We start from the raw sequence: 207862 nt of genomic DNA, 5'->3' as shown, positions 1-207862 counted from the left end.
TTATATACGCGAGGGTGCAATGTAAAAGGTGTTCTGTGGGTAAGATATTTGAAAGCTCCTCCTCTAATGCATGTGGGATTCTGTGTGTCAGTGTGTCAGTGAGGCGAGGCCCTTGGGGTGCTTTCTCTCCCCCCACCCCCGTACCAGTGTTCTGCACGCGGTGGAATACTGCTTGCTGTGGACTGAATTTGTGTTCTCCCCAAATTCATTTGTCAAAGCCCTCATCCCCAACATGATGGTGTTTGAAGTGGGGGCCTTCGGGAGCCCTCCTGGTAGGATTATGGTCATTATAAGAAGAGGTGAGAGGGCTTGCTTCCTCTACTCTCTTCAGAGGGAGGGGCATCGAGAAGATGGCCATCTGCAAACTCAGCAGGTCCTCCCGGGGACCAGCTCTGTGGGCACCTTGATCTGGACTCTCAGCTTTGAGAACTGAGGAAGAAGTGCCTGTTGTCTGAGTCACCAGTGTGGGAATTTTGTTACAGCAAGCGGGTATAACGGATTTACTGCCCCTGGGGGCTTGCTTTGTCATACGGCAGGTGTGGTTCAGCTTTTCATCCCAGTCCACTGATCTCTTCTTGTGGCCGTACATTAGTTTGAGCTATTGTAGCTCTATAATTCATTTTTATTGTTGGTAACTTTATATCTCTTTGACATATTTCCCTAAACATATCTTTGCCTTTTTAATTGTCCATATTATTAAGTAAAGGTTCTTTGGTTGTAAGAAACAAAAACTTAACTAGAGGCAGCATAAGCAAAAGTAAATGTATGGTAATTTCAAAGAACCTCAGTACAGAAGGGAACAGCTGGGTCTCAGGAAGGATTGCGAGTAGGTGGGGGAAAACCATAGGATCTTTGGTCCCTTAGCTGTTGTCCTCTGCTGCCCGTAGTCCTCCCTGTCTTTTGCTGCCTCCCAGACCTACAGTCCAGCCACCTGCTGATTTTCGGGGAAGGTGGGTATTCTCTGCCTCTCTGGCCCACTCTCCTCCCTTCCCCATCTGCTGTATGCTCGGGAAGGCTGAGTTTCACACACTGAGCCAGCCCAGCTCCTTTGCCCGGCTTCTGGTGGGATCAGCCCATGAGAGGTCCTGGCAAGGACTTGACGGGTGGGAGGGGAGGAGGTCAGGGTATTTACTGCCCTGGTGAGCTCCGCTGTCCCCACTTGTGCCTTGACCCCAGCGGGAGCCCAGTAACAATCCCCTTTGCTCTTTTGTGGCTGTAGTTTAAAGGTCGCTGTCCATTCTCGTCTGCCCCAGAAGGCCTCGCCCTCCCCACGCCTTAAGAAGGCTATGGACCCCACAGCTGCCTTGTCTGTGTGCTGCTACCTGCAGGAGCCGGAGCTGTTCCCGCTGCCCATCCTGGGAGACGGCGGCTGCATCTTGGTCCAGGTGCCCACCACGTCCCACCACCCATGCTTGGGGCGGCGCCCAGGTTCATGGTGAGCTGAGCGGGTGTCAACCTCACAGCTTAAGCATTTGAAAAATACCTCTATTTTTTTAAGTGTAGTAAAATATGCATAATACAAATTTACCATTTTAACCATTTTTTAAGTTTTCGGTTCAGTGGCATTAAGTGTATTTACATTGTTGTGCCACCACCACCACCATCTCCATAACCTTTTCATCCTCTCGAATTGAAACTGTCCCCATTAAATACTAACTCCCCACTGCCCCCTCCCCCAGCCTCTGACAACCACTTTTCTCCTTTCTATGAATTTGGTTAGACACCGCATTAAGAAATAAATTAGAATTAGACAAGTAAACACAAAAATGCATTCTTGTAAGAAAGGATGAGAACATGACATTGGCCTGGGCCTTGTAGGAAGCAACGTCTACAATCAGCTGCTGACAGATGCTTAACAGGTGCATCTAGAAACTAGCAACTCAGAGCTGAAGTCCTTGATTCAGTTAAGTGTGGGAGACTGTCTGGTTTTGAGATACTAAAATGGGTTTTGATGAACTTAGAGGCTACAGCCCATTTTTCTCAAGTGTCCCCAAATCCTCTCTCCCCTGCCAGACATCCTGCGTGTGGAGTTCAGATCGCACGCGGGGGTTGCTCACTGTGCTTGCTTTGATTTGCTGAATTTGGTGGCTGCTATCATGACGTTTTCTCCCCTGCTCTTTTTTGGGTTAGAAGGACAGTGTCAATATAAAAAACAACCGCTAGGTGCCAGCCTTGCTTTGTGTAAATTTCTTCTGATCCTGGACCAGGCATCTGGAGGAAAGCTGCTAGTTGTGACCGCTTCCTGTGTAACACATGCTGGATTGATTGCTGCCTTATTGTGGTTTAACTCATGCCCCTATCCCTATATGTTCTGTAACTGGACTGTTATATGTCAGTACTATCCAACAGACCATTCTGTGATGACGAAAATGTTCTCTGATGCCCAGTATGGTAGTCACTAGCCACGCGTGGGCATTGAGCCCTTAAAATGTAGCCAGTGTGGCTGAGTAAATGAATTTTAAATTATATTTTCATTCATTAATTTACGTTAAATGTGGCTATGATATGGAGCAGCACAGATCTTAAGGCTTGATTAGACTTAGGTGTAATAGTTTTGACATGAGATCTTGTCATGATGTATATACTTCATATTGTAACACACCAGGAGGTGAGATAATGAAACATTGTCTCATTGTTAGTGATGCTGGTAAAAAAAAAACAAAACAGCCTTTACTGGGTATAATTTACAATTAATAAAAGCATACATTTTATATGTACAGCTCAATGGGTTCCAACAAATGTTTATGCCTGTATAACCATGATATAATTCAGTTACAGGAAATTTCCATCACCCCAAAAGGTTCCTGTGCATCTTCCCAGGAAATCCCCAATATTCCCAATATCCCTCTTCCCACAGTCTGTGGCAACCACTGATATGCTTTCTGTCACTATAGAATATATGTCTTTCCAAGAGCTTCATATAAATGCAATCATATACATACACTCTTTTGATTCTGAGTTTCCATGAAGGCTACTCAACATGCTGTTTTTGAGATTCGGAGCTGTTGCATGTATCTACAGTTTATTTGTTGTTGTTGTTGTTGCCAAGTGGTATTCCATTGTGTGGATATGCTACAATTTACTTATTCCTCTGTTGATGGAGATTTGGGTTGTTTCCAGCTAACCTGTTCCTCTAAGCACTGCTTTAGCTGCACCCTGCAAATTTTATAGGCTGTGTTTTCGTTTTCATTCAGTACAAAACATTCCCCATTTTTCTTTTGTGAGTTCTCCTTCGACGCATGGATTATTTAGAAGCATGATTTTTAATTTCCAAATATTTGGGGATTTCCCAAAGAGCTTTCTGTTAATAGTTTCTAATTTAATTCTGTTGTGGTAAGAGAACATCTTCTGTATGACTTAATTCTTTATATTTACCGAGACTTTTTTTATGACCCGGCATATGATATATCTTGGTGAATGTTTCTTATGCCTCCCCTCCCCTCCCATTCCCTGTCCCCCTTTATAGCGGGTTGATTCTGGGATATGGGGAAATGGGCCATGCAGTCCCCTGCATAGGTGGGTCCTACGTTTCACTCCAGCTACATTCTGGAATCATGCCGTTGGCCAGACCTGTCCCAGGACCAGGGCCACCTCCAGCCCAGCCATTCCCCACTTCTGTTTTGTGAAACAAATGTAAACGCAAAAACATGCACCTGTCAGGGTTTCTCCATCACTCAGCTCCCGAGCACGGCCTGTGCTCTCTGTTTCTAGCATCTGGCCCAGAGTGGCACAGGCAGCTTCGGGAAATGCTTTATGTTCGACACCCAGCAGGGACAGCATGTGAGTGAGGGGAGCAAGCAGAGACACTGCCGAGGGACAGGGCAGGCGGGATTGGAGGGGCTTGTGGGCCGAGGTGCCGAGCGCGACCTTTACCCCGAAGACACCGGGAGCCGCTGGCTGGGCAGTGACCATCGGGTCTCAGTTTTAGAAGCTCCGACTCTCAGGCTGTGATGCGAGGGTGGGTTTGGGGGGCGATGCACATGCGCCCTCTGCCAGGTGGAGCTAAGGGACATCAAGGCCGACCTTATCCTGTCCCCACCTGAACTTGGACAGGGGTTACCGTTCCAGGCCTCAGTGTTCCCACCTGTCAGCGCAGGTATCTTCATACGTAGCTCTCGGGGGGGGGGGGGGGGGACACAAAGCTCAGGGAGTCTCTTGCTGTCCCTCGCTGCCGCCAGGCCTGCCGGTTGGAGGAAGCACCTCCTCGCTGGGCCTCTGGTGGAGCCGTCATTAGTTCCCGGCAGCCAGCCAGCCAGCTTGGGGCCCAGGGGCCGTGGAGTGGAGCCTCCTGGTGGAGCCCCGTGAGCCTGTGGTTCTGGCTCCAGGCCAGGGCCCGCCCTGGGGCCTTGTTCTCACTCCCCATTGTCTGCTCGCCTTGGCCCTCCTGGAGCTTGATTAATGAAGGCTGTTCCTTCCGGGGCGGCCTGCCCTGGGTGGTATCTCCGAGAAGAGGAGAGAACCCAGGAGGTGCTGGGCAGGCCGGGAGCGGGTTCGGTCAGCGAGTGTCGGAGTGTCGGCCCGGCTTCCTGGATGTGTGACTAGACTTCCGCCAGCTCTCCGTGCTCTGTATTTCTTACGCCTGCCAATTCCTCTGCAAAGAACATGGGCGGGGGTGGAGGGGTGGGGTGGGGTGGGGCGAGGAGAAGAGGGTCGGCCTGGAAAAAAGTCTTAGTGCCTTTGGCCACGTGGTTCTTTGCAAGGCTGCCTGGCATTGGCGAGGTCCCTGTGCCCTTGGATGATGAGGACTAGAAGGGGGTAGGGTAAGGAGTGGGAACAGTCATTTGAGGGGAGATGCCAGCCTAGGTATATGTGTCTGAGGGCTGGGCTCAGTGAGGCAGCACATATGGGCTGCCAGGGTGCACATTTCCCACGAGCTGGGGCTGTGGAGTGTGGCATGGAGGAGGCCACAGGCTTCCTGCTATCCAAGTATTTTCGGGGAAAGGCGCTGTCAGTGATGGAGGGCCTGCTACGGGCTAGACATAATCACCAGCCTGTTACAGGCCCCATGTAATCCTTACAGCAGCCCTATCAGGTCAGTGCCATTGTCACCCTGTTTTATAGATGATGAAACTGGGGCTGAGAAAGGTTAAGCAGTGGCCAGAGGTCACAAAGCTGGAAGATGCAGGATCAGGATTCAAACCCAGCTCTGCCTGCTGCTAAGGCCTGGATGCTCACACTGCCTGCCCTCTGCCTCCAGAAGCAGCTGAGAGCTGACCCAGAATTGGGCCCAGAACTGCAGCCAAGCCAGGGGTTCGCGGCGACGGCCTCCCTGCCCCAAGCCTGCCATGCACGGCCTTGCTGCGGTCACCGTGCAGCAGGGCCCAGCTGGCTCTCGCTGGTGGCCCCGCAGGACAGGCTGGCCCCCTGGGAGTACCCAGTGCCCGGGTGAGCCCCAGAGGAGCTGAGGCCGAGGGGAACCGTCTCCTGGCTCCCTCTCTCCTCCATGCCAGGAGCTGTGGGCTCCTTCTGAGCAGTGGTTGCTATGCAGCCTTGTTTATTCAAAGAGAGCCTGGCAGAGAGCAGGAGCGGCCAGCAGCAGGGCCGGCGGCTCCCCCAGCACCTGCCCAGAAGGAGGCCCCCAGCCCCGGGCTGGAAGCTGGGCGGGGGGCCAGGGCATCCAGGCACAGGGCCACCCTGTCCTTGCCTTTCTGGGCCCACCAGCAGCAGCCCCTGTGGACAGACCATGGAACCTGGATTCCTCCGGTGACACGGGTCTGGCCTCTGGACGGAGCAGTGAGAGGTGATGTGCCCACCGCTGTTTGTAGGGGGAGGGGTGGGGAGGGGGAGGGGGCACCTGAAGTCCTTGGAGGGGCATCAGGGACCTGCTCTGGGGTAAGGACAAAGGTGGGGTGAGAGGAAAGGCCCCATCAGGAAACGGGGCTGTGTGACCGTGTGACTGTGGGGCAGTCCCTTCCAGCTCAGCTCCGGGGGAGCGGGTGGGAGCCAAGAAAGGAGGGGCTGCCCCAGGCTGTCCCCACCCCAGCTGTGCCCTCTGTCAGAGCTGTTTGGGGGGGCAGCACAGGCCCCACCAGGCCAGGCTCCCTGCTAGTGCCAAGGGCTGTGGTGCCGGTGGCGATGGGGCGTCAGTGCGGCAGGCTCTGCGCTCGGGGCACGGGTAGGGGGCTGGGGGTGGGACGCTCAGGTAAAGTGCAGGCCTTGGAGGGGCTCTGCTCTGGGTGGGATTCCGCCCCCCCGCCCCTGGCTGTGTGGGTTTCGGCTCTTCATTCGGAGCCTCAGTCTCCTGACCTGTACAGTGGGGATTAAGTAGCCCCCCTGGCAGCTGCTTGGGATGGAGACTGGAAGCAGCCGTGTGTCGGCCCCTGTGCCAGGCGGAAGCTGCTTTTGTTGATGCCGTTGTTATTTCGGGGATGATCGTGTGTCTTTCCACGGCAGATCTCGGGCTCTGAAACAAGGACTCTGGGGGCCCCTTCTTCAGGACAAGGGCCCCCGGTGGCTGGGCCCCCAGGGCTGGCATTTCCTCCGGGGCACCGAGGGGACTGGATGTGCTGTCCCTGTTGGTGCATCGCTGAGGCGGGTCGTAGAGCACGGTGGTGCCCAGCCCCAGCGGGGTGTGCAGGCCCCACACTGCTGTCGACCCGCCCTGGCCCCTGGCGGGTGGGGGCCTGCGGCCTCCTGGCCCCAGGCTGGCCGGCTCGAGGGCTGGTCCCTCTCAGCCCCCAGAGGGAGCCGGGGCTGCAGGGATCTGAGGAAGGGGAATGTAGGGGAGCAAGTAATGGGAGCGGAGCTGAGTTCGGAGAGACCTGCCTCTGAAGGCCGCCCATCGCCCCAGGGCCACCTCAGTGGCCCCAGACCCTGCTCCCCAGCCTGCATGCTTGGAAGTTTATTATTTGTTTTAGGCTCAACTTCTTGCAGGCAGAAGAATGTATACAACTCACAGGTTTGTTTTTTTTAAATATTTTTATTGATTTTTTTACAGAGAAGAAGGGAGAGGGATAGAGAGTTAGAAACATCGATGAGAGAGATCGATCAGCTGCCTCCTGCACGCCCCCCCACTGGGGATGTGCCCGCAACCAGGGTACATGCCCTTGACCGGAATCGAACCCGGGACCCCTGAGTCTGCAGGCCGACACTCTATCCACTGAGCCAAACCGGTTCAGCTAAAACTCACAGTTTAAGGAAGGATTATGCAGTGGAAGTCTGTGTAGCCACCACCACCCAGGTCTAGAGAGAGACACTCGTCACCCTTTGAACTTGACATGAACAGAACCACACTCTACAGTCTCTGGGGTCCGGCTCCTCTCACTGAGCACTGCGCCGGGAGTCGCTGGGTGTTGAGTAGAGAGGTGGCTTGCTCAATGTCATTGCTGTGGCGTAGTCCGTGGCGTGAGTCACCTCGAGCTATTTTCCTGTTGGGCGTTGGGATTACTTTTCGTTTCTGACTGTTATCAGGGGACAGTGAACATTCTCAGACTTCGTTCTTGGTTCACCTGCGCATGGTTTTCTCTGGGGCAGACACCGGGGAGCGGACTTGCTGGGCATAGGGCTTGCGTGTCTTTAACTTTATTATAAAGCCAGGCCGCTTTCCCCAGTGGTTGCACCCACTTGCACCTTGCCAGCCGTGTGTGAGAGCCATTCTGCTCTGCGTGCCGTCAGCACCTGGCATCGCCTGCAATCTTAATGCTTGCCAATCTTGGCAGATGGGTGGTGGCACCTCGTTCTGTTGAATTTGTATTTCCCCGGTTCCCAGGAGGCCAAGTAATGCTTGCACCCGCCTTCCTCCCTCCCTCTTCCCCTTTCCTTTGCGTGCCCCTCCCGTCTCCTCTCTCTCAGCCCCTCGTCCTCAGTTTCCTGACCTCATCCCTTCCTCCTCTCCCCTCCTTGGGATGCAGATCACTCACCACGTACTTCTCCTTCTCCGTCACTGATGCTTGAGCTGCAGACCGGGCGCCAGGCAGTGGCCAGGAAGTCCCAGATGCCATGGCCTCTGCTTCGCGGCCTCTGGTTCCTGCTTCACTCCCGTCCTGGGCCTTGGGTTTCCCATCAATAAAATTAGGGCAGGAAAAAGTTCCTCTGCAGAAGCCGTCCCGCTTTCCTGGGCAGGCCTGGCACCCTGGTGAGGCCCAAGTGCAGTTGCAGCTCTTGGTCAGGGCCAGCGGCCTTCTCCAGGGCCGTGGAAGAGGTCTGCTGTCCTCTGAACGTCTCGCAAGGAGAGGAGCCGCTTCCATGCGAGACTTGGTCAGCACGACTGTGCGGAGACGCGGTGCCGAGACTCGGGTCGGAAAAGATGTTTGGGTTCTTCCCAGTTGCTCTGGTACCTGTATGTGGCCCCTGATGCAGGGCAGAGGTGGCGCTCTGGCTGCTGGGCAGGGCTCCCTGCGCCCTCTGCGCCCCCCCCGTCCCGGCCCCTGGCCATGCAGGGAGCACTGGGCAGGGGACCAGCCAAGCTCTGTTAAAGGCTCCGGCCTGCGATCTGGCTCTAGGACCACTCAGCCCCTGATGGTGGGAATCTCCGGGTGGGCAGCAGGCTCTAGGCCAGTGACGGTGAACCTATGACACGTGTGTCAGAGGTGACACGTGAACTCATTTTTTGGGTTGATTTTTCTTTGTTAAATGGCATTTAAATATATAAAATAAATATCAAATATATAAGTCTTTGTTTTACTATGGTTGCAAATATCAAAAAATGTCTATATTTGACAGGGCACCAGAGTTAAGTTAGGGTTTTTCAAAATGCTGACACGCCGAGCTCAAAAGGTTCGCCATCACTGCTCTAGGCCCTGGCCAGCAGCTGGGCAGTTTCGGGCAGGATCCGACACCATGGCCCCGGGCTCACCGAGAGCCCAAGTCCTTGGGACGCACTGCTGTGGTCTGAGGCACCGGGTCTGAGGTGACCGTTTGGGGAGGCCCTGGGGAGTTTGGAGAAGGAAGCTTCCCTCCCAGCCCAGCTGAGGGGGCCAGTGGACACTGCCTGCAGGGGTGTGGGCCCGGGACAGGCTCTTACAGCCTCTCCAGCCTCAGACTGGCTGACCGCTGAGGTCAGTGCAGCTCCAAGTTTAGTGCCTGGGCCCGTGGCAGGGGAGAGGGCACTGCAGCCACAGTGGGCGTGTCTCCGAGCCGGTTAGGGCCCAGGAGAGGACGCTGTGGGGGAGGGCAGGCTCACCTGTGCTCTGCCTCCTGGGGCCTGAGGAGGGGGCTGGGGTGCCCCCACAGGGCGGCTGGTGGATGGGTATCCGTCTCCTGGTTTTGGGAGGGGGCGGCTCTTGGACTGCCTGCTCCAGGAGTGGGTGAGTCTTTCTCTGGAAGAAGGGGGAAATCAGGCTAAAAAACGGGCGTCTGGCTGGGGCTGGTGGGAAAAGGAATGGAATCGTCTGTCTTTTCTGGGGTCAGAACACACAATGTTCCCAACCTCCCTGATGGCCTGAGCCCAGCTCTCCAGCTCAGCAGCACTACCTCCCACTTCACGGGCAAGATCAGGCCTTTGCTGCCTCCCCCAGGCTGCCCTCCTCCAGGCGGAGGCCTGTGCCTATGCCCACCAGGCACCCCTTCCTGTGCCCGTGCCCTGCGCCCGCCAGGCACCCCTGCCTGTGCCCGTGCCCTGTGCCCACAAGGCACCCCTGCCTGTGCCCGTGCCCTGCGCCCGCCAGGCACCCCTGCCTGTGCCCATGCCCTGCGCCCGTCCAGTGACCCCGGGACCCTGCTCTGCCCGTTCCCCTCTCTTCTCCACATGGTCAGCCTGCCCCTCTCCTGGCTCTTTCTCTCCTCCTGTGAGTATGCTCTGTAATTCCCATCCTTAAAAACCCCCGGAGAACAAACAGCAAACAACACAAACTTCATCCGCTCCCCCTCCTCGGCCCCCCAGCCTCTCCTCCCTTTCTCACCCGGCATTTCCAGAGGGGTCTCCACTTCCTGACCATCCACATGGTGCCGTCCCCATATGCACAGAAATTGCTCCACTGACCGGGCTGATTCCCAAACCGTCACAGCCAACGGGCTCTTCTCTCCCCAGTCCTTTCCCCGCCCGACCTCTTTGCTGGGCCGACACTGTCCTCTCTCGGCTTCCCTGGCACCCACGCCCGGCTCCCGCCTGTCCTGGTGGTGGGCACTCTCTCGCGGCCAGGTCTTCCCACAGACAGCGTTTGCTCTCGTGGCTTCCATCGCTGTCTGGTTATCGGGGATTCCAAGCCTGTGGCTCTAGCCCAGTTCTCCCTCCCCGAGCCTCAACGAGCTGGGTGCCCTGGAGAAGCCCCAACCAGCCGCCCCAACCAGGGCTCAGGTCTCCTCCCCTGCTCACGGCCCCATCCTCCAGCCCCTCACACCGGAACCTCGGAATCTAATCCATCTCCAGGTCCTGTTGACTTGCCTCCTAACTACTCAGACCTGCCCCTCCCCACGTGCCCTGCCTCTGCCCCGAATCACACTGTGGTCCTCTCTCCAGGATTATTCCCACGGCCTCTGCCCTGCCCACCCAACCTGTCCTCAACCTGCAGCTGCTGGGGGCTTGTTCTAGCAGCAATACCCCTGCCACTGGGTCATGATGGCTGGGCTTGGAAGGAAGAGGGGGCCAGACTCAGTGCTAAGCGGCTTTTGTATTTTATTGAGTACAGTCTTGAAGTGGCATTGGGGTTATCTCCATTTTTGTAGCTAAAGAAAAACGGGGCTCAGAGAGGTTGGGTAATGTGCCGGCGGTCACACCGCTCACCAGTCCTGAAATTTAGTCTGATTCACCCGTATCAGTACCTCGCTTATGGTTGAATGAGTGAGTGATAGACTGGACCCAGGAGGTCAGAGGTCAATAGGTCACCTGAGAACATCAAGCATTTCCCTGGAGGTCTATGGGATGGGGGCCTGCTGTTGGGGGAGGGGACTGGTGTGTGCATGGTTAGCCAAGGGCTGGCTGGAGGCAGCCTGGGTCCAGGAAGGGGTGATATTCAGTCGGAACGTTGCCAATGATGACTGGCAAATCGGGGTTAAGTCACGTAATTTCTCTGTGCCTAGTCCAGGGTCTGCGCTTGTGGTGTCGACGTTTCAGTCCTAACGTTTTGTCAGAGACCCCCCTCACCCCCCGCCCCCGGCCCCACTTCCCTAGGAAGTCCCTCCCGGGTCCCACCCGAGGGTTCTGCGTGGAACGCCACTCAGATGATGACGTTCCTTTCCTTGAAACGTCTCTAGTGGCCCCTTTGCCTGCAGAACAGGCCCGGCCTCTCCCATGGAGCATCCTGCTCTCCCTGCCCTCCCAGGTCTCCCTCCTGGCCCTCGTCACCTTCATGCCTTTGCTCAGACTGCCGCCTCAGCTGGAACGCTCTCCCCTCTCCCCTCCCCGTCTAGGTCCTGCTCTCCCCAGCCCAGCGAGGATGCTGTTTTTCTGTGGAGGGCCTCCCGTGCCTGGTCAGACAGCACTGCTGGTCCCCTGGGTGCCGCCTCTGCCCAGGGCTGAGGGTGTTCTGCCGGATGCAGTGAGCGCTCGCTCGGGGCACAGAGTCACGGGCAGAACTGCAGGAGGCCAGGGTCCGTCCGGTTTGCCCCCGTTCCTCTACAGATGCGTCTGTCTCCTCCTCATGAGTATTGCCTATGTCAGCTGGCTCTGTCCTGCAGGAATGGAGGACTGGCCATCTTCACTCTAAGATAGCGGGGTGGGCCTGCGTGAACATGTGTGTGTGGGGGGGGGGGCAGAGGAGGGGGAGTGCAGAGCTGACATTATTGAGCAACTCCTATGTACCACGAATGGCCCCGAATCATTTTCATACATGACTCTATTGGATCCTAACAGCAAGAGGGGCAAGGGTGGGTCTCCCATCCAGCAGTCAGACCCCAAAGTGCAAGTTCTAGGAGCCCCGGGGGGCGCTCCGGAGCACTCTGGGCCTTGGAGTGTGGGATGGGAGGGGTGCCTAGATCTGAGCCTCTCAGAGGGTATTTCCATGGGGCACATATTGGGCTCAAACACTCGGTTCATTAGCTCTGCTCAGCTTGATGTGGGCGCCTAGCTCCCACCGGACAGGCGAGGAGGTGAGCGCTCTGGCTTCCGGAACCCACATCTCCCTGGGTCTCTGCAAGGAGGAGTGGGCAGCGACACGCCCACACGAAGGGCAGCTACCAGGCAGCAGCCCTGGGCGGGGGGGAGGGGGGGATGGTGGGCAGGTGGGGCTGTGTCTCAAAGCCCAGGCCTTTCTCCTCCCTGCCCTCCCTGCCCTCCCTGCCCTGACCCTTCCTGGGATGACCCTGGGCCAGTCCGAGCTTTTGTTTCCTTTCTAGCCTTTGTGTCCTTTCTGTCACCTTTTTCATTCCTGTGGTGCTGGTCACCATGGGACCTCTGTGGTCATAGCTTCGTGGAAGGAATCGACAAGGTTCAGTTCCCGGAGCTGGAACCCTGAGGCCGAGGATGGAGGGTCCAGCCAGCCTGGGCAGGCCAGGGCAGCAGGGAGTGAGGACAGAACCCTGGCCCCCAGAACCCGAGACTGTTGCCCTTTAGGCCGGAGCCTGGCTCGCCCAGTAGGGGACTGCCCCTGCGTGGTGCCCAGAGAGCGCTGGGTGCCAATGGGGGATTAGTGATTGTCCTAGGGGTCAGGCGCTGAGGGCTGTCCACGCTAACCCCCAAGCTGTGTCTGATTCTGGGCTGGAATTTGTGATTCTAGTTTTTATAGTTTGGATACACATCTCTAAGTCCCCACCAGGTCCTGGCCCAAGTGGTTTCCTGGGAGGTGCCATCATTGCTCTCACATAAGACATAGAGAGAGCTGTTTGTCCATGCACAGCTGTAGCCACCTCCCCTGGGCCGGCTCATAGGAGACCCTGAGGGCCCGAGAGGTCAGAGGTATAGACCCCGACAGGGGCAGGCCTCAAAGGGCTCCGCCTGCTGGGTGGCCTTGGCAGGGGTGGCGTGGACCCAGGCTTCCTTCCTGGGCGGCCGGTGCCCGTCAGGGTGGGGGTGCTGCAAGCTGTTGTGGCTGGTGGCATTCTGCCCGCTGAGGAGTTTGTGGTGGGCGGGGTGGGAGGCAGACTTGTTCAGAGGGCCCTTTGCCTAGAGGTGGCCCCTGACCCGCATGCTCTCTGGACTCTCAGGCAGCCCCAAGTCTTCTCTTGAGCCTCCTGGGGAGTGAGCGCTTTGGGAAACCGAGGTAGAAATCTCCCCCTTGGCAGCCGATAATGAGAAGCAGGGCTGGGGTCTTGTTCTAAAGTGAATCTGGACCGTATGGCCCAGTAGCTCTCAGTCCTATTCAAACATCAGAATCACTCAAGAGGTAAGGGTGGAAAAAGACATAAAAAAATCCTGGCAACAGGTCCCTGTGGCCTCTCCCTAAAAGACTAATTCAGTAGGGGCCTGAGGCAGGGCCTTGGAATTCGTCATTTTAATCAGCTCCCAGGTGATTCTGAGCTGTGGCCGAGGCTGAGAGCAAGAGCTGTAGCTAAATATCACGTGTCTCCATATAATCTGCATAGACCAGCGGTTCTCAACCTGTGGGTCGCGACCCCTTTGGCGGTCGAACGGCCCTTTCACAGGGGTCGCCTAAGACCATCCTGCATATCAGATATTTACATTACGATTCACAACAGTAGCAACATGACAGTTATGAAGTAGCAACGAAAATGATTTTATGGTTGGGTCACAACATGAGGAACTGTATTTAAAGGGCCAGAGGTTGAGAACCACTGGCATAGACAGTCTCTGCTCTGCGTAGGGACGTAGCAGGCGGTTGTGGGGCCTCTGCCCCCAGAGCCCGACTCCAGCTTGTGGGCTCTGACTCAGCGTGGGAGGCTGTCCTCTCGGGCACCTTCCTGGGCTTCGCGGGAAGCAGCCGCCTCACCCGTCTCTTGCCTGTCCCAGCTCATGGGGCAGGGGCAGGGGCAGGGGCAGGGTCCCATCCCAGCTCATGGGGCAGGGGCAGGGGCAGGGGCAGGGGCAGGGGCAGGGGCAGGGGCAGGGTCCCGTCCCAGCTCACCCGGGCAGGGTTGGGGCGTTGGGACCTGCCGAGTGCATCTTCCGCCACCTTGCTGGGGAGCAGTGCTGTGTCTCAGGGACATTCCTGGCTGCTGGTCACAACCATGTGGCCAATCCTATCCCCAGAGCCAGCAGACAGGGAGTGGTCCTCTCCCCCGGGTGTGAGAAAGCTTCTGAGAGCCCCAGTAGGTGGGAGACCTGGGAGGGCTGGGCTGGACCTCTGTGGGCCAGGAGGGTTGCTAGGAGCCGCTGTGCCTCTGGGGCCAGGGCGGGGCTGGTGACGAGCTGGTTTCCAGATGGAGGGCAGGTCCTCTCCGTCCGGAGCTGGGAGCTCCTGCTCAGCCGGAGGGAGCTGGCGCTGCGTCCTGCCCGTCCCCACATGCCGTCTCGAGGGAGCCACTTCGGAGGAGATTTGGTGGCCTGTTAGACGTAGACGTGGCCTCGACCCCTGATCTTATCACTGATCCGCTCCGGCCGCCCATCAACCTACCTGTCAGGGTGAGAGTGGCTCACCATGAATTTATAAACTTGGGTGAAGTCACAGCGTCTGTGGAGAGACCCTTGTCATGTAGAAAGAGGATGAAGTCAGACTGAGGACAAGAGCTGATGGCTGACCCCAGAGGTTGAAGGGAGGCTGGGAGGAGGCCTGGGTGGTCAAGCGGTCAGTGCAGGACAATGAAGTGGCTGCGAGGGCCGGGGGTTGGCTTGGCAGTGCGGGTGAGAATGAGGGCCAAGAGCTGCGGGCAGACAGACAGGACGCCCCGAAAGGAGACGCGGGCGGGGTCCTGGGAGATGCCACCAGGTGCCGCGTGGTGACAGGGTCACACGCCCGACCTGCCTCCCGGCGTCAGGGAGCTCGGCAGAAACTGACGGAGAAGCACAGGGTCAGACTCCCTGTGACGGTTCCACCGTCCCCACCATCCCGAGACCGAGGCGTCCCTGTCGGAGCCACAGGCGAAGCAGGTGTGTGGGTTTCCGATGCTCCATCATGAACTCTGTCCACAGCCACGTGGCCTGGACCCTCGGGCTGTGAAATGCCCAGAGCCAAACGTCAGAAAAGAGCTGCCCTTCGGTCCAGGGCAGGTTTCACTGTGGAAGGCAGTGCTGCGTTTAGCCCCCGACAGGCCCCTGGGAGTAAGAAGGTCTCTGTGTAAGAAGCATGGTTATTCCTGCGCTGACTTCTCTCTGCCCGCCCACCACAGGTTGGGGCCCTTGGACCCTCAAGGACTGTCCTCGCGGCCCAGAACGTCGCTGCTGCCTCTGGACGACCTCCCGGCACCGCCTCTGCCCGGGGCATGGGCACGCGCGATGCTGCCCCCCCAGGTAAGGCGCATCCAGGGAGGCCCCAGCTCGGGGGCTGGACTCGCCAGGGAGACGTAGCCAGGCGCTGTGTCCCCCATCCCCGCCCAGCTCTCCTTGGGCGAGCACAGCCCTCTGGCTCCGTGTGCTGTGTGTGTATGGGGGGGTGGGGGTTCCCTGGCCTGGGGAGGAGCTGAGAATGTCCTAAGGACTCGGCCAGAGCTCTGCCTCCTCTCTGAGCTGGGGGCTGCCTGCCCCGTGGTGGGAGAAGGAGGATGGGCAGAGGACAGGGGGCTGGACCGCAGGGAGGGCTGTGCCCCCCCCCCCCCGTTTCCTCAGCTGACAAGGCCGGAGAGTGGGAGCCGTGTGGCCGGCTCGGTGTCAGGGGACAGGGTGCCAGGATTGGCGCTGCCTGTGGGAGCCTCAGTTTCCCCTGGCGAGGGGGGTCGGCGGGTCCTGCCCTCAGTGCCATGGGTGCTTGCGAGGTGGGAGCCACTGTTCCCTGGGGAGGTTGGAGGGAAGCCAGGCGACCACTTGGGAGGGAGGCAGGGAGCCCGAGGCCCGAGGCCCGAGGCCCAAGCAGTTCAGGGAGCAGCCACTGTGCTCAGGGCAGAGCACCCGGGGCTTGGGCACATCAGTGTGAAGACAACCGCTGGTCAGCGCTGGTCAGGTCCTGCTGGGCGTTCTGCCATTCTGCCAGGCCTGGTGTGTGGTAGGGAAGTGGGAGGTGCTGAAGGCAGGAGAAAAATCTAGAAATAGAACGACGATGTGACCGATGTGATCGTGGGAACCCTGGTCCCGTTCAACGCTCTTGTTTGCTGATCTGGGAACGAGACTCACAGACGTTCACATATTTCCTGAGGTCACTCAGGACAGGAACAGGGGGACCCGACCCCTGACTCCTCGTTTAGGGACCTTCCGCTGGGGGTGGGCGTGCTGGGTTTTCACTTCGTGGGGCTTCTCCAGGTGGTAGGTTAGGGCCACGTGTGGCCCGAGGTGTGTGCGGGAGGGACTGAGCCGCGAGGTGCGGGCCGTTGGTTCAGTTTGCAAACGCCCTGAGCTCAGCTACTGCGAATAAGGATGCCTGGGGCTGTGGGGGCTGTGAAGGCACAGAGGCGACGCAAGCTTCTTACAGGAGTGGGTGCGTGGCTGTGTCTCCCCTTCTGCTTGTCTGACTCTCAGCTCAGGGGTCCTTCCCCTGGGAGCCCGGCCTGCCCCACCCACTGTGCTCACAGCTCCCGCTCTGTTACTGCTGGTTACTCACTGTCCCGCACTGGCCTTCAGGTCCCATTGAGGATGGTCAGCCTCGCCATGCTGTGTCACCAGGGGCTGTGGGGGCAGCGTCCCTGACAGAGACGCTCTCAATTAATAAAATGTGCAGGGGGATCCATGGGGCAGGCTGCTGAGCGGGAGGTCAGGAGGGCAGAGGGTCAGAGTAGGACCCTCATGAGGGGCTTGGGCCTCCCAGGGGAGGGGATGGGTCTCTGCTCTGCCACTGCAGGGGGAGGGGGCGTTCAGAACCAAAGACACAGGGTAGGGGTTACTGCGTGAGGGTGACGATTGAGGGCATGACAGCGAAGGGGTGGCCCAGTGAGAGCAGCTGGTGTGTGACGTGCCAGTGGACGGAGTGGGGACCAGAGGCAGCAGGTGCAGAGGTCGGGCAGAGCGGGGCCACGGGCTTTGGGGGCGCATGGAGCCATGGCTGCTGGGCTTGGGGTGGTCGGTGCCCATCTGAGGCCTGGCTCTGCGATGGGGGGATGGGCTGCAGAGACCCCCTGGGGCAGAGTGTGGGGCAGTGCTTCCCCAGTGCTGGCCTAAGATGCCACTTTCCCGCCCTCCTGCCCCAGCCAAGGCCCTGGCCCCGGTGGCCGTGTACTGTGGGAGCGTCCCTCGGCGGCTCCAGGCCCCGCACACTCCCGGGTGGAAGCCGCGACCCCAGCCTCTGGGCTGATGGAGAAGGTGAGGTGGGAGGACTGGCCTGGTGCCTGGGTCACACCAAGTGGCTTTCCCGTGCCTGGGCCCTCCACCTGGCAGCTGCCCAGTCCGGCGGGTGACTGGTGACTGCAGAGTGTGTCCTCCTCCAGGACGGGGGGTGGGGGGTGGGGGGATGACTGTTGAGCGGCCTGGGCGTGGCCTCCGGCTGCCAGCAGGTGGGGTTTTCACTGGGGTCCCTCCTGAATGTGCCCTGGTTTCAGGTGGGCTCTTTCCATCCTGTGCCTCAGGGACAGAGGTGAAGGGGATCCTCAGAGCAGGGATGTGGGGTCCCGGCAGGCACCTGCCTCTCCTAGAACCAGGGGGAACCCGAGAGCCCCGGGAGTCAGGGCCTGGCGGTGTCTGGCATCCAGGCCGGTGGAGGGAAGTGCCCCCGTGTCACCGTGGCGGCCGAGGCGGCTGAGGCGGGTTTTCAGGACCCTCAGCTTCTCTGCTCTGTGACTTCCTGCTCGGCTCCCAGCTGCGGGCGATTTCCTCGCGGAGCCCGGTTCCAGGGGTTCGGATGGAGAATCTGATCTGGTCACTTGTCCTCTGTCAGGCCCGCCCCTCACAGGCCTGCGGCTGGCACCCAGTGCACCTTTCCTCGGTTCTGGTGCCAGCACCAGGCCAGTGCCGGCGGCGGCCTGGGCATCGTCTCGGTTCACATCAAGGTGCCGCGGGAAGAGCTGCGGGTGTGGCGGGTTCTGAGAGCTGGTCTGTCTGCCCCGCCTGCCCCGCCTGCCCCGCCCCTCCCCCCATGGTCCAGGCCCCTTCAGGCCCTGTTCACACACTTCCCTTCCTGAAGGTTTTCCTCCCCCTCCATGCACCAGGCACCCTCTGCCCGCTCCACAGCCGTCTCACATCTTACCCTGTAATGAACCCACTTAGGAACAGATCTTATTTCTCTCGCAGACTGAACGCTCTTCAGCGGTAAAGACTGGTTCGAGCAGTGGAATGTAAATTAGATGCAATTCTCCACTGCGTTTATTCCTCACAAACTGTCAAAGGGCTCTGTCGGACGGAATCTTAAACTGGGGTAATACGCACTCGAAGACCCTAAAGAGAAAGAACGCTCGGCGTGTGTGTGTGTGTGCGTGTGTGTGCGTGTGTGTGCGTGTGTGTGTGTGTGTGTGTGCGTGAGAGAGAGAGAGAGAGAGAGAGAGAGAGAGAGAGAGAGAGAGAGAGAGAGAGACTAGGCAACAATTCTGTTTGGGGACAATAGTGTGAAGATGTTTTACTACCTAAGGAAGACAAAGATTCAGAAGATTTTAAAATCTCACAGAGGTGCTGCTCTAGCCTGACTATGTGTTCTCATGGTCCTGCCATAAATTACAGTCAAATAATTTGCTCTAAGGTAACACATTAAGAAAGAACCTCTGTTAAAAAACAAACAGCAACAGCAACACCGAGCAGGCCTCACACGCCTCGTCCCCCACGCCTGCCAGTGCTGGGCAGGGGCTGGACGCTGCAGCGTTTGCTGAGGGAGTGATTGGATGCACCGTGTCTGCCTGGGGGCAGGATCGGCTCTGACTCGCCTGCGTCTCTTTCCCGCCGGTGCGGTGTGTCGGGTGCGTGTCGGGTGCTCAGTAACCCGGGAGCTGGTCGGATGCTGGAGATTGGTGGCGGGTCCCTGGGCAGGAGGCCTCCCGCCTGTGCTGTGATAGGGCTGCATATGGAGTCCCCTCTCGCCCTCTGGCCACCTCGCGATCAGGCCTTTGCAGGTTCCCTGCTCTCTAGATGCTGCTGAACGAATGAATCAACCCAAGGGGGCGGTGCGGGGGGGGGGGGGGCGGGAGCGGGGGGGCGAGCAGGGAAGGACTGGATTCACGGGGCAGACGGCTGACTGTCCCAGGGAAGGGGTGCCTGGTGCCGCCCTGGGCTCTGTGTGCCAAGCCACTCGTGCCTCTGTCTCCCCAGCTTCCCTCCAGCCAACGCCCAGCGTCCTGCTGGAGAAGCCCTCGCAGCTCTCGAGTGGACATGGGGACCCTGGCAGCCTCATGCTGGACGCTCCCCTGAAGGGCTGGCAGGCCAGGAATGGCCACTCTGGGAACCTTGGGGCCCTGTCCCAGGGGCCCCTCCCTCTGGTGCCCCTCCCTTCGCTGGAGTCAGAGGCCAGCAGTGTGGCCCGGGACACCACCCAGATCAAGGACAAGCTCAAGAAAAGGCGGCTCTCAGAGGGCTTGGCAGCGTCTTCCCAAGGTGAGCCTGGGGCCCTGCCCACCCCCTCCGCCTTCCACCCGCCCCGGGCCAGCCTCTGAAGTACCCCCACTCTCTGAGCTCCTGGGACTAACTTATTCCCCATCCCCCACTCCCATACAGCCTCTCTGGATCCTGGGGGAGGCCCCAAAGGAGTGGCCCCGAGGAGTAGCATCCCCCGGACCACCTCTCAGAGACTGCTGAGGCTGCCCCGGCCCATGCCTCCCATCCAGAGCACCCCCACCACCCCCGAGGCCAGCGGAGCCAAGGAGAGGGGTGTGGACCAGCCGGGGAGCAGCCAGGGGCCCCAGGAGAGGAGCCCCGGTGTCCAGGAGGTAAGGATTCGACTACTCTCCGTCCTTGTGTCTTCCTTCCATCCTTTCTCACCCCCTTTTCCCGAGCCCCGAGCTTCTCCAGGGGGCTCCCAGGTGCCGCCCTCGGGGTGGGAGGGGGCTTGGGCCCCCATCTGGTCGCCCCCCACAGTGTCCCACACCATTGCAGCTGGAGCCTGGAGGCTGCCCCCGAGTCCCCGAGCTCCCGCTGAGCAGAGGCTGCGTGGCCACCTGTCCTGCACTTGGGGTCCTCGGCCTCCGCGGGTCTAAAGGCTCCAGAATCCCGCCTGCCCCTGGCCCTTCCCGTGTCAGGCTGGGGCGTGTGGCCGAGGGGGGAATGCTGGCTGAGGACTCGGGAGCTGGGGCTCTGGTTTCTCCTCTGCTCCTCCCTGGCTGTGTGACCTTGGCCAGGTCACCTCCCTCCCTGGGCCCCGGTTGCACATCTATAGGAAGAGGGGGTTGGACCAGACGCTTTTGAGGATCCCTCCCAGTCCTGGTGGTCTAGGATTTTTCTAAAATGAGAAGAACAGAAAACAAGAAGAGGAAAAGGGATTGGGGCAGGGATGAAGGGACCCCTTGCAGGCTCGTCGCCTGGAGTGGTGAGGGAACATTGAGCTTCCCGGGTCCCAGGGCTGTGAGGCTGGAAGAGAAAGGGAGCACACTTCCAGCACTGCCGCCTACCCAGGCGGCTCCCAAAGGAAGGGCCACCCTGTGTGAGGGGCCCCGAGGGTGAGTGTCCCGGGGCATGTTTCTGTGGGCCATACCTTCCTCCTCCTCTGCTCCCAGGTGCACATCTCCCGGCAATACCTGCACTGCAGTGACCAGAAGATGCACAAGTCCCTGGGGGGCATGGTGATCCCGCCCATCCCGAAGGTCGGGGTGCCCGCTGGGGCCGCCTCCTGCACACCTGGCTCCCTTCCCAGCCTCTTGCCCCCAGGCCAGGATGTCCTCACGGGCCCCAGGGCCCCCCACGCACGGTAAGCAGTCCTAAGTCAAAACCCCCTGGCAGGCCTCTCTCCTGCTATCCCCCCAGGATCTGCTTGGGGTCCCCATGGCTGAACCTCCCTGCCAGAGCAGAGCCCCGGGGGCCCAGGCGTGTGAGGAGTAGGGTCCCCCACCCGTGAGCCACACACCTGGGGAGGCTGCAGCCTCATGACCCTGCTCTGATCTGAACTCCCCCCAATGCCTCAGCCTCCGTCTCCTACAGTTCCCTGGTGTGAGTGGTCGCTGCACTGATGACTCAGATACACAGGATTTTAAAGCTCTGTTGCAAGGTAGCTCTTTGTTATTGTGTATTTTCTTAATAAGTGGATACTAAAGACGCAAGCATTCTGAGCTTGAGGCAGTGTGGGGAGGGTAAGCCTACGAAACTTTGAAAGGGTCTTCGTATCCAGGAGGGCTGGGAACCAGGGGGTGGAGGGCCCCTGGGCTGTAACGAACCCGGGCTTATGGAGTGTAAGCGGCACAGATGGTGTTCTGCAGATGGCCAGGCACATCCGTGTGGTCAGTCCAGACGGACATCGGAGCCTGTGTGTGTGTGTGTGTGTGTGTGTGTGTGTGTATGTGTGAGAGAGAGAGAGAGAGAGAGAGAGAGAGAGAGAGAGATCCTGTTGACGTATTTCTCCCCCATTTCTCTGGGGCCTGATGTCCTGAATTTTCCCACTGCTCTCCAAGCTCTTCGCCCTGAGTCTCCCGGCTGCCGTCCTGTCTGTACCCATGTCCCCCCTTCCCCCAACCCGGCTGGGGTGTGGGGCCTGTCTGTGGACCTGGTCCTGGGCCAGAGCCTTCTCTCGATTCTCACGCAGTGGTGGGCTCCACCGACCTCCACGCCCTCACCACCAGACACCCCTCCTCCTCTCCCGCCCCGACATCGGACCCCCGCCCTTCGAGGGGCGTTCTGGGTGGCTAGAGTGACCAGAGTGACTCTGGCTCCGGACCAGTGGCCTTTCCGTCCATCCCGTTGGCCTTCACTCTGTGCATCGTTTGAGCTTGATGCCCTGAGCTCTTCTGCTCGCTCTGTGCCTGCTCTCGACCTTACGGCCAGCTTCCCGTGTGCCCTCTCTCATCCACCGTAAACGCGGCTGCTCCCGGAGTTTGTCCCAGGGCCCTGTCTCCCACCTCCTCCCCTTCCCTGGCATCTTATCTGTGTGGCGGCTCCCAAGGCTCCATGGGCGTGGGTGACCCCACGCTCTGCCCGAGGTCTCCCCAGGGCCACGCTCCGGGCTGGGCCTCCCTGTGTGCAGGAGAGTGAGCCTTACTCACGGGAGGAGGGGGAGTTTAGGGGTCATGCTCTCATGAGTGGGGGCCGTTTGGCGGACTTGAGCTCCGTCTGCTCCGACCTGGGAGATGTAACCGTACCTGCTGCAGGTCCCAGCAGGGGTGAGCTTCCTTCAGGACCGAGCAGATTCCGTGTAGACCGGCTTCCCGGGAATCGAGGGCCTGTGCAGCCAGGAACGGGCTCGGAGCTGGGTTTGGACGCCCGGTTGAGGTTGCAGAAGGAGCTACAGCTTTGAACTCCCGGGCCCTCTCATTACAGGGCGCCCTCCACCCCCCTGCACAGTGTCCCCCCTCGGCTGCCACCCCGTCCTCGAGCTGCCTACCCAGGCCCCACATCCCCTCCCTTGCCGTCGCTCATGGTGCTTTTCTCCCCCCATTCCTTTAAGATTGGTTCGGGAGAGTGGGCCTCGGGAGAAGACCCCTAAACCTCTGGGTATGTACTCTCCTTGTGCACCCCCACCTGTCAGTCAAGCTCGGGTTCCTGGGCTGGGTCCTGGGATCAGAATTAGGGCCGGAGGAGACCTGAGAGCTGTGGGACCCAAGCCCCTCCTTTCACGGACGGGGACGCTGATGCCAGCTGCTGTGCCAGCGAGTTCCTGGGCACCAGTGCGTGTAGCTTCATGGCGACCAGCTGAGAGAGGGGGCGCTGCCTTGGCGGGACCTTCTCCTGGTCTCTGAGTGTGGAAGCAGCCAGCCCGTCCCCTTGCACCCAGGCCCGCGTGGCTCCCCAGCTGCCTCCTGACACGTGGTGAGGCCGCCCCTGCCCTGTGTGATCAGGAGAGGAGAGCATTCTTCACCAGAGGAGGGGAGAAGTTAAACCCTGGGTCAGCCAGCAGGGGTCAGGGTCAGGGAACAGGGCCCAGGGGCTGAAGGGGGAGACAGGGCCAGCAGGAGGCTGAGCGCAGACAGGATGTAGACCGGGAGGAGGCTCTCCAACCTGATGCCCTAGCTGTGGAGAGGGGGGAGGTGATGGCAGCTGAGCCCCGGGCAGGTTAGCCGAGAGGCCCTGGGCAGGGCACCCTGAGCCTGGCCCCATGCCGGGTTGGATGCAGCTGTGAGCTGACCAGCAGGTGGGTGGGCTCCCAGGCCAGCTTCCGTAACCAGCTCAGCAGGTGGGCCAGTTGGCGCGGGGCAGGCTGCTGCCCCGGGGCCCCAGGGTCAGGGGTGATGCTGGGCCCGAGAGGCAGGCCGGGCACAGAAACCTCCGTGGCAGCTGCGTCTCCCCCTCCCAGGCTGGGCGGAGGCGGGGGAGCTCAGGGGGCCTGTCTGACGCACTCTGGCACCCCGAGTGTCCCTGCAGAGCTAACCCTGAGACTGCTGGTATGGGGTTTGGGGCAGGAGATCCCAGCCCATACCACCCCCTCACCTGCCTGACCAGCTGCTGCTTGGGCACCATGTCCCCCTGGGGGGGGCGCTGCTTGGACAGGCGTCCTAGGGTGTCTCTTGGGGTGCACGTGAGGAGAGGGATACAAAATAGCAAAGTCCTTAAAGGGTCCCCAGTCCTCCAGCAATACAGCCCAATATTCCTGGCGCCCCTGGGACCGAGGGGCTCATGTGGTGTTGTCTGAAGCCGAGGGCTTCCCCGAGCCTGGGGGCACCCTGCTGTCCTTGCCGGCAGCTGGCACCCGGACCCTGCGCCCTCTGCCCACCTCTTACCTCTGGGCAGATGCAGCCCAGCCAGCCCCTCCTCCTCGGCCACTGGCCCTCCTCCAGGCCTGGGGTGCCCCGTGCACCAAGCAGAGGAAGCCTTCACAGAGGCGTGGTCGGGCGGAGCACCAGGGTGGCCCGGGAGCCCTGCGGGGCGCCAGCCTCAGACGTCCTTTCCGGCCTCAGGCAGCCCCAGATGGTGCCCCATCTGAGGGGACCCTGATTTGCAGGTTCACCCAAGGGCAGTGAGCTCCAAACTGTGTGAGCAGGAGAAACTGATAACATTTCTTTCATTCAAAGAGAACTAATGAACCTATCCCCACCCTGCTTCTGTAAGAAATGTACTTTTACAAACATTTGATTGGGCCCAGCCAGTGTGGCTCAGTGGTTGAGTGTTGACCCATGTACCAGGAGGCACATGCCCGGGTTGCGGGTTCGATCCCCGGTGTGGGCATGCAGGAGGCAGCCGGTCGATGATTCTCTTTCATCATTGATGTTTCTATCTCCCTCCCCTTCTTCTCTGAAATCAATAAAAATATATTAAAAAAACTTTTGGGAAAATATAAAAATACTATGGGTTTGATGTCTTTTGGAAATGAATTTGTATTTTATTACTCACCAAAGCATCTGGAGGCTGCTGGGTCCCAGCTTTCCTGTCTGTAAAGTGAGAGGATTGGCTTGGCATTCGTTCTCTGGTCCCTCAGTGCCGTGTTATAGGCTCAGACAGGTGCATGGTGGTATAAAATGGGCAGTGGGCTCACTTTATTTTTTCCCTGAGGTACATACCTCCCAGATCAGATAGATTTATATTCTTAGGAAAATCTTAAACCACTCAGATAGCAGGTCTGATGGTCCTGTTTCTTGCCCAGCTTCCTCCCCACCTTTTCCTATATTAGAATAAGATGTGTAGTAATTATTGAATAAATGAATGAAGGGATGAGTGAATGGATGAATGAAAGGAGGAGGATATTGGTCTTTGGACAGCCTGCGCTATGCCTGTCAGTGCATCTCTGTAGAGTACATTTAACTTGGGTCTCTCTCCAGCCGAGAAGTGTTGGGCAGAAGGCTTGAGGGTGGAGGGCTTAGGCAGTAAATGTTACCACAATCGCAGGGTCATAGAGCCTCCGGGCTTCCCAGGGGACGGCTGCTGCTTTGGGGTGCTGGGTGTCCTCAGTTCCTTTTTTTTTTTAAAATGTTGTTATTGATTTTTAGAGAGAGAGGAAGGGAGTGGCATTGATAGAAACATCAGTGAGAAACATCATCCATAGGCTGCCTCCTGCACGCCACCTAGTGGGGTTTGAGCCTGCAACCTGGGCATGGGCCCTGACCTGCGAATGGAACCAGTGACCTCTTGGTTCATGGGTCGATGCTCAACCACTGAGCCGTACTGGCCAGGCCTCAGTCCTATTCTTGTTCTTGACTCTTCAGAGCCAACATCTTCAGCCCCGCATGTCAAAGGCAGGTCTGCCGCCCCCGAGGAGCCTGCTCCGTCTTCACCTCGGTCTGCCCCCGCGCCGACAACCTCCTCCTCCAGCCATGCCGAAGACGCCCAGCCCTTGCTGAGAGAAGGGCACCCGAGGGAGAGCAGCACCAAGGTATCGGGAAAGCGAGAGGAGGAGGACGTCGGGGTCAGGGTGCACCACTGGCTGATCGCAAGCGTGTTTTTGAAACATACCAGTGTGGGTCCAGCTGGAGGCAGCTGCCCCTAGCACTTAAGGCGAGCACCCGCAGAGGGCCTGGGAGAAGGCTGAAGAAAAGAAGAGAAACGAGAGAGAAGGGGCGGGGGGGACGAGGTGAAGGGCCGAGTGGGGGGGGGGGCTGAGGGCAGCCCTGAGGGAGGGCGGGAGGGCAGAAGGAGGTCACACCTGGTTCCGAGGGAAGCAGGATGTGGAGGAGAGTCCAGAGGGACTTAGGTGCACCCAGCCGAGTAATCTGAGCCAGCACCCAAGATAGCAGGCGCGAGGCAGCTGACGGAGGCAGAGCAGCCAAGGGCTGTGCTTGACAGGCTGACAAGTGGCTCGCACTTAGAAGGTGACCTTGGCCCAGACGATCCTCTGCGCCGAGTGAATGTAGTGAAGCCGGGAGAGGCGCTGTGTGGGGGCTCGCGCTCCTTCTTAGGAAGAGATATAAAAGCGCCGTAAACATCCCCCGAAGGCCTGCTGTGTGCGTGTGCTGTGCTAGGGCTGGGCTCCAGTGATGGCGAGGGTCAGGCCCGGGCCACAGCCCTTCCACTCCCGAAGGAGTGAACACCGTGAACAAAGGAAGAATGACTCAGTGCTGGGAAGTGACCCCCGCCCCCGCCTCCCCGTGGCCACTCACTCCCGTGGTCACTGCCAATCACTTCACCCCCACCGGCATCTCAAGCTCAAGCATCCCCCTCACTCACCACTGTCTCCTGTTGTTCTAGCTCAATCCATCTAATATTCCAGCTCTAATGTTTTGTTCCTTCTTATGTATAAACGATAGTCTCCTTGGAATCGGATCATTCCTATTAGCGTCTTCACTCTCTGTTATTTCTTTCTTCTTAACAGAACAAAACAAAGCCAGAACCATTCTTTCCCGAGTCCACTGGAGTCAGGCTCTAGTCCCCGCCGCCCCCCGCCCACCTCCCCCGCAAACTGCCCACATTCAGGCCACTGAGGACCACCACCGTCCCAGGTGTGGCGCATCACTGCTCTCTTTTAACTTGACCCAGTGGCAGCTTCCTTAGCTCATCCTACTTGGATTCCTTCCTGGGGTTGGAGGCAAGGGGTTGGCTTCTTCCTTGGTTCTCTGCCTCCATCAATGGCAGCTCCTTCCTAGTCCATCTTTGCTGGACCCTCTTCACATTCCTGACCTCTGCATGCTGGAGGCCCCCAGAGCTCAGACTTCTGGCCTCTTATCCATTTACACTGACCCCATGACCTGGTATAATGCATGGCCCTGAGTGCTATCTATACGCCAGAGGACTTCCCAATGTCCCTTCCAGCCCAGACCTTCCCCTGGCGTCAAGTAGCAGTGAAATTATCTTTGTATTTAAAAGCCAAGCGACTAGAACAGGGGTGGGCAAACTTTTTGACTCGAGGGCCACAATGGGTTCTTAAACTGGACCGGAGGGCCGGAACAAAAGCATGGATGGAGTGTTTGTGTGAACTAATATAAATTCAAAGTAAACATCATTACATAAAAGGGTACGGTCTTTTTTGTTTTTTTAGTTTTATTCATTTCAAACGGGCCGGATCCGGCCCGCGGGCTGTAGTTTGCCCACGGCTGGACTAGAATGACTGGAAAGACCGGTCACTATGATGCTCACTGAGGCTGGACAGGGAGCCCCAACCTCCCGCAGCCCCTTCCTCCGGCTGGCTGGCCCCCACCTGTGCACAAATTCATTCACCGGGTCTCTAGTATATATAATATATATGACCTAAATTATTGTATAAGTTATATAGTATATATAACCTTATCCAGATAGATAGGTAGAGAGATAGAGAGATAGATAGATACTCACCTTCTATGGTGGGTGGCAGTAAAAGGCAACTTCAGCCGTCCAGCTGCTCTGGCCAAAAATCTTGGGCCCATCCTTGCCTCCTCTCTCTCTCTCTCATTGCATACCTCACACATCAGCAAGGGCAGTGGGCTCCACTTTGAAATAGTCCAGATCCAACCAGTCTGCCATCCCAGTCCTGCTACCCTCATGCAAGCCCATCACTCCAACACATGCAAACTCTTGTTTTATTTTTGCAACTTCTTGTGTTAAATTATTTCAAAACTAGAGGCCCGGTGCATGGATTTGTGCACTGGTGGAGTTCCTTGGCCTGGCCTGCATCCTCTCCCACTCTGGGACTCCTCAGGGAATGTTGGAGGCCTGGTGCATGGATTTAGCCCAATCCCTGCAGGCCAGGCCGAGGGACCCCACTGGTGCATGAATCCGTGTACCAGGCCTCTAGTATACATATAAGAGTTTTGGTTAATCTCTTCCCGTCCTCCCCCTCCCCTCTTCCCTCTGAGATTCATCAGTCTGTTCCATATTTCCATGCCTGTGCGTTGAGCGTCTGTCCCTGGTAGTCAGTGCATGTCATAGCTACAGGTCGAATGGTTGAACGGTCGCTGAGGCATATATGTATATATATATAAATTAAAACAAAACAACACTTAGAGCCCCTCCCCCAGTGGGAGTCAGATCACATCATCCTCTGCTCAGACTCCAGTGACTCGCTGTGTCCTGCAGAGGAAAAACCCAGGTCCCGGGCATGGACCACAGAGCCAGTGCACTCACTCCTGCCCCACCCGCCAACTCCAGCTGGTGGCCCAGCATCTTCTGACTTGGATGCTCCAACCAGAGTGCCCTCCTCATTGCTCCCAGCATGCCCAGCACACCCCAGCCTCAGGGCCTCCGCGTTCACTGTTCCCTGTGCTCCGAACACTGCCTGACCTGCTCCCTCCCCTCATGTATGTCGCTGCCTACTCTTGGCCTCCTCAGTGAGTCCCCTGGGCCCTCCTGCCCAAGGCAGAAGCCCTGTGCCCTCTGCCCCTCATTTCCTGCTGGTGTGCAGTGCCCGGCGTCAGAGGCGGGCGTGTTTGTTCTTTGTCCCCTGGCCTCCCCGCTCCATGGGAGCGCTCTGGAAGCTCGGCCTTGTCATTTTGGTTATTCCCAGGATAGTGATTGGCACATGCTGGAATGAATGAAGGTTTAGAAAGCACAGTTGGGTCCCCAAGGGTAATGGAGTTTGCCTTGACCTTGTGCCAGATCCAGTTCACCATCTCCAAGTCTGCCCAGGAGACAATGCGGCTGAAGCAGAAGAAGGAGGTGGAGCTGGTCCAGAGGGCAGAGGAGCCGGGCAGGGCGAGGGAGCTCACGGCCCAGAGCCCGAGTACCCGGAGAACCTCGATGAAGGAAGGTACTGGTACCGGGGCCAGGATTCCCTCAGGCTGGGAGACTTCTTGGCCAACACCTTTGGCCCAAAGAGAGGCTGTGACAGTTCCTCCCCTTCCCCTCCTGAGGCTGGACAGGGAGCCACACCTGCTCTCTGGTAGCTCACCCTTGGGCCTATTTCCAAAGGAGGCAGCTGGGGTCGGGGATCAGACAGAACCGGCTCCGTCCTAGGACTTTCTCTCCCCCCACAGGCCTCCTTCCCCTCCGGGGCAGGGGGACCCTGTCTGTGCCCACTGGGGTAAGCAGCCCACGCAGACACAACACCGGCGTCATCCTGAGGAAGCGAGCCAACCGGGCGTCACTGCCCAGCATCCCCGTCAGCAAGCAGGAGCCCCGCTTTGCCCGCCATGCTTCAGGTGGGGCCCAGACCGGCTGGTGGGGGGCACGTGCCCCTCTCGCTGGGTTGCCTTGGGATACCGTGGGCCTGGCAAAGGTGAACCTGGCAGCCCATGTTAGAATAGGGGTGGCCCTCCCACCAGAGAGAGGAACAAAGTCTGGAAGTCAAAAGCATCTATGGGCTGGGCTGGGACCCCCGGGGTAGGGCTATTGGAGTCGCAATGGCTGGACAGGTATGACCAGCCTCTGTGACACGTCCTAGACCACGGATGCTGGGAAACAGCATCCGCGGAAGTAGCTGGAAACACCAGGAAGAAGAGGAGAGAGTTCTGGGAAGGCCTGGGGGTCCTGCATGTTGCCTCATAAGATGCCAAGGCTGGACAGTGCTGGGTACAGACGGGATCTGAGGACCCAAAGATTCTCGGGGATGTTCAGGAGGGGGTCAAGGGGCAGGGAGGCACTGTCCCCATTCCTCCAGGGGAACGTCTGCTCTTCTCCGCCCTTTTGTGTTCCGGGCGTCCACATGAGAGTTCGCTCAAAGAGAATGTGCTATTGAGGAACGTTTGAAAGCCACCAACCTGGTTCAGAGTTTCTGTGAGTGCGAGATGGGGTGGGACATTGACAGGAGAGCAGAGCAGCGTTAGCCGGAAGTAACATTGACCCACTTCCTTTTCCATTCCCTTTCTATCCATTTGTTCAAGCAGGAAGTCTTCATTTGGTGCTGGTCTTGAGCATGTTTTTAAGGCGTGCAAATATCCTTTTATTGATTTATTTTTAAATATTTTTTATTGATTTCAGAGAGGAAAAGAGAGGCAGAGATAGAAACGTCAATGATGAGAGAATCATTGATTGGCTGCCTCCTGCACACCCTCTACTGGGGATTGAGCCTGAAACCTGGGCATATGCCCTTGACCAGAATTGAACTTGGGAACTTTCAGTCTGCAGTCCGATGCTCTATCCACTGAGCCAAACCACCCAGGGCAAAAAATCTCCTTTTAAATAGAAATCTTTCTCCAGGCTTGAGACATGGGAAGCTGGCTACAATTTTATACTAGAGTTTAGAAGGTTCTTTTAGTTTTACTGTGAACATTGGCCATATTTTATGACAAATGATATTAGTTTACCAATTATGGTAGTGACATAAATTTCCCTTTAAAATAAACTTATGTAGGATTTGAAAAGTGGTTTAATTTTAAGAAAAATACCATAACAATTAAAGTATAGGTGATTAAGAGATACGGCAAAAAAACCCAAACTCCATGAAAGTGGTCATTGAATGGTTGATACTTGGGAAATAGTGCTCTATCTAACCCACCCTACTCATTTTATACAGCAGAACTGAGACCCAGAGTCTCAAGGTCATTCAAGGTCATGCAAGGGGATGGTGGCCCCTCGTGACTAAGACTTTGGTTGATGACTCTTGTGCCAACCAGAGCTGAGAAGAGAATGTAGGAACGAGGTCTTTGTGTTTGGCTTTAAGTGAAGGGCTGCCCCTCAGCTCAGATTTGCCCAGGACCTCCTGGGTGCGCCAGAGTGGGCAGGATTGGGGGTGTATCGGTGGTGGGCGGGTTCAATCACATGGCATCAAGTAGCATATCACAGGCAAGTTTGTTTATAATAACAGGTTGGCAGAGGCAGGAATGGAAAACTCAACAAAAGGTAGAGTTTGGAATTCTGTGTGGCTCCCAGGAAGCGGCGTCCAGCGCTGGCTTAAGTGCTCCCAGTCCGTCTCCCTGACGCCCGGGGAGGTGGGCTCAGTGCTGCGGGCCAAGCCTCGGGTCCTCTGGTAAAAACTCCCTCGTTTCTTTACCGTGAGTGCAGCTAACTCATTACCTGCGGTGCTAACTTTCGGGTCCCCTGAGTGGGAAGAAGAGGAGGAGGAGATGGATCTTCGAGCCTTTAAGGAGTTGAGGCCTTTCTCGAACCCGGAGCTGGGGTTGATGGATGCCCTCCAGTGCCTTGACAGCAGTGACTGGTGAGGTGATACCTTCCCCTTCATGCATGGTGGCTGGGGAGAGCTGCAGAATAGCTGCTTCTCTCCCCCTCCACCCCCCACCTCTCCCACTGCCCATCTCTCCCACTGCTGGGGCCTGGTCCCGTGGAGGAAGGTGTGTGTGTGCACATGTGTGTGCACACGTGTGCGTGTGTCCAGCCTCCTGTGTCTGCCCCGTGAGCTCCAAAAGCCCAGTGCACTGCTCTATGGTGCACCAGAGCCAGGCGTGGCAGGTATAAATGAGGCTCCCCAACGATTCTTTAGGAGACCTTAGAAAGGTCACAGCCCCTCATTTCTCTAAGCGAAGTTCACCTGCTCCCAGTTCCTACCCCTGCGCTGGTGGACACACACTCTTAGTCGTGAGCAGTGCCATGACTCGGGGTCCAGAGCATTTGCGGGAAGCCCCCCCCATCTTCTGTCCTCATGTTCAAGCACCCCCTCTTGAAGGCCCCAGCTTGTCACAGGGGTGGTGGTCCTGGTCCTGGGGGTGGGCTGCCCTCTTGGGTGAGGTTGAGCCAGGTGTCCCATAAAATGGCTTTTCCTGGACTGCTAAGATTTCAGCCTGGGCCTGGCCCGTGTGGCTCACTGGTTGAGTGTCGACCCATGAACCAAGGGGTCACTGGTTCAATTCCCGGTCAGGGCACGTGTCTGGTTGTGGGCTCCATCATCAGTAGGGGGCATGTAGGAGGCAGCTGATCGATGATGTTTCTCTCTCTCACTGAAGTTTCTATCTCTCTATCCCTGTCCCATTTTCTCTCTCTAAAAATCAATAAAAACATATTTAAAAATATAAGCGTTCAGCCTGGGTGTGCCAGCAGGAAACCCTGCCTTCGGGCTATCAAATCCCACCCTGCTGCGGTGCGGAGAGGGTGGCGGTGAGGTGCCCCTGGTCTGCAGAGGGGGCGGGGCTCCGCCCTCCCCACCTGCCTGTGACAGGCCTGGGCTTGCTTCTCAGGAACATGAAGGAGAAGGGCCTGGTGAGCGTCCAGCGCCTGGCAGCCTGTCACCCGGAGGTCCTCGCTGGGAGGCTGCACGACGTGTCCTTGGCCGTGACTGGAGAGGTGAGGCCTCCCAGACAGCCTGTGTCCTGTGCACCCTGCCCCCCCCCCCTCCCAGCCCAGCCTGTCCCCCTTCCCTGGGGCTGCTGTTCAAAGTGGGTCACAGAACAGCCACGGAGAAGCCATGGCTCCTTGGATCAGAGGCATCTCCCACTTATTTCTCAGCCCTCAGCCCTCAGACACTAAGGCGGGAGGTAGCCACCCATTTCTCAGATTAGAAAACTGAGGCCTGGGGTTTCCTTATTTCTATGCCATCGGCCTGCATTGTCCTTTGTACTCAAAATGCCAGAGGAGGGATGGAGTGTCCTGGGCCAAGTCTCCAACTTCAGGGTGGTTGTAACATTTCCCAAGCCCTTTCTCCCAGGGGCTGTTGCTGGGTTGGGCTGGGCGTGGCTGGGCCCAGGTGGGCAATAAGATGCATCTCATCACAGATGGAGGCCATGGCCCCCAACCCCTTGGGAATAGATTGTTGCAGTGGGGAGCCTTGTGAAGATCAAATTGAACAGCTATACTAATAAAAGGGTAATATGCTAATTAGACCTGATAAACCAGATGTCTTCTGGACGTCCTTCCGGACAAAGCCACAGTGGCTGCGAGGGCCGAGGAGGGCCGGCAGTGGCTTAGGCCTGTTCCCTGTCAGTAGGACATCCCCTGAGGGTTCCTGGACTGTGAGAGGGGGCAGGCTGGCTGAGGCTCCCCCCCCCCCATCCCAGTGCATGAATTTTCATGCACTGGGCCTCTAGTTATTTATAAAAGTACTTGGAAGACTGTTGTACAAATTTCAGATGATAATGATGGAATTAGTCATTATGATGATAACAACAGTAATAATATTTTTTAAAATGGGACAAAATATTGCCCAGAGCTGCTGCAGCCCAGGAGGCCTAGACCTGGGGCGAGGATGGAGGCACAGGTGGGGGTGCAGTGCCCATTCTTGGAGCCCCCGACAAGCCCCAGCAGTGTGGTTCCTCTCCCATCTCTCCCCGAGGTCACCAACCTCCGCTCCAAGGTGTCCCGCTTGGCCATCCGCGTCCTGGGAGACCTCTTCTGGGCCTTGAAGAAGAATATGGACCAGGAGGCGGAAGAGATTGCCCGCTGCCTGCTGCAGAAGATGGGCAACACCAGCGAGTTCATCCAGAGAGCGGCCAACCGGTCCCTGGGGGCCATGGTGGAGCATGTGACCCCTGCCCGATCCCTGGCGGCCCTCACCTCAACGGGCATCTAGTACGTGGCAGCCAGCTGTCTGAGGGGTGGGGTGGCCCAGGAAGGGGAGGGCGGGGAGGGGTCTGGGGTGGGAGAGGAGCGGGACTGAGCAAGTGCAGCTGGGGGAGCTCCTGGTGGGGGCTGTCCCATTTTCTGGAGCCAGGTGAGGAGACCTGGCAGACAGGGAGGGGTGCTTTGTTCTGTTCAAAACTGAGAAGTCCTAGTGGCAGAGCTAACATCCCCAGAGACGCTGCAGAGGCAGCCTTCCGCCTGTTCAGGGGACTGGCATTTCTGATGAAATCTGGGCCGTCGGAGAGCAAGGCACACTCTCATCTTCAGCTGGCACCGCTTGGCCTTCTGGGGAGGAGAATGGGGCTCATTGCCACGGTAGCCGATTTGCTTTTCCTTCGTAGAAAAACCCAAACCAAAAGCAAAACCTAAAGCATTTCTCAAGCCCTTTCTCCTGCCGCCAGCAGAACAGCTTTCAACCACAAGCCAGCCAGGAGCTTCTGCAGGGAGGCCCTCAGGCAGACCCGGGCGGTGAGCAGGCAGCCGGGCTGTGGGCGCAGCCCGTGCAAAGGGTGAGGGGCTCCGAGCCACGTTGCCCGGCTTCACCTCCTGGTGGCTTAACTGCCCTGTGCCTCCATTTCCTCCTCTGTAAAATGGGAATAATAAAATTGCTGTGAGGAGTAAACGAATGGGTTCATGGAAGAGCACTTAGTACAGGGTCTGCCTCCACCTAACCTTGGTCCACTGCTCACTGTGGCTTTTATTAACTTGGGACAAATTAATTGTACGTTTTTCTGGATTCCTCCCTTTGCCTCAGCTTCCACACCTGCAAGATGATGATAATTGTAGCTTATGAAGTTGAGGAGATAATGGTTTGAAGGTGCTCAGAGGCAGGGTGCCAGGCACAGACGGTGCCCTCACTACAATCTGAGATGATTAATCATTGTTGCGGGAACCAGGGTCAGGTGTCCTCAGGGGAGCCTGGAATTCCTGGGAGTCCTGCTACAATGCAGATTCTGACTCAGATGCTAATGATGCCAGTGCCTGGACCACACTGACTAGGGAGAGCCCAGAAGGGGCGGGGGAAGGGGCCAGTGCTGCCTGATAGACTGTGGACTCGAAGACCCTGCTTGAAAAGGTGAAAAGGAAGAGGTGACATCCTGATGGGGCTCTCTCGTAAGATCTCAGGTCCCCTGTGTTAGGATTCCAAATCCCCACCAACCCCGTCCCTCCCTCCTGTCTCAGTTCCGCTCAGTAGATGCACAGTAAGCTCCCTCGGACTGTTGGTACACGACCTGGTCAGGCTGGCCCAGGCACCAGCGGGCGGGCACTGGGGATTCAACTGAGAGGGAGACTAGTTGCCCACTGCCCGGGAGCTCCAGCCTGACTTGGGGCCGCAGGGCTGCACCTGTGCATGGCGGGGACAGGGACAGTGCTCCCCCAGGAGCGGCTAAGCCTGCCTGGGGGCCGGGGAAGGCAGGGATGCTGATTGGGGAGGACCTTTCTTGGTGGAGAAAGATGGGAGGAGCACTTAGGCCAGGGGTGGGGAATATCCGGCCCGTGGGCCGTATAAGGCCCACAGAATCATTTGGTCTGGCCCTGCCCAGGCATTAGGGGTGAGTTAATGAAATGTTTGACCCAACACAGCAGGAAAAATTTTAAGCTGATAATTTTGTGCGGCCCACAAGTGATGTTATAAACATCCAAATGGCCCTTGGCAGAAAAAAGGTTCCCCACCCCTGATGTAGACAAAGGCAGACTGTGACACAGGAAGACGCGGAGAGCGGTGGGCACAGGCATCTCTAGGGAGCACCAAGTGGCTTCCCTTGTTCTTGAAACATGGCATGAAACATGGATGCACAATTGTAGGTCCATGTGGGCCAGCCTGGGGACCCGCTCCCCTTCCTTGACTAAGCCCTTGACGGCGGCAGCTCTGTGTTTTCTCAGCCACAGAAACCCCTCGGTCCGGAGATGCACCGCCGAGCACCTCGCGGCCGTCCTGGAGCAGATAGGCGCCGAGAAGCTTCTCTCGGGCACCAGGGACAGCACGGACACGCTGCTGCGCAACCTGGTCAGGCTGGCCCAGGACTCCAACCAGGACACCAGGTGAGGCAGGGCAGGGCCTGGGGACTGCTGACCGGGCCCGTGCAGGGCAGATGGGGCAACCAGCCAGCCCTGGCCCTCACAGCGCGGCTTCCCCGGGATCATGGGGTGGGACAGATGGATGGATGGAGCGGTGTCCTTTCCTTACAGTGGTCCCATCTCCCCAGCGTCATAGCCCGGCTGCTCAGGGAACGGTCAGCACTCCCACCCCCACTGCCCACCTTCCTCCTCTCTCCAGCCACAGCGACCTCGCTCTTCTTCCTGTCCCACCCCAGCTCCCTTCTCTGCCAAGACTCTGTAGCCATCTTTTCAAGAGATCGTTAAGGAGCACTCTTTTCATTATTCTGGCGATGACCGTGAATAAGAAAAATTAGGCCTTGGCTGTCTTGGAGTTTTCCTCCTAGTGGGGTAGACGAACAATAAACAAATAATAATTGTGGTAATTTTAGATACAGGTAAGGGATAAAGAGGAAAAAACAAGATGCAATGGAGAATGAGGTGGGGGCTATGTCAGACTGAGAGTTGGGGGGATCTTTCTAAAGAGTGACTTTGAATCGAGAGCTCGGCTCTTTGAGGGTCTGGGGTGGGAGTGTCCCAGGCAAAGGCAATGGTACCAAGGCCCATGGATGGGACTAAGCTGGGTGTCATGGAAGACCAGGGCCAGGCTGGGTGGAGCGGGGAGTGGCAGGCAGTGTGGGCGATGAGGCAGAGGGGCAGGGCCAGGCCAAGGACGGCCTCCCAGGCCACAGTCAGGGGTTGAGGTTTTGGTTTGTGTGTGACCGGGAGCCGCTGGAGGAGTTTTCGGTAGGAGCGTGAGGCAGCTAGACGATGCTACACAGGAGAGCGGTGGGCTCGGATTGACTGGCTTTCAAACCCAGGGTTGGGGTCCAGTTAATCACACTCAGCTCACAGCCCGCCGTCGCCATGTCTGCAGACTGCACCCCGCGTGGTACAGCCCCAGAGGCGCGTCCACCCTGGGTCTCTAATTTTCTATTGATCTGACCGGTAACAGTGCCAGCTCGCTGTTGCAGCGTGCTTTTTACCCGGTTACTAGTTTGAGAGTTTCTTTCTATGCTTGCTAGCCTTTTACTAAAAAACAAGCAAGCCAACACCCTGGCTGCTCATTGGAGGGTTGAGAGTGGGGGGTGGAGTCGGGATGGAGGAGGGCACCGGACTGATGGCTACCCCATGGCCCAGGTGAGAAGGGCTGGCGGCTGCTGCGTGAAGGGAGGTGGATTGGACTAGGGTTCGGGCAGCGCCGACAGGAGGTTGGCTTTCAAAGAGGGAGCAAAGATGACATTGAGGTTTGTAAACGAACAACCGGGTGAATGGTATTACCTTTTACTGACATGAGCAATATTGTCAGGGGAGGGAAGGTTTGGGTGGTTTGTTTTAACTGCCGGGAGGGATGGAAATCAAAGTCTAACATCTCTCCAGACCTAACGCCCTTTCCCTCTGACCTTCCTTTCACACTGGATCGTGCTGACTGCACTGGCCTTTCCTTCCTGGGACCGTAGGCTTCTCGGTTTCCACGGCACCTACTCCCTGGTTCTCCTGTCCTTCTGTGGCCATTTCCCCACCCTCCCTGCCCTCAGAATGTCGGCGGCCACATTCTTTAGTGTCTTCAGTCCTTGTCCCCCTCGTGTGACTCTCTCTGAAAGGGGCCATCACTTCCGGTGGCTCCAGCCACAGGAGACTCTGATGCTTCCCAGCCTCTGGCCCCAGCCCACACCCTTTCAGGGCCATATCTCTGGTGCCTCCACAGGGCCCATCAGCAGGATGGCCAACTGCCGTCTTCAAGTGCAAAGTGCTCCTAAATGAACCCATTGCCTTCTCCCCAAGCCCGCTCCTTCCCTCTGTTGTTAAAAGTCACTATTATTTACTGAGTCATCTGAGATGCAGAATGGGGAATTTCATACTTCATTGATTCTAAGACACACATTTCCTCCCCACATCTTAATGTCTTACAATCAGGCAGCTCACAGTTATTGACCAGGGAGCAATTATGACCTAGGTTTTACTATCTGCACATTTGCAAACTTGGTCATTGCTGCTCATGGTATAAACCTTTGAATTAAAACCTGCACCGTAGGAACTGCACTAAGAGGCTTTCTTTGCTTGTTAGCCTTTCCTATTTATTTTAAGAAGACATCGTGGATGCTCTGTGGGGAATTGTTGAGTTTAATTGCTGTTTAAAATGTCTTAGAAATATTATACTATTACTTGGCCTCGAAATGAAAAGTTACTGCATATAAGGCATGGAAATAGAGCAGCCGTGGGCAAACTACGGCCTGCGGGCCGGATCCAGCCCGTTTGAAATGAATAAAACTGAAAAAAAAAAAAAAAAAAAAAAGACCATACCCTTTTATGTAATGATGTTTACTTTGAATTTATATTAGTTCACACAAACACTCCATCCATGCTTTTGTTCCGGCCCTCCGGTCCAGTTTAAGAACCCATTGTGGCCCTCGAGTCAAAAAGTTTGCTCCACCCCTGAAATAGAGTGATGGGATATAAATTAGATATTAATGCAAACATTCATCACTGAAGGAATGACTAAAATTCCACATTTTCTTGCAAAGCCGCCAGCAAGTACTGTACACTCCCCTTAAGCACTGTTCCCTTCTGTTGCTGAGATCCCATGCGAAAGGGCTGTCTTTGCACGTGAGGCAGCATCATTGAAGGCAGCGATCGTGGCCAGTGTTTTCTTTTTCTGTCTTTCCTTAGTGGAAAGTAAGTTAATGGTGCATTTTACAATCAATAAAGTCTTCAGTTGAGCAAAATATGGCCATTTTCAATGTTTCATGCTCTACCTCCAGTCAACTACCAAGTCCTGCAGTTTCAACTTCCTTAGCAGCTCTTGAATCTGATTACCCCCACCCTACCGCCTTGCTCCAGGCCTTTATTCTCTCTTGCCTGGACTGTTACAGTGGCCCCCAAATCGGTCTCCGACCCCAGCCTTGTCCTCAAAGATCCGTCTTCCACACTGCTCACAGTGCAAATTGGATCCCGCCTTAGCTTCCCAGGGAATGTGGGCTAAAGTCCAACTCCTCACCTTCTCCCTAAACTGGTCCTACTCCTCCTCCAGCCTCCTCTGTTCCAGAGTCCAGCCCTGCCTGCCTTTCTCCAGGTACATGCCAGGCTGTCTTATGGATCCGAGAATGCCCCCTCCTCCTATTTACTCCCCAATCCTATCCCACTTGTGAACTCCTACTTATCTTTTGAATCCCAACCCGACGATCACCTCTTCTATGAAGGCCTCCTTGGTTCCCTGCCCCACCTACCACTCACTATTCACCAGGAAGAGTTGACCACTTACTCCTATTCTGCCCCACTGCGCCTTTCCTCAGATTTCTAAATACCCATACTAGAAAAAGTTTGGTATAGCCATCCAATGGAATATTATAGAGTCATTAAAAAGGGCAACATGAAAAAATAAATAAATAAATAAAAATAAAAAAAAATAAAAAGGGCAACATGGGAAGACGATTAATGATAAAGTAAAAGAAGTTGTATACAAGTTGTATATACATTCTGATATCAACTAAATGTATATAAATTGGAAAAAGATGATGAGAAAACATGTCAAATTTGTAATAGTGGTTTTCTCTGTAATGGGAATGGTGTTTATTTTTGTACGAATCTAGTCTTTAAATAAGTAGGGATCATTGTCATAATTAGTAAAAGTATTGAAACCTCTCTTACTATAATTAGAAAGCTGTGCGAAGTTGTACAGCAACTTTACGATGTGTTTCTGGGGCTGTTTCTTCATCTTGCTCTTCGTCCTGTGGCAGGTTTTATGGCCGGAAGATGGTGAGTATCTTGATGTCGAATGCCAGGTTTGACGCATTTCTGAAGCAGTGCCTGCCATCCCACGACTTGCGGAAGGTCATGGCGGCCATTAAACAGCGGGTGAGTTGGAGGGTGTGATGGGTGTTGGGTGGGGGGCCCGAGCTGAGGCTGGCAGCCCTCACGCAGGTCAGGGGGCGGGGGCTGCACTTTGAGGCTTTTATTTCACCCAGGACTCCTGCCGGCGAGGTCAGCAAGATTTCCTTGTCCTCTAAGCCTGGTTCTGCCCCCCTCTGCCTGTGTCCCTTGAGCCTCCCTGGGCCTCCACATCTCCATCCGTGAAATGGCGATCTTGACCCCTAATACTTGGCCCTGACTACCAGCGCTCTGGGAGGCTCAGCTGCGCCCTGGGAGGCCTCCAGGGGCAGAGGTTAAGGTCTAGGCTGGAGTCTCCAGCACTTCCCCAGAGGGTTCACTCCTTCTGGTTCACGCTCTATGTGTATTTTCCAAGGGACTAGAAGAGAGTGATGACCTGCCATCTGCCAAAGGCCACAAGGTGTCAAGGAGTCTGGCCGTGTGTGAGAACGGGCTGCCCGGTGAGGACGGGTACGGCCACTCTCGTCTCCCTGGGCTCCACCTCCAACATGCCGATGGGGCAGCCAGGGTGGCTCTGGCCGGGAGTTGGAAACCAAGCGGGAATCTGAAGGTCACTCCTGTGCCTAACACTTAAACTCCTGGGAGGACCCATCTGATCTCCTTAGCAGGGACCCAGGGGAGCCCCTCCCCCCGCCCCCCACTCCGCTCCAAGAGTAGCTTCCTGTTCTCTCCCACGTGTCCTCTGGGCCAGACCTGAGCAGCCGGGCTCCCGGCCCCTTCTCTTCTCTCTCCCTGCTGTGCCCTTGCTTCTGCTGGTTCTTTGCCTTGTGTGGGCCGTCTGCACCTAGAACAAGCCTGTTTATTCTACCAAATCCCACGAGATCCAGCTCGCCTGCCACCCTCTCCCACGACCTCTATCTGACACTCTGTGATCCGCGACCTCTGGGGGACAGAGCATCCCCATCCTGCAGTCCTCTGTCAGCCATGGACTTAGCCGTCCTGTCTCCCACGGGTCTCTGAGCCCTTAGGGCAAGACCATCTCTCATCTCCTTGTTCTCAGCGCCCCGCACAGGTCTTGGTGCTCAGTAGACAGAGAGTGGAATGTAGGAATGAATGACAGAATGGTGTCGGGCTCTGCCGGTGGAACTCGGGTGCAAGGCATGAGCTCAGAAGAGCAAGGCTCTGAGCTGGGATGGGGCTAGAGTTCTGTATGGAGCTGCTCTCATTCTGGCTGGAATGGGCCAGGGGGCACAGGGGGCATGTGATCCCAGCCGAAGAGAACAGGACTTTTTAACATCGTCCCAGTTACTGAAGGACTGTGAGCAGGGCCTAGAAAACCAGGGGCAGGATTCAGGCACCTGGCAAGATCTTCCCCGACTCTTAGGTGAAACGTGCCCCAGTTATCCTTTCGTGATTCCGCCCCTCATTCCAAGTTTCTCCTCCATTCTTCACCTGCCTGCTGAAAAGAAAAGGCAGGAAGAGAGAGCCCTGCCCCCTGGGGCTCTAGGCAATCATATTGTTGTCCCTGGAGGAAGGGGCCTGGGATAAGGTGTGTCCATGCCCCGGCTGCCCAGGTCAGATGCTCCTTCTGCTTAGGCTCAGCTCCAATGGCCCGAGGCTGGCGGGGCTGCGCTATTCCCGGCGGAGTGGCTCAGAGATGGCGGAGCAGCTGCGGGAGCTGACACGGCTGCTGGAGGCCAAGGACCACCAGTCTCGGATGGAAGGTGTGGGGCGGCTCCTTGAGCACTGCAAGGCCAAGCCAGAGCTCATCACCGCCAACCTGGTCCAGGTGAGCCTGCCTCCCCTAACCTTTCCCCTGTCTCTCCCCATGGGTGCAACTTCAATTTGGAAAACTCTGAACAGGGTTAGACATTGGCCAGACCCCTCAGGGTAAAGGGAGCCCAACAAGCATTTGCTAGCCAGTTGCCTTGGTAACGCTCTAAGACTACTTGGAAATGGCCAAAGAGGCCAACTGCCTCTTACCAGGCACCGTGGGACCACTCAGAGGTGTCCCAGGCATCTCTCAGCCCTCTTGTGGGGAGGAGGGCAGGAGTGAAGGGTGCCGTGGCCAAGGGCGCTGCTGGTCCAGTTATGTGCATGACATTTCGGGGCAGAGCATGTAGTTGGCCAGGAGACAGGGCCAGGATGGGTGAGGAGTAGGCACAGGCTGGAAACCAGAACAGATGCCTGCTTCTTCCAGGAGCAAGGCTGCTGACAGCCAAGCCACGTGGCGAGTGGCTGAAACACAGGCATGGAGGCAGCAGGCCTGGGCTTCCTTTCTTCCTGGCTGTGTGAGCTGGGCCAGTGAGTTCACCTCTTTCAGCCTCAGTATTTGTTTTTAATGGCAAAGTGAGGATGAGAACACAGGCCTGCCGGGTTGTTAAGATCATTCCAGGAAAGAGAGAGTGAGGGTACCTGACAAAATGCTCTCCAACTGGGCACACGAGTGCTCAATGTGGGGTCGTTCTGCCCTCCGGCACGCCCCACCCCTTTGAGGCGGCGCACTCTTAGCCCCTGAGAGTGTTCTGGCCCAGGTTGGATGACGCCTGTCAGGGCCACAGGGGCCCCCGGCCGAGGTGGATGGCTGGGCTGTGGGACTCCTGCCCGCCTGGTTCCCACGGGCTCTTGGTTTCTGTTCTCTCAATAGGTGTTCGATGCTTTCACCCCAAGGCTTCAGGATTCCAACAAGAAAGTGAACCAGTGGGCGCTGGAGTCCCTCACCGAGATGATTCCCCTCCTCGGAGACAGCTTGCACCCCATGCTGCTCTCCATCATCGTCGCCGTTGCAGACAACCTCAACTCCAAGAACTCGGGGATTTATGCTGCCGCTCTGTCTGCACTGGACGCGATGGTCAAGGGTCTGGGTGAGCCTCCTGCCGTGGTCCCGCTTGGCTCTGGTGGGCAGCTGGCCCCCTCCCCAGTGCCACCCTGGGCTGGGCCCACCCTTCCTGCTTGGCCATCAGCAGAGTAGTGAAAGGCACGGGTTCAACGTTTTCCCAGAGGCTGTGTAGGGCACGGGTCGGTGGCCTAGGGCCTGCGAGGTTCTTGGTTGGCAGCTTTTCCACGTCCCATCCACCTGCGTGTCTTAGATGATGAAACTGGAGGAGACATGGAGATGATGTTGTCTTGCCTCCATTAGCACACATGATGTAAATGACTCACCCAACATCACATGGCGCCCCAGAGTGAGCCAGCCGGGTATTGAAGGAAAAACAGGTCAGGATTGCCAGGAAGGAGTTGGGAGGAGCTGTCAAGAATTGTCTTAGTTGTAGACATGGCAGCAGTGAATGTGGCTTGCATGGGGACCAGGCGGATGCTGGTGAGACCGCAGGGCGAGCCTGTTGGAGAGGACCAAGCTGACGGGCAGGTGGGCCTGGAGGGCTGGCCAGCTTGGTCGTCTGGTGCAGGAGGTAGGCCGGGGTCCCACTGGCTTTTTGAGTGTGAAATAGCTGAGAGCTGCCTTTTAACAACACTGTTTGGGGCCAGAGCTTCGGGTGTGAGGGGTTTGGTGTGAGGGGCGGGGAGTGACATTGGAATAGGGTTGGGGAGGAATGAAAAGAAAAAGCGGAAGGAGCTATGGGAGAGACGTCAGGAAAGGCAGGGCCTTCCCAGTTCCCTGCGGGCTTTGCAGTATCACATCTTGGCCCTTGAACATCAGGTGGCACTTTGGTGCATAGACTTAGGTTCTCAGTCCTTTATAGATTACTTGAGGGTGCTGTTTAGTGTATCTAGTACACAGGCTGACGTGCAAGGTCAAACCTCCCAGGGTATGCGAGAATGTAGGTCACACTTAGACTTATGTCCCAGCCAGGAGTGGAGCCGTGAGTTTTCACAAGCCAGTCTTGCCTTGATGCAAGAGAACGTAGGATCTGGGAACTGTTGCTGTTTGCCTGTTGCTTGCGGTACGTTCTGATGAGTACAGAGCAATGTCCTCTCTTTAGCACCCACAGCATCCCCACAGTGAGGCTGGGACCTGGCCTGGCCCACACACTCCCCCCACCTCATCCTCGCATCCTAGCCTGGGCCCAGCACCGTGTCCTTGGCTGGAGCCTCCAGGAGAAGTTTCAGTTACAAATCAAACGCCCGTCCAGGCCCTCCTCCGCCTTTCAAGTTCATAAATATTGTCAATTTCCTCCCTTCATCTCAGAAGGAATTTATGATTTGCTGGGTTTGTCGCTGTAGAACAAATAATATAAATCCAGCTCTAAATTATGGCTTGTTCTCAGGGCTGCTGTGGGTAAGTGAGATTGCTGTTGCCAATAACCGAAGCTCCTGGTAAATCATCGCAGGCCCTGGATTTATTGGGAAAACCTACACCAAGCAAAATAGGCTTTAGCTATTTGAAGAGGAAAGCACCCTTGTCTGGGGAGAGGAGATTTAACTCTTCCTTTCCGGTTTTGCCACCGGGCCAGCTTCGGGCTGCAGAAGCTAGAGTCTCGCAGTGTCATAAGACTCAGGTCCCCTCTCCCTGGGGCCCCGCCATATGTACCTGGGCTGGGCACCCTGGAAAGGGCCCTGGGGAGGGTCTGCTTTTGTGAGCTGACCACACCTTGAGGCAGGTTGCAGTTTCCAGGAGGACACCTAGGATTCTCATTTCCTCCTGGGACAGGGTGTCCTCAAGTGTGGCTGACGGTGTCCCCTCTGGCCCATCAGCTCAGGCACTGGGTGCAGGGAGCCTGGAAGCAGGTGGGAGGGGAACTTGCTCTCTGCTCCTTGGGTCAAGGCGAGGCTGGACTGCAATGGGGTTGGCCTTGGAGGGAGGGAGGAGTCCAGTGAACCCCTGGCAAAGGCTCCCATGGGGCCCACAGTGTGAAGCTCTAGGTCTTGGCTCCACGTCATTTGAACAGGCATGGCAGTGGGCGCTCAGGGCCGCGTGGCTTTGCTGTGAGCCGTACCCTCTCCGCCCTACCGGCAACATTGGTTTTGGAAGAACTGTTCACTAGGAAGCGATGAACTGAGTCCCATATCCACCTAGGTCAGACCTGAGGGATTTAGGTTGCCAACAAGAAGAATTCATCTCTGCCGGGGTGTGCCCATGGTAGACACACTCTTTCCGGAGGGGTTCGCATGTCTGGAATGGTCACGCCTGGTCTGCAGAGGGTGAAATGGAGGTGATAACTAAACTTCCCCCTGGCCCAGGGCTTTGGGTGGTAGACGCAGGGATGGGGCAGGTGGTACAGAAGAGAAGGGGTGCAAATCTTCCTTCCCACGTCACCCAGGCTGAGTCTGGTGGCCCTGGTGGTTCCGGGGGGACCCTCGGCACCCTGCAGCCCCTCCTGGGAATGGCTCGGAGCCCTTGGAGCAGAGGGAGCTCTCGCCCAAGCCTGGTCCTTCTGCCCCACAAGGGATTCTGGGCCCCAAGCTGCAGAGCATCCGTGCAATGCTGTGAAGTACTTAAATGTGAGAAGTCACAAATCAACAGCTCAATAGGCTGTATTCACTTCCTGCTCTGCCGGGCCAAGGGGGTCAGGAGCACAGCCACGTTGGGGGGCTGGCCTCTTGGGCTGCATCTTAAGACCCCGCTTTATTCTGGAAGTCAGTGATCAAGGTGACTCATCAGGCCACCACATCTCTTCTAGCTTTTAGGACTTTTTAGGGACAGGCGGTGTGTTGGTTACAGAGCAGGTGGGATTTCTGTCCCTTCCCGCCTTTGAGGAGATGGCGAGGAAGGAGACACGTTGCTCCCTGACCTCTGCCCTTTGGCCCTGCCTGCCTGGGGGCTTCTCCAGGGCGAGGCTGGAGTGGCACCTGATTGTAGGGGCATTAGTCTGAGTACCGAGGCAGTTCCTGAGCCGCTGGCTGGCTCTTTGGGCTCGGTCCTGGGTGACTCACAGCAGGAGCGTCCTCACTGAAGCACCAGACGGCTGACAGCTCACCTGCTCCCGGTCAGACCCCCACATTCAGGCTTCTGAGCGCCCAACGTTCTGTCAATTCACCGCAGCCCCTGGCCAGAGAGCAGATAAGCTCGGAAATGGGTGACTTCAGATCCACTTGGGCTATTTTTCTCTCTGACTGGAAACTTATTACCTTGTATAAGTCATGTGACCAACATGTTGTGTTCATGGAATTTACAAATTCATCTGCGGTGCCCCTCTAATACACCAAGTGCTTGAGGACATCCCTTACCTTCTGTGGTCTGCGTGCACACAGATTTCCCTGGTTATAAACCATAGTGTAAGTACAGTTTTGACTTTGCGTCTTTCATTTAACACGACCCAGTTTCCCGTGCCATTATACAGTCTTTCTAGTTAATTTAAAAATGTAAAGTGTACTTTCCACCACTGTAAAAGCACACTTATTAATTATTGAGGAAATAAAAATGCAAAGCATCTGGAGGGGAAAAATCTCACTTACAGTCCCAGCTCCTAAAATAAACCATCATTAACTTTTGGTGTTTTTCATTATAGATATTTTTCTGGGCCTGTTTGTATACATGGCTGTGATTACATTACACATTTGAATCTTTTTTTAAAAGACAAAGCACAAGGATTTACATATCATTACACACTTGAGTCACTGTGCAGTTCCATAGCTCACACTTTCTGTTTAGGTGGCTCATTCCAGTTTTTCCTTGTGATGAACAGACTTAGTTTTGGCAGCCACAGGGAAGGTGCCTGTGTGACATCATAACTTACTGAGCTTATTGTGTAGTGACATCATAACTCTTTAGCTTATTGTCAGGAGTCCAGTTTGATTCTAGTTTTTGCTGCTGTTGTTCATATGCCACCATGTTTTCTATACTTTCTTTTTTAAAAAAACATATATTTTTATTGGTTTCAGAGAGGAAGGAAGAGGGAGAGATAGAAACATCAGTGATGAGAGAGTGCCATCATTGCCTCCTGCACGCCCCCCACTGGAGAGCTGGAAACCCAGGCATGTGCCCTGACTGGGAATCAAACTATGACCTCCTGGTTCATAGATCGACGCTCAACCACTGAGCCACGCCGGCCGGGCTGCAAGCATTTACTGAGCACCTGTTGTGTGCCAGGCCCCTGGGTCCATGCTCTGGAGTAGGTGTCTGCTGGACGTGCATTTTTCAGCATTCCCCAAGTTCTTTCTCTTTTCCTGCTCTGGGAGGCCATGTCAGTGGCCAGGAGTGGGAGGTCCAACTGCATCCAGAGAATGTTCTGGACTGTGAGGTGGCGGAGAGCGGAGGGGTGGGGGTGGGGGTGGCGGGTGGGGGGAGCGGGGAGGGCAGCATGGAGGGAGAAGTCCTTGTGTTCAGAGGTGAGCTCATGGCTGATGGGGGAAGGGGGGGATAGAAACACTCGCACACAATCATGCAGGTGATGACATAAATACTTATACAATCACGGCTTTACTGAGACCACTTCTCGCAACCTGCAATATTCTCTTTTACCTCCCAGCGCAAATTATTTTCGAGACTCTTGTCTTATGGGTGGAGCTTTTGGAAGCAGCAGAGAGTACACTTTCTCCTCTGTATACCTTACAAGTCTCAGGAAGAGAGCGAGGGAAACAGGCATTAGCCCTTGCTAGAATGGCTACCCGATGGAAAAAGAAAGCTTTGACTGCATGCCAGTGGGGATACGGAGACCCTGTGCTGAGGTCCTGCAGGAGCTCAGAAAAGGTGTAACTCGCCTGAAAAGACTTCCTCAGGCAGGTCTCTAAATGCTGTCCCCTGTAAAGAGAAATCTGGCCTTGAGATGGTCAGCTCTGGGGTCCTGGGACGTACTGGCCGGGGTCTGCCCTGGTAGCACCCCTTACCTCCCAGACTCCCAGCCACATTTCTGAAAAGTGCATTTTGTTACTGGTTCCGCCTCCCACTGGATTGTGCTATGGCTGCTATGGCTGCTGTGGTCGCGAAATGTTGGGGGCCGGGCGTGCCGGCTGCCTCCGGGGTTCACGCAGAGGCATCGGAGGGGAAGGAGACAGGTCTGACCTTGTGTGTGTTCTAGATTCGTGTCCCTTCCTTGAGCGAGGGCACTTTCCTCACCTTATGTGTCTCTGTGAGGGACGCAGTATTCCAAGTTCAATTGTCTGAGAAGCCAGGAGACATCCGCTAGCATGGGGAAGAACGAGCAGCTTCTAAATTCAGTCCCCGTGGTGTCCTGCGGGAGCTGACTTTAGTTTAGAAACACATCAGAGAAGGCCGGAGACTCGCTTCTTTATCCTGAAACACCGCCTCCCCAGCCCCTGTGATTTTACCACCAGTGGTTCCTTCTGTAATAACACAAGGGCCTCCAAGGGCCTCTTCCCCACATGGGTGCTGTGGGTGCCTGGCGCTGAGCTGGCGCCCTTGCTCAGGCCACAGCATAACGGCCACCCTCCCTCTCTTCCAGACGACCTCTGCCTCCTGCAGACGTTTGCTGGGCGGGTGCGCTTCCTCAGTGGCCGCGCAGTGCTTGACGTCACAGACCGCCTGACAGGTGAGCACCCCCAAACATGCCCCCCACCCTCAGGTCAGTCTCTACGCTCCTCCCCTGGCATGTGGTTGAGCCCACTTGTCTTAGACCAAAACTAATTCCAGGCCATTTACAATTTTTGATAATCTGGGTTTTAAAGATAACCCCTCCATGGCCAGAAGATGATCTTTGCATTTGGTCAGAATGAAGCAGGTTGGCACATAACTGGAATAGTTCTTCAGAAACCACGAAGCCTGTCTTCCTCTCCGCCATGGGCCTTCGGGCACCTGGTCCCGCCTGGGCAGACCCCGCCTTGCGGTCCAGGGCTTGGTCAGCGGCAGCGTGGTCCTGACAGTTAGGGAAAGCTGCCCCTCCTTCGCATGTGCAGCCTGGCGAGTGGGCTGGATTTCAACCCCACTCAACCCCCAGCCAGGTGCCCGGGGCTGTGTTACGTGTAGATGGGGCCTGGGCCTGAGTCGGCTCTGCCTTGTTCAAGCTTCAGCCGGGAAAGCCAGCGCCAAGCTTGTCGGCTTTGAGTGCACAGCATTAGCCTCGAGTGATTTCATTCCAGGCCCGAAACCTTCTCCTGTGGCCCTGGAAGAGCCAGCATGGGAAGGACACAGGCTTTGGGGGGACAGGCCCGTTAGCCACCGGCCAACTCTGACCTTGGGCAGGTTGCTGAGATGGTTTGACCATCTTGCTTGCTTGCTGGAAGTCTCCTCCCCATTGTAGGGACGTCCCATCAAGGATAGAGGCAGGACTCGGCCTGCTCTCCGGACTCCCGAGGGCCCCCTAAGGTGCAGATGATCATGCCACCCCCCTGCGTGGCTCCCAGCAGTGTTCAGGAGAATGACCGGCTCCCTGGAGGGGCCCACATGGCCTGTCTCCGCCTGGCCCTTTAGACTCTGCCCCCTTCTCCACCCCCAGTTATAGGTCCTGGATCACAAATCCTCATAACAACCTCGCAAGGAGGGTGGGGTTTCATGATTATCCCTTTAATAGAAATTAAAAAAAACACACCAAAAACCAAAAGCTCAGAAGGTCAAGTGCACAACGTCCCTGAGCAGCTAATCCAGGATTTGTCCCCAGGAGCCTGGCTGCAGAGCCAAGCCTCAGCCTCCGTGCTATGGGCCTCTGCTCGAGCGGCACCGGCCTTGCCTCCTAGGGGCCAGCATGCCCCCCTCCTTAGAGAGGCTGGCCGCCCATGCTCTCACCTCTGCCTGCAAAGCCCTTCTCCACCCTTCTTCCTCCACCTGGGCGATGCCCACTTGGTCTGGCATCACTTCCTCTGCCTCCCTTCTCCCCAGCCCTTCTGCCTGGTTTCATGTGCACATCCCACCCTGTGCCCACCTCCACCTGCTGGCTCAGCCAGCGCCTCACAGCATTGGGCCCTGGGGTGCTCAGCACATGCAGCCTGGCTGCAGGCATCATGCCATCTCCTCCACCGGCCCATCTCTTCTGGCCGTGCTGCTTGCCCTGGTTTAGTTATCCCAGTGAACTCGGAGTGGCCCCTTACCTTCCATCCAGGTGCCAGGCCTTCCCCAAGCAGGTGAGGCGAGTGAGGCAGCCACAGTGCGATGCTGTGGGTGCCCTGGGGTGAGAACTGGGCCACATCACTAGACCAACCTGGGTACCAGACAGGGAACCCTTTCTGTTGCTCCAAATCAGTATTTTCTGGGTAAAAGCCTTCTTGTCCTTGTATTGGCCATTTATGGGGCCCAGAGGTCGGTGGGCACCCCAATTTAGATGACCTATTTACTATATATATCCCCTGCTCTCCCCAAAGCAACAGTTTCTATGTAGCTCTTCTGTTAACTAGGTGTCAGTCAGGAACACAGAAGGAGTTCCAATCGACACAGGCTTGGACTAATAATAGCACAGCTTAACACCCGTAAATCTTTTGCTAATTACTTTAGCTGCCTTTTAAGCTTAAGTTTAATGGGGGTTTCTTCCTCATGATGACTCCCAGAAGGGCCACTGCCAGTCTCTTCCAGCCTGAGAGACGCATCCATCAGCCAGGTGCCTCCCTCCCTGTACCCAGGGGAATGGGAACTCATGCGGCGGGATTGATGCCTCCTTTGGTGTGTGTGTGTGTGTGTGTGTGTGTGTGTGTGTGTGTGTGTGTAGTCCAGGGTGGTGGTTGTGGCAGAACAAGGGTGGGAGTTGCTGGGGGCAGGGGGACCCCCCACCCTTTGGTGGAAGCAGGGGGCCCTGCCTGGGCCTGGTTCTTGGGGAAGTTCTCACCCCCATTTGCAGGTGGAGATTTAGGAAACGTTGAGTCAGAGTAGGTAGCTGGCCATACAGTGAGGTTTGGCATCCAGGCGCTGGGAATACGCCATTTGAAAGGGCGTCGACTTCTCTCTTGAGTACAAGTTTTCCCTATTTTTTGCATGAAGTCTCATGGGTGATAACGCGGATTTAAGCAATACTAGGTACCAGTTGTCACCTGCCCACCTACTTCAGCACTTCACATACATTTATTATCTAATCTAACAATCACAAGAGTTTGGTTCCTGATTACGATCTTTACTGATTAGGGAACAGGCTCAGAAAGGTTGGGCAGCTTTCTCAAGCTCCCGCCTGCCAGAAAATAGCAGAGGCAGGATTGAATCAGGTGTGCCTGCCTCTCCCCCTCTCCTGGGCTGCTGGGACCCCGAGCACTTTGCCTTGGCCTACCCCTCCCTCCATTAAAAAAATATTCAAAATGTTATTTTATAACCATTTGGGATAAACACAAATACTAGTACACACCAGGCTGCATATCTTCAAAATTCCTTCTTCTCATTTTAAAAGAGATTGAAATATGTTCCTGAGCCCATAACTGTCACTGGGCCTCAGGCATCCACCGGCCCTGGGGGGGCTGCTGCCTGTGAGGCACAGAGCTGGTGTCCGGAGACTAACCGATGGAGTAACCCTGCCTCTCTCTCTCTGACAGTGCTGGTGGCCTCGGTGTGCCCCCGAAAGCCCCAGGCCGTGGAGCGCCACGTCCTTCCGGTCCTCTGGTACTTCCTGACCAACATGATCGGGAACGGGGTGCTGCCGGGGCGCGGGGGGAACGTCCGCGCGGTGGCGGGTCGGCTGTCCCGGTGCCTCCAGCAGCACCTGGGCTCCCGGCTGCAGGACCTGGCCGCCGGCCAGCCACAGCACGTCCTCCAGACCCTCCAGGAGCTCTTGGCCACGGAGTCCCGGTGAGGCAGCCCCGGTCACCGACGGAGGATTGGCACCCACAGCCACCGGCCCTGCCAGCTGGGTTAGAGGCAGATCTGAAATAGGCGATCGTTATTTTTGATCTTATTTTATGTTTATGGTGGCATCATCTCCTGGTCTGCTTCCCTTAGCGTTCCAGATGTACATAGTGTATTTTGCAGTAGAAATAAAAGAACGACTTATTTTTCTAAGGTCTTCTTATCTTCCACTCTTTGAACCTCAGAGAATGTTTCAGTAACTAGGTTTGTGGCACACAGAACAAAACACGAGCACAGCAAAACGGGCTGTGGATGATACCGAGACAGAGAACGACGGAGAAAAAGTGCAGCACAGGCCCACACGGCGCAGGCCATTTTGGGGTGTAGCCCCCCAGTCTTTGAACAGCTGGACAACCCCCGCCCCAGTCCTGAGACCCTGAGTCGGTCATTCCGTTCCAGTCCATGCGCCAGTGGCCTGACTGGAGGTGAGTGTAACAAACAGCTCTGGGGGGGGACGGGGTGGGGTGGGGGGGACACTGTGCTTCTGCCTGCAAACTCTCTGTGCAGCGCCGGGGGTCCTATGCCAGCCTGCTCATGACATCTGTCCAGCTCAGGGAGAGGCAAGGAGAGTGTGACATCGGCATTCCTAAGCGCCCTCCCTGGAAGTGCCCTCTGGCTGCTTCTGAAGTAGATGGTGCGTTTGCATTGAAACGCGTCAGTGGAAGCACTTGGCGGAGCCTCGGCTCCACGCGGTAGCAGGGCCACGTGCAATCACTCAGAGGCTCTGGAGTCACGCAGGTTCCTCCAGTTGGGCTGGATCGCGAAGCCGGAGGGTGTGTTGGATCAGGATGGGCCAGGACGCGAGGAAGCAGGGAAGGTGCTGCCCACTGGTGGAGTGGCCAGAGAAATGGCGTCCCGGAGGTGAGAGTGGCCAGAGAAATGGCGTCCCGGAGGTGGAGTGGCCAGAGAAATGGCGTCCCGGAGGTGGGAGTGGCCAGAGAAATGGCGTCCCGGAGGTGGAGTGGCCAGAGAAATGGCGTCCCGGAGGTGGGAGGGGCCGTGAGAGAAATGGCATCCCGGAGGTGGAGTGGCCAGAGAAATGGCGTCCCGGAGGTGGAGTGGCCAGAGAAATGGCGTCCCGGAGGTGGAGTGGCCAGAGAAATGGCGTCCCGGAGGTGAGAGGGGGCCGTCCGGGGCTTGGTCTCTGGACACAGGAGGAGTGCCTCTGCCTTGACGAGGGCGGGTGGCAGGCTGACAGTGGTGTGACCAGGAAGAATTAGGGCTCAGGGCATCACCTCAAACTCAAGGGCAATATGGTCCAGCCAAGGAGCCCAGACCCACGGCAACACTCTGGGGCAGGTCACGGGGTCAGCACCGAGGCCCCACCTGACGCAGGGCGGAGTGCCACTGTTCTGAGCCTCTTCTGGGGAGACAGCCCCACAGCCGGCCAGGAAGCCCCCAGTCGACTCACCTCTGTGTTTCTGAACCCGGTGGGTGCCCCCGGTAGGAGGCCACTTTCCCATCTTGCCCATGTTGCCAGGTGTAACTAGGCCGCGCCTTCCCTCCCCCAAATGCCCTGGGGTGAGCATGCGCAGCACACAGCCATCCTGGGGTTTGGGTTTTAATAGGCAGCTTAAGTGTGATTTTGGGTAATTTAGCCCCAGTGTGAGCACTTCTCACCTCATTGTGGTCCCAGCAGGGGCCGGTGGTTGGTTCCCTCTGAGCCGGGTTAAAGCCCTGCTGGACTGGGAGCCATAAAGGTGCTCTGGAGGCTGATTTTAAGTGTTTGCTTATTTTTACATCATGTCATTGGTTTTGTTTGCTGGAGTCTGAGCAAGCTTTTGGGGTTTGGTCAGGAGATTGAACTTTCTGCTTGTCAAGATCCTAGAACCTAGCAGAACATTTCAGGGCTTTTTAGAAGTGTAGGGGCTCAGGGACAGAGTCCGGCAGGGATTTCGAAGGCAGAGGTTAAGTTCAAGGTCATTGTCCTGACTCCCTGTGTTCCTGGCCTGTCTTCCAAGTACATTTTCAAACCCCAAGCTTCCCGTCCCCTGTGCTCTGTGAAGCTGTTTAAAACCACTGGAAACAGCTGAAAAGCAAACAAGAATGCTTTGTCTGGTCCTGTTTTCCTTCATTATTTCAGGTTTAAATCTCACCCCAGGCACCCTGGGCTCTGGGCGTTAGGCCGGGGGGTCTGGCGAAGTCAGTGCCAGCAAGACTGAGGCTAATGGGCCTGGCTGATGTGGCTCAGTGGTTGAGCGTCGACCTATGAACCAGGAGGTTCAATTCCTGGTCAGGGCACATGTCCGGGCTCAATCCCCAATGTGGGGCATGCAGAAGGCAGCTGATCGATGATTCTCTCTCATCATTGATGTTTCTCTCCTCTCTCCCTTCCTCTCAAAATAAATAAATAAAAATATATTTTAAAAACCCCAAAAAGAATGAGGCTAATGGAAAGCCAGTGGTGGGGAATATAGATTGGCCTGGGAGCCAGGGTGGGTTTGAGCTGAGCCACCACTCTTGGCTTGGTGGTGTGTGCGGCCAGAAGCCCTACTTACCTGAGATGCTCTTACCTAAGGTGCAGGTAGGCCTGGGGAGTCGAGCACAGCCCAGTGTAACATGGGCTAATACAGGCTCAGGACACGACTTTATGGCAGTTCCACAGAGCCTTTGACGTGGGGCTACTGACTAATGGGCTGTCTCTGAAAGGCTCGCCTTGGAAGATGGGGTGGGTGCTGGCAGCCTGTAGGCCGTCCACCAGATGACCAATTGACGCACGTGTTGACATTTACCACTCACTGCACCGGCTCCCCTGATACACGTCAAACACTGGCTTATTTTAGAAAAAAGAATGTATTTCTCAAAATCCCTTTCCTTCGCGGGTAGGCTTTATGAGGCACATCTTGCCAAACACACGCTCTTCATAGTGAAAGAAAAGTCTGCTCCGCCTGCTCTGCACTCTAGCCACGTGGGCCATTTTAGCTTCTGAACTGGGGTAGGATGTGAGGAAGGAAAATAGATGCTGCTTATAGTAAACAGCCGCTCAGACCCACGCTGTGGAGGGAAGTGGCAGTTCATTTTCAAGACTGTATGTGTACTTGCAAAGAGCTGTCACTGCTCTGCCAGAATATGATATTTGCTTGTTCCCCTCAGGAGTCCTTCTAACGGAACTGGGAAATGTGCTTCCCCCGGGGCTGAACTGTCTGCTGTGCGACCGATGTGTTGATGGAGAGCTGGCTGAGGGCCTCCCTCTCCCCAGCTCGGGGGGTCTTCCTGGGTGCGGAGGAGGAGGGGGAGGAGGAGAGGGGTCATTGTGGGTGCGGAGGAGGAGGGGGAGGAGGAGATGGGGTCTTCGTGGGTGTGGAGGAGGAGGGGGAGGAGGAGATGGGGTCTTCATGGGTGTGGAGGAGGAGGGGGTTCATACACCCCTGAAAGGAGCTGGCCCAAATAAGAATAGGGGTGTATTATGTACCCCTTAAATGACTCTCCTGTGCTGGGCTCCCTGTTGTCTTTATAAACAACATTCGTTCTTGGTTTCCAACCCTGTGAAGAGAAGGTGCAGACTGTTGAGTTCCCAAAAGGTTGGGGCCATGCCTTAATTAATTTAAAAAGACAAAACAAAACCCAAAACCTGCCCTCCCATTTCCCTTGAGCACAGAAGTGGACTGGGCCCAGCAAGGCCAAGGTTCTTGAGGGGCGGGTAAGAGTGACCCCCTTGAGAAGCTGTGGGACTGGGCTTGTCCTCCTGGCTGCCAGCTGTGCTCTCCAAGGCAGAAGCCAAGGCATGGGTTTGGCCAAAGGAAGGCCTGGTCTCCAGGAGGCTCAAAACCGAGCTGATGCCACCCACACAGGCGGTCCATTGTGGTGGATTTAAGTTCTTTTGTTCAGAGTCTAATTCACAAATGATTTGGGCTAACTCTGGGAGTTGGGATGGTGGCCCAAAAAGCACATCTTTGACCCACCTGCTCCCGTGCCAGCTTGGTCCTTCGTCCCCTTTGACCTTTACTGCCTCGCAGCCCCTGGGCCTTGGCAACCCCTCCTCATACACCCCAGGGAAGCTGACTGGGGATTCTTGAAGCCTTTGGGCCCTTGGGCAACATGACGTCTACTGAGCTCATTGCCCCCGCTGCCTGAGCCTGGAGGCTTCTGGGACCTCTCATTACAGCACACATGGGGACACATTGCAGCGCCCAGCACTGCCCTGGCACAAGTGGGTGCTCAGGAATTGCAGAGGGTGAGGAGCATGACCTGCTCCACGGCTGATGGCAGGAATGCTGCCCGCAGCTCGAAGCGTGGGTGTTGGCTGCTGCTTACCAGCCAAACTCGGGGGAGGGGCAGCCCTTCATCTCAGAGAGCCTCCGCCAGGCACAAGGCCAGCAATGGGTCATTCCAGACTCTTCCAGGGCGTTCTCTCTGACGCTGACCCCTCCATGGTATAACATGCTGCCTGGCTCCCGGCTGCCCACCCGTAGCTCCCGTCGCGGCAGCCAGGTGCTCAGGCCAGCCCCAAACCTCTAAGACAAGGCCCTTTCCAGGGCTGGGGGTGGGGGGGGGGTGAGGAGGGGGAAGGGACATTGGACAGGCAGACTCCTCCTTTCTGTGGGCCTGGCTCCCGCTTCTATCCTGGTGCTAGTCTCTAGACTATTTATTGCCCGCATGTTGTATCCCCAGCCATGTCCCTGTCCAGCCTCCCTGCAGCTGGGTTCTGCTCTGTTTCTTCAGACCTCGGGGAGTCCTGCCCCTAAAGCCTGGCACAGGGCGGGCTCCACTTCCTGTCCAGTCCTCTGGCCTGGGAGCTGGGTCTCTCCACACGGTCAGCCCCCACCCCTGCCTCGTTACCCCGCTGCAGGCCTGGTGCTGCAGTTAGACTGCCCAGCCTTATATCAAGCAAGTTTCCTAGACCTGATGTTCTCACACGTTTACCTCAGCCCTGCCCCGCCTGGCAGCTGGACTTCCTCCCATTTCCTATAGCCCAGGCAGTTCCCAGGTCCACCCACATGCTCAGGGGTGTGGCTGGGACCCAGGACCCGCCCTGCTGCCCGAGCTCTGCCCAGAGGATTAGGGCTGCTACAAAGAAAGCATGAGCTGCATGAGCTGGGCGGGGCGGCACAGACATTCCCAATGGGGGTCGGTTGTGGCCCCTCTTGGTAGTTTGATCACTGTTCCTGGGCGCCTTTGAAGAGTTGATCCCTGTCACCCCTATTTTAATCACTGGACAAGTCAAGGTGAGATTCATTTACTCGGACTCATAGCCGACCCTGAGGTCCTAGCTTCGTCCCTAGGACCCAGTTTAACATGTTCTTGAGTCATGATCTGTTTCAACAAGAAAGGACTTGAGCCCTGGCCAGTGTGGCTCAGTTGGTTGGGCGTCATATTATGCATCGAAAGGTTGTGGGTTTGATTCCCAGTCAGGACACATGCCCGGGTTGTGGGCTTGATCCCTGGTAGCAGGTGAGAGGGTGTGTAGGAGGCAGCCAATAGATAGTATGCTCTCACATCAATGTTTCTCTCTCTTCCTCTCTCTCTTAAAAAAAAAAGAGGACTTGAAGTCTATAAATTCCCCAAGCTTAAAAAGTGGACACATTTGTAATATCTTATTCAATAAAGGGGGAAAAAAACTTAAAAAAAAAAAGTCAGCTTTGCAGCAGAACTGGAGGGTTGCCTCTTAGCTGTACCCCGTGGGTGAGAATTCTTGTCTTGTGACAACCCACTGAGCCGGCATTGAGTCACCCAATTACTGCAAATTCTTTCCTAAATAGAAAGCTCTCCACAGCCTCCAATGGAAAAATTCCAAGATCCGCAGCAAATATCTAGCTTGTTGGCAGAAGCAGGTTTTTGGCACAAATGACCGTTCTTCACTTCCATTTCAACTCCAGCAGAAGTTCTGCAGGTGACCCGGGTAAAGGTGGCCAAGAAGACCCTGGGGGAGACCGCACGTGCATGCGAGACCTTTCCTCCACATCCCCCCGAGCCCACGCCCCACGGGGCTTGGAGAACAGGCTGCCTTGTTTGGACGGCGTGGTTGTGCCCACTCACTCTGAGAGGCGTGCGGATGCCTAGAGGGGAGCATTTGAGGTGTATGTGAGAGGCGATGTGGCTGCTCGAATGGGCCGGAAGCTTTGCATTTAGGGCTTTGGTGCTGAGCTGGGGGAGAGAAAGGGGGGTGGGACTGTGTACTTTCATTCCACCTCAGTCTTCTCATCTCTGGAGCAACCAGCTTCTAAACAACGCTCATACTGGGGACGTGAATGCTGAGCTTAAAAAGCAGAGCTTTCCCACCACTCGCATGATGAGATCTGCTTTAGGCGGATGGAGTGACGGGATGCTCATGAGCAATGAAATGTAAAGGGAGGCAATAGATTCCAGGCCCCCACACCCGTCCATAGTTTTGCTGTGTGACCTCAGGGAAGTCACTGGGTGAGGGGTGCGTTGGTTTTCTGACCTGCAAAACCGGGAGCATGCTATCTGCTTCGTTTATTGTGGTGAGGATAAGACGGTTTCAGAGAGCGGACTCAGGTAAAACACCTGCCCATCGAGCGTAAATACACCCCTCCCTAAATGAAGGCCAGTGCTGGAAGGATTACAAGTGTCCTGTGGGATCCAGAGTTGCAGTTAACTTTTGGATTTCAAGAGAACCCAGGAGCTGGGACTGAAAACAGTGCTTGTTCATGACTTAGCAGACCCGTGGGACGGGGCGCTCCCAGGCCTTCCCAGGACACCCCCGGAGGAGCTGGTTGGCCCACCGTCCAGGGGCAGCCTGACACTTGGCTGTCACTCTTCTCTTTGCCTGCGGGGTGACTGGTGTCCGTGTGACTCCGTTGGCCAGCCTGTCAGGCCACTTCCTTCCGCTGGGGCTTGTCCTGGGTGCGGCCGGCGCTGGCCTCCCGGTGCAGCCCGTGGCCCAGCACACAGAGTTCTGGGGGAGACGCGGCCCTGCCGCCCTTCAGCTCTGGGGCGCAGGGGCCGCTCCACGGCTCGGTGCCCTTCTTGGGGCTCTCCTCACTGCTGCTGCCGAGAGAAAGGACAAGTGCCGATCAAACAGCCTCTGCTGCTGCTCTGGGCCCACCCTGCTCCCCATTCTCCCTCCGCCCCTCCCTGTCTGTCCCAGACTCTGCATCAGGGCTGCCTGGCAGGTGCCGTCCTCGCGGCGCCCGCGGTGGCCAAGCTCCTGGAGTTTCGACTGACAGGCTGAGTCCTGCTCTTCCTCTCATGCCCGGGATCTGCTGCTCTGAACAAAGCCACGCCCTCGGGAGCTCTGGGAGCCGGCCTTCATTTTGTTTTTGTTTCTAAAGCACTTATTTAATAAAGGGCGAGGCTCAGCTAGTTGAATTAAAAACACCTCCAACAATACAGCCCTCCCCCTCCCCACCGGCTTTACTCAGCTGCCACCCTCTTCCTGAATGGAGTGCAATGGAAGCTGCTTGGCCCGGGCTGGCATGTGGCTAGAACGGACCTTCTGGCTGCTAAGTGATAGAGTGAGAGGGGCTCTGAATGGGGAGGGACGCCCAGTGTGCGTTGGGAGCGCAGAAGGGAGGGTGGTCACAAGCATGGAGCCAGCTTGGGCCGGAAGGGGGACCAGCTCAGAGAGCCAAGCTGGCTGTGTGCTGGCAGGCTAGCCTCATGATTACCGCATGGAGGTCGGAGTCTGGCTGTCTGGGTTCAAGTCCCGGCTCTTCCACTTGCTACCTGTGTGACCTGCAGCATGTTAATTGATCTCTCTGGTTCTCTTCTGTGTACAATGAAGATAACGATAGTACCATCTCCTAGGGCACTCAAAGGTATCAACATTGGGTGAAGCCTGTAAAGCTCTTGGCATGTTAATAGCTCGTGATACGTGCTCAATAAATGGCCAGCTGTCACTTTGTGCTGCTTTGTAGCAAGAATAGGAAGTCACACCTGCAAAGGGCCCTTGGGGCCACCCTGTCTACTGCAGGTGAGCACTGAGGTCAGAGCCTCTCCGTCAGTCACCTTCGGGCAGGATAAGACCGGCTCCCCATGTGCACAGACCAGAGGCCCTTCTCTCTGCCTGTGTCAGCGCGCTCCTGACTGTCCCGTGAGCTCTAGCATGCCGTGGGCTCAACTCCGTGTGGTTGGGCTCCTGTGGGGTGCCCAGTGGAGGACAAGTTTGAGTTTGGATCCCACCAGGATCAAGGTGGCAGGAGTGGGGGGCTGTGAGGTGGGGTGGGTGTCAGACCGGTACACACATGATTTTCAGGCTGTGAGGGACCCACCATGGCACCGAGAGCCAGTCTCATCCGTGCTGGGATCTGGCCCCATCCCAGGTCCCTGCAGGACCCCGTGTGGCCACAGCTCACACCTTTCTTCTTTTCCCTGCTCCTGGGAGCCGCTGGCAGGAACGGGGAGGGGCATGCCCAGAGGAGAGGCTGTGGCACACGGTGCCGGGGGAGGCGACTCCGAGGCCTGACACGTGATGTGGTCCTAGAACTCTTGCCCAGCCTCAGCCAGGTTCCACATCTGCATGAAGCTCAGGTTAGGAGATCCATTTCCTTGGTTGCCATGTGACCGTGTTTCTACCTGTTCCCAGAGCTGCTGTGGAGACAGGTAGCCTGAGCCAGGAAATGGTGTGTGTGTGTGTGTGTGTGTGTGTGTGATCTACAGAGAGACCCTGCCTGGGGCGTCCCGTCCTAAAGACTAAAAGCACCACATTTAGGGGAGAAAGTCTGGACCCTTCCCAAATGCTCAAGTGCCCCAGCATGCAGAGTCCTTAGAGCGAACGGCCTCCGCCAGGGATTCACACATGAGAACAGTTGCAGCTCAGTAACTGAGCTTCCTGGGCGCACCTCCAAGGATGCGCCCAATCCCTTGAGCCTCGAGATCGGGTATATATAAATACCATTTTTTCTATCAAAGGGCTTGTGCCTAGCACAGATGACCTGAAGGCGTCATCACCAGCTGCAGGCCAGCTCCAGGTCCCACGGGTGTGGCTGTGTCCCTGCAAGTCCCTGGCTGAGGAACCGGCCGCTCTGAGCGGGTTCTGGCTGGGTCTGGCTCTCTGAACTGGCTTGTCGGCTTGGCGCACGGTCAGTTTCCTGGTACGGCTTCCCGTCTGCAGGAGGACAGGACAAAATGCCTGTCATCTACAGAGTGGAGTTCTCACAGCTGGCACGCTTCTGCTCCCAGACGCCAACTTTACAGGGTTGAGTGGGGGACGGGGGCGGGGAGGTGGGGGTGGGCGTGGGGAATGAGCGTTTCCCAGCCCATCCATTGCGTGCGCAGTTTCACAACTGGGAATGGCTCAGAGGTGTGGTCTTACCAGGAGACAGGGGGATGGGTGTGAGTCATTATGTGACCTTCCACGTGATCTTGGGAAGGTGCCTGTTTATGAATTCTCCTCTCTCTTTCAAGCTACAAGTACTCCCCCCACCCCCAATATCTCTAAGCACTGAGATTCAGGACATAAAACCACCTTTTTGGCTGCCCTTTTCTGAGGAAAAGCCTCTGAGAAGGGCTCTGTTTTCTCCTTGGACAATTTTCTGTTGCTTTGCTACTGCTCCTGGTGTTTTAAATGTTAGTGCTTTTAATTAATGTCATTTTATTGTGCCTGTTCTTTCCAGCTCTCCTCCTGAAGGGCCCAGTGTGAGAAATCTAATAGCCGGGCGAGGGGCTGGTGTGAAGGATAGCGCATTAACATTTAGCGAGGTTCTCCGATGGAAGGCGCGGTGCTGCGGGACGCTCATTTTGGATTTAAGAAAAGAGCAATGTTATATTAAGATTCTTGCAAAAATAATCAATGCTTCATTTTCTTTCAAGGGGCTGGGGAAGTTTATGTAACCATAATAATGCACAACTTTCCCGAGATAATATCTTTATTTAAAATTGACTGCCGAGTACTTTATAAAAAAAAATTACCATTTATGCCTCGACAGACTGTGAAGTCTGTAGCCCGCATCACGCGGGCAGAAATGGATTGCTGATTTACACAACCGTGGGCAGTGCGAGATAGCGGGCCCGGCGCTGGCGGAGCGTTGTCTGAGCTGATATCAAGACACACTGATAACACTTCCTCTCTAATAGGCCTCAGATTTATGTCCACCCTCCCACCCCCTGCCATGCCACGGTTCTGGAAAAGACACACTTCTCCATCTATTCTGTAAAACAGCCACTTGAGCATACCAGTCGGTCCGGTGCTCAGGCAGGCTAGACAGTGGCGCCTGGCCTGTGGCAGCCGTGTGCCCAGGCCTGTCTGCATGTGTGGGCCAATGGCAGGCGAGTCAGTTGCCCTCATGAGAAAGCACACTTAGGCCGAAACCGGTTTGGCTCAGTGGATAGAGCGTCGGCCTGCGGACGGAAAGGTCCCAGGTTCGATTCCGGTCAAGGGCATGTACCTGGGTTGCGGGCACATCCCCAGTGGGGGATGTGCAGGAAGCGGCTGATCGATGTTTCTCTCTCATCGATGTTTCTGACTCTCTATCTCTCTCCCTTCCTCTCTGTAAAAAATCAACAAAATATAATAAAAAAAAAAAAAAGAAAGCACACTTAGATCTGTCGGCCAAGGGCGCTGATGGGGAGTCTCCTTCCTACTCTCCAGACTTCTGAAGGGAGGGGGGAAGGGGGGCTGAATTCGGGGAGAAGTGAGGGCAGGTCCTTGGGGGATGGGGAAGCTAAACATTTCTGTTCACACCTCCAGGACCAGCCTTCCTCAAGATGTGTCCCCAGGGGTCCCTGAGACACTTTTGGTGAGGGGTCTATGAGGTCAAAACCATTTTAATAATGATACTAAGGTATTATTTGCCCTTTTCGCTCATTCTCCCATGAATGCGGAGTGGTTTTCCTGTCTAATGGATGTGCGACATCAGGGCAGACTGACTGCTGGAACATCTGGGAGTCAGCTGTCTCTCCGTGAAGCCACCCGCTGAAGAGATTGGCAGGAATGTGAGGCAGGGCCGCGCCTCACGAAGGTTTTTGTTGTGGAAATATAGTTAACTTTCACAAGAATATATTCTTCATGTTCACATACAATGGGGTCACATTTTCAAAAATTAATATTTCAAACATGTCCTAATTTTAATTTATAATACAGTGAAAAGTGATGGATCCCACACACACACTCCGAGGCTCTTTTGGGTTCTTAGTCATTTTTAAGAGTTTAAAGGCGTTCTGGGACCAAAGCCTTTGAAAAACTCCCACCTGGTGCTGGTCTATTGCAGGGAAGCAGAGACGACAGAAATCGGGCTGCTGGACCTGGACAGGGTGACAGGGACTCTGCCAGGGGCAAAGCACTTCATCTCAGTTTCCCCACCTCGGAAATACAGGGCTGTGTGGCTGGACTAGATTGCTTTCAACTGTATTTGTAATGCAGCAGAACCTCTTTTCAATGCAAATCCCAGGAGCCCAAAATGAGTGACAAATGAAAGCCCAGGGGGCTCACAGTTTTGGGGGACCTCTGGGGGAGCGGGCTGGGCATTCCTAGACCCTTTTCTCTAATTGCCTCTTCTCTTGGAGCACAGTTTGAAAGCTATGAACCCAGACGATCCCAAGGGTCACGGAGGGCTATGGCCCGAGGGCTCTCCTTACCTGCTCTGGCCACGCTGGGATTCACAAGCATTGCTCGTGGCGCCCGGGGCAGGCAGGCGAAGGCGGACACCTGGCTGGCGGTCGGAAGCTGTTCTCCTGACGAAGGGCTGAGGGTTGAGGGCACACAGAGTCGTTCCCCGCTGCGAGCCCCCCCTCAGTCGTGGCCCTGAGCTGCTCCTCCAGCATGCTGTGGGGGTCTCACGAGGGCCCCCAGCTGCAGGTGGCAGCGCAGGGGTGAGTGGGTGGGCTGCTGAGAATGACGATTTAGCTTCAAACAGAGAGGAGGTGGCTGGGCAGAACCTGGGACATGTGTTCCCAGATGCTTTGGCTGTGGCCGCTTCACTGTCTTTAGAACCTCTTGTTTCCTTGTGCCCCTGAGGGGGGGACTCTGGAGCGGGAGGGGAGGAACCAGAGGCCAGGGACCTTGCTTCTGTGCGCTGGGCAGGGGGGTTGGAGAGCTTGTGCTGAGCAAGTGGGCTCTCAGGGGGCGGGCTGGGCAGCTGGTGCTGGGGTGGCATCACTGTTGGGGGGCTCAGTGCCCTGGGGCTCGCTGGAGGGCTGATTGTGGGGCCAGGGGACCCATGCACAGAGGGGACACTGGGCTGAGCAGGTCTGTGAGAGGAGGACAGGCTTGGGTGCCTCCTGTCTGCTCTGGGCGCCCTGTGTGCCCTGGTAGGAGAGGCCTTCCTGCCCAGCGGGGAGCTGCTCTCTTGGCTCTGCCTTGGGGCCTCAGAAGAATGCGGCCCCCGAGTTGGTCTGGGCAGGCCGGGCTCCGAGGTCATGTTCTGCCCAGATGTATGGCTGGAGCGGTGCCAGGGAACTGCCCTCCGGGGCTGCTTGGAGAGGCTTACGACACTGTCCACGTATGCCTGACCCTGAGCCCCACCGTCCTCTGTCTCTGGGTTTTGGCTGATCGCTGGCGGGGGGTTGAGGTCCCCGGCCAGCTTCCCGGGGTTGCAGCTGCTCCTGCCGCCCCCTGGCCCTGTGCTGCAGGACCCAGTGGGGGTGGCCGCGTGCCTGCTGGGCAACAGGTAAGCGGGGCTCATGGAGGCTCCTAGCTTTGGGGAAGCCCATGTTCTCTGGGCAGAGCCAGCCTCTCCCAGCCCTGGCATGTGGGTCCCTTCAGGGGAACTCCCCACCAGCTTGCTGCTTTCTGGGGGCTCCAGAGAAATGAAGGACTTGTCCATCAGGATTTCCAGGGGCGGCGGGGGGAGGTGCTCTGGGTCCTCTGCTTCATGGGGAGGGTCCTCCCTCGTGGGCGCTGCCGACAGAGGAGGAAAGGCGGGAGCAAAGGGCCTCCAGCCTGGGCCCACTGCGGGAGAGATTTGGGGCTTTGGATACAAAGGGGCAAGCCCTCTGTAAATGGGAAATCTGGGGGGCATGATGGGGACCCCCCACTTCCTGAGGCAGGGGCCCGGCCCAGAGTCTTTGGACTCGCCCAGTGTCCGCAGACTCTCAGTGGGACTGAATGTTTCAATGAGTTTCTTGACTGAGGTTCTGGGGGGATGGGCTCTGGCAGCCTCCCCGGCCCTCTCCCCTGGTGGGATGGCAGCTGGAAGCCGCTCAGCTGTCCCCTGCCAGGGCCGTTCACCCTCCGGGCGGGGACTGCGTGTCTGCGGAATGCTCTTGTCCTGACTTGGCAAAATGCTGAAGCTCTTGGTCAGCGAGGCCTTCAGCTTGCTGATGGTGCTGCTCGGGGCGCCCCTGCTGTGGTGGTCGGGCTGCAGAGATGCTGCTCTGGGCAGCAGAACCTGCCCCCTGCTCTGCCCCCGCCCCCTGCTCTGCCCCCGCCCCCGGGTGCCCAGGGAGTAGAAGGCCTCCAGCCGCTGGCTCAGGTCTCCCTGGACCTTCCGCAGCTCCCGGATGGTGAGCTCCTCCACGTGGCTCTTCAGACACGCCTCTGACTGGGACCTCCTCTGCCTCACGAGGCCGCCCCTGCTGCCATGGACTGTGCTTGGTCTTGGCGGGACCACTGTCCTCTCCTCCTCCTCAGCCCAATCCAGGTGCCCAGAGGACACAGGGACAAACTTGATCCTGTCACTGATGGCTTCCTTCATCTTCAGAATCATTTCCCGCGCTTGGGGGCTCCTCAGCCTCCTGGGGAGTAGCTGAAACGGGCCCTCTGGGTCAGCAGGTGAAGACCGTGGCCGCGGATGCAGGCTGTCTTCCCCCTCCTCTGTGCTGCTGTCTTCTCCGGCACCGAGGGAGGGAGTGGTCACCAACCCGGAGCCTTTAGGAAGATGTGCGTCCAGGGAGACCCCGCCCCCAAAGGAGTGACATGCATTGCCATTGCCCACCCCTCCAGGCCTGCGGGGAGCACTTTCTGGGCCTGAGCTGGAGGGGCCGAGGCTCCCTGCTCCACCCTGTGCTGCTGGCTGCACCTTGGCCTCAGGAGGCCCTGAGAGCGGCCAGTCCTGGGGTCGGTCTGCACCCCTCCAGAATGGGCTTTGCTGCCAGGTATGTCCCAACTGCCCGGCCTCCGCTGTGGGGGGAACCCCTGGCTTCCACTCTGCAGGCTCCGGCGTTAGGTCCCAGCTGGCTTGCTTGCCCAGCCTGTCCACCTGGTGCACAGACTCACTGTCCGCACCGATGCCACTGTCCTCAGAGCACAAGGGTAGGCCCTGCACCCCAGGGTCGCTGTGGCCGCTCGCCAAGCTCTCCAGCTGCCCCAGAGTCCTTAGGAGGCGCTCATCCATACCCCTCTTCACGCTCAGCTGGTGTTCCAAGTGGCTGGCCGTGGCTTGGAGGCGGCTGCCGGAGCCCTCCAGGCAGCCACTGGTGAGCGAGGCCACCGCGCCCCCCAGCACCTGCAGCCGGCTCACCGTGTATTGCAGCAGCTGCTGCAGGAGGTCCGGCTGCTCCTGGGGCTCCCCTTTCCTCAATGGCCAGGCCAGATCCTCCCCGACTTCCCGGAGGAGCGCCTCTCCATCCCTGGAGATCTCCCCCAAGAGCTGGTTGGCCTCCTCGAAGCAGAGCAGCAGGAAGCTGACCATGGGCTGCAGCAGCTCCCGGGTCTGGGTGGCCTGCCGGGTGAGGCTCAGGATGGCTTCGTATTTGGAGAGGCAGGAGTGCAGGTAGGTGTAAGCGTGCTGATGGGCCTTCACCAGGGCCTCCGGGAAGTCCACTTTGCCTTCAGACCCCTGAGCGGGAAGGGCGGTTTGGCAACGGAGACCCTGCTGCCTGGACCTGGGGCCTTTGGGCTTCTTTTCCCACAGGGAGCTCCCCTGGGTGGTACTCTCTGCACTCTCTTCCCCGCAAAAGGCTCCCCCCTGAGACTCGCGGGAGCTCTGTGTCTTGAATGGAATGTCCTTAGCCATGTGGCTTGGTGATGTGTTCAGCTGGGATGGGGAGGTTTTGGTTTCTGGGCTCAGTCCTTCCAGATCCTCCCTGTTGCCTGCAGTGGAATCTCTTGTGAGCTGACAGTGACCTTCAGCCAAGGTTTGGGCCCACCCAGGACCTGGCTGCGCCTCTGTCGGCCTCTGTCCCTGGGACAAGCCCCCCCCAGAGTCATAGCAGGTGGAGCTTCGGTCCAGCACGGGGACGGTGCCCCTCTCACTGCCCCCCGGACTTTCTGGCAGAACTGCTTTGGGCTTTTTAAAAAACTGGATGCCACTCTTAGCCACGCTGTTAATGATGTCACTGTGGGACGGTGTACACCCCATGATTTCAGCTTGTATTCATCTCCTGCCCTCAACCCTCATAATTTCTAAAGAATCACATCGAAATAGCAGCAAAAGGCAGTCTTACTAGTCCATCCAGGCAATTTCCAGGCCAGAATCCTTTGAAGTCCGTGGTATCATGTCCTCAACTCGGAACGAGCTTTCTGACTCCCTGGCCCCCATGTAGAGGTGATGGTGCCTGTTGTCCGAAGTTTTGACCCCTTTGTGGTCAGCGAGCAGCGGGGCAATTGTGAAGGGCCGCGGCTCCTGGATTAGGGGGCCTGCGTTAGCTCGTGTCCTGGCAAATGTGGACGGCAAGTGGGACTTTAAGCCTATTAGGTTAATCACGCCCCAGCCAGTCAGCACTGGCAGTGTGCTCTAATATAGAACTTCTCGGCACTTACTCTCTTGGGAAGCAGATTATCTCTGCACGTGCTTGTGCTTTTAATTCTGTTCAGAGGCCATATGAAACCTGGAGAAATGAGCCGTAATTGCACAAGGCTCTAGAAGAGACACATTTGTGGGAAAGAAGCAAGGGCGCCCCGATGACAGATCCTGGCAGGGACGTGACCTTCACAGTGTAAGAAGGGCAATCCAGCCGAGGGTGCTCCAACCTGCTCTTCAGCACACCGCTCCCACTGACGGCAGGAGGAAGAGGGCCTTTTATTTAACCATTTCCCAGTTTTGGACATGTAGCTTGGTAGCAATTTTCAAGTTTCCTTCATAGAAAAGAAAATGCATGGAGCCTCTTCTAAAGTTGCTGATATTCTGGCTTTGCAGTTTTTCTTTCCTTTGACAGAGCCCTGTACAACCAAGGAAAACAGCACTGTGGGTGTCCGGGCAGTTTCAGAAGCAGAAAGGACTTAGCGATACCTTGTCTGCTGTGAGCAGGCTAGAGACTGGCTGCTGGGCCTGCGCTCGGCGGATGCCTGTCACAGCCCCCAGCCCCCGAGTGCATCATTAATAAAGTTCTCCAGCCTGTTTGTTTGAAGCAGAACTCATGGGAGTCAGCGCTGACTCCATGCCTGGGGGCGCGCTGTGTTAGGCATGGAGAAGTAGTTAAATTTGCCACAGCGGCAGGCCGGCTCGGTAAACAGCAGCACGGGGAGGAAGGCTCTTCCCTCTTCCAGTATGTAAATTCTTCTCCTCTCGGATTTGGGTCCCTGCTGGGACCATCTTTGTGAAAACCTTTCATCTAAGAAGTATTTCCAAACCAATGATCAGAATAAAAGTATTTGCCAGGAGGCTCAGCTGTCAGACTGCTCTGCCTTGGAGACTGGTTTTCTTGCTTCTTCCAAGTAACTTAGAAAGTTCTTTATTCACTGCCACTCAGTTTTTCATTAAGACTTACTTTTGTTTTTCTTTCTTTTCAAGCTAGGGTGCTTCAAATGAAAAAAAAAATTACTCTGAGTGGAAATGTAAAATGGCCCAACAGCTTTGGAAAATGGTATGATAGTTACACATACACCTACCTTCTGACCCAACCAATTCCGCTCCTAAGAATTTGCCTGAGTACTGAATGCATAGGTCCACAAAAGGGACTGGCATGAGAATATTTACATTGGTGTTATTCATAATAGCCTCAAATCGGAGAGAATTCAAATGTTTGTCATCAGGGAAGTAAGTTTGGCATAATTACCCAATAGAATACTTCCCAGGCAATAAAAGGAACCAACTATTGAAACATGAAAACAACCTAAATTTAAATTGTATAATATTGAGTGAAAAAAGGCAGACATACCAGAATACATACTGAACGATTCCATTTATATGAAGTTAAAGAATACATAAAACGAATCTCTAGTTATAGAACTCAGAAAAGTGGCTACCTCTGGGAAGAGTTATTAAGTGAGCATGAAGGAATTTCTCCCCCCCCCCCAAATATATTGGTATATATTTTTATTGATTTCAGAGAGAGGAAGGAGAGGGAGAGAGAGAAACATCAATGATGAGAATCATTGGTCAGCTGCCTCCTGCACGCCCCCTACTGGAGATCGAGCCTGCAACCCAGGCATGTGCCTTGATGGGAATGGAACCATGACCTCCTGGTTAATGGGTTGGCTCTCAATTACTGAGCCACACAGGATGGGTGAAGGAATTTCTTAGAGTAATGAAAATGTTCCATATCTTGACCTGGGTTGTGGTCACATGCTCACATTCCAAAGTAAAAATCACTTGAGTTGCACACGTAAGCTGTGTACTTCACTCTATGTATGCTTTACTCTGTGCCTAAAAGAGTTCCAGCTACAATGCTCTTCATCTTGGAAAAAGGTCCCTGTATGAGTTGTCTATTGTTACATAACAAATTACCCCCAAATTTAGCAGATTAAAACAGCAAATGTTATCTTGTTATGAAACCTGTTTCTGTGGGTCAAGAATTTGGGAGCAGCTCACTGGGTGGTTCTAGCTATGGGTCTCTCCTGAGGTTGCAGTCAGAACATCAGTCAGGGTTGCAGTCATCTGAAGGCTTGACTGGGGCTGGTTGATCTACCCAAGTAGATCATTCACATGAAGGCCTCGATTGTTTGCTAGGTGTTTGCAGGAGGCCTCCGTTCTGCTTCACACGGACCTCTCCACAAGGCTACTTGAGTGCCCTCACAACGTGGCAGCTGGCTTCACCCAGACTGGGCAGTTCAAGAGAGAGCAAGGAGCAGGCTGTCCTGTCCTAATCTTAGAAGCAATACACTTTCATGTTCTCCACATTCTGTTTTTTTTTTTTAGAAGCCAGTCACTAAGTATAGTTCATATTTAAGGAGAGAAAAAATTAGACTCTGTGTTAAAAAAATCACTAAATAAAAGTATATGGACATATTATAGGTTAAACCACGACATCCAAAACATAACTTTGTAGAGTATACATTAGTTTACTAAGAGCTCGTCCTTACCCTTTGGCTTGTTAAATAAATTCCACCCTGTGATTTTTTGTTTTGTTTTGTTTTTGTTCTTTTTCATGTGGCCCTGAACTAATTGATCAGCAAAAGATGGTTCTAATGTGGCATTAACTTTGAGCCAAAATTGGAGGTCATTCAAGCAACCTGAAAAAGAAAACCGTCTTATTTCTCAAGTCCTATCAGCTTCACTAGTGAGCTCTCCTGAACCATGAGAGCCAAGAAAAATTTCTCAGGTCAGATCTGAACGGATGCTCTTTGCAACACAATTCCCTGGTCCAGATGTGGGTGATCAGACAACAAGCAAGCAACTACTGTATAGAGCAAGCAGGAAGAGAGAGCTAGAGTTTGTGTTCCGGGCATTATGTAACAGATACCATTTCACTAGCTTACTTCCCCTGCTTTGCTGGGAAGAGAATCATTAACAGTCATTAAAAAATAACCTGGCTACTGTTATGTACCTCAGAGCAAGCCATCCAGAGTTGCTCATCCCCTACACAGTCTCCTCTATTATTGACATCTTACATTAGTGTGGTACATTTGATACAGTTAATGAACCAGTATATTGATACATAATTATTCACTAAAGTCCACACTTTATTCAGATTTGATTAGTTTTTACTTAACGTTGTTTTTCTGCTTCAGGATGCTGTCCGTAACAACACATAACGTTTAGTCATCATGATTCGTTAGGCTCCTCTTGGCTATGATAGTTTCTCAGACTGGCCTTGTTTCTGATGACCTTGACAGTTTTGAGAATTGCCGGTCATATTGTAGGTTGCCCCGCAGTTGGGATTTGTCGGATGTGTTTCTCATGATTAGATTGGGGTTATGGGTTTCTGGGAGGGAGATCACAGAGGTAATGTACCATTTTTATTACATCATATTAAGAATACATTCTATCAACGTGATTTATGACTGCTGATGTTGACCTTGATCACCTACCTGGCTGACGTACTGTGTGTCAGGTTGCTCAGCTGAGAAGTTATGCCCCCCCCCCCCTCCTGCCACCTTTCTCTATTGCAGTGGTTCTCAACCTTCCTAATGCCGCGACCCTTTAATACAGTTCCTCATGTTGTGGTGACCTCCAACCATAAAATTATTTTTGTTGCTACTTCATAACTGTCATTTTGCTACTGTTATGAATCATAATGTAAATATCTGATATGCAGGATGTATTTTCATTGTTACAAATTGAACATAATGAAAGCATAGTGATTAATCACAAAAACAATATGTAGTTATATATGTGTTTTCCGATGGTCTTAGGCGACTCCTGTGAAAGGGTCATTCGACCCCCAAAGGGGTCGCGACCCACAGGTTGAGAACCGCTGCTCTGTTGTATTCTTTGCAACTACTGTGAGCAGCCACACTTAGGGAGTGGGGAGTTATGCTTCCCCTCAATATAAACATTTTCAAAGCTTTGATACAAGTTGTGAAATTACTCTCCAGAAAAATCGCACCAGTTCACATTCCCAGCAGCCGTGTGAAGACGTATCTACTTTATGGCAAACTTGCCAGCATTGGCTAGTATCGTTTAGAAAACACTTCTGATTTGAAAGAGGAAAATGGCATCTCATTTTAATTTGCATTTATAAATTACTGAAGAGTTTACCTATTTTAAAAATTATATGATTTGTGGCACATTTACATATTTTCTTTCAGGGCTTACTTGTAGATCTTTATTTTTTAAAATTAAGGTGTTTAACCACGTTTTGTTAATTTTCAGGATATTAACATTTTATCTGGTCATATATGTTGCCATGCTGCCAGTTTTTTTTTTTAAGTTTTTCTTTTAATTTTGTTTATGATACTTTTTGGGAGTACAAAAATTTTCATTTCACATAATCAATTCTTTCAGTCTTTTTCTTCATAATTTGTTGTCATATTTAAAAAGGCTAACTTTGTACTTTGTAAAATACCTGGACAAATGTATATTTAGGAAGTTATTATTAGTTTTGAATTATTATTTTTAGAAGTTGAGCTCCCATAAAATGGGAGAACATGGCCGTTTGGGCTTTGTCTCTGAAACTGTTAACAGTGGACACATTTCAGGATGGGTTACTGTAAATTGTGGCCTTTCTTATGGGTTTCTGGGGCTGGTTTAAATGTTTTAAAAATTCTCAAAATGAGCCCTGGCCAGGGTGGCTCAGTTGGTTGAGCGTTGTCCCATGCACCAAAAGGTTGCTAGTTTGATTCCTAGTCAGGGCACATATCCAGGTTGTGGGTTCTATCCCTGGTAGGAGTGGATATGGGAGGCAGCCAATTGGTGTTTCTCTCTCACATATATGTTTCTCTCTCTCTCTCCCTCTCCCCTCCTCTCTCTCTTTAAATCAATAAAAACATAGTGTTTAAAATTCTCAAAATGAAAGTGAACTGGCTGACATATAATACTAAGTTTTTTGGGGCCACTGATGGCAAACTAGTGGGGTGACTTGAAAATGTGTAAGTGAGCACTTATGTGAGGATGAGCTTTAAGGTGAAGGAGGAAAAGAAGTGTGGTTATTCATAAAGAAGCTATTTTGATCACCATCCTTTGGTAATTTGCATCTACAAATGAGCCGTCAGAATAGAGCCATAGAGCCTTTCAGGTAATGGGGTGGTGGGGGCGGCCATGAGCATGTATTTCAACAAGCAGCTATTTCCCCAAAATATATTTTTTTAAATATATTTTTATTGATTTCAGAGAGGAAGGGAGAGGGAGAGAGAGATAGAAACATCAATTATGAGAGAGAATCACTGATCAGCTGCCTCCTGCATGCCCCCTACAGGGGATCGAGCCTGCAATACAGGTATGTGCCCTTGACCGGAATCGAACCTGGGACCTTTTAGTTCACAGGTTGACGCTCTATCCACTGAGCCAAACTGGCCAGGGCCCAAAAATATTTTTAGAACAATCTCGTTTAGAAGTTTCTTCTGAGCTATTTTTGGTTGTGATATAAAGTCAGTCTAATTACTGTTGGTTGTACTCCACAAGGTAAAATAATAAGTGGCATGAAACCAGACTATGTGTGGCAGACTGGGATGTGGATAGATTAGAATGTTAACGGGCGCGCTCTCCTCTCTCCTTGTACTCTCAGACTTGGTCACAGCCGTGTGGGAAAAGCCCCCCACTACCCTCCCTGCCGCCTCCCCTCACCACTAGTTAGATAGCCGAGCTAAGAGAGGGACAGAGTTTGGAGAGAAGCCCCAGGGTTGTGTGTGGGTGTGGGACTCCCCGTGCCCCACTTCTGATCTCCAGGCTTCATCTGCAGGGTCCTGAGAGAAGAGAAGCCTGTACCCCCTTCCTGGGCCCCGCCCTGAGGCTGCAGAGGGCAGGGCAGCAAGCCTTGGGGAGAAATGAATGCCCCGCGTCTGTCGCCTCGATGTGGCAGAGTCGGAATGGTGGTGTGGCACGTCTGTACAAAAGGATGGGAGCTTGTCTGCCCCAGGCTCCCACAGGTCAGAGCAGCAGAAGAGCACAGCACAATGTCCTGAGGCTTCCCCGGAGAATAACATTTAGCAGAGACGGGGAGAGAGCCCGGGGGTCCGCCCAGTTGAGGTGTGAGAACCAGGGAGGCTGGAGCTGCCCCACATGGAGAGGGCGAATGAGAACGCCCTTGGGTCCCACAGACCACCCAGGTCGCCTCTCAGGGAGCCCAAATCATGCCCAGAGTTAGACAGGACAGACTAAGACCAAGAAGCGGGCTCCTCAGATAAGCCCTTGGGAACTGAGATGCAATCCCAGGGAGGACAAGGGGAAGGAGAAAGAGTTTGAAACCTAATTGTGGATGAATGATAAACTTGGATTGACTAAGGAATGACTGGATTTGGGTGAGTTTATGTGAGGGTGACGAGATGAAATTTTCTGTGCTTTGAGGCAGAATGGAGGCTCAGGCCAGAAATTACACTCAATTACGGGAGAAGAGAGAAAGTGACATGGGTGCACACTTGAGTCAGGGACTGTGAAATCTCTACCGGCTCCAATAATTACAGGCGGCCAGGTGTCAGCAAGATCTCAGTGGGACCACGGAGTCACTACGGGCTACTCTTCCAAGTTATGACCTGATCGGCGGCTGCGGCTCAAAAGGCCGACACAATGTCTTGCTGGAAGTCGTGACAAAGTCCATTCAAACTTCTGTTCAGAATGTTCCCTTTTATCAGAGAGCAGAGTTAACACTTGTTGGTGGAACAAATAGATTTTTAAAGTTCTGAAGAGGCTCAGTCTGGGTTAGAACCCCATGACTCCAAGGGGGGAGGTATGACATTGCAGGTTGTTGGCTAGCTCTGTTGGGCCCTCCGACCCTCTCTCCATCTCTCTCAGTGCCCTGGGAGGCAGAGCCCAGGCATCCTGCCCTCAGAGACATTGGTGGGAGCTTGGAGGGAGGGAGAAGCACGAGTCAGGGTATTGATTCCACCATCTCCCTTTGGGAGGGTCTCTTCAGCCCCCAGGCTGCTTCCTTGCTGGGGAGTGAAGGGCCAGGCCCTGCCTCTGCCATTGCTGCTGGCAGCTGAAGAGGTTGGTTAAGGTTCTTAACTAATGGCCACTGGCCCTTTAAATCTGGTATCCATGGCACCAGAGGCAATGCCATTATGATGTATGTGCTGCCTGTAGGGAAGCAGGCTGGTGCCCTCACAGGAGGACTCCACCAACAGGGAGGCAAGTCGCAGCCTGCCACCACCACCCAGGCTCTGTAATTGGAATCCGCTTATGGGCTCAAAGGAGCCCATTATAAAAACATCTATTTCCATACACTCCCAACCAACACTCTAAACAATTTGCATGTTTGCTGAGGAAGACCCATGAGGGATTGAAAGGATTTTTTCTGGGTGACATTGAGGAGACAGTGACATGATTTGGGTAAGTTACATTATATAACGAATCTTGTCCCCACCCAGGCCTCTGACGAGACCCCATTCTGCCTAAGGCACAGGTAAGCACCCTGGACAAAGCATTCTATTATTTTAGGCACACGAATAGAGTTTTGTGTACCCACACCAGGAAAAACAGAAACCTTGGGAGGTGAAGAATAGCCAGGCAGACCCCAAAGAAAGGTGTCCTAAGCTCCCCAGCCGCTCGCTGGCTGGCTGATTGAACCAGCTCTTGGAAGAGTGCAGCCACTCCCCGTGGACAGGAGAGCCCTGTGGGGTCTCTTCGGAAGGGAGAGAGTAATAAGGGAACATAGGGGTTCCACTGCTTTATTCTCTTCTCACCACCGAGGGAAGAACCGTGGGGGCTTGTTTTTCTTGGTCTGAGCTAACTTCCCTCAAGGAGCTTCTCCAGAGTTGCATGTAGTTGCTCGTTCAGGTCACCAGCACTGACCCTACAGACACTCAAGAGAGTTGTTCTAGTGAAAGGACACATTCATCTTCAGAACTCGAGTCACTGCCCTCTCCACAGACATTACTTTCCTTCGTAATACCTCTCTACATCCAACTCTGCCCCACTCCTAATGCCGCCCCCCTCAGTCAGGCCGCCCACCTGCCTACAACAGCCACCTGTGGGATCTCCTCGGCTGTTCAGTCCCTCTCATAGTGATTTGGGTTCAAAGCATTGGATCCAGTCTTTTCCTTCATGAGGTTCCATTCATTTTTTTCTCTGAAGCATCTCTTCCTGTTCATCTCCCCCTCATTCCAGGACCCCAGCACCTTACCTCTCACCCCCGTGCATTCTGCATCAAATCTAGGCTCTTTGGCCTGGATCTCAAGGTGTTTCCTCCAAAAGCGTATGAAACCATCCTATGCATTGCTCCTGTCTTTGGCCCACTGCTGCTCATGTTTCTCCCTCTCTGGCTTGCATATTCTTCTTCTCTCTTCCTCAAGTAACAATTCAAATTCTACTTCCTCTATGTAGGGTTGCAATTTTAAGCAAATAAAATACCCAAATATGCAGTTAAGTTTGAATTTTGGATAAACAACAAAAGCGTTTTAAAAAATGTGGGACATATTTATGCTTAAAAATACCTGTTGTTTTTCTGAAATTCATATTTAATTGGGCACCCTGTATTTTACCTGTCAACCTTACCACTTCGGAACCTTTGTTTAATGACCCAATTCTCCCTATCTCCAACTTTTATTTCCTAAAGTATCTACTTCTGTTTTTCATTATATGCTATCTTCTACTTATTGACTATATGCATAGAATTAACACTTATTGAGCAATTATTTAATATCAGACTCTGTGCTTTTTTATTTTTATATAATCATTTATTGAATTCTTACAAGAAATGTGTGATATCCATTTTATAATGAGGAAGATGAGTCTTTGAGAGGTTATTTGATTTGTTCAAGGTCCCAAAACTAATTGAAGTTGAACTTTGATCTCTCTGTAGGGTGACCATCTTGTTCTGGTATCCTTGGCATTGTTCTGATTTTAATGTGGAAAGTATCTTCCCAGGAACTCTCTCAGTTCTGGGCTGAATCTACATATCTGACTTTAAAGCCTGGGAGTCTCTCCCACTTCCCCCATATTTTAGAGTTTTAATGTTTCTTCCTCTCAGGTTATAGAGTTCTTAACGTAAGGGTGTTTACTAAGAATGAGTAAATGCTTGACAAATGAGGACCAGGAGCTCCCCTCAGAGCCCGCACCTCTTTGGATTGCAAGAGCTGAGGACTGTGTGGACCAGTGTGCGGGGACGGCCAATCTTAGATGCAGCTGAGACCTGAGCATGGCCAGCATCCATGAGGTCACTGGGCACTGCTTGCAAAGATGTCAGGGCATTTGTTACTAGCAACAGTTCTTTTGAATTGGTGAAAATGCAGCTCCAGGGTAGGTGTGTGGTGCCTCACTTGACAAGTGGAACCTTGAGAGACTCCCTGCTTTGATGTCTGAGTTAAGGCATGGGGAAGGAAGGCTGGAGAAACAGAAACCACAGTGTCAAGAGAAGGCCTGCATAGGGTGGGCAGCAATCTCATCAGCACCTTGCTGGGTGGACAGCGCCCAAGGAAGCTGAGAATCTGGTGTGGTTTTTTTTTTTTTTTTTTTTTTTTTTTTTGCAGGGACTATGCTTTTGTGCAATGGGCACATATCCAAAACATGGTTATATTATTACGTAATAACCAAGCTGTTAACATGACGCTAGGCAGGTGTCGTTGTTATGCTGCAGAACGGTTAATGAGGTGTGATGGGGAGGGCAGAAACAATAGACTTCCATTCTCCAAGGCCATCTGTATGACTTGTCTCAACTTCATTTTGAACACAGGTCATGATGGAGCACACGTTAAATATAAAAACTAAGCAAGCTGTCTGTGGAGAAATCATTTGTAGAAATCACTTGCTATTTTAAAATTATTTATTTAAATCATATTGATAAATGAGAAGATCTCAAGGCAACTTTATTTTCAGTTGCTAAATTTAACTTTAAAATGCTAGAATTTTTAAATATGCTTTTGTTTCAGGCTTTTAGGAAAACATAACAGATATGGGGCATAAAAGTTAGCCAGGGGTTTCTATTTTGAACAGTACTGAAAGATTCCTAGTCCTTTCTTCTTCAGAAATTGGTGGTGGCTTTTCCCCAAAGGACAGTTGGGGCCATCCTGGTCAGGCTTCAACCTCTTTCCAGCCTGTGCTGTAGGTTCTCCTCCAGCTATATATAATGTTTCAGAGAGGAAGGGAGAGGGGATCAAGCCTGCAACCCGGGCACGTATCTTTTTAAAAAATATATATTTTATTGATTTTTTACAGAGAGGAAGAGAGAGGGATAGAGAGTTAGAAACATCAATGAGAGAGAAACATCGATCAGCTGCCTCCTGCACACCCCCTACTGGGGATGTGCCCACAACCAAGGTACATGCCCTTGACCGGAATCGAACCTGGGACCCTTCAGTCCACAGGCCAACGCTCTATCCACTGAGCCAAACTGGTTAGGGCTGGGCATGTATCTTTGACTGGAATCAAACTTGGGACCCGTGAGTCTGCAGGCTGACGCTCTACCCTCAGAGCCAAATTGGCTAGGCCCAGCTAGATTCTTTACTCTTCTCCACACACACCTTAGCTTTTTTGCCTCCAAGCGTTCCTCTTGCAAAGCGTCATGGTTAAGAGTTTAATCTCTCGAACTAGACTGCCTGAGTTCAAATCCTGGTTCTGCTACTACGGTGTGATCTTGGGTGAGCTACCTAACTACCATGTACCTTGAATTCTCCCACTGGAAACTGAAGCTGAAATGATATTTCTTCATCAGGAGTGAAATGATTCATGAACATGCTTAGAACAACACACATCACACCCCCAGCACTCAGTAAATGCCAGCTCCTTGTTTTTATACCTGGATCTCATTATCTTTCTCACTTGGCTCAAAATGTCTCTGTCTTGATGCCTTTCCCAATTACCCCATCCTGTAAAGTGCGCTCCCTCTTGGGAAATCCCCAGTACTGACACTGTTTTTTTTTTTTTTTTTTTTTTTTTTTTGGCAGGTTGTTGATATTCTTTTCTCATGACCACACACTACAGTTTTTACCCCGCTATTTAATGAGCACTCACTTTGAGTCAGGCCTAGGGCTCATGACCACACTTGGAGGCAGGTATTTCTTTTGTTTTTTAAAAATCCTCACCCTAGAGAGAGAGACAGGGAGGGGGAGGGAGGAAAGGAGGGAGAAACATCAATGTGAGAGAGAAACATCCATTGGTTGCCTCCCATAAGCGCCCTGACTGGGAATCGAACCTGCAACCTTTTGGTGCTCCAACCAATGGAACCACCCGGCCAAGGCCCCAGCTGCTGTTGAACATACCATATATACATAGTCTCCCCAATTTGTCAGCCGTCCATTGACCTTTTCTATAGTATTCCTCACTGAAGAGAAACCTTAGTTGTGATGTAGCCAAACCTCCCATCTTTTGCTTTAAGGTTTGTGCTTTTGCAGGCTTGTTTTACGAAGTCAGCTCCTACCTCACATATGTAAAGATATTCTCCTAGATTTCTTTTCTGCCTTTCAAACGTGGGTCTTAATTCATCTGGAGTTCACCTTTGTGTATGGTGGATGTGGGAAACCCAACTTCATTTTTTTCTTCATAACCTAAGCCAGTTTCACCAATACAAGTTTCTAAATAATTTACATTTTTCTCATTAATGTGTGGTTCCACCTTTACAAATACTGAGGTGCCATGGGTCTGCTTCTGAGTTCTCTTATTCACTGTTCTGTGATTGCACTAGTGCCACACATTTTTATCACCGTGTGGTAATGACATAATATCTGGCAGGGCCGGTTTCCTCTCTTGGCTCTTGCTTTTCAAAACTGCCTTAACTATTTCAAAATTTATTTTTCCTCACATATTTTATAAGTTTATTGAAGTTCCTTAAACGTTGAGTTCCTGCTGGAATTTTGGTGGTTATAACAGTAAACTTAGAGTTTAAATGGACATTTTTACAATGTAAAGTCATCCTATCCATGGAATATCTTCATTTATCCAATCTTCTTGTATGTCCTTAAGTAGAGTTTTAAAATTTCCTCCATAAAGTTCCTGGATACTATGCTTTAGCATTTAATTGCTATGCTGAATGGTATCTTATTGCCTATTATATTTCCTGGTTGTTTACTGCTGAGGTACCAGAAACAATTGATTTTTAGAAATTGATCTTGTACTTGGCAACCTTCTTGAACTCACTTATTACTTCTAATAGTTGATTCTGTTAAGATTTTCTAGGCTAATGATTTTATCATTTGCAAATAAAAATATTTTAGGGGCTCTACCTAGTGCTCTGCTTTGATATTTGAATTTAACTACCTCTGCTAGTTGGACTCCAATCTGGCACCCCAATTCTGAGAGCTGGATGTCTCTTGTATACCCCGATTCTGGAAGCAGAATTCTTTTCTTCCCGCCTCTGAATGATATCCTGCTCACTACCTCAGTCCATGTAAGAGCAGTGACACTGTCTTCTTCTTCTTCTTCTTTTTTTTTTTTTATTGCTTAAAGTATTACAAAGGGTATTACATATGTGTCCTTTTTTCCCCCCGCCCTTGACAGTCCCCTAGCCTCCCCTATCCCCCAGTGTCTTATGTCCACTGGTTATGCTTCTATGCATGCATACAAGTCCTTAGGTTGATCCCTTACCCCCCTCCCTCCTGCCCCCCAACCCTCCCCGGCCTTCCCGCTGCAGTTTGACAATCTGTTTGAGGCAGCTCTGCCTCTGTATCTATTATTGTTCAAAAGTTTATAATGGTCTCTATTATCCATGAATGAGTGAGATCATGTGGTATTTTTCCTTCATTGACTGGCGACACTGTCTTCTTTTGCCTATTCCCTCCAATCCTCTCATGGTTTGGTAGACTCTGTCTAATGGTTTGGTATCCTGGGAATTTGTCTGTGTGTGCTATATGGTGTTTGGGTGTAGCAGAAAAAGCCAGTGGCCTGGCTGGTTCTAACAGAGACTTTTATTATCATTAAGAACAACTCAGCTAGCCACACCCTGTCATTTACTAAAAGGGGTATCTCAGAGGAATAATGTAAATCAGCAATAAAAGTGAACTGTATACCTGTGGAAACTTCATCAATAGCCTCCTCTGTCACACATGGATCTTTGAGTTTCTGTGGCTCACTGGCAATAGGGAACATTTATAGTTACTTAAAGCCAACCAAGGGCAGATTGCCTTCCTCCTTTTCATCGATTAAAGAGTTGGGCGGGGTCATGCAAGAACAGGGTAGAAGAGAGCAGGGAGAGGGAGGTGGAGTCGGCCCCCCCTCCCCCATGGAGAAGTAAGCCTCTGCCTCACACTATCATCCCTGGGAGAGCAGGAAGACGCTAAACCTGCAGGGACGAGAAACTGGCAGCTGACCAGGAACTGTGGGATGGTCATGGCATTTACATGTTGTGCAAGTGCTGGGGTTTTAGTTGACAGCATGCCCCACCCCATTCAGCAATGTGATGGGACTGCTGCAAACACCGGTTTTGATATTTTGAGCTACGCTAATGGAAGCATAGGACGCAGAAAGAGGGGGCTGCTTCTCTCCTCTCCACGCGACAGGACACCCGGTTTCCTTCCTAAGCTCTAGACAAGCTGAGGTGCACGCCTCAGAGTCCCTCAACATGCGGGTGAGTGGGGTCATCACCCTGTCCTCTGAGGAACAGCCTCAGGGGACAGAGAATGCTTGTCCTCTGGAGCCTGCCTAGGAGTCAGGTCCGATCTGTAGGTTCCCTGGGATAGAAAGAGGAGGAGATGCAGGGAGGGGACATTAGCTCCCAAGGTAGGAAGGACTTCTCAACAAGGCTGACGACAGGGAAAATGGTTGCTTTCAAAGGAAGGGCGTTCTTGCAGAGACATGAATAGGCATTTATTTAGTATCAGCCGCTGCCAGGCACTGTGCTTGGTGCACGGAGAAGTACAGGGTAGTAATCTGTACATCAGAGCCAGAACAAAGGGCCCGGAGAGAGGCATTAGGGTGTAGCACTACGGACTCGGTGTTAAAAACCTCAGTCATGGGAAGCAATGGACTTATTTTCTTCATCAAGGGGACTCATTAAGTGTCAAATAACACCTTCCCTTCCCCTGGATGATGGAGATCCAGGATGTCAGCCTTCATGCTGTTAGTTGTCACAGTTACATCACTTTCTGTTTCTTGGGGGAGGGAGAAGGGGACCAGGAGAGGAGAGGGTGAGAAGGGCCAAAGCAGAAGGGGAAATGAACTTCTGGGATGACTGCTCACTTCTGCCTCTACACTGACCCCCTTGGGTGTAATTATCTAACTTTGGGCAGAGCACTGACCAGGCTTTTTACCGCCAGACCTGCAAAGAGGCAACTGACCGATGGACCTCCTCTGGGCTGTGCATGGGGCTAGACGCTGGGGACCCCCAAACGGACGAGACCAGGTCCCTGCCCCAAAGAAGGTGGTAGGAGCGCTTCTGGCTCTGGAGGCAGGTCTGGTCGGGCCGGCTAAGGGCTTTCATAGAAGAGTGTGCAGCGGGCCAAGGGCTGCTTACCCGGTCACTGCCCTGGGCCAGGCGGGGTTCCCCGGAGCCCGTCTCGGGCTGCGGGCGGGTTGGGGATGGGGGGTGAGTCCCAGCGGCCCACCTCCACGCCAGGTGAACCCAGGAGCACCCCACAGCGTTCCTACCTCCAGGCCCAACCTTCTGTCGGTGGGAGGCTGGGGGCTCAGGCTGCAGGCGCGCCCCCGCCCCACCCGACTGCCCCCTCCCGCAGCTGCGCGTGCGCGCGACCCGGGAGGCTGCACTGCGCGCGCGCACAGACCCCGCGTGGGCCCGGCTCGGGTGCGCGCGAGGCGGCGGCGGCAGGGGGGCCCCTGGAGGTCCGGAGCGGCGCGGCGGGAGGCTCCGCGGCTGCCACCGGAGACCGGGCCGGGCGGAGGGGCGCGCCTTTCGGCCTTTCGTCCGCGCCCCCGCGTTCCCAGCCCGCCGTCCCGAGGGGACCCGAGGAGGCAGGTGCGGCGGGAGCGCGCGGGGCTCCAGGCCGGGCGGGCGGGGCGCGGGTGCCCGTGGGGCGGTTGGCGGCTCTGGGAGGGCCGCGCGCGCGGAGGCGCGGGGGCACCCGGAGCCCGGTGGCCGCCTGCAGTGGCGCCGGTGGCACCGGCCCCCGGAGGCCTCCCCGGGGCGGCGTGGCCCACCCGTGAGGATGTGGGTGCTCGTCTCCCTTCCTCACGAAGGTTTGACTTGAGGAGGAGAGGCCGCGCCGCGTGGGGGACGGGCCGTAACCGGCGGCGGAGCTCCGGGCTCCAACCTTGACCGCCCGGCGCCCTGGGAGTGCCTCCGCGCGCACGGGTGTGCGTGCTGGCTCGGCCCTGCCCTGGAAATGGGCCTCTCCAGCTCTCCCCGGGCGTATTAAACGGTTGAAGAAACCTTTTGCCAGTGGGAATGCAAAACGAAACCAGATGACTTTGCTTCCAGGCTATTGCTACCCCGAGATTCCTTCATTTTAAATCGTGGGAATCGGGAAGTTTGGAGAAACGCGCGAGACCTGCCCGGCAGAGAGGCGCGGGTTAGACCTCATCCTTGCGGATTAGATGGATGGGTTTATAATGTCAGCTTTCCTTTACGTGTGATGTCAGGTGGTTCATTCCCCCAGAGACTCACAGGCAGTCGGGATTTAAACGCGGAGACAGTGTTTTGATATGTGTCAGAGGCGGATATTCTCATGGGGTGATAACTTGCGCTGTGCTCCCAGCTGGACGGTGCTTCATACTGTGGCGGTATCTATAGGATAAAAAATCATGCCTTTGAAATGTTTCCATCCCCCGAATCTTTTCGTTGTACTTCTGCGTTCACATGGACATCTGCCATACAGCAATCGCATGCACAATGTAAGCCGGCTCTATGGCAGATCACGTGGCGCAGGACATGCAGCCACTGTGGAGGGAAAACAGAATGGAAAATGGCAGAAGTCTAGCTTTGTTCATTTTTATGCTGCAAAGCCTCCCTGGTTCTGTCCTATTTGGCTAACATAAATATGCATTTTTAAATGCTTTCGTTCGATATCAACGGACCTGGGCTGTAAGATTGGATCTTGAAATGTAATGAGTATGTTTATTTCTATTTCATAGAAAATTTGGCACAGAATATGTTAACGTGTGGGATTTACTTCAGACGTTTCAGATGATCAGATACAGTTCTCAACAGCAAGGCCTTCTTTTTTAAAAATGATGTTTTTATGGTGTCTTCTATTGTTGATAATAGCTTCAATTTGGGAACATACGCTAGTGTTCTTAATGTTACAGAATGAACTCTTTCCCCTGTTTAAACCTACAAATACTCTGTTCCCTGGTTAATGATCTGTAATTACCTGTGCTGTTACGGGCTTGCTTAGTGTGTTAGTCTTTTTTGTTGTTGTTGTTTGTTTGTTTTAGGCATCTCGGTATTGTTTGCTCACCTGGCCTTTCAGCAGCACAGCTTTCCCTCAGTGATGTTCAGGAGAACTTTCCAAGACTAGGGGAATGTTTTCTTCTGCCACGTTCCTCTGGCAGCCGCTGGCCACATGTGGCTTTTGAGCGCGTGTATGGGGCTAGAGAAATGGAGGAACTGAACTCTTAATTTGATTTAAATAATCATATGCAACTAGAAGCTACCTGCTTGGGCACCACAGCTTTCGACTATTAGTCCCTCAGGAAGTCTCCCCTGCCCCCCTGACTCCAGCACTTATTACAGTTACACAGTCATTACACCTTTCTTGTAGGCTGGAAGCTACGTGAGGGCAAAGGCTTATCTGTTTTATGTTTGCTATGCCCAGACTGGGATTTAGTAGTAAGAAACGTTCGATAAATATTTGTTGAAGGACTAAATCAACTTCTGGAGGGCAGGCATCTTTTGTGTTCTGTCTAGGCCTAGAGCAAACTCAGTATCAAATACTGCAAATCTCTGCTTAGTGATTGAACAGATTTCATGCAAATGGGTTGCTGAAGATGTATTTTAAATGCTTATTTTGGTTGGGTTACTGTTTTTGGAATCTCTTGAAGACTCACGAGAAAATGCTGTATGAAGTTGAATGATTCCAACTTGTGTGGACACGGCTTGGGTTTCCTGTTAGTGGAGTAGCCCAGGGATGCTGCCCTTTGACCATATTCCACATAAATCCGAGGGCATCCCTAGGGCATCCCTAGGCCTCAGGGAGGTGCCTTCGTGAGGCCCTACCCAGCCTTCAGCTACGCTGAAGAAGTTAGTGGGCCTCTCCACTCACCACCATTCTGAGTTAGGGCATGGACCAGGAATCCTTGAGAAATCATAAGATATCATAGCCATGTTACAAGATGCTTTTGCTCAGAGCTGATTTGGGGTGATGGGATAGGATGGGATTCATATATAAATCAAAATTTGGGGAATTTGAGTCTACTTATTGTATCTGTTATGTACACAGTTAAATAGGGCCAAGTTAAAAAAAATATCTTAAGGTTTACTTTGTATAACCCATTATCACCAGTTAACCATAGTAGGATTTGAAATGAAAGTATGTACTTGATTCAGGCTAGTATATCTCCAAGTCTGACCAATATTCTCAGGTGTCATGGCATCTAGAAATTGCTTTTGCAAAAGGATTCTAAGACTATAGAGGTGTATAGTTTTCTTTGGTGGGGCAGAAGGTTGGGGTTTCATAAAGGAAAGGAAATAGAACTGGGGGAAAAAATGCAATGAAGACAAAATACAAAGAATGTTCCCTCCAGTGGTTAGGTAATATAGCTTCTCTGAGCTTGAAGTAGCTACCATGTAAAATGAGGAAGTTGATTACATTGTGTTGAGTGACTATCTTTCCACCTTGAATCTAGGACTTGAATATTTACTATTAAGTATGTGTAGGCCACTAATCTAACTCCTGTGGCAAGTGATAGCATCTAAGATACAGTTCTTTTAAGAATCTCAACAGTGCAAGGAAATGAAAGGTGCTTTGGGGATCACTTCTAGAAAACATTTTTGAATGGGAAACCCACTCTGAAAAGGACATTTGAAAGGTGGCTCCTCTTAACCAACTCAGAATGATAACCACTTATTCACTCTGCTGAAGAATTATGAGTATCAAAAAACATGACTGAGTCTCAAAATGTGATTGTAGTCAGGTTAATCTTCCTAGAACACAGCTTGACCCCTGGGACAATCTCCTTCGAAATAATCAGTGGTTTCCCAGTGCTCATGGAATGAAAAGGTTTGGTCTTTGATCAGGTATTTAAAGTACTTCTGAGTATAGCCCTAAAAAACCATTACAGCCTTACCTCTCACTGTTTTCCGGGATGTAGCGTGCATTCCAGCCTACTGTTCCTCTAAGTGCTCTCCTTTTACATTTCTGCCCCAAATCTCTGCCTACACAGCTTTCAAGACCTATACCCTAGGTCAGCGGTTCTCAACCTGTGGGTTGCGACCCCTTTGGGGGTCAAACGACCCTTTCACAGGGGTCGCCTAAGACCATCGGAAAACACATATATAATTACATATTGTTTTTGTGATTAATCACTATGCTTTAATTATGTTCCATTTGTAACAATGAAATTGGGGGTCACCACAACATGAGGAACTGTATTAAAGGGTTGCAGCATTAGGAAGGTTGAGAACCACTGCCCTAGGTGATGCCTCCTTTACCACACCATTTCTGATTCTCAGGAGCTGCCATAGGGCATGTTCCTTGTACTTATGTTATGGAGCAAATCCCCTTTGTTTCATCATCTATTACAATTAGTGCAATTTTATTCGCCCTATTCGACTGTAAGCATGGACCATCTGTTACTCATTTTTTTATTTTCTGAAACATCTAGATCAGTGTAGTGCCTTGTAGGCAGTGGTTACACGTTTACTAGTAACGTGTTTAACAAGCTGTGCTAAAGGTAGCTTCATTCTCTGCATGTAATATTTTGTCCAAACTTACTGCCAAGCACTTAGAGGCCAGCAGGTAGAAACGCGGAGTTACTTCTACACTGAGAAGCTACAGTGTTGAAGGACGGTTGTCTTTGTGGCGTGGGTTACTTTTTAGAATCGATAGCATTTAAGGGGGATCACCATGCCATGTGACACCAATTCCTTGTTATATTCCTACTAGACGCCTGGTGCATGAGATTCGTGCACTTGCGGGGGGTGTGGGGGGTCTCTCAGCCTGGCCTGCCCTCTTGCAGTCCAGGAGCCCTCAGGGGATGTCTGACTATAAGCCAGCTCCCTGTGGGGAGCTGGCCTAAGCCAGCTGTGGGACATCCTTAGCATTGCCATGGAGGCAGGAGAGGCTCCTGCCACTGCTGCTGTGCTGCACTCGCCAGCCAAGAGCCCGGCTTCTGGCTGAGCAGTGCTCCCCCTGTGGGAGCGCACTGACCACCAGGGGGCAGCTCCTGCGTTGAGTGTCTGCCCCCTGGTGGTCAGTGTGCATTATAGCGACCAGTCATTCTCCCGATCGGTCAGTTTGCGTATTAGTCTTTTATTATATAGGATTATGTAGCAAGGTTAATGTCAAAACAATTCAAAGTATTGGGCGGCAAATCATTCTAGCGTCTATGAAAACTTGAATACTGTTAACATAGTAACACTGAATTAGGTTATTTAATGTGTGATAATCTTTATGTCCATATAAACATACACCTTATGAGAAAAAAGAAATCATCTTACTCTTTACCAGTTCCTGCTAGTATTTAGGAAACCTGTGAATCAAGTTGGGAAGGAACCAGTTAACTTGAAGAGGTGATGTTTCCTTCAATAAGGGTGGTGATGGTAAAGATGATTAAGTTAGATGGCAGATTGATTAATCAATTGTAAAAAAGCACATTGAGTAATAAATAGCAAGGCATAATCTGCTAGAGGACATGATCAATTAGCTATTTTCACTTATTCTATTCTTTCTACTGAAATAAACTAAAAATCATTTTCATTTGGTTTTGTAATATGGTTTTCTGTTTATATTTAAAAAGCATATAGACAGTCATAATATTTCCTATTTGAAAGATTTGATACAAAAGAAATTGGAAGGTTTTTGGCTTCATAGTTCAGTTTCGCTGACATTTTCTCTTCTTTCTCCATTTCTGATGGGTTGGCTTGGTGCAACAGCAGTCCAATTTATAGCAAATTTATTCAAACCACTCATGTTGTCTGAGAAAAAGGTAATATCAGGGATATGGTTTAAAAGGCATGGTCTTCTGGAAAACCCATTAGAGCCCTCAAATGCCCAGCCTTTGATCTGCCAGCCGATGGTGAGGAAGACAGAGCGGGAGCCTCCTTAGCGCCCTGAGGCCTCTGTCCTGAAGCTGAACCAATGGGCCATTTGTGTCGAACAGTGTGGAGTTGTATCCAATTACTTCACCGCCAGCCTCGGAGAAACATGGAGTGCTTCATCCGCAAGAAACAATAATTCTACAAAACCCTCCGGAGAGGGGGCTTGGTTGGCAGGAAACAGAAAACCAGTTGGAAGCAGTTTGATGGAGCCAGACAGCCATGGGTGGGCGGATGGGCAGTCCTTTAGCCCTACGTGACCCGGGGTGCTGTGTGCCTGCCTTTCCACCCTCTTAGGTACCGAATCCCCACGAGCTGGAATCTGGATGGATTTAGGGGTCCAGGGTGACCCCCAGAGGGGCTGCCTCCTGAATCATGCTGGGGAGATGGGGTGAAAGGAACCCTTCCCAAGGGTCACCTGAGTCTCTCCTCAGCTCTCTCTCTCTCTCTTTTTAAAGTATATATTTTTATTGATTTCAGAGAGGAAGGGAGAGAGAAACATCAATGATGAGAGAATCATGGATCAATTGCATGATCCGTGGGATCTAGCCCACAACCCAGGCATGTGTCCTGACTGGGTGGTTCCCCCAGCTGCCGCCTGGTTGCCATGGTGTCGGAGGAGGGGAGAAGGAGGAGGTAATTTCTGAGAAGCAATCCAAAAATACAGACCAGCTGGCCCCTCCTTCCTCACTCCTTCCAGCTTCAAAGCCTCCTTTTGTGCAGCTGGGCCAGGGCTCTTCCTGGCCAGGCAGCCGGGAGCAAAGAAGGTCAAGGAGGCAGAGGGTCCAGGTGGTGGGTTCTGGGACCCCCACCTCACCCAGCAGATTTCCTGGACCTGGGCTCCATTGCCCTCCCATAGTTCCCAGACCAGGCTGGCTGTTTCCTGCCTCCCTGCCTTTGCACCTACAGTTCACTCCACCTGGAATGCCCTTCCTCATCCTTCAAATCCCAGCTTGGCTTTACTGCCCTGGAGAACCTTCCCTCAGTCACTTGGGGCTCCCCCTGCATCCTGCACCCACCCCAGTCACAGCCGTTTTCTTGATGAAGCTCTCAGGGAGCTGAGGTCTTGGGGATGCTAGCTTTGCCTTTGTACCCCAGCCCCTGGCACAGACAGGTGCTCAGTAAATCCGGGAGGAAGGAAAGGAGGGAGGGAGGGAAGGGAGCAAAGAAACACCTCTCATAGGGCTGGAGAGGATCCGCCCGTGAGCACCTGGCACGGGGCTGGGCACGGAGCAAAGCCCACTCCCTTCCTGCCGCCTCCACTAGAGCCTGGGCTCCAGCACCTTCTGCCTCATCTGAGTTGGACCTGCTCAGGGGCCGTCTCCATACCCGCAGGCCTGTGTCTGTTGCCCATTTACGTGCACTTGACTTCATAAGGAGCTAGTGTATTTGGGAGAAAGGCCTCCATTCTCAGAAATCCCGGACTGTGCACACTTGCAAGGACCTGAGGGCTGATCTTGAGCAGGGGTTTTCACACTGAATACTTTCTGCAAACAAAGCCTTACCTGAGGCCATCCTATAAAACAGATGGAAAGCTGCTTGGGGTGAAGTGGTGCTTATTGAAGGAGATGGGGCAGCCAGGAGAGAGGGAGGGAGAGCCCTGGGGAGAGTCCAGTGGCCGATATTTACTAACTGGTACAGAAGGGCTTCAGTATTTTCAGAACTGCATGTTCATGCCCGTGTGGCTGGGCCAACGATCTCATCTTTCACAGTGAGAAGTCAGTCTGTACGCACAACAATGAAAATACATCCTTGGGGAAAATCATAATGACTTCAGCCTTTAATGCTCTTACAGTTTCTTTCTTTTTTTATTTTTTAATTTTGAAGGGATGTTTTAGGGGAAGTAGCTCTTGTCTAGAGGAAATATTTATATGAATTCAGCAATTCCATCAACTTCTCTTTCTTTTTCTTTTGTGAAATTCAAGTAAAATTAAATTTAAAATTGTGTCTGAAAAAATAAAAAAGGCATGGCCTTCCATCTCCTGTTAGGATGGAATGAACAGACCCTATCATTGTTAAGAAGTGGGCTCTTAGATTTGTACGAGAGATGTGATTAACATTCACTAAAGTTTTCTGGGATGTCAGGAAATAATGAGAATATCCTAAACTAGATTGTGTTCATGTAATGAGCGTGTGGCAAGAGCTATTGGGTGACAGATGGTATAAGCTGTGTCAGATTCCTTGAGAAGTTAAAGGTCCATTGACCAGGGATAATATCTGTGAGTAAAGAAAACATCATTCATTTAGATTAGCTCAACATTTAAAAAATGTTTTCACCTATACTTGGGAAATACTATGGCTCCTGAGCTTTGTCTAGAAAGATAACGTGTGCTGCTGACTCTATAAGCAATATGTTTGCTGAAAGGAAGTTCCCCCCTTCCTTTCTAAAAGCGATTCTTGAAGTTTGAAGTTGAAAGTGTCAGTAAGTTAGATATTAAAAGACTGTTTATCATTGAAGGCAGTCACTCTAAGTGGCATTCAGAAGTAATGTGCTTTCTCTCTCCTCTCATTACAGGCGGCTTTCTAGAAGATGACCATAGAGGACCTCCCAGAGTTCCCATTAGAAGGAGAGTCTTTGATCGGAAGATACCCATTTTTGTTTTCAGGTTCGGATACACCCGTGACGTTCTCCATTTCTGCAGCACCAATGCCTTCCGACTGTGGTATGTGAAGTAGCTGACTTTATTGGCTATGAACTGGTAACTTGACTTCTGTCTTATGTCTGTTTTATGCTCATAATATTTCCTAAAACAATTTACTATGGTTTTCATAAAATTGCTAAAGTTTTCCTTTTTCAAAAATACAGTTGCTTTTTCTGCCACTTAAATGAAACATTTCATTTCTTCTATCAGCGTTTTTACTAGGTAAAAGTTCATTTTACGCACCATGATGGATTTAGAAGAACTTTTTTTCAGGAGGCAGTGGTGCTTAGACACCTAGCATTCTTCTGCTATTCATGTACTTATTTTGGTTAAATATACTGACTTGTTTACAAAGCCATATACTGAAAAAAATGACACAAAAGCACTGTCAACTAGCCATCTCTAGGGGCCCTGCGGTCTTTGAAATGCTAGAATTCTAATTAACACAGTAAGTGCTCACTCCTGAAAGGTTCCAAACTCAGGTGACAGTGAAACAACAAGTTTTAGTATACAAGCAAGCCTAATTTGGACCCTGTCTCAATCATCATTGATAATTGTAATTATCAATCTATCTATCTATCTATATAAAAGCCTAATATGCAAAGTGTCCCCTTGGGAGTTCAACCCACCAGGAGTTTGATCGCTCGCTATGATGTGCGCTGACCACCAGAGGGTGGCGTGAAACAAAGGAAGGCCCCAGTCAGCAGCTGGCAGCTGCTAGGGACCCTACCTGTGCACAAATTTTGTGCACTGGGCCTCTAGTATATATATGAAAGCCTAAGTGACCGTTTTGACCAGACGACTGGCTGGTAGCTATGGCACGCACTGACCACCAGGGGGCAGACGCTCAATGCAGGAGCTGCCCCCTGATGGTCAGTGCACTCCCACAGCCAACCTCCTGCAGCTAGCCAACCTCCCGTGGTCCCTCCCTCTGGCCAGCCAGCCAGCCCGGATCAGCCCCGATCAGGGACTGAGTGAGATGGCCCTGATAGGCCCTGATCGCTGGCCAGGCTGAGAGATCCCACCCGTGCATGAATTTGTGCACTGGGCCTCTAGTACACAAATAAAATATAGCAAAACTTATAAAAAGCAGGGAGGGTGAGACCTTTCCCTGGAATGATATTGGTTCCTATTTAAATTGGTTCATTTAAATCTCCTTGGTAAAATATAAATTTAGAAGTATCCTAGTTTTTATCTATTTAGATAAATTTTCCCCAAGACCCTATTTTATCAGCTAGTTGGTAAAAGAACACCAGGAGATAAATTTGATAGATTTGTTACATTTCTGACTTGGAGTTTTTCAAGTAAAATATTGGGTCACCATTTCAAATCATCTTTGGAGGTAGAGATAATACAATTTTTAAATATCAGTAGATATAAAAAAATATTTGGTTGGGAATTTGTCCTTTTAGTCCTGTCCATTCTAATAACTATTCAGTTCCAAGTACCAAGTATGCTATTTTTATGTGTTCAGATTCTACAGTGATTACCTTCAAATCATGAAAAATATTACACAAAATCTGTGCCTAGATCCTGGGAATTATTTGCAGCTTTTACACAAATTGACTGAGTTTATTGTCAGATATAGCAAAATCAATTATATGGGAAAAGCATTGAACTAAAGCACTTTGTTCCTTGCTTATGACTCTTATCTAATTCTATCTTGAGTCATAATTATCTTATTTCCTTCCCTAGACTATATAAGTCTTTGGGATGGGGCAGGAATCATGTTTTGTTTTTATTGATCTCCTTAGGGCTAATATAGTCATTTATTGATTAGTTGCTCAGTTTGTGTTGAATAAATACATTGCCTATATTATTAGAAATATAGATTCTTAGAATCTGAATGGACCTATAGTTGAACTTTCCCTACTCACTTTCCAGCATAGAAAGTCTATTTTCAGAAGCTCTGACAGACATCCATTTAGCCACTTAGCTATCTTCAACAGTGGGAAACTGACTCGGTGACTTACCAGCTCTGTGATCTTGGGCATATTACTTATTTTCTCTATCCCCTTGTTTCTTTTTTGATCAAATGAGAATAATAACACCTATCTCATATGTTGTTATGAGGATGAAATAAGGTAATTTACATAAAGTGTACAGGGTGGGGCAAATGCAGGTTTATAGTTGTTTGTATGGAAAATCTATATATATAAAAGCCTAAGCAACTGTTTGACTGCTGGACTGGTAGCTATGATGCACACTGACCACCAGGGGGCAGATGCTCAGCGCACAAGCATGGAAACAGGGGACAGACTGATGAATCTCAGAGGGAAGCGGGGAGAGGGGAGGGCAGGAAGAGATGAACCAAAGATCTTATATGCATACTAGAGGCCCAGTGCACAGGTTCATGCATCAGTAGGATCCCTTGGCCTGGCCTGCGGGGATCAGGCTCCTTGACATCCCCCAAGGGGTCCTGGATTGTGAGAAGGCGCAGGCCAGGCCAAGGGACCCTACCGGTGTGCAAATCCATGTACCAGGCCTCTAGTAATACAATAATTAATAAATAATAATACAAGAATAAACTCTGATTCATGTACTCATAACTGTAAACTTATGTTTGCTCCACCCTGCATGTAACAGTCCCTGGCACCTATGAAGCATTTAGTGAGTGTAACTTATTATCATTATTATTTAAATGATTCTGCTATTTGCCATTACCTCAGTATATATTTACTGAAACATTGACACATGCTTCAGTATTTATTGGGCTAACCATTACTCTTCTTGGTTCAAGTATTCTTGCTTATTTCTCTGACATTTATTCTCTAGGTCTTTGCTAGTCACAGGGTGGTTCTTAGTCTAGTAGCTTTGGCATCTCTGGGAGCTTGTCGTATTTCCTTTAGCTCTTGTTTTTTTATTAAAAGAAATAAAACTTTAAAGATAAATCCCCTCCATTTACCTTTCTGATCCAATTCCCCTTGCTCCCCAGAGGTAACAACTATCTTATATTTAGTGTGAGTATTCCAAATCTTCTTATTATACTTTTATTACAAATATGTGCCTATAAACAATATGCATTTTTGTTGTGTATGTTTATAATTTTATGTAAATGATTGATATTGTATATTATTCTGCAACTTAATTTACTGATCAATGTTTCTTGAGACCTATCTTTATACATTCATGGCTTCGATGTCTAATTCATTTGTGTAGTTGTAAACTACTCTTCATGACACATTTATGTTTTTAGAGGTGAAAATATTGATCAGACCAGACAGATTTTAACTGCCTTAGAAATAATTTTTGGAAAGTTTGGGATTTGAGATCAGGGTTTGCACACTTATGTTTTTGTTTCATCTATAATAAATTATGGGATGGTAAATCGAAATCTCAGTCTCACAACAACTCAGGAATGCCTCATACTTTTTGGCAATTTTGATTTTGTTTTTGAGAATTGTTTAAGGTAAAAATCTACGTTTTTCTAACATCTAAAAATATTGGTATCATTTAAGCTCTGGTCTTATTGTTTAGTATTTTCAATATATTTATTTGCAACTTCTAATAAATTTAATTTACACCTTTTATTTCAGAGTTCTCTTTCTTTGATCCGAATGATACATCATGCCAGGAAATTCTCTTTGATCCCAAAACTTCTGTATCAGAATTATTTGCCATTTTAAGACAGTGGGTTCCTCAGGTCCAGCAGAACATTGACATTATTGGGAACGAGGTAAGAAATTATCACATTTTAAGCTTTACATTGTTAGGATTGTTAATCACATAGACTTTCCCCCCATCTAAATGGAAAGATGGTGATAAAGGGGAGACCTTTTAAAGAGTCTGATGTTTGTTCTTTGCATTTCCAGGTTTTTACTGTAGTTAAATAGTTAGCACTTAAATCTTTCCATTATTCCCTCACTCTCTTACATGTGGGATTCTGACATTGGAGACTCTTCACAGGAGCAGGCATTTGGGGAACTTTCTTTCTTGTACAAATTAATTTTGTAAACTTAAAGAAATTCTTTCATGAGGGTATTTGATTACCATCATGTTTTATCTATACTTTTGGGTAGTTTCTTAAAGATCTAGGCTTAAATATAATTTAAAAATATTTGTTGAAGGCGGGATGAAAGAATAACTGGTTTCCTTGACCAGCATATTATCATATTGTAGGAAGAGAGAGCTCATACTTTTTTCAAATACCATTATACCCATGAGAAATAAAATTTTGCTCACTCTTTGAGAGGTTAAGGGAGATATTTGGAGTGTAGATGACCTTGTAATACTCTTTATACATTTCCTTCAGTCGGTTGGCAAGTTCAGTTTTCATTCTTGTTGGGTGCAGACTTACGATCTCTCCTCAAAAGAAGCCACTTCTGTCTCTGCATGTGTTGAGAACTAGTCCAGAAAAGGCAGGCTCCCTTGTTGCCCAGCATTGGTTCGAAGTCAGTCGACTTCAGTAGTCGTTGTCATCACCTCTTCCTGGGTTTCCTCAGATTCTTAAGAGAGGCTGCAATGTGAACGACAGAGATGGACTGACAGATATGACTCTCCTACATTATACTTGCAAGTCCGGAGCTCATGGTATTGGTAAGTATGTGGTAAATCTGTTAATTGCTTAGAACATCTGTGTTGGTGCCTGTACAGCCCGGGAGAGCACCTGGCTCTGATGATAATATTCCCTGAACAGGTGAGGATTCAGTTAGGTCCTTCCAGAAACTTGTTGCCTTTTCTTCCTTTTCTCAAGGTGGTCTTAATAGCCTCTTGGCACCTCCCAGCCTTTCCGGATCCAAGCTCGGTTTTCTAGGCAACCCAACCGCTAAGACCCCAGTCCTCAGGCCTGTCTGGGGTCTGTTCCTACACACATAACATGTGCTCATATTTTCCAAAATTGGTGTTTTCCCATTGTATAAACTTGCCTCTGTTATTCAACTGTCATGACCATCTCCCTGTGTTTCCATAGTCTGATACAGTGCTTCCTAAGCTATTGATGGTGAAGGATTCTTATTTTTTTTTTGCTATCATGGACTGATACTTTTATAAAATGAAATAATAGAAAAATTAAATAAAGATATAAAATACCCAAATATTTTCAAAAAGCATAAAATGATATTTCAATTAATATACTCCTAAGAAATGATTACATAGGAAAAAAGAAAAGGGTTATAAAAAGTACAAACAAATTATATTTTGGGACTGGCAATAGTCCATGCAGCCCACTCTGAGTAGCACTGGTCCAGTGTGTTGTTTTGACTGGCTGTATAGTATTCCATTCTATGGATGTCTCATAATTTATTTAACCAATTTCTTATTATTATACTTTTAGGTTGCTTCAGAATTTTATTCATAATAAAAAATGCTGTGATGAACATCTTCACAGCTAAATGTTTATCCATATCTCTGGGTATTTGCTGATTTTCTTAGACTAAATTCCTTGTAAGTGAAAGCGTTGAGATATAAGTGTATATACAGTACATACTATTTGCTTTGGCATTTTGAATGAGGTAGGGGTTAGCCATCCATTGGAACTTAAATTTGTACTGAAGAAAAATAATGTAGAAAACCTTCCTTAGGTGATGTTGATACAGCTGTAAAATTTGCAACTCAACTTATTGATCTGGGAGCAGACGCTAGTTTGCGGAGTCGCTGGACAAATATGAATGCTTTGCATTATGCTGCTTATTTTGATGTCCCTGAGCTTGTAAGAGTGATTTTGAAGACATCCAAACCAAAAGGCAAGTACTATAAGATCGCCATTAGATGTTACTATTTGAACATTTTATTAGTGGCCTGAAAATGATAATTCAGAGTTTTTTCCTTCTAATCTATCCTGTTTCATATGACCTCCCATCTCATTTTTTTCAAGAATACTTTTAACCTTCCTGTAGTGAAGATTAGTTACTATTCTTTCACAAAAAAGCTTAGTACAAAGAGATACAAAATAAGAAGTGTTCTCCAGGTTTTTATCTCTGCGAATTTTCCAGTATAACAGGGATTTTATAAAGTGTAATTGAATCTTTGTGCTATATAATTCTTTTGTCCTATTTGAGTAGCCAGAAATAGAGCAATAAAACCTTCAGAGCTAAGCATTGAAATCATAAAGAGTATTTATTTTAGGTGGTATTCAGTTCTGAAATTCTGTGATTCTATGAAAGGATAACTTTTTATCTGGCCTTTTTTTTTGTCTTCCTGTCTTGAGGCTGATATCCTAAACTTGAACATGACAATGTGTCTAAATTACAGTCCTCGTGTTTTGACTTTTCCTCTAGTTGTCTCAGGGGTCAGTTTTTTTTTTTTTTTTTTTTTGAGGGAATTAGGAGAACAGTTAAAGGCAGTGTTTCCCCACTTCTAGAGGACTTGACTTAGAGATTCAGTAAATAAATTTCCCAGACTGTTTGTTTCTAACCTCTGCTTTGTATAAGTGTCCACTTTTTCTTAAGCTTCTACCTGTTTGCTTTTTGAATAATGGTAGGAGGAATGCCACTCTTGATAGTACAGTGTCTTTAATAACACAGGAGAGTTTGTCCTGAGCACATCCTGCTGGTTTTAGTTGCAGGTGACGCATGTGGGGTGGGGTGATTAGATGAAGGTAGGATTAGCAGAACCAGAGGTATAGTAAACCCTTGTTGTAGAAAACATTCAAAATAGGATTCCCAAATCTTGAGGATTTCTTGTTTCTAAGTATAGGATCATGATAATTTATTGAAAGTTATTAAAATGTCCTTAGAATTGCAAGATTTTATTTCTTATTCTGAAGTCCAAATTATTCATTTGTTGAATAAAGTATTATGAAAGAGTACCATATGTAGACATTTACATTTTTAATTAGTTTTTAACTTCTTCCTGGTGTGAACATTTTGCTCTTTTTTTGTGAAGGGTCAGACAGTAAGTATTTCAGGCTTTTTATGGTCTCTGTGGCAACTACCAGATTCTGTAGTTGTGGCATGAAAGTGGCCCCAGAGAATATGTAAATGAGTGTGTGTGGCTATGTTCAAATAAAGCGTTATTTACGAAAACAGATGGTGACTTTGATTTGGCTCATGGGCCATTGTTTTCTGGGCCTGACCTAAACCCTACTACCTCACTGTAGTCATCCTGGTAAATAGATGAGAGGTTTAATGAGAGATTGTGTGAAGATAGTTGTCTCCACAAACATGAATTATTGCCATGAATTGCTTTTACATATAGTTTAGTTTGTGATAGTTAGAAAGCTGATGAAAACATTAATCCATTTTATAACGAAATTTTATTATGCTGAGAACATAATTGGTTAACCAGATTGTAATAGGAAAATTTTGTTCCATTGAAAATTTTGTCCCATTGTGAAATGTTGCTTCTGGTGGGTTAAGTCTCTAAATTGGCTAATAGAGCTCCTCCCTCCAGCATTCCCCCAATCCCCCAGACTGTCCCCTTTTACATTATACTAGCGAAATTAAAAGATTTAGTTAATATGCTTGTGATGTTTGGTTGCAGATGTGGATGCTACTTGCAGTGACTTTAATTTCGGAACAGCTCTGCACATTGCCGCTTATAACCTGTGTGCAGGCACCGTGAAATGCTTATTGGAGCTTGGAGCAAATCCCGCATTTAGGGTAAGAAGTTACATTGAAAGAATTTAACCATCTAACATTATCTCCCAGTAGGGAGTTGAATCTAGATGTTCTTTTTGAACTCTGTGTACGCAAATGATTTATTTTTGTGTGTCCCTGTAAAGAGTAATGATGTTAACCTTCATCTCAAATAAACGTGAGGCAAGCGGTGAAGTTCAGCCCCTGGTATTGAGGCGTCTACAAACCTGCTTCCATTCAGTAACATGAAATGCCCCTTCAAGTGTCGTCATCTTCGAGTTTAAGGATCTTTCATTTGGGCTTTTGATGTGTTTATAAATGTTAACTGTCAAATACAAATGCATATATGCAAGTTATATTTCTGTATTAAATTATATTTTAAACTCTTTCGGAAAGAAATTTTATTCCAGACAATTTTGAAAGATGCACATTTCAAAATGGAGTGAACTTTAAAAAATCAAATTAAAGGAAAAAATGTATTTTTTCATGGTAATGTTACCAATTTACAAAGTTACCACCCAGGGTTGAATTTCCTAAACTTTAAATCCTTTGGTATTCTATTGTCTTCATGGCAGTGGCTCATATTAGTGCCAGTGACAGGGATTCTTCCGCACGGTCTCTGCCTGCCCTTGAGGGGCAAGGGTGGGAAATGTGTGAAAGAGCCTCTCCTCTTCTTTCCTTCTCTTCCCTGGTTTCCTCCCCACTTCACTCCTCCCTGCTTCTTTGCCACTTTTCTTTCTATTTAACCTCATCAGTTGGTTAGTTAATCCCTCCCTCCCTCCCTCCCTCCCTCCCTCCCTCCCTCCCTCCCTCCCTCCCTCCTCCCCCTCCCTCCCTCCCCTATTGTTTATTGGGCACTGGGAGAAAACAACAATAAATGAGATAAGTCTTTGTCTTCAAAGAGAATAGAGTCTAGAGGGGTGGGTGGACAAGTAAGCAGTCGGTTTTGCTGTAGAGTGTTAAGTTTAGTGGTAGAGGGGTGGGTGCGTGTGCACAGAGGGCCTTTATGGGGGGGTGTCTGGCAGAGGTGACAGTGAGTGCTCAAACCTAGTTAAAATTAACCGGGCACATACAGGAAGGAGGTGAGAAAAGCATTGTAGGCACAGACAGTAGCATGAGCAACGGCTAGGAGATGACAATTCAGTCTGGCTGGAATGTGAGGGTGAGCGTGTTTGCTTTTGCTAGTAAACTGTTGACAAAACCCCACCAGTGGAGAGAATATTTTGAACCCAGTAAGATGCAGTTGTTGGCGGTGGCGAGAAAGGCACCAGGTGTTAGACCACCGGAGTCAGACCAGACCTGGGTTCAGCAACCTCCGTACTTGAGTTCTGGCCAGGAAGGAACTCAGAGCCAAGACTCACACTATAAGAGAACATTTATTTAGAAAGTAACAGGTAGAAGTGAGTGGTAGGAGAAATGGGCTCAGGCAGCAAGTTACAGAGGCAAACGAAGGGGTCTTTGAAGCTTAGGAGAGGAAGGTAGTGGTAATGCACCTGGGGGTGGGGGTGGAGAAGAAGGGGAGGGGACAGGCACAGGGGTGCTCCCAGGAGGGAAGCACACGGGGTCCTCCTCGTCCTGAGGGCTTTTAAGGGTGGAGTATTTAGGGGAGGTCCCAGGAGAAGATCTTAATAGAATATTCATCAGCTTTCCTTGTTGTGCTTTCAGGGTCATGGTCCCCACTGATTGGTTGACACCAGGGCAGGGGTCATTAGTCAGTGCAGCTGGTCCTGGTGTCAGTGCAGCTGGTCCTGGTGTCAGCCATTTGTCTGGTTTTGTTGTTTTTCTGGGCCCGGAGCTGAAACACAACTGAGACTTAGATGCATATGACGTGGGTCAGAACCTCACTGTCCTGGAAGTTTGGGTCAGAACCTCATTGTCCCGGGGGTTTGGGTCAGAACCTCACTGTCCCGGGGGTTTGGGTCAGAACCTCACTGTCCCGGGGGTTTGGGTCAGAACCTCACTGTCCCGGGGGTTTGGGTCAGAACCTCACTGTCCCGGGGGTTTAATGCTTAAGGGCTGTTCTTCAGCCCCTCGTTCATTCCCCCTCCAAGGTTGTGTAACCAGCAAGACTATCAACATGCCAGGGGAGGAAAGGTCAGGGAGTGTTTGAACAGCAAGATCAGTGATAGGAAAGGTCAGGGGGTCTAAACCATATGACCAGAGAGAGACCCCTAGGGGAGGAAGGGCCTTGTTTTCCAGTTTTGCCTGTTGGCTAGGCACCCGGGGCTTTCCGCCCTGGGGATCTATTGTACCTCGCCCGTCAGCCTTGCTCTGCTCATGTCTGTGTAACTGCCTACCACACAGCAAGGTATGTCATTGAGGTAAATTGCCAATTCATGCCAGAAATAATAATAGATTACCATATTTTGAAGTTTAGTACTTAGAAAAAAAAAATCAGTCACTATGTGGTTCAGCAGTAGCCCTTGGATCATGCTCTGATAACTACTATTTCAGAAAAAAAAAGGAATTCTGTAATTAACCATGAACAAGCCTTCTTATGTTAGCATGATATAATCATTGTTATTTGTTTTAATGTTTTTCTTAATAGAAGTTTTAGTTGCTAAATTTTATAGGAATTAACATAAGTGTGTGACTTACTCTAGAAAGGTGAAGATTTAACAAAAATATGAAATGAAATAATCATTGTAAATATAGCTTACAACTTATCAGTATAGGTATTTATGTTAAAAAATTTCCATCTCTTTTTTCTTTTTATTAAATCTATTGGGGTGACATTGGTTAGTAGGGATTATATAGGTTTCAAGTGTACATTTCTATGATACATGATCTTCACATTGCATTGTGTGCCCACCACCCAAAATCAAATCTTTTGTCACCGTATAATTGACCCCCTTTACCCCTGACTGATCCCCCAAACCCCCTCCCCTCTGGTAGCTACCATACTGTTATCTGTGTTATGAGTTTTTGTTTGTTTTTCTTATTCATTTGTTGCTTTCAGTTTTATGTCCCACATATAAGTGAAATCATATCGTTCTTCACATTTTCTCTTTTTATTGAGTACACTAGAGGCCCAGTGCACGAATTTGTGTATGGGTGGGGTCCCTCGGCCTGGCAGGTGACTGGGGCCAATAGGGGCCATCTCGCCCAGTCCAGGGGGAGGGACCTTGGGAGGTTGGCTAGCCAGGGGAGGTAGGCTGTGGGAGCACACTAACCACCAGGGGGCAGCTCCTTCATTGAGCGTCTGCCCCCTGGTGGTCAGTGTGTGTCATAGCTACCAGCCAGTTGTCGGTCATCCGGTTGTCTGGTTCTAACAGTTGCTTAGGCTTAGCTTAAGCAAGCCTAATAAGATACTAATATATATATTAGTATGTTATTAAAATAGTCATATACATATCTTCATTATATTTTGTATTTTTTCTTTGAGATCTGGTATTGAAATAGCCCATTTCAGTCACCATCCCAGAAATGTGATAACATGTCTTCTTATCATATTTTTGTTACTGGACGGGGGCTGGGCCCAGAGCAGGTCTTCTTTGGGCCCCTGTGTGTGGGTTCTTGATTTCGTGTAGGAAAGATTCACAGTACGAGTTCAGGTAATTTTCAGAGAATGTTTATTAAAGCTGGGGACAGTGAAACAAAGGAAGGGCATGAGGTGGAAGAAGCAACAGGAGAGAGGAAGAGATAAAGGGGGCCTTGGAGACAGGGTGAGGGGGTTAGCCTGGGACGAGCTGCCGCTGCCCATTGCTCCCATGGTTGCAACTCTCATGGGATCCCTTAGAGCAGTGGTTCTCCACCGTCCTAATGCCGTGACCCTTTAATACAGTTCCTCATGTTGTGGTGACCCCCAACCATAAAATTATTTTCGTTGCTACTTCATAACTGTAATTTTGCTACTGTTATGAATTATAATGTAAATATCTGATATGCAGGATGTATTTTCATTGTTACAAATTGAACATAATTAAAGCATAGTGATTAATCACAAAAACAATATGTAATTATATATGTCTTTTTCAATGGTCTTAGGCGACCCCTGTGAAGGGTCGTTTGACCCCCAAAGGGGTCTCGACCCACAGGTTGAGAACCACTGCCTTAGAGAAATAGAACAGAGACAAGGCGTGGGGGTACTCTAGCGAGAGTGCACCATGGGTCCTTTGTCTGCCTTCAGCCTTTGGGATTCTTAGGGGAGGACTCAGGGGACGGACTTAATAGAGTACTCACTAGCTTTCCAGGGGTCCTTCATTATGTTGAGTCATCAAAACGTGTGTATAGGGGGAAAGGTTTATTTTCTGGTTCATTTTATTTTTAAAGAACATCATTGCAGAGGGACCAGGACCGAGGCTGGTCTGCCCTGGGATGGTCTGGAATGTGTGAACCTTTTGCTGCTAAGTGTTCTTGGTTAGGGAAGATAACACCTTGTGATTTGTTAGCTTCCTATAAATTTCTCAAATTGTTTGGCCTTGTTTAATTATTTTGTCCCAGTTTCCCTTATTCCACTTGTCAAGGAATGTCCCTAGCTTCTTACTATCCTGCCACATTTTTACTTAGGACCAAACTGACTCAAATTTTAAACAAAAAAATGGTTCTTGTAAACTTATCTTCACCATATGAAGATAATTATCAGTAAAGAAGAAATGGGAAAAAAGTTTCTTAGTAAAAGAATCTTGATTCCTCATGTTAAAAGATTACAGTCTGGAATGCCTCTCATAATCTCTAAGTTTTGAGTTGGGAACATGGGAAAGATCTCTCGTTTGAGGACAGCATAGCCCGGAGGAGAAACCTGAGAGAGGTGGCCTAGACATGGATTATAAAGTCACCTCCGCCAGTGGCCATGTTAGTGACTTTGAGCAAGTCATTAATCTCTCCTGGCCTAATTTCCTCATTCTCAAGCTAGAAATGTAAGAACTATTTTTACTTGGTTAGTTGGTGTTTGTCTCTCGTACTACAAATTCTCCTACATGAACGGGCGAGGATAAAGGGTTTTCATTCCATGAGCACCATGCAAATGCTAGTGGGCTGGTAGCTGTCCAGTTTCCTCTTGCTGCAGGGTAAGTCCCAGGCACAGTCTCTCCTTCAGAGTGAGAACAGAGCTGTTTTCTTTATTCAGAGCCCAGATCTGAAAAGTGTGGAAATTGTATGTAGCTCCCATTCCTGGAATCTGAGTCACCCCAGGAGTGGGCCGGAGGGGCCGAGGTCACAGAGCCGAGGTGGTGGCTGTGGGGCGGGGGAGGGAGGCTCAGGTCTGGGGTTGGGAAGCCAGTCACCCGTGGCTCCTGTCTCCACACCCGCCTTCTCAGCCTGTGCTGCCGGCTGCTGTGACTCTCCTCAGCACTTGCTCTTCCTGAGCCTGGAGTGCTTTCCTCACCACCAGCCTGCGTGCTGCCCGCTTAGGGCCTCTGCGTCAGCGCTTCTTAGCAACGAGGCCTCCCTGCTACCCCGCACAGGTAGCCCCTCTGCCCCTGTGTCCTCTTCCCTGCGCCACCAGGTTCTACCATTAACACCTCACATATTTCCCTGGTTTGACTGTTTATAGTCTGTCTCTCCCAATAGAATGTGCTCTTGGAGGGCAGGGCGTTTGTGTCCTTCATGTTGTACCTTTAGCCCTTGGAATGGTGCCTGGCATATTGTAGATGTTAAATTTATTTTTAAAATATATATTTTTGCCCTAACTGGTTTGGCTCAGTGGATAGAGCATTGGCCTGCGGACTGAAGGGTTCCAGGTTAGATTCCAGTCAAGGGCATGTACCTTGGTTGCGGGCACATCCCCAGTACGGGGTGTGCAGGAGGCAGCTGATCGATGTTTCTCTCTCATTGATGTTTCTAACTCTCTATCCCTCTCCCTTCCTCTCTGTAAAAAAATCAATAAAATATATTAAAAATATATATATTTTTATTGATTTTAGAGAGAAAGGGAGAGAGAGAATCACTGATTGGTTCCCTCCTGCACGCCCCCTACGGGGCATTGAGCCTGCAACCCAGGCATGTGCCATCACTGGGAATCGAACTGAGATCTCCTGGTTCATAGGTTGACGCTCAACCATGAGCCATACTGGCTGGGCAAAATATTTTTTTTTTTTTTTTTAATTTTTAAAATATGACTTTGTAGAGCTCCAAGTAGTTGTGAAGTGAAAATTCTCTCTTTATTTGCAGAACGACAAAGGAGAGATGCCCGCCGATGTGGTTCCAGACCCAGTGGAAATGCCGTTGGAAATGGCCGATGCTGCGGCCACTGCCAAGGAAATCAAGCAGATGCTGCTGGACGCGGTGCCCCTGCTGTGCGATGTCTCCAAGCCCCTGCCCCCAAGTTCCGATCGTGCCGCTGGCAAGGCAGTACTGACCTCAGCCGGCCTGAAGTTGGGGGACCGGGTGGTCATTGCAGGACAGAAGGTACAGTAACGAACTACGGTGTCTACAGCTGTGCCCAAGGTCACTGTGCCCGCGGTCTGGGTGCCAAGGCTGCGTCCTGTGTGGTCAGTTTTGAGTCTTTGGCAAAAATTCAATATGTAGGTAGGAAGATACTTAATGGAAAATGTGAAACTGAAATGCCCATTTACCATAAAGCATGACTTAAGAATATAAACTATTTGAACTGAGTAATGAAGACATTTTACTTGGATGGGAAACGAGTGACTCATGGAGCTGCTGAGTGAATGGAGGGCAGGGGGCTGTTTCCCCCACGGCTACTTCACAGAGACGGGGGCGGGGCCTCGCCATTCATGGCGTCTGGCCTTGAGACCCCACAGACAGCGAAATCTCAGATAGAATTGTAACCTGATAATAAAAGTGAATGTGGAAAAGAGGACCCACCCCATTGAAGACACCCCAGAGCCCAGAGTCCTCACGGCATTCACTGTTGCCCTTCTCTTTTTTCATACCCATATGGGAGGGACGGCTTTTTGTTTTTGCTTTTTTAGAATTTTGGAATTTTAGAATTCTTCCCTTCTTCCCCACTCACTCTCGTTTTCCTCTCCTCCATCCATCCATCTGTTCCAGCACCATTTTTTCCTTATTGATTAAGGTATTACATATGTGTCCTTATCCCCCAATTGCTTCTCCACCCCCCACTCATGCCCTCACCCCCTGGTGTCTGTGTCCATTGGGCAGGCTTATATGTATGCATACAAGTCCTTTGGTTTCTCTCTTCCTCTTACCCCCGCCCTCCTTTGCCTTCCTCTGAGGTTTGATGGTCTGATCGATGCTTCTTTGTGTCTGGACCAGCACCATCTTTGAAAAGACTATACTATTCTTTCTCTCGAGTTGCCTTTGCTTCTGTGTCAATTGACCGTATATGCGTGGGCATATTTCTGGGTCCTGTTTTGCGCCATTGATCTAATGGCTCTCCTTTCTTCAATACTACACTGTCGGGTTGCTGTAGCTTTATAGCAAGTCTTGCCATCAGATATTTTTATGTCTTCAATATTTTCTTTTTTTAGTTCCTTTGCCTTTCCATGGACATTTTAGAATCAGCTTATAGATTTTTATAAAAAATCCTGCTGGGATTTCAAATGGAGCTGTGTTAAACATAGATCAGGTTGAGGAGAAGTGACATCTTAAAAATGTCAAGTCTTTCCATCACAAATACGCTATATTTCTCTACCTAATAGGCCTTTGGTTTATTTCATCAGTTTTGTAGTTTCCAGCATATAGATATTGCACCTACTTTGTTAGACTTATACCTAAGCTTTCATGATCTTTGGTGTTGTACATGGTGGTGTTTTGAAGTTTTATTTTTCAGTTGGTTATTACTAGCATATAGAAATACAGTTCGTTTTTGTGTGGCCATGTATCCTGTAACCTTGCTAAATTTACTAGTTCTACTGGCCTACTTTTCTGTGCGGATTCTTTGCGGTAGCCTGTGAAAACAACCACGCTGTCTTGGAATAGAGACAGTCTTACTTCTTTCCAATCTGTATGCCTTTTTTATTTCTCGCCGATTTCGTTGCCTGGGATGAATAGAAATGGTGAGAGCCAACATCCTTGAACTGTTCCCAGTCTTATGGGGAAAGCACGCAGTCTTTCATTATTAGGTATGAGCTTGTTAGCTGTAGCTTTTGTGTAGATGCCTTTAGTTAAGGAAGTTGCTGTCTATTCCTAGTTTGCTGAGAGTTTTTTAAAAAATTAATATTATCATGAAATGATGTTGAAATTGCTACAGCTTTTTAAAAATATATCAAAAGGACAAGTTTGCCTTCACCCTTTCGTCTGTGGACATGATGAATTATATTCTCAAATGTGGAACTAGCCTTTCATTCTCATGATAACCCTCATGTAGTCTGATGCACCATCCTTTCCGTATATCGCTGGCTTTAGTGTGCTCTTGTTTTGTGAGGATTCTTGTGTCTGTTTTCCCGAGGGATATTGGTCTGTAGTTTTCTTGTAATGTCTTTGGCTGGTTTTGGTATCAAGGTAATTAATGTTGGCTTCATAAACTGAGTTGGGAGCTGGCCCATCTATTTTTATGTTTGAGAAGAGTTTATATAGAACTGATATTATTTTTCCTTAAGTTCCTTGGTAGAATGCACCAGTGAGCCCTCTTGGGTCTGGAAGTTTTGTTGTTGAAGATTTAAAACTACAAATTCAATACAGGTGTGAGCTTTGACAGTTTGTATCTTTTAAGGAACTAGAACATTTCATCTTATTTGTCAAATGTATAGGCATAGAATTATTCATAGTATTTTCTTACTATTCTTTAAATGATTGGGGGGAAAATAATAATGTCCCTTTTTCACTTGAAATGTTTGTAATTTGTGTCTTCTTTTTATCCCCCTTGGTCTCCAACTGAAAGTTTATTAATCTTATTTATTCTTCAGAAGAACCAGCTTTTGGTTTCATTGATTTTTCTCTTTTGTTTTTCTGTTCTTAATCACTTCCCTGTATTTTTTCCTTCCTTTGGCTTGCTTTAGGTCTTCACTTTCCAATTTCTTAAGGTGGAAGTTTATATCGTTGATTTGAGACCTTTCCTAATGCAAGCATTTTAATATTATAAATTACCCTCTTAGTACTGCTTTTGCTGCATCCCATATGTTTTGATATGTTGTGTTATTCTCATTCAATTCAAAATATTTTCTAATTTCCCTGTGACTTTTTGTCACCATGGAAATTTAAAAGTACATTGTTTAATTTCCAAATATTTGAAGATTTTCCATATATCTTTCTGTTAGTGATTTTTGGTTTTGAAGCTCAGTTGTTAGGTGCATATAGATTTAGGACTCATCTCTTCTTGGTGAACTGACTCATTTATCACTACTTACTATCTCTTTTTATCCCTGGTAATTTCCTTGTTCTGAAGTCTACTTTGAATGTTTTTTTTTTTTTAAACATATAGAGTTACTAGTCATACTCAAAAGTTACTCTAATTTACATTTTCTTTAGGTTGGAACATTAAGATTTTGTGGAACAACTGAATTTGCAAGTGGGCAGTGGGCTGGCATTGAGTTGGATGAACCAGAAGGGAAAAACAATGGAAGTGTTGGGAGAGTCCAGTACTTTAAATGTGCCCCCAAATATGGTAAGGAAGAGCCTATCTGAGGTAATGATAATTAAGTTAAAATACTCAAAAATTTTTACTCTTTTATTGTGTGAAAATAAAACTCTCTGTCTCCCTGCCCCCCACTCCCATTGCTTATTAATAACTGAAGGGGCTGCTTTTTTCTTGCTGAGAGCAGCCCAGGGACTGGGAGACGTGCTCACAGGAGACCACCAGCCCCTCGGACCTGCTAAACTCCTGCCTGTGCTGGTATCACAACTGCGGGGAGGACTTTGTTATCAAGGAAATACAGAGCCTGGAGGTTGGAAACTTGGCAGATTGGAAAGCAAATGAGGCAAACTTTATTTCCGGACTCCTGAGCTGGGACATTTCTCAGAAAGAGAAATGTTTAATTCATATTCTCTTTCTCTTGTGCACACACACATGCACACACGCACACACACATGCACACACGCACGCGCACACATGCACACGCGCACACACGCGCGCACACGCGCACACGTACCCTTGACACATTTATTTCAATTTGACACTTACTATGTTGTGAATATTTTTCCTTGCCATGAGGTATTCTTCTAGAACATTCATTTCCCTGGCTGCACCGTATTTCATCTTAGAGCCCCATGGGGAGGCAATATGGTGAATTGCTGAGGAGTGTGGGCTTTGGAGTCTGAGTGTGTGGGTGTGAATCAGCTTCTGTACCTACCACCTGTGTGACCCTTTTTCTCTTCTTGTGCCTCAATTTATCTTATATGAAATGGGGATAACAATACCCCAAGGACTCATATGAGGATTAAATGTGTTGATGAATATATAAAGCACCTAGCATAGTGCTTGATTCCCTGTAAACACTCAAAACATGTTAGCTACTTGCTAGCTGTTACAAATTATCCAAATGACCAGTTTCCTTCTGTCATACATTTATGATGGAGCCTCATTTGCTTGGTCCATTATTAATTTTTTTTTGTTCAAAAAATGCTCATTGTGTAAGATTTGAAAAACATAAAAAAGGGAAAAAGAAGAAAATCATCTGTATATTTTTTCTGTTTAACTTTGTAACAAAATTTGGATTATATATAGTTATATATTCTGTACTTTTACTTGACAGCCAATATAATTTCTCCAAATTTTTAAATATTGTGATTTTTGTGTCTCCATTTTCTTTTTTTTCTAATTTGATGGGTGAAAGTTTCTGTCTGAGTTCATATTTCTCTGATTGTGGAGAAATAAAACCCTTAAATACTTTATTGTAGTATATGTATTTTGTATGTTATCTTGACAGTTACCAAGAGATATTCATATTATTTGTCCATTAACATTTTGGGATATTAGTGTTGTTGTTTTTTTAAGCCAGTAAGAGTTTTTAAAAATACAAATACATATTTAGGATATGAAGCCCTTAATGTTTCTTACAGATATCTTGTTCAGTTTGTGATTTGCCTTCGAACTTAACTTCATTTGCAGTGTTTTTGAACACATAGTTTTATGTAGTTAAAAGGCCTTTGCCTTTAAAACTTCTTACATTGCTTTTAAGCTTAGATAGATCTTCCTAATATAATTATTAGTTATATGTTATATTCTTTTGAATGTTTTAATTTTTTCAAACTACGTTACTTAAACAACTGGGGATTTATATGGTTAGTTGTGAGAGATTAAGAATTTAATTTTAATTTTCCTCTATTAGCTAATTTTGGCACCTGTCAAGCAGACCAAGGGCAAGATCAAAACCATTAGCAACACACATGGCAGATGTAAATCAGATGGCTGGGAAGTGCTTATATTGTAGCAGATGCATGTGGGCTCCCCAGATCTCATCAGCCGAAGGAGAGGCATGCTTGATTAGGACAAAGCTGGATCCCCCCAGGAACCTTGCCTCTGTCTTCCTTTACAAACTTGAAGGCAAGTTGGGGGGCAAGAATCATGTGTTGGGTTATGCAAAAGAATGGGAGTAACCTTCCTGCTGAGCCAGCTTGGTGTTCTGAGCCCAGGCAGTTTCCAAAACGGGTTATAGCAGTAAATTAGAAATTGCTTTGGCTCTTGAAATCTATTTTCTCCTCACAATATGCAAATGTGACCTCGAAATCTTTGGGCACACCTCTTCAGTAACATTGTATACATTTATATTCCCAGAGATAAAATAATCTCCCCCCCAATTCTTGGCAACACAGAATGTGATCATCATCAAGGGCTCTCTCTGTGTGTGTGTGTGTGTTTGTCAAAGAATAGAATAGAAAGTCAAGGAAATTGGGAAGGGGGGAGACAGAGCAGAACATTGTGGATAAATCAAAGAAGTAGGAAAATCAGGGTACGGCATTGTAGAATCCGTGGGAGGAAAGAGTCGAGATCAGCAGCAAAGTATCACGATTGACACGTGTTACACTTGTGAGCTAGTACAAAGCACTCACTTTTTGTAGAATCTTGAACATTTCTACAATTTTATTTTAAAACAAGTTGGTTCTAATATATTACATTTTACTCATGATGTCTGGTAGGTTATAAACACTCAGTGGAAGTGTATAATATACATATTAGGACTTTATTTTCTTTTTAAATATTAGGACTTTATTTTCTTTATAAAAATGTCTTAGCAAGATCATCTTGGTATTTATAGTCCATACCCACTGTGACGTCTATACATGCTTATTGATACTGGATAACTTTTTTGGATAAACTCCGTTTTAAATGGAACTCTGTGCTCCCAGCCATTGCATACAGACACCTCCTCCCTGTGTCTATGCGGGCCTCCTTCCCCAGCACACACTGTGTTGTTTATGACTGGCAGGAGCTGAGGGCTAGGCATTTAGGGAAGGTTATATTTTATACTCAAAGGATGTTTTATTCCCTGTATGTGTAAGGCACTGTAATTCGGTACCGTGGGGGAATGCAGAGATGAGTAATATTGAATTTTGTCTTCTAAAGCTGTACAGGCTTGAAGAGAGATAAAATGTGGACATAAAAAGCTTTAATGTGGGAAAATATGAGTCTGAAAGGAGGTAGAGATAAAGTGACATAGAAGAGTGGTTTTTATATTATATAGTGCACCATTTGTCAATATCTTCGTCAGAAATGATTATAATGGAAAACTGTGACCTTTACTTATTTCTCTTCCCCCTGTAATTTTACTTAACATCTGATTATGTGTCTTGTTTGGGATTCTTAAGTTACTGTGTCTGTCGTTTGTCTTGACAACTAGGTTGTAAGCTCTTTGAGGCCACGGACTGTGTTTTTTTGTCTGTCACTACAGGACACCTACTAGGTGCTAAAAACGAACTTAAAGATTTATATTACTAAGCAGTTGTACTGGCTTTGAAATGCTTTTTTAATTGCTTAACACCAAAATTCTACGTTCTCTCTCAGGCATTTTTGCACCCCTTTCAAAGATAAGTAAAGCAAAAGATCGAAGGAAGAATATAATCCACTCTCCTTCTACAAAAGCTGTCCCGCTCACCAGGTCCCAGAAAATTGATGTGGCTCACGTAACGTCAAAAGTAAACACTGGTAGGTCCAACCGGAAACTTAAATATTTCCTTCCGCATGTTAATTTTATTTGTGGAATGCCTCATATGTGGGTTGTTTCACACCCTTTTTGCTACCTAACTACGAATCTGATAAAACCTGCACCTTAGTGTGCTTTTAGAGCTCAGTCATAGTTTATGATTTTAATTCCTGACGTTCCTTCCTTCCTTTTCTTCCTACGATCTCCATACCCTTACTACCCCCCAATCGAACCCCAAAGCTAGAGTTTATACCTCTAAAAATCCTTCACAGCTGCTCTATGTTTATCACCTGTTCAGGAGTTTCAGTGACTTGGTTTTTTATCAGAAAACGTCGGACTCCTGGAACTGGCAGCCAGAGCGCATTCTCTGTTTGATGGAGGCTGCCGGCTGCCGGGTTGAGGATGGTTTGTTGCATCTCCCTGTCTCCCGTGCAGAGTGCAGCACGTTGCTCTCACTCCTCCCCGAGTGCTTGGTCTCATGCTAGTTCCCCAGGGCAGTCATTTGACTTCTGCCTTTTGAGGCCCCAGCCGTTTTTTTACCTCCTTTTTCAGATCCTGTTTCTCCATGAAAACTTCCCCAGTGACCCCAGATCTCTTTGATCTCTTCATCCCCTAACTTGCCCACACTTTTATCCACACCACCTGACTGTTCTTTGTTCTTCTGGGTTTTGTCCTCTGACTCCTTTACTTGGGCAGGTCTTTTATTCTGTCAGCAAAATTTGAAGCTTTAAATGGAGGGTGAGAGTATTTTGTCTTTTTGTATGCACTGTAGCACCTAGCACAAAACGAGTGCGACGCATGCTTGCTAACTCATTCATACTCACGCAGAAAAGGCTTTCTGCTGTGATCGAAGGATTCTGTCCAGGAACTTGGTTGGCCTTTCCAACCTGTTGCGTGGGGATATCCCCGTGTAACACTGCACTCCTAATTGCTGTAGTTTAAAAAAATACTTCTTGGCGTCCAGTGGAAGAAGGCCTCCTACCCCAACAGTGTCTTCCCTATTTGTGCTCTTATAAACCACACTTCTGTGTAAATTTTAGGAAAAGCTGTTGTTTCATTTAAAAGATATTTGTTGACCTTTTAACGGGTATTGCATTTAAACTTCAAATCAGGGGAGAACAGACGTCTTTACAATAGTCAGTCTTTTAATGATGAGCTTGGGATGTCTGTTTAGTTAGGTCCTTCAGAAGTATCTTAATCAGATTTCATAACTTTCTCTACAGATGTCTTGTACCTGTTTTGTTAGGTCTATTCCTAGGTCTTCATACTTTTTGAAGCTATTGCAAACGGAATCCTTTAAGCTGAAACCCCGAAGTTCCAGCAGACAGGGAGCGAAAGCTCAAAGGGAAGCCCCTCACTTCTCGTTTGGGAGACAGAACGTAGAGGAGATCCCTTGCTTCTTCCCTGAGTGCTTCCTTCCCCTGTTGGCTCTTCCCCACCCCACCCTGGGCAGCCCTGTGTGGTGCAACAGGCCTCTGGCCCCCAAGGGAGAGCCCTTGCCTCTGACCAGAGAAACCAGGGTCCCAAGAACATGCCTGGAGTCCCCATTAGTTTTCTTTCCTTTTTCCACAGCTTGGCCCCGAGGCAGAATCTGGCTCAGGAGATTGTAGGACAGAGCAGGGGAACTAAAACCCAGACATTGTATCCAGAATACCAGGAGGGCCGCCCCCTAGGGGCAGGAAAGTGTCAGGGAGACCATGGATGGGAGGGAGCTCAAGAAAGTGACCTGACAATGCTGGGGTGAAGTCTCGGGCTTACTCCCAAGTTGGATGTGCTCGGATCTGCCTGGCCCCACGCTGGTGCTGGGCAGCACAGCACCTGAGATGGATCGCAAAGAGGCTTTGGCAACTGAACTGACATTGGAACCACAGTCACAGAAGGTGGGAACTTTCAGCCTGAACCTAATGGGTCGGCTTCTGGCCAAAACAAAACAGCATCTCCATAGCAGTTAAACAGGACCCAGAGTCCTTTAAATAATATTCACAATCGATAGGCTGCCACCCCAAATTGCTCCAAATATGAATGACCAGGAAAATCTCAACATCTCTCAAGGAAAAGGACGATCAAAAGATGCCGGTCCTGAAATGATACAGATAGAGTTTAAAGAACATAATAATAACCAGTGCTCTTAGAATTAAGGGAACACTCCTTAGACAAATGGAAAGTTTCAGTAGAGAAATGAAAATATAAAAAAAACCAATGATGCATGTGTGCACACATGAATGTGCATGTGTGTGTGCGTGCACACACACACACACACACACAGATGAATAGGGTAATCTGAGATTGGTGTATTGTATCAGTGTCAGTACCCCGGTTAACTATAATAATAAAAGCGTAGCCCTAACCAGCTTGACTCAGTGGATAGAGCGTTGGCCTGCAGACTGAAGGGTCCCAGGTTCGATTCTGGTCAAGGGCATGTACGTTGGTTGTGGGTACATCCCCAGTAGGGAGTGTACAAGAGGCAGCTGATCGATATTTCTCATCAATGTTTCTAACTCTATCCCTCTCCCCTCCTCTCTGTAAAAAATGAATAAAATATATTAAAGAAAAAAAGATCCTATATAATAAAAGGCTAATATACAAATCGACTGAATGGCAGAATAACCAGTTGCTATGATGCACACTGATCACTAGGGGGAAGACGCTCAACACAGGAGCTGCCCCCTGGTGGTCAGTGCGCTCCTACAGGGGGAGCACTGCTCAGTCAGAAGCTGGGCTCACAGCTGGTGAGTGTAGCAGTGGTGGTGGGAGCCTCTCCTGTCTCCACAGCAGTCAGACATCTCCTGAGGGTTCCTGGACTGCTAGAGGGCGCAGGCTGGGCTTGGGGACCGCCCCCCCCAGTGCATGAATTTCATTCACCGGGCCTCTATTATATTAATAAAAGCGTAATATGCTAATTAGACCGGATGTCCTTCCGGAAGACCTTCCAGACAAAGCTGGGGCTGCGAAGGCCAAGCCCCTTGCATGAATTTCGTGCATCAGGCCTCTGGTGTTATTATAATAAGTTTTGCAAAATGCTACCTTTGGGGGAACCTAGGCAAAGTGTACAAGATCTCCCTGTATTGTTTCTTACCACTGCATGTGAATCTCTGGTTTATCTCAACAAAAAATTCAAATATAAAGAAAGGACCAAACAGATATTTCAGAACTGAAAAATATACTGAAAAATAAATCCACTCTGGGTTGTTTCACAAAGTCTCTTACCCACCTGTCCATTCAGCTCCTGCTGTTGCGGCTCTGGCCTCATTCCTGGCCTGTGTAACAACTCTACCTGGTCTCTGCTCCAGCCTCTCCTCTCGTTTCCTCCTCAACTTCGCTGTCAGGGTCTCGTCACTCCCCCGTAACTGTTCATGCCAGTCCTCCTCTCCAAACCCGTCAGAGGCTCACTCCTTCCCCAAGGTTCCAGTCCGGAGCCAGCACTGTCCCTTCTAAGATTTTACTCTGACCCAGTCTATCCAGTTTACTTGTCCCCCAGCCCAAACAACTCTTTATTCCAGCCACACTACTCATCCTTGTCTGACTCTGTCTTTAAGACTTTTTTTAGTTCATCCAGAATGCCTACCCCCCCAGTTCTTTCTGACCACACCTCCAGTATTCTCTAGAAGAAATCAGACCCACCCATCAAGACCCATCTCAACACGCGATCTGGTGGAGGCATTAATTTACCTTTGTAGCCACGGTTATTGTCCCCTCCTCCTCTGCTAGCACTTACATCAAAAATGTCCTATTTTAGTTATTCATCTCCATGTCTTTCTACCTCACCAACAAGAAAAGGTCTCCAGCCGTGGGCAAACTACGGCCCGCGGGCCGGATCCGGCCCGTTTGAAATGAATAAAACTAAAAAAAAAAAAAAAAAAAGACCGTACCCTTTTATGTAATGATGTTTACTTTGAATTTATATTAGTTCACACAAACACTCCATCCATGCTTTTGTTCCGGCCCTCCGGTCCAGTTTAAGAACCCATTGTGGCCCTCAAGTCAAAAAGTTTGCCCACCCCTGGCTTAGACCATGTCTTGTTCACGTTTGCGATGCTACAGTGCCAAGCACAGCTCTCCACCCAGAGTGCTTCGTCAGTGAGTGGGACGGAAATGGGTGTCGGTGGAATTTAAAACTGGTGCAACGCCCTAGGTTTATTATTTACATAATTTGGGTCTGTAGAATTGAAACAGGAGTCTTAATAGGGTAGAGTGTTATTCATGAGCTTTTTTTTTTAGTGAATTTTTTGTGGGAGTTGGGTGTATTGAGAGTGGGGTAGTCATTTTCAAAATACCAGTGGCAAAGAGTACAGGATATTTTACTACCTGACTCTCACTTACATGAGTAATTACTCATAAAATTTGTTTTTACCTGAAGTTCGCTATCTAAATAGAGAATCTGCTATAATGAATTTGCATGCACACACCTGTGAAATGATGTAAATCGTTTGCAAGTCCTAGCAAGTGTGCAACTGTCCCATCTCAGCTGCGTTTGTTTGCTTTACCTGCCAGCCTTGTGCATGCGTATCATGCAATTCAGCAGCTGTGCTGTAAATGCTTTCTGTTATTTAGATTCCTTAATGGAGTGCTAAACAGGTTTAAAATACACTTTAGTGATATTTGGGGAAACGGGTTTTCAGGTGGGCTAGGAATGCATTCCTTTCTCTTCCCTTTAAATAATGAATTACTGGCCCCTGCTGTCTGTGGATTTATTATCCAGCATGTTTTCAGAAGTGGATAAGATTTAAGTAGGAAGGCCTTCTCTACTGAAAAAGAAAGTACATTTTTATGTGTAATGATAAACAAAATTCTTTCTTGCTGAGCGTGTTTTGTGCTGTGTTCTAGGGTTAATGCCACCAAAAAGAGACGGCGCTTCGGAATCAACGCTTTCGCTGTCTGCTGGTGAGGAACTGAAAACCGCGACGGAGAAAGATGGTAACACACTTTATAATTCTGTCCTCACAGTTACATTTCATGATGGCACTTTAAGATAATACAATGACATAACTTCTATGGGGCTAAATTTTAAAGTTTTTCAGGGAAAAATCAGTATAGTAAAAATTTATCCTTGAAAAATCCCCTAAGCAGCTCTTGCTCAAGCATGTATATGTTTTTATAGAAAATCCTGTACTGTGATTCTTGTGTACTTACATTAGAGAACTATATTGAGAGCAGAAGGACATTACATAGTGTAAAAGGCTTGACGAAAAGATTTAAAGTTGCCTTTAGCTTTCAAATCATCAGGTGAATAGAGCATGAATGGAAAATTCAGAAGTATTCCTGCTTGCCTTCAGGTTGACTCAAAACATTTAAATATTAAACTTTGTTACCTTAAAACATATTAGCACTGTTGTTTGCATAATAAGATGGGATTCTGCTGTCCCATCTAAAGTGAGAGGTGAGGGAGTGGTGGTTAGGGTAGGTAGTCAGCTGAAGTCTACGGATGTGATGATGTTGTCTTGTATAAGATTGTCACCATACAGTGTGTTTCCTTAAAATACAGTTGCTTGAGTTATAAGGTCTTTTATGTATCAGCTGTCTTGGCATAAACCAGGCATGTAATTCAGCACCAGGTAATCCACAATTGGGGAAGCTAAGGGGCGAGCTTCAGGAGGATTTACCTGGAGAAGTGTCTCATTGGCTCACTTCCTGTGCTCGCCCTTTGATATGTTCCTTTCCTCTCCCAGTTTCAGTTCACCTGCCTGGCTCCATCAGCAGCTTGTCCTCTGCGTCTTCCTTGGAGCACAAGCAGAGCCACCCCAGGAAACTGCACGCCCGGGGCAGTGGCAAGCCGACCACGAGCAAAAGCCCGTCTGCGCCATCCAGGGCCAGCGCTGGTATCTATGGCTTTTTCAACCAGGCTTTCTTGGTGGTTTTTATCTTGGTCTGTTTGTAAGTAGATTTGCTCTTTTTAAATGTGTAGAAGGAACCCTTGACTTCAATCAGATTGAACTACTTGCACCCTCCCCTGTGTTCCCCACGGCCCTGCCTCCCTCCCCTTCGTAAGCGTGCTCGACCTCTCAGCCTCTCGCCTAGCGCCCTGCTCACGCCATCCACCCGTCGGGTTGACTTCCCTTCCCCATGTGTCTGAGGCCTCCCGCCCTTTAAGGTTCGTTATAGAACTTTAGGACACATCCTCAGATAATTGGAAATGTATGGTTTGCTATCTTCCTTATCTCTTCTCCAACATAAACCAAATAATAACTAACATGTACTGTATATTTATTATTTCGGGTACTATTCTAGGCACTTTACGTACCTTATTTTATGTAATTCTCAAAATAAACCTATGGAGTAGGTACTGTTGTTATCCTCATTTTATGAATGAGGAAACGGAGGCTTAGGGAGGGAGGTAAGTCATGGCCGCGTGGAAGTGGCTCCCCCGGGTCACCCTCAGGTCTGTCTGCTGCTTTCTCTGCTGCTGTTTAGTCCATCTCTGTCCCAGGTATCGTCAGCTCTTCCCCACGCCTCAGGGTCCCCAGACCCCTCCTGGCAGCCGGTAGTGAGCTGAACCCTTCCTCTCAGTACCAGCGAGTCTGCCGCTGCTGCAGTGTGGGCGACCGCACTGTGCTGTCGGCTCAGACCGGGCTGTGCCAGTCTCTTCATGCTACTGCTCGCTACAGGACTTGGCATTTTCATGTAATTTGATGCTGGAGCTCTCACCCTCAGAATTTTGTTTCTCACATCATGCATATTGGCTTCCGCACATGCTTTTGTGTCATCCTCACATTTTAAACGCATGCTTTCTCTAGTTTTACCCACTATTTAAAACTCTGTAGGAAGGGTCGGACGCTCTCCTACAGGTTGGCCGTGAGAACCTGTTCTGATGTGATTTTAACTAGCTGCGAACCCTGCCAGCATCTATGCAACCTGAACCTGAGGATTTCTGGTCATAGGGTCTGGATTTAGTCCAGGTGTGCCACCTGCCTCCGGTGAACACCATGTCTTAGTTAATTTCTGAGTTTTCATAATTCTTATGAAAAACATGTTGTAGACTGTGAAGTGCTATGGGGATATTAGTTATTTGAGGGCCTAAGGCTGTTTAGCATTGCCCTTTATCCAGGCCTCCCTCCTCCTCCCCCCCCGGTTTATTTGTTGCCATAGTTTCTCCCCTTTCACAGGGTGACTTGCCCTCCACCCCGCGCCCTCTGCGGGGCTCTAGGCCTCCCCAGATAACAGCTGTTCTGTCTGGTGGTGGGGGTGGAGAAGCCTCCAGGCACACCTCTTCTCTGTAATGACTGGACAGCTCTCTAGGCAGTATTCTCCAGGACTGCTGATGTTCAACAGGCACTTCAGGGTTTAGGTCTGAGTCAAGGTGAGAGGTTTTGTTTCCAATAAGGAAATCAGATGGGGTCATTGGAACCTTATAGCAAGTTCACCTCAAATCACATTCCTATGTGTGTCATTTACACTGAGTCCCAGTGAACAACTCTAATTGTAGGATTTTACAATTGGCCAATGACAGCCCATGGCCAAATCCAACCTGCCACCAAATATTTGTAAATAAGGTGTTATTGGAACATGCCACGCCCACCTGTCTATGTCAGCTTTTGTGCTACAACAGCAGAGCTGAGTCGTCGTGACAAAGTCAAAAGCACTTACTCTCCAGCCTCTGTTCTCGGAGAGGGTGCCACCGGGCAGTCTGGACAGAGTTGCTCAGGAATTGTGTGTGTTCAGTTCCCACGGCCAGAGTTTTCTCAGGCAGCTCTTCACATCTCCCTGAGTAGCTTGACCTCACACGGGAACAGAACTATAGATCGGTGATCTTCAACCAGTGTACCACAAGAACTTGTAAAATATGCAATTCCTGACTACTTAGTCAGGGGCACTGACCTCTTTTCCTTTAGTTGTCAAATAAAAAAATGACAACAGCCAACACAACAATGGTGTGAAGGAATCAAAATTACATCTATTTTTTTTTTTTGTTCAGATCGGCAAAAAATATGTTTTGGCGTGCCGCAGAATTTTAGTAATTAGCTTATGTGTGCCAGGGGATGAAAAGGTTGGAACTCGCTGCTGTAGACGATTTATAATGAAAGGCATTGTAAATCAAAATCTCCAGCCAACTGGACTGGTTAGAATACAGAGTGATATTTTGGCTAATGTGTTTTCTTATTTTTTCCCTTTTGTTTTTTCTCTTCTTTTCCTGCCCTAACCCCTTCCTCCCACCAACCGATGACACAGGTTTGAAATCTTCAGCAACATCTGGAGCAAATAGTACCCGCCGCGCGGGGGAGCTCCAGCTGGGGGACAGGGTGCTGGTGGTTGGCCAGCGGATCGGCACCATCAGGTTTTTCGGGACGACGAACTTTGCTCCAGGTAACTCGTGTGCGCAGCCTTCGTTCCGCCTGAATTCTGTAGGGTCCAGAAGGCTTAACACGTCACATGCGATGACAGAGAATTTCTGAGGAACATTGGTAGCTGTGGCGCAGGGAATGCACAACAACGATTGAAACGCAGACTGTTTGTACCCAGGTTGACTGTTATCCATACATTTTCTTGCCGATAGTGTTTGAAGTGGCTGTCACTCTCCGGCCTCACTCCCACTGACTGCCGAGTGTGCTCAACGACAGAGCAGACACGTTAGCATTAGGTTAGGCTGAGGATCATCTTGAAAACGAGCAGATGACGAGTTCACTGCACAGAGCTTGTATCAGAGAAAGGCAAGCAAGGTGCACAGGAAAAGGACGAAGCTTTTGCGTGCCCGGGACCTTAGGAACGTGTGTGTGTGTTTCTCTATTAATTCCCATCTAGACTTCTGTGGGGATTCCAGAAGAAAGGCTATTTTCCTTTTGCATTTCCAGTGACTGAAATTTCAGGGGGAAGCCAGCTGAGTGAAACCACGTTCGTGTGTGTAAGTAGCAATGTGCTGCTTTGACACATGGTGGCATCGCTGCATGGAGGGACCAGGTTGCCTAGGACAATGCTTTTTTAGAATGTCTGTAGCAGCCTGTGAAGGCTCTGAGATTTTACCCCATTTGCAAGCTAACCAGGTAGATTGCCATGGTTGCCTGGGTGCTGGCAGACAATGGGGCTCCTGGGTCAGAGACAGAGGACTTCAGTGCTCACAACAATAGCAGGAGCCAGGGTCACCTCTTTTTTTTTTTTTTTTTTTTTTTTTGCAATTGTTCCCTGGGCCCCAGTTTCGAAGGTGAGGTAGGGGGCCAGGTGACACTGCACACCCAGTGGTTTACGCTCTGGGAGAGGAGCTGTGAGCTTAAGGAACCTGCACCTTCACACCAACAGTAAGCGCCTGTCCTTCGCTACGGGGGAGACTCTGTCTGTCCCTCCACGCCTGTCCTCTGTACAGACTCCCATGGAAAGCCAGTTAGTGCCTCCGTCCACGGAACATGCAGAAGCACGAGAGCGCCCTGCAGCATTGTCTCCCCACACATTCTTGTTTCAGTAACGTCACTTGTAATTGCAGTCCAACTAATTGATTTGAGAGGGGCCATATGCTTTATAATTCATGTTTCTCTTAGGCCTCCAGGTAGTAATTGAGCATAGTTAGGATGTTCTCAATACAGTTTTCAAAAACTCAGTAATCCCAAAGGTAGGTTGATTTTCACAATCCCGTATGTCTTTTGAGTTTCCTTTCTGTGGTTATGTTAGACAAGGCTGGCGTGGTTTGATTTGCTGGATGCAGTTCATCGTTTAGTTTGACTTTCAATTTTTAAATTCCTAATGGGAAGCATTTAGAAATCTGGGAAGTAATAAGCAAATATAATAAAAGTTAGACACCTCTTTGTTAAAGTCATTCTGCCTTTTAGAAAGTAGTAGCATAGATTTCTCGTGGCATCAGAAGTTACGCCATTCAGTTCTCTGGAGCAGTGGCTATAGCTCGGCGTTTTATAGACGACACGATCTAGCCCGGAGAGGGTCTTGTTTAGCCTCCTTAGCATTTGAATCAGTGCCACCTCTGAAAGAGTATTGTCTTTTAAATGGGAATATTGGCTTTTAAATCTGTTCCTCACCACAACCTGACAATGTGTAGTCACTGTTATTAACACTTGTCATAATGCCTTTTTTTTTGGTGTGTTACGCATTCTCAAGAACTATATTGTAAGCATGTAGTAGTTGCATGGTATATTATCGGTAAAAAGGGAAAATGCAAAAAATTATGTAGGAAAACATCAACGGCAGAAGGAAGTAAAACTTGGAAAATTCCAACTCTGGCACTCAGAGAAATAACAGCGGCCACCAGGTGAGCCTGGCTAGTGACGTTCCGAAATGTGATGACCTGTTCCAGGGCATTAGTTACAGCCAAGCAGTAGGTTTGCATACATTGCTCTGTGCTTGTGCATAGTAGGACTGTTTAATACAAAACGGTCATGCAATTAATCTTTCCAACCCAAACTACGGAAATGAGCTCAAGTAGAAGAGGGAAAAATACTAAGAACTTCCAGGTTGTCTTTTTAGACATTGTATAATTGTCTCTTTGAACTAGTAATTGGAAGGAAACAATATTTTTGTATTTGGGAATTTATAAGTTGCAATAAATTTCTCAATATCTATATCCTTATTTTTTTATTTGATACTGATTGTAAGGAACCAAATACAATTAGTACTAAATTCTCCTTTTTAATAAAAAAAATGGATTTTTTGGTACTTTTAACTGGTCTGAGTCACCCTCAATTTGAGAATCATTAGGAGCATTTGTCCACTTACCTAATATTTACCACCCGACTGTCATTTTAGGCTCTAGAAAAGGAAATCCTATGACTTTGCTCAGAGGAGACCCTTTTAAATACGTAAAAGCCTTTTAGAAAATCCTTCCTCTTAGATAACCTGAATCTTTTCATTTAGATTAAAAAGAATATTTCTTTTCACCCTGAGTGGGGAAAAACAGAAAGAAAAAGAAGAGTTACCATGATGTCTAACCACGTTTTTCATTTGATTTGTGTCCTCCTGTAATTATTGAAGAGCTGTTTGTGGTGCTCTAACAGTGGGAGTAAAATGAAGAGTTGCTGGTTCCTTTACCCATCTCAGTACTGACACAGCCCATGTCCCCCAGCACAGGACAAGCTCTGGTCATCACAGCCCTCAGACACGTTTTGGTCGTACTCCTTGCATTATAGCCAATCTTGCCAAATTCGTGTTTGCATTTTAGCTTTCTCTCTTAATGTGCAACTCTGCAGTGAAGCTTTGTAAAACGTTTTTTTCCCTGTTCGTTTTCAACTTTTCCAATGTTATCCTTAGGCAGCTGAACAATCATGACGATCATTCCTCATTTCGGTCATGTGTGAAGCTGCGGAACCATCTAGACTTTGGGTTTGGGTAACAGCATAGCTGCTTTGGCTACAGTGCAGATGCCGTTAAAGCCACCCATTCTCATTCCAGGACAGTGGTACGGGATAGAGCTTGAGAAGCCGCACGGCAAGAATGACGGCTCCGTCGGCGGCGTGCAGTATTTTAGTTGTTCTCCAAGATATGGAATATTTGCTCCCCCATCCAGGGTACAAAGGTGAGGAAGAATGGAATTCATGTTTATTCACAAGAACTTGTAATTTGCCATGGTTTATAGTTAGAGTCCCTAATTTTATATTGAAGACGTGCACCGATTATGCTCCTGTCTTCTTTCAGGGGGTTAACCAGCCACTGCCTTCAGAGAGGAGGCTCATGGAAAGCTAAATTTGCTTTGCTGAAGATTTGCAATTTTAAAATCCTCCTTTATTCCTCATTTGCAAACCCTATGAGTACGTGCAGGCTATTAGAAGTGGCGTTTGCAGCGAACACTGGGAGCAGCGAGCTTAATCTGGCATGCAAACAAAAGTGAAAATGCTCTCTGATTGCTCCAGGCGCCCCATTCATCCTCCTGCAAACCTAATGGGACCAAAACGGCTTTTCCTCTGATTTCTTTCGTTTTCACAAAAATAGATAGGCCGTAGATCTTCGGGGGAAGTGAAGCTTCAAGTATTTATGTGTAATATACCTCCTCAGTGGCTCCTCTTAGCATAGTACACTTTTGTACCAGCTCACTCTGGTTTCAAAAAATCAGGCTGAACAGAAATCAAGTCGTCATGAAATTCCAGGTGCCGTTTTAGAATGACTTAGGTGCTAAAAGAGGTTGGTTTGGTGGGAAGTGGGTTGCTAATCTTAAGTAGGAAATAACATCTGTGGTATAACCACATTCACGAGGTAGGTCTGCAGTTACACCATGGGAGTCTCCTCCAGTTCACATCCAGCTAGACTATGTGACCACCTCCTGGCACGTTTAACAGTTTTTATATCCATTTGCTTTTCTCACTCTATTTTTCATACTGAATAATGACTTACAATTTTTGTATTAATTTTCTTCTATGATGTACTTGATATAATTTTCTTATTATTTATGACTAGAGGCCCAGTGCATGAAATTTGTGTACTGAGGAGGGTACCTCAGCCCAGCCTGCGCCCTCTTGCAGTCCGGGAGCCCTCAGGGGATGCAGTCGGACATCCTTAGCACTGCTGTGGAGGCAGGAGGGGTTCCCGCCACTGCCACTGTGCTTGCCAGCTGTGAGCCTGGCTTCTAGCTGAGTGGTGCTCCCCCTGTGGAGTGCACTGACCATCAGGGGCAGCTCCTGAATTGAGCGTCTGCCCCCTGGTGGTCAGTAAGCGTCATAACGACTGGTCGTTTCACCACCACACCAAAACTGGCTCTCTGACATCCCCCGAGGGGTCCCAGAATGCAAGAGGGTGCAGCCAGGCCAAGGGACCCCACCGGTGCATGATCAAGGCTGGGGAGAGACATGGGAGGTTGGCCAGCCGGGGAGGGGCCTCAGGAGAGCTCCAGAGAGTGTCTGGCCCCTATCAATCTGTGTACCCCAGCAGCAAGTTCACCTACTGGTCAGAGCGTCTGCCCCCAAGTGGTCAGTGCACGTCATAGCAACTAGTTGACCAGTCAACTGTCTGCCCCCTGGTGGTCAGTGCATGTCATAGCAAGCAGTTGAGCAGCCTTAGCATATCATTAGCATATTGCACTTGGATTGGTTGAATGGCCACCTGGATGACCAGACACTTAGCATATTAGGCTTTTAGTATATAGGATAATATAGCATTTAATATATGCTTTCCAGTTTATAAAGTGTCTTCAATTAAATGTTGCTTTATTTGACCCTAATAAGTATTTGGTCAGCTGAGTTGGGAAATTGCAGGAGCTAATCCATTCATTTACTGAGCATTTAATGAGCAGTGGCTCTGTGCAGTGCACGTTATTATAAGCATTCCCATATTGCAAGTGAAGAAGCGTAGAAGAGATAAAGTAATTCCGCTGAAGCCTTATAGCTAGTGTAGGGGAGGAGAACTTCCTCCATGCTTAGGATCAGTAGCTGGACTGGGGTGGGGGTCTGTGAATTAAACTGACAGCAGATAGGTTAACAGGAGAAAAGATATTATAAGTTTATTAGATTTTATATTTATATGCACGGGGCATCACAGAAAGAAATGAATATCCAAAGGAGTGGCGATTGGAGCATTATAGAGCATCTTAATAGCACAGGAGGCAGGGAAGGCTACTCATGAGAGAGCAAGTGATTGTTAGGAAAGGTGAATGGGCACTGAGGAAAACGGACAGGAGGTAGGAGGGTTTGTGCCAATGTCTGTCCAGGTTTGTAGTTTGTGAGGATGTCTGTCTGGGTGTGGTGTCGACTCTAGGCTCCTCTCCTGGGCTACGAGTCGGTCTTCTCTGCTTGGTGAAACTCCTGGGGAGGGGATTTACCACAACCGAGTTCTGTGTTTGGAGGACCCATTTTTGGCAGCATCCAGAGAAAGTCTGCCCCTGCATGTGTTGCTTCTCATGGATCTTCAGCTCAAAATACCTCTCACGTCAGAATGGCCTGTGGGGGGCGTGTTCTGATCTCCTCTGTTAGTGAATGGCGCAGCCCACCCCAGCCCAGTTTGCTATTTTGTTGTTGTTTTCGAAGACCTTGCTTTTAGAAAGGTTGCTGGGTTTTTTGGTAGTCATTTTATAATGAAGAAAAAGAGGTCATAGCTAATGATTAGCATTTATGTTTCTGGTTCAAGGTCTATGTGCCTGACATTTCAAAAGGCCAAAACTCAAAACGCCAGAATTTGGAGCAAGAAAGGTTTATTGATGGAGAAGTCACCAACTGAGAAGATGGGATTCCTCAAATCCATCCTAAGAAAGTGCAGAATTCAGGCTTCTTTTATGTCAAGAGAAGGGGAAATGGGAGGGGCGAGAGGTGATTGACAATGGCAGACAGCAGCCGGCTGGGTACCAGCAGGGGTCCCAGGAAGACCTGAAACCTCTTTGTTCCCAGTCCATTGACCCCAGTTGATTTGCATCCTTCCAGGAGGCTTCTGCAGATCTTTGATAAGCAGTCATTGTTGTACATATTTCCCCCATCTCCTCAGGGGAGGCACCTTCTTGGCAAGGGGCTGTTTTTATAAAAACTCAAGCCACCAACAGAATTCCTCCAATGATTGGCATGTCTGTGCGCAAGAACACAGCTGAACAGGATGGAGTCGGAGAGGCTGAGCATGTCCGTCTGCTGCACTGATGTCAGCCGGCACCGTTTTAGGCGCTCTGCTCATGCCGCAGAGCAACCCTGCGGGCCAGGCGCGCTAATTATCCCTCTGTCCCAGGTGAGGAAAGCACGCACGGAGAGGCTAAGGGATGCGTGCACTGCGCACAGCCCCGGCGGGGGTTTGAGCCCATCCAGCCTAGCAATGGTTAAAAGAGGCGCCGTGGCTCTCTGCAGGGCCTGTATCTCACAGTGATTGACTTGGGGGTAAAACCCATGCGGAATGTGACAGTCTTCTGGGTTCTCATATTACTTGGGAAAAATCTTCATTAACACATTGCTACGGTCTCCTACACGTTTTATTTGTCTCCTAGTCAGGAGGACAGGGTTGTTCATTTCATGTTCGATTACGCAGAGAACATAGGGTGGCTTCCTGTAGGCGCGGCAGGTATTGATCACGTCCAGCGCAGTGCTTTTTATGCTGTAACAGCCTTTCCTCTCCTTTAGATTATGAAGCTGCTTTCTTTTACATGGTTTCACCCTTTTCTCGCTTTGTTAATGGAACACATGTTTTTTAATTTGTTTTTTTCCCACTGCTTTCCATTTCGTCGTCTTTAAGGTGATTCATTTAAAAGCAGCTCCCTCTTAAAAGAAACGGGGCTCTCTCTAAATGAACTGCTGTCTCGATCCAGCTGTCTTCCTGTCATCTTCTGATTGTCTCATTCATCCCCATCAAATACTATTAAGTGTCTTTTAGCACTTTGTGCTGTGCTAGGCATTCTGTAAGCAAATAAAACAGACATGGTCCCTGATTTTGAGGAGTTTCTCATTTAAACCAGCTTTGGAGCTCTTTAAAGACACCACTGATCTTCCATAAGGAAGGATTTTTTAATCCTTTTTATTGAATTTATTGTAGTGAAGAAGGAAAAATTTAAAACTAGGGGCTGCGTGAGGACAGTCTTAATAAAATAGTGGCACAGCGTTTTCTCCCAGATTGTGGCTGGCCTGCCCTCTCCCTGCCCCAGGCCCCCCTTTTCTGTTTAAAAAATGTGCCTCTTGTCCAGAATCTTTGCACATGTTATTGCCTCTGCGTGGAGGCTTTCTACTAACACCCAACTTTCATCTAGTTTATACCTTTTCTTCCATTAACATTTAAATCAACCAACATTTCTTTAGAGAAATTCTAAGAAAACTATCTATCTAGCCATCTTTTTGCCCAAGTGGGCATCAGCATAGTATTAATTCTCTTATTCTTAGTTCTCACTAATAGATCCTTATTACGAATTAACTAATCACTTTTAGAATTAAGTTCTCAACTATCCATCACCACTTAATTCAAGTATCTGTCTTTTCATCAAGTCATATTTTTTGTGTTCATGAGTCTGTCATTGATTGCTGTATGATGAATATTATGTAAAAAAGATGCATATAAGTTGCAGGATGAAATTGCAAATATTGCAAGAGTTGCAGGATTTATTGATGGCAGCAGTGTGCTGGAGGAAGTGATTGACAGTGAAGGCTTTGCAGATTTAGGTCAGCAAACAATTGAAAGAAAATAAGACTGTTAGAATTGGTCTTTTAAAAATAATGATTTGAATACCCTATATAATAAAGAACTAATATGCTAATTAGACCAGATGGCCAAATGACCTTCTGGAATGACCTTCTGGAACGACCTTCTGGAATGACCAGTGGGCGGGGGGCAGGGCTGTGAATTTCGTGCATCAGGCCTGTAGTTAAAAAATAAAGACAAACCTGTCAGGAAAGCGACCTTTATGTTTATGCTTAGAGTCAAATATAAAGTAAAAAAATGTTGAATTGTTTTAGCCATATAATTTTATCAGAAAAACCACACACAGACTCAGCTGATATCTTTCTTAAATTTAAAAATGTGATGCCCTAGCCAGTTTGGCTTAGTGGATAGAGTGTCGGCCCACACAATGAAGGGACCCGGGTTCAGTTCTGGTCAAGGGCATCTACCTCGGTTGTAGTCTCGATCCCTGGCCCTGGTTGGAGTGTGTGGGGGAGATAACCAATCAGTGTGTGTCTCTCACATTGCTATTTCTCTCTTTCTCTATCTCTCTCCCTTCCACTCTCTCTCTAAAAAAAAAAAAAAAAAAAAAAAAAAAAAAATCAATGGAAAAATATCCTTGGATGAGGATTAACGAGAAAAAAAGAATGTGATATTTTTACAACTATAACATTTGTTAAATTTAACATAAAATAAACTTATTTTCATAGTTTTTAGTTTCATCCTTGAAGATAAATTTACAAAGAAGTAAAGTCAGGTCCCTATCTTAAGTGAATTCACTTTAAGTTGACTTTTTCTATACAAATTATTGTTAGATAACAAAGAAGGGATAAACAGAAGGTATCTTCTGTTTGATTATTGCCTGTCTCTGATGCTAGACTGAAGTTTATCCTGGCTCATAATAGGTGCTCAATAAATGTTTGTTGAATGAGTGAAATAAGAAAACCATTAGTGTGAAACCTCGGTTAAGAGCCAATCTCAAATCTGAAGACCAGCAACTTCTAATAAGGTTTGTATTACTTGTTTTATTTACAGAGTAACAGATTCCCTGGATACACTTTCAGAAATTTCTTCTAATAAACAGACTCATTCTTATCCTGGTAAGATTACAGTTTTATGTTCCTAATAACTATCCCTTTGCTTTTATTTATTGAAGCATTTTATTGTGAAGTATGTATGTATACGAAAAAGTGTAAAAGTGTATTTGTATAGTTTATGTAATCATAATCACATCTATTACCTGCCCCCAAGCTGAAGAAGACAATTATCTGAATGACAGAATGCCCTGTGTTTCCCCCTAACTCCTTTTTTTAGTTCTCAATAAAATAGAAACTGACTTACTTATTTTCTGTTTTATTTATCTTTTCTTTCTGATTGCTTTTCTGATATTTTTTAAAACATATTTTTATTGACTTTAGAGAGAGAGGGAGGGAGGGAGAGAGAGAAACATCGATGTGAGAGAGAACCATCAATCAGCTGCCTCCCATATGCCTCCCTGATCGAAGATGAGGGAGTATGTGCCCTGACCAGGAATCAGCCGTGACCTTTCAGTGCCTGGGACTAAGCTCAGCCAACTGAGCCACAGCTGCCAGGGCTGATTTTTTTTTTTTTTAAATGATTTCAGAGAGAGAGGAAGGGGGAGAAACATAATCATTATGTTTACTCTTCCTCAAATAATAGAAAAGTTTTAAAACTGAGTTATTCAGTTTCTATTTTATTTCCCCCACAGATTTTCCATTATTATAATAGTTTTTATATGTAATCATTGTTTATTTAATTTGCTCACACATTTACAAATAGCTCTTGTCATTTATCCTCAAAACTCACACCTGGGATTGTTTTATTTCTGCTTCATGTATATTCTTTAAAAGCCCTTTGAGAAAGGGGTCTGTTTGTACCCAGTTTTTGTCTTTTCTAACGATAGTTTTACTGAGGAAAACGAAAACGCAGTGAACATTTTAGTTTGAAAGATATTTTCTCCCTGCACATTGACAATATAATGCTACAGTTTTCTGTCTTCTGTATTTTTTGAGAAGTCAGCTACGAGCCTGGCCAATCCACACTGTTGTAGGTGATTCATCGTTTCTTTCTGATTGCTTTTCAAGGCCTCTATTTCCTTGGTGCCGCACAGCTTCACTGTGATGTGTGTAGGTGGGGATTTCTTTTGTTTATCTGTTCGGAATCATGGATCTTCCTGGATCTGGGAATTAGTATCTGATCAGTTCTGTAGAAATTCGTGTCTACATAGTTACAGTATTTTCTCCTTCATTCTCTTCACTATCTATTTCTGAAACTGGGACGAGCTGTGCAGTAGCCTTTCTCACTTTCCCATGCCTCTTCCGGCTTTTTCACAATTTTGTCTCCCTGGACAGCATCTGGTATCTTCAGATCCATCTTTTCATTTCCTGGTTCTTTCTTTTTTTTAAAAAAATATATTTTTATTGATTTTTTTTACAGAGAGGAAGGGAGAGGGATAGAGAGTTAGAAACATCGATAAGAAAGAAACATCAATCAGCTGCCTCCTGCACACCCCCTACTGGGGATGTGCCCTCAACCAAGGTACATGCCCTTGACCGGAATTGAACCTGGGACCTTTCAGTCCGAAGGCCGCTGCTCTATCTACTGAGGCAAACCGGTTAAGGCTCCTGGTTCTTTCTTTAGCGATATTTATTCTGTTGCTTAATCTAACCACAAAGTTTTTAATTATAAAGGTTTCTTTTCTTTTTGGTAAATCTGTTTGTTACTTATTGTCACTCTTTCTCCATATTTTCAAGTTTTTCTTATATGTCTTTAAGCATTTTCAATGTTATCTTTTATTTTATGTCCAATGATTCAGTATTTGATGTCTTTGTGAATCTGAGTCGCCATCTGTTTCTGTCGAGCCTAACTTACGGTGCTTTGTGCTGTGGGTTTGTAGTTCGTTATTGTGAGATACTCCTTTCACTCTAATGCAGGGGTCCTCAAACTACGGCCCACGGGCCACATGCAAATACAAATATTGTATTTGTTCCCGTTTTGTTTTTTTACTTCAAAATAAGATATGTGCAGTGTGCATAGGAATTTGTTCATAGTTTTTTTTTAAACTATAGTCTGGCCCTCCAACGGTCTGAGGGACAGTGAACTGGCCCCTGTTTAAAAAGTTTGAGGACCCCTGCATGGATGGGGACTTGTGAGGCCTAGGTTGATGCCTCCTATTTACTTCTGCCTGTTGTCTCGAGGCACTGCCCAGCCTGGGGCTGTCTCAATCTATAGCCTCTGCAGCTTTTAAAATGTCACGCAGACAAAATGAACTGTGCACATGACCCTAAGTTCTGAGGGAGGAAATGTTGCCTGTTTTTGAGCATTCAGGTGACCTTTGTCTTTGTCCAAATGGTGTTCATTTTGTTTCTTGATAACCTTACACTGAGGGGAGCGGGTTGGGACCCTCGCTGAACCAGGAGTCTGGAGAGAGTCCCCCTGCTGGCAGCTGGCTGGCCGTCCCTGTGTCCTGGGCAGCAGCGAGGTGGCGGCCGGTCCCCAGAAGTCAGTGGCACCTGTGGTTCGAGATGGCAGATTGCTTTGGTGCTTGGTTACCTCTCATGGTTTCTCTTTTTAGGTTTTGGCCTCTTTGAAATTGGACCTTTTGTGTCAGCTCAACAGTATTAAATGCATTATAGTTATTTTAAATGATACTTGCTTTAGTCAAGAGATTCATTCATTGGGTCTGCATTAACTGCAGAACTGGAAGTCCCTTCTTTTTAAAAACATCTTTTTAGAATTTTACCTTTTGTGAAATCTTTTTTTATTTTTTAGATTACACAGTCATTTGGGGATGGCAGCAGTCATCAGCTCTGAAATTTTATTATTTAATAAATTAGATATATTTAGTGATAGTGTTTTTAAATCTTTTATCCTAGTTTATATGATTTATCAAGATTAATATTTGAGAAAAAAGATTCAGCTTTATCAATATATACTTCAGTGTTATTTGGCTTTCAAGAACCTTTCTAATAAAACTTTCGAATGTATGTCATGATTATAACTTGCTCTTGTATGAGCACTTTGTTTGAGAAAGGTCCGATACAAATTTGTCATGAAATCTGAACTACTTCTGTATTCTGGATGTACTTACGTTCTTCGCTTTCTCTTTCCAAAGGAACAACTGAACTAGCAGAACATCTGCAGGAGGAATGATAAAAGATAACTTTTAATAAGGGCTGCACATGGCGGTTTTTTCCCCTCTTCTGACCTTAACTTGCATGTTTAGGTTTTAGGAGAAGCTTCAGTACCACTTCGGCTTCTTCCCAGAAAGAGAGTAACCGGAGAAACGCGTTTGCCAAGTGAGTGTGGAGATTCAGAAACACCCCGTGCGAGGGAGCTGGGCGGGCGGGACTCTGCGAAGGACGAAATGTGGGGTTTTGTACCTTGCACTTGGCTGGGTAGGACTTTATCCCTTAGGGAACCGTGGATGGGTGCACTGAGAGGGGTTCTGTTAAAGATGTCGCCGGGACTGAAGGTGCTGCACTGCACATGTTTTCGAATTGGTTTAGTCCTGTTAATAAACGTTGGAGGAATTTACATTTTGTGTTATCATTGAATAGGGTGGACTGATTTTTGTTAAACTGTTTAATTAGTCAGAGAATTGATTTACTATATTCAGCAGTGCATGAAAGCAATGTCAGGCCTGTTTGCATAAGGTAATGTAGTTACTAGTAAAAAAAAAATACTCCCACTCTGCCTTGGGAGTATGCTGCTCAAAATGCATTTTTGTTTATTGGTTTGTTTCTTGTAGAGAGAATCTCTTTTTCTCTTTTTCTTTTACATTTATTTACCCAATACCCTGAGGCTCTGGGGGGTCCTGTGAGATGCTGTCTAGCAGGGCTGGGTGGGTGTTTGCTGTATATATATGTGTGTGTGTATATTTTTAAAAATATGTGTTCATTGACTTTTAGAGAGAGAGGAAGGGAGAGGGAGAGAGAAAGAAACATAGATGTGAGAAACATCGATTGGTTGCCTCCCATATGCACCCTGACCAGCGACCAAACCCGCAACCTGGGCATGTGCCTTGACCCGGAATTGAACCAGTGACCTTTTGATGCACGGGATGACGCTCAACCACTGAGCCACACCAGCCAGGACTCACTCTCTCTCTCTCTCTCTCTCTCTTAAATCCAGATTAGTATAGTATTAAAATAGTCAAAAGGGAAATCTTTTAAAATGCCAAACAAAAGCTTATTCTACTATTGCTATTTGGACTAAAAAACTCAAGTTGTGAGCATAAAGTATTCTCTCTTGTGACTGAATTGTGAGCCGCAGTGGAGATGAAGGCGGTAAGTCGCATCACCTGGCCTTCACACGCTCTTCCTTTTCCCGCGAACAGATCCAAAACCGCGCTGCGCCGCAGCTGGAGCGGCTCGGCCCCGGGCGCGGAGGGCGGCGCGCGGCTGCACGAGGGCTCCCAGGTCCTGCTCACCAGCTCCAACGAGATGGGCACCGTGCGCTACGTGGGCCCCACCGACTTCGCCTTGGGGATCTGGCTGGGGCTCGAGCTGCGGAGCGCCAAGGGGAGGAACGACGGAGCCGTGGGCGACACGCGCTACTTCACCTGCAAGCCGAACCACGGCGTCCTGGTGAGGCCGAGCCGCGTAACCTACCGCGGAATAAATGGGTCGAAGCTCGTGGATGAGAACTGTTGAGTTTAACTCCTGGCGTGTTCGGTGAGCGAGCGTGTGTGTGTGTGTGTGTGCGTGTGTGCATACACGCATGCATGTGTATGTAAGACATAGAATAAAGAGTCGGGCAAATGTCGACTTTAATTAGCCACTATTTAAAATTTGAAAATATGGCTGTCTTCCTAAAAACCACGATTACAATCCAGAGGGACTCCTTTGAAAAGCTAGCACTGTGGACTGTGGGGGTCATGGTTCCCTCAGAACAGTTTTGAAAGAAGCGTTTTTAAAAGCTTTTGAAGCTTTAGACCCAAGACAGTTCCGAGAGGTAGGATAAACGTGCCCGTGGGTGGCCCGCTGCTGTTGCTCTGTCTCATCCGTGCACACAGTACAGTGGGGCCTTGACTTACGAGTTTAATTCGTTCTGAGACCGAGCTCGTTAAGGAGCTCGTTAACTAAAATTACTCTATCAACTCAATGCAAAAAATCAGGGGAGAGACAGCTGGTATCTCAAAAAACTGGTTAGTCGGAACCCTCGTAAGTCAAGGCCCCACTGTACTGGGTGTTTCCTGGTTGTGCGGGTTTGCCCAGCTTTGCTTAAATCTGATGTTCACATGGCCTTTTCCTGTCAAGTATTTTGGGGTTTTCGTTTCGTCCTGTACTAGTAGTACAATAAGAAGCTCTGTGATTAGTTTATTTTTCATATTTGGGGCAAAATTATTTGCCCTTTCAGGAGGGCCTCATCGAAAGCTCGGTTAGAATTTTGGAGTTGGATGGGGCCTTGGAGGCGCCCGAGCTCAGCCTCGCGTCCATTGCCAAGCACGGACGTGGACTCTGAGCCGTTTTCTCACCCACAGCCGCTGGCTCGATGGCTAAGGCCTGAGGCGGGAGCGTGGGTCTCCGGAGCGTGGCTCACGCTCTTTCCTCTGTACAAAGCGGATACGCTCAGCTTTCTCGTCTGTGTCGGTGTCTGCTTCATCGGGATGAATTATAAAAACTATGGTTAGGTTTATGAGTTCAAGTCCTAATGAGGCTTTTTTGCACATACTTATTTAACTTCCTTATTGGACAGATCTCTAAAACACACGCAGACACACACGAAGCACTTTTACCATAGGAAGCACTTTCATCTCTGCCATTATTTCCTCCTGGGGTATGAAAAACATTAAAAAAGTATATTGAAGAGAAGAGTGCAAATTAAGATGTGTTGGGGAGAATGTAGTAGTTAATCATTTAAATGTTTATGATTTCTCGTTTTTTTTTGTTTTGTTTTATTCATAAATCTGGTGTTCGCTCTTGTTGCTGTTTTGTATTTTCATTTGTTGAAAACCATTCTGTTACAGCCGCGGGGCTGAGTCATCATGGCTTTATTTTCCTTGTTGAGCGTGTGTTGACAAACTGCTCTTCTTAACAGAGTGAGGTGATAATGCCAAGCATTTGTATTGTGGATATGTATTGAAGTTTATGGTCTTATATGTGTAATGATTGATCCCTAATTGTAGATATTTAGACCTTAATCTACAACAGAAATATCGGAACAGTTTGCTTTATAAGATTAAAGTCCTCCTTCAGAATGGAGCTTACTTTGTGCTTAGAAATACTAGGTTGCACTATTTTGCAATATACTATTTAAAATCAGAATTCTGTTGCTGCGCTGCCTTTTAAAAAAGAAACATGGCATTTCAAATATTGTTAGAGCTATTTTCCTGAAATACATGTGCAAAATAAGGCTGCTTTATAACCAAGGAATATTTTTATTGACTGAAGAAAATGACTGTACTGCTATTCAAAAGTAAACTTATTTTATTATATAGCTTATTTCTTAAAGACTCTATTTATACCTTGACATGAAATCCCTGGTTATACTGAACTTGGGTGTCTATAATTCTTCCTGTTGACTATAAAACACTGTAAGTTAGAAGCAGTAATGGAGCACAATTCAGTGTTGCATTTTGAGATCAGAATAATTCTCATATTTAGATTAGGATTATTAATGTGTATGTTTACAGATGCTATACAAACAAGTTTGATGTTTTCATTTGTTTTGCTTATTGATGTCAAAATTCACTTCTTGAGCATTAATAAAAGGGAAGCTATTTGGTTTTGGAATGGTATCTTGTCATTTCCGCCCCCCTCCCCTCACCACTCTGCCTTTCTCAGTGACTTAACATTTTTTTCCTTACAGTAATGATTCGGATTTGTCCTGTCCCTATAAAGCGTCTTAAGAAGTGTCATGCTTTCCACTCAACAATAAAGATACGTTTCTAGCCACCCCCTTTTATAGTGTTTTGATGGACAGAGAGCCACCTAAGAAAATAATGTGTTTGTACAGTTTTCTAAAATTGCTTAACTGTCTTTTATACCAGTTGGATTTCATTGGTTTATGTAAGGCAGGGCAGAACACTTTGAAGTTAGATTTTAAAAATATATAAATAACTAGAGGCCCGATGCATGAAATTCATCATGGGGGGGGGTGTCCCTCAACTCAGCCTGCACCTCTCTAATCTGGGACCCATTGGGTGATGTCCAACTGCCGGTTTAGGCCCGATCCCACAGGGACAGGCAGTCGGACATCTCTCTCACAATCTGGGACCGCTGGCTCCTAACTGCTTGCCTGCCTACCTGCCTGATTGACACCTAACTGCTCCCCTGCTGGTCTGGTTGCCCCCAATAGCCCTCCCCTGCTGGCCCAATTGCCCCCAGCTGCCCTCCCCTGCCAGCCTGGTCACCCCCAACTGCCCTCCCCTGCCGGCCTGGTCACCCCCAATAGCCCTCCCCTGCCAGCCATCTTGTGGCGGCCACCTTGTGATGACGTGGCGGTGGCCATCTTGTGGCGGCCATGTTGTGACCATGTGGGGCGTGGCCATCTTGTGGCGGCCATCTTGTGATGACATGGCAGTGGCCATGTTGTGACCATGTGGGGCGTGGCCATGTTGTGGCGGCCATCTTGTGATGACGTGGCAGTGGCCATGTTGTGACCATGTGGGGCGTGGCCATCTTGTGGCGGCCATCTTGTGATGACGTGGCAGTGGCCATGTTGTGACCATGTGGGGCGTGGCCATGTTGTGGCGGCCATCTTATGATGACATGATGGCCGTCTTGTAATGACATCGCGGCGGCCATCTTGTGACGGAGTCGTGTGACGCCACCTAGGCTTTTATTACATAGGATTGTCTGCATTCTGCTAAAAGCTCGTCTGTGTTTTAGGGTAACTTGGTGGGGATATTGAGAGTGCTTAAAAGTGTTCAGATACAGAAGCTCACTGACCTGAGCCGAGACTGTGGGCCCGCTGTGAGCCCCCCCAGCCTCTCCTTACCCCTTGTCCTCCCTGCGTGTTTAGTTTGTCTCCCTAGCACTTAGCACTCTTGGTCACGGTAACATTTTTGCTTGTTACCTCTCTCCCCTCAGTGGCCCGAGGGCTGGATGTTTGGCTGCTTCGCTCATCGCTTAGTTCCCAGTGCCTGCGTGATTCCCGGCTCCTGTGGTGCTTGGTGATGTTCACTGAGTTCCAGAGGCAGCAGGCCGCCGAGCGTCTGCAGCAGGTGCTGTTGGGCTTCACACGGGCCTTGGGCGCCGGCCATGCACCCGGAGTCTTACTTGTAAGGGAGGAAAGAGGGCGTGTAGCCCAGCGTTACGCCGGAACAGTGGCATGAAGGAGCTAGAAAATGTTGGGTGTCGGGTATAAAAGGGGGCAAGAAAGACACAGCAGGATCACCTCAGGCAGCCGCCTCTGTGTTTTCCCGGGGCGGGCTCTGAATTCCCGTTTGCTGGCCTGTCATTTAGAGAACATGGTGATGTGTGTGTCTGATACAGGGAGAGTGAACTGGATCTGACCTGAGTGTGCCCAGCATTTCATTTCAGAGTTGTATTTTGGACCTACCTATGTAGACTCTGTGATAACATTATTTAAGCCGCAGTGACCGATGGCTAGAGACCTCCTGTGTTCGGAGTCATTCTTATTTAAGAAACAGATCGAACCGTGTAACTACCCTCCAGACATTTGTTATCTAAGTGATTCACTCAGCGACGTGTAATGTGCACGGCCACACTGCAAGGCAGTAGGAGAATTCACTTTTTATTTTTCTTCATGCCCTTGGCTTCACTACACTTATTTATGATACAAATACATTAGTTAGTACAAAACTCACACTATCACACGTGTTTGGTAATGTTCAGCAATACCCCTCGGTCCACACACAGGCCCTTTCTTACACACCCGTGGCTCGGATCCACAGCGGGCATTCCTAACGAAGCTGTGTGGGCTGAACAAGGAGGCCACGTCATGGTTTCATTACAAGCAGGGTGATGCCTTTGCATAGGCGGATGGAATTTTTCTACCAACATTTTTGCTAATGCTCCTTGTTATAGGGGGGAGAGGAAGCGTACGTGGAGGGTTGTGAGGGCCGGCTTCTTTGTCCGGAGGATGTGGTCTCAGGAGTGGGCACTGAGTGTTGTTCAAACTGGATAAATAAAATCAAATAGTCTCCGAAACCTACTTGTACTGGATTTGAACCTGAGGCGTCTCTGAAGTGTAGGAAGTTTAAGCAGCCGGATGTGTGATCTGACGTGTGTCAGATCTCACGGAGGGTAATTTCTTCCACCTCCCCTTTCCTCGAAGTGGACGTACCCTCTTGAAGACTGAACAAATTATTTTTCACATAAATCAAAATAAACGGACGTGGAAATAAATCATCTTAAAATCGTACGCACAGCTTCAGGATGTTCTTGTCATTCCTTCTGAACATGACCCCTGGGTTCAGCTTAGGTCCCAGTCAGCTGGGGTGCGACATGGGCTGTCCCTGCCAGTTCTCCTTATGAACGATGGGTATTGCCACCCAATGCTGTTGGAAAAAGCATCCTGAGGTGGATGCTAAAATGTTTTAATAGTCATACCAAGTCCCTTGTTGATAGCAGGGAAAGTGGAGTTTGTATTATGGACGATGGACAGAGGAGAAGAGGAAGGTGAACAATTTCAATCTCCTTTCCTGAACCTGCCAATACAAATGGTTTCTAATGAGAATTCCAATAGATTAGTCATATTAGTTAAAGTGTAATTTTCTCAAATGATGTTTTTCTCGAAGGGAGTAGAGCTCAGGGAATGAGATTTCTGGGGCCCCACTGCACACGGGTGTGTGACACAGGGGATCCAGTGTCCTGTTCTGCTTAGTTTCTTACCTTATGTCCCCAGCTGCTTCCTGGTCCAGACACGAGGAAAAAGAATGTCTGTCTTTCCTATGACTTTATTCTGAGAACTGTGAAGGTCTATATAAATATTGCTTTGAAATAATACAAAAAGATTTAAATTGTGTTTTTTTTTCTTGACTTTCAGATGCACTAAAATGTAGGTAACTTGCCTTCCCAGTCTTGTCTTTTGGTGGATTATTTGAATTGGCTGTCTGTGGGGAATTCTAGATCCACTAGAAAGCTCTAGCATTCACCACAAGTTTCCAGAAATCGCCATCCAGTGGCAGTGGGTGTCGCTATAAATCTGAAAAGAGGGGGTCTATCCAATTCTATGGTAATTGGGAGCAAGGACTCCTGTTCCCAATGAATTCCTCAACACAATGGCACCGGGACACTTGTGTAGGGATGCTGGGCCCACAGGTGCTGCCTGGTCAGGGTCATGGGCCTCCGCTGGGTGCTGTTACTTCGCTTTGGGATGGGCCCCAGGAGGTGCAAACTGACAGCCGGCAGATCTGTCATCAAATACTAGGTGTGGTGAAGGTAACCTTCAGAAGGTACGCTTTATAACTTTACTGTGATGATAAGCCCGCACTTGTGGCAAATGTAACCAGAGAAATAAGTGTGTGACACTGAAGGGGTGAAGGTCATTGACGGACAGGCGTCTCCGTCCTGTCAGCCTTGCTTCTTCCAGGAACCACTCTGGCTGACCTCATTCTGCTGTGGTAACGGTTTTATGATTTGTTGAAGGAATCTCTGAATAGAAAGAATAAACAACGATCTAATACTAAACTTCTATCTGGTCCATTTCTGTATAAAGATTAAGTATAATTTGGCTCCCCAGGATTGTGCACTGAATTAATTGGCTCTAAATGCTTTAAGAGTCAAGGTCAAGAACACCGCCCCACCCCCATGTCTTGCGGATGGATGGAATTTACATTCTCCGAGGAGAAGGCTTGCAGAATCCCAGACTTTGGAGTTGGAAGGGGCCTTTGAGACCAAACTGCTCATGTTTTTAAATGAGAGATAGGAGTTTAACTGGCTTGAGTCACACACAGGGTGGGGCAAAAGCAGGTTCACAGCTGTGAGTACGGGAAACACAGTTTATTCTTGAATGATTATTTATTATATTATTTTCCCTACGAACAACTGTAAACCTACTTTCCCACCCCCTCCACAGACAGATAATTGCAGTCTACTACCTGGGTCCTTTCACTCCTGCCCCGTCCGCTTGCTGTTTCTCAATAACTGATGGGTGTTAAGCCACCCAAACCGTTATACTCATGTGAAGTCTTATCAGTCTGCTACTCATCTCTATTGGAAAATGGCCTTTCTTAACATGTAAATATCCTTGGGGCACTGATACATTGGTTGCTAAGGCTTAGTGAGAGTTCATTGGCTAAGACTACAACCAGCTGGTAGGCGCCTGCTGATTTCAGTGAGGGCGGATAACTGCTTTGAGGAGGCCATGGGCCGCAGGTCTGCGGACAGTGGGCGAACAGACGCGGGTCCTTGGAGTTTTCTGAGGTGAGCCTGGCCGCGCGCCTGGCCATGGGCGCGGGCAGCACTGGTTTGACTGTTGCTCAGCCCCAGGAGAGGACAGTCGTGGCTTTAGTTTGTGGGTCAGGTTCCTCCCGCCTCTCAGTTGTCAGTAATAATAGTCTGTGCTCACTCTGAGCTCTTCCAACGTTTTAAAGCTGTTAATCTAGAGCTAAAAATAGCTTCGCCCACGAGGAGTGCCTTGAAAGTTAAATACACCTGCTTCAGGCTACCAACTGAAAACAGCATTGTAACACAGACGCCTCACTGTTTGTTCTCGGTAGTTGTTTTTGTTTTAGGGCGTCTTGTGGAGGGTGACAGAAATGCTGGGTTTTGTTTTGTCTGTTCACACAACACGGGGAGCCATCTGCTATGATGAAATTGGCAAAGTCAAATTGTATGTTCTTTGGGGACCCACTTAAAAAATCGCTAAAGACAGATTGACAACACTCCAGACAATTTTATGAATCTTGTTGTGGGAGTCTGTTATTGAGTAGTCTGAATCCACAGGCATCTGTGTTAGTCTATAAAGCTTGTATGAATTTTAATCCTGTTATTACTGAGGGAAATCTATTAAAATAGCCCAATTACTTAGATTTTCTGAGTGGGATAAAGTTAATCTGCAGTTACCGAAAACATCTTAGAGCTATCGAGTTTACTATCAGATGGAGATGCCAGGAATTTTTAAAACAGGATTACTCAATTGACTAAAACTCTTCCTTTCTGTGATGCTTACTTTCACACTCAGTCCCAAACTTGACAGACAGTTTTCCATTCATGCTTTGAGCCGAAAAGGACTTGGTTCCGGTAGGGTTCTTGCTACTGCCATTAAACAAGGGACAGATGAGGAGCCAGGGATGCTGGTGGGCAGGGGCGTGGGCACAGGAACCCCCAGAGCTGCAGTGCTGGGGGTAGGGGCACAGACTCTGGCTTCTGCAGCTCCCCTCCCCTCCACCCAGCCCCAAATCACTGGGCAATTCAAGAGGCGTGGGAGGAGCGAGGTGCTTCCCCCCAGTTTATACTCGCCGGGGGCCAGGGGCCACTGTCCGGTTTTGTTTGTGGAGACACTGAGGTACAGGCTGGCCCAGCGATCCCAGGGGAGCCAGAACTCACCCTAACAAGAGAGGACATTCCAGATTTTTGACTACTAAGAAGATGGTGCTAAGAAAAGAAAGTTTATCCCTGCTGTTTCGATTTGCTCTCATTTGGGGGTGCCCCATTTAATTACCTGGTCATTCCTCACTAACGGCCAGTGTCCCAGCGGAATGGTTGTGAACTCTGATGAGCTTCTATATGGACATGGGATGGAAATAATTGTTCTGGCTTATGGTTTAATTCACGTGGTCTCTGCAGACTTGACTTGTGCCCGCCCATAGTTAGCATGAGCATCACAGCCTCTGTGTGACTCGCCGTGGCCACATGGCTGGGCAGTGCCGGGGGGACCCGGTCCGGATTAATGCTGTGCCGATGCTGATACCTCGGCCTACAGCGAGTTCAACGAGACGCCGTGAGGCGGTTGTGTCTCAGTGTGGAGCCGTTTACTTAGCTGTGTATACAGGCTTCTAAGACTTGACTGTCATTTGAAATTGACGTGAATATTGTGGTAGGGCATCGTCTGAAAATGTAGTGATTTGTAGTTTTTAAGAAGAGAAAGGGGTAAGGGGGTAAGGTCCCTCCCTCCCCCCCCGCCCCCCCCCCCCGAAAAACAGCAATAAGGAGTCGGCTGCGGAGGCGTGTGCATGCTCCCCGTTTAATGGTCACTGGTTACAGATGCGAAGTGGCATGTTCAGTCTTGGCGTTACTCTGCCGCCATCCCTCGGGAGCACGGTTCTCCACGCGTGATTCTTGGCCCCTTCGGGTGGTTTATGAGCTACGTGGATGTTGACATAATTAGACTATTTACTTTTGCGCCTGGCATGAGCCCAAACGTTCCTGATATGGTTATTTGGAGATGAGTTCATTATGCCCGATGAAAACACGTAGTTAAGAAGGTAAGGAAAAGTGGTCAGCGCATCTGCCGATGCACAGAGCCGCTGGCCGGGCCAGGGGTCTGTGTGGGAGGCGTGAACGCGGCCTGGTGCTGTCAGAACAGAATGGCTTTCCCACGTCCAAGGCGATGCTCCAGATGCGGGTGAACCTGGAGGTCGGGAAGGTGGTGTGTACACAGTGCTTTTGCTGGGAATGCCCAGAGTCCCGCAGGTAACAAGGCTTTCCTCCCAGAGCAAGGCTTTGGCACAGCTAGGACCAGGAGAGGACCGGGGCAAGAGGATGGAGGCAGAGCAGACAGAAAGAATGGGATCCGAGCTTCCTGGTGAAGCAAAGCGTTGCTGCATAAGTGCGTGTGTAATATTTTTGTGGAGATAAATTATCTGTGAAAACCAAGCTCAGAACCCCTACTCTGTGACATGCGCGGTCAACCTCAGCCCTCGGTGTCCCTTAATTCCTGCGCTCACTGCCCCCCGAGGAGAAGTTCTTGGTTTCAGTCTGCATTTGATAGCCATGCAGATGATGCTGTATTTCAGCAACTCTGCTCCCATGTGTGCTGGGGCCACATGACCAGGAGAGAAAAGGGGGTGAACACGGGGAGGAAGGATGCTGGTCCCGCAGGAGCGCCTCTCAGGCCACCCGAGGACCTGTACTCCAAAGACCTGCCTCACCCGTAGGAACTCCAGCCCGGCAGCGTTCATGACCAAACACAGAAGGTTTTGGCCCAGACGGACTGACATGAGCCCATGAGAAGCGATGTGTTTCTATGCTGCGATGTGTCACAGCTGCTTCAAATTTTTATTTTTAAATGATCAGAGTTTGTTTTAGTGGGAAGTTTTAAAGTAGTTGATTTAGATCTTTAGTCCAGTGGGAAACCTCACATCAGTTGCTCACTTTGGGAGGAGGTTTTCTTAAGGCATGAGGTATATTGATAGAATGCTGAGCGTGTCTGCGCCGGGCTCGGCCACTCGAAGGACCTCCTGCAGGTGAGAACACGCACGTTTCCGCTAAACCTCCGTCACTACCACATGTTACCGTCGTCAAGGAGTAGCACGATCGAAAGTGTCTGTCATCTGACACGTGACGCTTCAGTTACTTGTCCATGAATTTCCTTTTCCAAGTAGAGAATGTCCTTCCCATGCTGACTCGTCACACACAGCTCCTCTTTGCCCCCCGCCCCCCCAGGGGTCCAGTCCACAGCACCCAGGTTAGGGCGCATCCCTGGCTCCAGGTGCAGGCCTCGGGCCTTGTGAGTGAGCAGCTCGTCTGACCCGCCCCCCCCCCCCCCCCCGAGGGCGTGGGCCTCAGCCGCGCACGACAACCTTAGGCAGCCAAATCCGGGCCTTGTACCTCCCACTTGTCTCTATGACATGTTTTTCTTTTGAAATGATAGGATGAACCCATGCTCAAAACCTCTCGAAAGCATTTGGAAAATACAGCTTTGATGTGGCTCTTCAAAACAAGTTGGCACGAAAGGAAAAGTGGCGTTTGGTCTGGCGTGTGGAGGAGCCGTGGCCCGCCCCCCTCCATGGGCTCAGGGTTCCCCAGGAAAAGAGGTGAGGGCCCGGCTCAGGGCCCAGGCTGGCTTTGGAGGGCCGTGTCCTCGTAGTGACTGGCCCCGGGGGCGGCGGCCTCTAGGGGCAGGCCCTGCTGCTGGTAGCCGTAGTTGACAGTGCCACACGGGAAGTGACGCAGCCTGAACAGGGGCACCTCCTTCACGCTGGCGGTCAGCGAGGACGGCTCCAGGAGCAGGGAGGCCCCGGGGACTCTGCCCGCTGCAGCGCTGGGCGGGACGGGGCCCCCGGGCCCCGGGCCTCCCCTCTCGGGTTCCTTCTGTGCTGGAGGGCGGGCCTTCCTGGCAGGTTTCTCTGTGAACCACGAGCCGTAGGTTGGGTTCCACAGGCTGGTTGGCTTGTTTCGGGATCGCTGGACTTTGTGCAGCTCAGATGGCGGGTTCGACTGAGCGAATGCCATGTTAACGTGTCCCCCTCCCACGGCCGGCCCTCTGGCGACTTGAACGTTGACCTCTGCCGCCGGTGGCTTCCTCACCGCCTTGCCCGAGGAAGTGGAGGGCAGGAGGGCCGGGGCGGCTGGGTCCTGCCTGTCCCCCCCTTTCCCTGCGGGGGGAGAGACTAAGAGAGGAGGGACTCCCTCAGGGTCTTTGGGCCTCACGGGCACTTTCTCCTCCTCCTCCACGAGTGGGCCGTATTCTATTGGCAAGGCCGTGTTGATCACATCTGGATCCTACAGGCAGGAGAAATGAACTGATTAAAACTCAATCACAGACACGAAATGTTGGATCTGGAAGATACCTGAGCAATGATCTCACCCACACTTACTTTACTGAGGAGGAAACCATTCAATGTTTATTGGGAATATGTTAATGTACAGGCACTGGGGAATAAGAAACCAATGGGAGCCTGGCCAGTGTAGCTCACGGTTGAGCATTGACCGTCCACCAAGAGGTCACTGGTTCGATCCCCAACAGGGGGCGTGTAGGAAGCAGCCGATGGATGATGGTGTTTCTCCCTCAGTGATGTTTCTCTCTCTCCCTCTGCCTTCCTCTTGCTCTAAAAAATCAATTAAAACATTTTTTTTAAAGGAGCCAATGGGAAGCCTCCTCACCCTTGACGAGTGCAGGATAAGCCCTGGGATAGAAGCTGCGCAGGGTGCTGGAAGCACCCACTGCCTGGGCAGGTGTGGGGGCAGGAAAGGCTTTGCAGAGACCACTATTGGGCAAATCTTGCGGATTAGTGGATTAAAAACTTATAAACTAGTTTAAAAAATTATTCCAGCCCTAACTGGTTTGGCTCAGCGGATAGAGCGTCGGCCTGTGGACTGAAGGGTCCCAGGTTTGATTCCAGTCAAGGGCATGTACCTGGGTTGCGGGCACATCCCCAGTGGGGGGCGTGCAAGAGGCAGCTGAATCGGTTTCTCTCTCATCGAAGTTTCTAACTCTCTATCCCTCTCCCTTCCTCTCTGTAAAAAATCAATAAAATATATTTAAAAAAATTATTCCAGTCTCTTCCCAATAAAATGTTTCTAAAAAGAGAACTCTCTGTGTCTGACTCCAGGTTTGTGTGTGTGAGATGGGGCAAGGGGGTGGGGAGGGAGGAGACACCGTCCCATGTTGGTTTACAAGGTTTATCTCTTCCTGGCTGCCTCCCGCTCTCCTCATGTTTGGGTGGGTGATGTGTGACTGTATTTCTCATATTGTTACACGTCAGATGTCACAGAGCAGTGGCTCACCAGTCCGGGTGTGACGGGCCCTTTGTGAACCCCGGCAAATGCCGAAGCGCTGCGAGGAAAACCATTCACACACCAACTCTGTGCTATTTTCGTCCACAGATCGTATTTATGGCCACAGAATGTAATAGAGAAAAGCAAAAGCAGTTGCCAGAGATTTGAGAAAAATTTGTGGGAGGAAATTTAAACTTGGGGAAATTTAAGTCTTTAATACTTCATGCAATTTGGGACAACCATGACTGCAGTTTAACAGCCCATCAATCTAGTATTCATCAGTAAAGAGTTTAAGAATAAAAAATAACTACCTTCTGATTCTCATTTATATTTTAGCTCCTCTGTTAATTATTGATGTCTATAGTGAGTCATTCAGCCTGTGCTCAGACAGCCCAGCCGGTGTGGCTCCGTGGTTGAGCGTCGACCCATGAACCAAGCAGGAGGCCTTGGTTCACTTCCCGGCCAGGGCACAGGCTGGGCTTGAGGGCTCGATCTCCAGTTGGGGGGCGTGCAGGAGGCAGCCACTCCATGATTCTCTCTCATCATTGATGTTTCTATCTCTCCCTCTCCCTTCCTCTCTGAAATCAATAAAGGTATATATTTTAAAATGTGCTCCTATAGAGCCATCTGTTTTTAAGAGGCTAGACCAGGGGCCCTCAAACTTTTTAAACAGGGGGCCAGTTCACTGTCCCTCAGACCGTTGGAGGGCTGGACTATAGTTTAAAAAAAAACTATGAGCAAATTCCTATGCACACTGCACATATCTTATTTTGAAGTAAAAAACCAAAATGGGAACAAAGACAATATTTGTACTTGCATGTGGCCCGCGGGCTGTAGTTTGAGGACCCCTGCCACACTGTTGGCGAGCAGGGGTTTCCCATACTTCCCTGCAGATCCAGTTTTCTTCAGTAAAACATGAGGTGCCTGATGGGAATTTATGCTGGTGAATTGGGTTGATTCCCTATTGAGTGGCAGCCACGCGCCACGTGCTGCTGAAGAAAGCAGCAGCTACTGGTATTAACCATAAAACCTGCAGACTGAGGGCCCCATCATTTTACTTTATAGATAACTAACATTCATCCTCACGATCCCAACTCACATCTTCTGGCTGGTTTAACTTTTATTTCAGTTTCGGCATTTGCCGTCAGGAAAACTTGCTGACCAGGGGGCAGGTCTGTACCTGGGTGCAGTATTCGATCCTCTCCAGGATGGTGGCAAAGTTGGGCCTGTCCTCGGGCTGGTGCTGCCAGCACTGGGTCATTATCCTGTATCTGAAAGAAGGACCAGCACATTCCTTAAAATCAGGAGAAACAGGATGAAATGTACATTTCTTCTCCCCACACTTTTCTAAGTGGGATGGGGGATGGGGATGGGGGCGGGGTGGGGGTGGCACTGCCTTTGAGGGTGGTAACCCCAGGTCCCATGTGGTTGGCATATGCTGCCCTCTGCTGATAGGCCAAGGAATCGTGCCACGTGTAGAAGCTAACACCACGGCCCATGAACACAACCATCCTGTGTTCCCATTAAATACGGCCCTCTCATCCATTCCTGAGTTAAAGTCACCTCTGGGAGGAATATTCTGATTACATTGCCCATCTGCCTTGCTTGTGGCTAGCAGGTGAGGGGTGCCAGACAGGACACAGAAAATGCGGGGAATGGGCAAAAGTAGGTTTACAGTTTCGAGCATGCAAAGCACAGAAGTTATTCTTATGAATAAACATAAACCCACTTTTGCCCCACCCTGATTTTAGGGGACTCAGGTACAATGGTGTTGGGTAGAAGGGGTGGAGGCCAGGACACACATTCCTGAGGAGTGTGAGCTTGGTGAGCCCATGGCCTCCCGCCAGCCAGAGGACATCTCTTTGGGGTTGAAGTTACTGCTTTTGGGGCCGGAAGACTAACCCATTCCACTGGAGTCACAGACTCCATTAAGGGAGTCTTAAGGGAGCATTAAGGGAGGCCAGCCACCTGCCCTTCCACCATAACAAAGCACATGGGGCTGCAGATGCTTTTTGAAAAGGAGAACTGTGCTTAGTAACTTGCAGAAATGTCCCTAAAAGAGTCGTACACAGGCCCAGGGCAGTTCTTCGGGGGGTCCATCCGTCCTCCGCTGGTGACAAACTCCAGGACCTCCTGGTTGCTCTTGCTGGGGTACGGCATGTATCCAAGAGAGAATATTTCCCACAGCAGCACTCCGAAGGACCTGCGCACAGGACAGGAGACATGGATGTGGACACACACATGCACACGTGTGCACACATGGATACATGCATAGATACACATATGGACAGACACACACATGTACATACACAGATGTAAAATTTTAACTTTTTTATTACACACGTTCCACAACAGAGAATTGTTAATATGGAAAGATGAGAAAGCCGCGTGCCATGCTCCGTAAAGAGACCATTATTAGCATGTTGTTGTTTTTTGTTCTGGTCAAGTTTCTGTGCTTAGATTTTTTTTTTTTTTGTTAATCCTCACTCGATATTTTTCCATTGATTTTTAGGGAGAGTGGATGAGAGAGGGAAAGACAGAGAGAAACATCCATGTGAGAGAAACACATTGATTGGCTGCCTCCTGCATGAGCCCCAACCAGGGCCCGGGTCAGGGAGGAGCCTGCAACCAAGGTATGTGCCCTTCACCGGAATCAAACCCGGGACCCTTTGGTCTGCAGGCCGACGCTCTATCCACTGAACCAAACAAGCCTAGAGCCTTCTGAACCTTAATTTCTTTCAAATTCCATTATAGCATAACATTTTCCATGCTAATAAAAACATTTTGTAAATAGAATTTCAAATGGCTATAAAAATTCCCATGGAGTAGTTTTGTCATATTTGCCTTATCACCTAAAATTTTTTAAATATTTAAAATACTATGATGAATATCTTTGCATTTTTTTAAAAGGACAATTTGCTTAGGATAAATTCCTTGAATTTAGTATTAGAATAACCTAGTAAGTTTTAGGATAATTCTAATGAAATGACTAGATCAGAAGAATACTAACTCTGAAAAATTCTTGACACACACTCTCCACTTGACTTCCAAACGCGTCACTCTGACCATCAGCCAGCCTCGCGCAAGAATGCGCCCAACACCAACACCCAGCGTTCTCTCTGCACCGACCAGCTCCTGCTTCATTCTTTCCAGCTCTGGCACCATCGCTCATTTACTGCAGACGTGGGCATTGTCCTTGATCATCACACTCTTTCCCGCACCCCACTCCACACTAGCGGTCAGCGTCCTGTTCCCTTCCCACACCCTACTCCACACCAGTGGTCAGCATCCTGTTCCCTTCCGACACTCCACTCCACACCAGCGGTCAGCGTCCTGTCCCCTTCCCACACCCCACTCCACACCAGCGGTCAGCGTCCTGTCCCCTTCCCACACTCCACTCTGCTGGGGTCCAACCCCAGCAGGTCCAGGGGTACCCAAAGGTGTGGATGGAGTCGGCGAAGAAGGAATGACACGGAGACAGCGTTCAGTTGATCAGCAGCCTAGCCAGGATCTCTAGCCAAGTTCTGGTCAGGATCTCCAGCCAGGTTCTGTGTCCATGTTCTCTTGCTAGGTTCTCCAGCCAGGTTCTCCAGGTTCTCCAGCCAGGTTCTGTAGCCATGTTCCCTCGCTAGGTTCTCCAGCCAGGTTCTGCAGGTTCTCCAGCCAGGTTCGGTCACCAGGTTCTAGTCAGGTTCTCTTGCCGTGTTCTATCCAGGTTCTGTAGCCAGGTTCTGTCTCTAGGTTCTTCAGCCAGGTTCTCTCGCTAGGTTCTGTCTCTAGGTTCTGTGGCCAGTTTCTGTTCTGGATCTTTTGCCATGTTCTCTTGCTAGGTTCTGTCTCTAGGTTCTGTCTCCAGTTTCTGTCCAGGATCTTTTGCCATGTTCCCTCCAGCGAAGTTCTTCTGTCTCTAGGTTCTGTGTAGGTTCTGTGTCTTAGGTTCTTTGTAGGTTCTGTGTAGGTTCTGTGTCTAGGTTCTGTGTCTAGGTTCTGTTTCTAGGTTCTGTCTCTTGTTGTCTTGTTACATCTGTATTTATACCAGTTGAATCCAATCCTATCAATCTCTATTCCAAAGGTTAGGGCGTTTCTTATCTCCATTCCAGGGAGTAAAGATTATGTAGCTTAAGCATGATTGTTCGTAGTTAAAGTGATTAATTACCCACCTGGCACTTAGTTAAGGGGTTTTATTCCCTCCCTAACTTCAGGGGAAAATCCCTACCTGGGGAAACAACCTTTCTCAGAGAGGTGACCTTGGTTAAAACACATAGTGCCAAGAAAGTGAGCAAACATATTAAGAACAGTATGCCATATATGCCAGGTCCCTTGAAACAGCAAGGATGGACCGGCTCCCAGCACCACTCCACTCCAGTGATCAGTGGGCCTGTTCCCTTCCCACACCCGACTCCACACCAGCGGTCAGCATCCTGTCCCCTTCCCACACCCCACTCCACACCAGCGGCCAGCCAGCATCCTGTTCCCTAACTACTCGAGACCGAGCTTGAACCCACCCACTCTGGACGCGTCCACTGCCACCCCGCGGCCTTGCCCTCTCACCTCTTACCTAGAAATGAGCAGTATTTTCTGAGTGCTTTCCCCTGCTCACCTGTCCTACTCCAGCCTGTTTCAACGGCAGCAAGTGCTTTCCTTTTTTAAAGTGATCATGTCACACTCTTGCTTCCAACTCTTCAGAGGCTCCCGTTGTGCTCAGAATAACATCCGCGTCCGGAGCCTGGGTCCCCAGGCCCTCCTGCCTGCCTGCCGTCCCACTCCCGCCAGGAGACTCGCTTTAGTCCCGGTCCCTGCACTCAGCCTGGAAAGCCTTCCCAGACCTCCCAGTGCGCCTCGCTGCCATCAGGTGTGGGCAAGCCCGTCCTCCGGAGCCTACTCCACCCCACCCCCACCCTGAGACAGCCTGCTCTGCCTCCCTCTGCTTCTCGGCCTCCAGCTCTCATTAGCATCTGAAGTTATGTGACTTATTTGCTTCTTAAGACATTTTATGAAACAACCTAAACTTCTAAAAGGAAAAATGATAGATACCTGTTTCTAGATGTTGATATTTTGCTTTATTTGCGACCATTCTCCCTCTTTTTGAAGAAATAAAATAGATACAGGCAAGCCCCACCCGCCACCCTTTCCTGCTCTCTCCCCGCTTCCCTGAAGTTAGCAGGTCTCCTTCCATGTATGCTCTTCCCAATGTGTGAAAGCATAAACAATAAAGTTTCTGTATTATGGACTTAATGTTTGTATTGTACGATTAAATAATACCCTGTTCCTTCTCGGAAATTCAGCCATGTGGATACATGAGGTGCAGTGTGTGCTCGTACACTGCTGAGCAGCTCCGTGTGACATAACTAAGCCACAGCTCATTTTTTTATTCCCGATATCAGGGACATGAGGCAGTTGTAGCTTCTTCTCATTGTGAACGATGTTGAGATGAACATCCTTGCTCGTCTATTTGTGTCATGCTCTCCACTTAGAACTAGGATCACGGGAAATAGGACATGCATGTGTTCAGAATAAGGACTTAATTACCTGCATTTCTCTCTATCTGGATGGGGTAGGTTGGGGTGCTCTAATGTTGGTGCACACAGGAATCACCTGGGGGTTCGTTAAAACACGAGTGCTGGGCTCACCCATAGGGTTTCTGCTTCCTTAGCCTGAGGTGGCGGCTGAGAATTTGCTTCTAACAAGTTCCCAGGTGGTGCTGATGCTGCTGATCCACAGACCTCACTTTGAGATCCATCGGGTGAGGATAATAAGCCAAAGCTAAAAACAGACCCGGCAATCCTACCTTATGACCCAGCGACCCCTCTTCTGGGGATCTAGCCAAAGAAACAAATCAGTATTTCAGAGAGATGGCTGCACTCCATGTTCACTGAGCGTTATTCACAATAGCCAAGATATGGAACCAACCTTAGAGTCTGTCAGTGGATGAAAGGATAAAGAAAAGGTGGTATCTATCTATCTAACCTTTTTATTAAACAAGTAGAGGCCCCATGCATGAAATTTGTGCACTGGGGTGGGAGGGGGTGTCCCTCAGCCCAGCCTGCACCCTCTCACAATCCAGGACCCCTCAGGTAGGGTCTCTAGGCCTGGCCTGAGATCAGGGCCTATGGGGCTTTCCTTCCCCGCTGCAGGCAGCTGGCCCCACCCCTGCCGCTGCCACTGCTTGCCATCTGTGCAGCACTGTCCCCCACCTCCTCTGCCACTGGTGGCCTCCCTCTGCAGGCAACAGGCATGGGGTGCAATGGCTTGGCTGGCCTGGGCCTCCCTCGGCGGGCCTATTGCTGGCCTGCGGCACACCTGCCACAGAGTTGCTGCAGGTGGCCTCGGCCTCCCTCGTTCTTTGCTAGGGGCTGGGGCCAGCCCTGCGAGGGGCTGTCTGCCTACCTGATTGCCCCTAATCACTGGCCTGCCTGCCTGATCGCCCCTAACTGCTTGCTTGGGGGTGGGTCCAGCCCTGCAAGGGGCAGTGGTGGGTCTGGCCTCTGGTCATTCCGGTGGTTACACTTATGGTGGCTGGCCTTTTATTATATAGGATATAATTAATAATTACTGGGTGTCTAGATTAATATCCTAATACATATATACTAATACATATATTAATACATAAATATATACACACATGTGTATATATAACCACACACATCACCTTTTCTTTATTCATCCCTGTGTGTATGTATGTGTGTGCGTGTATGTGTATGATATTTTCATCCTTAAAGAGGAGGATATCTGTCTTCTTTGAAAACCTGGGTGAACCTGGAGGGCATTATGCTAAGTAAAATCAGCTGGCCATGGAGAGAGAAATTCTGCATGATCCCACAGCATGTGGCATTACAGAAGCAGAGCAGGACGGTGGGTGCGGGGCTGGGAGCACACAGCTGCGGACCTGCGGGTGGCGGAGTCTGCAGAGCTGATTGTGGACAGCGACGGCCCAGTTGTAGGGAGGGTCTCACCGCCATGGTCAGCAGCCCTTTAGTGCCCCCTTTTCTCCTTTATTCTGTTAATGTGGAGAATGTTATTGCTCAATTTTCTAATCCCATCTCAATGTTGCACTCCTGGAATAAATCCAAACCCAACTTTGTTATATAAAAAAGAAAAAAAAATTACATGTGTTCTCCGTGTGTGTGCCCCGGCCAGCAGCATCAGTGCCCTGGGAAACTTAAGACATGCCGATTCTCAGGTCTGAGTCACAAACTCCCAGGGAGGGGCCAGTGATGTGTTTAAGGAGCCTTTCCAATGATGCGGATGTGTGCCAGCGTCCAGGGCTGCTGGTGGACGGGGTGCTGACGCTTCTCCAACCCTTGCCTGACACAGGGCCCACGTGGGACCTGGGGGAGGGCAGCAGAAAGACTCACCACGTGTCTGTTTTGGATGTAAATATTCCTTCCATGAAGGCCTCTGGGGGCATCCACTTCACGGGCAGCATCGCACAGCCGCCCTTTCGGTAGTAGCTCGCTCTGTGGGGGAGGAGGGGAAAAGTGAACTTGGTTCGGAGATGGCTCTGAGCGGAAGCTCCAGGCAACTTGAGCAAGTGCAACAATCTACCCATGAAAGGACGGAAGCCAATGAGGTCTGTGGTTCAGGAGAGCGGGGAACACATCATTTGGTTAAGAACGGTATTGTCATTTAATGAGACACAAAACTGCCCCCCGTAGGCATAAAAGGCAAGATCTACACAACGACTGAGAACCCACAGAGGACCGGGAGGTCTCCCTGCTGGGCTGTGTTTGCTGTGACTCACAATGAGCAACATCACTCCAGCCATGTCCGTGCAGCCTGCTCCTGCTGAGCCACAGGAATGCAAGGTCCACGTGGGAGCACGGAGAGCAGGGCTGCCTTACTCGCTTTGGCTCCCTCCTAGCGCCACACACATCTAGTTCAACATAAGCACGTGACAAGCACGCCAGGCAGCGGAACAGGTATGAGTTAATTTATTATCTTTTATCGGTGATGTCATTAGTGCAAGTCACTGATGAAAACTAATCAATTACCTTCTATGCCTTTGACACTGGCTCCACCCTCGGCCTGTGCTCTCCTGACACCGTGGGAGGCAGCTTTCCTACCAGCTGCCTGGCTTCATTAATCACTTCAACAAACAATACTGAGTGTTCAGAGTGTATCAGGTGCTCTGCCGTGTGGCGAGGACATAAATAAGTCTTCCAAGGAAAGGGTTTAGTGGGAGAAACAGACGCAAGAACACGCAGTAAGAGCAGCATGTAGTGAGGGAGGGTGCAGAGGCTCCATGACTCAGTGAAGGAGTGATGTTCTGCTCAGGGCGGGGCGGGGGCAGGAAGTGATTCACAGAGGTGGGGGGGAGGGCTGATGGTGAGGAAGCTCCCCCAGAACACCATCCTGACGCTGAAATTGCAGTGCATGTGGGAGCCGTGGGACAGGTTGGGGGTGAAGCCTGGAGTCTGGGGGGTGGGGGGGACTGTGAGAGCGAGGATGGAGGGGAAGGGCTTGCTAAGCCATGCTGAGACATTAGTGTCATCAACCACAGGCACCCCGGGGTCCTCTGAGGAAGGAGGGGAGGGAACCCTGAGACTTTGGGTAGCAAAAGAAGGTAGAGTGCAGCAAACCAAGGTAACGTGGTGGAGACCAGTGCTGAAGACTGTGGTCAAGAACATTGCCAATTCAGAGTCTTCCCCGAGCTGCTACCCTGTGGCAACAGCATGGCGTCGGCCTTCTTCCCTCGAAGATGGCAGCCAGTTCTGACAGAGGCCTCAGGGGTCTCCCTAACCCTCCAACAGTAAGAGCCCTGCACGACCTCCCTCCGCTCTCTGGATTAGGGACGTGATTAGTGACCACGCCCTGAGTGGCTTGCTCAGCTCACGGCGCAGGTCACTGTTGTAAATGATTAGATAAAGAAGTAACGTGAGATAAAGTGCAAAGAAGTAGTTTTTTAATTAAAAATTATTTTACGTTTTAAAATGTAGTCTTGAGAATATTATGGGAAAAAGAATGAGCTGAGCTCGGTACCCATGGGCTTTGAGCTCTACTCCGTGTCTCCTCGTGTGGGTAAAGGCGACCCATGAGCTGGGCCCGGCATCCGGCCAGTTCCGGGGTGCTCTTGCCTGGCCATGGAAACTAAGGCCGCTTGGACTTCCTGAGTTAACGTTTACATAGAAACTCTTTCCATATTGCGTATCCCAGTTATTCTGTGTCTCAGAATGTGTTAGGATGGAGCACTGAAACCGGACACCATCTAATGAAGACCTTGGTGTCTGTCATGGCGGGCAGTGTGACTCTGGATTTAGACCGTCGAGTGTGGGCACTAATTAAGGTTCCCCGCACCCTGCAAAGGAACGTAATGAAATTTTAGGCAGCAAGCTGACAAGGTGCCAGCGATGATTTAGGACACAAGCAGCCACATCCCGTTCTCCCGAGGGCTGGGCTGAGAAGGTGACGCGGTCTTTGCTCACCTGTAGATGTCCCGGGCCATTCCGAAGTCTCCAATCTTGGCTACTCTTCCAGGGCCCGGACAGGTCAAGAGGCAGTTCCTGGCAGCAATGTCCCTGGGAACAAATCAATGGGAAACGCATTTTCTTATTCCGCCTGGGAGATTGCACGTGCAGTTTCAGCACTAGGATTGTCACCTCTCGTCGGAAGGGTGAGTAGTTCCTGCCTCAGCTCTATGCTTCCTTTACTGCGTTACACTCCATAGAAAAGAGATAGCCATGCCAATTCTAGGCCTCAGAAGGGAAATGGGAAATGCTTAGGGAGATGATTGAAAATGTTTATTAGGACAATAATATGAAAATAACCATAATAGAAACTAGAATTTATTGGCCTTTTACCATGTACTAAGTATTGTCCTAAGTGCTTCATATCTAATTCTCACAACAACCCTATGAGATAAAGGGTGCGATTATCTTCATTTCATTAAACAAATTAAGCTAAAAGAAGATAATAGAGGGACCAAGGCAGTCTGAAGCTACTGTGTGTACAGCTTGCCGGTTGGTTTCTGCCAGCTGTTTGAAGGCATCTTCTGGAATGGCATGGCTTCCATGATACCAAATTCAAGTAGGTTAAGGTATGCCCACATATCTATAGTTGTCCTTGTTAATCAGCCATGGTGGTTCTCCCCTCCAGGATCTCCTCCAAAGTCTTTGCTAAGCTGCCTGCCTCCTAGCCAGCGGCTGAAGAATCACTTCTTCCAGGTTCTGGAGCCACATTCTCTTCTCCTTTGAGCACCAGGTGGCCTGCCTGCCGGCAGCATCCTAAGGCACAGCCAGAGGCTTCGCCACTCCTCACTGACTGCTGGCTCCCCCACTCCTGGCCTTCCAGTGGGAGCAGGGTGCAGCCAGGGGAGTCTGGGGTGGCCTAACAAGTCCAGGGCAGAAACAAGTAGCAGTCCTTGGGAGCCACAGCTGGTGCTTGATGTTTCTGACTGATTTCGTGCAGGTCCTGATCTTTGGTCGAGAAGGACGTGCAGCATAAACAACTGTAGTGTGTCTTAAAAACAAGATCTGGATGGGAAATTGTGGCTTAGGAAACCAGAACGATGGGCCAGGGAGGGAGATGGATGTTGTTGATACCACGGACCTGACCCAGAGGTTTAAGTTGAATTTCGAGGAGCAATGTGCATAAAATGCCCTAATAAAACCATAGAAGCGTAACAGGTATGACACCAAAAAGAAGAAATATAGCGGGATATATAGCCATTACTTCTCAAGAGAAATACGGCGAAGTAGACCAGGGACAGTATTTATGGCTCCAGAAAGGTCTTTACGCTGATGTGCGTGGAATGGTTGCTTCAAAAAGTGATCTTGAATTTAATGGCAAGAAAGTAAATATAGTATCATAGAACACACCAGGAATTGGTAGAATGACACATAATTTGTGAAGTGGTAAAAAACTACAACCAAAGGAAACAGACCTAGTAGAAAATGGGAGTGTGTGGGGGCGTTCACTCTGAATTCAGGGGGTGCCCTTGCATGGGAGCCTGGGAATCGGGGGCAGACAAAGGGTGGAGGAGAGAGAATGAGAGGTGATCCTTTTGTGCACATGCGCCACAGACCTCGCAGCCCGTTGGAGATGCAAAAGATGCTTTCCTAATACCGAGCTCCCCAGAAGCAAAGCTTGGATCGAGACAGTCAATTTCTGCCCGAAGCCGCCTTTTGCTTATAAAGCAGATCATCTGATACATTCTTGATTTATCTCTGACAATTTCATTTCTCAAACAAGATCAAAGGAGCAACAAGCTATTACTCTGGGATCAAATCCTGACCTTCATTCAGTAACTCTTCGCAGATACGGAGGCGATGGAAGTCCTGAGAGAATGGGGCCCTGTTATCTTATTATCTCTAATAACAGAGCCCTGGATATGGTCCCAGGTATCATGGCTTCAGGAAAGCAGGTTTCAACACATTGGAGGAAAGATGGATGGGATCCCTCAGCCAGGGAGTGTGTCTGCTCGGTGATGCTGCAAGAGGAGACGACAAAGCAGAGATGCTCTCGGGGAGAAGCAAAGGGGGACATCTGAAGGCACCAAGGTGACTGTACAGGTCGCTCTCGGATGGTCCAGTCGTAAAGGACATAGACATTGATGCAAAGGTGGCTGTAACCAAGGACGAATTCCACAAAGGGCACAGCTTTGTCATGTCCATGCGACAGTAAAGAGCTGAGATGCAGGCAAAGTTCTGGGCACACAGACAGGGCAAGAACAACACGGCAGACTGACCTGCGCCCTGAAGCAGGGGGTGTGGCTTTGGAGGAGAACAGGAGGTTGGGAAGGTTGAGAATCAAGAGGAAGAACTGCAGACCACAGGTGCCGTGACAAAAAGATAAGGCCGTGTGAGGGTTTGCAGCCTGGCTTCGGGAATACTTTGGGCAGCCAGGTGGGTGTATGCCTTGATCTTGAGTTCCCCATTTTTATTAGGGAGGAGGCAGAGCTTCCTGCTATGCACATGCTCTTCCATTTCTAGCCTCAGGCAGCACCTCTCCTTTTCTACTTTGTATTTCATATCCTAATTATTAGGAATATGCCTATCCCCTTTGGAGACGTGAGCTAACACATAATTGTTAATTCACCAGGCTGTTACTTACGAAATTAGAAGGGAATCATTAGGAAGAGCTTTGCAAAGAGCCCGACTGTTACAGAAAAACCGGAGAAGAACCAAGCAATGCTTAGAGAGATGGAGTTACATTTATTATGCGCGGGCCCAGAGGAAAATGTCTCTCAAATTGTGGGTGAAATCACACACAAAGTTTCCCATATTTATACTGTTTTACCTTCTTTGTCTCCCAAATATGGGTTTTTTTTTTCCGGTTCCCTTTGCAAGTTCTTAAAGGGCCCTATGTGCTGGGGCTTTGAGACCTCAACCAAAGGCTTGGCCTGGTGCCAGCACTGATAACTTTGTCTGGAGAAGGTTTAATGGCCTCTCTGGAATGGGAGTAGTCTTATTTTCCTTATTATTTAAGCCAGCAAGCATTACAGAAGCCAAAATGCAGGGCTAAAATTTCAAACAGCAGTTTTTATATAAGATGGATGCTTCATGACAATCTCTTGGACTTTTCGGATTTCAGAAGTAAGCTGTTGGCTGAGAAAGTCCCGCGCAGCCACAGGACAGAGATCTGCATGCTCTGATGCCTACAGCATGGCCCGTGGCCTTGGGTCGTAGCCCAAACACCATTGAAACACGAGGATCCGGTGGAGTAGAAGTCAGGTGTACAAGTAAATCAAATAATCACTATGCTCATTTCAGAAAAATTAATTTATCCAACAAACATTCCTTGTGCCTCACTATGTGTCAGGGATATGAAGATGAATAAAACAGGGTCCTTGCCTTTGAGCACTCATAGTCAAGTGTGTGAAACTATGAACTCCTTTAACGTGCCTTAAGGAGCTCAGTTTCTATTTAATTTAATTTATTTTAATTGAATTTATATATTTTTATTGATTTCAGAGAGGGAGGTAGAGGGAGAGAGAGAGAAACATCAATGATGAGAGAGAATCATTGATCGGCTGCATCCTGCATGCCCCACACTGGGAATTGAGCCCACAACCCGGGCATGTGCCCAGATAGGGAAGCAAACCATGACTTCCTGGTTCATAGGTCGACACTTAATCACAGAGTCACAACGGCCGGGCAAGGAGCTCAGCTTTTAGGAGAGGGAGCGTTCAAGTGATACGGGACTTGAAGGTTTCCTTCAAGTCACAGGCAGGGGTTAAGAGCAGCTCCTCAGGGTCTCCAGCTGGGTGGTATTTTGATACCCATTTTACATACGGGGCAAATGAAGCCCTGATGAGTAAGCTGTCACCGTAAAGACAAAGAAAGCTGAGTCCTCACTGGAGGGAGACCCATCATTGCTGGGCCTGAGACGGGTAAGGAAGATGCAGAAGGCGGGAGGAGAGCAGGGCGTGTGGACTCACCGGTGGATGAAGTGATTTTCCTCCAAGTACTGGCAGCCGCAGGCAATGTCCCGGGCCACGTGCAGAAGGTCCAGCATGGCCAGGGAGGAGGGCTGGTTCTGTGGGGAGACAGAAATGATCCATTGGTGAGAGGCTCACGGGGGAGAGAAGACCTGAAACACAAGTTCAAGTGCCCCCAAGGAGGCCAAACCTGGACTCGCTGTCCTCCAAGGTCCCGACCTGGCTTCCCATTAGAAAATCACCTGGCAGATTTAAACCAATAGGGATGCCGGGGCCTCAGCCCCACCAGGAAGCCAATCACTCCAGGTGGTGCAGCATTTGCAGGTCTCACGCTGCTCCAGGTGAGTAACGGTGCAGCCGGGGCTGGGAACCCCGAACTATGGGAAGCCAGGAGGGGCAGGTGTCCTTGCCCCTGATCAGTGATTCTGCACATTTTTCTGTCTCAATATTCATAGGCATCTGAATCCCCAAACTTACAAACAAGGCTGTGAGAAAAATCAAGGAGGATAAGGTTGTATTTAAAATCCTCTAAATGTTTTAAAATATTTAAAAATATTAATTTCCTTCAAGGATGTCCAGGCCAACTGTGGATTGAAAAGAGAAAGCTTTTGGAAAATGCTGGGCAGCTGAAGAGCAATTTCAAGCTCTTCCGAATGAGGGCCGCCCGCCTCTGGGTGCAGGCCCCTTCCTCCTCCCCTCTCCACCCCGCCAGCCTGGGGAGCTGGGGGAGCCTTTTCTAAAGACTGCATCCTGTCTTGGTGTCACTTTTAATTCCGAAACCCCCAAGTCTGCAGCAGCTTGTCATCACGCAGTGTCCTGTTCGCATTGTTGTCCTCTGTGTGTTTGACCTCGTCCCCAAGTAAACTCTGAGGTCCCCGAGGCAGGGACTTCAGCGGCCACCTCCACGGGACCAGCACAGCGCGTGGCACACTGCAGTGGTTCAGTAAATATTGGGGTAGTTGATTACACATGAACGAGGATGTACCTAGATGTCAGCTGGGAGTGTCTCTGCCACCGATCAGGGCCTCCCCAGGACTCCCTGGAGCAGCAGTGTGGGCGGGGGAGGTGAGAGGAGTCACGCTTCTTTCCGGGGCAGACGAAGAGGGGATACTGTCTGCCCATGGAACATCAGGCCCTGCCTTAGGTGCACAGGGCAAGCCCAAGTCCGGGATCTTGGACTTGCCAAGCGATGGGCTCCCAGATCCCTGCACAGATCCCCGAGCTCTCCGTTGCATGCACAATACGTTTCCTGCTCAAGCCTCAGGAATGCCCAGTGGGGAAACCAGAGCCGTGCCTCTTCCCGAAGTGCATGCCACACGTGCCCCGTTTGACCTCTGCCAGCTCCGCTGAGAACCTCGGCACAGGGCTGGGGGCTCCGCCTGGGTGGGTGGTGATGGAAAAGCCATTGAGGTTGGTGCTCAGACCCTGGCAGAGATGCCCGTATGGCTCACAGGGTTGTCCCTGAGTGACCCAACCTCTCCTTGACAGTCCACAGCTTCCCAAAGGGGAGCATTGGGATACAGAGCACAGTGGGTTGGGACAAGCAGTGAATCGGGAGTCATAGTCCTGAGTTCTGGTCCCAGCTCTCCCACTTCCTGTGAGGCCCTCTCTGAGCCACAGTTTTCTCAGCTGTGAAAGGTGCTATTTACTTCACAGAGTGCTTCTGAGAAACGTGAAAGCTATGAGGAGGAGGAGGATAACGTAATGAGGACCATTATGAAATGGGCTTGTCTTTCTTTCTGCCCACAGCCTCCTGCCAGGTGTGCTCTGGCGCACACAAACTCACTTTCCAAGGAGTTCGATGGGATCCTTAAATGCCAAGGTGGGTCCCCCAGGGCCTCCAGGAACAGTGTGGAGGCTCCACAGGGTAAGCTCTTCTAAGCGAGCTTGACTGGAGGTAGGGGTTGGAGCAGGTGTGCCCTTCCAAGGTTCCTGCCGCCACTTGGAGGTCTGAGAGCGGAATGTTCAGTCCCGGGCTTTCTGCAGCAGGTGTCTGTCTGTATTCTGTTTTCCGGCGGGTGGGAGGGTGCAATTCTTCCCTGTAGCCCGTACTGACCAGTGGCACCTCTGAGAAGCCAGGTCCTCACTCAGGGTCTGCTCTGCTCTAGTTCCTGGTGCCCGGGGCCTCCCAAAGACCCTGGCAGTGACAACAGTGGGTAGCTGGATTCCGGGCCCACCCAGCGTGCTGCGTTTTATAGTTTAGGACCATGTCTGAGATGTCCCAGTCCACCCCTTGGACTTTACCTTGCAGACACGGAGGTTAGATTGGGTAGTCTGCCCTAAGCCACAAGGCTGTGTAATGGCCAAGCAGGGCCGGGGTGTGGCATTCCTGGACCCACCGAGGCCTCTAGCCCTTTTGCTACAACACACACAGCACCTTCCTAGATATTTTCATACTTGCTTTTGATAGTCAAACTATAAGGTCAGGACGTTGCCGTTTGCGAAATGACAGTGGGGTTCAGGGTGAATGGATATAGCTGGTTGGGTGAGCGACCTGTTTGGCACAACTGTCCCTCTCTCTGCCTGTCCATAGTCAGCGGGTCATACGAATGGGCCCAGACTGGAGAATCCATTGCACAGGCCTTGCATGAGCTCCCAGGGCCATTGTCCACTTTTGTTCATTCTCTTCTGGCCATTCCCCCACATCCAAGCCCAGGGGCTGACTCCTGGGGCCCCCTGAGGAGTTGCTTCCCAGCTGCCTTGCTCCGTTCCTGGCACAAGAACTGGGGAGACTCACCGGGCGAGGGCGGGTCTCCCGGAGGAAGGACTTGAGGTCTCCTCCCGCCATGAGCTCCAGCAGGATGAACCGGGGCAGGGCCTGCAGACTCACTCCGATGCAACGCACGATGTTCTGGTGATTGAATTTGCTGCAGAGCAGAGGGGGGTAAGCAAATGTAACTGAGCTGAGTCTGAAAAACCAGTGGGGAAAGCAGGATACAGTTATGTTGTCAGCGGCCACGTTATGTAAATGCACTCTGTCGATGCTGGAAGCAGGGGCTGTGCTGAGCCTAAGCTGAGACTGTCTCGCCCCTGAGCAGGTGAAGAGCCAGAGGGCAGGCCTGGCTGAGCTCAGGCTGCAGGAGAGCATTTGGTGGGAGGCGGGAGGCCCTGCACAGACACTTGGGTGAGAAAGTGGGTGGGAGACAGGGGAGCGTCCAGTGTCTTTCTGAGACGGAAGCACGGGCTGCTTGCTAGGGTTCACGTCTGAGTCCTCTGAGGCCGGCCTCAGGCAGAAGCACGGGGACTCCTTCCACAGGGACAGGGTGAGACCTGCCAGGTGACGGCGTGTGAAAGAGGGGCGTTTGGCTCCCATTGTGGATTCCATCTGGAGGCCCTGGGATTTGGGTTTTCTTATTCATGTGATCTTGTTCCCACTCATGGGGTGATGGGCCAGGCACTCCACATGGGAATCCACAAGGAGGTGAATTGCCTAGTAGTGAGATTGAGTGACTTGAGTCTTCTTCATATAGTCTTATACTTTCCAAGTTTTATTCAATAATCATGAGTTACATGTATAACTGGAAAGTAAGTAATTTTAAAACAAGTACAGAGCCTGCTGTCTGTCCTCCTGTGGCTCCAGATGCCACAGGCTCATCACACACACACTGCTGGGGCCTCCTTCCCTCGGCCACTTCCACCGAGGGGCGGGCCCAGGCTGCCCCAACCTTCAGGATGTCTGAGGCTCTGCAGGGCAACGGGAGGCCATGAGCTGCCAGATCTCACGGTCAAACCCCTGAGTCCTCCTTAACGTGATCTGCTGTCAGAGCCCTGGCACTGGGATTCCCAGTTAGGGGCCTCGGACCACGAGTTGCAGGCTGCTGCGTGGACCTGGGGGGGGGGGGGGTTGGGGGGGCAGGCTTCCACCATGTGAGGGGCACACGGGGGAGCTGGGGCTGGTGGAAGAAGCAGGGAAAAGAATGAATGGATGTTAGCTGAAGGCAGAGTAGTACCAACTGGATTATTGGGTAAGAGAGATTTTTCCCGGTGACAACCATTGGGGGGCTGTTCCATTCTGGGAGGCCATGCTGAGAACTGGGGGAGTCTGCTGTTGGAGAGGGAGGGGTGTGCGGAGGGGGTTCCCTCTGGGACATCTGTCAGAAGCACGTGCATGTGGGCGGTGGGGTGTCTCTGTGACGCTACCTGATGATCAGGGCTTCCATGAGGAAATCCAGCTCGTCCTGCTCGGAACACACCTCAGGCAGCGTCTGGGCACAGAGGGGAGAAGGCCTTTAGCCGCAGGAGGGCTGTCGGCAAAGACCGTGGCCAACAGAGACCGCTGGCCAAGCTCCAGCCCCCGAGGGACCCCGCTTACCTTTACCGCCACTTGCAGGGGGCTCGGGTCGTTGGGCGTTCCAGACACCTGACCTTCATACACCTCCCCAAACGCACCATGGCCCAGACCCCTGTGCGAAGGAGAAGGCCAGACGAGGTGTAGGCGGGCAGGCCGAGAGGAAGGGGGCACACACACACTCAAGGTCACACCTCACCCTGGCTTTGCTACTCAGCCCCGGGCCTCCATTGCTTTGTCTGAGAACTGCCAGGAGATGTGACAGCCTGGGAGACATGGCAGTGGTGGACAGTCCTTCAGGGAAGACTTGAGTCTGACATTTGCCAAGGACACAGAGGTGACTGAGACCTGGCCCTCGCCCTGAAGGTTTGCACTCTGGGGGAGGGAGGGAGGGACAAATGGCTGACAGACACTTCTGTGTGGTGCTCAGTGAGTGACATGCACAGGGTGTCTGGGAGCTCGGAGGAGGCCACCTGGCTCCATCAGGGGAGAAAGGGGCCAGGAAGGCTCAGGGAGGGCACTTGTGTGGGTTTTGAGAGTCCTGGTCCCTCCCATGTAGTCTTCCTCTCATTGTACAAACCCCTTGAATATACAGGGTGTTGAGTGATTTAATGCCCCTCAAATGGCCCTGAACATTAAACCTTCTCCCTCTGGGAGGGTTAGGGGTGCCCTAGGAGTTTCGATTAAAAGTAACTTTCACTTCCGTTGGCCTCCGGTGGCTAGAGGAACCTGTGTTGGGATGGCAGCCAACCCCTAGAACACCCCCTTTCCCTGAAGGATGGCCGGGGCACTCACCGAATGAGGGTGATGTTTTTCCGTGGCACCTCCTTCAGGTCACTGATGGACGAGGTCTTGCCGGCAAAGCAGTAGTTGGGGTTGTAGTCGGTCATGATGGTTGAGGTGCGGAGCTTGCTCAGCTTGTACTCGGGGCTCTGCAGTTCCATCTGCATGGCTTGCAGCTCCTGGTGCTTCCGGCGGTACACTGCAGACAGATGGAAGTGGCCTGGACCAGGCAGCCCAGCACTGGAAGCCCATCACTGGCCACCTCCTCCAGGAAGCCTTCCCGGACCGCCATCTCCTCCTCTGGGATCTAAACCTTTCCATCACACTTAGTAATACTAACACGTGAAAGTGTACTTTTAATCGACATTATTTAAGGTTAATGTAAAGCTTAATATCATGTAAATAAAAGATTTTGCTGTCTCATACAGGGGCAGAGAGACATTAGTTTGGGTCCCCTGAGAAGCAGACCCAAGACAGGATTAAACATGCAGAGTTTCACAGGGCAAATGGCTGAGAGGGAATGGGGAGGGGCCCGGGAAGGCTGGGGAACCACCAGGTTGTGCTGAAAGTCTGGCCCCGTGTACAGGAGAGTGAGGGAGGCTGAGTCACAGCCCTCGACGGCCATGCAGTGTAAAGACGGTCCAGCAAAGCACTGGGGACGTTCTGGAGCCACAGTGGCCCTCAGAGGAGCCGTGTCCCTCAGGAAGAGGCCGCTTCAGTGTCTCGCTGTGCCCAGTCTCCGGGTGGTGCAAACATGGTATGGATTTGAGAGCAGCTGGGCTCACCGTCACTGAGCCTCTGGGAGTTGAACTGCCAGAGCAAATAGGTCTCTAAACTGGCGTCTATGCTGGTGCCTGAGGACCCAAGTTCTAATTTCACCTTTGCTACTTACAAGCCCAGTGCCACTGACTAGGTCATGTGACCTCTTTGGACCCCAATCTCCTGCGTAAACAGGGAAAGTAACCCCTGCCCTGTCCCACACCCCACCGCCTAGGGTTGTCCTAATGAAACAAATTCACCAATATTAAATGGTTTTGAAAAATTCTAAAGAGCTCTACCATGCAAAGGCATTATCTCTGTTTTGCATAGCGAGAATGTTCTGTAGAATAACTCCAGGGGAGGGAGCCCGCAACTGTGACCCACAGGTGGAGTCTGCCTCTAAGCCCAGCTCTGCCCCTACGGCCGCTGGCGAGTGAGCCAGCTCTCAGTTCCCTGCGCCATGAACTGTGCAGCCGTGATCATCGGGCGACTTGGGATTCAGAGCTGAGCCTTTCCCTTGCCTGCTTTCCTGTCCCTGCCCGCCTGTCCTGGGCATTTCCAGCAGGAGGAGCCTTGCAGGGCCATGCTGAGCCCTCTGCGACCTGCCCATCAGCTCGCCAGGGCTCCAGGCCTAACAGGGAACTCACACACCAACTCTGCATTCTCCGCCTGTGGCAGGAAGGGGGCTGGAGGCGGTGCTGGGGCGTGAGCCACGAGGGGCAGTGCCTGCTGGGATGGGAGCTGGAGGTGAAGTCCGGGGGTGAGGGCGGGGCTGCGCTTGAGCTGGGGACCCACCTGCAGAGTGCCCCACCAGCCTCCCCGAGAGCAGCCAGGAGTCGGGCTGAGGTTCAGAACCAGGGCTCCTAGGGAGCCACAGCTGTGCGGGGCCTGGGCTGCCTGGTCACAACCCAGAGTGTCACTCGGGATCTGTGCAGAGCCCGAGATGCTGCTCTGTCCTGCCTCCCCTGCCTCCCCTAGGCAGCCAGGGCTGTGGCACACTCACCGATCATGATGCCGGAGAATGCCAGGACGAGGGCGGCCACGAGGGCAGAGGTCACGACGGAGAGGATGAGTGAGAGTGGCAGGCGGGGCTCGGGGGTGGGCGACACTGGAAGACAGTCCCCAGGAGACACCGGTGACCACGCTGACGCTCCTGTGAGCAGCCCCATCAGAAATGCCCGCCCCGGCCAGGACCACAGCTGCCTGCTCCTCTCAGCCCTGGAGACAGGCCCACCTTCCTTTTCAAAGGACCAGGGGCTGGAGGCAGGTTCGCCCGGCTTCACAGCCCTCAGCAGCAGCTTTGGGGTGGAGGGAACATGTAACAAGTCTAAATGGACATTAATCCAAGATACAGACTGTCCGATGGCGGGGTGAGGCTACAAGGTGAGCCGGCAATGGCTCACAGGAGCGTTCCAGGCCTTGGATGACAGTGACCTTAGGATGACCCAACAACAGGGTGCACCCTCGGAATCACCTCCTGTGGCCGAGAACGCCGCCCAGAGCCCAGGAGGGAGTGTCCCAGCGCCGCACCGGCACAGACCACACCGAGGTCCTGCCTGGCCCCGACACTGCATCTCAAAAGAGACGTGACAACTGGAACAGCTGCAGACGTGGGACACAGGAGGAGAGGAGACGACGGTGTCCTGTGCAAATGGGCTGAACCAGGGTCATCCAATCTGGAGGGGACTTGCAGGGGACACCCTGGAAAGGCTGGGGAGACCGAGGGGCGGGCGCTGCAGAGCAGGTCTGGCTCTGGAACGCCCTGGAGGAAGGGCGAGCCTTGGAACGCAGGTCCCTGTTCTAGCGGAGACGGCTGGGTGTGCGGGTTCACGCCCTGGGTTAGGGGTGGCACTAGGTGACTCAGAGTCCTTCGTGAGCCACGACCCATCCTTCACTCTCAGGTCTCTGCCTAGTTGTCAGAGCACTCATGCTGGGGCAGACCAAGGAGCGGGGTCAGGAAGTTAATGAGACTGGGTCCCACGTGTCCCTGAACCATGGAGACCAGCTGTGGCTCACCCTCTGGGCCCCAGCCCAGCCCCTTACCAACGCAAGAGACCCCGTCCTCAGCCAGCACGGTGCCGTGGTCGCAGAAGCAGATGACCTGGTGGCTCTCGGGGTCCAGGTGGCACTCGTCGCCCTCGCAGTGGCTGCAGTTGAGGTAGTGCTTAATATTCACCTCCCCGTGGCCTTCCATCACTGTGGGCAAGGAGGGCGTCTAGCTGGGCGGACCTGTGCCGCCTGCACCCTTCCCAGCCTGCGCCCTTCCCAGCCTGCCCAGTGTGGGCTCTCGGTCCCTGTCCCTAGGGCACTGCCCCGGAGTGCTGCTCTATGTGGGAAGGGCCCGGTGCCTCTGGCGAGGGGGGCGCAGAGGCTGTTTGGATGTATTTATGTAGGCCGGGGTCGGGGTGGGGGGTCCACACACCTGCTCCTCAAGTGGCCGGGACGGGGACAGCCCTAATGCTGTTGCCTTTTCTAGGACTGGCCTGCCTGGTCATCAGGCTTCCGCCTCTGTGCCCACATGAGACCACACTCCCGACTCCAGGACACTTGGTGGGATGAGACCCATAGTCACGCCTTTGTAACCTGGGCTCCTGCCAGCAGCCCGGGGTTCAGCTGGGTGGGAGAACTGGCCTAAGGAAGTTGGTTCTGCACCTGGCAGAGGGGGTACCTTTTAAAGCCGGGGTGTACAGGATGCCCAGGGGACTGATGAAGGACACCCCATCCTCTCCGTCCATCTCAGGGTCATTGTCTGAGGCTGCGTTGCCGCCTGGGGCAAACCAGAGAAGTTTAACGCAGAGAGGTGGGTGCCCAATCTCAACACACGTGCACGTAAGCGGGTCATGCAGGGGGTTGGGGCAGGGGGCTGGAGGGTGGGCGGTGGGAGGGAAGGGAGGCTCAGGCACAGGGCTGCCCTGGGCTCAGTAGATGCTGGGTGTGGGCCACCTTCCCCTCCAGGTCCAGGCCCGCTCCCACCAGGTGTCCCCACTATATGGGGCTGCAGGAAGCAGTGCACGTGAACAAGAACCGGCCAAGGTCTAGTCTCCCAGGTTGGGTCAGCCCCAGGGCCTCCTCCAGGACTGGCCAGGCAGTGGCACTGAGAAGTTGCTCTCCAGTCCCCTGGGGTCAGGGTAGGGACGTGGGGGAAGGGCCCCTGTGCCTGTAGGCTCCTGTCCCTCCATTCAGCTGGGGCTGGCTTTTCTCTGGGCTCCCCCCTTGGGCTCTCCCACCCAGCCATGGCTTAGAAAAGAGAGCATCTGGTTAAGGCAAACATCAAAGCAAAACACAGACAGAACATCGCGGTGTGTGCATGCATTGTGTCCTAATCTGTGGGGACGGAGGAGACACCATTTCCCAGCCTCTCAGCTTCAGAAGGCGCTTCTGCTCTGCGCTAGCCCAGAGGAGAGCCGGGCCAGTGGCCAGCTGCTTGCCCAAGGACTGGGCTGGGCCGGCCGGGCTGGGGCTGCCCGCCGTTGCCCCCGGGAGGAGTGCCCATCAGCATGGAGAGTGGGCCATTCTGGAGCTGGTGGGCTGGGGCAGGAAAGGGAAAGTGAGGCGTCCTTGAGGCCAGAAGCCACAAGCCAGGCCCCTAGGGAGCTGGCTTGCAAAGACAGGGGCCAGGCCATCCAAAGGGAGGCATGGGGTTCAGAAGTCTGGCCTCTGAGGTTCTCAAGCCAGCACATCCCTAGGGTGGCTCTGAGAACAGTCTGGGAAGCCAAAGCCCCTTTGTCATCGGCTTTGGGGGTGATCAAGAACCACACAGGATCTTGATGCGGTCGCTATGGAAGCCCTGAGGCAGGATGCTGGCTCGCAAGCCAACACCCTGCCTCTGGCTGGTGCCCGGGCTAAGGCAGGCGTGCACGGTCACATCACAGTCCACACTTGGGCGGCCAGGGGAGGGCAGGCGAGGGCTGGGAGAGGTGAGGGGCCTAGGACTAAGAGGGAGGGGGTGACACCTTGAACACAAATCATCTTTACCTATATATCCTCCGCCTCCTCCACCTGAGGAGCACCCCCCTCCACCCCCTCCGAAACCCCCTCTGGTCTCCCACCCCCACTTCTTCATGGCCTGGGGGCACGACTGTCCTCCGGTGGCACCCTCCAGCAAAGATTTTCCAGACCAGAGCAAGGAAGTGTTATCATTCCAGCCACCTCCACCACCTGCGGGAAGACAGAGAACCCGTGAGGCTGGGCTGGCTCAGCCGCTGGGCCTGGCCAAGGCCTCTGTCCTGGAGAGACCTGCTTGGGCCACAGCTGGACGTCCTGATGGGTGCACGCCTGGTACCTCTGCTTCCCGCAGGCCTCGGGCTCGAAGCCCTGAGAGTGCTCGGCTGGGGAAGGGGCAGGCGGGGGCCGGCAGCATGACACTCGGTGTGTTCCTGGGCCTTCCCTCCGTGAGCACCAGTGCGAAGTGCTGGGCCTTCGTATCATTGGCTGCTTCCCATCTCGGTAAGAACCAGGACCCACCTCCCTGGGCAGCCGGCTATCAAAACCCTGCCAAGGTGTCCGCAGAGCTCCTTGTCGGAGCCTGGACCAGGCACGGATAACCCAGTGGGCTGTGCTGTTGACTGGGCACGAGCTTCCCCATCCTGAGCCTTAACCTGGGATAACAAGATGGCCCCAGTGGGTTGATGTCTGGATCGAAGGAGGCGGTGAATGTGAAACGCTTCATGAAGCACCACGTGTAGGGCTCACCGGGCGTTGGAGGCAGAGCACACACGTGCAGAGGCCTCCCACTCTGAGCTCAGGCAGTGTCGTGCCCCACTCTGAGCTCAGGCAGTGTCGTGCCTGCCTGCTTCTGAGGAGCTGCTCCAAGGTCAGGGGCAGAGCAGGTGGGGGTAGGGGAGTGACCATGCCTGGGCTGCGGTGAGCGCTTGTGGAGGAAGTGCAGTTTGCAGAGCGCAGGCAGAGTGCCCTCTGTCTTGAGGCCAAGGCTGACCGCACTGAGGCTCCCGCTGGCTCCTGAGATTCCAGGGCCTTTCTCCCAATATTGGCTCGTGTGACAGTTCCACAGGCAGCCTACTCCCAAAGCGCCCAGAGCCCTCTCTGCCCCGGCAGATGATGGGTGGTGGGACCTGGGGAGACAGCGGTGCCAGGCCTGCTGGGTCTGTAAGGGTTAGCTGGCCTGGGAGGTCCTTTTGGACCCAGAGGGGGCAGCAGAGGGAGGCTGTGTGTGTGTGTGTGTGTGTGTGTGTGTGAGAGAGGAGGGTGGGCGGCGAATTGGGTCAGGGGAGCTGGGGATAGAGATGGCTATTATACTACAAAGAGGGACACAGGTTTCAGACGATGAGACCAGGTCAGGAACAAGCTTGGGTCTATGAGGTCACACAGAGGCAATCAAAGCCCCCAGGAAAGTCGTGGGGACCTTCTGTCACCTCTGGAAGCTACAGGTGCTTAGGTTTCAAGTGGCTGGCCTCTTCTCCAGCCAGAGGGGGTGCTGATGTCAGCTGGTGGAGGGAAGGCCCTGCTCCGTGAGTGAGTGAGCAGCTGGCCTGGGCGAGTTCTGGCAGCTGGCCACGCAGAGCGAGCCCTGAGCACAGTGAATACATTAGGACGCACGGGCCTGGTTCCATGCCTGCCGCCTCCGCTGCCTCCACCCGCCTACCCTGCGCCCTCCGCAGTCCCCAGCTGAGGTGGTGTCTGACACCTCACTCTATCTTGCAGCCTTTGAGCAAATATGTGGAAAAGAAAATCATGCACATAAAATACATCAACAACGTTTTTTAAAAAGTGGATTGAGTATGAAACTGTGGCCATGTTGAGAAAAGAAAAAATCCACTAACTTTCTATGAGCTTGCTGACTCTTATAAAATGGGAATAATAATATCTTTCTGGAAAACCCTAGGATCTGTTTTGAAAAGCACATGTATAATAGCTGCGGAAGTGCTTTGTAATTTATTAAACCTGCACAGGTGTCCCGGGCGCTGTAAAGAGTGCTGGGGGCAACTCCTTACTGTGCACCCGATTACTATTTCTACTTTCTTCTAGCCCTAGCCATCTCTTGATTGAAGAGAAAGTTTGAATATTTGCTTGAATTAATCTCGAATTTTAAATGGCTCCCCGAACCCTCCTTCACTCCGATTGTGGAGAAAATACAAAAAGGAATTGCATTTTCTCTTTAGAGATGGCTGATTTCTGAGAATCCGAGAATCCACATCGCCTTCAGTGCCTGTCCTGTTTGTGTGGCTGCTCTCACAGCTAGCACAGAGCCCAGCCACGAAGATTCCAGCGAGAGCTTTCCCAGAGAGGAGCTGTGTGAGCTGGCAGCCCAGGCCGGCGAGGTAGGAACCACGGGGGTCTGGAGGGTTGGACTCCGCCCCAGATTCCAGTTGCATTTGGTAAAACCCAGGGAGGGCTGGGCTGGCGGTCTGAATGCTGGTGCCTGTCTCATTTTCTCAGTGACCTTCCACAAGTCCAAAGGGCGCATCAGCAAGATGGTCCCTGGGGCCTAAAGATGCTGCCTGCCCTTCCTCCCTGGAGGCTGGTACCCATGTCAGAGCTCCCAGCCTCTCAAGTATCAGTGACTAAGATGCCACAGCTGTGTGATGGCCCCGGGAGAACATTCTGGGCGAGGTGGGCTTGACTGCTTTACCTGCGGCTCCGGAGTAGCCGTTGAGCCCTAGAACCGAGGAGTTATTCTCCAGCCTCTCGGGGTGGAACGTGTCCGTCTTGGCCCCGTAGGCCCTGCCACCTCCGCCAGCCGCAATGATCAGGGGCACTGGCACGCCGTCCTTCATCTGGCCGGAGAGACATTCAGAGATTGACAAACGGGGCTGGGCTTCCCTCTGAGAGCCAGAGCCCTGGTTTAACGTGCCTGAGTGTGTGCCCGGCAGCAGCCGATACCTCGGTGGGCTGAGGGCTCTGAACTCAGGTGACAGCAACCCGGGGGCTCAAGCTCAGACGCTGCTCATGCAGCCCCTTTCCTGAAGCTCACAGAGGAGCCGCAGAGGTTGGGTGCTGGTGGCAGGAGGTCTCTTTGCTCTCTCCCTCCTCTCACTCCCTGGGGTCTCTGGCTCTGACCCCCACAACCGCCCGAGCAAGCACTCAGCATCACTGTCCCTGTCGGGGGGCCTGGCAGGGAACGTCCACCTTAGGACAGAGGAGGGCACGGCGGACCCTCTGGAGCACTGAGGCAGGCATGGCCGAGGCCTGGGGTGAATCGGGCTGGTACAGCAGCGAGAGGAGAGCCTGCCTTTCTTGGACAGACAGGGAGCCCGTGTCCCGATGCCTCGGTTTCCTCATCCTTAAATGGCACTAAGTGGCATTTGGTTCCTGGGGCGGCCGCGAGGCAACCCCATGACACGCAGAAGTCACTGCCCCTGGCAGCTGGCACAGCCCACCTCACCTTAAATACGTAGGTGGCTCCGCCCCCTCCTCCGCCCCCTCCTGCCCACTCGTGCACGCTTCTGTTCACGCGGATTTCTTCCTCTATCACGTTGTTCTCTCCAATGCAGACTTTCTGGATTAATCGGTTTGTCTGCAGAAACAAAAAGCAGCTCAGGTTTGTGTCCAAGTTTCTCTACTTCCCAGCAGACAGATCTTCTATGTTTACAGATAGGGTCTGCCCTAGCCGGTTTGGCTCAGTGGCTAGAGCACCAGCCTGTGGACTGAAGGGTCCCGGGTTTGATTCCGGTCAACGGCACATGCCTGGTTGTGGTCTCAATGTCCAGTAGAGGGTGTGCAGGAGGAAGCCAATCAGTGATTCCCTCTCATCATTGATGTTTCTGTCTCTTTCTCCCTCTCCCTTCCTCTCTGAAATCAATAAAAATATATTTAAAAAAAAGATAGGGTCTATCTCTCAAATAGCTTAGAGTTGAGTTGAAGTGACCAAAAATATACCCAGATAACTGTCACTCTGGGCAGTATTAGAGAAGGATCATGAGAATAGCTTAGTTAGAAAACGCATGGGAAGTGGGGGAGGGAGAGGGGGCCTTTGTTGCTGACTGGTGATCAGGGACGACTGCCTGCAGGAGGTGGCACTTACTTGGGCCTTGAAGGATAGGGAGATTTTTAAAAGACATTAAAGTACATTATGTTAGTTTCAGGTATACAACATAGTGATTGACATTTATGCATCTTAGGAAATGATCACTATGTTAAGTTTAGTAACCATCCGTCAGCATACACAGTTAATATGACATTATTGACTGTATTCCCTATGTTGTATACTACATCCGATAGACTTTTAAACACAGAGAATGAGAGAAAGTTAGGGCATTCCAGGGGGAGAGAGTAGCACGAACCCAGAAGGTGAGTGGGGTATTTGGGGAAGGAGTCTTTTTGGCTCAGAAAAGTTCATCTCAGGACAGAGAGATGGTTCAGCAAGAGTAGAAGTGTCCTCTGGACTCTGAAGAGCAGGTGACAGAGGTCCTAAGTGGTGAGATGGAGGGAGTGTGAGGGGGTGGGTGGAGGGAACGAAACTGGAAGTGAGATCATGCAGGGGCCCCGGGACGATCCCAGAAGGAGCTGGGCAGTGGGGAGGAAGTTGCAGGTCTGATGCCTCGTGGAAAGAGAAGAAAACAGTGGGAGGCTAGACTCAGATTTATTCCCAGCTCACCCTTGTGGAAGTCGCTTCTCCATACTGGGCAGCTCACGTCCCATTTCCTGCCTCCAGAGCTCCCCTGCCATAGCCCTAACTAGAGCTCTTGTGTCTGCCACCGAGGAGGCCAAGGGCCCTGGGGTCTGTCGGACACCCCTGACCAGCTGTGGGCAGGCCTCCGTCTGACCCCCGCGTGCAAGGGGAACAGGCACGGGAGGTGGCGTGTAGCAGAGACGGTGTCTTGCACGTGTCGGGGACTGAATAAATGGCTGCTGTCTTATTTTGGATTCACTTCTGGGCCCACACATGTCCTGGTGTGAGCCCAGGCATCAGGTCCCGGGTGTGCTGGGACTCCCTGTGACTCGGATCTTTGGGTCCCCGAATAAAGAGGCCAGTGCTTCAAGAAGAGCCATCCCGCTTGTCGGCCACAACCATCGACCTGGCCTCAGAGGAAATGACTTTTCTTTTACTTAATAGAAAAAAGGCCAATAAAACATAAGATTTCCACCGAATGCTGCTGTGTAACCAGCCGGTGGATGCGGCCATTCATCTTTAGCCCCTCCTTACGCTGAAGCACGCAGGGGTGCCGGCAGTGAGCACTAGAGAAATTTCCAGCTAAAGAGCCAAGATGCGATTTGTTTTATGGCATTTTGGATTTAACAATGGGAGTAATTTGGTATTTTTCAGAGTGGGTTTAGTGTGGGTGGAAGGCTGGGAATGGTTCCTGGACAAAGCTGACATGTCTCCGATGTCTGTGCAGTGCTGTCCAGGGCTGGGGTTGGGGCGGGCCGAAGGACCGCTGGAAGGAGGGCAGGAGATGCCAGGGGCAGCCAGCCTGAGCCCAGGGCTGGGACGGAGATGTGGCTGTCAGCTGGGAGGGCGGAGCACAGACCCAGGGCTCAGGCTGGCCTCTTAACAGGCTCGGCTGGAGAGTGGCTGAGCCACATTGGCTGAGGCCAGAACCTCCCTGGACCTGACTCCTTCTCTGTAGATCGGGGGCTGCCCAGTCTGAACCAGTGGTGCCAAGGTGGTCCATCCCCTCGGACCCTGCTCCCTTTTTTCCTCTCCTTGCCTGGCAGCGGGGGGGTGGGGGGTGGGGGGGGCGAGGACGGAACGGGGGGGGGGGCGGGGGGCTCTGGCGCTTGGGGATGCAGATGCTGGAGATTGCAGGAATGGAGAGGAGGGAGCTATGGACTGGACGAGGGCCTTTGTGTCACTAAAGCTCACCCACTGCTGTCCCTGCAGCAGCACTTGGTGGAGTTGATCCCTTCTTCATAATACAGCTTCCTCACCTGACCTTCAGGACTGCACACCCTCTTGAATTCCTTCCTACCTCCCTGGCTCCTCCTCCTCGGCCTCCTTGCTGGTTCATGTCCTTTTTCCTGTTGGGGTCCCCAGATCTCAGTCCTTGGTCTTCTCAATCTGAACTGCTCATCCTGTCTCCACTTTACACTCATTTCTCCCAGATCGGTGTCTCACTCTAGACCTCTCTCCTGGATTCCAGTGGCCCATCTCCTGTTGTCTGCCAGAGCGCCCGCTGGGCTGTCTATCAGGCATCGCTCTACAGCCAGCACACCCAACACTGAACTCCTGATTGCGCCCCAACCTGCTCCTCCACAGCATTCCCCCATCAGGTGACAGCAGCTCCTCCTTCCAGCTGCCCAGGCTCAATGCTTGGAGTCAACCTTGACCCTTTCTTTCTCTCAGTTCATCATCTAATCGGGCAGGACATCCTTTTGGATTTTACATTTGAACTATGCCCAGAATTCAACCATTTTTCACCAGTTCTGCTGTTACCATCCTGCTCCAAGCCACCAGCATCTCTTGCTGGGATTGATGAAATAGCCATTGAATTCACTGCCTGACTTTTCCCTTGGGCCCACAGGGTCTGTTCTCTCCTTTGTAGCAGGAGTGGCCTTTAGAAGCCCAAACGGCATCAGCTCACTATTCTCACTATTCCGTTCAACACTCCTACACATGCTTAAACATGACCTTACAAGAGTCTGACTTGGCCCTTTACCTGACCTCATGTCTCCCCTACTCCCCCTCTTGCTCCCTGTATGCCACACCAGGCGTGCTCCGCCTTCAGGGATGTGGACCATCTGCTGGACTCCCCAGATATTTTCCTTGTTCTTCACCTCTTCCGGGACTCTGCTCAACTGCCATTTTCTTTCTCTCTGTTTTAAAAAAATATATTTTTATTGATTTCAGAGAGGAAGTGAAAGGGAGAGAAAGTTAGAAACATCAACGATGAGAGTAGGGGATCGAGCCCACAACCTGGGCCGGTGCCCTTGACCAGAATTGAACCTGGGACCCTTCAGTCCACAGGCCAACAGTCTATCCACTGAGCCAAACCAGCCAGGGCTTAATTGCCATTTTCTCAGGAGGCTTTCCTTGGCCACCCTGTTTAAAACTGCAACCTGCCTCAAACTCTGGCACATCTGGCTCCCCTTACCTACTCCTATATACTCTAACACGTCACTCTGGGACACCCTGATTAACTAATAAACTGATGAACTCGTTATTGTCTGTTTGTCCTTCCACCCCTGGCATGAATGTAAAGAAAGATATTGAGAGCAGAGATATTTCTTTAGATATATGTTCATGGCTATATCCCATGTTCCTAGAACAGTGATGGGCATACAGTATGTATTTAACAAATATTTGCTGAATATGGTTGAACCAGCTGGGAGCTGTGTGGGTGTGCACCAGACTCTCACAATATTTGCATTGCAAGTGGTGGTGGTGGTGGTGAGGTTTGACATTTAGATCAGTGGTTTTGCTCCCTTGGGGACATTTGGAAACGTCTGGATGCATCTTTGATTGTCATTACCGGGGATCCTACTGGCATCTGGTGGGGAGAGGCCAGGAATGCTGCTAGCCGCCCACAGTGCACGGGACAGCCCCCACCTCAAAGGATTATCTGCTCCAAATGTCACTAGTGCTGATGTAAAGAGCCCTGCATCATGCCCCCAGATGAGTCCAGGAAGGAAGTGGAGAAGGGGGGGCTGAGGGATGTACATCCCTGCAGGGGGTTCCAGCAGCGGGGCCCACTCCGGGCTCCGTGTGGCCAAGCGCATGAGAACAGCAACTACATGGATGTGAGCGGAACCAGCAAAGCCGGCAACTCCCGCAGCTTAATTCTTAGAGTCCACTTTATCTTCTAGAGCAGCGGTTCTCAACCTGTGGGTCGCGACCACTGGGGGGTTGAACAACCCTTTCACAGGGGTCGCCTAAGACCATCGGAAAACACATATATAATTACATATTGTTTTTGCGATTAATCACTATGCTTTAATTATGTTCAATTTGTAACAATGAAAATACATCCTGCATATCAGATATTTACATGACGATTCATAACAGTAGCAAAATTACAGTTATGAAGTAGCAACGAAAATAATTTTACGGTTGGGGGTCACCACAACATGAGGAGCTGTATTAAAGGGTCGCGGCATTAGGAAGGTTGAGAACCACTGTTCTAGAGGATTCCCTCTAGACACCATTTTGGAGAACTAGAGGTTGAGGTAGTGCCTGTAAGAGGTCTTTCTCCTTCTCCCAGTGACTCCGGGGGGGTTGGAGGATGGAGCACAGGGAAGACCAGTTCCTTTCCCTAGGCCCATGCTGCGCCTGCCTGGCCAGCAGAGGGGGCTGCCCTCTGTCCCTGGCTAAGAACTGAGCTCTCCCTGCACATCCACCAACTTTGAGAGGAGTTGGTTGATTAATGAAATGATAAAGTGCAGCAACCAGAGGAACAAGTAGATTACAATTGAATTAAAAAAAAAGAGGACGCAGGCCTGTGAAAAGACATAACTGATTACAATCCAATCAAGTAAAAGTCCCTTGCAAAAGTCAATGCAATCTTTCTGCTTAGATGAAAGAATTACATTAGCACTCGATAAATTCCTGTGACCATTACGGCAGCCTGCAGTTTAATGACTTAATATATTATATCAGGTTGGAAAGTCCTGATTATTGTTGCTGAGTAAAAGTTGGAGTCCAGACAGTCCTCATTCACAAGGTTGTACCTGCGAAGCTTACGCCTGCTGTTTTGTTTTAACCCATAACATGGTGGTGGTGGTGGTGGGGGTGCGGTGCGGGGAGGCTATGCTTTGCTCCCAGCCCAGTGCCAGCTCTTAGAAGCCCTGAGCTTATTTTGTGGAATTGAATTGCTTTCTCAGTAGCCCTTGTCCCCACATCTGTCCTCTGAGGCTACTCCCTGCCCCAGGTGGAAGCTGTGCTGCAAGTGGGGGTGGGGCCTGGCCCCAAGGGGACACGCCCTGCAGGGGGCTGAGTTCCTGTGAGGACAGCCAGCACTGCCAGGGGCCTGGCACAGACAGAGGCAAGCCACTAGGTGCTGGGTGTTGGCATGGCGGCTGCTTCATTAGTCTGCACTTTTTCATGCTCCTGGTCATGTCAGACCTCTACCAGGGTTTTGTTTTTTTTAGAGAAGTGGAAGGGAGGGGGAGAGGCACAGAGAGAGAAACATCCATGTGAGAGGACACAACCATTGGTTGCCTCCTGTGTGCACCCTGACCAGGGCCTGAGATGGATGGAGCCTGCAACCCAGGTATGTGCCCTTGAATGGAATCGGACCCGAGAATCTTCAGTCCGTGGGCCAAGGCTCCAACCACTGAGCCAAACCAGCTAGCGCTCCACCAGCTTTCTTAGCTCCTGCTGCTGGAGTTCTCCCGTGTGACTGCTAGACACCAAGTGGGGTCAGAAATGAGGACAGGCTGTGTCTGGGGCTGTAGAGAATGGCGGTCTGACTTGTCAAGTGATGGGCTGTAAGTGGAAAAGAACAAAAGGCCATAAAAACTGAGGCCTAAGCAAGGGTGGGCACAGCAAAAACAGGAGCCCAAGCCCCTACTCTGTCCTGTGTCGTGAATGACTTTGAAGTCCCTTCACCGCTGTGGTCTCCATTTTCTCATCTGTGAAATGGGGCGAGTGGATTACCTGTTCTTCCAGCTCTCACCTGTGCGTTACATTTTTAAAAAGCTTTAATCACACAAATGATAAATACTATATGAACGCATTCTTTTTGTAACCATACCGGGCATTGCTGATAAAGCACCCTCAACTCCAGTCCCCGCCCCAGAAACAACCAGTTATGTGTATATTTCAGACCTTGTTCTCTGTACTTAGGGACATTCTAGTATATGTGCCTAAGAGCTGAACAAGAAATGTTTAAGTTGGTATCTTTCTGTTTGTAATAATATGGCCACGGACAGCGATGCCCTAGCAAGAAAGTTTAGGAAGTGGCTTTAACTCTTACTTCTGCTGAAAGGAACAACCACTTGCCCGCTCACATGGGATGCAGTCCTTTAGTTTTGTGCAACCCGCGCCCCAGCCTTGGTCCCTGTGGGAAGTGAAACCCCACGAGGCACACCCCCAGCTTTCCCAGGACCCAAACGGCCTAGAAAAGGAGGGGCACTCGCAGGCAGGACAAGGGGAGGGTCCTGCCATCTTTGATGGAGTGTGAGGGGCGCCAGGCCTCCGAGGGCCTGGGTTGCATGTGGAGGAGAAAACCCTGCTCTGGCACTTACACTGGGGCAGGCGTCCTCCCCCTGCTGCCCGACCAGGATGTACAGCGTGTCGTCCTTCTCCAGGTTGAAGATGCCCAGCACAGACACGCCGTGGGACCGCATCATGGTGTTCCTCCCGCCTTTCCCGCCGGCAGCTCCGTAGCCTGAGATGCTGCAATGGACAAAGCGCATGGGCTTCTGCCATGGGGTGAAGCCTGACTCCCTCCTGCCCACCCGGCACCCCCAGTGGGCCAAGCACACCCCCACGTTGGTTCTGATGGTTCTCCCCTGCAGCAGCCATGAGGTGAGCAAGGAAGGTCCCCCCTCCCCCCAGTCGGGAGAGGGCAGTAGAGAGGGACTATGAGGTGCCTCATTGGCAGAGCTTGGAAGGTGAAGGACTAGTAAAGGTTGCAAGAAAGAATGAGAGGGGAAAGGAGGGGGCGGGAGGAGAGAGAGGACAGGGAGGGTTTGTGTTAACATGGGGTGCTGGGGGAGGGTGTTCTGAGTACCTGGGATTTCCCTATCATGGATTTACCTCCCTGTCCAAAATCAAAGGACTCACGTGACCTTAGACAAGGAACTTACCATCCCTGTTCCACATCTGTAAAATGGGATAATAGAGCACCCTGCTTCTAGCCCCTGTGTGTTGTCAGGATTAAGGGAATTAGTACATGCAGTCTTAGACTTGTGGCTGGCACCTAATAAGCACTCAGAAGTATTTATTATTATTGTTATTAATGGTGGAATTAGCAGGGGCTGACTCGGTAGAAAGTTTAAAGTCTCCCCATGGGTCTAACACCAGAAGGCCCCCGTGGAATGAGTGGGGAGAGCGCTGTATGCAGCCCAGACTGTTTATTCCCGCCCCACCAGGAACACCTTCTGGAGAGATCTGTGTGCAGACAACAAGCAGCCCATCAGGATGAAAACAAGCAGCGTGGGATGTGGGATTATTTCCGCTGCCTCCTAGGCTGTTGCGATAGTCAAGCAAGGCTGGGAAAAGTAACTCAGCTGGTGCACCCCGAGGGACCTGTCTTGAAGGCAGCCAGCTCACCAGCTACAAATGCCTCCCCAGAGGCCTGCTTTGGGGGGAGGGACTGGGGGTGGGGGTGGGGAGGCTTTCAGATGCTGTGAATTTGCACACAAAGCCTTCAGGCAGTTTTGCTCGCTGCACACACAGTGGCTTCTCTTTCTCTAACGCCAGGAAATGCCCAGGTTCCAAGGCGTGAGGCACCTCCTGGGAGCCCAGGCGGGGCTCAGGCCTGTTGTGCAGAGACAGGCCTAGAGGGCTGACTGCTGGCCGATGTCCAGGCAAGGAACTGAGCTCTCTGTGGGCTGCAAAGGGGGGTCTGGCGCCCACCGGCTGTCTGTGGCCGGGCACTGAGGGGAGTCACTGCCATGGGAGTCACTGGTGTGGCATGAGGCTGTGCACCAGAGGAGACCAGGATGGGCCCCAGGCCATCAAGGGGCTCACACAGAAAGTGAGGAGATGCCCATAGTTGTGAAGAGAGAAACCTCACCAGCAGGGAGGCGAGATGGGGGACCAAAGGGCTGTGGGTCCCATGACCAGAGGAGGCCCTCTCCTAGCTGTGTCCTCTCAGAACCCCAACCTCTTCCCTGATCAGATAAGAACCTTATCTTATTTTCTGAACTCACAGGGTAGTGGGGGTTCAACATCAAAGGAAGATCATGGGGTGAAAACTCAGAGAAAGTGGGAAATCTCTTCACAGAATCAGGGCCCAGGAGGGAGACCTTGGCTGGTTGCAGGGCGTGTGGGGTGGAGGTTTGGAGTTGGCTTCATGGAGATGATGGGCAGGTGGACTCTCGGACAAGCAGAAGGAGGTGGAGGGTGAGTCCGGTCTGTGTCAATGGAAGGGAAGAGGCAGGAGAGCCTGGCTGCGGTAGGGAGGGGGCTGCGGGGCTGCAGAGGGTAGAGAGGCCAGTGCCTGAGCCTCCCACAATGCCCCAGGCATGGCTGCATGTGGCTTCCCCCCAATAGCCATAAATAGTAGCTGTTAGTAATCTCATTTGACAGATGAGGAATCTGAGGCTCAGAGGGGTAAGTAACTTATCTGAGGCCACAGAGCTGGCAGACCCTGGTTCATACCCCACATTTCCCCTCACAGAGGCCATTTCCTTCCCAACATGCTGCTGGGAGGCCCATCTGGATGCACAAGGGGGTGGGCTGAGGAGCGACTGGCCCACCCTACTTCACGCAGACCCCAGCCAAACCCTCTCTCCTGGCCCATTACAAATGGAGACCGTGATAAGGACAATTAAAAAGCTGAGGCAGAAGGAAGGCTTATTAGTGAAAGGAAGCGAGGAGAATTGTTTAGCTCAGAGAAGGGAAACCTGGGGCAGAGGGGGTGCTGCTGGTGGTGGGGTTTCAGGGGCGATCTGTGTTAGCCGTGGGGACCACCGTCTCTGTCCTGGGGCTTTGCCAGGTTGCACAAGAAAGTCCTTTCAGCAGAACGTGTGGTTTGCTTGGAAAACTCTTGCCTGAGACAGAGTCCCATCCTGCCCATTCCTGCTTATGGCTGAGAGGTAAGCTGTGCCCTTCTCATTATTTTTGGCATAATTTTTATCAATCTGCATGCATTATGAATCCTTCTGAATTCTTTCACCTGTTTAAATTTAGCCAAATTATTATATTTTATATGTTGTTTATTCCTGATATGGTTTTCCCCTCCCTAAGCCACCTTTCTGATTTCTCCCACCTCCAAACCGATCTGCATGTCAGCCTCATCCAGGTCTTGACCTCGTGCTGGGTAATGGGGTGGGATGGAAAGAACCCTCTACTGTGTGACTTGCGGCAACTTGCTTAACCTCTCTGAACCTTACTTTCACCCCAAGGAGAAAAATGAGGACAAGGACCCCTGCCCTCCTGGGGATAAGAAGTGCATTTGGAAGACAACAGACTGATGGCAAGTGCAGGGTAGGGCTTGGGGCTGGGTCCGCTCTGTAGATTCCAACGCAGACAGAGGGCTTGATGAGCCGAGTTTGCTTTCTTGTGTGATGGCCTCGGCCCCACAGTTTTAACCTGGACTGTGGACTTGCTGAAAGCCCTGGGGAGCAGACAGCCGCCTGTCTGGACTAACTGCAGGGGCCCTGGGAGGCAGTGCCTCCATCACCAGCCCTCTGAGGGCTGAAATCCCACCACGGAGCTCACTCCTCTGCAAGCTCCCAGCTGCCACTACAAGGCGATCGCCTCTGGAGCAGGATGTGCCACAGTGAAGAAAGTGGGGCTCGAAGGCAGCCAGACCTGGAAGCAAACGCAAGCTGTGACTCAGGGCCAGGACGAGGGTGCAGCAAGAGAGGCACCACCCTGGTGCCAACCCTGCCTGTGCTCAAGGGACCTCGAGAGCCAATGCCTGCTCAGATTTTGTGTCCAAGGCACCTTGCTTACCTTCGCCCTGGCCCTGGCTGAGCCAGTGCTACTGTGTGGCCTTGGGTAAGTTATTTACCCTCGCTGATCTCCAGTTTCCTCATCTATATAAGGGCGATAATAAGGATTGTTGTGAGATTTAAATGAGATAATGCCTGTGAGGGACCTAATTCAGTGCCTGGAGGGCATAGCCAGGGAGGGACAAACAGCAGCTTCTGCTCTGATGTAGCCCATGGCTGAGCCTGTCCACACCTCTCCAGGGGGTGACTTCTGGGAGGCAGAGAGTGAAGGAGCCCCTGATTTCTAAAGAACAATGGGAGAGCAGGGTGTGGCCAAGGAGTCAGGGGTCAAGGCTGTTCACTGTAGAGAGCTGGGGCACAGGCCAGCCTTGGCCCCTCTGAAGACCCCGACCTTACGAATGGTGCCACACAAACTTGTGTGGGAGTGGTAGCCTCAGCTGGAATCTCGGAAGCTTCCGCCCCACCCCCTGTGCTCAGTTTATTTTTGATGGTTGACAAATGACAAATTAATTTACCTGCCACTCAAATGCGGACTCTGACTCGCAGCCATTCCAATTTCCTGGAAATTATAAGATACTGTTCTCAACAAGCTGAGGCTGTGTTTTTTCCCTCAGCTAAGTCCATGGCCCCCGGTCAAAATGGATGTTTATTAGGTTTGTGTTTTGTGTTATTGACTGTGAGCTATTGTTACCTGCTGTAATTGAGTTGTGAATCTTTTTAAAATAAAGAATTAGCAGCAAATCAAAGCGGCTGCCTGCTGGATGCTGAAACAAGAGCACAGATGGTTGTAGCGCGAAGGCTGCGTGGACTCCACACCCGGAGGGGAGCTGGGCGGGGCGGGGGGTGGGGGAGGAGGGAGTGAACCCCACTTGAACGAGCATAGAGCACCTCAGTCTCTCCTGCACCCCACTCTGGGCACCACCTCTAATTCCCAGGCCCTTTCCCTCCTCTGAGTCTCCAGTTTCTTCCTCCGGGAATCAGGATGGAAGACCTGCCCTGCCTGTCCTCCCCCACAGGAGGCCAGTGAGTGTGCGCAGAGCGAGCGGGTTGGTGGGAAATGCCTGTCAGGTGTAGTCAGGTGACCTGGACAGGTCATTTGAGCCACCAGGAGACACCCCTGGGGTCAGCGGTGAAGGGCCAATTGTCTAGGCACCCTCTCCTCGCTGTTCAGTTCTAGTCCAGATGGCACCCGTGAGCAAGGTGCATTTCTTCCCTACGGCCCACCAGGCCAGGGCAGCCCCACGCCCAGGAATATCCGAGCTGGAGGAGATCTCAGCGACTCTCTACAACCCCACCTCCTCCAGTTGGGCTGAGCCTGAAAACACTTGCTCAGAGAGGGAACACACTTTCAAGGTCACCTGGTGTACGGGGCAGTAATTAGACGCCAACTGCATTCTGCCTGCAGCCCATCGATCTCTGCACAGTCTCCCTCTCCTGACTTGCCCTGCTCTGTGCTCTCATGGCGATGGCTAGCTGCACAATTAGGCTGACAATTAATCATGACGTGCCACTCTCTTCAATAATTGTCTCTAGAACTTTACTGGTATTGCGGACTGTTATTTAACTTTCCTGCCTTGTGGTCTTTCCAAAGACTGTGGCACTCCAGAGTCTCAGTCCTCTCTTTAAGTCCCACAGCACCTACTCAGTGCCTGGCACACAGTAGGAGCCCCAGGGCTGTCTGTGGATTGGGTGGAATGATGGTGTCACCCGGCTGCACATGCTGGTCCCTCGAGCCAGGTGAGGAAATGAGTGTCAGTGATGGAGACCGTCAGACACAGCTGTGGCCCAGGTCAGCTGGCAGGATGGCTGTCTCCAGCTGGGATCTGGGGCCTCTTGTACATTATGTCTGAGGAACAAGTGGACCATGAGAGAACTGCCACCAGGAGCTGTGGACTGTGCCTGACAAATGTTTTTATAGGCGACATGTGTGCGCGTGTGTGTGTGTGTGTGTGTGTGTGAAGTGGGGGAGGACTGAGGGCTGGGAAGGATGCTGAGCCCTGGAGAGGTAGGAAGGAAGGAAGACAGGAAGGAAGGAAAGAAGGAAGGAAGGAAGGAAGGAAGGAAGGAAGGAAGGAAGGAAGGAAGGAAGCAGGAGGAAGGAAGAGGAGGATGAGGAGAGATGGCTGGCCCACATCCACAGACGTGGACTGCGTCTGCGTGGAGACATCATGCACAAATCACACTGAATCCCCAGCAGTCCTTGGAGCCAGGCGGTGTTGGCACCGTCTCCATTATACAGGGAGGCTGAGGCTCTCGTCCACCCCAGCACGTACCCCATAATCGATGCTTTTGCTGTGAGCCACTTTACCCGCTTCCCCCACGGGCACACCCTAGATGTGGTCACTCAGAACCTCGACCCAGAACTTTCCCTTAAGCATGTGCTCTTCTCGCCATTACCGTTATCCTTGCCTGTCGTCTTAATCAAGCTCCTAGAGACGAAGTATCAGTCACTCATTGTCTTGGCTTCCTCAGCCCCCCAAGCAAGGCTGGCATCCAGGCACTGCCTCCTCCCCAGTCCTCTGATTGTGCCAGTTTACCTCCTAAACGCTTCCTGGCCCTGCACCCTCGCTCCTCTGATTTCCCCTGCCCCGGTGCGGCCCTTTCTAACTCTTCCTGGGTGACCCTCAGCCTTCCATCGGCTCTCTGTGTCTCTAGGCTTGTTTCTCTCTCTGCCACCAGAGGGAGCTAACAGGTAGCTGATGGCATTTGCCAGGCGGGGCTCGGCCCCAGGGCCAGAGCTGGTAGGTGGCCTTGCCCCAGGTACTCCTTCCACCAGGAGGCCTCCCCTCTTCTTTGCAGACAATGCCGATCGCCTTCAAGACTTAGCCTGTTTCCTGTGGAAGCCACTCCTGCACCCAGCCTTTCCCTAGCCTCGGGCTGCAGTGCTTGTGCGAACCTCCGCGGTGGTATTGCTGCACCCACCAGCCCCATGAGCTGGGCTCCTCCCAGCAGGGGTGCATCGTGTTCGCCTCTGTACCTTAGTGTCAGGCACAGTGTCCTGACAGATGCTTCAGACGGGCCACTGAGATTTGCAAAGCAGGTGTGGACACCAGGACATAAAGGACATGGAGGGAGCTGACTACATTCGCCTCTGCTGTTTGGATAGAGGAACTGGCAAATCCAGAGAAGGGGACACCCGGGGCAGGAAAGTGGAGGCTGGGGAGTGGTGGGATTTAGGTGCTGTCCCTCTCCCCCCATCAACACCCACCACTCCGCCGTCTCCTCCCCAGCCTCTTCTTCCACTCCCTCTTTCTGGGCCTCTCCCTCTGTGGTGAGTGGTGGTGGGCAGAACAGTAGAAGGTGGCAGATGGGCCCAGGATAAATAAATGATCAGCTATGGGTGGGGTGCTTGCACCTGTATGCATCCCCGAGAAAGCTCCAGATACTGATGGCCTCCTCTCTGCCTACAGCAGGTGCTTGATAAGTATTAGCTCCCCTTCCTCCATCTGTGTGACCAGCAGGGAGAGAAGTCAGCTGCAGCAATAACAGTGCCAGGCCTCAGGCAGCAGCCAGACAGCACTCGCTGGGCGCCGACACTTCCGGGAGTAGATGGATTCCACCAGGGATGCTGCCAACCTTTTTATTTCCATGAACCTTTTCCTCATGTCCTCCCATGTGTCCTGTGTTTATCTCACCAGGTGAACTGCACTTACTAAATAGAAATTAGTTAATAGGAAAAGGCTGTCTTCCAGAAGAAGGGCCCTGGCTTCTCCGCGTGGACATTCTGACCCAGGGGCATTCCGGTGTGGTCTAAAAAGCAACCACTCAACTTCTGCTTCTTTGACTCCTAAGTGATGTGGCCAATAGACATTCACATCCAAGCCCAGAGCCTTATCCAGGGTCAAGGATGAAGTGAAGGTCAGAAATAGGGGACCCTTCACATCAGTGGGTTTCACATGTGCAAACTCACCGCAGATCAAAAATATTTGGAAAAACGTTACCTTGTTGGTGACATGCACTATGCCCATGATTGGTAGCATCAGTACTGAACATGTGTGGACATTTTTTCGTTATTATTCCCTAAACTATACAGTATAACAACTATTTGCAAGCATTTTCAATACTTACAGTACTGTGCGTAATCTAGAGATGATTTAAATTATACAGGAGGATGTGGGTAGTTCATATGCAAATACTATGGCATCCTATATAATAAAAGCATAATATGCAAATTGTCCCCTCGACCAGGAATTCGTCCAGGAGTTAGACCAGGGGGTGGGGCCAGCCAGAGGAAGGGAGGGAGGCCCTGGTTGGTGGCGGCTGGGGGAAGGGAGGGAGTACCCAGCCGGCAGCCGCTAGGAACCCTACCAGTGCATGAATTTCGTGCACTGGGCTTTTAGTTTCATATAAGGGACTTGAGCATCCTTGGATTTGGGTATCCAAAGGGAGTCCTGAAACCAATTCCCCTTGGACACCGAAGGATGATTGCATCTGTGACAGCCTTTAATTGGTTAAAGAACAAAGATTCAACGACAGCAACTCCAACCCAGTGCTTTTCGATTTTGATTCTTTCATTTTGACACGATGCTATCTCAGGCCAATTCAACAGAATCCCGCAGATCAAAATTCACCAATCTGGACACTTCATGGTGTCCTGCCTCAATAGCATGTGAATGTTTCCAATGAGTGTTCACCAGGCAAAGCTGGTCTCAATGTTGCAAAGAGAGAAATAGGAACGGCTCTCGATTAGGGCTGGGCTTATGTCAACGTGGTGTGGCAATCCTTACAGTTCAGAAACCTGGCGAGACTTAGATACGGCTATAATTCACAACAGATGGGACAACGAATTAATTTTTATCTAATAGTGCAGTTTTTCTGGCAGGCAAAATCCTTTAAACATGGGGTCTAAAGGAAGTCAGGAGAAAGTTCCGGGAAGCAGGAAGTCAGAATCAACTGTCTGTGGGATCGGTCTGCTCTCGGCACTGCTGTCTCCGGCCATGTGGCGTCAGGCCTGTGCAAAGCTTCTCTCACTCCAGGCTCCGCATGTGGAGAAAAGGGAGTGTCAATAATAACACCACCTCATCACTAAACGGAGGGGAAATACCCAGTGGATCTTTAACAAACATCCATCCCCTTCCCCCCAGGAGTCCTTTCCTCCTGCTCTGGGACAGGGGTGACCATGGAAATCCAGCCGGGAGGAGGGGGTCTGGCCAGCTGGGGGTGGTGGGGTCAGTGGTGGTGCGTGTCTTTGGCCATTTACTGGGAATGTGCAGGACAAGCAGCTAATGTGATTGCAGCCAAACCTTGTTATTGCATTCCTGCCCCGATGCATTTAGAAAGCACTTACGGCTCTCCCTGAAACACGTTTACCCTGAGGTCCGGGAGTGGGGCTGCCTCTTTTCTTCCCAGGGGGCTGAGGCTATGCTGGGGCTCGGGGGGCTGCAGGAGGGAAGGAGAGCTCAGTTCCCACTGCTCAGCCTCCGGGGACATCATTATGATATTTCCTGTTTAAACAGCCTGGCTGTGTGGTGGAAGGAGCCACAGTGAGGCTGCGCCCCCGAAGTTCAGGGGCTGGAGGCCATGTCTGGGCTGTGGGAGGCTCCTGACTCTCTGAGCCTCCGTTTCCTCATTTGTAAAATGACTGCAGCCCTGCCTTTGCCCACGTCACAGCTGTGTGGTCCCTAGGCCAAGTCTGACCTGCCTCAGTGGTTCTCAGGGCTGCATCAGCATCATCTGGGAACTTACCAGAAATTCTATTTTTTTTTAAATATATTTTTATTGATTTCAGAGAGGAAGGGAGAGGGAGAGAGAGATAGAAACATCAATGATGAGAGAGAATCATTGATCGGCTGCCTCCTGCATGCCCCCTACCCAGGATCAAGCCCGAAACCCTGGCAGGGACCCTTGACTGGAATCAAACCCGGGACTCTTCAGTCTGCAGGCTGACACTCTATCCACTGAGCCAAACTGGCTAGGGCCAGAAATTCTATTCTTGACCCCACTCCAAGCCTACACAGTCAGACGCTCCAAGAGTGGGCGCAGCCACCTGCGCTTTAACCAGCCCTCCGTCATTCCGATGCCCACTTGACGATGGGCACCACTGGTCTAAGTTCTACCACTAGCTCTGCTTAATGACCGCACAGTGGCCCAGGAGAGTCATCAGCCTCCTTCCAGCCTGGCCTTGCTCTAAGGGCCATTTGCATCTTTATAACATCATTCATGGGCCAAACAAAATTATCAACTTAAAAATGAGCCTGCTATATTTGGTCAAACCTTTAATTAATGCCTAATGCCTTGTCAGGGCCAGACCCAATGATTTCGATGGCCTTATATGGCCTGTGGGCCAGACGTTCCCCACCCCAGCTCTAGGGAATACTGTGGGCTTGGGGTTGGACACGGACAGAGTTGAACAGCTACTTCCCTTGAGAACAGTGAAGTCCCGGGAAAGGAGGCGCAAGGATAACAACGTGATCCTTCATGTGCATCGCACTTGTGTTTCCCAGATGTTTGTACATGCACTGCCTCATTGGAACAGCACCAAGTGCGATTCAAGAATAGAAATAATTATAATTACGAATAATAAGGATAAAGAATGTTCTGAAGCCAGCTCACACATGCATATCATCTCCACAAATAGTCTGTGGGCCCCTGGAGGATAGAGGACGCATCATCCCTGCTGCCCCATTCCATCATCTCAAATCTCCCCTTCTGCCGTCCTTACGACAGGTCAGAGTCTGTGGCCTCTGAACTTTGGTGCGCCATCCAGGCACCGGGGGACATGCACCCACAGACAGGACTCCAGTCCTCTGCCCCTCGGCCTCCCCCTCCCCCATACGCACCTGTAGGTGTCGGTGGCTGGCACTTTCCAGGTCTGGATGCCCTTGAGGGGGCCCTCGCTCCCCACCACCACGCTCAGGTTGGTGTTCCGGTAGGCATTGTTGCACTGGGCCTGCGTGGGGCCGTGGGGCCCACTGGCCCCACACGTGGTAAATAGCCAGTGAACTGTGACACAAGAAGAAAGACAGTCACTCACGTGGCCTGACCATCCCTCCTTTGTGGGGCGTCTCTGGCTGCCTCTGAGCTGTGTGCTCCATGGCACTAACATGGCACCAATATCAGGGCAAGAGATACCGCTCGGCACTCAACCTGGAAACTGCTGTTGGGGTCAACTATGTGCCAGGCCCTGGGTCAGGTAGATGGAGCGGACATGGACTCTGGCATTAGGAAGCTCAGAGCCTACTAAGGGAGACCAAAAAAGAGGCAACCAGCTACAACATAGAGCAGTAAAATGATACCGTGAGAGAAGGTCCGTTTCAGGGGAGACAGGTGCAGGCAGCGGCTGCGCCCGCTCTGGGTGTCTCATCAAGTCCAGCGCAGTGCCGGGCGGACATGGACTCTGGCATTAGGAAGCTCAGAGCCTACTAAGGGAGACCCAAAAAGAGGCAACCAGCTACAACATAGAGCAGTAAAATGATACCGTGAGAGAAGGTCCGTTTCAGGGGAGACAGGTGCAGGCAGCGGCTGCGCCCTCTCTGGGTGTCTCATCAAGTCCAGCGCAGTGCCGGGCAAACAACAGGCATGTAACCTGTGTAGTCGTGACTGCATCTAACCTGTCCCCAGGACTTCGCATCTTCATGTAGGATCCTCTTAGTGTGGAGAAGATCGAAAGAGTAACCTGGACACAGTCAGCTCCCTGACCCCTCACTGGCCTGGGGACCCAGGACCATGGGATTAGGAAGACCTGTACTCCCGGCTGGCCTCCTTATTCGTAACCACTGGGGTTTAGAACTGCAATAAGCAGCTCTTGGGCTCTCGATGAAACAGTGGAAGAAATAGGGAAGCGGGTCACATTTGGGGGTTTTGGGGTCACATTGTTTTTGGTGCCTGCCTTCTTTTTCCAAGCCCCTCGCCATTGCCTGGGATCTGTCATCACCTGGAGCACCCCATGTCCTTAGATGACCTTTGGGGCATCTCTGGAACACTCAGCACACCCCACCCCTCCACCGCCACTGGGCCGTCTCCTTTCACACTTTCTGTCTGTGAGTCAGATTTCATGTTGGCCGGAATTCTAACATTTTTATAACCTATAAGGACTTTAAAATACCATGTTCTTGATACACGGCTTTGACTTCAAATACAAAAATGTCACTATAAGATTAAAAAAATTACTTCCCTTTATAGAGATTAAGTCGAATTCTACCTATAGGAAATTATGGAGAGATTAATTTGGGCATATATAGCTTTCTTCACTAAAACGTTAAAGTGAAATTTTTTGGAAAACTTCCAAATAACTTAATGATACAAAAATGAAAGATTAATTTGGGCTACTAACTACAAGCGATCAGATTGGGCTCACACGGGGCAGTGTTGATCATCTGAAACCTGGGCCAGGTGTGGTGGGCTCCCTGACACTGCCCTGGCCCCAGGTCTGGGAGACAAAAGAGGCCTACAGCTGCCCAACACTTTTCCAGACTTCATTGTTTTTCAAATGAAGATGTTGATTTCTATCTGGCTTCTGAAGGTTGTTTCAAGGGCAAGAAGTTGATGAATTCTTTGGTGTGAATGGCTGAATGTTAAGCCTCTGATCTATTTGTATTTAAAGGGATAGCCTGTTAATTCAGAGTTGTAACTCTTCACTGAAGGCACTTTAGCAGAAGGGCTTGCCCAAGTCCTATGCATGGGCTCCGCTGGGGGTGGGGGTGGGGGTTCGTGGGGAGGTAGGGACCTGGGGGAGTGGGCTGTGTGAAATGGAAAGGACATAGGCTTTGAAATCGGCAAGGACACCTGGGCTTGGGGGTAGTCTCATCACTTACTGACTGTGGGACCTAGATGAGTTCCTTCATCTGTAAAGGGGCTGGACTGGCATTAGAATTAAAGGAAGCAAGGGGTATGAAAGGTCATTGTAAAGTTCAAAACTCTAAAAATGTGAGTTGTGTCAATGACTCCTGCCTACACCCAAGGCTGGTGCTGTTGTTACGAATAGGAAATATGGCGATGGGAGTGTCTGTGAATGCGAATAGATCTCTGCCAGCAGCTCCTAGGAATTTAAATTAGTGAGTTGGGGATGAGGATAGGTGCAGGGAGTTGAGAAATCTACTCCTCCCATCATCTCTAGTCTATTCTGCAGGCCCAGTCTATACCTACAGCAAGCAGCCCGGGTTTGGGGACAACCTCAGCCTCATCAATCTGGGTAGAGGCATAAGACAAGTGTGATATAATAGGGTGTCCCAAAAATGTATACACACACTTTGAATGCTTACAAGGCAGTGTTTATTAAAATACATTTCATTTCCAAAATTGAGCTATCATCTTTTAAAGTGTGTATACATGTTTTGGGACTAACATAACATAACATAACATAACATAACATAACATAACAACATAAATATTTTCCCTTATGTGTGTGCTGAGGAAGAGAGCTAAAGGTGTGGGCTTGGCACCCTACCCTAATAATACCTAGTACTTAGACTTCCAGTTGGCATTACAGTATGACCTAAGCAAAGTGCAACATTTGGCATTAGAGAGGATCAAATGGCCGCAGGGAGGAGGCTGGATTGGAGGCAGGGAAGGAAGGAGGGCTGGCTCTGTCCTCTTTTCTTACTTTGAAAACAAAACAAAAAACTATTGTGTTAAAACTCATTTATGGAGTTTTAACTTGTTCTTACTTATCATTTATCTTGTTCTTTTACCACACACTGGAAGCCTAGTTTAATATTCACTCACATCTAAATTGTATAAAGAACCCACAAACATCAAAATACTGATTGGGTATTAGACATTTGAGCAAAGAAAAATCCATTAAGCACTGGGTTTCATTTTAAGTATATAGCAGAAGCCTCTAAGAAGAAACAAATCAATTAGTAATACACAGCACAATGCTGAAAAACCATGGGATAGACAGCGATTGTACTGGTTTTATTACTGTTGTTAAGCCATCTTGTCTGCCTGGAGAACATGAGGGTTATAACTGCTTCCCCTGCCGATGGCTCGGTCACCCCGGCTGCCTGGCTCTTCAGAGTGCAACTTCCAGATCGAAGCCTTCTTCGAGTCTCTTTTTCAGACTTACACTGAAGAGCTTATATTTCTGGATTAGTTCTTCCATTTTGGCGGCCAGACTCATCGCCACGCTGGCACCGTAGCTCTGCCCACCCTCCTGCTGCTTCTCCGCAGTCTCAACAGCATTTGCCGAAGAAATAAAGCACGATACAAAAGAAAATAAGTTCCCAACTACGGCTGTTAATCGCAATAATGAGGATCTGCCTCATGCTGAAGGCCGAGTGTTAGGTGGTTGTATCACAGAAGAGCACTCAATGGCTCATAAGGACCTTTTGTACCATTTTAAAAAAATCTTCACCGAGGACATTTTTTCCCACTGATTTTCAGAGAGAGTGGAAGAGAGAGGGAAAGACAGAGAGAAACACTGATGTGAGAGAAACACATCAATTGGTTGCCTCTTGCATGCTCGCCTACTAGGGCCCAGGCCGGGGAGAAGCCTGCAACCTAAGTACGTGCCATTGACTGGAATCGAACCCAGGGCCCTTCAGTCTGCAGGCTGATGCTCTATCCACTGAGCCAAACCGGCTACGGCCCTTTTGTACCATTTTGATTCTGATCCTTGGAACTGAAATTTACCCTTATCTGTTGACTGGGCTGAACTTCATGGGACCTGTGTGTGGTATACTGAACCATTTTGATCACCATCATAGATCCCATTACATCAAACCAGGTCCAAATTCATCATCCATAATATATACAGCACCATTCTTTTTTGTAAATTGGAAAATTTGAGTACGTAATGAAAATTAATAAATTATGCTCCTTATTAGGGTGAAGTAAAAATAATGTACATATTGTAGCTATTAGGAGGTTAAAACATTTCTACAATCTGTCTCAACTCTTTAAACAGTGGAGCAGTGCCCCTTCTAGATATACAATCAATGCCCGATGATTGCGTTCTTTTTTTTGATGTTCGCAGTTGTAGAAGCTTAATGCCTAGGCCCATGTATTTATTGGGAGCTGCAAAATAATGATACTCAAATTAAACCTTTTCTTCTTATTTATTAGTTGGAATACATTTATAAAGCGATGCTTCCTCTTATCTACTATTTGGTTACCCATGCAGGATAAATGCTCAATTCTTTCTCCTTATTATAGTTTTCAAGATAATGAATTAGTTATTTATCATCCTCTAAAGTTGACCAACTAGTTGTTTATACATGATATAAATTCTTGAATTTAAACATATTTTTTAGTTCTAATTGACCCCTATTATCCTTTAGAAGCTGAAAATGTCACATTTTTGATCAGTGGTAAGCCTCCTGAGTTCTTTTGCTTTCTTGCTATCTGGTATGACAAAATGTGCCTTCCCTAGACCTGGGTTCAGCCATTTTCTCCAAAGTCTTTGTTTCGTTGGGAAAAGGTATTTTAATTGCACACCTTGAAGGCTAGAGACACTTATTGCTACTGGTTGGTGATTGTGTCTAGGGTTCTTTAGTGACAGAACTAGGAAATATCTGTGTGTGTACATATGTATATCAGTATAAACATACACATATATGAAGTACACACACGGATATGACAAAATACCTCATGAGCTCACAATGATACTTTCTTTTTTATTACTATTTTTTTCTTTATTGGTTAAGGTATTACATATGTGTTGTTATCCCCTCTTACCCCCGCCCCCCACCCACAGCTCATGCCCTCACCCCCCTGGTGTCTATGTCCATTGGTTATGCTTATATGCATGCATACAAGTCCTTTGATTGATCTCTCCCCTTTACCGCCACCCTCCTCTGCCTTCCCTCTGAGGTTTGACAGTCTGATTGATGCTTCTCTGTCTCTGAATCTGTTTTTGTTCATCAGTTTATGTTGTTCATTATATTCCACAAATGAGTGAGATCATGTGATATTTATCTTTCTCTGACTGACTTATTTTGCTTAGCATAAAGCTCTCCAGGTCCATCCATGCTGTTGCAAATGGTAGGAGTTCCTTCCTTTTTACAGCAGCATAGTATTCCATTGTCACACTGATACTTTCAATTCAAATTCAGGATTACAGAGTTTTAATCTCTTCTATATTAATCCATATTTCTTTTTTCCACACTGAGAATCTTGGTTCTTAGGAACATTCTAACAGAATTAAAATATTCTATAATTACTCATTTACTTTTCCATCATTAAGCACACAATAGTATCAGAGTAGTAACACTACCACAATACCATCATCAATATAAAAACCGAGATCTGTTAACATTTTTAAAATATATGTGCTCTCCATTTTCCTATATTCCTTGAAGTTGTATTCTACCTACACTGTTTGGGCATATTGCGGTTGCACATGCTACTCTTTCCTCTTTAGTCCTTAGTCTTCCTTCTGTAAATACTATGTGTTTAATGCTTACATCAGTCATGCGGGTGTATCTCCAGGCATTTTGGTTGTCTGAAGCTTGTTTTCAAGTAGATTCTTTAGGATTCATGGGAGGAATACTCTTTGAGTTTTTGGATGTTGATAAAATTCTTTACCCTTGAGTATATTATATGTGCTACTCTGTTTTCTTCTGGCATAAAGTGTAATTGTAAAACACTCTGATGATGATCTAAATTTTATTCTCTAATAAATCACTTGTTTTTTTCTGAGGTGCCAAAGTATTTTTTTTCTTTAAAGATTTGGTGATTATACTAGAATATTCTGTGTTATTGCTCATTCCTGGCCAATATTCTCAGATGCATACAGTACTCTTTTAATAAGTAGTTTCATTATGAAAGTTTTTCTTGAATTACAGCTTTAAGAATTTGTTTTGGTCCACCTTGGTTTTCGTCTTCAGGCGCTCCTGTTATCTGTATGTTGCATCTTCTTTGCCTAGCTCTGATGTATGTCATCTTTTTTATTTTTTAAAAATTTCTTTTTTCACCTTCTAGTTCTTGTAAGGCATTAACTGTTGTGTTTATTTGCTCTTGAATTCCTTCCTAATTTAGTTTTCTTCTCTGATTTTTTCCTTTCATTTTACATTCTTTTCTGAGTTCTACCACCTAGTCTCTTATGTTTTGTAATATTGATATGCTATTTTTCATGTCTTATATCATGGTTTTATGGTCATTTAGCTCATTTTGAAATAGGAGGTTATAATTTTGATCTTTTCTGTGGGCATGTATTTTTGTTGTGCTTTCATTTTTCTGTACAGTTATTCTGTCCTCTATGCTCTTTAAAAATTCTTATTGTAATTTTGTATGTGATTTAATCTTGATACTTCTCTGTTATACATTTTTATATGAAATTACTTTTCTAGAACTTTAAGGGTTCAGGAGATTTTCTAACTTCACAGAGCTTCCTTTATACTTCTTATTATTTTAAAAATATATAGTGTTTAAAAATATGGCAGTTTGCTTCCTAATGTTTCTGGCTCTGTTTCACCCCTCTACCCCCACACACTTTTATCTGGAAACCCTTTTATTTATTGTTTTACCTCTATTATTCCTATATTACTCAATACTGATTTCACTTCCAGAAATGTCTTCCCAGTGTGGGCCCTTCCTGGAAAGGAGGCTTGGTGGCCAGACTGCACTTGTTGCTTCAGATCTTACCATGGGCCACTGAACTGGGCAAAGGGCTCTCAGATTGTCTTTCTGTCATTTCCAGCAAATAGCTGTTAGCTATTTTGGGTTTCTCCTGCTCTCAGGTTTGTAAGACAGCCTGCTGCTTTTCTCACCTTTCTCTTGCTTAGGTGTTGACACTATGCAGGCCTTGTGGTTGTTTGTGCTTTGTCCTCACCCACCTGTATTTTGGGGCTGGAGGGGAATACCTTATAAACATGTTTGTTGCATATATTCATGGGTTTTCAGTTTTGATATATGGTTGCTCTGTTTTCATGGAAGGATTCAGAGAGATAAAAAGAACTATGCTGTTACTGCCATCACCGCCATATTCCCAGAATCCTTGAAAAAAATCTTAATGTAGGAATTACTTGAGGTCATTTGCTATGATTAACCCCTTTATACCATCTATCTGATCAGTTCCTCGCCTGCATTCCAATTCCTGGGGCTGCAGGGTTTTTCAGATTTCACCTCATTGACATCATCAATGACCATGGCCTAGAACAGGGGCCCTCAAACTTTTTAAACAGGGGCCAGTTCACTGTCCCTCAGCCCGTTGGAGGGCCGGACTATAGTTTAAAAAAAAAACTATGAACAAATTCCTATGCACACTGCACATATCTTATTTTGAAGTACAAAAACAAAATGGGAACAAATACAATATTTGTATTTGCATGTGGCCCGCGGGCCGTAGTTTGAGGACCCCTGGCCTAGAAGCTGCTGCTGATCATGCAGCTCACTAAGTAGAATTTAACTCTTTCTTCACAGTGCCGCCCAGACTTAGCCAGTTGTTCTGTTTGACCCTTCACTAAATGGCGTCAGATATAAATATTTTATACTGACTCACTTTCTCCTCTCTCTACTGTCAGATATATTTTCTTAGTGTTCATGCTGCTGTTTTCTTATGTTTAATCTATTTTATACCCAATGCTGGGTGAGGGTGTGAAAGTGGCCCTAAACCTCTCTTGCGTATCAGGCTGAGGGGCAGCTAGACGCAGGAGCCTTTATTTTATAGTTTTGGAATGCATTTATATTTCGAAACTTATATTTGGCGGATGGTAGAAGGCACGGGAAGTGTAATCTCAGATAAAAGGATGCTACAATGGCTGTGAGCAAACAGGGCTAGGAATCTGTGGGCCATTCAAGTTCAAGGTGTTTAGTTACATTGCATTTATGTAGCACCTCCATCCTTCAGTAAGTTTAGCTTTTTACAACTGTTAGGTCAGTAGATAGGAAAGGGGGAAGAATGATTACTTGTATCTCATCAGATAGGCAATAGTGTGGACAGGTGACCAAGTGGCCTGCGGTGACAGAGGAAACCTGAGGCTGAGGTGGGCACGTGGGCACGTGCAGTTACGTGTTCAGCAGCACCGTTTTTAGTTGATGCATTTTCCATGTTGTTCTAGTCAGTTTTTCAGACTGACTGTGTGTATACTTGCACGTGCTTGCACACACACACACCCTGTTCATTTGTGCAAAGCTTTCTGGTCGTTTCTCTCTTGGGGTGTCTTTTGATGAAAAGTTAGCAGGTGGTAACATCAGTAATTGTAACACTAGCCCTGTCTTTTGTACTGGCTGTGCTCACACACATGATCTTTTCTCCCTCTGACATCATTGGCTCCTTTGTTCTCACACAGATCCTCTAGACCAGTGATTCTCCACCGTCCTAATGCCGCGACCCTTTAATACAGTTCCTCATGTTGTGGTGACCCCCAACCATAAAATTATTTTCTGCTACTTCATAACTGTAATTTTGCTACTGTTATGAATCGTAATGTAAATATCAGATATGCAGGATGTATTTTCATTGTGACAAATTGAACATAATTAAAGCATAGTGATAAATCACAAAAAAAATATGTAATTATATATGTGTTTTCCGATGGTCTTAGGCGACTCCTGTGAAAGGGTCATTCGACCCCCAAAGCGGTCGCAACCCACAGGTTGAGAACCGCTGCTCTAGACAGACAGGATGCCTGAGAATGCTGAGGTCTCCCAGCAATAAAGGCCAGAGGCCCAGGGCCCTCTCTGCTGGGAGGCAGACATTGTTTCACTGAGAGGAACCTCCCAGTGAGTGAGCTCCCCAACAACAGGGCAGCAAGTCAGGGCTGTTGAGATAAAAGCTGCTTTCAGAACTGAATTACCCTAAACAGCTCTGACACCGGCAATCGGCAATCGGAGGGAGTTTCTAATGGCGCCTGGGATGGCTGCTGTGCTGTGCTCTTAGCCACCCCTGCTCCCTGAGGGAACGTCAGTAACACGCGAGAGAAGAGAAAGGTCACAGGGAAAAACACTATCCTGAAAGCAGAACTGTCAAAATTAAGTTAAGGGACGCCTTGGGGCTAATTTGGTTATCCCCAAGTTGGCTTCAGGCCAGAGCTGTGTTAAGTATGTGCTATTGAGATGGGTGCTGTGGACTCACCCATCTGGTGGTTACAAATAATGGATGTGGTTTGAGAATTAAGTGGGAAATGGTGGTGGTCCAAATCTGAGCTTTGCCACACTCAGGCCTGAAGCGTCATTGATTTCTGCCTTAATCTGCTCTGTCCTCAGACTGGGGAGAGAAAGCCTTGGTCTAGGGCTTGACCACTGGGCTATATTAGTGGGGTTTGCTCACTCCTGTTGTAAGGTCCCCTGGCTCCTGAGAGAAAGGCAACACTGTGGGGAGCCAGAACCCCTCCCGGCTTCATTCTTAGTAGTCCTTGCTTATTGTTTGGTTCTAGGCCACGAAGGGTGAAAGCCTTGCAGGGCCGTTGTGACTGTAACACCTCTGGCAGGTGGGCTGACGGAGGTGCAGGAGCCCAAGAGGCCTTGCGATTTGGAGCTAGGAAGAAAGCATGTCCTGGCTCCTGGGTCTGGGGCCCAGACCCTCTAAGATAAACTGGAGAACAGGGACACGTGAAAGGGAAATCCAAATGTCAAGAACAGAAAGAAAAGTAGTGGGCGGAGCAAGTAGGACCACACTAGCACACACTCATATTTGGACACCCACACCCACATTACTGAAACCCGAGGAGCCCCGCAGTCTATAAGAAAACGCTTGAATCCTGCTCCTCAGCAGTGTGGACACTCCACTGACCCGATGGCTAATGGAACTGATCCGTTGATTGACTGAATGGATTCATTACTAGAATCAAAGACATAAAGCTGGTTGAAGGAAAAGAAATAGTCCTATTTTCCAGGGTGCTATTCTGGAGAGTTTTTATGATTCTTCGTTAGAATGCTGGATAAGCTTGAGCTATGCCTTATTTTCCTTAGCTGTGAACATTGATCTTGGAAGAGGATCATTCAACCTGTCAGTTATTTAATAAATTATAGTTAAATGAATAAAATTTGCTCTCAACAGTTATTATGAAGAAACTGTCGACATTCACTATAAAAACCAAATCAGCCATCCCAGATCCAATGGCCTGGAATTTTTTTGAAAATATATCTTTCTCCACACACCCTGCCTGCCCTTCCCTCACCGCTTCTCCAGGAACTGCCAACAGCCATGTGAGCATGGAGGGATGACTCTTTCCTGCTTGAGCTTTCAGATGAGAACCCAGCCCTGGCTAACACCTAATTGTAACCTTCTAAGAAATTATGAAGCAGAGGACTCAGCTGAGCTATTGCTGGTTTCCTGACCCACAGAAACTAGTATAATTAATGTGTGTTATTTTAAGCCACCACATTTATGGTCATTTATTATGAAGCAATAGATAACTATCCAGTCACCCCAAAGCCCTGGCCCAGCAGCCAGTACTTTCTTTGGCCTCCTCATTCGTGTAAGCACCCAGCGTGGAGGGCACTGGCTGGGCCAGGTCCTTCCCAGGGCCCTCTCTCTCTTCCCTGACTCAGTAAAGGCTACGGTAATGCCACCTCTCATTGCTTTTCCTCTTCCCCGTGAAGGAGCAAGTGGGAAGAATCCCCTTCTGTGCCCTAGAATTAGCATTTCAGCCTTTCCCCTCCTAGTTCCCCTGTCCAGCTGCAGGCCTAGATGAATTTAAACAAAATGACAGCTGCTCAGGGCACTGAAGCTTTGCTGTAGCAAGCAGAGAGCTAACAGACTCGGAGGGGAGGCAGCGTGGTTTTGAGGCAGGACCAGCAAGTCTGGGAGGATGATAATTAAAAGGGGACTTCCCAAATAATAAGCGCTTAATGCACTTGCACTGATGGTCTTGAAGCTAAATGATCTTAATCAAGGCGTGCAGAGACCAGAGTTCCTGGACCATTTGTTGTCCCCCACTTATGTAACCTTTCACTGAACCAAAGAGGGAAAAACATGTTTTCTCAGGCCAGCCAGGCGAGAGGATGACAGAATCCTCTCCGTGGCTAAGAGGAGCCGGGCGTGGTGTTAAGCTGTTTGATCTTCATTTGCCATAACTCCAACACTAGTCTATAGTGTTAGATTAGAGGTTTGTGAGGTGTTTTGGAGTCTGTCAGAGCTGGGTAATGCTACACTATTTCTCCAGTGGGGCCCAGGGTCAGGCAGTTCTAATGTAACACTATTGATTCCTGGCTTTCTCAAAGGATACTGGATTTCTTTTAAAGAAGGATGATCAGTTCAGGATAATTTGCAAAGCATCCATCTTGGATGAGATCTTGTCACCCTCCAGGGGAGGATAAAGTCAGAGCCATGGAGTGGGGTCCTGTCCTAACTCCGTGTGTGTGTGTGTGTGTGTGTGTGATTGGAAATTGGAATGGGAACCAGTCTTTCTTGTGCTGGGAGAGCAGTGGCTTCATCTCAGGCTTATGTGAGCCCAGCTCTGGGTGGCACAGTTTCCAGGAGGGACACTTGGACCCATTCCCAGAGACAGTCCCCAGGGCTTGGCACAGAGCAGGCACACAGCACATGCTGGTGAAAATAAACTCAGCTCTCCTCTCTCTCTCTCTCTCTCTCTCTCTCTCTCTCTCTCTCTCTATATATATATATATATATATATATATATATATATATATATATATATTAGAATTGGGATTCAGGAAATTGTGAAAACATCAACTAGAAAGCAATGATATCTTCTGCAGTGAACACTGAGGCAAATCTCCTGACTGGAAAGAGGAAACAGTGGATCTGGAAGCGGCAAAGCTTCTCCTTTGTACTGTGGCCAGCGACAGGCAGCGAGGGGATGGCTCCTAGGGGGCGTGGAGTTAGGGCTGGAAGACTTTGGAGTGAGCTGGTCCCTGGCTTTGCAGTTTACTGGTGGGGCAAGTCCCAAAGCCTTTCTGATTCTGTTTCCTCTATTCTGCACTGGGGAAAGTAATCGTGGCTCACATAAGCCCTGGACACATATTCTCTCACGTGATCCTTTCATCACACCTATGGGATGTGAACACCATGTTTTAAGGTGGGGAAACAAAGACTCAGAAAGGAGAAGGGAGTGACTTACAGTAAGTGGCACAGCTGGGACTTGAACAAAGGCAGTCAGTGCTCTAAAAGCTGTGCCATGCTGCTTCTGAGGGCGGTGCGGGGGGGCGGGGGGGGTTGGAGGGATCAATGAGATATGCTGGATGTGCTTAGTCACTGTGGGCAGGTGAAAGGAGGCAGCCTGCGGACAGGGAACATTCACCTGGGAAGCTCCGCTGCAGGTGGCACTCTGCCAGGGAGCCTCCAGTTCTAACCTGCCACCTGTGGACATGCAACAGAGCAGCCCCTGCACCTCGGTGTTGGCCACCCGTTAGGGAGGTGGACTGGCTCTCCCGCGGGCAAAGCTGCTTGCACTGGACAAGACTCCTTAACGTCAGTAATGGGGATCATGAATCTGAATTAGTTCCACGCCAGCTCTCTTCCTGGAGCGTTTGGGGGAGAGAGGCGCAGCGAAATAAAGAGTGACATCCTAATTAGGAGGGCACACCTGCTGCAGTGACTGGGCACCCAGGAACCTTGTTAAGGCTGGTGCTTCCTGCGTCATCACTAGTTTGCTATAAATAGACGACAATCTAAAATTAGTAAAACAGGAGAGAACATGAGGCTCTCGGTGCAATAGTAGGCCAGCTGGGCAGGAAAACGGTCAGTGCCTAACAGTTTCCAGGAGCTGTATCTGTGGCCCCACGCCTGCCGAGCTCTTCGAGTTGCCACCCCAATAGAATGGGTGCTGACTGAGTGTGGGCCACAGGCACCAGTGAAGGCTGGAGCCACAGAGGGCCGCCCGTTTGCTGCAGTGATCAGCTCTCTTGCCTGTGCGCGGTGCATTGTGTGCCTAGAGCACTGTTTTGAATATTAGTGAAGATGCACGTGTGCTCTGTTTAACCAAAAACTGACATTAGAAACAGGAGTTGGAGAGGTTGGAGATTCCTCCAGGAGACCTTTTCAACAGTGGGATTCTTTTAAATCAGGGGTGGGGAATGTCCAGCCAACAGGCTGTATAAGGCCCACAAAGTCATTTGGTCTGGCCTGCCAAGGCATTAGGGGTGAGTTAATTAAACGTTTGACCAAATACAGCAGGCTAACTTTTAAGCTGATACTTTTGTATGGCCCGTGGATGATGTTATAAATAGCCAAATGGCCCTTGGCAGAAAAAAGGTTCCCCACCCCTGCTTTAAAATTTATCACAACTGTATCCTTCCAAATGTTATTTGGCTTAGGAGATTTTCGTTTTCTATGCGATATAAAAGCCATTCTTTAGCTTTTTATATCAGTTGTAAAATTTTGGGCAAAGTTACTTAATCTCTGTGGGCCTCGGTCACCTCATCTGTAAAAGGAGGATCATATAGTACCAGTAACCGAGAGACCGCATATGAGAGAGCCCACCGCAGCTGCTGGTGGGCCTGGCTGGGCCTGCAGGGCCTGAGCACAGAAGGCTGCGCTGGAACGAAGACCCCAGGGCGTGAAAGGCCAGGCTCTGAGCAAGGGGCTGGCCCCGCAAAGCCTGCTTTCCAGCAATGCCGTCATCCCCAGAAGGCATGCTTAGAACATAATGGCTCTCGCTACAAATTCTATTAACTCTAATAGTTGTTCTGTGGTGAATGGATAATGCGTTTAGCAGAAATAGACCCAATCAATTTATATGAAACACATAAAACTTTCTCATTGGAATTGGCATCTGTTCTTGAATCACAGGAGCGTATGTGGGAACGGACAGCCTGTCACCCTCACTTCTGGGCACATTCACCGTGTCCTGGGTTAATTAGAGAGCTGGGCCAGGTAACACTCGGGCTCCCTTACGCCATACCCTTCACCCTCAGACCACGGACTGGGGACGGGGAAGGACGTGGAGACTGTCTACTTCAAACCTTGACTTTAAAAAATACCAGTTTTCCCGCCCTTGTCTGTGTTCACGTTGGCCCCTCTTACATGAGCTCTGTTCTCTGTTATCTGGTGACACGTCCAGGCACCAAACGAGGGACGCCCAGGATCACAGCTGGCTAGTTCAGGCCCCCCCCACCCCCACACCCCCCAGGCCAGGCCCAGGGGTTCTGACTCCCGTCTAGTGCTCTTTTCATGACCCCACTCAGAAAATGGTAAACCAACTGTCACCAACCAACTCGGAGGCAAGACTGTGGTTTGAGCCAGGACTCCATGAATTGTGGTGACTTGTGGGTTGGGCCCAAGGTTCAGGCCGGTTCTCAATTAGACTGAGCAGATCCCTTTCCACTCTCCCTACACAGCCCGAGGAGAGAGGGGTACGGAAGCGGAGGCAGGTCACAGGACAGGGGTCCCACCTGTCCTTACCTGGGCTTTCAGAGAGAGACAGGATGGCGAGCCTGCTCCCACCGCCTCACCACTAATGCTCATTAGAGAGAGAGGGAGAGCGCCCGGAGCTCAGTGATTGCATTATCCCAACCATTTGGTTAGTGTAATTGTATGTGCAAAGCTGACAAATGTAATTTTCTCAGACTTAATACTTGTCCCATCTTCTGTTTTTTTTTTCTGATTAGCTAGTGACTCAGGCTTCCGAGAATGCTTCGTGAGGCACCTGGCCGGGCTTTTCCCTGCCAGGCCCTCATTGGAGGGGACGGCTGGCTGGAGGGGGGCAGTGAGGGCGGGGGGAGAGATGAGGTGTATTTAGGGAGATTTGGAAGCTCTGTGAGTGAGTCTCCCGAAACTGCCTCGGTGTTTCCAGGCGATGCCCTAGCCAGCCGCCCTGTTCCAGCCCAGCAGAAACAGACAGCGCTGAACTTTGGCAGGAAAATCTTATCTTGTCTCCTCTGACAATTGATTTGTTTACTGATCATGCAGGGGCTCTCAACTGGGACGCACTCCCCCTCTTTGCATTTTTGGTGTTGATCTGTGGGTTGGAGACTTGGATACTCAGAAGTAGCTCAGCTGGCTGAAATAAAATGTAGATTTCAGGTCCCCTTCCTTACCAGCTGTGGGCCACGTACATTCTTCCAGATCATCTTCCTCCTCCCTACAGTGGGAACAGCAGTAGCTGGCCCTGGGCAGTGAGGATGGGAGGAGCTGACATGTGGAACACCCTAGCCAGGGTCAGGTGTGCTCATGGATTACTCCTTTCCTTCCCTTGCCCCCGGGGCCCCAGCCCTCCTGTCCTCTCTAGGGGGCCTCCCAGGTAGGAGCTCTAAGTTTGGGTTAAGTTGTAGGCTGTGATCTCCCCGTTCCCAGGCCACTTGGCTCCCTTGGGCCAGAAGCTCCAGAGCAATGAGTACGTGGCCCACAGCTGGTAAGGAAGGGGACCTGAAATCTACATTTTTTTTTCCCCCCTGTTGTGCTGGTCGCATGGAAGGTGGGTGTCAGGCCAGTGTTTGCCTGGTGATTGTTTGAGTGGGTGTGGCCCTGACCTAGGCCTCTCCATGAGCCCGTTGGACCCCTCCTCCTCCAGGATCCTCCTCCTCCAGGATCCTCCTCCTCCAGGACCCTCCTCCTCCAGGACCCTCCTCCTCCAGGACCCTCCTTTGCAGCACTTCTCTCCCATAGGCATGTAACTGGACGTAATCATTGTCTACCTGTTCTCTCTTTTCTAATCTGTGAGTTCTCTGAGCTCCTGGCTTGGATCTGGTCCTGCTCAGCATTTCTGAGCACTGGCCTGCCCTCAGAGGAGTCTGCTGGAACTGTGGGCTCAACATGGATCCAGGGGCAGCCAGCCTCCTCTCCCTGACCGTGAGCCTGAGTCCTGGCCGGTGCTGATGTAGAGGGCCCAGTGGACCTGCTCCCCTCCCCCTATAAATCCTCTTGATGAAGACAGAGGCACCGCCACCACACACCACTAGGATCCACAGCAAGGTGGGACTGGGAGTCTGTCAGGCTGGGGGAGAGATGCCTCCCGCTACTGAAACACAGCAGGGGAAGGGGAGTTGGGAGCCTGCCTCGGCTTCTCCCTCACCCGAGCTGCTCCCTGATGTGGCAGTGGGTCCTGGGGAAGCACTAGCTCTTTATTGGGTTCTCTAAAGCCTACTAAGGAGCCTACTGAGGCTGAGTGTCTTCTTCCCTTTGAGTTGGGGTTGCTTCAGAAGGGGGTCTGAAGACCCAGCGCTGACCCACAGCCATCTGCCCATCACCCTGCTCTGAGGCTGGGCCGCTCAGTAGAGGAAGCTGTGTTCTAGCCATTGTCATCTCCAGCCTCTCAGGCAGCCACTCACTTCTAATTTTATCTGGAGGTGGAAGGGGAAACCAACGCTTTTGAGCCGCTGTGCGATTTCATTAGTCTGAGTGGCCACTGGCCAGGCCCTTATCGATCAGCCCTGTAGGGACAGTGGGAGTTTATATGGCAATAAACCCGAGTCAGGCTGGGTGATGGCAGGTTTCTGAATGCCGGCTGCAGGGGAGCCAGCAGCTGACATCTGAGAACCGAGCTCAACATTAAGTGCCTACCAGTCGATCAGTAAGTGTTTCCGGAACTCCCGCCATGTACCCAGTGCTGGTGGTTAGGCAGGCGGTGGCTTGCCGTGACGTTTGCTTAGTATGTCCTGAATCTATCGCAGGAGCCATGGTTGACCAAGGGCTGGGAAGTCAGGGGGTACTTTCTCCTGTCTGGGATGAGGTGCAGGGAAGACCGCTCAACAATGAAAGCAGGTCCTCCTTCGTGTTAGACGGTTTCATGAGCCATGAACCATGAGGCAGGGGTGGGAAACAGAGACTGCGGTGTGGAAAACTGGAAAGGTATTTTGAGGTTCCAGTTAAAGGAGAAGAGAGGAAGGGGGAGGTAATGGGAAAAGCCATGAATTCTTTCCCTGGTCTGGCGCTGCGAGGTCAGGCAGGAGCGAGGATGGGATAGTTAGTCCTTTGGTAGCTTTTCGGAGGAAAGGAAGAATGTCTTCAAACACAAAGCAAAGCTAATACTTAATACGTTGAGAGTCAATGGATTCAATGTAATTTGCAGCAAATAAGGATTTCACATTTATAAGTAGAAATGAGAGATTTATCATTTATCTATCGGTATTACCTTTTACAGGAGGAAGAGTGTGGTGAATGGTGTGCTGTGCTCCTGCATCTCCAGGTTACTCATGTTGAAAGAGGCCTCAGTGCCCAGGCCCATCGCCCACCTGGGGAACCCTGACCTGCGGGTGTGGCCCAGAGGCCTTCATCCGCTTCCCTGGGGCTGGCTCACAGAGCTAATAACTGCTGAGGAACATCATGCTGGGGCTTGAGACCAATCCTAAATGATGCCCTGTACAAAGAGTAGCTGAGAAGTCACTGCCGTGGTTTAGGGCACGAGGCTGAAGAGGCCTGTGTTGGAAGCGGCAGAGGCCCCTTGAGCGATCCTTCATCCCGGGACTGCTGAATCAAGCAACAATGAGGGGAGCCAAGCTCTGGGGAAATGTGTTGGACCTGATGCTCTGGGGGCTTTACCCATGATGGGCGAGGCTGCCTTCCTGCAACAGATGACCTTGGGCTTGGGCCAATCCTCTTTATGTGGAGGAAAGATCTGAGGGAAGGTTTGCTTTGTTCAGTGAATGGAGACTGGTGTCAAGGGGCTGAGGTGAGGAGAGGTCACCAGCCTGGTTCTCTGCTTGTGCCAGGGCCTGGGTGTTCCCCGTGCATGGAGGAGTGCTCCTTCTCACACCTTTCAGAAGCTCTGTAGTAAGAGGACCAGCTTCTTCTTGGAGCCCCATAGCCAAAGTGCAAGCAATGTCCCTTATAAAGGTTAACATCTTATTCTTTAAACTTAGCTCCCCATCCCGATCATCGCACCCACCTTACTTCTGCCTTTTGCAACAAATAATCACTTTGCTCAAATTTGTAAGTTGCACCCTTACCTGTAGGGTCAAAGATGGGGGTCTCTCTTGGTGTATTTTCCCAGAGTTTCATCTCCTTGTTGGGGTTTCTCTCAAACAGATTTCTTGACTTGGGTGCTGTCTTCTGCAGCATCTTGTCCTCCCCACTGACTGGAATAGAGAAGACCCCATTGGTTAAGTGAGGCTCTGCTGTAAGGAGGTGAGCATGCCCCAGGGAAGGTGGGAGAAAGTGGCTTAGGTGAAGGAGGGACAGTGAGCCCGGGTAGTCAGGGTGGGAACAAGTGCCGGGGGCTGGGTGGACTCACTGGTGAGGTAGCAGTCCAGGCTGATGGAGATATTGTCAAAAGCCACGGTGGCTCTGGATCCTTGTCCCCACCATGCGACAATCTGCAGCCAGAACCTGTACATGTGTTAAGAGGAGTGTGTGTGAGGAACAGCCTGGATTGGCCACATCTTAGGACTCAGTGTCCAGCAAACAGGTGCCGAGACCCTGCTGATGATCAGGGTTCATCGGCCTTCCCTGTCTCAGACCGGCTGTACGAGGAAGCAGTCAACATCTCCCCCTACTTCTCCAGCACAACGCACTGCCCTCTCCGAGGGACTGTTCCACATGTTAATCCAATTTGGAATTTGGTGCTCAGGTCTAGAACTCCAGGAGGGGAGAGCTTTCCCTTTCTGGGTGTTCAGGGTGGGTAGACATGGGTAGGCCTGATGTTCCCAGCGGAGTTGAAGTCATTGTGAAAATACTGAAATGCTTCTGTACCAACTGAGAAAGAGCCACTGTTCCCTGACAGTCTCCTACCTGTTGCTGCAGGCTGCCCTGCTCCTTCCCTGGTGCCCCCTGGATTTCACACAGCGGGGGTATCAAGGATTTGGTGTCCAGCATCAGTTCCCACTGGGGTTGGTCTGTGTAGTGCCCAACTGGTTGTTAAATATTAAATGATTTGATTCTGAGCCTTGGGGGTGTTGGTAAACAACACAGAGTGGGCCATAAGCATTAACAATAAACACACTGAGATATCATCACTTTCCACCTCTCTCATAGCCTTGCAGGTCAAGGACTGTGGCCAGGGAAGCTTGAGAGTAGGCTAAAAAGGACACACCTTCAGTTCATTTGTCTCCTGGGGAGTCATCCTCCTGGAAGGCTGTCAGCCAGATCTTTCCTGCTGTGAAGTGAGAGTTTCCTGAGAGCTTTAAAAACCTTTTCCCCTTTCAAAGTCAATCCAGAATGACCTGCAGGAGGCTGTGCAGTCTCTGGTGTGGTGTTAAAATATCAAGAGAGGGAACCCATGCCCCAATGGGTGACTGAGTTAACCACATGTAGGATGGCCATTCCATGGAATGCCCCTCCCCAATACAAAAGGATGGACCAGATACAGGCTGTAAATTGGATGGAGCTGAAAAACATTATGCTGAGTTAAAGAGATCAGACTATAAGTTAAAGACCTCATGATTCCATTCATAGAAATTACTCTATATGAAACTAGAGGCCCAGTACACAAAATTTGTGCATGGGGGAGAGGGATCCACTCAGCCTGGCCTGCACCTGCTCACAGTCCAGGACCCCTTGGGGGATGTCTGACTACTAGCGTAGGCCCACTCCCCACTCCCGCCAGCACCGCTGTGCTCACCAGCTGTGAGCCCAGTTTCTGACTGAGCAGCACTCCCCCTGTGGGAGTGCACTGACCACCATGGGGCAGCTCCTGCATTGAGCATCTGACCTCTGGTGGTCAGTGTGCATCAAAGTGACTGGTTGTTCTGGTCATTCCGCCATAAGGGTCACTTAGGCTTTTATTATATAGATGTCTAGAATAGGCAATTCTATAGACAGAAAGCAGATCAATGGTTGCTTATGGCTGGGAGTCAGGACAGTATTGACTGAAAACCAGGCCAGGGTTCTTTCTGGGGTGATAACACTATTCTAACATTGGACTGGGGTGCTCTCTGTACAACTGTACATTTTCCAAAAGTCATCAACATGCACACCCGTAGCTCAATAAAGCTGTCAGTACAAAAAAGAGAGAGAAGGAACCCAGATAATAGAATGGGCAGCCAGGGGTAGCAAGAGCAGAAAACCAGCGTGTTGGCGGGAATGGGAGACTGACGGGTTGGAGACAGCGGGACAGAGAGGGCAGAGGAAGCACAAGACACAGGCCTATGGGGGATTCTAAGAGAAATCCGACAGGAATACTGAATTCAAGTTGCTTACTGTCTAATGGAGAGATGAAGAGTGTATACATACATCAGTGTAGATAGGTAGAGGGAAGTAAATGCCACATGAGGTGTGGGTAAAATCCTCTGAGAGCTCAGAGGAAGGAGGAAGTCCACCAGGCTGGGGAGGTGGGGAGCGTTTCTCAGGGCAGGTGGTATTTAAGTTGGTGTTGAAAAAAGAAAAGGACTCAAAGGTGTGGGGATGGAGGGCAGTGAGGAGAGGGCATTCTCAGTCGAGGAACTGAAGTGAGGGATGTGTCAGAGCAAGTCAGGGCCCCTCTGGCTCAGGTGTGAGAGGTATGGAAGGAGGTAGAGATGGTGAGAGGCACATGTGTATCACACACCTTCAGTGGCTTCTCCGAGTCTTGGCAAGATTACAGCTCTAGTTCCCCAGATCTCCATGGAGCACATGGTCCATAGTTGAGTTCCTGGCCTGGGCCTAGCTGTCTCAGGACACAGTAGGCAGAGCTGCCTGATGCTCCTACACAACTGTGGGTAAGGGGCCCACAGCTACCTTCCTGAGTCTCCCCTTTCTGATGAGGTCATCTCCTAATCTGACATCCATAGGCCAAGGGCCACGCTGGGCACTGATTTCAATGCTGAGCTGCATCATGGGTGTGCCATCCCTATGGGCCTGGGGTACCTGAGCCAGTAAATGATATATGTGTGCCCATCAAGCATGGGGAGAGAGGGACAAAAACTCCCGTTTTCCCCTAAATGGGCCCTTCTGGAGAAACTGAACATCTCCCCTCCTATCTGCTTTATTATCGAGAGATTAGAGCTGCAAAGTTCTCAACCAGCCACTGGAACTCTTAGCATGGACAACATGATGCAGGCTGGGGCCGGGATGGTTTCTAAATAGAAGAGTTTCTAAGTGTTTTGTAAGGCAACGGCGATGACAGCTGCTGTTTAAAAGAGTTTGATTGACACTTGAAATTGCACATATTTTGAGTCAGGAACACTCACAATAATCAGGGAAGACTCAATCAGATGTCGAATCAGATGTCGAATCAGCTGTAAACATGCGATGCTGCTTCTGTCTACCTAGGAAGCCAACCCATCCCTACAGGCTCCAGATTCCAGAGGCTACAGGGAAGGGGCAGGTGGGGGAATGGGTGTGGGTAGGGCAGGGGTGAAGCAGAGGCAGTTTGGGAATGGGGTCTGGGGATGGTAGGTGATGGGGCAGGAAGGAGACAGAAGAACCATCTAGGAGTTTCTTTTCTGTGGGGGCCACTGGCCAAGAGGTGGCCACTGGGGCCACCAGATTTAGGCTACTCTACTTTGCATGGTAGCTGGTTGTGGGTCTTTACCTGAACCTCAGGTGAAGAAGAGAGTG

General features: G+C 50.3%; 5 protein-coding genes and 1 long non-coding RNA gene across 11 annotated transcripts; 3 read left to right on the top strand and 3 right to left on the bottom strand.

Moving 5' to 3' along the window:
* Nucleotides 1–14135: 14135 nt before the first annotated feature.
* On the top strand, nt 14136–50872 carry TOGARAM2 (TOG array regulator of axonemal microtubules 2). Its single transcript, XM_036334992.1, has 19 exons — nt 14136–14392; nt 15097–15217; nt 19082–19363; nt 19484–19695; nt 20479–20669; nt 22356–22402; nt 25045–25211; nt 28343–28493; nt 28720–28884; nt 30686–30839; nt 31813–31918; nt 32904–33139; nt 35075–35233; nt 39025–39142; nt 39531–39625; nt 40712–40904; nt 41763–41979; nt 47416–47502; nt 50414–50872. Exons 2-19 carry the CDS (start codon nt 15190–15192, stop codon nt 50668–50670), a joined length of 2865 nt encoding a protein of 954 aa, XP_036190885.1. The 5' UTR covers nt 14136–14392; nt 15097–15189; the 3' UTR covers nt 50671–50872.
* A 6303-nt stretch (nt 50873–57175) lies between these two features.
* PCARE (photoreceptor cilium actin regulator) lies at nt 57176–65860 on the bottom strand. The gene is made up of 2 exons (XM_036335564.1): nt 62199–65860; nt 57176–57671 (listed from the first exon to the last, which is right to left on the bottom strand). The coding sequence occupies exons 1-2, from the start codon at nt 65858–65860 to the stop codon at nt 57494–57496; spliced, it is 3840 nt and encodes a 1279-aa protein (XP_036191457.1). The 3' UTR covers nt 57176–57493.
* A 13704-nt stretch (nt 65861–79564) lies between these two features.
* Nucleotides 79565–133162, top strand: CLIP4 (CAP-Gly domain containing linker protein family member 4). 6 transcript variants are annotated; one of them, XM_036334986.1, is made up of 16 exons: nt 79566–79751; nt 88849–88996; nt 92512–92651; nt 93418–93511; nt 94495–94656; nt 96395–96513; nt 102601–102837; nt 105823–105958; nt 109295–109435; nt 114258–114347; nt 115100–115249; nt 117597–117731; nt 120753–120876; nt 126441–126505; nt 129652–129724; nt 130765–133162. In XM_036334986.1, the coding sequence occupies exons 2-16, from the start codon at nt 88864–88866 to the stop codon at nt 131078–131080; spliced, it is 2115 nt and encodes a 704-aa protein (XP_036190879.1). In that variant the 5' UTR covers nt 79566–79751; nt 88849–88863; the 3' UTR covers nt 131081–133162. The 6 variants fall into 6 exon arrangements, with proteins under 6 accessions (XP_036190883.1, XP_036190879.1, XP_036190884.1 ...); XM_036334988.1 differs by lacking the exon at nt 79566–79751 and adding an exon at nt 80921–81091; XM_036334987.1 differs by lacking the exon at nt 79566–79751 and adding an exon at nt 80921–81095.
* A 7877-nt stretch (nt 133163–141039) lies between these two features.
* On the bottom strand, nt 141040–164967 carry LOC118669138 (ALK tyrosine kinase receptor-like). Its single transcript, XM_036334985.1, has 13 exons — nt 164873–164967; nt 164248–164400; nt 163208–163312; nt 161458–161644; nt 160687–160777; nt 160515–160579; nt 159112–159241; nt 156375–156472; nt 152422–152514; nt 150355–150456; nt 145068–145202; nt 144180–144270; nt 141040–142003 (listed from the first exon to the last, which is right to left on the bottom strand). Exons 1-13 carry the CDS (start codon nt 164937–164939, stop codon nt 141329–141331), a joined length of 1992 nt encoding a protein of 663 aa, XP_036190878.1. The 5' UTR covers nt 164940–164967; the 3' UTR covers nt 141040–141328.
* LOC118669139 lies at nt 152430–155793 on the top strand. The gene is made up of 3 exons (XR_004971895.1): nt 152430–152609; nt 153092–154839; nt 155528–155793. It is a non-coding gene; the product is annotated as an uncharacterized LOC118669139 (long non-coding RNA).
* Nucleotides 164968–165949: 982 nt separating the features above from the next.
* On the bottom strand, nt 165950–204463 carry LOC118669459 (ALK tyrosine kinase receptor-like). The gene is made up of 7 exons (XM_036335551.1): nt 204337–204463; nt 186447–186609; nt 176287–176437; nt 169547–169678; nt 168794–168938; nt 166254–166362; nt 165950–166130 (listed from the first exon to the last, which is right to left on the bottom strand). Exons 1-7 carry the CDS (start codon nt 204446–204448, stop codon nt 165950–165952), a joined length of 993 nt encoding a protein of 330 aa, XP_036191444.1. The 5' UTR covers nt 204449–204463.
* Nucleotides 204464–207862: the final 3399 nt, after the last annotated feature.

The sequence above is a fragment of the Myotis myotis genome, unplaced genomic scaffold (genome assembly GCF_014108235.1).
Source record: "Myotis myotis isolate mMyoMyo1 unplaced genomic scaffold, mMyoMyo1.p scaffold_m19_p_14, whole genome shotgun sequence".
In the NCBI taxonomy this organism is placed as follows: Eukaryota; Metazoa; Chordata; class Mammalia; order Chiroptera; family Vespertilionidae; genus Myotis; species Myotis myotis.
The sequence above is the reverse complement of the archived record's forward strand: the minus strand, read 5'-3'. Positions and strand labels throughout refer to the sequence as shown.

Bases quoted from the DNA above. Each gene is read 5' to 3' on its own strand.
- CLIP4 (XM_036334986.1), top strand. From the start codon at position 88,864: ATGACCATAGAGGACCTCCCAGAGTTCCCATTAGAAGGAGAGTCTTTG. The intron at 93,512-94,494 runs GTAAGTATGTGG...AACCTTCCTTAG, and splicing joins GTCCGGAGCTCATGGTATTG to GTGATGTTGATACAGCTGTA. The intron at 117,732-120,752 runs GTAACTCGTGTG...TTCTCATTCCAG, and splicing joins GACGACGAACTTTGCTCCAG to GACAGTGGTACGGGATAGAG.
- PCARE (XM_036335564.1), bottom strand. From the start codon at position 65,860: ATGGGGTGTACACCGTCCCACAGTGACATCATTAACAGCGTGGCTAAG. The intron at 57,672-62,198 runs GTAAGGAGAGCC...TTCTCTCGGCAG, and splicing joins TCCCAGCGTGGCCAGAGCAG to CAGCAGTGAGGAGAGCCCCA.
- LOC118669138 (XM_036334985.1), bottom strand. From the start codon at position 164,939: ATGGACGGAGAGGATGGGGTGTCCTTCATCAGTCCCCTGGGCATCCTG. The intron at 156,473-159,111 runs GTGAGTCTCCCC...GTCTCCCCACAG, and splicing joins GGGAGACCCGCCCTCGCCCG to AACCAGCCCTCCTCCCTGGC. The intron at 152,515-156,374 runs GTGAGTCCACAC...ATTTGTTCCCAG, and splicing joins GAAAATCACTTCATCCACCG to GGACATTGCTGCCAGGAACT.
- LOC118669459 (XM_036335551.1), bottom strand. From the start codon at position 204,448: ATGCTGCAGAAGACAGCACCCAAGTCAAGAAATCTGTTTGAGAGAAAC. The intron at 166,363-168,793 runs GTAAAGCAGTCA...GTCTTCCCGCAG, and splicing joins CGGCTACTCCGGAGCCGCAG to GTGGTGGAGGTGGCTGGAAT. The intron at 166,131-166,253 runs GTGGGAGACCAG...TCTTAGTCCTAG, and splicing joins CAGGCCATGAAGAAGTGGGG to GCCCCTCACCTCTCCCAGCC.
- TOGARAM2 (XM_036334992.1), top strand. From the start codon at position 15,190: ATGGGCACGCGCGATGCTGCCCCCCCAG. The intron at 20,670-22,355 runs GTAAGCAGTCCT...CATTCCTTTAAG, and splicing joins CCCAGGGCCCCCCACGCACG to ATTGGTTCGGGAGAGTGGGC. The intron at 33,140-35,074 runs GTACGTGGCAGC...GTGTTTTCTCAG, and splicing joins CTCACCTCAACGGGCATCTA to CCACAGAAACCCCTCGGTCC.